The sequence below is a fragment of the Lissotriton vulgaris genome, chromosome 4_1 (genome assembly GCF_964263255.1).
Source record: "Lissotriton vulgaris chromosome 4_1, aLisVul1.2, whole genome shotgun sequence".
Lineage (NCBI taxonomy): Eukaryota > Metazoa > Chordata > Amphibia > Caudata > Salamandridae > Lissotriton > Lissotriton vulgaris.
The window spans coordinates 979,688,442-979,976,799 of record NC_141691.1 but is presented as its reverse complement, the minus strand read 5'-3'; the positions used below and the strand labels follow the sequence as shown (position 1 = coordinate 979,976,799).

The 288,358-nt window shown below is 44.4% G+C and overlaps 1 protein-coding gene across 1 annotated transcript; it reads left to right on the top strand.

The window, feature by feature from the left end:
- Positions 1-59,064: 59,064 nt before the first annotated feature.
- Positions 59,065-266,692, top strand: LOC147722776 (cytosolic non-specific dipeptidase-like). The gene is made up of 12 exons (XM_086965239.1): positions 59,065-59,121; positions 120,340-120,444; positions 129,421-129,564; positions 161,597-161,759; positions 174,060-174,142; positions 174,237-174,434; positions 185,874-185,958; positions 188,921-189,081; positions 195,901-196,065; positions 198,032-198,173; positions 245,397-245,544; positions 265,795-266,692. The coding sequence occupies exons 1-12, from the start codon at positions 59,119-59,121 to the stop codon at positions 265,856-265,858; spliced, it is 1,461 nt and encodes a 486-aa protein (XP_086821365.1). The 5' UTR covers positions 59,065-59,118; the 3' UTR covers positions 265,859-266,692.
- The last annotated feature ends 21,666 nt before the right edge of the window (positions 266,693-288,358 follow it).

Below are 288,358 nucleotides of genomic sequence, written 5' to 3'. Positions count from 1 at the left end.
AAAATAGGGCTAGTGGTGGGTTTTTACTAGGATAAGTAGCACACAAGGAGAGAGTTAGTGGTGGGGGACACATGGAGTATGTGGGGGCAGGTATTTGGGGGAGGAGCAGCAAACATGACAGTGAAAAGAAAACACTTGCACTCTCATTGAGCTCTGAAAGAAAATGAAAGAAGTTGCCCTATCATAGTGAGCTGTGGAAAGATACAAGTCATCAAATCAAGGGGATAGTAAAGAGTGCATACTCCAGGAGCCAGGAGAGGTACAACAAGCATTGGCAAAGCCAATAGGTCTCGCCTTTGGGACCTTTTAAACGTCTAGCTAGAACTATTGGCTTTGTCAATGTGCTTAAGCTATGTTGTAGAGCAGCGTGGCTGCTGTGCAGAAGGTTGAAAACTGTCCTGTTCAAAACAAAGACAAGTTTAATGCTGTCCTGATTTGTAAATGTGGGCCACTTTGTCAGCTATCTGGTTCTATAATGGGGGCCTCTTTACTTCGGTACCGAGGCCTGTGTTTTTTGTACCACTGCAACAATGAGTGCACCTTGAGTTTTTATAGCTCAGTGAGCTACGGGACGCAAAACCAGGCATACTCATGCCCCTGAGGGGCGAATCATTGAAAGGCTAAAAAAAATGGGTGGAAAAGCTTGAATTAATCTTAATCACTGATAATTCCTCACGGTACATTACATTTGAAGTTTTTTTTCTGCTGAACATACCTTCACGATTTGAACAGTGGACCAGTTGAGAAACCCTGCGACAAGACTTATTCATTCAGTCCGCATAGTGATTTGAAATATTGTGTTCCCTGGCCACCACCCCCACCTCTCCCATTTTTCCCCCAATCACTCTTGCATATATTACACAGTCACTACAGCACTGAGCACCAAATGTCACCCTTACCACATGCTATGTGTCATGATGTATATATTCTTTGACAGCCTTGCAAATGCAAATTTGGGTGTCTTTATGAATTAATAAATTTATAAAAGCCTTTAGATACCCTATATGATTTGTGTGTATCACAATTAATTTGTCATTGTATGTATAAGACTTTTGAATAGTCCAAGTATCTCAAAAAATAATTTGCACCCGACATAACCAACTGTATTCTACTGAATATACCTTCACAGGCAGGGACTTAGCATATGCAAATTAGCCTGTTTTTTCCACCTTGCACTCATCACAGAAGAAGACCCAGACGCTAGAGAGAACTGAAAGTATTATATTCCATCATTTATGCCTGGAGATAGGGGTCTGTGGGAGGAGACCATTGGCGGGGGCTTACAACCCGTTTCTGAGAACACCAAGTACTGATCGGCACAGAACCGTTCAAAATGCCATCTGCACAATAAACAGTCCAACTTCATTTTGGTGCCCTCATTTTATGGTAAGATTTTCACTGTGTAAAAATCACAGACCCTGGCATAGATAGCATTGAAAAGTAAAACACAACTTTTTTCCTTTTCCAGACACACTGCTGACATGACTTCTTGCTGCCATGTGTGTCTCTAAAACATTCTTGTCTATTCTGGGGCACTTCATTGCACTGTGTCAAGATAAGGTAAGGTAATTACAATTTCCATGTAAAAAGTGTTGTAGCAGCAAAATTAATATTCAAGAACAGATTTTTAAAAAACACATGTCATAAAACTTTCATAAATTATGTTAACGTACATAGAGCAATTGACAGTAGTTATTAGCATGGACCGTGAATTAAAAACAAAGCTCAGTTCTAAGAGAGAGTCTGTTCAGTGGTCGTTTGATTTGTAAACAATGACAGTGGTAAGTTGCTATTGGCTGTCCTGCTTGAGCGTGGATCATCCTGGTGAGGGGCGACCTGAAAAAATGGTTTTCGCTGTAATTTCACCCTTTAACAGGCAATTGGATGCAGTGATTAAGCATTCCTGTCGGTTGACGACAGAGCTTTTGCCCTGCCGCTTCCATAAATTGAACAAAGCAACACGCTAGCTGAACGTCTCCACCTCCAAGGCATTGTGTAGAGGGGACAAGCTTTAGTCCGTGAATAACATTACTGTAATGTACATCCAAGTGATGGGAAACGCTGGGGCGGCAATTCTTGTACAGAAAAGAGCGACCAGCAAGAGCACTTAAGACAAGTGGGCACATTTTGCCAACTAGTCAACTTCACAAAGCTAAAGATACACCTACAGAACACAATAATATTAAAATCCACACAGAGCTGTGAAACAGGACACAGCAATTAGCCTGGAACCTACATTGTGACTTATTGTTTTAATGTACACAGTGAGTAGGTACTGAAAAAAAATATTTAAAGCCTCACATGCCTTGGCTCTGCAGTCGAGATCTCTTTAACACCCTGTTTTGGAGTCTATAAAAATTGAGCTTTCCTCGGGCAAAGCTTTAGTATTCCGATGGCAGTGAGCCAAGAAGACTGCGGGGAATGAGCCCTGTAAAACCAGACTTGTGTGATAGTGACTCAGACCCATGGACGAAAGCTATGGTGTACACACAAAGTTAATATTGTTTGCAAATTCAACAAAGAGAAAATGTTGCTTGAAACTGGAAAGCCGGCAACATAGACAGATTGCCGCTGTAATTTATGTGTTCTAGGTAAAGCGCCACAGCGGGGGGTCTAGCTGAAACTCGAGAGTTAGAGCTGTTGGCAGGGTCGGATTGGGATCGTTAATTTGGCCCGGGCACTCCCAAAAAAGTGGCCCACATTCCTGGCTCACGCCTGTTCACGAAACAGCATTTGGCTTGCTCGTAGAGCCAGAAACGTTGGTGAAAACTAGAAGCACTACATTTTAGCGGGGGGGGACAAAGTGAAATAAAGTAGCCCAAAGTCCACAACTCCTGATATGGCTGTGTTTGCCACCTGTCCGTTTTCTTTAAACTATTGAAAAACAGTGGTCTTCAACCATTACTTTCACTCAACTGAATTAATCAGTACATGATCAATATTACCACATAGTTACAGGGTATGTCTCTCATATCAACCCTAAACATTCAATGTCCTAAGTCTTACAAAAAGGAACAAAATGCAACAGCAACAATTACAAAATCAGGGACAGTTTTAATTTGTTACGTTTTCAACTATCTCTATATTAGAAGCTTTTAGGTTGCCCAAAGAGAGCATGCAAGAGATAAAGAAATGTCAGGTGATTAGAAAAAAAAGTGCAGATAAGGGCATAGAAATATTCACAATTATTATTTACACAGAGGATCGGTTATACAGTTCACCGTCCTACAATAACCTGGCCTTCAAAATAAATTTTATACACATTTTTCAATAGAAGGAAGCATGACTTCCAAAGACTTTTTGCACCAGAAAATGTGTCTCAGAGTCCAGGTAAAAAGGGAAGGGAGCGTTGACGTTTCGACTCGTCTTAGGGCCTAAAATTAAGTTGGACCGTGGCCGTGCGAGTCTTCATCAGGACTTATACAATGGGCAACCGAAGGAGTAGTGTCGGCCCTGAAATGGAGAAAGAATGTAAATCAGGCTGTTGCATTGAAATTGCGACCAATATCAGTCATTGACGATAAGGCCTTGTCCAACGCTAAAGAGTTGTTGGAAAGACTAGAAAAAACCAGCAGGGAATTTGACATATATACCCAGGACACTAAGCTGGATAAAGTAGTAAAAGATATAAAATCATACGATGAGAAAGTTACTTACCCTTACCTTCAAGAAGGGTACTACGTGAGAGATCAACTTGGTGGTATAACTAGTAGAGGCAGTGGTGGTTAAAAGAGATGTAACACCTTCTCAGGCTCATCCTATACCAGCAGCTCTGATAGTGGCTCTGAGCGTCCAAGCACCAGCACAGGCGGAGCTACAAACAATTCGGATCAGAATTTCCAAGGTCAGCAATCTTTTTTAGCCTAGGACCAATGGTGGGGTCAACGTGGGAGAGGCCGCCCCTGGGGGAGACCCAGGGGGACACGTTCCGCCTCCTGGAATCAAGGCACAGGGAGAGGGAAGAAACAGTTACAATTTTAACAGGACTCTCATGGCGAAATCAAAACAAGACGCCAGCACTACAGGTGGTAAACATAAATCTGACATTCCAATAATCAACATATCAGATTATGAACTGACCAAGAGTGAACAAGAAATTCTATCCAAGGGTTTATCGTTTGTTCCTACCTCTATGCCTGACAAGTTTAACCTAAGAATGGAACTCCAACAGTTTTTTAAGAAAGTTCGACTAAAACATTATTTCCATAAAATCCCTTATAAACCTGTTTTCTCAGGGAGTGGCCTAAGACCGCCGTCCAAGTTCAATCCCCCAACACATTTGATTGATCACAAAATCATAACATATGAGCAGGTTTTGTTACGGGATGTTGATAAAATTCTTACAGAAAGGAGATACGTCCCCTATAACATTACCAAAATGGAGAAAGATGCCCTTGGTACTTTGAAAAATAACACCAATATTGTAATAAAGCCCGCGGATAAGGGTGGGGCCATCGTTGTTGAAAATTCTGACAAATACAAAAGTGAAATACTGTCCCAATTATCTGTAGCTGGGAATTATGTCCTTCTCAAATCAGATCCGACAAAAAGAATCAGTGCTTCCATCAATAAATTAACAAGTAAAGCATTTGAGGATGGTATAATTACTAAACACGAATATGAATATCTGAATAATAAACACCCACGTATGCCCACAATATATACACTTACTAAAGTGCACAAACGGATGGAGGACCCGCCTGGAAGACCTATCATTTCAAGTTGTGGTTCACTGTTAGAACCACTATGTAAATACATAGATGTGTTTTTAAAACCAATTGCTATATCCACACCAACATACTTAAGGGATACGATGAACATGATCCAGCTAGTGGATGGGCGCACATATGATCCCGCCACAAATATATTGGCCACGATGGATATCACTGCCCTTTATACGAATATTCCACAGCAAGCAGCGCTTGCGTGTGTTGAAAATGTTTTAAATGCGAGACCTGCCCCTCATCAAGTACCAACTGATTTTATCATCCAACTGCTCACATTAGCTATGACACAGAGTTTTTTCATCTTTCTAGGTCAATTCTATATTCAAACAAAGGGTGTAGCTATGGGGGCAAGTTTTGCCCCAAATCTAGCTATAATATACATGAGTGACTTTGAACATCGTTGTGTCCTCAATGAAGTGAACCCGTGAAGTATTTCGGGGTTCCCAAGGCCTACACGCTCCAGAGATTACCCACTTACACACAAGAACTGTTGGCACGGAAGCTGTAAAAGGCAAAGAACAAGTTTATTAAGACCCCATGGGGTGGTGGTACACTCAAACAGCACCCTTCGGTAATGCAAGAGGTATCACACCGAACATTGGTGTGACCCCGTTTATATACAATTTAGGGGCAATAAAAGATAGGCGGCACAAGTTAAGACATAGTTTCGAGACATATATGGTCATGTTTTGGAATACTGCCAGCTCATTGGAGTGGGCACAACTCCGCTGGTCAGTTTGGTGCACATTCCTGAAGGTTTATGGTCAGTGGGAGCTGCGCATGTGCGATCTGACCAGTACTAAAAATAGCCTGTTGCTGGGCAGACAAAAGCGGTCAGTAGAACGGACAACGGACTAAAGGGCACGTCGGCCACGAGGCCGCTCATGATCTAAGATGGCCGCCACAGTATTCAAAATGGCGTTTATCGTATATAGCCAAGTTAAGGAGGACAACGTGTAGGTTCAGCTAATCGCTAACACGGACGGGCCAATTACGACAGACGACCCTTTTAGCGTTTAGCTGAATCTACCTCATAATGAACATAGTCTGGATGCTCGTCCTCGATGTCAATTAACATAATTTGTGTTACCTCCTTGTGTAACATCATTTTGTCATGGGCAAGAGCTCGTCTCGATGGCAAACAGGCTGATAGACACATTGAACATAAAGCAGGGCCACATTGGATACACAAGCAGATAAAAAACATTGCTCCCACAAGTACACAGAGAATTGTCAACAGTTTCCAGCCCCACGTCGCAATCATGGACCAGAACCATCCTGAAAGTGTCCAAGTCCCATTGTCCGGGTGTATCTCAGCCGCTATCTTATGCAGTTTGGAAATAGCATCATACACAGATGGGGAATTGTCTGGGACATATACACAGCAGCTGCTTCCGATAATTCTGCATGCCCCCCCCCCGATCAGCCAAAACAACGTCCAACACCATCCTGTTTTGGAGGGTGACAATTCTGGAAATCTGTAGTTCCTCGGTAATATTCCCCAGGGCAATGGCAGTGTCATTCGCAACGGCCTCAACAACGCGTGTCAGGCGTCTGATCTTCCGACTGTTCAATGCAGCCCCCACAAAGGAGAATAGTCCCAGATTGAAATCCACATATTGTTGCAACGCAGTGTCCGTTTGATCAATGTCCTCTAGTGCAACAGTTCGTTTAACCCTATTCAAAACGAAATCGTGATACAGCGTATAATCATTATGGTACATTGGAGGGGCGATGAATACAGGGGGTAACACAAACGATACATAGCACGTGCCCAACCATCCCACTGGAAGCTGATGGTACCCCTTCGTTCCACAGATAAAATAGGTGTTTCGGGATGCAACAAACGAAATGCCATTCGGGCTATCAAACGTGAGAGTAATGTTACATTCACTTTTCCCCACTGCAATCGTGCCCTTGTTTCGAATACATAAATCGGCTTTTGTGGCAATAACATTTATGACATGAGCACTCGATACATTCACATTTCGCTGATTGCTGTATATACGTGGGGCAGATACATTGTCGGGCCTATACTCTTCCCATTCAAAACGTGTACCCTCAGCCCGTGGAAACCCATCCTTGTCATGGGGACATTCTTTATTTAGACGAAAAAGCACCCCCCCCTTTGGTTGGCCATCTCAGGGTAAAGAGGAGGGTGTACCAGGCATTGCATGACCCATTATGCGAAAACGGGAGTGGGATAAGTGGGGTGCCCCCTCTCTTCTGGTGCCCAGGCAACATTCCACACACCCAGCAGTTAGAGGTATTGGTCATGTTATGCGTGTGGTGAAGAATCTGAATGAAGCTGTTATTTAAATACGTTTGGCGATGGCGCTCTTCATGGAAAGGCAATGTAAAATGAAAATGTTCAGACGGTGCCGGGGTAGTCGGCAACAAATGTTCACGTACAGGCACCACAAGTTCAACTACCCAGGCTATAACAGCTATCACCACAATCGTTAAAACAAAAAGAAAGGCACCCAGTATTTTCTTATCTCGCGATGCCGTTGATGCCATAGTTCAAGAAAGTTTGTGCAAAGTCTCAGACGACACAAATTGTTCACAGTTTTTCACAAATAGTCTCTGATACACGTACGTGTATACCTAAAAAAAGAAAAATGCGGTGCTGAACTCCGAGGTAGCCGTTGTTTTCTTCTCCGGGCCAAGACGGGTGTCGCTACTCTGGCAGAACTGATCCCCCCCCCTTGGAATTCCCGGTTTCCGTTTCACAAACCTGGAGCGGTTACCAACCAGTCTAAAAAGGAACAAAAATCTTCTTTATCGCGGTCGTAGATTGTAGCGCTCTCTTCCAGCAGCAGATTGGTCCGGGAAGGCTCCCTCTACTTCGGCCGACGTCACAGCTGGGCTCTTTTCTTTCTCCAAGATTTCTTTATAATCAGTCAGCACAGCAGGAGTCACCAGATCCGGAGAGACTCGGCGACAATGTGTCGAATGCACCCACCGCTTCCTGTTGGTCACTCGGACGGCGGTGCGGGTCGCCAGAAGGACCTGTTCGGGGCCCTTCCACCTGGGCTCCAGACTGCTTGCTCTTTCAAACGAACGGATCATCACATGATCCCCAGGACGAAGATCGTGGCCCTCTCCAGTAGAGTTGTCAGGGAGCGCTTCTCGAACCTGTTGATGAATGGAGAGTAAATCATTTGTTAATCGTGCCAAATAATCATTCATCATAACACAAGGCACATCATGTATTAATCGCGGCTTGGGCACTCCCCAGATATTCATGGGGCGGCCAAACACCACCTCATAGGGTGTAAGGCCAGTCCGTGAATGGGGTACTGATCTAAGAGATAGTAGTGCTAGCGGCAACGCATCTGGCCACTTCAATGATGTAGACGCCACAATTTTGGCCAGCTTAAGCTTCAACGTGGCATTGTACCGCTCGACCAAACCTGCTGACTGAGGGTGGAATACAGCGTGGAACTTCTGCTGAATCCCTAACCCCTTCAGTACATATTCCACAATCTTTCCGACAAAATGGGGCCCATTATCGCTCCACAAAAATTTGCAAACTCCAAAGCGAGGAAAGAATTCCTTAAGCAACACCTTAGCTGTTGTCAAAGCCGTATTGTCTTTCGTGGGGTAGGCCTCAACCCATTTGCTAAAAGCACACACCACCACTAAGACGTACTTCAGGTTATTGCAGCGCTCGAGTTGGATGTAATCCATTTGAAGTACTTCAAACGGTGCAGAAGGTGGAACGAACCCTCCTTTCGGAGTATAGGCCCCCTTTCCAGGATTGTGTTGCAAACATACCAGGCAGGTCTGCACTACTCTCTTTGCAGTGTTCGCAATCTCGGGATGTTCCCAAACTCGTGTTAAAAGCCGAGTGATTGCAAGAGCCCCGACATGGGCCAGTCCATGTGTCATCTGGACCATCGCCTGTAAGTAAGCCGCAGGCAATTTCCACTTCTCCATGTCTTTGCTTCTCCAACAACCCTCATCATCTAGTACCCCATCTGCTGCCCAAGCCGCAAGCTCAGATTCTGTAGCTGAATTTTGAATATCCCGTATCTCTGCTCTAGCATCACTCCATCGTTCAGCTTGCGATTGTACCACATACATGGGGGAGCTAGTTCGGGACATAGCCGTTTGCCTTGCTATGCTGTCTGCAAAGGCATTTCCTTGACCCACTTTATCCGTTATTTTCTTATGGGCACTGCACTTTACTATCGCTACTTTTTTAGGGCTAAGCAACGCATTTAGGAGATCACGCACTAACTCTCCGTGCATAATGTGCTCCCCGTGTGACGTCAGAAACCCGCGTTCCCTCCAAAGAAGCCCGAAGTCATGGGCCACTCCAAAGGCATACCGGCTGTCTGTATATATGTTCACACATAGGCCAGCACTCAATTCGCAGGCTCTTGTTAAAGCTATCAGCTCTGCTGCCTGAGCCGATTTTTGTGGTATCCTAGCTGTTTCTACCACCGTCTTAAGAGTCGTGATCGCATATGCTGCGGAAGTCGTACCATCTGGCAGCCTTAAACACGATCCATCAACCCACAGTTCCCCATCCACATCAAGAAGTGGCACATACTGTAGGTCAACACGACCCTTCGTCTGTTCCTCTGTCAGGAAAACACAGTCATGATGTTTTTCTTCCTGACCCTCCTCAACCGGATAAGGCAACAAGGTGGCAGGGTTCAGAGTAGCGCATCTTTTCAACGTTATGTGTGGCGCTAGGAGTGTCAGCTCATACCCTGTAAGTCGTGCACTCGTGAGGTATTGGGTCTTAGTTTGGTTTAACAGGGCATCTACTGCGTGGGGGACTAACACCAGCAATTTGTGTGATAACACTATGCCCTCACTCTGTCGTATAGCTACTGCTGTTGCCGCTACTGCTCGAAAACACCCAGGCAGCCCTCGTGCTACAGGATCCAAAATGGCAGAGAAGTATGCGCATGGTCTCTGCTTGTCCCCGTGTAACTGCACTAACACTGACAATGCACACCCATCATTCTCGTGTACATATAATGTGAAAAGTTTTGTGTAGTCTGGTGTTCCTAATACGGGTGCAGAACAAAGGGCCTGCCTCAACTGTTCGAAAGCTTTCTGACATTCATCTGTCCACTCAAGAGGCATTGGTGTAGTTTTGGACAATAATGCTAGCAAAGGTTTTATGATATGTGAAAAACCCATGATCCATTGTCTACAAAAGGATGTCAACCCTATAAAGGCACGCACATCTCTCTGCGTGCGGGGGACTGGTGTATCTAAAATTGCTTGGATTCGATCAGATGTTAATGCCCGTCCCTCCTTAGACAACAGATGACCAAGGTAGGTCACCTGGGGTCTACAGTATTGAAGCTTTTTCTTGGAAACCTTGTGATTGTGTTGTGCCAAAAAGGAAAGTAACGCGAGTGTGCTCTGTTCACATTGTGCATAGGAGTCGGCGGCAAGCAAAAGGTCATCCACGTACTGGATGAGCGCAACGCCAGACTGCAATTCGAAGGAATCTAGTTGTCGTTTCAACGCCTGGCTATAGATGCTAGGGCTCTCAGTATATCCTTGGGGAACTCGACAAAATCTATATGATTTATTATTGAGCGTAAAACCAAACAGATATCTACTATCTGGATGAACAGGGATAGAAAAGAACGCATTCTTTAGGTCGATAACAGTAAAAGTGGTGGCCGTCGGTGGAACCAATGTAAGTAAGGTCGTAATATCGGACACCACTGGATATTGGGGAATGACAATTTTGTTGACTTCACGCAAATCAATAATAAATCGGTAGATCTTGCCATCTGAATCTCTTTTAAGAATCGGTAGAATAGGGCTATTACAAACATTATAAGGGACCTCCTCCACCACCCCTGCAGAAATCAAGTCCTGAACAATATGTGTCAATGCAATTTCACCCTCCTTTGAGATCTTATACTGTGGCACTCGTGGTAGAGGGGCCCCCTCCTTAACAGTAATGCGTATTGGTGGAATGCGCATCTCTCCCACATCCGTATCTGATGTCGCCCACAACGTGTGCGGCAGGGAGGCCAAAGCGGGGATATCTAAAATGGCATAAAATCTGTCAGGCTCAATGCAATCATCAGGGTCAGGGTAGTTGTCGTTCAAGATAACCCGCACTCCCTCTGGGGCACAGCGTATTGTTGCTCGAAAATATTTAAGCAAATCAATGCCCAGGATATTGTCTGGGGTATGAGGTGATAACAAAAATTGGCCAAAACTAAAGTATTTGTCAATGCATAGTGCAAGGGGCTTGGACAATGGGCTGGGGGAGGGTGTGCCATCAAACCCTACACACGTAATCATTTCGCCAGACAGGGGAGCCCTCGGAACCAAGTTTTTCGACAGAGCGCTACGAGTAGCTCCTGTGTCGACTAGAAATTGATCAGTAGAACCCAAAATACCCGCTGTTACATATGGACCTTGCTGATCTACCGGCACTTCAACTGATTCCTTACCCCATCCTACGCAGTCCTATGCATGCACATAATCCTGGTGTTCCACATTCTCCCCTTCCGAAATCTGATATTGATTCCGTCTATCAAACGTGTTTCGTTCGCCCTGGCCACGGCCCCTCTCCTCAACCTGTCTACGATCACCTCCGCCACCTCTCGTTCCAGTATAACCTCCTCTTGACCTTCCACTGCCTCGACCACGCTGACTACGCTGTTCACGAAGTACCGGACAATCTTCGGCCCAATGCCCAAACTCCTTACAATAAGCACACTGATCCTCCGCAATGTCCGTACGACCATACGACGCATTTCCTCCACCTCGTCTACCTCTATCATTCCCTCTGCTCTGAGTTCCCCGAACCTGTGCCAACATCACCTTCGTTTTCAATTCCTTCGTCTTTTTCTCTACACTTTCTTTAGCTTCCACCTCCTGCCGCTCATAATACTGAGCCATAGTTAACAAGGACGCAGGGGTCGCCGTGGGCCAGGAACTTTCACTCGATTTCAATCGCTTAGCAATCTCCGGTAGGAGATTAGCTACATACTTATCTACAAACAGATGCCGACCCGTATCGTCTGTTAAAGATTGACCACTGTAATCATGAAATGCCTCCTCAAAGCGTGTAAAGAAATCAGAGACCGTTTCATCGGGTTTCTGCTTGCACGACGTTAACATGGTCCAATCAATCTTTTTGGCGGGAACAAGCGTTTTTAATTTACGCAAAATAGCAGCCGGGAGTTCTAGGATTAGCTGACAGGGCTTGCATGCTGGTGCCCTATCTAAATCTGCATCACTTATCTCTTTCCATCTCCCTCCCAATATTGCATCATCATTATTTTTACGAATCTGCCGCCACATATCAGGTGGTAATATCAACCCAAAAAATAAGTCTATATCCACAAGAGTCATCACACAAGACGATATAGCCCCCTCCACCCCCTCATAAAATGCAGCTGGGTTCTTTCGGAGATCAGGTAAAGAATTTTTCAGTGCCATGACATCTGCCCTATTCCATGGCGTATATACCCAATTATACACAAAATACCCTTTCGCATCCTTCGACAATTTATCATCATCCGTACCTTCCCCTTTTGGTGGAACATACAAAGGCGCGGCTTCACGCATAGGCATAACATGCAACGCAGAGCTCTTATCTGAACCACGGAGAGAACACTCCTTAACCGCCCCGTCATTTCCCGGCTCGGACTCCTTTTGCCTCCGTTTCCGTTCCTGTCGCAAATGGGTTGTCTCGTCCCGTAGCGCGATCAAATGCTTGAACAGGTCATCAGCATCTGTAAGATCAAAATCACCTTTAGCTAAATTCTCACGATACACCGACAAAACTTTAGGCTCCAACGTATCAGAAAGTTCACGATATGCGCTTACAACTTCATCCGCCAGGCTGGACAAGAAATACATTAATTCAAGATCCGACCACCCCTTTTTCTCTGTTAACAACTGCTCCTGAGTAACACAATGCTTATTCACTTTGCGAGCCCAACTGCGTAAATGAGCGGACCTTTCCGTAGTAAACCTGAGAGCCGATACCCCTTTCTGACTCGCCCGATCCTGTCCATCATCCTCGGGATCCGCAGCCGGAGCCGTCGGTGAAACGTACGGAGGCGGTGACCGATCTAACAAAGAAAAATCATCAATTTCATTATTAAGGACAGGATAAAGTGGTCGGCGAATAGGAAACTGACCAGTCGTTTGCAATTTACGTTCCCGTTCCTCCCTTTCTTTTTTCTCCTGAGCCTCCTTCTCCTCAAGCTGTAAAGCCTTATCCCGAGCAGCCTTGCGCTGCTCTTTGTCCGCCAAGGCAACCTCACGCTTCATTCGCTCACGCGCCGCTTTCTCCCACATTCGCACGCAATCAAACATGTTTTGTCTAGACCTGCGTTGAAACATACATTGCTCCACAAATTGGATTTTACTCAAATCGTATGACCCGTGTAGGGGCCATTGCAATTCAGGATCGGCCTTGGTGTACTTATGCCATAATTTACTGTACATAATAGGTGGAAGGCCGAATTTGATGTACATTTCCCTATTTGGTGTTCCCTCTGGGGGAGCCGGCTGTGATTCCGCTAACCTAATTGAGGTACCATCTCCTAAACAACACATTCCCCGGAGTGTGCTGAAAACAGGCATGTTCAAAGAGTATCACGAAAGCGTGACACCAGACCAAATGGCACTTACAGTTCTCCACACGATTGTGCCGCTCAAAGGAAAAAAACAAAGTTAGAGAAACATCTCTACATGCCTGCCTATGTGAAGTGCACTACACATATAAGTTCAAAGATCACAAATTCAAAAATGTTAGCTAACTCAAGTCAAAGTTCATAGAACTCGGCAAGCGTCCGGAGACTACCTCACCGATCACAAAGCACAGATTTCCAGTAAGCGTCCGAAGACTACCTTACCGAACACAAATCTTAGGACTTCAGTAAGCGTCCGAAGACTACCTTACCGAACACAAATCTTAGGACTTCAGTAAGCGTCCGAAGACTACCTTACCGAACACAAAGCTTACCAATTCTCAAATGTCCAGATTCCAACTGCCAAGGTCTTGTAAGCCAAATCAGCCAAACGGCACTTTCTCAGCGATGCAGACACTCGAAAACTCAGTCGGAGACCGGCGCCACCTGGAAGGTCAGATCGGAAGGAAAGGAAAAGACACCGTGGCAGCCAAGACTCGGGTCACTCGTGGCAGCGCGCGCCCATGGCGGGTTTCCAAGCCTTCGTCACGACCTCTCCTTCGGGCATCCGAGTCGCCGATGAGTCCCTTCGTGGTCGCCAATTGAAGTATTTCGGGGTTCCCAAGGCCTACACGCTCCAGAGATTACCCACTTACACACAAGAACTGTTGGCACGGAAGCTGTAAAAGGCAAAGAACAAGTTTATTAAGACCCCATGGGGTGGTGGTACACTCAAACAGCACCCTTCGGTAATGCAAGAGGTATCACACCGAACATTGGTGTGACCCCGTTTATATACAATTTAGGGGCAATAAAAGATAGGCGGCACAAGTTAAGACATAGTTTCGAGACATATATGGTCATGTTTTGGAATACTGCCAGCTCATTGGAGGGGGCACAACTCCGCTGGTCAGTTTGGTGCACATTCCTGAAGGTTTATGGTCAGTGGGAGCTGCGCATGTGCGATCTGACCAGTACTAAAAATAGCCTGTTGCTGGGCAGACAAAAGCGGTCAGTAGAACGGACAACGGACTAAAGGGCACGTCGGCCACGAGGCCGCTCATGATCTAAGATGGCCGCCACAGTATTCAAAATGGCGTTTATCGTATATAGCCAAGTTAAGGAGGACAACGTGTAGGTTCAGCTAATCGCTAACACGGACGGGCCAATTACGACACCCGTACCAGAATCAAATTGCCCTATGGGCACGGTACATCGATGATGTCTTTTTAATATCGCAGGGCAATAGTGATGTTTTGACTAAATTCCATGAGTGGTTAAACACTTGCTCTGAGGATATCAAATTTACGTTGGAACATGACAAGGTTTCAATTAATTTTCTTGATATTCAGATCAAGACAGACTCGGGTAAACTGTATACTAGTTTATACTGGAAAAGCAGTGAACGAAATACACTACTCAGGTACACGAGTCATCATCCCCGTAACCTCAGAGATAATTTGCCTTTTGGTCAATTTCTGAGGTTACGGAGGAATTGTACAAAGAAGGAGGACGCCTTTGATGAGTCCTCTCTCCTTATTGTGAGACTCAATGAACAAGGTTTCCCACTGAGGCTTTTGAAAAAAGCTTGTAAACTAGCATGGCACAATCACCGCAAGCATCTACTAGTTCCCAAAACTAAAGGAGAGAATGACGACCGTTTGGTGTGTGTTACTACATTTAACACAAAAAGTAGTGCAATAAAGAAATCGATCAATCATCACTGGCATTTAGTTAGTGAATAATTAGGTGGCTTACCGCCTCCATTACACGCGTTCCGGAAAGTATGAATGTCAGGGACCATTTGGTTCGATCTCTTCTGCCAGTAAATCAAATTGTAATTCAGACTACACTTTGGGGCTTTCACCCTGTCACGGGACACACTAAATGTGGAACATGTCGGGCATGTCCCTTAACAATGGAATGTACCACATTTTCCCATAATAACAAAACTTAAACTTTGACTCACCACAGTAACTGTAACACCACAGGGGTCATTTATGCCATCTTATACCCCTGTGCTTTTATGTACATAGGCCAGACCACACAAAGAGTAAAATGCTGAATTCTGAAACATTGCAGTCACATTCGATGCAAAACACTTGGCGCACCCTTGGTTGAACATGTTACGACCTTTGGTAGGTCATAGAGAAGGTGGAAGCTAATCCACGGGGAGGTGACTTTGGTAATGTGTTAAGTAGAAGAGAATGTAAATGGATATATTCCCTCAACACAGTGAACAAAGGACTAAATGAACAGGAGGAGATTAACAGACAGGTGGCAACCTTAAGATATGAGATTATCCACATTGTCACTTTGATGAACTGCCCACTTCATGAATGTAAAATTTAATTGATTTTAAGGTAAATTTCTAAATGTTATACAATCAACGGTATATGGTGATCACTAATGTATTTAATTCCTCGTCTGAAATACTATAGGTATGGATGTAATCAACTTCCATTATTGTGGGTCCCCCCTGTTGACCCTTAGGTATAGTTCTTACTCATGGATTATATAATCAGTAATGTGTATAAGGTGATCACTCATGTATTTCATCTCTCTTTTGCACTGTGAAATATTAGAGGTATAGATGTAATCACCCGCCACCATCGTCAGTCTTCTTTTGAATAAGCCAAAGATGAATAACTATGTACATTGATTGATAATATTTGTATTGCACTGTTGGTTGATTGAATTAATTTCTCATGTAACACATGGAAAATACTCACTGTCTATGATCTCCCGGTATTTTCATTTACTTGTACTAAAATGTATTGAATGTATAGTAAAACCATCATATCAAACATGGCGTCTGAACACAAGTCGGCTCAATACGCCATTATCGGGTATATTGCAAAACCATCATGTAGCTCCTAAATAGTCCAGTAAAATCTATGAACACGTCGTTTTCCCAGCCAAAAATGGTGGAGGTGTAAGTCCGACCTGACGTCGGCTCAATACGCCAATATCGGGAATATAGCAATACCATTATGTAGCTCCGAAGCACTCCAGTGAAATCTATGATTGAACACGTCGCTTTCCCAACCAAAAATGGCGGAGCTGTAAGTTCGACTTTTATTTCATGGAGCGACTTTATTGACAATATATGTTTGTCAGTTTTCCATTTCGGATAAAATCCTAAATATTCGATTATGACGTTTTATCCCAATCCACTTTGTACGGGATGTGAACTTACTTCACGATCAATGGTATGATTTTCCGTGGGGGTGTAGACTTATGAGTCCTCTTCCTATACCCAGGGATGTTAGTTCAAACACGGCGCCTGAGCACGGGTTAGCTCAGAACGCCACTATCAGGAAAAAGGAATACTTTGATTCCGGTAAGCTTCCTCGACAGCGCAGTTTTGCGGGTATCTACAATATTTTTTTTTAAATACTATGGATCGAGTCAGTCAATTCAATCTGCTTATTTATATCCTACAGCGGATTCTAGTACTGAGCACTGTGATTTCCAAATATACGCCTACGAACCAACGGTCAGGGCGATACACGGATCTTCTGTGGATAAAAGAAATTGACACTGGGTAAAGTTGTTTGTTGTTTTTTCTAACTAGTTAATTTCTAAACCTACCACTGGGACTCCCCTACCCTAATGAACCCGCTGAGATTTGTCTTTCAGCCATGTGTAAATGCACTTTAATCAGCAACATAATATCGGAAAAATAATTGCCACGTTTATATCACATTGGTAGAATAGTTTATAGATGTAGTAATGATACACTGAAACAAAAAAATGTATACGTATACCGAATCCTGATCGGTTCCTTTATTTATTTATAGGACCATCCTTAAATATAATTCTTGAGACTTGAATGTGCAGAGATTGAAGCCTGCTAAACTATGAGAAACAGTTATTCTATCTACGCATCGTGGATAAGGTAATGACGTGTGCAGACAATTTTTCTTTGGAGGTTTCTTGGAATAATAACAAGAGATAGAGTCAACTGACCACATTCATTATGTTTTTAAGAGTTAAAATTAACCCTGGGACAACGAGTGAAGATATTCCACTTGGTCCATTCTTACTTCCTTCCCATACCGTAGGGTAATCATCTCTTTACCCTGTTGCTTTGCGAGACTGTTATTGGTTGCAATTTCAATGCAACAGCCTGATTTACATTCTTACTCCATTTCAGGGCCAACACTACTCCTTGGGTTGCCCATTGCATTAGTCCTGATAAAGACTCGCACAGCCATGGTCCAATTTACCTTTAGGCCCTAAGACGAGTCGAAACGTCGACGCTCCATTCCCTTTTTACCTGGACTCTGAGACATATTTTCTGGTGCAAAAAGTCTTTGGAAGTCATGTTTCCTTCTATTGAAAAATGTGTATAAAATTTATATTGAAGGCCAGGTTATTGTAGAACGGTGAACTGTGTAACCGTTCCTCTGTGTAAATAATAATTGTGAATATTTCTATGCCCTTATCTGCACTTTCTTTTCTAATCACCTGACATTTCTTTATCTCTTGCACCCTCTCTTTGGGCAACCTAAAAGCTTCTTATATAGAGATAGTTGAAAACGTAACGAATTAAAACTGTCCCTGATTTTGTAATTATTGCTGTTGCATTTTGTTCCTTTTTGTAAGACTTAGGACATTGAATGTTTAGGGTTGATCTGAGAGACACACCCCATAACTATGTAGTAATATTGATCATGTACTGATTAATTCAGTTGAATGAAAGTAATGGTTGAAGACCACTGTTTTTCAATAGTGTACAATACCCAGGTCTTTGACTCTTTGGGCCACCCCATTTTTGTTAACCGTTTTCTTTAAACAGCATTACCAGTATTTTAATGCCCTTGCCAGTACAAAATGAAGACAAACACCTGAAGCTGGTATTTTCTCCCCCGATCGATATGTACTTTAAAGTTTAAACAGTAAATGTAAGATGAAAGCAGTTTAAAATGTGCTCTAAAGCTTCTTTAATGATCCGTGACTGATAGTTAAAAACAGTGGTCGAAGTGGGGGAAAAAAAGTTGGGAAACTGTGCGCTGAGCATCAGTTGGTGGGAATAATCAGAGGATTGGGTCAGTGGCGGAGCTGGAGGTGTGGCTAGAAAGAGCATAACATGCCAATTTTTTGTATGTTCGGCATTTCAATGACCAGTTACAGCTTATAACGGTATTTAATATACATGTTTATTTGAGGTTTAATATATAAGTTATTGACATTAAAATACATTTACATTGCCTCACTATCACCCTCCAACACTGCCTCTCATCTCCCCATATCCCCTCTCTCACATGTATTTCATCTGTTTTATAGCACCTTTCATACCAGTGTAGGGTCTTGGAGCACTTTAATCATGCACACAGACAGAGACGGTGAATCATACATGTGTAAATTAGTGTTTAGAAAATATTTGGCAAGACAAAAGGGACTACAAGGTGTAGGATTCACATGCTATCAATTCTGGTAGGCATTTTTATAAACCTGTAGAATCACAGACCCAGGAATCAAAAACTAACACAGTAGTTGGATTAACTAATGAGAATATATTCTACCCAAACAATCCCCTTTTAGCAGTATTAGGATAATGAGACTGGAGAAAAACGTAACTTCCAAACGTGAACCATGCAGTTCGCATGCAGCTCTTTGATGGCAGGTCATTGCTCAAGGTGCTATATTTATTAGGATTGTAAGTCATGCACCGCAAGTAAATGTAAAAAATCCAGTATTTGTAAATCGCAAACCGCTACACGAAGGCATCCCGGCGCTGGGGGCCGTCGGAAAGATCAAGCAACCTATTGCCCAGAGTCAGATGGTGCTGGGCTGACCTGCCGCCGGGGCCGGGTAAGTAACTAATGGATCTGTGACAAAAGCAGTAACCCACTGAGATATGAGCATTAAATACTGAGCTATGAACATTAAATATAGTTCTGTGATCTGTATGATACACGTTCTTTGCAGCAGGCACATGATTGACCCTCGGCGCTACAGTGGATGAGTCAAAACTTGCAATAGGCAATACTCCGCAAATAGGGCTAGTGGTGGGCTTTTACCAGGATAAGTAGCACACAAGGAGAGAGGTAGTGGTTGGGGCAACATGGAGTATGTGGGGGCAGGAATTTGGGGGAGGAGCAGCACACATGACAGTGAAAGAAAACACTTGCACTCTCATTGCGCTCTGAAAGAAAATGAAAGAAGTTGCCCTATCATAGTGAGCTGTGGAAAGATACAAGTCATCCAATCAAGGGGATAGTAAAGAGTGCATACTCCAGGAGCCAGGAGAAGTACAAAAAGCATTGGCATAGCCAATAGGTCTCGCCTTTGGGACCTTTTAAGCGTCTAGCTAGAACTATTGGCTTTGTCAATCTGCTTAAGCTATGTTGTAGAGCAGCGTGGCTGCTGTGCAGAAGGTTGAAAACTGTCCTGTTCAAAACAAAGACAATTTTAATGCTGTCCTGATTTGTAAATGTGGGCCACTTTTTCAGCTATCTGGTTCGCTAATGGGGGCCTCTTTACTTCGGTACCGAGGCCTATGTTTTTTGTACCAGTGCAACACTGAGTACACCTTGAGCTTTTATAGCTCAGTGAGCTATGGGACGCAAAACCAGGCATACTCATGCCCCTGAGGGGCGAATCATTGACAGGCAAAAAAAAAATGGGTGGAAAAGCTTGAATTAATCTTAATCACTGATAATTCCTCAAGGTACATTACATTTGAAAGTTTTTTTCTGCTGAATATACCTTCACGATTTTAACAGTGGACCAGTTGAGAAACCCTGTGACGAGACTTATTCATTTTGTCCGCAGAGTGATTTGAAATATTGTGTTTCCTGGCCACCACCCCCACCTCTCCCATTTTTTGCCCCAATCCTTCTTGTATATATTACACAGTCACTACAGCACTGAGCACCAAATGTCACCCTTATCACATGCTATGTGTCACAATGTATATATTCTTTGACAGCATTGCAAATGCAAATTTGGGTGTCTTTATGAATGAATACATTTATAAAAGCCTTTAGATACCCTATATGGTTTGTGTGTATCACAATTACTGTGTCATTGTATGTATAAGATTTTGAATAGTCTAAGTACCTCAAAAAATAATTTGCACCCGACATAACCAACTGTATTCTACTGAATATACCTTCACAGGCAGGAACTTAGCATATGCAAATTTGCCTGTTTTTTCCACCTTGCACTCATCACAGAAGAAGACCCAGACGCCAGAGAGAACTGAAAGTATTATATTCTATCATTTATGCCTGGACAAATGGGTCTGTGGGAGGAGACCATTGGCAGGGACTTACAACCCGTTTCTGAGAACACCAAGTACTGATCGGCACAGAACCGTTCAAAATGCCATCTGCACAATAAACAGTCCAACTTCATTTTGGTGCCCTCATTTTATGGTAATATTTTCACTATGTAGAAATCACAGACCCTGGCATAGATTGCATTGAAAGGTAAAACACAACTTTTTTTCCCTTTCTAGACACACTGCTGACATGACTTCTTGCTGACATGTGTGTCTCTAAAACATTCTTGTCTCTTCTGGGGCACTTCATTGCACTGTGTCAAGATAAGGTAAGGTAATTACAATTTCATATAAAAAGTGTTGTAGCAGCAAGATTAATATTCAACAACAGATTTTTAAAAAACACATGTCATAAAACTTTCATAAATCATGTTAACGTACGTAGAGCAATTGGCAGTAGTTATTAGCACGGACCGTGAATTAAAAACAAAGCTCAGTTCTAAGAGAGAGTCTGTTCAGTGGTCGGTTGATTTGTAAACAATGACAGTGGTAAGTTGCTATTGGCTGTCCTGCTTGAGCGTGGATCATCCTGGTGAGGGGCGACCTGAAAAAATGGTTTTCGCTGTAATGTGACCCTTTAACAGGCAATTGGATGCAGTGATAAAGCATTCCTGTCGGTTGACGACAGAGCTTATGCCCCTGCCGCTTCCATAAATTGAACAAAGCGACACGCTAGCTGAACGTCTCCACCTCCAAGGCATTGCGTAGAGGGGACGAGCTTTAGTCCGTGAAAAACATTACTGTAATGTACATCCAAGTGATGGGAAACGCTGGGGCGGCACTTCTTGTACAGAAAAGAGTGACCAGCAAGAGCACTTAAGACAAGTGGGCACATTTTTCCAACTAGTCAACTACACAAAGCTAAAGACACACCTACAGAACACAAAAATATTAAAATCCACACAGAGCTGTGAAACAGGACACAGCAATTAGCCTGGAACCTACATTGTAACTTATTGTTTTACTGAAACAGGGAGTGGGTACTGAAAAAAAATATTTAAAGCCTCACATGCCTTGGCTCTGCAGTTGAGATCTCTGTAACACCCTGTTTTGGAGTCTATAAAGATTGAGCTTTCCTCGGGCAAAGCTTTAGTATTCCGATGGCAGTGAGCCAAGCAGCCTCCGGGGAATGAGCCCTGTAAAACACGACTTGTGTGATAGTGACTCAGACCCATGGACGAAAGCTATGGTGTACACACAAAGTTAATATTGTTTGCAAATTCAACGAAGAGAAAATGTTGCTTGAAACAGGAAAGCCGGCAACATAGACAGATTGCCGCTGTAATTTATGTGTTCTAGGTAAAGCGTCACGGTGGGGGGTCTAGCTGAAACTCGAGAGTTAGGGCTATTGGCAGGGTCGGATTGGAATCACAATTTGGCCCGGGCACACCCAAAAAAGTGGCCCACATTCCTGGCTCACGCCTGTTCAGGAAACAGCATTTGGCTTGCTCTTAGAGCCAGAAACCTTGGTGAAAACTAGAAGCACTACATTTTGGCGGGGGGGGGGGGCGAAGTGAAATAAAGTAGCCCAAAGTCCCCAACTCCTGATATGGCTGTGTTTGCCACCTGGCCGTTTTCTTTAAACAGCATTACCAGTATTTTAATGCCCTTGCCAGTACAAAAATGAAGAAAATCACCTAAAGCTGGTATTTTCTCCCCCGAGCGATATGTACTTTAAAGTTTAAACAGTAAATGTAAGATGAAAGCAGTTTAAAATGTGGTCTAAAGCTTCTTTAATGATCCGTGACTGATAGTTAAAAACAGTGGTCCAAGTGGGGGAAGAAAAGTTGCGAAACTGTGACCGGAGAATCAGTTGGTGGGAATAATCAGAGGATTAGGTTAGTGTGCGGAGTCGGAGGTGTGGCTAGAAAGAACATAACATGCCAATTTTTAGTATGTTTGGCATTTTAATGACCAGTTACAGCTTATAACGGCATTTAATATACATGTTTATTTGAGATTTAATATATAAGTTATTGACATTAAAATACATTTACAATGTGGGATAGGTTTTCAATCACAGAATGTTCCAAATTCGATTCTGTGTGGAACCAGAAGCCATTTGTCTCTGAGCCATGCAGTTTTTTCATTAGAACTCCTCCTCCCTTTTCCTAACCATTTCTTGAACAAAAGAATTAGTTTTGAATTCTATGAAAGGAGGCCCCATGTGTTTGGGAGCACTGTTGAGTACATCATTTTGTGCCCCTCGGACACTGCAGTACTGTAGTCCTACATTTTTTATGTGCTATACGCAACATGTCATGAAGCCAGCAGTAGATGCCTCTTAGTTTCCTCCTATTGTATCTAGAAGTAGCACTCAGAAATGAATATATACACCTAAAACAACCCAGACCTGTTGGTTTTGCATTTGTTTTTAGCAGTATCAAATAAATAGGATACAACTATTTATTAGTAGTTTATGTAATTTCTAGTCAAGTTAGTTAGCAATGAGAATTGCAAGTGTATCAATTCTAAAATTATGAGACAGAAGCATTGGTAGAGTGAGATATAGGTAGTGGTGCTCGGATTATCTCAATCAGGTATTTTCTCTCCTTCAGACTACTATCTTCAGCAAACACTATTAGGCACCGACATCCTTTGTCTCTCCACAAGCACTGTAGATGTCTAGAAATACAACCAAACAGAGACTGCATGAGAGAAGTTCAAACATGAATTGCAAAATATCCTACTTTGCAAAGGATTTCCACATAGTTATAGCTCTGCCGTATTTGCCGCATTACACATCATCTGCTGCATAATCTGATGGTTTTAACAAAAAAATTGTGTGTAGTTCAAACAGATAAAAACAACATGACTTTTGTTGCTGTGAAGGTAGGTAGAAGGTAGACTGGTCACCGTTCTCACTGCTGCACCTGTATGTTAAACTGGTATTAATGAGGAGAAAGCTTTGCAGGGACTGTTATTATGTGTGCAAATATCAAAATAGTAAAATATCAGAAAATGTACCACATTATGCTGCAGCCTTTCTTTGCTGCATAATTTATTGAGCACTGCAACATAGTTTTGTCCTCATTTGCGGCATGCTCCTTGTAAATGTGCCATTCCTTCCTTGCCGATCCCTGGTGAGTTGCTACTGGAGCAAGGCCAATGGAGGCACCAATGGGTGAGGCGGACTGGCCTCAAGGGTCCTGGGTCCTGTCACCTGAGTGACAAAGACAATCTTGATCTCGGGTGTGCTGCTTAGTAGGCCTGCCAGCAAGAGCGGAGGTGATATTAAGTATGGATTGTGGTGGACAGGGCTTCAAGGTTAACCCACACTGGCCACCGCTAGGGTCCACCTGCTAGTGCTAAGAGACCAGGGCTTCTATCGTCTAGCAAAGCCTTCTAAGGTCTAGTTGGGGAATGTGCTCCCTCATGAGAGTGCTCTGGTGAACTGGTCATGAGGCCTGATCCTGGTACCCCAGTTCCAAATTCGGCAGCTCTGGCCATAGTGCCCCACTGAGAGAAACTTGCACTGCCTACAGCTACAACTCAATTGTGTCCCGTTATAAACACCTGGATGTGACTCAATTCAAATTATGCACTGGCTGAAAAAAGTAACAACATAGTGGAAAAAACAAATACTCATAGGCAATGCAAGATTATGCCAAGCCTGCGAAATATAAGCAGGAACAACATGGTTTTACACTCTTTGACTCAAACATTGAGGACAGGAATACAGCTCTCCTCCTGTCACAGGTGTGCCTTTGTTGCAATCATGGACAGCAAGGAAGGGTTATGCAGGGCTCAGAAGATATAGGGGCTCTCCAGGAAAATCTGATTTGACTCATGGAAACCCACAAGGGCTCCTCCCCATTTATGACAGCCAACTTTCTGGTCAAACATCGGCATTATATATTCAAGTGTCCTGCAAAGGATACCTTTTGAACTGTCCGGCTTGGCTAACTCTCCTACCCACAAAAAACTTTAGAGAGCGTTTGAGAGTAAAAGACAAAATTATAGTTTAATTTGGGAAGTGAAGGATACATCAAATGTAATTGTTTGTGGTGACACAATAATATGTTAGTGATGCTGTAAAGCGTCGCAAAAAAAAATCATGAACCTAAGAGGTCCCAAAGGCAAGACCAATTGGCTTTGCCAATGCTTGGTTAGATATCTCATTTGCTAAATAGGACACTTTTACTTTGGTGCCAGACAGGTCTGAACTGGGAACCCAAAGCAGCCCTGGCAAATTTAGTCCATCCTCTGTACTATGTGCTGAGAGCAAATGCAGAAAGCGAGCCTGACCGCTACAAAGGGGAAATGGGGGAGAGAGTGTTCAATCTCCAAGAAGATTCTGGAAAAAAAAATAAGTGGTGCATTTTACATCACATTTTATTATATATTTAATTACATTAGCTTTTAGGGCACAGTAAATGATGATCTTACATTGCACCAGGATACAACAATCTTGTTGGGTCTCTTCAATCAATCTATTAATTTGTGAAGCGCACTACATACCGCAAGGGTCTCAAGGCGCTGGGGAGGGCACAACTGATCGAACAGCCAGGTCTTGAGTATCCTCCTGAAGGTCAGCAGGTCTTGGGTCTGTTTTAGGCTCAGTGGGAGGGTGTTCCATGTCTTGGAGGCGAGTGGTTGTTCTTCGGATGCGCGGGACGGTGGCGAGTGAGAGGTCGGCAGAGCGTAGCTGGCGGTTGGGGATGTAGAAGGAGAGCCGTCTGTTGAGGTAGGCTGGGACGGTCTTATGGAGTGCCTTGTGTGCATGGGTGAGGAGCTTGAAGGATATCCTCTTGTTGACGGGGAGCAAGTGCAGGTTTCTCAGGTGGGGGGTGATGTGGCCGTGGCATGGTACGTCGAGGATCAGTCGCGCCGAGGCGTTTTGGATGCGTTGTAGTCATTTGATGAGCTTGGTCGGGGCTCCCGCGTAAAGGGTGTTTCCGTAGTTGAGTCTGCTGCTGATGAGGGCCTAGGTGACTGTCTTTCTTGTATCTGTCGGGATCCATCTATAGATCTTGTGTAGCATGCATAGGGTGTTGAAGCAGGAGGAGGAGACAGCATTTACTTGCTTGGTCATTGAGAGCGTTGAGTCGAGGATGATTCCCAGGTTGCGTGCGTGGTCTGTGGGTGGCGGGGCTGCCCCCAGTGCCATCGGCCACCAGGAGTCATCCCAGGCTGAAGGGTTGGAGCCAAGGATGAGGACCTCCATCTTGTCTGAGTTCTACTTCAGACGGCTGGTCTTCATCCAGTCGGCGACGGTCTTCATTCCTTCATGGAGGTTGGTTTTCGCGGTGATGGGGTCCTTGGTGAGGGAGAGGATCAGCTGAGTGTAGTTGGAGTAGGAGATTATGTTGAGGTTGTGCTGTCAGGCTACGTGTGCGAGCGGGGCCATGTAAATGTTGAACAGCGTTGAGGGAGGATCCCTGGGGTACGCCACAGATGATCTCGGAGGCTTTGGAACGGAATGGCGGAAGGCAGACTCTCTGGATTCTGCTGGAGAGAAAGGAGGTGGTCCAATCAGGAGCCTTGTCTCGGATCCCTGCAGCGTGGAGGCGTGCACGCAGTGTGCGGTCTCTTCAATGATTGCCTCACTATCACCCTCCAACACTGCCCCTCATCTCCCCATATCCCCTCTCTCACATGTATTTCATCTGTTTATAGCACCTTTCATACCAGTGTAGGGTCTTGGAGCACTTTAATCATGCACACAAACAGAGACGGTGAATCATACATGTGTAAATCAGTGTTTAGAAAATATTTGGCAAGACAAAAGGGACTACAAGGTGTAGGATTCACATGCTATCAATTCTGGTAAGCATTTTTATAAAACTGTAGAAGACAGACCCAGGAATCAAAAACTAACACAGTAGTTGGATTAACTAATGAGAATGTATTCTACCCAAACAATCCCCTTTTAGCAGTATTAGGATAATGAGACTGGAGAAAAACTTAACTTCCAAACATGACCCATGCAGGTCGCATGCAGCTCTTTGAAGGCAGGTCATTGCTCAAGGTGCTCTATTTATTAGGATTGTAAGTTATGCACTGCAAGTAAATGTAGAAAATCCAGTATTTGTAAATCGCAAACCGCTACACGAAGGCATCCCGGCGCTGGGGGCCGTCGGGAAGATCCAGCAAGCTATTGCCCAGAGTCACATGGTGCTGGGCTGACCTGCCGCCGGGGCCGGGTAAGTAACTAATGGATCTGTGACAAAAGCAGTAACCCACTGAGATATGAACATTAAATACTGAGCTATGAACATTAAATACAGTTCTGTGATCTGTATGGTACACGTTCTTTGCAGCAGGCATATTGACCCTCGTCGCTACAGTGGATGAGTCAAAACTTGCAATAGGCAATACTCCGCAAATAGGGCTAGTGCTGGGCTTTTGCTAGGATAAGTAGCACACAAGGAGAGAGTTAGTGGTGGGGCAACATGGAGTATGTGGGGGCAGGTATTTGGGGGAGGAGCAGCACACATGACAGTGAAAAGAAAACACTTGCACTCTCATTGAGCACTGAAAGAAAATGAAAGAAGTTGCCCTATCATAGTGAGCTGTGGAAAGATACAAGTCATCCAATCAAGGGGAGAGTAAAGAGTGCACACTCCAGGAGCAAGGAGAGGTACAACAAGCATTGGCATAGCCAATAGGTCTCGCCTTTGGGACCTTTTAAGTGTCTAGCTAGACGTTTTGGCTTTGTCAATGTGCTTAAGCTATGTTGTAGAGCAGCGTGGCTGCTATGCAGAAGGTTGAAAACTGTCCTGTTCAAAACAAAGACAAGTTTAATGCTGTCCTGATTTGTAAATGTGGGCCACTTTTTCAGCTATCTGGTTCGCTAATGTGGGGCCTCTTTACTTCGGTACCGAGGCCTATGTTTTTTGTACCAGCGCAACACCGAGTGCACCTTGAGTTTTTATAGCTCAGTGAGCTATGGGACACAAAACCAGGCACACTCATGCCCCTGAGGGGCGAATCATTGACAGGCTAAAAAAAATGGGTGGAAAAGCTTGAATTAACCTTAATCACTGAAAATTCCTCACGGTGCATTACATTTGAAGGTTTTTTTCTGCTGAATATACCTTCACGATTTGAACAGTGGACCAGTTGAGAAACCCTGCGACGAGACTTATTCATTCAGTCCGCAGAGTGATTTGAAATATTGTGTTCCCTGGCCACCATCCCCACCTCTCCCATTTTTCCCCCAATCACTCTTGTATATATTACACTGTAACTACAGCACTGAGCACCAAATGTCACCCTTATCACATGCTATGTGTCAGGATGTATATATTCTTTCACATGAAATAACAACGGGGGGAGGTAGAGTAAAAAGATAGGATTCCTACTCCACAGGTACTGATAATTAAACAAAGAGAATCCTACTTCCAGTGTACACCCCAGGGTGGGGGACACTCAGTGTTGTGTAAAATACCCCTCACACACCAACAGGCCCCTTGGTGTCATGCTTCATCATCGGGGTCTTCGCACCCCGCTAAAGGGATGCGGCACGCTGCGACCTGCGACTACGCGGGAGCGTTAACAAGGTTGACTATGTGTGGTGTGTGTCAAGTGCAAGTGAGGGGATGTATGTGAGTGAAGGGTGTGGTGAAAAATTAAAAAGTACCTGGCTAGTGGGTGGTGTGAAAAAAACTTTAATCTGAACCCCTAGCTGGTGCTATTAAAAAGGTGTGCAAAAAGACGAGGTCAGTTGTCTTAATTATGGACAAGACCTCTGGTGTGCGTCGACATGTTTCGGAACTGGTGTTCCTTCTTCAGGACGGGGCACAACTTCCCAACCCTACTCACGTATTTCTATATGAAAGTGTTATCTACAAAAAAAAATGTATTTGAAAAGTGATAACGATTTCCCGGAGGCTAACAATGTGCCTACAGCGGTATTTTTCGGTTCATGCAGTTGCATGCCCTGTAAAAAGAAAAAACCCAAATGAGTTTGGTTATCACACAGGATTGGCTCAAACAGGTGCAGTCACCAGGAGCCCCAAACAGTTAAATACACCTGTAAAAAGGGGGGACAAACATAACACACAACATAGAGAACACATTTATAGTTTTTGTATTTGTTCTGTAAGACATACTCGTAATCACTGTTGTGAATAGCATCATGAGCATATCCTGAACATCAAGGTAGGTAGGTGGATCCACAATCTGTGAGGGTAAAGAGTGGTTTTCAGTGTTTTTACTCTATTTACTCACAGTTCAATTCCACGCTAAAAACGGGGTATCTGGGAGTTGTTTTCCTGTAATATACTCACGAAATCCGCCTGAATTGGCCTCCTTCTACCACCCTGTGCTGCTCCGCTGTCAATGCGTTAGTTAGCAACACAGTGGTATATATTGGTTATTCAAGTGTTGTTGGATTGGTTAATTGGCGGACATAGGCAGAAGACCATATATGGGACATCCGTGTCACAGCCTATCGTGAGCATACTCACGGTCTAAATGTTACATGCATCGGCCATGCCTCATCTCATTGGTTGATTACCGGGATATTTTGCAGACCAAATAAGGAGTATCCGCGTCTCTGCCTATCGTGCGTCTGGGCATGGGTTTCCCCATGACGCGTGTCTTTTGCTGGGCATGCCCGGTTGACGAGTGTACCGTTTCAGACGTGCGCATGCGCATATCACATTTGTCCCGTTTTTTGTTTTCCGCGCTTGCGCAGTTGTTTGTTTTACCGCGCTTGCGCAGTTAGAAGGATTGTTATTCTGCCTTCAAAAGATATTGCCAGCATACCGCATGCCTCTGTTTTGAAAAATTTGATTGTTCAATCTCCGGGGGGTTTTTTCTTTGGGCAATGGCAAAGTAAAGTCACAGATAAATTTATTACCACAATTTACGACACAGTAGATTTATACATTTCTGAGGGGCACTGTAAGGTTCATTTGGTGATTTCATTGTTTATTCTCCATGAGGAGAAAAGCACCCAGTTGATCTACCATTGTTAGTCCCTTCTATCCATGAGACAGACAAAAGGGCCCTCCTTGTGTGTCATATATTTCTATTATTACCCAGTGACTTGGCTCCATGGAATATCGTCATTAAGACCTATGACGTGGGTTCCCAAACGAAACACCCATCTCTGTTCCTTTTGAAACAAGCCTGTTTCTGATGGCAAACGTTCAATTACTGTCCAGCGAAGGTCATTTATGCAGTGTTGGTATTCCAGCTAGCGACGGCTACTAGGATTACACAGGAACTCAAAATCGAAATAAACAAAATAGAGGTCCAACTAAAAACATACATCTCACCTGAAGAGTTAAAAACCAGACTCGAGGAACTGAACCAACAAATGACGGATTTCGAGTTCACTCTAAAACAGAGTAAGACTAATAAACTAACCAAAGATGTGGCGAAGTTCACCCCCGAAAATGCATATCCATACACCAAAGTGGATTATGTTCCCAAAAGCACCTACAGCGACGCAGATAGCGACACTTCGGATAATGGCTCGTCAGGTTCAAACTCAAGTGGGAATAAGGGAAATAGACAACGCAGAGGAGGCTGGAGACAAAGGAGACAGCAGTTCCCCAGACAAAGAGGATGGCGTGGTTATCAACCACCAAATCAATTCCCGCAGTTTATGGGCCCACCACAATTCAACCCTTTCCAGTTTGGACCACTATGGAATCAAGAATACAGCGATGGCTACTACGGTCAACAACAACAATATGGGGGACCACAACAACCTTTTTTAGGGGCACGCCAGAACACACGGGGCAAAAACCGGAAAGGCAACACGGTAGCCTGGGAAGACCAGGAACAGCCGAACGCCCGGACCACCCGGAGCATGACCGGATCACTACCCAACCAGCCGTCAACCAGCAAGAGAGGGACCTAGTTGTGAATCTCACACCTATGACACTAACAACGACACAAAAGAATGTTCTCAACAAGGGCCTGGGGTTTGTACCAAAGCAAAAACCAGATATCTTTAAACTCAACATGGAGTTACAAGATTTTTTCCGAAAACTGAAATTACAAGCTTTTTTCAAAGACAAACCATTACCAGAAGAGAGAACAGACACGGGTTTAAAACTAAAGTCAACCTTCACCCCACCAGATTCTACAATCCCAGTAGAGATTCTGACCTTCGAAAAGGCAGTGACCACTGAGGTCAATCAACTGAATACGAAAGGAAAGAATGTTTTTTACAACACAAGTGGTGAAGAACAAAAAGCCCTGAGAGAACTAACAAACAATGGCGAGCTTGTCATAAAACCAGCAGACAAAGGGGGAGCGATAGTATTGCAAACCCTTGAGGCATATGATAATGAGTGTCAACGCTTATTAGCGGATGAACGGAACTACAAGGTACTGGAAAGAGACCCAATGGAAGGACTTCAGATCCGAATTGGCGGCATGGTAGAAGAAGGTCTAGCCCATGACTGGCTCAGCAAAAAGGAAGCTGACTTCCTACAACAACCCACTCCGAGGATACCATACTTCTACTGCATCCCGAAGAGCCATAAAAACATCAACAATCCACCTGGGAGACCAATCGTCTCCGGGATTGGGTCCATTCTAGAGCCCTTGTCCAAATTCTCTGATGCTTTCCTCCGACCAATGGTACAGTCAACAAACACTTATTTAAAAGACACAAAGGCGGTGTTACAACTTCTGGAAAACAAAGAATTTGATCCATCTACACAGCTCCTACTAAGCCTCGACGTGGAGAGCTTATACACTAGCCTGCCTCACGAGGAGACTTTACAAATCATAGAGGAAGTGCTCTTCAGTAACACATGGAAGTACCAGACACCAAGGGACCTAGTCCTGGAATGCATCACCATGGCCTTAAAAGACAATTTTTTCAAATATAAAGAGACTTTGTATCTACAGACCCATGGAACGAGCATGGGCAGTACTTTTGCTCCAAGTCTAGCTGGACTATACGTCCACCACCTGGAACAGCACAAGATCTTACATGAAGACAATCTGTACCGTTCCCAGATCAACACCTGGAAACGGTACATAGATGATATCTTCATTATATGGAATGGGGATGAAAACAGTGCCACGAATTCCGTAACCTGGCTCAACAACCAGAATGAATACCTGAAATTTACAAGCACGATGTCCAACACATCAATGGTCTTTCTGGATTTGGATATATACACTGAGGATGGAAGGCTGAAGAGTACCACCCATTTCAAACCCACCTCAAGGAACTGTCTGCTACGATACAACAGTTTCCACCCAAGACACTTGAGAGAGAACCTGCCATATGGACAGTTCTTACACCTCAGAAGAAACTGCACAGAACTGAATAAATTCAATGCACAGGCCAAGGATCTAAAAACCAAACTAATACAGAGACAATACCCTGTCAAAACTATTGATAAGGCAATGAAACGTGCAAGGAACAACCACAGGGATGCACTCCTAGAGGACAATCCACAAGACAAGGGAACAAGCAAAAGACCAATTTGTGTTACAACATACACATCCATATCGAACCAGGTATCAAAAGTCATAAACAAACATTGGGGAATACTAAATTGTGGAGACTTAAACTTTGAAAAACCAATGTATGCACACCGAAGGGGCAGAAACATTAAAGATATGTTGGTACATACTAGACCACGACAAAACCCCCCTGGTAGACAGAATGTGTCTGGGGTCCAAGGTCACTTTCCTTGTGGAGACTGTAGCTGTTGCCACCAAACCGAGAAAAGCAAAACCCTAACCTTTAGGAATGGCACGTCATGGGAACAACGTCAGTTCTCCAATTGCAATACCAAGAACGTGGTCTACATGATAACATGCCCATGCGGCCTAGAATACAAAGGTATGACCACCCGCCCAGTAAAGGTGAGGATAGGTGAACATAAAAGCAATATACGCTGCAAAAAAACAACTACAAAGATGGCATCACATTTTTTGGAATACCAACACTGCATAAATGATCTATGCTGGACAGTAATTGAACGTTTGCCATCAGAAACAGGCTTGTTTCAAAAGGAACAGAGATGGGTGTTTCATTTGGGAAACCACGTCATAGGTCTTAATGACGATATTCCATGGAACCAAGTCACTGGGTAATAATAGAAATATATGACACACAAGGAGGGCCCTTTTGTCTGTCTCATGGATAGAAGGGACTAACAAACGTAGATCAACTGGGTGCTTTTCTCCTCATGGAGAATAAACAATGAAATCACCAAATGAACCTTACAGTGCCCCTCAGAAATGTATAAATCTACTGTGTCGTAAATTGTGGTAATAAATGTATCTGTGACTTTACTTTGCCATTGCCCAAAGAAAAAACCCCCCAGAGATTGAACAATCAAATTTTTCAAAACAGAGGCATGCGGTATGCTGGCAATATCTTTTGAAGGCAGAATAACGATCCTTCTAACTGCGCAAGCGCGGTAAAACAAACAACTGCGCAAGAGCGGAAAACAAAAAACGGGACAAATGCGATATGCGCATGCGCACGTCTGAAACAGTACACTCGTCAACCGGGCATGCCCAGCAAAAGACACGCGTCATGGGGAAACCCATGCCCAGACGCACGATAGGCAGAGACGCGGATACTCCTTATTTGGTCTGCAAAATATCCCGGTAATCAACCAATGAGATGAGGCATGGCCGATGCATGTAACATTTAGACCGTGAACATGCTCACGATAGGCTGTGACACGGATGTCCCATATATGGTCTTCTGCCTATGTCCGCCAATTAACCAATCCAACAACACTTGAATAACCAATATATACCACTGTGTTGCTAACTAACGCATTGACAGCGGAGCAGCACAGGGTGGTAGAAGGAGGCCAATTCAGGCGGATTTTGTGAGTATATTACAGGAAAACAACTCCCAGATACCCCGTTTTTAGCGTGGAATTGAACTGTGAGTAAATAGAGTAAAAACACTGAAAACCACTCTTTACCCTCACAGATTGTGGATCCACCTACCTACCTTGATGTTCAGGATATGCTCATGATGCTATTCACAACAGTGATTACGAGTATGTCTTACAGAACAAATACAAAAACTATAAATGTGTTCTCTATGTTGTGTGTTATGTTTGTCCCCCCTTTTTACAGGTTTATTTAACTGTTTGGGGCTCCTGGTGACTGCACCTGTTTGAGCCAATCCTGTGTGATAACCAAACTCATTTGGGTTTTTTCTTTTTACAGGGCATGCAACTGCATGAACCGAAAAATACCGCTGTAGGCACATTGTTAGCCTCCGGGAAATCGTTATCACTTTTCAAATAAAATTTTTTTTGTAGATAACACTTTCATATAGAAATACGTGAGTAGGGTTGGGAAGTTGTGCCCCATCCTGAAGAAGGAACACCAGTTCCGAAACATGTCGACGCACACCAGAGGTCTTGTCCATAATTAAGACAACTGACCTCGTCTTTTTGCACACCTTTTTAATAGCACCAGCTAGGGGTTCAGATTAAAGTTTTTTTCACACCACCCACTAGCCAGGTACTTTTTAATTTTTCACCACACCCTTCACTCACATACATCCCCTCACTTGCACTTGACACACACCACACATAGTCAACCTTGTTAACGCTCCCGCGTAGTCGCAGGTCGCAGCGTGCCGCATCCCTTTAGCGGGGTGCGAAGACCCCGATGATGAAGCATGACACCAAGGGGCCTGTTGGTGTGTGAGGGGTATTTTACACAACACTGAGTGTCCCCCACCCTGGGGTGTACACTGGAAGTAGGATTCTCTTTGTTTAATTATATTCTTTTACAGCCTTGCAAATGCAAATTTGGGTGTCTTTATGAATGAATACATTTATAAAAGCCTTTAGATACCCTATATGATTTTGTGTGTATCACAATTAATTTGTCATTGTATGTATAAGACTTTTGAATAGTTCAAGAATCTCAAAAAATAATTTGCACCCGACAGAACCAACTGAATATACCTTCATAGACAGGGACTTAGCATATGCAAATTAGCCAGTTTTTTCCACCTTGCACTCATCACAGAAGACCCAGACGCTAGAGAGAAATGAAAGTATTATATTCTATCATTTATGCCTGGAGATAGGGGTCTGTGGGATGAGACCATTGGCGGGGGCTTACAACCCGTTTCTGAGAACACCAAGTACTGATCAGCACCGAACCGTTCAAAATGCCATCTGCACAATAAACAGTCCAACTTCCTTTTGGTGCCCTCATTTTATGGTAATATTTTCACTGTGTAGAAATCACAGACCCTGGCATAGATTGCATTGAAAAGTAAAACACAACTTTTTTCCCTTTCTAGACACACTGCTGACATGACTTCTTGCTGCCATGTGTGTCTCTAAAACATTCTTGTCTCTTCCTGGGCACTTCATTGCACTGTGTCAAGATAAGGTAAGGTAAGACAGGTAATTACAATTTCCATGTAAAAAGTGTCGTAGCAGCAAAATTAATATTCAAGAACAGATTTTTTAAACACACATGTCATAAAACTTTCATAAATTATGTTAACCTACATAGAGCAATTGACAGTAGTTATTAGCACGGACCGTGAATTAAAACCAAAGCTCAGTTCTAAGAGAGAGTCTGTTCAGTGGTCGGTTGATTTGTAAACAATGACAGTGGTAAGTTGCTATTGGCTGTCCTGCTTGAGCTTGGATCATCCTGGTGAGGGGCGACCTGAATAAATGGTTTTCTCTGTAATGTGACCCTTTAACAGGCAATTTGATGCAGTGATAAAACATTCCTGTCAGTTGATGACAGAGCTTTTGCCCCTGCCGCTTCCATAAATTGAACAAAGCGTCACACTAGCTGAACGTCTCTACCTCCAAGGCATTGTGTAGAGGGGACGAGCTTTAGTCTGTGAATAACATTACTGTAATGTACATCCAAGTGATGGGAAACGCTGGGGCGGCACTTCTTGTACAGAAAAGAGCGACCAGCAAGAGCACTTAAGACAAGTGGGCACATTTTTCCAACTAGTCAACTCCACAAAGCTAAAGACACACCTACAGAACACAAAAATATTAAAATCCACACAGAGCTGTGAAACAGGACACAGCAATTAGCCTGGAACCTACATTGTAACTTATTGTTTTACTGAAACAGTGAGTAGGTACTGAAAAAAAATAGTTAAAGCCTTACATGCCTTGGCTCTGCAGTCGAGATCTCTTTAACACCCTGTTTTGGAGTCTATAAAAATTGAGCTTTCCTCGGGCAAAGCTTTAGTATTCCGATGGCAGTGACTCAAGCAGCCTCCGGGGAATGAGCCCTGTAAAACACGACTTGTGTGATAGTGACTCAGACCCATGGACGAAAGCTATGGTGTACACACAAAGTTAATATTGTTTGCAAATTCAACAAAGAGAAAATGTTGCTTGAAACTGGAAAGCCGGCAGCATAGACAGATTGCCACTGTAATTTATGTGTTCTAGGTAAAGCGTCACGGCGGGGGGTCTAGCTGAAACTCGAGAGTTAGAGCTATTGGCAGGGTCGGATTGGGATCGAAATTTGGCCCGGGCACTCCCAAAAAAATGTCCCACATTCCTGGCTCTCGCCTGTTCACGAAACAGCATTTCGCTTGCTCCTAGAGCCAGAAACGTTGGTGAAAACTAGAAGCACTACATTTTGGCGGGGGGGAGACAAAGTGAAATAAAGTAGCCCAAAGTACCCAACTCCTGATATGGCTGTGTCTGCCACCTGGCCGTTTTCTTTAACCAGCATTACCAGTATTTTAATGCCCTTGCCAGTACAAAAAGGAAGAAAAACACCTAAAGCTGGTATTTTCTCCCCCGATCGATGTGTACTTTAAAGTTTAAACAGTAAATGTAAGATGTAAGCAGTTTAAAATGTGGTCTAAAGCTTTTTAATGATCCGTGACTGATAGTTAAAAACAGTGGTCGAAGTGGGAAAAAAAGTTGGGAAACTGTGAGCGGAGCATCAGTTGATGGGAATAATCAGAGGATTGGGTCAGTGGGCGGAGCCGGAGGTGTGGCTAGAAAGAGCATAACATGCCAATTTTTTAGTATGTTTGGCATTTCAATGACCAGTTACAGCTTATAACGGCATTTAATATACATGCTTATTTGAGCTTTAATATATACGTTATTGACATTAAAATACATTTACAATGTGGGATAGGTTTTCAATCAAAGAATGTTCCAAATCCGATTCTGTGTGGAACCAGAAGCCATTTGTCTCCGAGCCATGCAGTTTTTTCATTAGAACTCCTCCTCCCTTTTCCTAACCATTTCTTGAACAAAAGAATTAGGTTTTAATTCTATGAAAGGAGGCCCCATGTGTTTGGGGGCACTGTTGATTACATCATTGTGTGCCCCTCGGACACTGCAGTATTGTAGTCCTACATTTTTTATGTGCTACACACAACATGTCATGAAGCCAGCAGTAGATGCCTCCTAGTTTCCTCCTATTGTATCTAGAAGTAGCACTCAGATATGAATATATACACCTAAAACAACCCAGACCTGTTGGTTTTGTATTTGCTTTGAAATATTGTGTTCCCTGGCCACCACCCCCACCTCTTCCATTTTTCCCCCAATCACTCTTGTATATATTACACAGTCACTACAGCACTGCGCACCAAATGTCACCCTTATCACATGCTATGTGTCACGATGTATATATTCTTTCACTGCCTTGAAAATCCAAATTTGGGTGTCTTTATGAATGAATAAATTTATAAAAGCCTTTAGATACCCTATATGGTTTGTGTGTATCACAATTAATTTGTCATTGTATGTATAAGACTTTTGAATAGTCCAAGAATCTCAAAAAATAATTTGCACCCGACAGAACCAACTGTATTCTACTGAATATATCTTCACAGGCAGGGACTTAGCATATGCAAATTAGCCTGTTTTTTCCACCTTGCACTCATCACAGACGACCCAGACGCTAGAGAGAACTGAAAGTATTATATTCTATCATTTATGCCTGGAGATAAGGGTCTGTGGGAGGAGACCATTGGCGGGGGCTTACAACCCGTTTCTGCCAACACCAAGTACTGATCGGCACAGAACCGTTCAAAATGCCATCTGCACAATAAACAGTCCAACTTCCTTTTGGTGCCCTCATTTTATGGTAAGATTTTCACTGTGTAGAAATCACAGACCCTGGCATAGATTGCATTGAAAAGTAAAACACAACTTTTTTCCCTTTCTAGACACACTGCTGACATGACTTCTTGCTGCCATGTGTGTCTCTAAAACATTCTTGTCTCTTCTGGGGCACTTCATTGCACTGTGTCAAGATAAGGTATGGTAAGACAGGTAATTACAATTTCCATGTAAAAAGTGTTGTAGCAGCAAAATTAATATTCAAGAACAGATTTTTAAAAAACACATGTCATAAAACTTTCATAAATTATGTTAACGTACATAGAGCAATTGACAGTAGTTATTAGCACGGACCGTGAATTAAAAACAAAGCTCAGTTCTAAGAGAGAGTCTGTTCAGTGGTCGGTTGATTTGTAAACAATGACAGTGGTAAGTTGCTATTGGCTGTCCTGCTTGAGCTTGGATCATACTGGTGAGGGGCGACCTGAAAAAATGGTTTTCGCTGTAATGTGACCCTTTAACAGGCAATTGGATGCAGTGATAAAACATTCCTGTCAGTTGACGACAGAGCTTTTGCCCCTGCCGCTTCCATAAATTGAACAAAGCGACACGCTAGCTGAACGTCTCTACCTCCAAGGCATTGTGTAGAGGGGACGAGCTTTAGTCCGTGAATAACATTACTGTAATGTACATCCAAGTGATGGGAAACGCTGGGGCGGCACTTCTTGTACAGAAAAGAGCGACCAGCAAGAGCACTTAAGACAAGTGGGCACATTTTTCCAACTAGTCAACTCCACAAAGCTAAAGACACACCTACAGAACACAAAAATATTTAAATCCACACAGAGCTGTGAAACAGGACTCAGCAATTAGCCTGGAACCTACATTGTAACTTATTGTTTTACTGAAACAGGGAGTGGGTACTGAAAAAAAATATTTAAAGCCTCACATGCCTTGGCTCTGCAGTCGAGATCTCTTTAACACCCTGTTTTGGAGTCTATAAAAATTGAGCATTCCTCGGGCAAAGCTTTAGTATTCCGATGGCAGTGAGCCAAGCAGCCTCCGGGGAATGAGTTCTGTAAAACATGACTTGTGTGATAGTGACTCAGACCCATGGACGAAAGCAGTGGTGTACACACAAAGTTAATTTTGTTTGCAAATTCAACGAAGAGAAAATGTTGCTTGAAACTGGAAAGCCGGCAACATAGACAGATTGTCGCTGTAATTTAGTTGTTCTATGTAAAGCGTCACAGCGGGGGTTAGCTGAAACTCGAGAGTTAGAGCTATTGGCAGGGTCGGATTGGGATCGCAATTTGGCCCGGGCACTCCCAAAAAAGTGTCCCACATTCCTGGCTCACGCCTGTTCACGAAACAGCATTTGGCTTGCTCCTAGAGCCAGAAACGTTGGTGAAAACTAGAAACACTACATTTTGGCGGGGGGGGGGACAAAGTGAAATAAAGTAGCCCAAAGTCCCCAACTCCTGATATGGCTGTGTTTGCCACCTGGCCGTTTTCTTTAAACAGCATTACGAGTATTTTAATGCCCTTGCCAGTACAAAAATGAAGAAAAACACCTGAAGCTGGTATTTTCTCCCCCAATCGATGTGTACTTTAAAGTTTAAACAGTAAATGTAAGAGGAAAGCAGTTTAAAATGTGGTCTAAAGCTTCTTTAATGATCCGTGACTGATAGTTAAAACAGTGGTCGAAGTGGGAAAAAAAGTTGGGAAACTGTGAGCGGAGCATCAGTTGGTCGGAATAATCAGAGGAGTGGGTCAGTGGGCGGAGCCGGAGGTGTGGCTAGAAAGAGCATAACATGCCAATTTTTAGTATGTTTGGCATTTCAATGACCAGTTACAGCTTATAACTGCATTTAATATACATGTGTATTTGAGGTTTAATATATACGTTATTGACATTAAAATACATTTACCATGTGGGATAGCTTTTCAATCAAAGTATGTTCCAAATCTGTTGGACAGGCCACATGAAGGGCTTGCTCCCTCCCCGCATGACAGGGCCCGAGCCCCGGCTCTCCAGGTGTTACCCACAGAAGCAACCCGCTCCCCGTCTCATACGGGACTCCTGCCCCCGGACATCTCTGCATCATGGGGCCGAATCACTACCGGCTCCCTCGCCCGGCCTGACCGACATCTTGGACACTGCACCACGAGGCCGCGGGGCCTCAGATCGACCCTAACCCTGGGCCTGGCCAGGCCCCGACATCCCGGCACCACTATCCACCCCGGAGGTGAACAGCCCACTTGGCAGATCAATGGGAGAAAGAAGTGTCGATGGCTCTCCCCCGCCAGGTGCCGATCGCCCCCAGCTCACCCGGGCGCTGGCTCCACCCCCCTGCTGGGTGTCTGGACTCCCTCATCCCGGACCTCCCGACCTCCAAGTGCGAGGGTCCGGACATCAAAGGGTGCCAGACCTATAACTGGGGCAGCTCCAGAGCAGGAAGGCAGTTGTATCCTGGAGTCGAGAGACGCAGTGAAGAACTCATCCTTGACGGACTACTGGCGCTGCCGTAGCCCTGCCTTGCGAACTATTGTCTTGCCTGCTGGTGCTGCCGCAACCTTCTGAAACCTTCATCCTCGTCGGGACCGGCTGGCGCTGCCGCGGACCGTTGTAATCACCACCTTCACCGGGACCTGCTGGCGCCGCCGCGGACCGTCGCTACCTTCGATCATCTCGGGACCTGCTGGCTCCGCCGCGGCCCGACCATCTAGAACGCCGAGCTCGAGGATTGTGAGCTATCCATCTTATCATCGCATCTACCAGATTGGTAACAAGACTGTCCCGCTACCCCCTTTTCCCATCCAAGAGACTAGAACCGAGGGGACCCCTGAGTCCAGACCTCCTTGTACCATTCTACCGTACTTAAAGATTGCTTATAAAGAACGTTAAACCTTATCTTTGTGTGGTTTACATCTGTGGGGGGGAAGTTACTCGTCTGTACGATCGCTGGAGACGGCTCTCCCCTTGTCCTCGGCCGACCCTCCCGGTCCGTCTAACAAAATCCGATTCTGTGTGGAACCAGAAGCCATTTGTCTCCGAGCCATGCAGTTTTTTCATTAGAACTCCTCCTCCCTTTTCCTAACCATTTCTTGAACAAAAGAATTAGGTTTCAATTCTATGAAAGGATGCCCCATGTGTTTGGGAGCACTGTTGATTACATCATTGTGTGCCCCTCAGACACTGCAGTATTGTAGTCCTACATTTTTTATGTGCTACACGCAACATGTCATGAAGCCAGCAGTAGATGCCTCTTAGTTTCATCTTATTGTATCTAGAAGTAGCACTCAGAAATGAATATATACACTTAAAACAACCCAGACCTGTTGGTTTTGCATTTGCTTTCAGCAGTATCAAATAAATAAGATACAACTATTTATTAGTAGTTTATGTAATTTCTAGTCAAGTTAGTTAGCAATGAGAATTGCAAGTGTATCAATTCTGAAATTATGAGACAGAAGCACTGGTAGAGTCAGAAATAGGAAGTGGTGCTCGGATTATCTCAATCAGTTATTTTCTCTCCTTCAGACTACTGTCTTCAGCAATCACTGTTAGGCACCTACATCCTTTGTCTCTCCACAAGCACTGTAGATGTCTAGAAATACCACTAAACAGAGACTGCATGAGAGAAGTTCAAACATGAATTGCAAAACATCCTACTTTGCAAAGGATTTACACATAGTTATAGCTCCGCCGTATTTGCCGCATTACACGTCATCGGCTGCATAATCTGATGGTTTTCACAAAAAAATTTTTGTAGTTCAAACAGATAAAAACAACATGACTTTTGTTGCTGTGAAGGTAGGGAGAAGGTAGACTGGTCACCGTTCTCACTGCTGCACCTGTATGTTAAACTGGTATTAATGAGGAGAAAGCTTTGCAGGGACTGTTATTATGTGTGCAAATATCAAAATAGTAAAATATCAGAAAATGTACCACATTATGCTGCAGCCTTTCTTTGCTGCATAATTTAGTGAGCACTGCAACATAGTTTTGTCCTCCATTGCGACATGCTCCTCGTAAATGTGCCATTCCTTCCTTGCCGATCCCTGGTGAGTTGCTACTGAAGCAAGGCCAATGGAGGCACCAATGGGTGAGGCGGACAGGCCTCAAGGGTCCTGGGTCCTGTCACCTGAGTGACAAAGTCACTCTTGATTTAGGGTGTGCTGCTTAGTAGGCCTGCCAGCAAGAGCGGAGGTGAAATTTAGTATGGATTGTGGTGGACAGGGCTTCAAGGTAAACCCACACTGGCCACCGCTAGGATCCACCTGCTAGTGCTAAAAACCAGGGCTTCTATGGTCTAGCAAAGCCTTTTAAGGTCTAGTTGGGGAATGTGCTCCCTCAGGAGAGTGCTCTGGTGGACTGGTCAGGAGGCCTGATCCTGGTTCCCCAGTTCCAAATTCGGCAGCTCTGGCCATAGTGCCCCACTGAGAGAAACTTGCACTGCCTATAGCTACAACTCAATTGTGTCCCGTTATAAACACCTGGATGTGACTCAATTCAAATTATGCACTGCCTGAAAAAAGTAACAACATAGTGGAAAAAACAAATACTCATAGGCAATGCAAGATTATGCCAAGCTTGCGAAATATAAGCAGGAACAACATGGTTTTACACTCTTTGCCTCAAACATTGAGGACAGGAATACAGCTTTCCTCCTGTACACAGGTGTGCCTTTGTTGCAATCATGGACAGCAAGGAAGGGGTTATGCAGGGTTCAGAAGATAAAGGGACTCTCCAGGGAAATCTGATTTGACTCATGGAAACCCATAAGGGCTCCTCCCCATTTATGACAGCCAACTAGATGGTCAAACATCGGCATTATCTATTCAAGTGTCCTGCAAAGGATACCTTTTGAACTGTCTGGCTTGGCTAACTCTCCTACCCACAAAAAACTTTAGAGAGCTCTTGAGAGTAAAAGACAACATTATATTTTCATTTGTGAAGTGAAGGATACATCAAATGTAATTTTTTGTGGTGACACAATAATATGTTAGTGATGCTGTAAAGCGTCGCAAAAAATAAATCACAAACCTAAGAGGTCCCAAAGGCAAGACCAATTGGCTTTGCCAATGCTTGGTTAGATATCTCATTTGCTAAATAGGACACTTTTAATGTGGTGCCAGACAGGTCTGAACTGGGAACCCAAAGCAGCCCTGGCAAATTTAGTCCATCCTCTGTACTATGTGCTGCGAGCAAATGCAGCAAGCGAGCCTGACCTCTACAAAGGGGAAATGGGGGAGAGAGTGTTCAATCTCCAAGAAGATTCTGGAAAAAATACAAAATGGTGCATTTTACATCACATTTTATTATATATTTAATTACATTAGCTTTTAGGGCACAGTAAATTATGATCTTACAGTGCACCAGAATACAACAATATTGTTGGGTCTCTTCAATCAATCAATCATTTGTAAAGCGCACTACATACCCGCAAGGGTCTCAAGACACTGGGGGGGGGGGGGGGTACTACTGATCGAACAGCCAGGTCTTGAGTATCCTCCTGAAGGTCAGCAGGTCTTGGGTCTGTTTTAGGCTCAGTGGGAGGGTGTTCCATGTCTTGGCGGCGAGGTGGGAGAAGGATCTCCCCCCGGTGGTTGTTCTTCGGATGCGCGGGACGGTGGCGAGTGAGAGGTCGGCGGAGCGTAGCTGGCGGTTGGGGATGTAGAAGGAGAGCCGTCTGTTGAGGTAGGCTGGGGCGGTCTTGTGGAGTGCCTTGTGTGCGTGGGTGAGGAGCTTGAAGGATACCCTCTTGTTGACGGGGAGCCAGTGCAGGTTTCTCAGGTGGGTGGTGATGTGGCCGTGGCATGGTACGTCGAGGATCAGTCGTGCCGAGGCGTTTTGGATGCGTTGTAGTCATTTGATGAGCTTGGTCGGGGCTCCCGCGTAAAGGGTGTTTTCGTATTTGAGTCTGCTGCTGATGAGGGCCTGGGTGACTGTCTTTCTTGTATCTGTCGGGATCCATCTATAGATCTTGCAGAGGGTGTTGAAGCAGGAGGAGGAGACAGCATTTACTTGCTTGGTCATGGAGAGCTTTGAGTCGAGGATGATTCCCAGGTTGCGTGCCTGGTCTGTGGGTGGTGGGGCTGCCCCCAGTGCCGTCGGCCACCAGGAGTCATCCCAGGCTGAAGGGTTGGAGCCGAGGATAAGGACCTCCATCTTGTCTGAGTTCAGCTTCAGACGGCTGGTCTTCATCCAGTCGGCGACTGCCTTCATTCCTTCATGGAGATTGGCTTTGGCGGTTATGGGGTCCTTGGTGAGGGAGAGGATCAGCTGAGTGTCGTCGGTGTAGGAGATTATGTTGAGGTTGTGCTGTCGGACTACGTGTGCGAGCGGGGCCATGTAAATGTTGAACAGCATTGAGGGAAGATCCCTGGGGTACGCCACAGATGATCTCGGAGGCTTTGGAACGGAATGGGGGAAGGCGGACTCTCTGGGTTCTGCTGGAGAGAAAGGAGCTGGTCCAATCCAGAGCCTTGTCTCAGATCCCTGCAGCGTGGAGGCGTGCACCTACTGTGCGGTCTCTTCAACGATTGCCTCACTATCACCCTCCAACACTGCCCCTCATCTCCCCATATCTCCTCTCTCACATGTATTTCATCTGTTTTATAGCACCTTTCATACCAGTGTAGGGTCTTGGAGCACTTTAATCATGCACACAGACAGAGACGGTGAATCAAACATGTGTAAATCAGTGTTTAGAAAATATTTGGCAAGACAAAAGGGACTACAAGGTGTAGGATTCACATGCTATCAATTCTGGTAGGCACTTTTATAAACCTGTAGAAGCACAGACCCAGGAATCAAAAACTAACACAGTAGTTGGATTAACTAATGAGAATGTATTCTACCCAAACAATCCCCTTTCAGCAGTATTAGGATAATGAGACTGGAGAAAAACGTAACTTCCAAACATGAACCATGCAGTTCGCATGCAGCTCTTTGATGGCAGGTCATTGCTCAAGGTGCTATATTTATTAGGATGTTAAGTTATGCACTGCAAGTAAATGTAAAAAATCCAGTATTTGTAAATCGCAAACCGCTACACGAAGGCATCCCTGCTCTGGGGGCCGTCGGGAAGATCAAGCAAGCTATTGCCCAGAGTCACATGGTGCTGGGCTGACCTGCCGCCGGGGCCGGGTAAGTAACTAATGGATCTGTGACAAAAGCAGTAACCCACTAAGATATGAACATTAAATACTGAGCTATGAACATTAAATACAGTTCTGTGATCTGTATGGTACACGTTCTTTGCAGCAGGCATATTGACCCTCGGTGCTACAGTGGATGAGTCAAAACTTGCAATAGGCAATACTCTGCTCTCTCTCAAACAGGAAGATAAACCACCAGAAACATCAATCTTGACTCTTATTATTGTATGAAAACCGCTGTATTTAAAAGGAACTGAGCAGTGATTTATGCATTTTTGGGAGGGAGAAGTGAGTCATTGTGCTGGACAGTCCTGCTGGTTTTGTCACTTGGGGGTCGGTTTTGCAGCCCCATAGTAATAAAACCAGCCTCCCAGCCCTCCATCCCCCGCCTGATGCACAGTACGCCAGTCCGGCCTTAGTAACTAGGCCTATTTTTTATTCACAGTCCGACCCTGGATGGGGTCCAAAAGGGGCCCCTGTGCTCGGGTGTCTCAGAACTGGACACCTCAGACTGCTTTTATGTTATATCCTTAAAAAAGGTCACCAGTATTTTTTAAAAGACCATATCCCTGAACACAGACAGAGCAGCAGTACGCATTTTATAAAATAAAATAGGAAAACCAGATGATAAGACATTAAACATTTGAAACAATAATTTTTTTTGAACGCGTGTTTGGACACAGACTGCCCGAATTCCACACTGGAGGTTTCTTCCTTTCCTTGTGGCATTGTCATTCTGTGTGAGCCCAAAATAAAGGGCAGATGAGGTCAAGGGCGGGGCCACAATGCATCCTGATGTGACCATTGTATTGGTCACAGTGGGGGCAGGCAGGTGGCCTCGTCACTAAATTAGGTGTAAATCAGACTGTAGCAGCAGGGCCCCCAAAGGTAGCCATTTTGGCATGATAAATGATTGCTCCTACAGTGCAACATGGCTCCTATTGTGTTGCTGGGCAGGCCCCTGGCCATAGATACAGACTGGATGGGGGAGGAGGTTGTGAGCACTGCAGAGGCCTTCCTCAATGTGCGCCCCACTTGGCAGGATGATCACGTCATATAATTCACATTCGAACCATCCCTGACGTTCAGGGACGCATTTTAAAAATATTGAAGTAGGGGAACGGACTGTTTTAAATTAAAAAAGTTGGGGTACACCATGCCCTTCCAATCCCGCCCACTTCTACCACTGGTTAAAACTAAACAAAGGAAGAAAAGCCATGTTAAGAAGGAATACAGACTTGTTTATTATTGAATAAAGAATCTTCTCTCATTATTAAGTTCCAGCCTTTGCAGATTCTCAACAAATGAGCGAACAGAAGGTTATGTATTATTGTAGTTTTTATAGTGTAAACTCGGCCAAAGGGAGCAATTATATGAGCACCAGTTACATTGCAGAAGATCAAATTCATTTAGGCCTTGCACAATTAAGTCATTTGCACAGAATCACAGGATGTTGAGGAGAGGCTGGGACTCAAAGCTATTTCTATAGTTCCACATTCGGAAGCTCTGGGAAAGGTGGTTCACAGCGAGGTTCATGCAAACATACACCCACCCCCCTACCCACCCCTTCCTCCCCAGCCAGGCCTGAAAGATACAGTAGCTGAGGTGCCAAGGACAGGCCCTCAGCAAGACCATTCACTTACTCACCCCAGCCCAGCCAACTGTAGCCTCCGGATGATGGCCTGGCAGGGGAGGGGTGAAGAAAAGCACAGAGCTACTGCTGCTCCAGGGGATCCGAGGTGATAATGGCCCACAGCAGGATAGTGGGACCTTGCTTCTGGGTGTCTGTGCCGGCCCCACGGGAGGCCAAGAAAAAGTCTGCAGTGGACAGACAGAACAACATTTGCCTAGCGACGCTGCTGAAAGCAACCTCCTTGGAGCCTCCTTTCTCATGATGCTCCCCCCCCCCACCTCTACCAATACCCCTGAAGTGGCCTGGTGGGGAAGACAATAAGGCTTTGTGGGTTGGTTGACCCTTAGGCACCGGCCCATCAGCCAGTGCCTGACTGCCCTCCTTCCCAATCCAATGCTGGCTATTGGCACGGCCCTGGACGTCAAAATGCTTCCAGTGTTGGATGTGTGAGGCTGCCTGTGTCAATACTGGAGGCACCCAGCAGGGGCTGACAAGATCAGTGGTGTGAGGCAGCACACAGCACTGAAATGAAAAAATGAAATACCAGCATTTGTAAAGTGCACAGCTACCTCCAGAGAGGTGTCCTGGTGCTGGGGGCCGTCGGGAAGATTAAGCAGGATATTGCCCAGAGTCACATGATGCTGGGCTAACCTGCCGCCAGCAATCGAACTGTGAACCCTGTGGCCTGGAGTCAGGCAACGTTGGCCACTGCGCAACATCTCTTCCATTGCAGGGATAAGCATTCTATGCACACTGAGGTGGGGGTGGAACACGTGGGCTACTAGAGTCCTGTGGAAGTCAGGATTGCTGAACTTACTGGTAGCTGTGGAAGGTAGCAGCAGCCCAGCTCCAGTCCCTGTGTGCAGGGGTGCAGAGCACCAACAGAAGCAAGCATGGGCCCAACTGCAGCTCATTCCGGTGCGGAAGGATGCCTCTCAAGCAAGCCCAGTTGTGGACATGTTTCACCCTGTTCTTGCTTCTCGGCATCCTGTGCTCAGGCCAGAACAGGAAAAACTATTTGCAATGCAATAGATCTCGCATTTAATTGTGAGACCTATTGCATTTCAAAGAAGCGGCCACCATTGTCCCGGTTGTTTCGAAAGAGAGAGCGGGCATGGCACGCGAAACCTCAGTAAAGTACACTGTGCTTGTAGCAAGAGAAACTCAATAAAGAAAATAGTGCTTACACACTTAGGAACACATACCGTGAACACCCGTAGTAATGAGGCTAGTCCTCATGAGAGGTTACAGATGAAGACAAGATGGTAGTAAGGAGGGACTAACAAGCCTCTTTACGAATCAGATGCCAGCATTTAGGAAAGGCACTGATACAAGTCACTGACAAACATGTGCGGATAAAGCACGTCGTGCCTGCAGCAAGAGAAACTCAATAAAAAAAATAGTGCTTGCACACTTAAGAACACGTACCGTGTAACAACCAAAGTAAAGGGGCCAGTCGCCATGGGAGGTAACAGATGAAGACAAGGCGGTAGTGAGAAGAGACTGACAAGCCTCTTTACGAATCAGACAACAGCATTTATTAAGGACATTGACACAAGCCAATGACAAACATGGGCAGAGAGTGGGTGGGGCTTCTCCTCCAAACTCCACTACAGCACTCTCATGAGCAGGGCATTAGCTCTGACTCAGGCTCGACCTAAAAATAAGAAGAGCAAGGAAACCCACCATGGAATATGAAGCAAACCAATTGGAGTGACAAGAGACAACCAATGGAAAGCAATGGGTGGGCTCTAAGTCACTGCATTTTTTGGTATAGTCAATCAGAGGTTTTTTGCAAACCTACAGCTAAAAGCTGTCTGTAAGCAAGTGCTAAAAACCTGACCAAAAGATTAAAATGGGCTAATCTATATGCTACATTGTTTATGATTGCTAAATCCAGTCGAATTGACAACATTAACAGCAAGGCTGAACATGCATGTTTTAAATGCGTATATGTCCCCTATAAAGCGTTTTTTGTCGTCTGATTCCGAATATGTGACCTAATGTTAATGTTGATGCTCCAGGAGCATGCCCCCCTGCTGAGAGCCAGGCAGCTGAGGGAAACAGGGAAAATAAAATGATAATGAAACCATTTTATTATTATTTTATTTTTCTTCCCACTAAATGCCATCAAGTCTGGGAGGGGCGGGGCCAATGCGAAAGCAAGGGGAGGAGCATTGTATTCTGTAAGTGCTCATGAGGGTTGGCTGGCTGTCTAAGCAGGCCCGTAGCCAGGAATATTTGGTTGTGGGGGCCTGGCCCCTGTAATGACAACATCATGAGTAAGTTCCGGACAGGTTCTTTTCCCCAATTGATTTACCAACACTCAGTGGTGGGTAAAATAATGCCTGCTGCCTCAGGCTGTCACCCGAGTGATTCACACTCACTCACTGCTGACAGTTGCTCAGAAACTCAAGTGCTAGAGCACGTTGCCGATCTGGAGATCACAAATTACATAGGCCCTTCTCTTTGATCTGACCTGGTTCTAGGGCAGCTAGGCTGGCAAACTGGCACAGATGATGCTGGTCTGTCAGATTACACTTTGAAGTCGCGGTCAGAGCAGTCCATGGTGTATGCCTTTAAAGACACTGTCTCAGTGCCTGCTCTCTTGAGCAAACTCAAACAGAGCATACCCCGGGCCCCTACCCTTTCCATCCCCCCTACGCACACATGCGCAGGGCAGCACACATAAGAGGACGCGACTTCAGTTCACAGAGAGTGACCCAAGTTCAATAGTTGTACTTTTCTGGCGGGCTGCGCCATCCAGGCAGCATCCAGCAATGCTATCCTACAGGAAATTAAATGAATTTAAAATATGATGCTGCCTGCACTGACTGGACCTTTTCATTGTAGCCTTAAAACTATCAGCTGGCTACACTCTTCAGAGTGGTGCATTGGCTGCCATAAGAAAGAGACAGGATGTGCCATATGGACCTTAGAGAAGTGCCCATTCTCTGATGGTGGGTGGTGGGCGTGTTCAAACAAAGTTTTGCCCATGATCTGTGATGCCTGCCACAGTAGGTCAGTGGAGCACTGGTGTGGGTGTTGCCAGTTCCTGGAAATCCAACACGAGGCAACTAGGCAATGCCCCTGAATTCACATCAGGCTAGTCACTGCTGGGGTTATAACACTGACAGACTCTGGATAGGGTGATCATGTTGTGACAGTCAAGACACGTGATATGATGGTACGGTCTCTGAGGCCGCAGTTGGGACTTAATGATTCATTGCATTCAGTTGCTGAGCAGACTGTAGATGCTGGCTGTTAACCGTGTATTGTCAGTATGTCAAATTGAACTTACAGAGACCAGAATGCAGTGTGTGGGTCTCATCAGTGCAGCACAGTAGCACTTGCTGCACTGCTTTTTTTAGTCCATCTCCTGAGTACTGTGGTCCGTCCCAGTCACACTCTCCCGGCCAGCTTGTGTCTCGCAGCGCGTTGCAGCAGGTGGGGTCAAGGCGCTAATAATGAGTGACTATTTATTTTAATGCGGAGCACCACATTAAAATGAGTTTGTCTAACCCCTGTTGCGTGGTACTTGACAGGGCTGCTGTGGCTCTCTAAAGAGGTAGATGCTGCCTAGAAGTGTCAAGCTGTATACAATCACATTGTTTGCTTCAATGAGAAAAAAACCAAAGCACAACAGTAAAACACCTTCCTCGGTGTGCTTCAATAACAGGTGATGAAGGTTTAAACACAGTCATTAATTGCACTTTTAACTATGTAATCGGGGCCAGCTTTAGCGCTGGTGGCGCCTGGTGCGACAATGTTGGCTGGTGCCCCCAAATCACCACCTCAATCATGGGTTTTGTCCCCACCACATTTTAACAGTGCCCAAGTCTCCATAATCCCGCTTTCTCACGTGCATTTATTAAGTTATAGTGCCACTCATATCAGTGTAGGGTGTCAGTGTGCATCACACTCTCATTACACAGAGACAATCAATCATACTTTTGTAAATCAGTGTATCTGAAACGTTACTTAAGTCAGAGGTTTACACTGTGTTAGAGTGACATGTCATCCATACTAGTAGGCAATATAATTGAGGAGTGCTTGGTCTGGAGAAGCACAAACTCAGAACTGAAAACAGAGCACCATAGCTGGGGATTCTCTTTACTGATAAGAATTGATTGCTACCCAAATGAACCCTTTTTGCAACATTAATCTATGCTCTAATCTAAACTTTGCAGTGTGCGTTCAGATCTTTGATGATAGTTAATAGTTCATTGTTCTATAATAGGATTTTAACTTAAACAAAGGATGTGTCTTTTAAAAGCAGTAACCCACTGGGGGCGTGGTTTCGACACCGATCAAGATGGCGGCATAGTGGAACAGCTCCGCCGCGTCGGAGACTTCTTCCGCTTCTCCACACCACCTGAGCTGGTTTTTCGGGACCCTCCTGCTGCCGCTATGTACCGGAACAACTGAGGTGCCGTTGAGGCATTTTGCTGCGACGCACCCACTGATTCATCGAGCGCGGTCCTATCGTGGATGACGCCCGCCATTTTGTTCAGCGCGAGGAATTTATGAGGTGATTAGCACTTTGAGTAATCCGCCTTATTTGTGACATTTGATGATTTCTTTTGCTCCTATTGTGTTCCTCCTCCCACCTGCTTCACAGTGATGTTGTTGTTTTTGCTGACCTCCTGGATGTCTTCATGCACCTTCATCCGCCTGATGCTGCCTTTCTTCAGGAAAGCCGCCATTTTAAGCAGCTGTTTTTTTATAGTCTCAGTCATCAACAAAGACTATTGACTGCTGCCTGGCCTTTTTGATATTCATGTTACCTGCCATATTCTGAGAAGATTCATGTTCATAGAGAGCCTTCTTGGTTTTTTACCTCAAGATTACCACCATATTGGGCTCTTGCATCCTCGCTGCTATCTGGAGGCAAATTGTTGTGGGAGATACCTAATAGTCTTTGACTTTGTGTTTATCCTTGTATGGTGCCTTGCGCTTCTCACCCAATTCCTTCATTTTTTGCGCTGGATTACAGTAAATATCTGCTGGACAATTCTATCCATGGTTTGTGTCATAAAGTAACTCCACTTTTGTGACTGGATTAACGTCTGACTTCCTATTCTGTGTACGTGATGCACAGCTGATTTGGGGCCAAAATTTGTCTTTGCGCCTTCCACGGGGTTACAGGCGTCATCCTCCTCAGCCTCAGTTCTCCTTCGGCTGGTAGTCAGATGGCGGCAACAACATCTAATCGATTTGCATCAGCAAATTCTATGTCTAATAAATCTTCACCTTCTACTACTTCGACTAAACGCGTGAAACACAATCCTCCCTCTCCTAACAAACCATCTTCCCCTATCTCTATGGAGATGATTTTAGAGGAAATTCGAGCATTACGTCCATTCATTGAGGAGACTAGTAGTGATATGCAGCTTTTGAAAGAAAAGTGGTCAACAATGGATGATAGAATTACTTCTGTAGAACAACAAGTCATGGAGATTCAATCTAATTCTCAACGTATTTTTTCCTTGGAAAAATCGGTACTGACCCTTCAGCAACTTACAGAGGATTTGAAAAATAGGAATAGAAGGAACAATCTCCGTATTTATGGTTTTCCTGAATCCTTGGAAGGGGATGACCCGGTGACCTTCTTTACTTCTTTCCTTCCAAAATTACTGGATATGCTATCCACCACTTCTCTCAGTATACAAAGAGCCCTTAGACTTGGTCCTCGCTCATCTTCTTCAACAAAACCGTGTGGAGTCATCATTCTCTTCTTGAAATTTACAGACTTACTCTCTGTTCTTTCTGCAGCAAGAGTTAAACGTCAAGTTACCTGGCATGGTCAGAAAGTGTTTCTCTCCAAGATGTCTCCAATGCTACCGCGACTAGGAGAAAGGAATTTTTGAATCTTCGTGCGCCTTTGAGATCTCTTGGTGCTAGATACGGCTTGTTCCATCCCTGCACCTTTAGAGTTACTCATCAGAATCGAACATGGACTTTCCTAGATCCCGGTGAACTAAAGAACTTTATCAAATTTAATCTACTAGTGGCATGGATACCTCCACTCCTCCTACTGGCTGATTGTATTGTTTCATCATTTGTACTTGTTCATTTTCTTGTTCCCTTTGCAGATTCTCTGTTGGTGTCTCTCACTAACTTTATTATAACGGTTTTTTGAATACGTTATTTTATTGTTTGCTTGATGTATTCATCATGTTGACCCTTTCTAATGTTGTTTTCCTCTTCCCATTTGTCATCGGATATATTCCCATATATCTACGTCCCTTTTGATCCGTTCACCCTTGTGGCCTTTCTCCTCTGGCTTTCATGTTTTGGAGCGGTTCGTTTCCTGTTCCTCGAGCGGTCCATCTTGTCGAGTGTCACCATTACCCCACATCCCTTTTGTATCTCCCCTTCAGGCATGTTCATTTCAGTCATCCTTTTGAATATGTGCTGTCACTTCTTATCTTACATTTCCCGTTCTGCTTTATTCTTTCCCTCCTCCATTTCCTCCCCTTTCCTCTTCTATATTCTCTTTGTTCCTCTTTTCTTTTCTCTAGCTTTTTGCTATTTCCTTTTTTTCGGCTTTATGTTGTTTACATACTTTTTTGCACATTTTAATGTTTTAATGTTTTTCTTGTTTGCAAATTTAGAGTTATCTTGTGGAATGTAAAAGGTTTTGTTAACCCCATTAAACAGCAGAGAGTACTTTCTCCTTTGTCCTCATATGCCCCTGATATTGTTCTTTTACATGAGACTCACCTTAATGATCTCAAATCCCTCAAGTTAAAAGGAAAGTGGGTTGGTACAGTTTTATTTTCTCCCTCTTCTAACAAAAACAATGGAGTTGCTATATTAATTCATAAACAATTAAAATGTAAGGTTTTATTAGAAGAAAAGGATTCGGAAGGGAGATGGATTCTGGTTAAATTATTGATGAACTCCATTTCTCTAACTGTTTTTAATGTTTATGGTCCTACTCAACCTGATTGTTTGTTTTGGCCTTTAATTACAAGCAAGTGTATGCAACACAAAGATGACTTTTTTCTTTTAGGAGGAGACTGTAATCAGATTGTTGATCCATTCCTTGATCGCAAATCCACTGTTCGCTTCATCCCCCACAAACCTCACAAGCAATTCTTGAGCACTATACTTTCCGACTCATGGAGACTCACACATCCTGACACTCTGGACTACTCTTTTTTCTCACACCCTGATGCTTCTTCTTCTAGACTAGACTATATCTTTCTCTCTCAGTCTCTCACTCAAAACCTCTTATCCTCCTCTATTGAGCCTATTGTTTTTTCAGATCACGGCCCCATTATAACTGATATTGATTTACTTCCTCCTCACCCCAAACCCTCTCGCTGGCGCTTTAATTCTACACTTCTTACTGACTCTATTTTCTCCTCTTCATTTCGAACTTTTACTAATGACTTCTTTCAAACTAACTCTACTCCTGATACTCCTCCTTATATTCTCTAGGATTCCTTTAAGGCTACTGCAAGAGGATTCATTATTGATTTCGTCTCTCGGAAAAAAAAACAATTTCTTCAGAATCGTAAACCCTCTCTCGCATATATTAAAAAATTAGAACACCAATTCTACACCTCTTCTGACACATGTATGTCCCCAGAACTTTTACGTGCGAAGATCTCTTTTAACAAGTTTACCGCGGATAATGCCTCTTCAATCCTTCTTCGCAGTAGTGCACGTTATTATGGAGGTCTTAATGAATCGGGGAAGCTCTTAGCTAATTATCTTCAATCTTGTAAGGAGCGTACTTCCATTGAATCCATCTTTTCTTCAGACAATGTCCTTCTCCATATGGATAAACATATTCTTGAACAATTCCAACTTTTCTATCAGCAACTTTACACTCCAGAATCCCCTCCTACTTCTTCTATGATTCACTCTTACTTTGAAAAGTTACCTAAACCCTCCACATCTCATCTTAGCTTTTCCACCCTTGAACTTGATCTTTCTCTTCATGAACTTTCTACAGCTCTCTCTTCCCTCACTAAGGGTAAAACTCCTGGCCCTGATGGCTTTCCGGTGGAGTTTTATTTGCATTTTTCAGACCTTTTATTACCCAAACTTTTATTGCTCTTTCAATCCTTTTATTCCTCTGGTACAGCTGCAGGCACTTTTCACGATACCACCATTTGCCTCATTCCGAAAGAAGGTCGTGACCCCAAATTTAGTAAAAATTATCATCCCATTTCACTTGTCAATGTGGATTATAAGCTTTTCGCTAAATTACTTGCCTTATGTCTGGATTCTTTCATGCCCCATCTTATTGGTAAGGAACAGTGCAGTTTCATTAAAGGGAGACTCACTTCGGACAACTCTCGTCTCTTTCTGAACATTTTAAATAAAGCCCCTTCTCTTTCCATACCTTTGGCTGCTATTTCTGTCGATGTTGAGAAAGCTTTTGATAGAGTAGATTGGTCCTTTTTATGTGCTTCATTTAAATGGCATGGCTTCGGCTCCAAATTTATTTCTGTTATTTCCTTATTATACTCTTCACCCTAGGCTTCTGTTCTCGTGAATGGCAAACTCTGTTCTTCTTTCACCCTTCAACGTGGAGTCCGTCAAGGCTGCCCTCTCTCACCACTTCTTTTTGTTTTAGCCCTCCGACCTTTTTTATCCTCCATTCGACAGAATACTTCCATTTTCGGTTTTCCGTATGGTGATCATCAGTTAAAACTTTCTGCATATGCCAATGACATCCTTTTGTTTATTTCGGCCCGGAATCATCTATCTCTCCTTTGTTATCTGAATTTGAAGCATTCTCCCTTGTTTCTGGCTACAAGATCAATTCGGATAAAACAGAAATTCTCCCTCTAACCAAGTTTTGTGTCCCTCACTTCTTTTCTTCCACTGGTTTTGCCTGGAATAACACTAAGATTAAATATCTGGGTATCTGGTTCTCCAACTCTATTTCCTCCTCTGTCAAGTTAAATATGTCAGCTGTTCTTTCTCGAATTGATCAGTTATTTTCTTCTTGGAACCCTCTTTTTCTTTCTTGGTGGGGTCGATTTGATTCCATCAAGATGATGATCGCTCCTATCCAGATTTACACTCTTTCTATGTTACCTGTACATATTCCTCCCCTGTACTTCAAACGTATAGATTCTGCTATTTCAAAATTTCTCCGGAAAAATAAAAAATCTAGAATTTCTCTTCTATTCCCTGACTTTCGCCTCTATCATAAATCCTTTTCTTTTCGTCAAGCTTCATGTTGGCTTTCATCGGAGTCTTCACCCTTTCCTCCTCTTTGGCTCTGTATTGAACAATCTTTTTTATCGCCCTTCTCTTTTGATGAGATAGTGCGTTTCTCCTCTAAATCTCCTTATGATTCGCTTCCCTTCTTTAAACACACTTCCTCTCTTCTTAAACCTTTAATCTCTTCGTCGCTTACCTCGCGTGAATCCTTTCTACACTTGCCTATCTGGTACAATTCACTTATTCTTGTACACAACAGACCTATTTGTTGGACCTCTTGGAGACTTAAGGGTATTATATGGATCCATCAGCTTTTTTATGGTGTTTCGCCTTGTTCCTTCCCCCAATTTCAACTTCAATTTCATTGTCCTCGCTCCTTTCTACAGAAGTATACTCTTCTTAACGAAGTTATTCTTGATCGTTATTATTCTCTTCCTTCCTCAGCTTCCCTTACTACCGCTCCTCATCTTCTTACACTTCTCTCTACTCTTCCTAAAGCGTCTCTAATCTACAAATTCTTTTCTTCTCCTAACCTGGACCGTCCCAAGTCCAAATTGGAACTTTCGTGGGAAACAGACCTGGGATGCACTTTAATTTAATTTAATTAATTAATTTAATTGCGGGTTTATATAGCGCTAGGAATCGACTCCCGGAGGAGTATCTCCACGCTTCGACCGCTGGGGAACCCGTCCTGGCTCACCCTGAGAGATGGTCCCTGATGGGTATCTCTAAGGTGCGACCAAGCATCCCCGGCGGTCTGGGGGGGCCGTTGTGAAGATGAGGCAAGCTGATGCCCAGAGTTGCCGAGTGTGGTCTCTGACTAGAGTAGGCAGCGAGGCGAGAATTATCGAGTCCGCTGACCCTGGTCCACGACCCTGCCGCGTCGGGAATCGAACCCTGGTCCCGGGCCGTCCTCTGCTTACGGGTCTGCCGCCTCTAACCAGTGAGCCACACTTCTCCAGTTATCTCTTTGGGATAACTGGAGAAGTGTGGCTCACTGGTTAGAGGCGGCAGACCCTTTGGGATAAACTCTGGTCCAAATCCCTGGAAATGTCTCGTTCTGCATCTCTAGCTGTTGGACTTGTAAAGCACCTATTGCTGATCTTGTACACATGTTCTTTTTCTGTCCCACGGTTTCTACTTTTTGGAAACAAGTCTAGTCTTACATTTCTCGTGTTTTCTCACTCTCCATTTCATACTCTCTCCCTCTTCTTTTTCTGGGTAGTCTCTCTGATTCCCTAACTTTCCCCTCCCACTCACAGGGTCTCTTTGATCCTATGCTTGCTCTTGCATTTCAACATATCTCCTCTAACTGGAAATCCCTTACAAATGTTTCCATACAGCATTGGTGGAACTCTTTATGTCACTTTCATAGACTTGATGTCTCCTTTGCTTCCTCCTGTAAACCATTTCGTAATGTTGAATTGTATTGGTTACCTCTTACCACATACCTAGATCATCTAGCTAAAAAAAAACAGTTCTTATCAATTCCGAAAATTGTAAACCCCACTGAATGAATTTACTCTCTCCTTCTTATGTATTTCAATACTGTTTTACAGTTTTTCTTTATTGCAATTGTTCTCCATATAGTATACAATTTTTGATTGTTGATTATGCTATTCCTTATTTTGCCGTTATCTTCTAAAGCATTGTTTTGTTATAATATATTTTCTGTCACTCCTTCCCCCTCCCCATCTGAAGATGTTTCTATAATTATTCTTTCAAAACAGATCCTGACTACAAGTGAGACGAATGTATTAAGAAAGGGCTTGAGTTTTTGCCCTCTTGAAAAACCAGACTTTACACAGATCCATATTGATTTATTCAAATTTACACGTTGTTTGAAATATTCCTTATTTCTTCATCCTGTCTTACTCCAGAATCTTTATCAGGTCAGTCTTTATAATTTTTTGTGGTGTATTTTCGATAGCGGTATGAGGATTATATGTCACATTATGCATGTTTCTTGTGCTGTTTCACCTTTTGTGGTATTACACCTGTGTATACTCTTACACCATCATGGTATTCAGTTCTCCTGTCTCCCCTTGTTCTCTAAGCAATGGACTAATGTTCATTCATTTTTCTGACACTTACTACAACTCATTTATCCTTATCACTTTAGGGTTCCTTGGTCTACTGTGATCTTCTTCCCCTTTTTTTCTTTTGTCTTTTCTCTGATCTAATCACTATACTCACATAGTGATCTATCTTCTACACGATTTAGTGATCCCTCTCCTAAGCTAAAATGATCTTTTCAGAATGTGACATCTGCTTGTATTTACATTTGCTTTTTGTATATTGATTGGTGTTATTTTATGTTACAGCCTTGAGGAAGTTATGGTACTTATATAGTACTAACGAAACACGTGTCGGCTGTTTTCATTGTGATGAATTAACGAATAAATGGAATAAAGATTTTCAAACTTTAAGGATACTGATTGATTCTTCCTGTCTCGAACAATTTATTGGAATCCTAAAATTCAGACTAAGCAGTATGATGTATTTTTGTGACTATTAGATTCTTTTTTTCTATTACTGCAACTTAGGATGGTGCACGCTTGACCCAGTTCTTTGAATATGTATATGTTGAGTCTGCTTTCTCAACATTTAGTCACCCCTGGTAGTGAGTGACGTGGGTTTTTGTTGCACTCCGCTAGTATCATTACACTAGTTCTACATTGTTGTCCTATAATTAGTTCTTATTTACTTATTTTTTGTGATAGTGTGGACATTCCTCGTAGGGGAACACCACTACCTTTCTTCTCTCCTTTTTTGCCTTTTTGAATAATATTTTTACTAACAACCCCCCCTCAAACACCCCCCGCCCACCATTGTGTGTAGAACCGGGAGGTCTGAGTCTCCATAAGACTGAGTCCGATGGCAATAAATTAAACCTTTAAAAGACAAGACTTCAAGTCAGGACCATATTGATTTATTCAAAATTAAGTTCATTTCCGAAGGCAAAAAAGTTGTTTGACTGGCATGTTTCAGATTTTCAGGCAAAACTGACACAATTTTTAATTGAACAGTTCTATTGATTTTTCTTTCATTTTGTTGAGCTTTCTTATATTGTCCTTAATTGTTGGACAACTTATCAGTCAGGTAGCCTACCTGCTGCCATCAACATTTCACTTAGAAACACTAGTGAATTCCTATAGGCAGGAATGTTGTGTTTTAAAAAGTGTGAGGATGCCCCCTAGTGAGAACAAGAGGCCTCTTCCTCTGCAGGTACGAAAGCTTGGTTCATCTCACTTCTTCCATCCCTCTGGGGACGCCACTGGTATTTTCCGCTTATTCTGTTTGACAAGGCAAACTGGGAGATCAGGAATCGCGCTCATGTTTGCTTTGTTTACTGCGCATGCGTGAGTGTGTGTAGAAAGTGAAATAAAAGAAGGGGGATTGCTGGTGGCAGCTGCAGAAGGCAAACAGAGTCTGCGGCACCGAAAGGAACTCAGGTCTATCTCCCACAATGGTAAGTAATGAGATGTGTCCTCCAGTCTGTATTATATGATGATGGTTACATTATGTTCAAATTGAACAGAGTGGGCAGTAAAACAAACTTTGTATCCAGGAATTTGAAGGATGAAACTAAGTTTGAGGGACAACTGTTTGGTATTTTATCACAGCTAGGGCGTAAATAGTGAGAGCTCACTTTACCTCATTCCTTAGAAGCTGTTATTTTATTTCTTCTCCTTTTTGCTTTTTCTAGTATGCTGCATTGCAGCACGCATAGAAACAGCAGAACACCCTTAATGATTATTTATGTGCAGGAAAGCGTCCCTTCCTCCACATAAAAGAATAATAATTAAAAAATGACAATTTGCAACTTTTATGTGTGCTGCACAATGCAGCACAATAGCCTTTCAAATCGCCATTTGTGATTGTTTATGTGCAGGAAGGGTTCCATTCCTGCACAGAAACAATCATTCCCTCAATGCATGTCCACTTGTACTATGGTGCAAACGTGCCTTTGTTGGCGCTAGGCAGCTTAATTTACCAGCAGCGCTAGGGAAAACACAGGGATGTGCCGTATAATTGTAAATATGGATCACCCCTGCGTTTTCAGAATGGCGGAGCATGGCGTTAGCATTTTGTGCCTTACCATTGTAAATATACCCCTAGGTGCTCAGAGCAATGCAGGTTTCAAGTCAAGTTTGATTCTTCTTCCCCCACCCCCAAAACACTATGGCATACATTGCAGTCTGGTATCTTTCAGCAGGTGCTTGGGTGCGGTGGTTACTGGCGTGGGGCATGGTGACTTACTCCTCTTAGTCTACACCTGCAGGTCTGACAGAATCGTCAGAGTCGGACACTATCTTAACCGCATGCTTGGGGAAGGGTGCTAAGGATTGTTTTCAAAGTATTTTTTTGCTTCTCTCAGCTCCTTCAATCTGAAATCTGGGCACAGGGAGGACGGACGAGTGTCCCCGTCTCTCCTAGTCCCTATGCTCACATTATTATAGAGAGGTACATAAAATTTAGGGATGACGAACGCCTGCTGAAAACTCATATATTTTCAAATTCATACCGTCATGTTGTGTGCTTCCCGTTCATGATCTTGGTCTATGTGCTTTTTAAAAACAAATTAAGTAAGTAAATAAGCCCTCAACTTTGTAAATGTGCAACGTTTTTGACAAAAATTCTTTTTAAACCAATCCTAATCGTGGTTTAGGCCCCGTTTTCTGAGACTAGTGTTGTAAATGAATTAGCCGCACTGTTTCTTTAGAAAGTTTTTGAGAGACAATAAATCCCTCAAAGGTCCATGTAGAGAGTCATAAAAAGTTGCTGTACTCAGTTTCTCGATAACATTTAGAGCTGATTGTGAAAAATAATTCAGAACTGGTTTGGAGAATAAAACCAGCAGCGCATTGTAACGTTTTAAGGTCGCTGAATATGAGGAAGGACTCAACTGACAAGAACTACATCATTGGTTTCTTTGCCATACATATTTCCGTAAATGGAAAACCTATGCTTATAAATATAGTTATGCCCAGTGCTTGAAATGGAAAAATAGAAGTGCAGGTTTCTTTCTGAAAAGCGCCAGTACTCTCCAATTAAGAGTATTAAGTAACTCTTGAGAAGTGCAGGTAATCTCCCTCTCAAAATAAAAAAGTACTGTTACTGAGTGCCGGACAGTACCGGCCCATTTAAAGCAACGGTTATGCAGACATTACCCCTAAACAGTCTGCCTCTCCCCCTCAGCTCAAAAGCACTCTTCATCATCCTGTTGCAAAGGTGTCTGGCCCGCCCCTTTTCTTGAGCCTTCCGGTTCCATTAGGTTCTCTTTCTTCTCTCCAATCAGTCTACCCTCTCACTGAACCACAACTGCTATCCCTCTTCTTAACTTTCTGTCTACAACACCTCTGGAGACTAAATGATTAAAAAAAACTTTAAACCCACCAATGGTTTTCCTGCTAATATTGCCCTCTCAGAATCCATGTCCCTCACCTATCATTTATAACATAGGTCCTAATAAGCATTTTCTTAGGGGCCACAAAGTAAAATCTGAGGTGTGAATGAATGATTTTTTTATTGCATAAATAATTAAAATCATTGCAAAATTGTGAAACACTATCAAAGTTAAAATTTAAAAGAGGTCTCACTCCCTTTTTAAATCATGTCAACATTTAAAACAGGTCTCACACCTTTTATGAGATGGGGTTTTGCCCTACAACGTGTGGGTTAAAATTTCAGTAAAAAAATTGTCCGTGTCCCTTATATGCTCATTGACTGTAGGCAAAGAGTCTGCTTGACGCATCACAGTATTTCATGGGCCCCACGTGCTCCAACTTCTAGGGAGGAAGCCTCACTGTTCATACCTTTCTGTGCCAACAGGATTCCACGCAGTTTTGGCCGCACAGTTTGCATCTATACTGTTTTCAATTAAGTCCCTTCGAGCCATGTTCATAAAATTTGGCAAATATGGCCTGGTCCGAGGGCACTGTGCAGGACAGGAGCAAGGCAACTGCATCAGCACATTTTCTGATCCAACGCCTTTGAAATATTGGTTTGAGCAATTTCCGGCGGTATTGGAGTAGGGCCGGCAGCAACGTATTAGATGTGCCAACGATTCTCCCCTGCAATTGCACAGTCTGAGGTGTGCTTGAGGGTGGCATTGATTATGGGCCATCTCCAGGGAAACAGGGTGGGATGGGGGATTATCGGGTCAGAAAATAAACCCCACCTTTCTCAAAAGATTACTGGAGATTGCTTTCTTTCAAATCTTATTTTGTCATTTTGCATACATGCAGAATTTTTGAAGTGGGAGATTAAAACATTTCCCTAAAAAAAAATCAGGGAAATATATTTTCCTTATTGGTCTATATTGAAACAGGGAATTTTAGGAGGGAGGCCCCTAAACTAAAATCATATTTTGCTTACAAAATCGAGTCTCCTGCCTGAATGGGGTTGAGTAGAATGTATGATTTTTGCAGCACCCTATTCTATACTGTGTATGGCCTATACATTTTTAAAATTTTGTAGCTTATGTTATACTTTGTGTGGTTAATTTTTCAATGAATGATTTGAACACTGCGTACTTTTACCGGATGGAACACAATAGCACTATAACTACACATCGCCCTTTGCCAGTGCACCAACCAGGTTTGAAGTCAGTGACTCTCCTTTTACACACATAGACATCTAAGGTCTGTAGGAGTCCTGGTAAGTGTCCCAGTGTACCTGAGTCCAAGTTTTTTCTTGGAATTCTGGGACTAGTAGCACTGTGTATTCCATTAGAAAACAAGAGTACACATCCAAGAAGTAAGAAAAAGCCTGGACTGGAGCAGGACATTACATTTGGACCTGTGAAATTTGGCACCTTTGGTAGTGATCAGACTGTGCTTTCCTACCAAAACAATGCATATCCACTTATAGATTTAGCTTGCATTATTTGTTTATTTTAAGATACATGCTTCACATTTATATGCAGTTTCCTTTAAGTATCACAGAATATTTTTTTGATTACCTGCTCATGCAGTCCCGACACTTACTAACCCAGCCTATTATACTCATGTTCACAGTTCCCATAGTTATTCTATACACTTCCACAGTTAACCAGATAAGTCTTCCCCTATGAGCAGTATTTCCTACCTGGCAGTAGAAGCTTAAGTAGCTGTAGAAATAAAGCCCATAGCCAGAAAAGTGTGAATAAATGCAACCTATCTACATCATTTTCTTTATTTCTAATTCTGGAGTTTATTTCTACATTGAGTTCAGCTTGTTCTTTTAGCAGGGTTGCCCTGATCATACAATAAACTGAACTAACCATAGAAAAAAGCCAAGAATCTGCAAAACTAACTTGCTTGGTTAACAGTAAAAAGCGAACTCGAGCAGCTTTGTTTCTCTGCTGCTCGTTCCCAAGGGGAGGTCGGCTGGCCGCAAAGGAAAGGTTTTCCAGGATGCCGGCTGCCCTCGGGCCGTAATTGAGTACCACAGATTTATAATGTCCATGAACGACTCTACCATTACCTCCCTTTCTGTCCCTAAAAAAGACAAATCCACCCGATTCATAAAAACACATGGCTCTTGAAAAATATACTGTCATATGTGCACCGTTATAACCCTTTATTTCTTGCAAAGCTAACATTTTTTCTTGTTAAACTCCTTCCTCAGCCAATTCAATCAACAATCCCTCGTTAGACCCTCTGCTTTAATAGTTCTGTTCATAAACTTTACATAAAAAGGTCACCCTTCTATATTTCCATCAGGTCTTACTTAATATGATTAAGTTTTGGGCAATTTCTCTGCACCATGATATTTCTCTTGGGTCAATGAAATTCCAACTCTTCCAGTTCAAAATTAAAAGCCCATTTGCTTAAATTTAATTTTATCTGGTTTTCTGCCTGTAGCATAACTCCTTCAAAACTGAGTAGTCAAGCAAATACACTTCAAACTTTTTTTTTGTCCTCATATTCTTCCTACAAAAAGCAACTAAAACAACTGTCTGCCCCCATATTTGTCTCTTCACTACTTGAATGTAGGTGTACATAACTGCTGTATCGTTGAGGCCCACATCTGATTACCCTATCCAATCATTCTTTTTTTTGCCAAGTCAGATCCCTCATTAATTGCCCTGATCCTAAATGACTGAATTCCAAACTCCCACTGGTCAAATCTGCTGATCCTCAAACATTCTAAGCGCCCTCAGTAATTGGCCACTAAATTGATTCTCTCCATCCATATGGACAATAAACTTGTCCTAATAATTTAAAATGTGTTGCCATGCCTAGTTTTCACTGATACACCTTTCTATTGGGCAACCATTTTACCTTATATTTCTCCTAAGCAATCATGTTTTTGCTGAATAAACTCTTAATATGCACCATATGTTTCAAATCACAAATGCTGCTACTCGCTTCCATAACTGCTGACCTTTTTCCATTTGTCCCCAAAATTCCCCACCCAAGCTTATCACTTGAGTATTGATAGTGCCAGAAATATTATAACTAAAGTGCAAAGTTATCCGGTTTCCAAAATACTAATCCTTTATCAATCAACTTCCTTCTGAACCACAGCACATTATCCCATCTATGTACAGATAATTCCGCTTGACTCTCCCCTCTAGCATAAGTCACCTTCCTTAAGCTCCCTCCAGGCAAATCTGACTGGACTGCGGCAACTTCATTACGTAGGAATCACTGCAATCTCCAACAGTGACTTCAGACCATACACAACACTGTAGCCAGATTAATCCTCAACCTCCCCTGGCAAACCCTCAACACTCCCCACCTCAGGCAACTCCACTGGCTGCCTGTACAGAAGACATGTCAATTCAAGCTTCGGACCCAAGCACACAAGACTCTACACAACCCAGGACGTGCCTACATTAATCACCACTTGAACTTCCACCAACCGTTGAGGAGACTAAGCTTCACCTCCCTCTCACTTGCCCATACTCCCTGTATCTACTGAAGCAGAAGAGGAGGAAGTTCCTTCTCCTACATTGCAGCAAAGACCTGGAAAGCCTCCCCACACATCTCTGGACCATCACCTCATTCCGGAATACCAAAGGGCCCTCAAGACCTGACTATTCGAATGAGCCTCTTTGACCTGCAAGCGCCTAGATACCCTACGGGTTGATTAGCTGTGCTTTATAAATCCTGATTGACAAATCTTTAAGGTTTCACGTGGAGGGGACCCCGCAATGAAATAGTTAACATTTGCTTTCCTGCCTTCTAGCGCTCCTTCCATTCTGGGGTTGGCTTCTCCTCTGCCTGTGGTTGCTAACCATGGAATCTTAATCACTGTAGAGGAAGATTCCATCAGCTGTGCAGCTATCTAGTGTCGCAGTGCCTCACACTCTGAGTACAATGTTCCATCTCAAACATTTCAATCCCCTTGCATTCAGTAGCCTTTCTCATGTTCTCAACTTGTATGCAATAGCCAGCACTGCCTCTTTGTCTATATAATTTTTCAACACAATGATATTCTTATCAGCTAATGCTGACAAATCCCAGAGTTAGAAAAAAGAAAATGATGTCTTTAGGATGTACTTCTTTACACTCTTCTGGCTATGGGCTTTATTTGTACCGCTACTTCAGCTTCTACTGCCAGATAGGAAGTCCTACTCATAGGTGAAGACTCATCTGGTTAGTTTGTGGACATGTATAGAAAAACTATGGGAACTGTGAGCATGAGTATAATAGGCTGGGTTAGTAAGTGTGGGGACTGGGTGAGCAGGTAATTAACAAAATATTCTGTGGTACGTTATTGATGCTTACCCTAAAGGAAACTGCATACAAATGTGATGCATGTATCTTAAATAAAAAAATTATTCAAGTTAAACTAATATGTGGAAATGCATTGTTTTGGTAGGAAGGCACAGTTTGATCACTACCAAAGGTGACATGTGTCACAGGTCCAAACATTAGGTATGGCTCCAGTCCAGGCATTTTCTTAATTCTTGGATTTGTACTCTTGTTTTCAAATGAAATACACAATGCTACAAGTCCCAGAATTCGAAGAAAGAAACCTGGACTCATGCCTGCCAACTGGGTCCCTTGATAACATTATCCACCTAAAGTCACAGTTAAATTCATCTAGAAACTCCGGCCACGTCTCCTAAACATTCTTGATTCTCCTTTCAGTTCATACACTATAATGTGATTGGTTGTCACCTGATACAGCAAATGTCTTGTGCTTGCCGACCTCACCCAGGTGCCATCACTTTGCTAGCACATTTTTAGTGCCATAATCACAATTGTATCTTTTGCACTGCATAGTATCTCTCCTGTGTAAATTGTCCACTGTGGTCCTCAATCTTACAAACCTGATCACCTGGTAACCTGGACTTCATTCATTGCTGTTGAGACTAGGTTTAATCCCCTAAAATGTCAGATAATTGGGGAGGAACAATGTATTCAGGAGCAAATGACCAAAGTCAAAGTCCAACTATAACTTTTTACATTCAATCTCTGACCTGACCTGCAATGCCTACAAGAATAAATTGGTCAGATAGCGTACGATGCATTCAAATCCTGAATTCCAACTGATCACCTATGCCAAAAATTGCTTGGTATTTGAAACACTACACAAGACAATGAGACAGAAAGCAGAGTTTTTTTATAGAGCGGACATTTTTCATCTACAAGGGGACCAGGCCTAGTAAACTCCTTGCCATGTTCCAGGTTTTCAGTCAGTCTGGTAGGTGGCATCCACCTCAGCCCCAGATTGGGCCAAGCTTTCCCTAAGATCAAGTTATCTGTCACCACGCATGATCAGAACATTTCATCATATTAAAACTAGCCCAATCCTCCAAAGTCAGTGTTTTCTTGTCTGTCAGTCACTATCTTATATAAAAGCTGTGTCTCAACAGCATATATTACAAAAGTCAATGTGCAGTTTTCACACTCTTTTGCCTTATCCTCCATATATCTTGACCTGTCCAAAGGCTCACCACTATTGTCTTTGCCCATCCATATCCCTGCTGTTTCCAGATTCTTTTCTCCTCCTTTTGCCTTTCTCCCTTATAATGTGCTACAAACTCCTAACTCATATGTTCCATCATATTCATCATTAATGCTGGGCCTCTTTTCTTCTCAATCCCTTTCCCCTTGGTCACTTCTCCTATTCTTATCCTGTGTATCCCACTATTCTATTTAGCACTTGCTCAGTCCAAAATGACCTTTGTCCTCCAACAGCCCTCAGAAGAATCCTCGCCGGCACTGCTGCCAATTGACAGTGTGACAAACACCAGAGCTGCCTAGTCTTGGTTTGACCTCATGGCTCTTTCTTGCACCACCATATTCACCATGTCATTTTATCTCACTCTTGCAAGTTATTTTTTATCCCTGCTTTCTCCCTTGTTCACTGTTTTTGTCTTTCACTTCTTCCTTCTTTCCCCTTTTGCTTACCTTTTTCTCGCTTATTTTGGGTCAAAGGCTGATGATGAAAAATAGTTCTCAGACTGCAAAAAAGGATGCTTACTATCCCAACACGTTTCTGCTCACAGGAAAGTCTCTCTGTATTTCAAAATTGCCCACGTGATTTTGAACGTAGGCTGTATTTCATCTTCAGAGTGCACAAAGAAAAACAGTTAAACGGTCTTATTTGAATGGAGAATAGCGTAATTCAAAAATGCTACTTCTGTATTCTACGCTAAAAAGCTTTTTAAAATGTCATATTGTTCCTCTTGCGAAATGTCCAGTGTGCCCCATATGCACTATCCGCTTTTACATCTCCATTTACTTTTGTTAAACCACATCAGCCAGCACTGGGTAACTGCAATCGTTTGCACTTTTGCCTTTGATAAGCGGTGGTTGGAAGACTATGTGGTAGTACGATTCCCTAGTTCACAAAGTACTACATAAACTGCCCTCCACAGATACAGCATGACAAGAGACCTCCAGTTGGGGCCTGTCAGGGTACCCATGGGTCCCTTCTTTCTAACCAGCACAGTGTGGCAGGCACCAAGGGGTGCCCCCCACAGGGTGCAAGGTTTTCTGTGACCATCCCTTTTTTTAATGGAAGCCTGTGTTGTCGGTCAGAACACAGGCTCCCATTGAAGTCAATGGGAGTCCGACCGAACGGTGTTTGGAAACATTGTAATCGGTCAGTCGTACTCCCCGAATCCGATTCAGTCAGAAACCATTCCGACACTGATTCAGTTGGAATGCTTTCCGACTGACATTGTAATGAGGCCCTAAAGCGGAATCAGCTCCACTGAGTTCAGAAAGCCTTGACAGTAAATTGTCAACAATCGGGCAACGTCCTCACTCCTTCAAAAGAGTGTGCATTAAACCTTATAAAGCGCAAATGGCAAGGGAGAGAGCACAAGTCATGGCAGACGTGTAATGAAATCGAACTCATATGGCAGAGAACCTTGACTGTGTGGTGATGGTCAAATAAATTAAAGCATTGACGGAGGTCCTCCACTTACCCCAATGACTGCTGATCCAGTCATCTAGCAAGATTGCATTCTCATATCATTTTTTTGTTGTTATGTGACTGTCAAGATTGTGTAGGCTATGTTTCTGTTGGATAAATGTAGCGTGTGTGTCTTCTGTGAGGAGGTGAGCAATGAATAGAAAGGGGCGCAGTTGAGGTCATAAGCTGATTAACACAACCCTTGATGCACTTGAAAAAGACCCCGTTAACTGAGAGGGAAAGTTTGTTTGCACATGTTCAACGTTTACAAGTGTTTGTCTAAGTGAGTTTGAAAGTCTTGGCCTGAGAATGGGAGTTGTGTTTTTTTTTTTTTAAGAAGGCAGGTCAGGGGAATCATTAAATATGTATGTATTTGCTGTTATGGAGAGTTTGGAGGCTGATGGGGAGTTGAGGGTAGCCATTAGGTGTGTCATTGCAAAAGAGGGGCTCAAAAAGCTGCTAAGTGACTTTATAACTTAATGGTTGTAAATACATATCACATATTGTCTTGCGATGTGACTGTATGGCCACCCACACAAAAATATATACATATTTGAGGTACCGTCACATACAAATAGGTTTTCTTTACAAGAGACATGGTTATTAGTGGGGAAGTTCCATAAACTGCATAAGAGATGGAGAGGCTCGGTCTATGGCACTACATATTTGGGGTTTGCCAGAGAGTGCTTGTTTGGATTGCCCCAGAGGTTTCATTTGTGCTACAGCAATCCAAAATAGATCCGTAGGGCATGCCAGTGGCAATTGAAGGAGCACTGGATGGGGAGTTGTTCCCCCTAATACCGATATTTGCACCTAACACATATCAAGCCACCTTCTTTGCCATGTTGACCCCAGCCATCATACAGAACAGCAGACACCTACCATCTAGTGGGGGAACTTTAATTGTGTACCAGAAGTTGCACATGGCCCTTTCTGTAGGGTCATCCCCTAACTTCTTGCCTTCACCCTCCTTTTTTCTGAACCAATATTTGTTGGCTTTTAGGACTCTGCACACTTTAAAACCGCTAACCAGTACTAAAGTGCTTAATGATCACTCCTTAAAACATGGTAGAAATGGCTTACACCCAATTGACATATTCACTTTACGGTTCAGTGGCAAAATATTGGCTACCAAAATATCTACATACAAAAATATTAGCCAAAAGTACCAATGTCAAAAATATCGGCTTCCTATCTTTATAATTAAAATTACAAAAATTCAAAAAAACGTATTGTTGTCACTAATATAGTTATCTAAAATATAGATTTTTAAATATATATACATTTAAATAGTAAACATTAAAATAATAATAATAATAATACTAATGTGATAAAAATTAAATATATTTAATAATGTGTTTGAAAAAACAACAATTATTATTTTCAAAAAATAAAATAAGCATATATATTAATATATATTTACACATATCTAAGTAAATAATATTATTTAATTCATATTTTTAATGTATAGTATAATTGAAAACTTTTTTTAATGTAATACTATAAAATAAATATATGCATATATCCAATAACATACATTTTTTTAAAAAACAAACCATTTTAATTATTAATAAAAAAGAAACAAAATAAAAAATGTGAATTTACTAAAAATAAACAATTAAAATCATTAAAAATTAAAAATATTATCATTTTAAATAACCAAAAACAAATGAATATAAATCTAAACAATATAAAGTAAACTACAAAATGTTTAAATTAATATATATACTATTCCCACTACAATTTATAAAACTGTAGGTATAGTGCCATACGCAGCAGGTGTAAAATGTACAAGTCCCACTACACTCAATACAACAGTAGAGAAAGTGTTGGATTGCGGAAAGGTAAAATGAACTATTCCCACTCCACTCAGTTCAACAGTAGGGAAAGTGTTGGATTGCGGAGGGGTAAAATGTACTATACCCACTCCAGTCAGTGCAGCAGTAGGGAACGTGTTGGATTGCAGAGGGGTTGATAGAGCGCGCAGGTCACCCGACTAACGTCGTTACCGGATAATGCACACTTGGGCCCATAAAAATATAATAATAATTTCACTCTACTGTAATCAGGTAACCTACACGCTATTATCAGTAATTCAGTTCCCTTCTGTTTGTTTCCATGTACCTGACTTACCAATCCTTGAAACAGGTACCTATGATCACAATGGATCAGGGAGCTAGCTGTGGGAGTAAGTAGACAACACAAAAATACCATGTATCATTGAAATAACTGTTTGTACTCTTTATAATGACCACAGACGCAAGAAGTGTTGAACACCTTTATCTAATCATCATCTTCGTCATATGCCATGAGCCACAGGTTTACAAAAATCAAACTGTCTATAACTAGAATTAGAAATATCGTATAGCTATGAATGAGAGTAAGAAACATTTAGAAATTGAAAAAATAAAGGGAAGGGAAAAAATAAGGAACATGCTATTTTTAGCTTGGCAGACTTTCACAACTTCACTAAAGGCGGGTAAAGAAAGGGAACATACTAATCAAAGTAGACTTTCGAAATTCACTAACGGTTCAGAAGAAACTAAACGTATGCAATTTGATTTATCCAGATGTGCTTATTCTCTAAAGGGAGGGTAAGAATGGAACAAACTATATATGCAAACGATTCTGCATTTGACTAAGGGTAGGTAGAAAGTGGAACAAGCTAATAGACAAAATGCACGTAAATCTCATTTATAGAACATTGGGAGAAAAAGAATGAGTGCAAGTATATTTTATTCGGGATGTTAGGAAAGAGGGTTAGAAAAGACAAACACCCTCATAAATTATATTTACCTAGGACAGATCGAAGACTAACCCTGGCCACGGGTCAGTTGGAAAAGCGGGGAGGACCCTCAAGGACTTAGGTTGCCAGTAGGCGAGCAGGTACAGCTCATGGACAGTCAGGACAGGATAACCCCAGGATTCAGGTCAGGACTGGGCTCACCAAAAGGTACGACCAACACCTGCAGCTTCGGATGCAACGCCTGCGCTACCCCTTCTCTGCAAGGAATCTGCCAATAACCCCGATTGGATTCTCGAATCTCTCAGCAAAGTGCTTCGCCAGCACTTAAGGTTTCCCAAACCCCGACTGAGTCTGTGGAAATAACGGACAGAGTGCTCCGCAGCTCTCTGTATCAATCACCTATAGAGTTCGTTGGGTCAGTGACAGGTCAGCTATTCGGACAAGTCGGACAATTTCTCTAGATAAACCTAGGCTAGTTATACTGTTTTTCGGGTCAGTGTACCACCCACTAATGTTGCAAGTGAAAGGTTCCCTAAATTCTGATTGGTCAAAGGAGGAGGTTAAGTCATCACATCACCTAAATTTTAGACTTTCTCAGGCTTAATATTCATTTTCGAACCCACCCCTTAAATTCTAACTTCCCATGGCATATGTTTTACCGAGAACAATGGGGTACACATCGGTTAAATACAATTGTTGCAAATGCAGGTACAGTTCGTTCCGTCCTTCTGGGTTACAGGTCGATTCTCATGAGCATCTTGGCTTTGGCTGCCAGCTGGCTGAGTTCCACTGCTGCATGACTTTCTCTTCCCTGATCACGTGACTCGGACCAAATGAGCTTCAAATATGGAGTAGTAAGCATCTCTCAGGCCCAAAGAATGCGATATATGAAATACAAGCGAAAACAATTTAGAAACACAGAATAAAAGATTACACTGTATACCATGAAATGGCTATACAACACCCCTTACTTCACAATAACTATAGCATTAGGAGTTAAGCAGGGTAGACAGCTTTACGAAAGCGGCAATGCAAGCACGGAGCATGTGAGAAAACAAAGCGGTCATTTTAGCTGTATTGCGCATGAGCAACAATTTCCCTCCAGAACTGCGAGTGCGTCACATCACATGGGTATGACCGACGCATGCGCAGCCTAAATTCCCGCAAAGCAGCAACCATTTTAAAGGCATCTGTATTACGATTAATAAACACATAAGCAAGCTTCACTGGGACACCCTGTGTAGTGTGAAATGTGCAATATTAGTAAGACAAAACGGATTGATTACAAAGTTAAGGTTATTTTGAGGTTCTTGAATACAAGCAAGTCGCGTAACGTGCGAATACTTGCTCCATCAGGGTAACATTTAATATTCCCACTCCAGTCAGTTTAACAGTAGCGAATGTGCTGTATTGCAGAGGGGTAAAATGTCCTATTCCAACTCCAGTCAGTGCCACAGAAGGGAAAGTGTTGGATTGCGGAGGGATAATATTTATAATTCCCACTACAGTCAGTTCAACAGAGGGGAAAGTGTTGGATTGCTGAGGGGTAAAATTTGCTATTCCCACTCCAATGAGTGCAACAGTAGGGAAAGTGTTGGATTACTGAGTGGTACAATTTACTATTCTCACTGCAGTCAATGCAAAATTAGAAACAAACAAATTTTCTTCAACACAATAAAATAATTTCAAAAACATAGTAAACAAAAATATAAATATGTAAAAAAAAATACAAATATATTTTATATTAAACCCTTCACTGCTAGGCCTAGTGTGCTAAGCCTCTTTTGTCTATTTGGTGTAGTTCGCACTTAGGCCCCAGTAACTTTTTGAACGCAGAAGGTATCTATGTCAAATTTCGGTCTATATTTTACAACATCATGGGGAATCTAAAGGTACCCAGGGTTTGTGAATTCCCCTGGAGTGGACCCAGACATTATCCAAAATACAAAGAAAATTGTTTTTTTGTCAAAAAGTGCTGCACATGAAAGCATCTGTTTTTTTACCCTGCAAATGGTATTGACAAAGGGTTTGTGGTGCTGAAATCACCATTTTACCATAGTTCAGTGGCTGACAGACCTTTGTCAGAAAAATAAATTATTTACACAGTTTTGGCATTTTACTGGGACATAGCCTATTTTTGCTATTTTTTAGGCTTTCAACCTTCTTCCAGTTAATGGTAGAAATGGGTATAAAAGCAATAATGGATCCTGGAAAGCTATACATTTCAGAAAAGTAGACAAAATTCTGAATTCAGTAAGGGGTCATTTCTGTAGATCCTTTTTTAAGTTTTTTTTTATAGAAACTAAGAGTTGAAAATAGGGAAAACTGAAAATGAGTTGAAAAAACAGCCAATTTTACCAACGTTTTCACCTGTAGCTTCTTCTAAGTATATAGCAAAATACTGTTACATCCGCTGGACCTTTCTGGTTGTGGAGATATATAGGACTTGTAGGTTTACCAAGAACCCGACAAACTCAGAGCCAATAAATAAAACGGGTCTTGCAATGTTTTTTTTTTTAAGCGTACCGGGATATAGCAATTAATTAGGGAAAACATATACTGTGAACAATCAGGATGAAAGACACCTATGTATTTCTAAAATTGGAACAAAATATAGACTTTAGAAACCGTAGCTATTTGCACAACTCCCAAATTGTGAGCACCCTTACTAGCATGTGAATTATAAAACATTTTTCAAAGTGACTTCTTTTTTACACATTGTCTTTCATTTGAAAGCAGAAGTGCTTCGAAAGTCAATAGGTAATAACAGTTGCTCTACAATTCTGTTTTACCCTAAGTCTCCAGATAAAAATGGTGCCTCACTTGTGTGGGTAGGCCTTGTGTCAGCGACAGTAAACGTCCCAAAACGCAACGTGGAAACACTACATTTTTACTGTGAAAACTGACCCTTTTTTTTCAAAATGCCTAGCTGAGGATTTTGAACCCTAGCTCTGCTGGCACCTAGGGAAACCTAGCAAGCCTATACATTTTTTGAAAATAAGACACCCAGGGAAATCCAGAACGGGGTGACTTGTCTGGCTCTCACCAGGGTCTATTACCCAGAATCCTTTGCAGACCTCAAACTTTGTAATCCACAAATATCCACCCACCCCGCATTCCCCAAAGTCTTCTAATAAAAATGGTATCCCACTTGTGTGGGTAGGCCTAGTGCCTATGACAGGAAATGGCCCAAAATGCAACATGGAAACACCACATTTATGCAGTGAAAACTGACCCTTTTTTAAAAAAGTGGCTAGGTATGGATTTTGAACCCTAGCTCTGCCGACTCCTAGGGAAACCTAGCGAACCTAAACATTTTTGAAAACTAGACACCCAGGGAAATCCAGGATGGGGTGACTTGTCTGGCTCTCGCCAGGGTCTGTTACCCAGAATCCTTTGCAAACCTCAAACTTTGTAAAAAAAAACCACATTTCCTCACATTTCTGTGATGGAAAGTTCTGGAATCTGCGTGGATCCACAAAACTCATTCCCCAAAGTATTTTGATAAAACTGGTACCTCACTTGTGTGGGTAGGCTTAGTGCCCATGATTGACAAGGGCCCAAAACGTATTGAGGAGACATCAAAATGACCTATCACAAAACAACCTGGTTTTGTAAGGGGGGGTCACCTGGGTTTTAGGCGAAGATCTTGACAATCCAGAAGTAAGTCCGTTCGTTACCAGTCTTAGCCTAATCGGTCTTTTGCAAAGGGTGCAGTGTTCCACCCATTGCACAGGCCACGTTCTTGATCTAAGTTTTACTAATATGGACCATCTCAGTAGCTTCCCCCCATGCCCACTGACTTGGAGTGACCACTTTATGGTCATGTTCACTTAACAATCTCCAGCCGTTCGGTCCTTTATTCAGAACAGGGAATGGAAGCAGAAGGTATTGCGTAGGTCCTGGAACAAACTAACTTTGGGATCTTTTAACAAAGCTTTCCATCCTCCCGCACAGGAGGGTGGTTTGGACAACATCCCTGATGTATCAAAAATGCTGGAAGGCTTCAACTTAGATCTAGGGGTTGCCTTCGATCTCACAATCCCCCAAAGCCTACATAGCGCTGACCAGCCACGTCACTCAAAATGTAAGACCCTGGAGAGACGATGGAGAAGTAGTAAAGACCCATTGGAGCGACAAACCTACAAAAAATCCCTGGCGGGCTATCATCAGAGTATCAAAGTGGCCAGATGTACCTATATCAAGGGCAAAATTGACCAGTCTAGCAACTCAGCCAAAGCCCTTTTTAACATAGTTAAAGACTTTGTTTCACCTCAATCCTGTAGGCAAATCCTGTATGAATCGCAAGAACTTTGCAATGTGCTAGCGACCTATTTCCAGGAAAAAATCATGTCAATCTATGCGAACTTCCCAAATGGCTAATTCCAGAATTCGGCTCCTCCAATTGGACAAGAAGAGCCTGAAATCCCATTAATCAACATTCTAGATCAGTTCGAACGAACCACCCTGGAAGAAGTCTTTAACCTACTATCACTATCAAAATCCGGTTCGCCGGGCTATCTATGCCCCCAAAAACTATGTCCCTTCTATTACTTAGCTGCCCCCCAGAAATCCTTAAAATCTTCAACAGCTCGATTCAATCAGGCATTATTCCCTCTGCCTGGAAAGAGGCATATATTAGGCCCATATTGAAATAATCCACAGCCTATCCCTGGACGCTCAGTAACTATCGACCTATATCTCTTTTACCTCTGTTGGCCAAACAATTAGAAACCATCATAAACAGGCAGTTGAGCGCATTTCTTGAATCTAACAACATTTTAGATCCTTCTCAGTTGGGATTCCAGCCATGCTTCAGCACTGAGACTTGTGTACAACAAAGGGGAAGGGGGGAAGGCACAATGGAAGATCTCTCTATGTGCCAGGTTTGGCGAAATCACCACTCGTACAAAGGAGTGATAGGTCCAGCCCTGGTATTCGCCAGAAGTATCAAGTTCAAGAAGGGTACCAGGCCGTTCCTAAAAGAGTGCGTGTTAGGTCGGTGTAAGGTTAGGGATGCTGTAGGACAATGTGGGGTACCTACAAGCGGGCATCCATTTTGTTGGACGTAATGGCCTCACACACCCTTGCGAGTGTCATGCTTCATCATCGGCAATGCTCCTCGTTGGGTCGGCGGTGCAATGCCCAACGGGCAACACCTCATAGAGGGGCTCTTTAGCAGAGATCTTTTTCCAACTGCCGTATGGGTGAAGTACGGGTGTGGGGTCAGGGAAGAGTAGACGTGACAGTGATTAAAATGGAATCAAGGCTGCCAGGATCCAGTTTATTCTAGAGGTCCCTTGGCTCCAATTAAAAATTGGACTAGGACTAGACTAGTACAAGGCTAACCTTGTATGTGACTGGGTCAACATGTTTCTCGCCTGTGTGTCAGTTTGACTGCCGATTCATCAGGACCAGTGTCTTACTATGTTGGTTTAAAGGAAACTATCAACAGAATGACTATTCCTCTATTTTGCAATGTCAAAATCAGATGGAAAGGAGTTGTGTACTTGTGTTGCGCTCTATGTTCCTGGATTGGGGGACAAAAAAAGCAAATCACACAGTGTCAACTAACCTGTTACGAAGTAGGTGACCAAATAGAACTCGGTGTTGCATGCCTGTGATAGTGTTACTAGCATGTGATTAAAAACAGTAATATGTCAACCAGGGTGAGCACAGTGCACAGCATGCTCATGTGGAAGGAGATAATTAATAAAAAACGAAGCAGCAGTATTCAATTACAACGTAAGCCATTCTGGGCACTCACCTATCAGGTAATGGTATTCTACAACAACAGTGCCCGGCGGGTAGAACAGCGGGTGAACCTCATAGTATTCAGGCTGAGTGATACATAACTGGCATTAGTCTTGTTTCAAAAGAGGGTGTCATACACATTTGCATTGGCTGTATTAAACTCGGGGAATTGCTCTCTGCCAGACGGAGCTACAGGACCAGGAAGCTTATCCCTTCATGTGTCGCGGATAGGGCAGGGGTTACGTAGCGGTAGTGCGGCTGCTTGAGGCTAGAAACTGAATAAACAACTGTCTTCTAGGTAGCACACAGTGCCAAACTACGCTAGAAAATGAGCCCAGTCATTCACACGGTTTGTAACCGCCGCACTCATACTGGATTCAAGAGTAATCAAAGTGTCTGGTGGACTGGTAGTGTCAAGTGGTCAAAAAGCTTCTAGGTAGTACATAGCGCCATGCTACACCCAAACGTGAGCCCAGTTGTTCACACGGTTTGTAACCGCCCCATTCACACTGGGTTCAAGAGTAATCAAAACGTCTGGTAAATGGATAGCATCATGGGGTCGAATAAACAGAGCCAGCCCCCTGCCAGTATTTGTATGCGTTGCTAGGGGACGGGTGCCGCTCGATAGTGTTCTGCCTCTGTTCATGCGCCGTGGTACTGGTTCATTAACCCTGCCTTGCTAGTTATGGGGGTGTGCCTGTAACGGTAAAAGAGGCTGAACGGGGCAGTCTCGATTTTGCCGACCGGACAAAACAGGCGCTCTCAAGAGCATTACACTGATGGTACACTTACTTTCAAAATCCTACGTCTTCTCAATCAGACCTACCCCTCGCCGCCGGACCCGGGAAGATGGGCTCAAGCTCGTCTGTGCCCGTTTTGTAACGCGTAGCGTCACATGGTCCGTGCCACGTGACCGGGGTTGTGGTCTCTCGTTGCGGAGGAAGCGAGGCTCAACCAGAAGTGGTGGCAGTGCTCCACTCCGGCGGCCATCTCTCAGTGGTGTTGGAACCAATGAGTCACATAACTGGAATACTTGTGAATCATCCAGTGGGGTAAATGAGTATGTTATACTGAGTGTGCAAATATGAACCTCTTATTAAAAAACTCACCCGCCCAATAGGCATCGTGTGCAGCAATACAATCCGCATACAATGCATTCTGGGAGGCAAGTGTCTCGGGTTTGTGGGAGTCACATGTACTGATGATTTAATCCTACCCTATACTGGAGGTTGATGTTGGACCCGGTTTTATTAATTCGTTGTCCAGTGTGGTACGGGAGTGTATATACAGATTTCCGGTGACACGATTCGGAACATCATGAGGGCAGTTCCTGACTAAGGCTATTTCTATCAGGTGATGTGTGCCTAGGTTCACAGAGAGGCCCAGGGAATGTCCTCATTTAGGCCTGTGGTATCCGTAGATAATCGGTGTATCCACCTTTGTTCTTTGAAGAACAGACATTTTCTTTTGTGGAGCTGGTGTTTGCTTCCAGTACCAACCACTTGATGAAGTCAGCGCTGTGGTTGGATTCAAGGAAATGCTTGCACATCTTAGTGTTGACCTTTTTGCAGCGGAAACTGCTGCGATGCTCTGCCAAGCGTGTCTTAACTGAGCGCGTGGTCATGCCCACATAGTATAGGTTACAATGGCACACTATGAGGTAGATGCATTTAGCAGTGTTGCAGTTAGTGTGGCCTCGTAATTCCAACAAAAAGGTTGGGGTCAGTTGAATGGATTTGTATGTATCAGTGAAGGGACAAACGCTGCAGGACCCGCAGGCATAATTACCCATAACTGGTGGCAGATGCCACAGAGTACATTGGCTGACCAGTCTAGGTTTCCTGGGTCTTGTGTGTATCAAAATGTCCTTGACATTTTGTGACCGTTTAAAGGCGAACCTCGCGAGATCAAAGTTCATGTCTCCGGTATTAAGGATTTGCCAGTGGCGTTTGAGTGCCTTTTTGACTGCGTTAGACACTGGTGTGAATGCCGTCACACATGTCAAAGGTTCCTCTTCACCCAAGTTTGGCTCTCTTCTCTCTAGTAGACCATCCCTGTGGTTGTTCAGAACTCTTTTCCTCGCTCTTGTTATCTCCCTGTTGGGGTAACCTCTATCCACAAGGTTTCTTGACAGTATGGTGGATTGTTTCTTGTATTCAGATACTTGGCTGCAATTGTGCCTCACTCTCAAAAATTGCCCAAAAGGTAGGTTATCCCTCAGAGCTTTGGGATGGTAGCTCGTGTAGTGGAGGAGGCTGTTCCGATCTGTTGCTTTCCTAAACAAGGTGGTTGTGAGGTGTCCATCACCTACCATGATGGTCAGATCTAGAAACGAGATCCGTGACGGGGACGCCATCATGGTGAAGTGCAGAAATGGGTTAAGAGTGTTAATCCACCCAAAGAATGCCTCATATGCGTCTTTGTTACCGGCCCAGAAGATCAAAATATCATCTATGAAATGCTTCCATAACTTTATGTTGTTATGGTATGGGTTGACTTGGCCATGGATGTGTTGCCTTTCAAAGTCTGCCATATAGAGGCAGGCCACACTCGGAGCAAATGTACTGCCCATTGAGGTGCCCGGGGTTTGGTGGTAATGTTGCCCCTTGAACTCGAAGTAGTTCTCCGTGAGGGCCACAGTAGCACATTCCATAATGAATGTTGTTGGTGTTGGTGAGTCCCATGGTTCGGCGTTAAGAACTTCCTTAATCACCCCTAGTGTGGCCCTCTGTGGGATGTTGGTGTAGAGGGCCTCAACATCCAGGGTGATGAGGAAGTCTATCTGGGAGCTGTCCTCAAAGTACTCCAGCAATCGCAGGACATCTGTTGTGTCCTGTATATAAGACGGGATACGTCTCACTAGGGGCTGGAGAAAATGGTCACAGAATTGTGACAGTGGCTCGAGCACAGAGTCAATACCTGACACTATAGGGCGTCCTGGCACCAGTGTCGTCCCCTTGTGTATCTTGGGTAAGATATAAAAATACGGGACTCTGGGGTATTTCTTGATGAGGAATTCAGCCTCTTTTTTACTGATCCAGTCCTGGCATTCAGCAGATTCCACCATGCCCGCGATTGAACCACTTAGGCGTACAGTTGTATTGTTGGGAATTGGTGTATAATATCTCCTATCGCCCAATTGTCGTAGACATTCTGTGTCAGAGTCTGTGGTGTCCATCAGGACTGTCGCTCCCCCTTTATCCGCTTGCTTTATGGTTAACGATGGATCTTTAGCTAGGGTGGATAGGAGCTGCAACTCAGATTTGGAGATATTAGAGTAAGTGTTACCACTCGGGAGGGTTCTGATATCCTTGAGAACTGCTTGTTCATACGTTAGTATCTCATTAGGGGCCAGATGTAGGAGCCCTAATACCGGTCGGTAACGGCCGAATTTGGCCGATACCGACCGGTATTATGGTTTCCAGATGTAGGGGGCCTATATTTTACCGATTCTGTAAAGTTACCGAATCGGTAAATTTACAGAATTGGTAAAATACTGAATCGGTATATTTACAGATTTGGAAAAACCACATGTAGGTGGCACTCCTAAGAGTGCCACAGGCCCTTAAAAATCGGTATTTTACAACCCAATCCTATTGGGTGGTAAAATACCAAATTCAGGTGTGCATGCACATCTGTGCATGCACACCTGTGCAATGTGACACACAGACATGCCCTAAGGACATGTCTGTGTGCCACATGGCACACAAGTCCGGAATTGGGGTGCTAGAGGGTGTCAAAGTGACACCCCCTGCACCCTTGCAGGATTCGGTATTTACCGATTCTGTAAATACCAAATCTGTATTTCCCATTGATTGCTATGGGCAAGGCCCATAGGAATCAATGGGAAATACAGATTCAGTATTTACAGAATCGGTAAATACCGACTCTTATAGAATCGGTAATTTGTTACCTACATCTGCCTCCTTCCAATTTACCGACTCTTAAATACCGATTCGGTATGAGTCGGTATTTAAGAGTTGGTAAATCGGATTTACCTACATCTGGCCCTTGGTACCATGCCACTATGAGGTGTTAACGTCGAGGCATTGCGCAGTCCCGAGTCCTCAGGGGACTCCATTGGTTTCCCATCAAAGAAGGCTTTAAGCCGAATCTTACGGAAGAACTTCCTTAGTTCACACATTTGTTGGAAGTTGTCCACCTTAGGAAGGGGAACAAAACCCAAACCTTTTTGGAGTACTTTCTCCTTGTTGGCACTGAGTTGGCGTGAGGAGAGATTGACCACTAGGCTCACTTGTTCGTTGGCTTGCTCCTCATGTCCATCCCTTGATTGGGAATATTCTCCCACTGCACTCTCTTTTCTGGTGCGTTCCCTCGCTTTCGCCCTCGCCCTCTGCCCCAGCCTCTGTCTAAAAAAGGCTGGTTGTCCCCTTGTGGGGCAAATTGCGGGGGTTATTGGGGTTCATAGGGTGGAAATGAGTGTGGGAATTGTGGGTATTGCCAAAAGGCAGGACCCTGAAAGGGGGGTTGTGGGTGGTTGTACCTACCGCGCCGTCCCCCTCTTTTTCTGCCTCCACAGTGTTGGACCGAAGCATCATTCCCACTGGAATTGCTGTCGGTGTTAGAGTTCCTTCTAGACGATGTGGTACTAGAATCAGACAGGTACCTAGAACCTGGGGGGACATAGTCGTCTTTAAGGTAAGGATAAACCTTCTCTTTGGAGAAGCGTTGGATGTCCTTTTGGAGTTTCGTTACTTTCTGCTTCATAAGGTAATCCTTATGTTCGGCAAGTTCTTTATTGATCTCGGTGAGTTTAGACTTGAAACCTAGACTAGGCATGGTGTTCTTTAGCGCATTTTCTGCTGCTTGTATACGCACCAGGAGTTCATCTGCTAAGCGTTTGGCTGTGTTGACCAGCAGGATCAGTAGGTCATGAGTACACTAGGGGTGGTGATGGACTGAGCATCTGAATCAATCAAACACTCACACCAAGTCAAAAGATCTGGGTTTAATCCATCACCGTTCTTTAGCCCACTCTGCCACCCCAGTTCAGACATGGCTATATGCAAATCAGTCTGACCCTGTGCCTCATGGGAACAGTCCAGCCTGAACTGCCAAGCCATGTCTTCCCTGGACCGGAAACAAGCTTCCGAGGAACGGTTTCTGGCATTCCAGCCATCTTCAGCCCGGCTTGCTAGAATCCAGTGGCAAAGTGAGCAAGGGACTCACGTCTGAGCATACCCTGCCACACTTATGGCGGTCAAAAGCGGTACAAAAGGGGGTGGTGATGGACGGAGCATCTGAATCAATCAAACACTCACGCCCAGTCAAAAGATCTGGGTTTAATCCATCACCGTTCTTTAGCCCACTCTGCCACCCCAGTTCAGACATTGCTATATGCAAATCAGTCTGACCCTGTGACTCATGGGAACAGTCCAGCCCGAACTGCCAAGCCATGTCTTCCCTGGACCGGAAACAAGATTCCGAGGACCGGTTTCTGGCATTCCAGCCGTCTTCAGCCCGGCTTGCTTGAATCCAGTGGCAAAGTGAGCAAGGGGCTCACGTCTGAGCATACCCTGCCACACTTATGGCGGCCAAAAGCGGTACAAAAGGGGGTGGTGATGGACGGAGCATCTGAATCAATCAAACACTCACATCCAGTAAAAAGATCTGGGTTTAATCCAACACCGTTCTTTAGCCCACTTTGCCACCCCAGTTCAGATATGGCTATATGCAAAGCAGTCTGACCCTGTGCCTCATGGAAACAGTCCAGCCTGAACTTCCAAGCCATGTCTTCCCTGGACCGGAAACAAGCTTCCGAGGACCGGTTTCTGGCATTCCAGCCGTCTTCAGCCCGGCTTGCTTGAATTCAGTGGCAAAGTGAGCAAGGGACTCACGTCTGAGCATACCCTGCCACACTTATGGCGGCCAAAAGTGGTACAAAAGGGGGTGGTGATGGACGGAGCATCTGAATCAATCAAACACTCACACCCAGTCAAAAGATCTGGGTTTAATCCATCACCATTCTTTAGCCCACTCTGCCACCCCAGTTCAGACATGGCTATATGCAAATCAGTCTGACCCTGTGCCTCATGGGAACAGTCCAGCCCGAACTGCCAAGCCATGTCTTCCCTGGCCCGGAAACAAGCTTCCGAGGACCGGATTCTGGCATTCCAGCCGTCTTCAGCCCGGCTTGCTTGAATCCAGTGGCAAAGTGAGCAAGGGACTCACGTCTGAGCATACCTTGCCACACTTATGGTGGCCAAAAGCGGTACAAAAGGGGGTGGTGATGGACGGAGCATGTGAATCAATCAAACACTCACACCCAGTCAAAAGATCTGGGTTTAATCCATCACCGTTCTTTAGCCCACTCTGCCACCCCAGTTCAGACATGGCTATATGCAAATCAGTCTGACCCTGTGCCTCAGGGGAACAGTCCAGCCGAACTGCCAATCCATGTCTTCCCTGGACCGGAAACAAGCTTCCGAGGACCGGTTTCTGGCATTCCAGCCGTCTTCAGCCCGGCTTGCTTGAATCAAGTGGCAAAGTGAGCAAGGGACTCATGTCTGAGCATACCCTGCCACACTTATGGCGGCCAAAAGCGGTACAAAAGGGGGTGGTGATGGACGGAGCATCTGAATCAATCAAACACTCACACCCAGTCAAAAGATCTGGGTTTAATCCATCACCGTTCTTTAGCCCCCTCTGCCACCCCAGTTCAGACATGGCTATATCCAAATCAGTCTGACCCTGTGCCTCATGGGAACAGTCCAGCCCGAACTGCCAAGCCATGTCTTTCGTGGACCGGAAACAAGCTTCCGAGGACCGGTTTCTGGCATTCCAGCTGTCTTCAGCCCGGCTTGCTTGAATCCAGTGGCAAAGTGAGCAAGGGACTCACGTCTGAGCATACCCTGCCACACTTATGGCGGCCTAAAGCGGTACAAAAGGGGGTGGTGATGAACGGAGCATCTGAATCAATCAAACACTCACACCCAGTCAAAAGAACTGGGTATAATCCATCACCGTTCATTAGCCCACTCTGCCACCCCAGTTCAGACATGGCTATATGCAAATCAGTCTGACCCTGTGCCTCATGGGAACAGTCCAGCCCGAACTGCCAAGCCATGTCTTCCCTGGACCGGAAACAAGCTTCCGAGGACTGGTTTCTGGCATTCCAGTCATCCTCAGCCCGGCTTGCTTGAATCCAGTGGAAAAGTGAGCAAGGGACTCACGTCTGAGCATACCCTGCCACACTTATGGCGGCCATGAGTACACTTCCACGAGATCTGTGACCATTCAATCTTGAATTGGCCGTCCTCCCAGAAGATCCTAGGGAAATTCCTCCGCAACGAGAGACCACACCCCCGGTCACGTGGCACGGACCATGTGACGCTACGTGTTACAAAACGGGCACAGATGAGACTGAGCCCATCTTCCCGGGTCCGGCGGCGAGGGGTAGGTCTGATTGAGAAGACGCGGGATTTTGAAAGTAAGTGTACCATCAGTGTAAGGCGCTTGAGAGCGCCTGTTTTGTCCGGTCGGCAAAATCGAGACTGCCCCGTTCAGGCTCTTTTACCGTTACCGGCACACCCCCATAACTAGCAAGGCAGGGTTAATGCACCAGTACCACAGCGCATGACCAGAGGCAGAACACTAACGAGCGGCACCCGTCCCCTAGCAACGCATACCAATACTGGCAGGGGGCTGGCTCTGTTTATTTGACCCCATGATGCTATCCATTTACCAGACGTTTTGATTACTCTTGAACCCAGTGTGAATGGGGCGGTTACAAACCGTGTGAACAACTGGGCTCACGTTTGGGCGTAGCATGGCACTATGTACTACCTAGAAGCTTTTTGACCACTTGACACTACCAGTCCACCAGACACTTTGATTACTCTTGAATCCAGTATGAGTGTGGCAGTCACAAACCCACCATGTGAATGACTGGGCTCATTTTCGGGCGTAGTTTGGCACTGTGTGCTACCTAGAAGACAGTTGTTTATTCAGTTTCTAGCCTCAAGCAGCCGCACTACCGCTACGTAACCCCTGCCCTCTCTGCGATACATGAAGGGATAAGCTTCCTGGTCTTGTAGCTCCGTCTGGCAGAGAGCAATTCCCCGAGTTTAATACAGCCAATGCAAATGTGTATGACACCCTCTTTTGAAAAAGACTAATGCCAGTTATGTATCACTCAGCCTGAATACTATGAGGTTCACCCGCTGTTCTACCCGCCGGGCACTGTTGTTGTAGCATACCATTACCTGATAGGTGAGTGCCCAGAATGGCTTACGTTGTAATTGAATACTGCTGCTTCGTTTTTAATTAATTATGTCCTTCCACATGAGCATGCTGTGCACTGTGCTCACCCTGGTTGACATATTACTGTTTTTAATCACATGCTAGTAACACTATCACAGGCATGCAACACCAAATGCTATTTGGTCACCTACTTCGTAACAGGTTAGTTGACACTGTGTGATTTGCTTTTTTTTGTCCCCCAATCCAGGAACACAGAGCGCAACACAGGTACACGACTCCTTTCCATCTGATTTTGACATTGCAAAATAGAGGAATAGTCATTCTGTAGACATTTTGCTTTAAACCAACATAGTAAGACACTGGTCCTGATGAATCGGCAGTCAAACTGACACACAGGCGAGAAACATGTAGACCCAGTCACATACCAGGTTAGCCTTATACTAGGGTACATTATTTCCCTACAAGTCTAGTCCTAGTCCAATTTTTAATTGGAGCCAAGGGACCTCTAGAATAAACTTGATCCTGGCACCCTTGATTCCATTTTAATCACTGTCACGTCTAATATTCCCTGGCCCCACACCTGCATTTCACCCATACGGCAGTTGGAAAAAGATCTCTGCTAAAGAGCCCCTCTATGAGGTGTTGCCCGTTGGGTATTGCACCGCCGACCCAACGAGGAGCATTGCCGATGATGAAGCATGACACTCGCAAGGGTGTGTGAGGTCATTACTTCCAACAAAATGGATGCCCGCTTGTAAGTACCCCACATTGTCCTACAGCATTCCTAACCTGACACCGACCTAACACACAGTCTTTTAGGAGCGACCTGGTACCCTTCTTGAACTCAGCACTGAGACTGACATTCTTGCAGTAACTGACTAGTTGAGGCAGGTGCTAGATGCTGGGGGATCCTCTGTTCTGATTTTGTTAGATCTCCCCGCAGCATTTGATACTATCTCTCACTCTATGCTTGCGGAGAGACTACACTCTTATGGTATCCGAGGCTTAGCCCTGGAATGGCTCCGAAATGTTCTGTCTGACAGATGGCAAAGGATTATGCTAGGACCGTATCTTTCACAGAAATCTTGTTTGGAAAAGGGCGTCCCTCAGGGATCTTGCCTAAGTCTGACATTGTTTAATGTATATATGGCACCCCTAACAAAAATTTTCGAACCGTTTGGATTCAACATAATTTCTTACGCTGATGATACTCAGCTGATGTTTCCAATTGGTATCCATCTGGAGGACGAGAAATCTCTTTTTGCAGCAGGTATGCTTGCAGTCTCAAACTGGATGACAGATAACTGCCTTCAATTAAATGTTGTAAGACCGTAATTATGCTTATGGGCAAAGCAACGACGATCTGGACACATGAATGGTGGCCAGACCAACTGGGAACGGCCCCCACCCTGACCCAAGCTGTAAAAAATCTTGGAATAAAACTGGATCCAACTCTATCTATACAGGATCATGTGGCAGCTACTACTAGCTCATGCTACTATAGCTTACGCCTCCTACGTTTGATACTCCCCTACCTGTCGACCGATCTCTGGAGAACCTTGGTCCAAGCCATGGTGATGAGTCGCCTAGATTATGGGAACGCACTGCTTGCTGGGAGAGTCACTACTTGTTAAACTGCAGGTAATTCAAAACACCCCGGCTAGGATGATCTTAAATCGTCCTCCAGGCTCACCCTCCGCCCCTTTGTTGAAACAGCTGCACTGGCTACCTATTAAGAAGCGATCTTTCTTTAAGATCTGCTGCCTTACTTTAAATGCCGTAAATGGCAAAGGCCCTTTTTACCTCCAGAAGAAATGCCTTAAGCAGGTCTCAGGTTGCAACCTAAGGTCCAATTCCTTGGCCCTGTTAAAAGTTCCCCGGATCCGTCTTAGCCGCACCGGCGGGAGATCTTTTTCGTACCTTTCCCCACGGTACTGGAATCAGCGCCTTGCGAAAATGCTCTTTATATGCTGCTTTTAGGAAACAATTGAAAACTTTCCTATTTTAACATATTTTTATTGTGACCGGCTATTATTCTCACTTCGCTAGGGCAGCGCCCAGATGCCTCCTGGTGAGTCGCAGGCTATAGAAATCCATCTAACATAACATAACTTGGCCGGCGCTGGAAGAAGAGAAATAGGCCTAAAATTCTTAAGTTCTGTCAGGTCCACATCTTCTTTCTTAAGAATTGGCTGGACAAATGCTATTTTCCACGTGGCTGGGTACATGCCTGATTTCAAGGAAGAGTTCCAGATAAGATTTAATAGGGGGTTGACCAATGGGCTGGCAGTTTGAAAACCCTGGCTGGGCAGGGATCAGCCGGAGAGCCAGTTTTGATTTTGTTCAATTTCAATAGAGACGCTGCAGCACAAAATCGGCGAAATTCAGACCACATGCCAGAGTGGTGGAGAGTATGGGAAGGCATAACTGGCATAGCTGAAGACCCTATCACGGGGAAGGAGGAGTAAATAGTCTGAATATTTTTTCCTGAAAGAAGCTAGATATATCTTTGCATAAGGTGGCTGAAGGGCCAATAGTACTCTTCAAGGCTTGTGGTTTCATAAAGCCCTGGACAATCTTAAAAGCTTTTCTCGTAGAATTGTCAGAAGTTTTAATTTGATTTGCAACGTAATCCCTAATGGTAATACGTTTTGGCTTTGGAATATTTTTAGTGCTGTTCTATATGTCCACTTAGCCTCTGATGTATAGGTTTTCCGCCAGGCACGCTCAAGTTGTTTACATGAGCTTTTCTCCAGACGGCGTTCAGTCATGAACCAGGGGGTCAAGGGTTTCTTCCCAGCCAGTTTCATAATCTTAATTGGAGCTACTTTGTCAAGAGCCGATGTAATCCAGCCGTTGAAAGCGCAAGCATCATGGCTGGGCCCTCCTGTGAGTAGAGGGAGGGCATTCCGTAGCTAGGGACTCAGGTAAAAACTTCCTCCAGATTCTCCTGTCCTCATACTCTGACCTAGCCTGGCAATTACAAAGGGTGCTGGTAGAGGATCTTCCGCTTTTAAGGTTTGATCATTAGAAAAAATAAGGTCCAGCATATGGCCAGCCACATGAGTGGGTGAAGATACCTTTGGGATCAAGTTTAACCCCTTGAGAGTATCGGCCAATTGGGAGGCCAGGGAGCAGTTGTCTTGTCCATATGGACGTTAAAATTGCCAAGAACTGTGGAATTAGCATGTTTTAATGATAGATCTGTAATAATGTCATATAGCTCCAGCCAGTGAGCAGACAGAGAGTCCGGGGTCTGTAAACCAGCAATCCTGCAAAGGAGAAGGCAGGGGAAATTTTAATACAAAAGGACAGCACCTCAATCAACCCTGCACTCTCAATTCTCTTAAACAAGATCTCCCAGTCCTCTCTTAAGAGCACAGCGAGCCCACCCTCCGTCTTTTGCCAGCCCGGTTGACCACTATCATCCTATAGCCTTCTGGAATAGCCAGAAGTACGTTGAGGTTTGAGCTCTCTCTTAACCAGGTTTCGGATAAGAATATAAGATCCCAAGAATTCGACTCTAGGCTAAGCCAGATATCATTGGCATGTTTGGGGAGGGATCTGAAATTAATTAAACAGGCCCTAATGTTAGACCTAGATGCTGATGTGCATACTATAGGAGGCCGTGCCGTGAAGGCAGCCTTGCTTCTTCCATCCTCCATCCGCCCTTTATCCAGTGTAAAAGGGCATAGTTTGCAATGTACCTCCTGATCACATCCCCTACTCCCGACATACAGAGATCGAGGCATGACAGCCCAGAACAGCTCAGTGAGGAAAAGACAAGTAGCTGCTCCCTAGACCAGACTATTCCTGCTGAGGGATTGCACCGGGAAGCATGGCCAGCGCTGGCCACGATCCGGTCGTGGACAGGGCGCAGACGGGCTAGCCTTTGGCGCGCCTTTGGCGCGCCAGCGGTGCATCTACTGAGCGTGTCCACTTCGGCATGGCACTTAAATCAAATTTCCACCCCTGGAAATGAGGGAACTGATGGGAGAAACCAAGTCCCTCCGCAACGATCGGCACAACAGCCGCGGCGGAACAGGGACTGGCATAAGGTAAAGTGCAAATGCAAAGAGTAATATTCATTTTAAAAAGGTTTACAGTGCTCAATTAAAAATACTAAGGTTACAAATGCTGCCAAGGTTACTAACAGTCTTTTCAGGCAAACATGCTGCTGCTAACCGCTGCGCGAGCCCTGCCTGCCTCTTAAATCAAAATTCCACCCCCGGAAACGAGGGAGCTGATGGGAGGAGCCACATCCCTCCACAACAATCGGCACAACAGCCGCAGCGGAACGGGGACTGGCCTAAGGTAAAGTGCAAATGCAAAGAGTAATATTCAGTTTTAAAAGATTTACAGTGCTCAATTAAAAATACAAAGGTTAAAATGCTGCCAAGGTTACTAACAGTCTTCTTGGACAAACCCGCTGCTGCTAACCGCTGCGCGAGCCCTCCTGCTTGTGACTTAAATCAAACTTCCACCCCCTGAAATGGGGGAGCTGATGGGAGAAGCCACGTCTCTCCACAACGATCGGCAAAACAGCCGCGGCGGAACAGGGACTGTGGTAAGGTATAGGGCAAATGCAAAGAGTAATATTCAGTTTAAAAAGGTTTACAGTGCTCAATTAAAAAATCAAAGGTTAAAATGCTGCCAATGTTATGGGGGGACATGCCTGATACATTCTCTGTGGTAGGGGAAGACTGGAACGATGTGATGGACCGGGGTTGGGATAGGTGGAGGAGTGGGGAGGCCGCCGGGGTGGGCGGGTCTCCTACCAAATTACATTCCCTAGTCACAGGGCTAGATTGGACAGATATGTGGAGACACCTACATGGCCCTCGCAGGGAATACACATACTTTTCCATAACACATGACTCTTTCTCGAGGATAGATTATGTATTCGTCCCCAGGGGGGTGGTACACAGAGTATTGTCAACGAGTATTATGTCCAGAGCCTTGTCAGATCACTCGCCAGAATTGATCACGATTCGGATTGGCCCGGGGCGTCAGCCTCTTAGGTGGCGCATGTCAGGGTGGTAATTGCAGAAAGAGGAATACAGGGATCAATTGGTTAAGGAGATAGATAACTATTTGGAAGCTAACGTAGGTTCAGTTGAGTCTCCGGCGGTGCTTTGGGAGGCGTTGAAACCTACCTTGCGAGGAGTGGATATCTTCTGGTGTGAGGCTGCGCGGAGGGAACGACAGGAGGACCTAGTACGTCGGGAGGCAGATATCGAGGGGGTATGGGTAGAGAGGCCGACAGAGGCCCGGCAAGGAGACAATTGGCTTTGCCTCAGCAGCAATACGCAGCGATACTTATGGACGAGGCCCGTCAGGCCTGGCTGGCAACACGTTGCAGGGTCTATCAATGAGGGGACAAGTCTAGTAAGATGCTCCACTGCCTATGCCAGGGTGCCTTTCACGTCCAGCCCCTGTCGCGGGTCCTTGACCAATGGGGGAGCCAATTCTACGGCCCTCTGCTATTGCCAAGAGCTTTGCAGCGTACTTTGAGGAACTGTATTCACCCAAGGAATGTCTTGAGGTTGAGGTTATTGAGAAGTTCATCGATGATCTTCCGCCTAGGACCGTCTTGGACGAAGTACGAGAGCAATTAGATAAGCCTCTGTCGGATGATGAATTAGGCATGGCCCTGGGGGAGTTGAATACTAGGAAGGCTCCGGGTCCTAATGTTATGTTATGTTATATGTGCTTGTATAGCGTGCAGCTGCCCCAGCAAAGGGGCGTCCCGGCGCTTACTGTATTAAAGGGGACAGAGGATAGGATGGTAGGAGGGAAGGGATTCCCATGTGGGTTCCCCAGTGAGTTTTTTAAATGGTTCTTTGTGCAGTTGGCCCCACAATTTTGGCCGGTGGTGGAGGAGGCGCAGGAGTGCGGCTTGCTTCCCCCAGACGGGAGACATGCAGAAGTGGTGGTATTCCACAAACGGGGTAGACCTCCAGAGCAGCATGCATCATATCACCCCATCTCCCTACTTAATGTTGAATCAAAGGTGCTGGCCAAGGCGTTGGCCAACCAACTTAAGCCGCACATTACAACTTTAGCACACCCGGATCAGGCAGGGTTTATGCCACAGAGTGCGACCCGCCACAATATTAGGTGCGCACATGTTGCTGTGTCAGCCTGTGGGCGGCTCGGGGAGTCGGCCGCGCTACTACTGGCCGACATGGACAGGGCCTTTGACTCTCTGAGTTGGGTGTACCTGTTCGCACTACTGCGGAAACTTAACCTGGGCCCGCGCCTTCTGGCCTACCTGCAGCTGCTATGCACTAACTTAATGGCTTTGTGCGGGTGGGGGGCGATTTCTCGCACCTGTATCCAGCGGGGCACGCGCCAGGGCTGCTCCCTCTCACCATATCTCTTTGCGCTTGCCATGGAGCCGCGGGCGGCCTGGATGCATATAGATGCTCAGCTTCGGGGGTTTCGATGGGCGCCGGGTCTTACTGATAAAATAGCTCTATACGCGGATAACGTCCTATTCTTTTTGACTAACTTGGACAGGTCGGGCCGCAACTGATGGACATCCTGAGGATTTTTGGTGAGACATCTGGGCTGTATATGAATCCTCGTAAATCTACATTGTGGGTTCTGGGGGGTAGCCCGGGCATGGGAGGATGGGCATCAGCCCTTCAGTTGGCGACAGGGGGGATGAAGTATCTGGGGGTTTTCTTGTCCGATGCTCCGGCTATGTCCAGAGACCACAATCTGACTCCAGTGTGGGAACGTACTAGGGAAGATCTTAAGATGTGGTCCTGTATGCCCCTAACGATCTACAGTAGGTCGGCCATCTTTAAGATGGTGGCGTCCCCTCGTCTCCTTTACCAATTGCAAAACCATCCCTACCAGATTTCACCCTCATGATTCAGGCAGGTTGACTCGGCATTGGGAGGGTTCCAGTGGGCAGGGGGGGCGGTTAGGGTGGTCTTGCGCACCTGTTTCTTATCCACATACACCGGCGGCCTAGCTACCTCAGACGTCCTCTCCTATTACCAGGCTGTACACCTGCTGGTCTTCAACAATTGGTGGTACGGGGATAGGAATGGCCCAGCATATGCGGTTGAGCGGCAGCTCATGGGCAACAAAGCTCTACACACATTACTGTACTCCGTGCCGCTTCGGAGGATGCTGCCCCCAGCCACACAAGTGGTATTTAACGTTTGGAGGCAGGCCCAGAGTAGGATGGGGTGGTGAAATGTCCTGACTAGGGAAACTCCTTTCTGGGGTAATGGGCGCTTGCCTCAGTTGGCAGCTCTGCAGGGCTTTCAGGGATGGAATTCTATCGGTATCTCGGTCCTGGATGATGTGATGGCTGACCTGACACTTAAATCATTCAAGATCTACAGGATGAGTATGCGATGCCACAATCTCTGTTTTGTAGATACTTGCAGTTCCGACACGCGCGGGTGCCTAGTCTGGAGGGACTGGAATCTCTTCATGATTTCAGCCCGATTGAAGCTAAGATCTTTATGGGGGAATTACCTGACCGCAAGATTTCTCGTATATAGCAGGCATTAGCAAGTCCTCTGTGAGCTGCAAAAGCCACACGCCTGCGTTTGATTCAATTCAAGTATCTACACCGAGTGTATTTTACCAGAGTGTGCTTGTGGAGGGCGGGAGTGATTGGATCCCCGAATGTCTACGATATGGGTCAGAGGAGGGAACTTTCCTGCACACAGTCTGGAGTTGTCTCTTGTTGCACAGATTTTGGAGAGCGGTGTTCTCCTACCTATCAGAAGTGCTGGGATGGGAGCTTCCCCCGCACGCCGTACTTGGCCCTGTTACATGTCATGGAGGGGATTGGGGGCAACAGTTATAAGCGACACCTCCTGGTGCTAGGCCTCACTTTGGCAAAGAGGGACATTGCCAGGGATTGGAAAGCACCCCGGGCGCCGTCGCTGGCTGCGTGGAGGAATGGGATAGATTTTTGTATGGGTCTCGAGCAGCCGGTCTTCATCGCCAAGGGGTGCCCCCGTAAACATTATACGATTTGGAAGAGATGGGCGGACTACCGGGTACTTGATTTAGATCTGCCGCAGGAAAGGGATGTTCATTTGTTGGCTTGGAGGGTGTGCGGCAGCCGGACATTGGTGGGTGACTGATGGGCTCTATGGGTGGTTCCAGAAATGGACTAAATTTTCTATTGGGGCTTGGGTGCAACTAAAGGGAGGGGTAGGGGTTTGTTCAATTATGGTTTCTCACATATACAAAAGTCAACGTCATTTTTATTGTATGACTGATGAGTGCAGCAGCTTTCAGGTTACGGAGCTCTGCAGTGTTTATGTGCAGTGACAAATAAAGCTTGTTTAAAAAAAAATGCTGCCAAGGTTACTAACAGTCTTCTGAGGCAAACACGCTGCTGCTAGATGCTGAATGCATGCTGGCCACTCCCAGCATGCATTAATAATATTAAAAAAATCCCTGGTAGCCTGGTGGACCATCTAAAATTTATTTGGGCTGATCCGCCCACTCCCATGGGGGACAGAAATGTCCAAACAAAATGTCCCCCAAAGGGGAGCGACCCTTGCCCAAAGAGTCAATCCCTGCATGCATTAGAAATATTTTTTTTAAAAACAAACAAAAATCCCTAGTGGCCCTTTTAAAATTAATTTGGGCTGATATGCCCCCCCGGAGGACAGAAACGGGTAAGCAAAATGTCTCCCAAAGGCCAGCGACCCTTGCCCAAGTGCCGTTACCCGCATACATTGCAAATTAATAACAATATACTAAAATTAAAAAAATCCCTGGTGTCTAGTGGGCATTCCAGCTGCACGATTGCGCAATCGTGCAGCAGGATTGCTCAACGAGACATCGGAAAACCCTTTCCTTTCCCTGATGCCTCTTTGAAAAGAAAATACCCCCCCCCCGAGGAGAAACTCACCTCCTCTGTCTTGGACACAGTGGAAGTAAATGGCTTCCACCGTATCCAGTTTCATCAAATGATGTTGGTGCGCGATGCGCACTGACGTCATTAGATGATGTGGAGGAGGGTGGGTGGGGTAGCGGAAGGGCTTCCACTGTCCACTTCGTTGGGCGCAGCATGATGGATGGCCCAAGGGGGGAGCGCCAACACTTCCCCCGTGGGTGGGTGCGAGGACTGCAGGGAGTCATCCTGCGCACATGCCCACCGTGTCTCAGGACAGCACCCGGCTGTCTTAAGCAAGGAAAGGGTTAAAGATTGAATACAATAAGTATACATTTAAATGTTAAATACATATGTACATAAAAAATAACTACAAATATTATTATAATTAAAATATTAAAACATTTTTCATGCAAATGAATATTTTTATTCATACAGTATTTATTAACAAAAATATATGTCTTAAATAATTTTTATTTAGTCACTTCCCACCATATACCCCTACACCTAAAACTTAACTTTAAAAAGCTAATTATTTACACTATCACCATGAATATTTATCAACCAACTAATTATCATTAATAATAACAAATTAATTATAAATTCAATATAAATAGTTTACTTCCCTCGATATACCTCCACAAAACTAATTAATAATAATTAACAACTACTATAAACCCCACATCCCACACATAATAATAAAATAAACAAAAAATGCACAATTAACATAATGTATTATCAATTTAATAAATAATAATAATTTAAAAATATTCATTAATTTATTATGATTACATTATTTCCCAACCTGTACCCCTTTAAACCCAGAACCCGCTACTGTACTAAAAATCACACAAATTATTTAAATTAACTAATAGAAATGTAACAACTATATTAAAAAACATAAACAATAGTTATGTAAAAAAATTACATCATATACATTAAAAATATATACTAAAATACATAACAGTAATTAAAAACAAAATGATAACCAACTTTATTTTTGTAAACTATATTAATGACTTAGATATTTTATAAAACGATTTTACTTACCTTAAATTCAATATTCTTGAGAACGATATTCTTGCTGACGATATTACCATATCACAATATTTTTTACTCGATATGTTGGTAAGTCGATATTTTATCTGAACTTTGCTTATAAGTCCCTAGTAAAATTTCACTACCTATGCTCAGGGCTTGTAAACTAAATACTACTAGTGGGCCTGCAGCACTGATTGTGCCACCCACTTAAGTAGCTCCTGTAAACATATCACAGGCCTGCCACTGCAGCCTGTGTGAGCAGTTTTAAACAGCTGGTTCGACCTGGCAAAATAAATCTTTTGACAAGTACCAAACCTTCCCTTTTAGTACATATAAGTCACCACTAGGGGAGACCCTGAACAGCCCAGATGGCAGGGTGCAGTGTTTTTGAAAGGTAGGATATGTATTTTTAAGGTTTACATCCCTTAGCCCGTTCCACCGTCATCTCGTAGGTACATAGCGTTGGCGTTATTGATGGCAAAGTGACGGGTGGCATGCAGATGGGGCAGAGGGAGGGCGCCCAAGTTTAAGGAATGGTTGGACGACATGATTTTTTGTCAGGAACAGCTTTCCAATTATGCAGAACTGCTCCCCACCTCCTCTAGACCTTGTCACATCTGGTTACCCCTGATGTCCTATCTCTCAGCCAGAGCGGCTGACGCTGGGGGAACGAACTCGACAGATCGTCACTTGTGAGGGCTTTCTATGGCCCCCATTTATCTTTGTTTTCTGTCGCTCCTGATGATCATGGCCTTGATGCACTACCCAACGAGGCAACGACACTATATGCATTGCTCCTTATTCTTAGATTTAAATTAGCGCACATAGTCGTGAGAGTTGATGTTACTAGCATTGACTGATGAGCTCCTGTACTGCGTGGGTACCCTGTTGCCCTAGTATCTGGCGGATGTCCTCTTGTGAGTCCCATCTTGGAGGATCCTCTTTATATACTTGCTGGCATTGTCCCGCCTAGGTGTGTAGTACCCTTTGACTGCCTCTGATTTTTCTTCTCTCCTTTCTCCCTTTTTTTATTTCCTTTATCTTGCTCACCTGTGCCCTCGGAGTGTAAATGTAGACTCACCACCAGCTCACATTCAAGTGCTACATGCTACATTGCAGTAATTTCCAATGATTGTTCAACGCGGCCGGCCCGCAGTGGTTGTAGGCGACTTGCTGTGTATCATGATATTGTTTTTCCACTTCGTATGATTTGCTTTTATACCCAGCGGCCAACCACTCTGTGGATGTAGGCTGTAACGCCTGTGTTTGTTGTAATACCTAATAAAATTTAAAAAAAAAAAAAAAGTTTACATCCCTTGTAGGGAAAAACTCAAATTCGGTTTTCACTATTGCAAGGCCTACCTCTCCCGTAAGCTAACACTGGAGTTACTTTATTGCATTTAATAAGTTATCATTTCCAACTGGGAGCAGTAACCCGGTTATGTTGTGTGTCTTTGAAATTGTAATGAAAAGTCCATTCTCATGGTAAAGAAAGATTTTCAATTACAATTTTGAAAATTGCCACTTTTAGAAGTATACAAAAAAGAGATAGATGGAATGCTTGAATTAATCTTATCCAATGGTAATTACTCAAACTGCATTGCATCGTTATTTTACACACCATGTAACCTCAGTTTGGACCCAGTCTTGACCCTGCTCCAATTAGCACAATCCAGCTCGAATTGCCAAGCCACATTTTCCCTGATCCGGAACACCAGCAGCCCAGGACCGGTTTCACCCTAATTATAGGTTCATCAGCCAGGTACAGCTTTGTTCCAGAATGATGAATTGGGATGCAGCCTGAGTGATTGCCAGTGGCAGGGATTAATTCAAGCATTCCATCCATCCCCTTGTTGTTTTTCCATTTGACAACCTAAGTGCACCAGGTGTGCCCAGACGTGGGTCCGGGGCTCACTGTGCCACTGGAACGAAGCTATACCAAGCTGAAGAGCCATAACTAGGGTGAAACCGGTCCTAGGTTGCTTGTGTTACGATTCAGGAAGGACATTGCCTGGAAGTTCAGGTTGGACTGTTCCCATGAGGAGCCGGGTGAAGACTGATTTGCATTTGCCTGGGTCTAAACTGAGGGGTTTGGTGGGCAAAAAACTATAGATTGGCATGCTGCTCGAGCGATTGTCAATGGCTGAGATTAATTCAAGAATTCCATCCACCCCCTTGTTGTTTTTGCATTTTACACCTTAAGTGCTATAGATATGCCGAGACGTGGGTCCAAGGGTCACTGGAACCAAGCCGTACCTGGCTGAAAAGCCTTCACTAGGGCAAAATCGGTCCTAGGTTGCTTGTGTTCCGTTTCAGGTAGGACATGGCCTGGCAGGTTGGGCTGGACTGTTAAAATGATGAGCAGGGTCAAGTTTTATTTACATATGGCTGGGTCTAAACTGAGGTGGCATGGTGGGTGACAAGCAATGGATTGGGATACTGCCTGAGCGATTGCCAGTGTCTGAGAGTAATGCAAGCATTCCATCCATCCCCATGTTTTTGCACTTTTAGAAATGTGGCATTTTCCTGCCTTAGCTATTTAGTACCTGTAGTATGCCTCTGGGTCACATGACTCGGTGTAGCCACAGTTGGACTTTGTGTATTCCTCCTAGACAGTCACACCCAATAGAGACTTGTGCCTGGATGGGCTATCAGTGGCAGAATGGGAGGGTGAAGCTGGGCACAACACTGCTTACGCTTGAATAGTCTGTGTCTTGCCTCCACACAAAGGGCTGCATACCACCTTTAATTAGTCTGGAGCCAGGGAAGGAAAGGCAGGAAACCTGTGCACTTCAAAGACACTTTCTAGAAGCTTCTCCCACTTTCCAGAGGAAGGGCATCAGGTATTGATATTGAACCTCAGACACCACCTCTTTAGTACACTTCTGGACCTATGGAAATTGTTACAGGAAGAATGATTACTTTGCTGCTGAAGAGACTGCCACACTGTGGGCTGCTGACCTGCTGGACTACTAACTTGCTGGACTGCTGCCTTGCTGAGGTAACCTGTCGCCAGCTGGCCTCTTGCCTGGGTGAGACGGACTGGACCTGCATCTGTTGAATCCAAGTCTCCAAAGTGACTCCAAGGGCTAGTTGGATGGCATCCTGACTAGAGTCTCAGGAACAGAAGGCTCCAACGACCTAGAACCCAGCACCTGGATTCTCCCATCTGTAAATCCTACCATACCAAGTGGTGCCAACCCAGACCTGAAACCTTGGAAGTGGGCCTAAAGGTGCTTTGTCATCCCATATGTGGATCCAGCAGAACCAACGCATCTCCTCTGCTCCGTAGCGCAATTTCAAGCAGAACCAACTCATCGCTTCTGCTTTGAAGGTTCTCCAGATGCAATGACTCTGCATCAACCTTGCAGCCCACATCAGAACCAACGCTTTTATTAAGCTTTCCTCACGCAGACCCTCGTATCACAAATACCTCTTCAATGGCATCCTCAACAACAACGCAGGTTCTCGTATCGCTGCCTCACAGCTCCTCCAAAACGATACATCATCTTGACTGCTCAATGCATCCTCGATGCCGGACTTCACATCGCAAGCCCTTGTTGATGGGATCGTCAATGACAGCGCAGGCCCTCACATCGCCGCTCCGCAGCACCTTAGGACAGACGCATCCTTGGCACAGGACCTCTCAAAGCTCCGCAACCTGGACTTAAGGTACTCTTGTTCAGTGGGCTTCACTGGCTCCCTGTAGCTGGTCCGAGCTCCATCGCAGTCTGCCTGAATTTGGGACTTTGTCCCAGTCCAGCAAGACCAGATATCCACAGTTGGCGCTTTGTGTTTTTGGTGCTATTTTCACAAAAATCTGTAAACCTGCATATCTCCAGTTCTACTGATTGAATATTTGTCATTTTGGTCCAGTTTTATTTATCTAAATTTACTCTATTTTTCTAAACTGATGAGGGATCCTTTGGTGGTGTTTTTTTCACTGTGTTATTGTTTGAAGTGTTGCACACATACTTTACACATTGCCTCTAAGTTAAGCCTGACTGCACTGTGCGAAGGTACCAGGGGGTTAAGCACAGGTTAATTTAGAGTTTGCTTGTGACTTCACCCTCACCAGCATTGTGGTTTCTGATTGAGTAGGGTTTTATCCCCTAAACCAGCAACCTAATATCTTATACCAGATATTGACCTAGATAGGTCTGTATTGTCTATACAGGGTGACCAATCATTTATAAACACACAACAGCTACAACAGTGGGCAAATAATGCACACAGGATGGACATATGGAGGAATAGACAGTACTTTTGTTGCTCGAAACTCTATGCAGTACATACTAGGATTGATATTACTTCTGCTCGATGGATATTAGTTTGAAAGTGATGCTGCAGAATATCTGGTTCAAATGATTTCTGACCACAACCCGGTCATGACTACATTAGCCTAGGGTAGGCCACACCCTAATATCATCACGTGGCATCTGTCAATTGCAACCCTGCATTAGCTGACCTTAGGCACAAGTATAGGTGAGGAAATCAAACACTACTTTACAGAAAACACCGGTACGGTGATGGACCCCATAATAAAATACATTTAAGGTAGTGCTTAGAGGGATATGAAAGAAAAAAGTATACATGGTAAAAAAAGTCACTGCAAGAACTCATTGCGACCAAGGAAAACATGTTAGAGAGCTAGAGATTGTAAGTGCAGCGGATCGGCGAAGACACTTGGTCAACTAAGACAAGAGCACAGATAGGTTGTGTCATTTACATTACAGGAAATACAATGTATATTATCTTATGCCAGGAGACAAATCAGGGAGTTTATAGGCATGGCTATTTAAATTAGTCAATCCGAGAACTCCATGGAAGCTGTCCGAACACGGGAGAGCTTTCTGGTTAACGCGCAATGAGGTCAATGGGGTATTTGAGAAGAATTATAAAGAATTACACACTGCCCCACTAAATTTGGAACAACATTCTCTCATGACATACCTGGACCAACTCTCACTACTGTCCTTAAATATCCTGCAACACCAATAGTTTAACTCCCCTATTACTATGGAGGAGATACAATTAGCAATTACTCAAATAGCTAGAGGTAAAACTCCTGGAACAATGACTTTCCGGTGGAATTTTATCCAGCATCTACCGCTAGTCCCATTCACCTTTACTACAGGTCTATATGGTGGACAAAAATGAGGGAGGCACTTATTGTATTCCTCCCAAAGACCTGTCAGAGACCCATGGTGTGTCAGGTGATATCGACCTCTGTCTCTCCTGAACCTGGATTATAAGGGTCTCGGAAAGGTACTAGTGAATTGCCTAATACCTATATCACAAACTATAGTTTCCCCACATCCAAATTTATTTATTCCACTCAGGAATACTTTTCTCAACTTGAGACGATAACTCTGCATATGGATTGGGCATGCTGCAATTGTGTGGAATCCTTGGTGGCGTCCCTAGACACACACTGAACAGGTTTTTAATGCACTGAGCTAGCCCTACATGACAGGGAAGCAAAGTAGGTTGGAGATGGTCTCAGAATTCCTGGGGTGGATGCAATTGCTTTACATGGCCCAAAGCCTAGCGTGCATTAAGAATGGGCGATATCAGACACCATGCAGATATAGAGAGGTACAAGGCTGCCCACTATCACCTGTATTCTTTGCACTAGCGATGGAGCTGGTGGATTTTTTACTAAGGTTCAAGGGTCCAAAGTGGGGGTTAATTGTTGAACACAAGGTCCACATCATCTCTCTTTATACAGATGACGCATTAATATATCTACGAGCTGACAATAATATAATACTGCCCTTAATGCGACCCTAATGGTTTTTAATGGATATCAGAGCTCCATATCAACTCAGATAAAATATTGTTTGTTTCTGTTGATCGAATGAACACTGGAAAGTTGCGAGACCCTGCCTAACGTCTAGCGCCTTAGGAAATTGAACAATATAACGTATCTGGGAGTCAACTTTTATCATACCGAAAAGGATCTCATTGAAAGAAACCTGCGGAGGGCGTTTCCCATTTATACATCACCCTTTGCAGTTCTCGTGTCAACTCCCTCTGTCACCAATAGGTAGAGTGGTGACTTAAATTTTTTTGATTTTGCCCAGGCTTTTATACTTTTTGCAGCACTATCAGTATTCCTAAATAGGTCCCGTTTTAAAGAGCTGCGGACACTATATTGCTCTTCATTATGGGACACTGGCAAGTACAGAGTCGACCTGAAGAAACTGTATGCCCCTGGGCATTGAGGGCTCCCAACTATGTTACACTGCAGCACAACTGCAATAGCCAATGAGATGGTTAGGGGACATCCTGTAACCAGAAAGAGACCAGGCGACAGCAGGGATTGAAGGTCAAAACTTGTTGCAATGCCTAATAGGTTCCCTACCGCCCAAGGCACCAGATAACATGCTGTTAGCTGTGGCCAGACAGTGTTGGAGGTTACATGTGGGAGAGTGAGGTAATTCAGTTCCATATGATCCTGAGCTGCCAATATGGTATTTACCTATATGCTTCACTTAGAAATCCCTGCATCAGACTGATACATGGACAGAAGTAGGCTTGGAGGTTTGGGGTGACAGAGATCTGAGGTATTTTCATATTGTGATTTATATGTATGGTCTAGGACTGGGACAGTTTTTTCTGTACTTGGCATTGACTCGAGTGTTGCGCTCGATGTGGGGCACAGCACTCCACATGCACAAGGCCACACCTGTATTGATGGTCCTGGTGAAGAATGGAATGGACAAAATAGAAAAGCAATCACATGCTTATATCAGGCTTTGCTGTCCCAGAGAGTTACAGCTTTTGATGCACTTAAGGTAGGTGTGGGTCGAACTCGTGGACTTTCACTGTGTGGAATTTCGCACAGAGTTACAGAAAATCTCAGCAAGATTCCACAAACTTTTGCCAAAGGGGAGAAAATATGCAGCTCCCTCTGCAATTTAGCACCAGCACCAGTAGCACCAGTAGCAGGGGCAGCGCTAAAAATCAGCACAAACTGCACCATGCGTTGCACAAGAGCACACAGGAATTTGTGTTGATTTTGCTGCCTCCCAAGTAGAAAATCCATTCGAGAGGCAGCAAATCTACTCGAATGGCAGCCCTCTGTTTGCGACCACCTGCATTACAAAATTTCGCTAGGGAATGCCAAATCTCACTCGCACTCGCATATTTCTTGCCTGGCGGGAGAAAACTTTGCCACATGGCGATTGGTGGAATTTGGACAAACTGTAAGACAATTATTTTTAAAAGTTGGCATTCCTTTTTAAGTCTAGCTGAGGACAGCTTTACTGTTTTTCAGATTTATGCAAAAAATACACACTACACAGAGAGAAGGGCAGTGGATTAGCACCCTTCGGCCATTGATTGTTGGATGGAAGTGTCATTAAAATTTTGGATCAGCCCATATTACAGACATTGCATGTTATAACTATCAGTCATAATAGAGGGGTGTTGACTCATTACAACCCCCAGCTATTCCATTCAATGAACATAGCTGGTGCAGTGCACGGATAAAAGAGTCGGCCTGGAGACACCGCCACACCTCTATACACAGGCCCTCCACAGAACTGTGAGGAGAGTGTGTGCAGGTCTGGGCAGCCGAGACATGTATCACATATGCATAAAGGAGGTGGTGGCAGAAAAAGCACACTGTTGCACATTTAAGGGGGATAGGAGCAGAATCCGTAGAGCTCTCCGGTGTAAAGATCCACCTGGACTGTACTGCCATCACATTGAGGGGCAGCTTACGATTCAGGCGGGAAGCCTCTTCATGATAGTCGGATTCCCCTAGACTGTGTCGGAACCCTTTCGACCGACTTGGTCGGTTTACAATCCACCCAACCGATTACGATGTTCGTGGTCAATTTGTAAACCAATCAGTTGCTCCAAATCAGTTCTGACCGGCTCTCGGAGAATTTGTGTCGGTTGGAACCGCATCGTGCAGCTCTATGGACTGTGTTTCCGACCGAGCTATTACGATGTTGGTTTTCAACAGCTTTTTCGAGTCGGCCTGTCAGATACGAAAAGGCTGTTGAAAACTGACTTTTGGGGGCCCCAGATAGGGCACCCTTCGTTGTGCTGCCTCTGTTTGGGGGCCAGGGGGGCACCTATGGGACCCCCCTGTAAAACCTTGCACTGTGTGGCAGGCACCATGGGGTGCCTGCGACAGGGTGCAGAGTTTTCTGCACACCTCCCATTTCCCCATATGAGCCCATGTTGTCTGGCAGGACACAAGCTCCCTTAGGAGACAATGGGACTCAGACCGAACAGTGTTCGACCACATCGTAATCGGTCGGACGGAACCGCCTACCGCGAGTCGGTCAGTCCCGATTCAGAGATGGTGTTGTGTGAATAGTTTCCGCATGATATCATAGTTGGCCCCTTCGCATTCTGGCTACCACAGGCATGGTATCAAACCAGATCGGCAAGCAATTTTGATTTATTCCACTGTCTTTGTAGTGCTATGCCACAGCATTTCAAAAGACGCTGCTCATTATTGAACCATTTATTGGTCTTCTGAGTGTACAACTTTCGGGTTGATGGGGGGTCAAGAGTATCCACAACTTTGTCACCCACATCTTTGGGTGAGCCAAAAGGTCATTGGTGAGATCAGAAAGGGATAAGGGACATTCTGAAACAATTACAAGAACTCCTTATTAATACGTTGTTCAAGTTTCTTTAGATTACAAAACATAGGAGTTATATAAAGCTCATTCTCTAAGATGAAGTTGATTAGGCAGTGAGTGGTCAGTCCAGGAGACCAGGAGTCCGGGTGGCGGCCAGCCCAGATGATCATATAGGGTATAATGAAGAAGAGTGGATCACGACAATGGCCTTCAGAGTGTGCAGATCCCTAAGCCATTTGGGATAAGTTGAAGGTATGCATATTTGGCTCTAAACATCTAAAGAATCATCGGGCTGAATGTTCTGATCCCCTATATACAGAGATAATATGATATAAAGAAAATATACGGGGCAAGGTCCAGAACAAGGTATGGAAAGATTGAGCTGCATTTTGGAAGGATGGTGGATCATGGCACAAATGAAGCTTGTTGTGGGGGTCATGATCACCGTGGACAGAATATATTCAAAGGATTCAGAGAAATATCCATTTAACACCTTGCCTGAGATCAAACTGTGATGAATCAGAGCTACCCCTCTATCTCTACCAAAGCCCCTATGCTTGGTAAGGCTATAGTAATTGGGCGAGGGAGACAGTATTTATGTTGCACAACAATGAGGCATTGAACCAGATCGCCATAATATCCAACATGTAGTAGAAAAGCTGTAGGAGAAGGCCTGATTAGTGGACTTGCATCATAATCTAATGATTGTTACATACATTTATGGTGAGAGAGGGAAGAGAGGTTTTTAGTGGGGTGGAAACCTTCTTTCCTCTAGTAATGATGGAGATGGGGAAGGAAGGGTACATCAATTGAGAGGTAATTAACCATGCGTTAATATTATGTAAAAAGAACAGGAAGTCAGTTGTGATGTCGCAGAGGGCAGGGCAAAAATAGTTGTTCACAATAAGGGCCTTATTACAACTTTGATGGTCCTACAGCGGATGGTGCAATGCGCTGTTCACTGTAGAACCGGCAAAGCAGTGGTGCGACCGCGTGCCAGATTAGGAGTTAGATCTTGGTCAGGCAGGAGGTCCTGCTGCAGTCTTTTAGGCTCATAGAAGAGCCTAACTTGCATACTGCCACTCTCAGAACGCCAACTGCACCTTGCTGCATGGTGTGGCATGCATGCTAAACCATGCAGGAACTGGGGGTGCAAAACTGGGGGGGCCCTACATGTGCCCCCCGTAATGTCCCCCGCATGCACCATCGGGCCCAGGAGCTGCAGGGGACCCTGAAAGGGCCCCCTTTGTTGCCTCTCTGTCCCCCATTTCATGGCGGGCTCATCGACATGAAAAGGGTGGCAGACAAACAACTTCTAATATGCTTGGTGGTGTCACAGCGGCACCACCAGCATATTAGTGCTCCTAACCACTGCGCGACTGACACAGAATCCTTGATCTCCATCATTTGCAGCATTCCTGTGGTGGTCCAGTCACGACACTCATAATACTTCACGCAGGCATGCAGTGTGGCAGTGGTCAGACCGCCACCACGTGTTCTGCAGTCCTATGAATCGCCAAATTCGTAATAAGGCCCTTTGTTTCTCCGCATATGTAAGGAGAAAGTTGGAGGCTATGGGGCTAGGAGCATGTGAGAAAGAACTATGTTTGGAGCTAGGGAGCAGTCAGAAACTTGAAATACTCCACTCTTAATCCATACCTCTAATTGCACTGAGCACATAAGACGGGCACCTGACCCTTGTTAGGAGAGTTCCCTTAGCCCTTTCATCCTCCTTTAATCAGTGTATGGATCTATCCATCCTTTCTCCCTTCTATCTATTCATCCATTCATCTGTCAGTTCTTCACCTTTCCATGCATCCACCTATCCTTTCCAGCATCTAGTTATCAAGAAATTAATGTATCCATCTTGCCCTCTTTTTACTCATCCATCCTTTCACTCTTCCACATCCGTCCCTTCTTCATCCTTACATTCATTCAGGCTTTAACCTATCGATCCATTCACTCTTGCATCCATACCTTCCTTTTCACAGTTCTATTAATTAATTATTTCACTTTCTATCGATTCAGTATATCAGCCTTCCTTTCACCCCTCCATCCTGCCATTTCTTCCTTATTTCCGTCACCCTCTCCTCCTTTCTTTCCTTTCCTTTTTTCCTTTATCTACTTATCTATCATCCCTATTTTACCTTCTTACCTTTCTCCCTCATGTTAATTTTTTCTCTGGTCCATTTTTCTGTGTTTTCACTATTTTCTTCATTTCATCGTTGCTCTTGCTCTGTTTCCTTTGCTGTTGTTTACCAGCCCACCTCCCACAACCCTCTGTCATGGTATTACCTAACAGCATTATTTATCAACACGTTGTCTGTAGACCTGCCGAGAAGAGAGGCAGATAAAAAACTAAAGTTTTAGTGAGACCCAGTTCCCCAGCCCAGGGCAGCCAGTGCCAACCGCTGATCAAGCTGCTTAAGTGGGTGGGGTCCCTACCCCACTGGTTTGGAGAGACAGTTATCGAGATGGAAAAGTGGAGATATGGAGATATAGAATGGTGAAAGCTGGGGGCCATTGCACTATCAGAGCGAAGAGTATGGAGTTGGTAGGTTATAGGAAGAAATGAGAAGTAATGCAAGAGAAAAAAGTCACAAGCATAGAAAAGCAGCCGGATTACAGGAAGGTCTGTGGAGATGATTATCGTAAGATACCAAAGTCTCCTGAGGAAGACTCTAGAGATGCAAGCTGAATAGTTGTGTTGTTGTGTCAGCTCTATGATGGACATGTATATTCTGTAGGGGAGGAGCAGAGTGTATGAGGAGAGGGGGAAATCCAGCCCCTTCAGGCTTAAAACACCAGACCATCTGTATTTAACTGGTTTATAAACCTTAGCTTGGCATCACACGTTTGCAGCTCTTTATCAACCACAACTAATGAAATCACACCAGCTGTTCCAATTATCGTGGGTTCTGATTGAGAATGAGAAGGTGGAAAGGACCTGGTGGCAGAGAGTGTGCAGGAACAGATGTGGAATTGTGATAGATCTCACATGCATCATCCCATTCGGTGTGATGGAGAATCTTGTCAAATGTGCCAACGCTGTCACACTAGGTTGGAACAGTGTTGCTTATTTGAACGCATGAATACTTTATAAAAGAACCCATCTGATGGTGCAGATAAAAAATCCGAATCACTTGGACAAATGTGTGATATTGGGAGTTTTCAGCACCAGAATATTGTAGATAGAATATTAGCCTAACATACAAATTGGACAACAGTGATTGTTTCAACCAGTGCATATGTTCCTTTGAAAGCAACATGCCTTTTAAAGTAAACAAGATAAAAACTGTGCAGTTATGTATTTCTGTTTATTTCTGGTGTTTGCACCACACTAACCTCAATGTTGGGAAGCATGGCATCCTTACAGTAAACCTATGCTTGTGCCAACTCTGCATATTTTGTATGAAAAAAGTCAATCTCTATTTAATTCCAAATTGTGTGGTAATACTATGGTTACCAGTTGTGGTAGCACAATCACCAAAAGTGTGGTATAATTGTGAGTGGCCTGACAAACTCTTAACAAAGACGTTGCTCAAAGGTGGACCAAAGCCCAGCACTCTTGTCCTAGACATCGTTTAGTGAAACGTCACCCAGATAGAATCAAGACTCGACTGGGAACCTAAAGAAGACCTGGCAAAAAATGTTCACTCCAGCCCGGCTCCCTTCCTCCTCGCTCGGTCATCTCTGTTTCCATCTCTCTCTCTCCACTCTCTCTCTTTCCTGTATGTTGCCAGTGAAGAAGAATATTTTTGTATTTTGTATTTGTATTTGTTTTTGTATCGCCATAGCTCACCCATTAGGTCTCATAGCGCTGACAGATAGATAAAACAGAACCAGTATGTATAGGAGGTGGATGACTAAGGTTTGAAGAGCAGAGTTTTTAGATTCTTACGGAAGATAATCAGATCGGGTTCTGCTCTCAGATCTAGGGGAAGTGAGTTCCAGAATGAAGTACCAATGTTTGAGAAGCATCTGTCCCCGTTCCTCACTGTGCGGACTCTGGGCGTCTTTAGTAGTAATTGGTTAGAGGAGCGAAGATTTCTCGTTGGGCTATGTCGGTGCAGTTTGTCTCTGATATATGCTGGTCCTTGTCCGTTTAAAGATTTGTGGACTAGGCAGCAGACCTTGAACTTTATGCGTCTGTTAACTGGTAACCAGTGTAGTTGATTCAGGCAGGGGGCAGATGGGGTTCTTGGTGGAAGGTCCAATGCAAGTCTGGCCGCGCTGTTCTGAATGGTCTGTAGTTTAGCTATATTAGAAGCATTTATGTCTGCAAACAATGCATTGCCATAATCCAACCGGCTAGTTATTAAGCCTTGGATCAGTGGTCTTCTGCTGGTTAAAGGAAGCCATTTGAATATTTTTCTAAGGCTTCTCATAAGGCCTATACAGGTGTGTACCACTTTATTAATGTGTGGTTGCATTGTGAGTTGGTCATCCATTATGATTCCTAGGTTTCGGACTGTACCTTTAGGGGAGGGGCATTGACCAAGTTCAGAGGGCCACCAGTCTTGTTCCCATAATTGGTGTGCCTTTCCGAACAGCATTATTTCGGACTTTTCTGCATTGAGCATCAGATAATTCTCAGTCATCCATTTTTTGATGGCCACCATGCAGGATCGAAATCTGATTTTGGTGTCTCCTGAGTCGGGGCCAGGATCTGTGTATCGTCAGCGTATGAGACTGTTTGGAAGCCATGATCCCTGATTATTTTGGCTAGGGGGACATATAAATGTTGAATAACGTTGGGCTCAGAATTGAGCCCTGGGGGACGCCGATGTTGTTATCAGTAGTATCAGACAGGAAGGGACCGGTTTTAACTCTAGATTTCCTGTCTGCCAGGTAGCTTTGTAGCCAGCCCAGCGCCTTTCCCCCGACACCAACCCCCACCAGTCGCTCTATTAGTACTGTGTGGGAGATGGTGTCGAACGCTGCAGAGAGGTCCAACAGAATCAGGATTGCTGATTTCTTTGAATCAATGGCAAGGCGGATGTTATCTACTATTTCTAGTAGAGCTGTTTCCGTACTATGGTGGGCTCTGAAGCCTGATTGGGTGGCGTCCAGTATCTTGTTGTCTTCTAGGTGTTTCATTAGTTGGGAGTTTATAGTTGCCTCCATCATTTTGCCAAACAGGGGAAGGAGGGCTATTGGGCGATAATTTGAAGGAGCTGTGTGGTCAGCATTGGTTTTTTTGATAATGGGCCTGATCGTTGCTTCCTTCCTGCTGCTTGGGAATGTACTTTGTGCGAGAGAGGAGTTAAAGATAGTGGTGAGTTCCGTCACTATAGCTGGTCCTATTTTGGCTAGAATTTGTGATGATGCTGCGTCATTTGGGGATCCTGATTTGATCTTTCCTAAATTCTTTGTTACCATGTCTATAGTAAAAGGGTTGAATTCTAGTAGTTGCATGGTGGGTGTCGGGTTCTCCATGTGTGAGGGGTACAGGGGGTGTGGAGCATCTGTATTGGGGGTGGAATTAGGGAAGGTCATATATATATTATTTATTTTGTCCTTAAAATATATGGATAGCTGGTTTGCCCATTCCTGGGATTCCAGTGCGTTTGCTTGGCAAGGTAAGGGGTTCGTAAAGTCTTTCACTATTTTATATAGTGTTTTTTGGCAGCACCCTGCTTGATTTATTTTGTCAGCAAGATAGTTTTTTTTTGCTGTTGATATGTTCGCCATATATTCATGGTGTGAGGTTTTGTATTTGGCTTTGTCTTCAGAGTTTTTGGTTTTTCTCCAACGCCTTTCTAAAGCCCTAGTAGCTACTTTTAATCTCTTCAATTCCGGGGTGAACCAGGGACTGCTTTTTATGGGGCATTTGGTTGGACGCTTGGGAGCTATTATATCGAGGGCTTTTACAATGGCTTTGTCTAGTTCCACTGCCATCTGATTTACCGATTGGATGGCAGGGGGGGGAATGAAATGCCTCTGAAAAGGGTCTATCTGTATTTTTGCCCATGATCTGGTTAAGTTCAATTGTTTAGGGGGTCTGGGGTCTGTGAATTTAACTTGATAGAGAAGTTTATAAGTGAATGATCGGTCCATAGTACTGGGGTGAGGTTATTGATGGATAATTGTTGCGAGTTAGAGCAGATGATATCGAGGCAGTGTCCTGCAATGTGCGTTGGGCCTGTCTCTAGTATTTTTAGGTCTAATGCATGTATACTGTTGCTCAACTCAACGGTATGGTGATCGGTTTGACATTCTATGTGGTAATTTATGTCCCCTAATAGCAAGAAATTTTTGCATGCAAGGACGTGGGGTGTAAGAATGTCTAGCATTTGGGAGACGAAATTAGCTTTAGTGGTGGGAGGTCTATAGACCAAGGCACCCTTCCAGTATTCATTGTTATTGAGTATCAAGGAAAAAAGTAAAAATTCTCCCCAGGGCGCCAGGTGAGTCTCTATGATAGTGATTTTTATGTGCTCTTTAAATATGATGGCAGTTCCACCACCTCTTTTGGATTTTCTGTCCAGTCTGATGATCTTATAACCCTCAGGTAAGGCTGTGGCTATATCTGGGGTGGAATGGTCTTGAATCCATGTCTCTGTCATAAAGAACAGATCAGGAGCTTCTTGATCGAGCACTGCCCAGATTTGTATGGCGTGCTTTGGGAGGGAGCGTACGTTGCCATAAATGCAAGTTAGGACAGGGGGTGTGGTTGTTTGGGGAGGTTTCGGGGGGCTGGTATTTAAAGCTAATAGCTGGTCCCTCGAATAGGTTATCATTTTATGGTATTGGCTATAGCACCTGGGAGACGGACGAAAGTGGCGTCGTGCGTCGGTTCTCAGGCGGTGACAGGCGAGGACAGGCCTAGACTTTGACGCGACTTAGACGCGCCGCACGCGCGCCGCTGCGCGTGTCCGCTCTGCGCACTCACTTTTGAAGTGTGGTGGGCGGGACCTCGCGCCGATCAAGCTAGACCGCTAACCGGTGGTAGCCGGGAGTGTACAGGCGAGCAAAAACACAATTTAGCTTCTCACAATGTTATGCTACCAATGTATTGTACAAATAACCAATTTTACAAGCGGTTTCCGTTGCGACGCTGTCGTCGATCAAAAGTGCTCTCAGCGATTAAAAACAACAAATTGTGCAGGTAAAATATTTCGGTGCAGTTTTAAAATATTTCACTGAGGCTTAGCAGCGCCTCCTTCCTTTCCTGATTCAGTTTTTCGTAATGTCTCGGCGGGTCCGCTCCGCGCACTCACTTTTCAAGTGTGGTGGGCGGGACCTCGCGCCGATCAAGCTAGACCGCTAACCGGTGGTAGCCGGGAGTGTACAGGCGAGCAGAAACACAATTTAGCTTCTCACAATGTTATGCCCCCAATGTATTGTACAAATAACCAATTTTACAAGCGGTTTCCATTGCGACGCTGTCGTCGATCAAAAGTGCTCTCAGCGATTAAAAACAACAAATTGTGCAGGTAAAATATTTCGGTGCAGTTTTAAAATATTTCACTGAGGCTTAGCAGCGCCTCCTTCCTTTCCTGATTCAGTTTTTCGTAATGTCTCGGCGGGTCCGCTCTGCGCACTCACTTTTCAAGTGTGGTGGGCGGGACCTCGCGCCGATCAAGCTAGACCGCTAACCGGTGGTAGCCGGGAGTGTACAGGTGAGCAAAAACACAATTTAGCTTCTCACAATGTTATGCCCCCAATGTGTTGTACAAATAACCAATTTTACAAGCGGTTTCCGTTGCGACGCTGTCGTCGATCAAAAGTGCTCTCAGCGATTAAAAACAACAAATTGTGCAGGTAAAATATATCACTTTCATAGAGAGGTTTGCTCAACAAACAAATCACAACAGGAGAAAGTTCAGGAGAACACTACAAAGAGATCATTTATCACATTTTAAGTCAGAATTATTTATGTATTCTTTGATTAAGTTATGACGTTTTTTAGGTCTCGTGTGGCGTTGGGTGCGCACATGCGCACTCGAGCTTGCGAGATTTAATGACTTTGAGTAGGGAGGTTAACCTCGGCCATCTTCTCCATTGGCTGGCCTCCTAAATGGTGGCCAACCATTGGAGAAGAGGTCCCAGTGACGTTCATCTTTGGATCTAAGCCCCGTCCTTTTCGGATTGGGGGGTGTGTTTTAAACATTCTTTCTAGGCTGTAACCAACAGTCCAAAACCCGCCCCCCAGTCTGAAAAGGACGGGGCTTTGATACAAAGAAGAACCATTTGTCTGTAAGCCCCGCCCTTTTCAGACTGGGGGGCGTGTTTTTGACGTTGTTTACATCCTAGAAAGAAAGTCAAAAACACGCCCCCCAATCTGAAAAGGACGAGGCTTAGAGACAAATGGCGAGCGTGTGTTACTTCTGAATTCCCCGATATTACTGCAAACATTGCCTAGCGCTGCTGACTTTGGAACTGAGGACTCAATATAATCTCGGCATCAGCTCAACATCCAGAGATTCTGGACAAATCAGTTAATCTTCCAGTGCCTAAAATAATGATGAATGTGTCCGTGTGTAATGTAGCTGGCCTCGTGTAAAGCGCTATAACAACTTTGGGTCGAGTTTGCGCTATATAAAATTACAAAAAAAAACTCAAACCCAGGCATTTTTCCAAATGTTGTAAAACAGTTATACAGTGTGTCTTGCAAGCTCAAAACCTCCCCACTATGCAAACATGGGTCACTTTTTATAGCCATCATCTGATCTTTTTTTTTTTAACCCATGTTAATTTTCAGTCCCAGTCCGACCCGGTCCTTAATTCTTATCCTAAAGCCCTGCCCCCTCCTCTACCTTGAGACCTCCTCCTCCCACTCCTCCAATTCCCTGGTGCCCCCTGCCCTCCCCCACCCCTAAGCCTCCCTGCCTGTCCCCTGTGCAGCCGGCCGCTCTCCTTGCCCATGTGCATCCTTTTCACTCCTGCCCCACCCCTCCCATGCTGCCCCCCATCCATGCACCTCATCTGTGCCCACAGAGTCGCACAGGAACGGGACCCTGGACGGGACGAGCCGAAAGAACAAGATCAGGAAGAGCAGTCCGACGAGGCAGCCCAGCTTCACCTGCAGCAGGTAGTCCATGGCGGCGGGCAGCTCTTGGGGGGCTCTAGCACAATGCCCGCTGCTGCTGCCGCCAGAGGGAAGCTCTGGCCGCTTGAAGCTAGTTTGCTTCGGAATCTCCCAGCTGTGTTCTGGGCAGCCCTCGCCGCCCGCCTCCTGCGGCGACCGTCCAGTCCAGAACGCAGGCCCGCCTACGCCCGCCTCCTCACCGGCTCTGCCTGCAGCCTAAAGCTTTACAAGTCGTGCGCTTCCCCGCGTCTGAGCTGCCCTGTGTGTGCACACACACGGCGGGGTGTCCCCCAGGGGCTCCCGCAGTGAAACTCAATTTCACGCCGACTTTCTGAGACCTTTTTTCTCGTCACGTGTCCTGTAAACTTTAATCATGCTCCTCTTCACGCCCCTGCCTGTCCGTACTTCCAGCATTGTAGCGTCGAGTGTTAGTCGCGTTCTGGAACCTTTTTCTTGCTTAAGTGAGTTAGGGTCTTGGAGGTAAACATGAGGTTTATTAAGACACTTCTGGTGTGTCTTTATTTATTCGTTGCTTTATTTAGCGCAGTCTTCACCCAGCAGGCTTTCAGACACACCTATTTCAGTTTAAAATTGTATTAACTCCTCGTTTAAACTACCCGGGTGAGTTAAAAACACATATTTAAATTAAAGTCACTTGGTAGTACCATTATCACTTAATATAAGGAAGGTGTCCCCCATCGCTCAGGATTAAGACATGTGTAGACTATGTTTTTGAAAATATTTCTTTATAGATCATTGGGATCAAGTAGCTTGTCTAATAAAGAACAGGTTAGGTCCACGTTTAACCTCTTTTAAACTAACGTTTCTGTCTTGCAGAAAACCCTTGAAAGAGAAGTCAGAGACAGGTGAGCGCTTTAGGCCTCACAAATTTGGATAGTGTGGCTGCACAGAAAAGCAGGGATACATATAACAAGCACTGACAAAGGCAGTAGGTCTCCCATTTACGAGAGATTAAGCTATTGGCATTGTAAATGCCATTTATTTATCTGTTTTCAAAACCAACACATAAATAAAAATGTTGTCATTTACAATGCCAATAGCTCTAACTTTTGCAAAGGCGAGACCGTTGCATTGTAAATGCCTGTTTAAAACTCCTTCTGGGTTAGATTGTCAAATCTCTGCTGAAAATCATGATACCAAGTTACCAACGAGCAGCAGTTTGTTGAAGGAATAGTGTTTACCGTTGGTTTACAGGCTAAACGTCTCTGTTAAATACTGATTAGGGTGAAAATGCTACTATGATCTCCAACACTACAATGCAGACACACTGTGGATGGAAGTCATTTAGAAACTGAAATCTATATCGATGAATGCTTCCTTAATGCTCACGCACACAGACTCTCCCATACACAAGCACACTCACACCTAAAGACACACAAACGACACAAACAAACATGGACTGAGTCACACACAAAGGGCCCTATTTTGATGTCTGCAAAAACAACAATTGATGGACAGAATGCAGAACAATGTCATATATTCACCCCAGTACAGAGATCTGGGCATAAATCCATCTCTTTTTTGCTAATCATGCCATTCCTGTTTGAACCCAGCCATAAGCAAATCAGTCTTGACCCTGTGCCCAATGGGAACAGTCCAGACTGAACAGCCAAGCCAGGTCCTCCCTGGACCGTAAACAAACATCTTGGGACCGGTTTCATCGTCGGCATCATCCTTCATCATTTTCAACAAAGGAGGGAATGGGACACAAATTGTGAGGTCCTGCACACTAGCTCTTGAAAAGACAGTGTTTTAAAAGGGTTTGCAGTTCCTGGCTGGGGGACAGGGAGGTCTTTCTTTGTGATGCCCTCACACACCCCGGAAGAAGTCATGCTTCATCATAGGGCTTTTGCTTCTCGTCAGGCCGGCGCTGCAATGCCTGATGGGTTCCCATAAACCGGGCTCTTTATCGGAGATCTTTTTAAAGAAGCCGTTGGGTGCATGCAGGTGTGAAGGCTGGATAGTGCACAGGAAAGTGGAGTAAAATAGGTCTGGAGCAGTCCTACTGGGGTCAAGTTTAATAGTTCAGGTTGTTCAAGCCTGATTAAAAGTGGTGAGGGTGCCCTTATGTGAATGTAATGTTCCTAAAGGTGTAGTTGGTCAACAAGTTTTGTGCCTCGATTGCCCCTAATTGGTCAGTTGACACTTCTTCAGGACCGGAATAACTAAGTGTGAATGGTGCCCTACCGTCTGGTATTGTGATTATTTGAGCTAATTACCAGATGCGGTAGGGAGTACCCTAGTTGACTTGTCCTGGGAAGTACTGTAGACCCCTAGATACGAAGCCTAAGGCTGACTGGGGAGGCGAAGTACGTCGTTGCTCTGAGAGAAGTGTAGGCAGCCGACTGGCTTTTGTCCTACCCTTAGCTCCGGACATCCTTCATTAGCCAGGCTAGCTTGAATCCAGTGGTGTAGAGAGCTTGGGAATCACGTCTGGGCATACCCTTCCCACTAAGGGTGACATATGCAAAAGAAACAATTGATTATTGGTCCCAGGATGCTTGTCCAGGGAGAACCTTGCTTGGCAGCTCGGGCTGGACTGCTCAAACAAGGAACAGGGTCAAGACTGATTTGCATTTGGCTGGGTCCAAACTGGGGTGGTGTGGTGAGTAAAAAAATAAAGGATGTAACCCAGATCCTTGTGAGTGGGGGTGAATTTTTTGCTTTGTCTGGCATAAGGTCCATCAATTGTTTCTTTGCATATGTTCCCCTTATTGGAAAGGGTATGCCCAGACGTTGGTCCTGTGCTCACTACACCACCGGATTTAAGCTAGCCTGGCTGGAGAAGACTGATGCCCTGAAACCGGTTCCAGGAAGGACCTGGCTTGGCAGTTTGGGCTGGAAAGTTCTCACAAGGAACAGGGTCAAGACTGATTTGCATATGGCTGGGCCCAAACTGGGGTGGTGTGGTGATCAAAAGAATGATGGATTTAACTCAAATCCTTGTGACTTGGGGTGAATGTTTGCATTGGCCAGCATTCCGTCCATCAATTGTTTCTTTTGTATATCGCTCTCCACCATGCCGCAAATACCTCCTACCACTGAGGGAGCTCCAAATCGCTGTAATAATCTGGCAGAATACTTCCACCAAAAAATTCAATTGATATGTCTGCCTTTCCCTTCCTCTCAGACTGAGCCTACGGTCATCAGTACGAGAAGCCTGAACCCTAAACCTCAGTGCTCTCTAGGAGAATTTCCTCTGTTAGACGCTGACTCCTTAGACTCGTATATTTCCAGGGTAACTTCGGGCTCCCCCTCTGATCCTGCCCCCTCCCCCCTCAGCATCTCTCTCTAGTCATCAGTGCCATTCTTCCGGCAATTTTGGATATTCTGAAATTTTCTATCACTTCTGGCTAGGTACCTCCGGCCTGGAAGTGTGCTCAGGTCAGAGCCCTTTTGAAAAACCCCAATCTAGAACATTTCAATATAGCCAATTATCGACCAATCTATCTCCTTCCATGGCTGAGCAAGTTGATTGAGAAACACATAAACACTACGCGTGTGCAGTACTTGGAATCCAACAACCTGCTTCATGACTCTCTGATTCCGTCCTCAGCTCGTGACGGAGACAGCCCTCTTAGCAGTAACAGAGGAGGCAAGGAGATTACTGGACCAGGGCGGCTCAGCAGCAATTATTCTTTTAGATCTCAGTGCCGCTTTTGTCACTGTTGATCATAACACCCTGCTTGAGCGACTAAGAAATTTAGGAGTGACAGGTATGGCACATACCTGGTTCCAGTCCTTTCTTAGTGACCGCTTTTTTCAAGTCTTCAAGGGAATTGCCACATCAAACCGGTGGCCTCTTAGCTGTGGGGTTCCCCAAGGTTCATCTTTGAGCCCCACACTTTTTAACACCTATATGGCTCCCCTGGCAGAGATAGTCCATCCATTCGGTATAAAGATCATTACCTACGCAGCTGACACTCAACTGATTGTGGCATTAAACCACCTGAGAGGTCATCTTGCACCCTAGGTCTTTGCCTGGAGGCAGTAGCAGAATTGATGGAACTTTCACATCATAAGCTAAATGGGGACAAGACTGAATCAATGTTTTTAGGCAACTTTCCTTCACCTACTTTGGCTCCTATATGGCTGACCTGTCTCTGCCCTGCCCCAGCTCCAAATCAGCAGATCAAGAGCTTGGGCATGTGGCTTGATAACTCCCTTTGTGTTAATCATCAGCCCACTAAGCTTTCTGCTACTTGTTTTGGCCTGATCAGAATGCTACGAAAGATCCTTCCCCTGCTCCCTTTCCAGGCGAGAAGGATTATGGTGCAAGATCTCATACTCTCCCACCTGGATTTTGGGAATGCACTGTATCTGGGAGCCCCCCAATCCACAATTCAGAAATTGCAAGTGATCCAGAATTGTGCGGCTCGCCAACTTCTTCAGATCCCTCGGAAACAATCAGAGAAACCGGCATTAAGGAACCTCCACTGGCTCCCAGTTCGGGTGAGGATACAGTTCAAGGCCTTGTGCCTGGCTCCCAGAGCCATTTGGAAATCTGGCCCAGCTATTATCCATTCTCTGGTGACCCCCTATCAACCCTCTAGGAATTTCCGATCTAGTTCTGCTTTCCTAGCCACTCCAAGGAAAATTCAAAGAACTAGATGGGGAGGACGCTCCTTTTCCCTGAATGCTTCGAACCTTTGGAATTCTCTCCCCCCTACCCTCTGTAGGGAATCAAACTTGCTTGCCTTTTGCAAGCTTCTTAAAACCCATCTCTTCAAGTTTACGCTTTAACGTGGTGTGGTCCTCTGCCGCCTGGTCCAGAACCACTAGGAGGCCTCAGGGTAGCTACGCGTTAAAGAAACTTAAATTCATTCATTTAAATTCATTAATTTATTCATTCATGTCGCCCTAAGTGGGTAGGATATGCCCAGACGTGGGTCCCGTGCTCACTACAGCACTGGATTCAAGGTAGCCTGTCTGATGGAGGGTGATGCCCTGAAACCGGTACCAGGATGCTGTTCCCGGTCCAGGGAGGATCTGGCTTGGCAGTTAAGGCTGGGCGGTTCCCAAAAAGAACAGGATCAAGACTGATTTGCATATGGCCGGGTTCAAACTGGGGTGGTGTGGTGAGTAAAATAATGATGGATTTAACCCAGATCCTTGTGACTGGGGGGTGAATGTTTGCATTGTCCACCATTCCGTCCATCAATTGTTTCTTTTGCATATGTTGCCCTAAGTGGGCAGGGTATGCCCAGACGTGGGTCCCGTGCTCACTACACCACTGGATTCAAGCTAACCTGCCTGATGAAGGGTGATGCCCTGAAACCGGTACCAGGATGCTGTTTCCGGTCCAGGGAGGACCTGGCTTGGCAGTTCAGGCTGGACTGTTTGCCCAAGGAACAGGATCATGACTGATTTGCATATGGCTGGGTCCACACTGGGGTGGTGTGGTGAGCAAAAAAATGATGGATTTAACCCAGATCCTTGTGACTGGGGGTGAATGTTTGCATTGTCCAGCATTCCGTCCATCAACTGTTTTCTTTGCATATGTCGCCCTAAGTGGGAAGGGTATGCCCAGATGTGGGTCCCTTGCTCACTACTCCACTGGATTTAAGCTACCCTGGCTGATGCAGGGCGATGTCATCAAACAGGTCCCAGGATTCTTGTTTCCGGTCAAGGGAGGACCTGGCTTGGCAGTTAAGGCTGGACTGTTTCCACAAGGAACAGGGTCAAGACTGATTTTCAATTGGCTGGGTCCAAACTGGGGTGGTGGGGTGAGCAAAAGAATGATGGATTTAACCTAGATCCTTTTGACTGGGGGTGAATGTTTGTATTGTCCAGCATTCCGTCCATCAATTGTTTCCTTTGCATATGTCGCCCTAAGTCGGAAGGGTATGCCCAGACGTGGGTCCCGTGCTCACTACAGCACTGGATTCAAGCTTGCCTGGCTGATGAAGGGTGATGCCCCGAAACTGGTCAAAGGATGCTTGTTTCCGGTCCAGGGAGGACCTGGCTTGGCAGTTCATGCTGGACTGGTCCCAGAAGGAACAGGGTCAAGACTGATTTGCATCTGGCTGGGTCCAAACTGGGGTGGTGTGGTGAGCAAAAGAATGATGGATTTAGCCCAGATCCTTGTTACTGGGGGTGAATGTTTGCATTGTCCAGCATTCCGTTCATCAATTGTTTCTTTTGCCCCTATTTTGATGATGGCGGCAAGCCTCCGCCCTTTTCCAACTGACATCTAAGGTTTACAGTCCAACCACCCTACTACAATGAAGTTGGTTAGAGTGTAAACTGGTCAGCCTGACTGACTGGCTTCTAATGGGCTCAAGCAGCCCGTCAGTTAGTCAGAACCACAGCGTAAACCTTTATGGATGGCGTTCCTGCCGTTGGGATTACGATGTCAGTTTCAGACAGCCTTTCCATGTTGGCCTTTCCAACATGGATAGGCTCTCGGAAATTGCATTTTGGGGCCCCCTGCAGGAGCCCCTTGCCTCCGCAGCCTATGATTGTGGTACTTGGGGGCACTGTGTGGCAGGCAATATGAGGTGCTTGGCACAAGGTGCAGGGATGTACACAAACGTATTTCTCTAAGTGAGCTTATGCTGCGGCCGGTTTCCAACCACTGCACAAGTTCCCATAGAGAAATGTACAGTTGCATCATGATAATGCGGTCGGAACCGCCGACCGGAGTTCAGTTTGTTCCAATTCTGCGACGATGTCGGTCAGAGTCAACTAACACCGACATCGTAATGAGCCCCAAAGTTGTAAATGCCTGATAGGTAGACTTACATCTGTATTTTGCATTGCTGACCTCTACGACTTTTGCATAGTGACAAAGCCCTACAGTATTCTCCATGCAAAGACCATTTCAAATGCTTTTTTTATTTAACTGGACACTTCACAGTTTACGTTTTGAAACAGAAATTAAAGAGACTCTCCACCACAACATCTCCCTTCCCTCATCCCCCCTCCACCCTTTAAAATTGAGTTTTGGTTGCACTTTCCCAAACTTATAACACTAATTGTGAAAATGAGAAGTGTAGTAAATGGGGGATGGTCATTGCAAAACTTACAACTTTGCCATTGCTCTCAATGCATGAATGTTTCATTCACAGGGCATTTTGATTGAAAAATTCATTTCTTTAAGACTGGTAGCTCTTAAGGACACCAAGCACATCTTCACATGTGGATTATCTGCCCTTATATAGACAATATCTACTCAGGACCACGCATTTCAGAGCGAAAGTCCACTGTTTGCTGATATAAATAACACTTAGGTAGGCCAATAAGGGCCTACAGGCATTCAGACACACACTCACACATGCTTCGGTGTGGCACTCAAAGTAAATATCTTAGAATAACAGGTGCAGTACTAAAAGGTTTTGGAAGCCATGTCTGCAGTTTTGTAACTTTTTCAACCCAGCAGGTTCCAGATGGTTATTTAAATAAATATTTTTAAAATCTAACATGAAAGCTACTGCCAACGCATTAAGTTCCTGAGGGGACCATTGGTCTTCTAGAATTACACACTTATTTCAGCCATTGTTTCAACCAGAGCATATGTTTCATTGGAAGTAACATGCATTTTATACCAAACAACATAAGAACTGTGCAAGTACTTATTTCTGATTATTGGTGGTGTTATACCACACTAACCTCAATATTGTAAACCATGACATTATTTATCCATACAGTAAACCCTTGCTTGCGCCAACTCGGTATCTTTAAGTATGGAAAATATTATTCACCATTCAATTCCAGATTTTGTGGTAATACCATGGTTACCAGTTTTGGTGGCACATTTACCAAAATTGTGGTATCATTGTGAGTGGCCTGACAAAAGCTAACAATGACGTTGGTCAACTTTGGACCAGTAACCCAGCACCCTTTTCCATCTACCCATATGAGTCAAGTTCACCCTTATATATCCCCCAAGGATCATGTAGTGAAATAAATTGTAAATTACAATTTTACTATTTTAAAACACCTTTCATGCTGTTGACAATTGCATTCAGTCAGAGGATTTACATTTTTATGAGTTTTGTTTTTCTTTTTCACAGACGTCATCAATATTCTGTCTGGCTTTTTTAATGCTTCTGGCAAATGCATCGCAAGTTGACAAGGCTTTTTCGTACATCGACGCCCATCAAGAAACATTTGTGCAGGTAAGGCTTCTGTCGCTGTTCAATTATGATTCGGAAAAAAAAACTGCCTCCGAAATGTCTATCTCCCTCACCTGAGCAACCACACCAAGGCTTAAAACAGGGGTGTAGTAGTCACCATTCATGAAGGAACCTCGTAGAATATTTTTCCGGTGTCATTGACTAAGGTTGCTCATATAATCAAGAGTGAACCTATGTGCTGAAATTGGAGATCAATATCCAAGAAATATTTCAATCCACCCTCCTCTTTATCAACTTCTTTGGTATTGAAAATGTAGAGTTTCAGATACTGCTTTTCTTATTCCAGTAAGAGCTTTCTCCAAGAAATAATTTGTACATGTACATGGATTCATGGCAGGCAATTAAAGAACAGAGATAACCCTTTAAAACCATGAGATGCAGTGTGATTATTTTCTGCCCAATAAAAAATATTTAATACTAAAACCATCTACAAAGTGTTATTTTTACATTTCTGAACAATTCAATATAAACAATTTAGAATGAGCCACTGTGTTATGAAATCTCCATGTTTCAGAATTCAGCATCTATGCTTACATCCTCATGGAGATCCTTCTTAACACACCTATAAACAAATTCTTTAGTCATTGGCAAGGGCTGCAACACTTTCAAAACAATCAGATTATGGCATCGTATTAAGCCACAATGCCATTGCAGCCCTGTGTTCACTTCAAGGCAGCCTTCTTCAGGACAAATATTGTGATTGATTATAAAAATGACAATACCCAAACATACCACTGGGTGGAGACTATATATTCTAAACCCTTCAAAGGAAATCCACTGAGTATCAAATGGATTCAACTTCGGTAGGGATGGAGCTAAAAGTATCCTTTGTGCTATCTGTTGGTTGTACATCTTCGACCTCACAATTCAGTTTACAGTTGTACTTTTATTTCCTTCCAAACTTTGCAGTCATTACATTGCTCGAAAGTCTCTTGGAACCAGTGTTTTGTGATCATTGCTGCTCATTTGAAAAACGTACGTCTTTGCCTTTGTCAAGCTGTTGCCTGTTATGGTGTTTCATCAATCCCACTGCTTAATACCTCACGAAGAGAAATGCACATCCAATGCCGAAGGAAAACTGATTTGAAAATACATCATACAAGGGTATGGTAGCATTCCAATCCAATTTCTGTAAGCTCTGGTGGGGTTCCAAATGCACTTTGAAAATGTTTTGCTCTGGGCACTGGACCTGCCTCCTCATCTGAAGAAGATTGTGGTTAGGTTGTGATCCCAAAGACTACCCAGCCTCCCTGACCCTAATTTGTTTGTTTTTATTGTGCACTTGCACAATCTCACACCTGCTTCAGAGCACATCAAGAGAGAAGAAAGGGTGGAGAGAGCCACCTCGTTTACCGACTCGGGTTGCATTTCTTTGGAGCACAATGGTGTTGGTATGCTGTAGGTGGCAATGAATACTTGAGTGTTCAACCTTCCGCAAAATGTGAGCAGGCCCCTCTGAAGCTGAGATGGAGCATGGTGGACTTTCAGAGGGTGAAGGTACTGTGTGGTTGACCCCTCTTTTGAGCCACTTGCATCCACCTGTTTAAATGGCTAGCCTATTCAGAGATTACGTCCTTGTTGGACTTGGCCCTTCTGGCAGGTTCACCCCTGAACTTTTTGTATTGAACTCTGCGATAAGTATAGTGATTTCTGGTCTTTGCCCACTTTAGCACTGTGGCACAGTGTAAAGTGTGTGCGCTCTGAGAGTGCGTGTGTGAGAGTGGTCTGCCCTCCCATAGGAATGCATGGGGGATATGTGTGTCCATGGTAGTTCCTGATGCGTGGGGAGTGCAGGGTCGAGATTGGTATGTGCAGACTCGTGTGATTAAATGCTGCACAATGATGTGTGCGGCTTTAATGTGTCTAGTGTGGAAGTGACACTTCTAGAAGTTGGCCTGCCTGTGCAGTAAATGTGAATTGACTGTCTGGCTTGTGATTGGATGGAGCTGGCTGGTGTTCCTGGCTCCAGAAGTCAGGATGGGTCTGCCCCGGTGGTGAATGGGGAGATCTGCATGTTGATGGCAGGGATGGGCTTTAATTGGGACCTGAATAGGGCTGGGCTTTCCCTCCACAATGCTGGCTTCGCCCCCTGTGGTGCGACTGATGACCCTAGCTTGTCCTGTGAATAGGGAGAGGTGCTGAGCAAAACAAAGTGCTCCAGAATCAGCTGTGTCTGGTTTTCCCCCACCCTGCACCCTAGAGACAAAGGGATTTGGTGTATAAAAAGAGGCTGTGACCTTATGTTAAATATTCTGGTTTCCTGACTTGAATCTACCAGGGGCGTGCTGCTGCTGGGGCCCAGGGGAAGGCTTGCCACACTGGGCCCTGCCCAGCCCCTGGATTGCTGGAGGACTTCTCCCTGGGACCCTCCTGCCCTCTCACCTATGAGGACTTTGTGGCTGGACCCCTTTTAGGCTGTACCTTTCTTCCAAGCAGCTCTGGCAGCCTGGAAGCGCTTTATTTTTAAAATACTGTCATTGAGGGAGCCTACCCCTCCTTGCTGCAATTAATATTGGCAGCGCAATGTTGCCCTTTTCCCCGAGGGATTCCCCGGTGTGGGGATCCCCCCTTGGCTCATTTTTGGCGCAAGGGCCCACTTAGCCTTTTTGCCATTTATAGGAGCCTTAATGGGTGCCCACGCCATTTCTACTTTTATTTTATGCTTCGAGGGTGCCCACCCCTCGTTATGGCCCCCGAAACAGTGATGGCACCGCCGCTGCGGCAAACAGGAAGTCAGGCGGTCGGGCGCCTGGGGCGGGGCGGGGCGGGACTTCCACTTCCTTCCAGGAAGGCCCGCCTGCCGCCACCGGGAAGAAGGAAGCAAAACCGGCCGAGTCATGGCCTCCCGTGGCCCGGGGTTCCCAGGAGTGAGGGAGAGCCCCGAGGCCACCAGCAACACAGCTCCAGTGTTGCGGGGCTCAAATGCAGAGGAGGGAGCCCCAGAGACAGAGAGCCCCGCGGGCCGCCCTTGAAGAGGAGCAGAGAAGCCCTGCGGAGACGCCACCTCCCTGAGCTGCCGGTGAGTGCAGGAATCTCGGTGGGTCCACAGTCAGTGGTAGAGCGGCCCCGGATGGCAGCGGGCCACTCCCCTGTTGTTCTCCCGCATTGTTGTTCAGAGCCCCATGGCTCCAACGTCCTGGGGGCAGTTTGTATTTAGAGCCCACGAGGGCTCCAGGGGCCATTGTCCTTCCGAGTCCCCAGAGAGGGGACTCCAACGATTCCGGGCATTTCTTCCGAGCCCACAAGGGGCTCCAGGGGGCATTTTGGTATTTCGAGTCCCCAGAGGGGGGACTCCGAGGATTCCGGGCATTTCTGTAGGCAGAGCGGCCCGGCTGGCAGCTGGCTGCCCCCACAGTGGTGACAGTATTTTTTTGGCCAATTAGAGCCCAAGAGGCTCTAGCGTGATCTGAGGGCACAGCTAATTGTTCAGAGCCCACGAGGCTCCAGGGGGCATTTCCTCTCTCTAGCCCACGAGGCTCCCACGTTGTTTTGGGCACCATTGTAATTTAGAAGCCAAGAAGAGATTCCCAGCTGCCCAGCACTTAGTGGGCAGCTGCCACGTGTAGGCCCCTTGCGCATCTCCCTTGGCTGCCTACGCAGCCTGCCCTGACTTTGCTGGATACAGGGCGTTTCAGCCCCTGAGAGGCCAAGTTGGCCTGGGGGACAGGGTATGTGCTGGGCCCTTGCGTGGGGAACATGTTTTTGCCCCATGTAATCTTTGCGCAATTGTGATTACCTGCCTAATGTGATTGTTATATTATATGCAATGCTTTTATACCTATACCCCTAAATGTATTTTTATGCTTAGGAGGTTGTTTTCCCTAATATAGGTTCTGCTAGCGAGTTCATGGTTCCCTGTGTGATATTTGCCTAAGGTGGTTAGAGTTGCGTAGTGTGTACTTACCTTTTACCAGTGATTACTGGTTGTGTGCTACATTTGCTGTTTGGTGCCACAGTTATTATGTGTGCTATGTGCTAAGCGTTATTTCTACAAAGGGCTATTTCTACCAAGTGCTTGTTCTAAAAGTGCTTATTCCTGACAGTGGTCCATGTAGCCCTGTCCCGTGTATATAATCCCCTGTAAATTCTGCCCATGCCAGTGGCACAGTGTAAAGTGTGTGTTTATTATCTAATGTGTTTGGTATAATACATAGGCTATTTTTATATATAACCTTGTGTGGAGTTTCCTTTGTGGTGGGCCTTGGGTGTTGTTGCTGGGTGCACGCGCAAACGCTTTACACATCACCTCTGAGATAAGCCTGACTGCTCGTGCCATAGCTACCAAGAGGGTAAGCAGGGGTTATCTTGGCGGATGACTTCCTTGCCCTGACGTAGAACAGTGGTTTCTGCCTGGCTTTGGCGCAAGCCTTAGCCAACCGGAAATCCCCATTTCTAACATTGGTGATCAGCGGTGGGAAAAGGACTTGTGTTTGCGCAGTACCACAGCTACAACTGGCTGCACTTCAAAACTCTGCATTTTAGATAGTCACATGGAAAGGGATTATTGTTTTTAAGTTTGTTCTAAATGTAATTTCTTTGAAAATGTGTTTCTTGTGCACTGTGAGTTAGGTGTCCCTTGCTCGGGAGGGTAGATTATCCCCTAAGTGCAGTGTGAGTTTTCTGGGTTCACCAGTAAGGGTAGGATCCAGTGGTGGCAGCGAAAGTGTGTCCAGTGCATGTGTTCCCCGTCCCGTTCCCGGAGTAATGGTACCTGTGTCACGTGGTGGTCAGGTTGAGAAATGAGGGGCGGTAGCTACTGTCTCACCGGTCTTGGGGGGGTTGTGTGTGGATGAATGGTGTGTTACACTGGACACGTGAGTGTGAGTTCTCTTGGATAGGGAGCTTGCTGAATACGTGTGGTGTAAGTTCCCTGAGATAGGGTGCTTGCTGAATACTTTGTGAATTGTGTACTCCTGTTTTAGCTCAGACACCTAGGTTCCTTGTGTTAAACTTTTCTCAAGAACGTCTGCCAAAATGTAGCCTGCTTTTGATGCCTGTGGTCTGTTTAGATACAGTATGTTGGAGTTGGTAAGGTTCTGTGAAGAAAGAGACATAGGGGTGGAAGTGATTCCAAAAGGAGTGGCTGAGGTGTCTTCCAGCCCAGCGTGGTGGAAGAGGTTCAGAGTAGCCCAGCTAGGACCCGGTGTTAGGGCTCACATCCTGTCTCAGAGGGGAAGGAGTGGATGGGACTGTGTGTCTCCAGGTGCCCGAAACCCAGTCTCAGGCCCTGGATTGTTTCTTAAGGGAAATATCAGGTCAGGGGTCTAGGCTGTACTAATAGGTCATTTGAGGAGGATCTCCAGGTGTCTAGAGAACGTGGAACATCTGTAAGCAGGGTTCCAGTAGTTCTGGTGTCAAGCAGTACCGCTCCTGTTGGGAGGGTGCAGAAGTGCACATGGAGGGGTGCGAGGGGGATAGGCTCCCCAGTGGAAGAACCAGTGGGTCAGGGGCCAGCCAGAAGAGCTGTGTCGCCGGGGAGTGACCCTGGTGATGCCACTTCTGTCCTGAGTGACAGGCAGACATGTTACATGACACATTAGTTATGTGTCACCCTCAAGGAAGTCCTGGTCGGCCAGGCATCTGACCAAAGGGTAGGTCCCTCAGTGCAGAGCCAGTAGCCAGTGGTTCCGGATCTGGACGTAAGGGCAACTGTAAGTAGTGTTCTGAAGTTACAAGAAGAAACTTCTGCCTGAAGAGAAGGAACAGGGTAAGCTGTATGGAGGAGTACTGACCCTGACCTGGAGGATTGGCCTGCAGTGGTTGCCTTGCTGCTGAAGGAGAAGAGAAAGCCTTAGACTTTATTTTCAACTTGTGAAGTCCTGGTGCACCAGGCATCTGACCAAAGGGTCCGTCCCTAGGTTGGGGAGCCAGGTTCAGGTGTTTGCCTGTCCTGGATGGCAGGGCGACTGTAGCCAGTGTCCTGGACGGTTTGTCTTCTAGGGGTACCACTCCAGTTGGGAGGGTGCAGAACTCTGGAAGGGGGTGCAGAGGGAGTCTGACCCCTGTGCATCCGGTGAATTTGGATCCCAGGTGGTAGACCAGCTACGGGAGCTGTGACCTATCAGTCATGATCACCCTGGTGTCCTGTAGGCACCGCACTGAGCAATGTCCACCTCGAGCCGCTCAGCCTCTGTTGCTGACTCCGTCTCAACGCTGTCCACGAGCCGTAGCCTGCGCCACGACTGGTATGGCACTGGGACGTGCAACGCCTCACTTCACCATCTTGTGCTGGTCCTGGTCAGACCGCGGTCACTGCTGCTGAGGGAGTAAGGTCCCGAACTGGTAGGAGAGTTGTGTTCTGGAGGGTGCTTCTCCTGGGAGAGTGCGCAACCCCAGAAGTAGAGGTAGGGTGGGGCATTCTTGCCCGTAACCTCTGGTCAGCCTGAGGGTGCGGACCATAGGTTGGAGGATCAGTGGTAGTTTGGAACTACACTGAGAAGGAGGGTGGAGAATGGCTATTGTATGCCATGGGTTACTACCCCCCACTCTGTGGATTGGCAAGGACCAGTGGTATCTGGGTGGCCTAGGGCCTGGTCCTGGTCCTGGCAGTGGACAACTAAGGAGTACCGGTGGGGTACCCTGGTTGGGCCTGAATTTTTATTTATTTTTTTCATTTATGTATGTGCTTGTTTTGGAACAACGTGTCGTAGAACCAGAGGGTGTCCCTGCAGTGCGGGCCCGCGTCCGTGTTCTATCGCCCAAAGCAGGGAAGTCCATCACAGTGGTGATTGGTCTGCCCTGCTTTTTGGCTGGAAGGAGGTTGTGTTGGACTTGGCTCTTCTGGCAGGTGCACCCCTGAACCTTTTGCATTGAACTCTGAGATAAGTATAGTGATTTCTGGTCTTTGCCCACCTTAGCACTGTGGCGCAGTGTAAAGTGTGTGCGCTCTCAGAGTGCATGTGTGAGAGTGGCCTGCCCTTCTATAGGAATGCATGGGGGATATGTGTGTCCATGGTAGTTCCTGATGTGTGGGGAGTGCAGGATCGAGTTTGGTATGTGTGGTCTCGTGCGATTAAATGCTGCACGATGATGTGTGCTGCTTTAATGTGTCTAGTGTGGAAGTGCCACTTCTAGAAGTTGGCCTGCCTGTGCAGTAAATGTGAATTGGCTGTCTGGCTTGTGATTGGATGGAGCTGGCTGGTGTGCCTGGCCCCAGAAGTCAGGATGGGCTTGCCCCGGTGGCGAATGGGGAGATCTGCATGTTGATGGCAGCGAGGGGCTGCACCTGGGACCTGAATAGGGCTGGGCTTTCCCTCCACAATGCTGGCTCCGCCCCCTGTGGTGCGACTGATGACCCTAGCCTGTCCTGTGAATAGGGAGAGGGGGTGAGCAAAACAAAGTGCTCCAGAACCAGCTGCCTCTGGTTTTCCCCCACCCTGCACCCTAGAGACAAAAGGGATTTAGTGTATAAAAAGAGGCTGTGACCTCATGTTAAATGTTCTAGTTTCCTGACTTGAATCTACCAGGGGCGTGCTGCTGCTGGGGCCCAGGGGAAGGCGTGCCTCCCTGGGCCCTGCCCAGCCTCTGGATTGCTGGAGGACTTCTTCCTGGGACCCTCCTGCCCTCTCACCTATGAGGACTTTGTGGCTGGACCCCTTTTTGGCTGTACCTTTCTTCCCTGCATCTCTGGCAGCCTGGAAGCGCTTTATTTTTAAAATACTCTGTCATTGAGGTAGCCTACCCCTCCTTGCTGCAATCATTGCTTTTGATGCTGCCCCAGATTTACAAGGAGGTTCAAATCTGAGGCAGTGCAAAAATAATGCTCCATGATTGCTCTTCCTACCTTCCTTCTGTTCTCAGTAGTGTTTCCTGACGGCCAACCTAGAGAAGATTCAGTTCATATTCTGAGGTTTGCCACATTCAACATAGACAACATATCTTGTTGTCCTGCTCTCTGCCTTTATCTTTATTTATTACAACTTCGAGAGCAAAAACATAATTGTAGATAAAACCATTGCTGGAACGGAAGCCATTTCATGAATAAAAAACTGTCAATCAAATCAGGCAATATTACCTGGTTGGTATATTAAGAATATGCGGCCACATGTATCAAGCATTTTTCCATTCGCAAATCAGCCAATTCTCAGAATCAACCCATTTGCGAACACTAAAAATGCTTTTCACAAGTATCCAACGATATTTTGCGATTCGGTAACTTTTTACTGAATAACAAAATGGGTTTGCAATTCGGTATTTGGAGGGACGTGTTTAGAGCATTGTTTCCAAATACCAAATCGCTGCAGTATGTATGAATGTTTTGTGACCATGAATACAGTCCCAAAACATTCGCATTTACCACCAACTTGAAGTCGGTGGTAACCAATTCACAAACTAGACCCACAGACCACTGCCTGCTCTTAAAAAATGAAAAGTGAATGAATAATATTTTTTTTCTAAATGCAACCTGTTTTCCTTTAAGGAAAACGGGCTACATTTTTAAAAAAAAGATTGTTTTATTTAAAAGCAATCACGGACATGGTGGTCTGCTTACCCCAGCAGGCCATCATCCCCGTGATTTTAGCGATTCCTAGGGGGGTCACAAATTGCGAACTACCTCACTAATACTAAGGAGCGAGGTCAATTTGCGATCTTGTGCGAATCGATATATGAAACTCTTGGAGATTCATGCATTTGCGATAGTGAATATCTAATTGCGATCTGCTATTACAAATGATACATGTGGCCCATGGTTCTATTGTTAATATCAGGATTGATGCGTTCCACTCGCATCTATCCAGTATTGTGCCACACCCTCGGGCAGAGGCCGATAACCACGGGCACCCAATCAATAGTACACTCTATTGTTAACATCCTTACGCTTACATCTGTCAGTCCCAAAGGAAGCAACACAAGATTCATCAATAACAGGCGCAGCAGAACAGTGCTTGTTGTGTAGTTGTCATGAGTATGAATTAGCACGTGTTCTTGAATCTGACCAATGCTGCTTTTCTTTTTCAGAGACTGAAGGATTTTGTGCACACTGAAAGTGATTCCAGTAACCCAGACAAGAGAGAACTGGTCATAAAAATGATGGATGTGGCCAAGAAGTTGATCGAGAAAATCGGTGGAAGCGTTGAGATGGCTGACCTTGGAGATCAACTGGTACAGTGTCACCCTTAGGTTCCAAAGGTGGATGGGGAGGTCAATGTTTGCATCTCTTGTTTATATCCAATGGTCCATATAAAGAGATATACTGACACATCACCATGTATGTTGTAGCTATTGAGAGATACCTTTTATTTTGACAAAATAACAAGTGCACATATGTAAACGGAAACCTGCTTCTGAGACCACACACTGTTTGTCTATTGATACATCCAGTGCTAATTTGTGCCACTGGTTGCAGGTGGTGGGCCCCAGCTTTCTGTTTTGCAACCTGAGCTTACATTGCATCATCAGACTTTGACCCAGAGCAAGGCAGAGAAAGGCAGAAAAGGACGAAAAACGGAAGACGAAACAGAGATGTAAGAAGTGTCGAAGGGAGAAAGTAGAGATTAAAAAACTGCAAGGGTGGCATAAAGAGACAAGGGGACATATGTATGAGAGCCTTGCGTCACGTTTGCACCATGCAAAGTGGTACATGTGTGACACAAGGCTCTGAGTCAGATTTACAAAGCCACGCAAAGCCAGATTGCGTGGCTTTAAGTGGTCTCATAAATCTTGAGTAAGGCAATGAAGCGCAAATCTCTGTGTTGCAACTCCCATGGATTTTGATGAATTCCCAGAGTAACGAAGACTTGTAAACCTGGGAATGCATCAAAGTCTTATTCCTCCCCAGGGCTGAGGTAACAAGGAGAAATATCTTTATTTCTCCTTTTTAGGTCGAGCTCTCGACCTATTGTGGCCAAGTTGCTCCTCAAGGGGCGTAGAGCGGTGCACGCGCGGCGATTCAGGAACGTGAATGCGCACGTACAGGCATACACACATCTCTTGCTCCACTTTCACACTCACGAAGCACACACACACACACATGCACGCACGGACGGACACACACACACAGTGCAGACACACACACGTGCCACTTGCCAAGCCCCACTTACCTCATCAGTGGCTTCAGCCGCCACTCCTGACGCCACCGGTCCTCTGGCCATCTACTCCATGGGCGCAGGCTTCTCCCAAAGACGGAAGTCCCGCCCCACGACAGCCGTGAGCATGCACATCCCGAAACCGGAAGTTCAGGAGTGTGCACGCTCACAGCTTACTGTACGAGAAGCCACTGGGTTATTTTTGGCATATTTAATTTTAAAGGATAGCCTAGATTAGCATGGGCAATCATTCGTGTAGTAAGTGGCTAAGTGGCGCCTTGCGGTGCAAACAGCTCCAGCTACAACTTCAGCGTGCTCAAGTAATTGTTTTGTTAAAAGTGGATGCAAGGTAAGTTCCAGACACTTGCCTATCCGTGTCAAGCGGTTTAAATCGGTAAGAACAGCGCAAAGACCCCATGGATCCCACAGAAAGGCAGATCTTCTGAAGTAGTAATAGCTGTGAGCGTGCACATCCCGAAACCGGAAGTTCGGGAGTGTGCACGCTCACGGCTTGTTGTTGTTCTGTTTTAGCGCACATATTCCCTTTCATGGCAGCCTTAAAACATTTCTGATGAATTAAAACTTACTGCGTGCTCTCCCTGAGAAGGAAATTCTTTTAAAAACTTTCTTCGGCTGTGGTTGACAAGAAGGTGACGTTCGTTTTTTTTTTTTTTTTTTAAGCAAATAGCCCTGCGTTTCTTTAATCTGCCGGTATTGGTTGACATTGTGATGTTTGGTGAAGTCCTGGCAGCTAGCATTTTCATATGTCTGTAGCACAGTGTGAAAAAGAAGAATGTTGACAAATATTGTCAAAATAATGATTCAATACACATTTAATTTTACTACTGTCTGTGAACATGCATTGAAATATATTTCTGTTGTAAACTCGACTCGCAACTGGGAGTGTCTGTTAAATGAAGGAGCACACCGTACACTTTGGGACTGAACTGTTTTCTTGTCTTGATGGGGCTACAGCAGTTGCCTGCAGTGAGCAACAATTAAGTCAATGCTTTGTTAGCTGAGAATTGGAGTTAAAACTCAGCCTTACCGTTCGACACAGAGATTTTAGGATGCATTCTGGTCAAATGTGTCTGTTTCATGTTTCAACGCTGCCTCTACAGGCTAGCATCACCTATTCCTTACACTGATTATTTAACTAGAAAGACGATGAGGTCATCGTTGACAGTAACAAATCCCTTTAGTATCTTTTAATGTACCTGCTTTTGTTTAATAAAATCTCATTCCACTGGTGTGCCGTCTCATTAGTGCATAGCACACTACAGATTCCCCGTATTCCCATTTAAACAGAGACCTGCTTCCACAAAGAGGACGAGGAAGGTAATGTTAAAATGACATGGGGTGGTTGCGAATCCAAGTACTTTAACTGTTGTCATGCCAGATGATGTGGCTATAAATATAACAATATTCTCTGCGCAGCGCTATGTTTTTAGGTCTCGTCTATTATATTCCGCAAGGAATAAATAGACGAGAGTATTGTGGGCAAACCAAGCTCTGAAACCATCACAGACTTTGGACAGTTCGTGTGGAGCACTCGTGCGGAAAGCGCGTCCATATCAAAGCCATCAGCCTCCCTCCCACAGGCATCTGTTGGTTCCCCAGCGTTGGTGCAGTGCGTGCTCGGCCTCACTTCTCCTCCCCCCTAATTACATCCCTTACATCCCTAATTTCACTTTCACGGACGCGAGGCCTTGAGCTTCACTTCAAAGGCATCCTCCCTTTGTGGTCTGTCCGACCACTTTACTGTGTCCTTCGTTGTCTCTCTTTCTCTCTGACTCTACTGATATCCCTCACCCAATCTGTGCCCCCTCATCTCAGCGTCTCCTTCGCCCTCCCCCCACTCACCCTCTCTTCCCACCCTCACCCTATCTCTAATTTTACTTTTAACTTCTCTCTGACCCCTCATCTCCTCTTCCCGTGCCCCTCGTGCATGTCTGCCTCGCCGCCCCTCTCCAGGCGCTCATGTCTCCCTCGACTCCTCCTTTCTACCATCCTCCCTCTTTCCCGTCATCTTTTCTCACATGCATCTCTCCTATCAACCCCTCCCCCTCATCTTCCCAGATGTGTCCCCCCTCCCATGTCTCTTTCTGTTGTCCTCTGTCTCACTCAGCCCTTCTCTCATCCTTCCTGTTTTGCGCGCCCTCCATTTCGTTATGCCCCTCTTTCCCTTATGCCACCTCTCATCTCCGTTATGCCTGCACGTGAGGATACTGAAAGCATCAACACGCGCCCTCGGCCTCTTTCCAGCTCGGATTCATGCACAGCGGGGATGGGTGCAATGCCAGCGTCTCCGGTACTGGCAAACGCTGCAGGCAGCATTCCAGTCCATCGTTTTTCGCCCACTATGTCACTTGACAGACACCAGCACGTGCACAGCAGCTTTGGAGCTGCCCCGTCCAGCCCCAGCGGGCAGGCCAGGGCTTCTCTGGATGGGAGACAAGCCACTGCTGACCGTTCCAGCCCATGTCTGCCCAGCCAGGGGGTGGAGCCCTAGTTCTGTGGCAAGAGGGCAGGTGCCTAATTGGTTTCCGGTGCTGAGAGATAAGCAAAATGGCAGTTTATGAATACAGTATGCATTGAAAATTACTAATACCTGCCTCCCCAGACTATATTTTAGCTATGGGGATTTGGAATAAAGAGCACTTGCTACCCAACATATGCACTCATGTCAAATAGAACCTCTGGTAAAAAGTACACCATCATGAAGTTACTTATTGTATTTTTTGGTCGGGAGGGGGAACATGCCTTTATGCATTGGGGTGTAGAGGAATGACTTGGCAAACTGGATGACTAGCTTATTGCAAGAGACTGAGTGGTTCAAGGTTTACATCACTCTACCGCCCTCACTCTACCGCCCTCACGCTACCGCCCTCACTCTACCACTCTACAGCCCTCACTCTACCACCCTCACTCTACCACTCTACCGCCTTCACTCTACCGCCCTCACGCACTCATTCTACCACTCTACCGCCCTCACTCTACCACTCTACTGCCCTCACGCTACCGCCCTCACTCTACTGCCCTCACTCTACTGCCCTCACTCTACTGCCCTCACTCTACCGCCCTCACTCTACCGCCCTCACTCTACCGCCCTCACTCTACCACTCTACTGCCCTCACTCTACCACTCTACCGCCCTCTCTACCACTCTACCGCCCTCACTCTACCGCCCTCACTCTACCACTCTACCGCACTCTCTACCACACTCACTCTAACACTCTTCCGCCCTCATTCCCTCACTCTACAACTCTACCGTCCTCATGCCCTCACTCTACCGCCCTCACTCTACAACTCTACCGTCCTCACGCCCTCACTCTACCTCCCTGACTCTACCACTCTACCACCCTCACTCTACCACTGTACCGCCCTCACGCCCTCACTCTTATCCATCGCCCTCACTCTTATCCATCGCCCTCACTCTTATCCATCGCCCTCACTCTTATCCATCGCCCTCACTCTTATCCATCGCCCTCACTCTTATCCATCGCCCTCACTCTTATCCATCGCCCTCACTCTTATCCATCGCCCTCACTCTATCTATCGCCCTTACTCTAGCTCTCTTCCACCCCACCTCCTTCTTTATATCCATGTTCTCTTCACCTGTGTTGATCTGCTGCTCTCTTCCACCCCGCCTCCTTCTTTAACGCTGTTCTTTTCTCCTGTGCTGATCTCCTGTTCCCTTCCACCACCTGCTTCTCTAACTCCCTGTTCTCTTCTCCCATGCTGATCTGCTGTTCGCATCCTCCCGCCTCCTTCTCTAACTCCCTGTTCTCTTCTCCTGTGCTGATATGCTGCTCTATTCCACACCGCATCCTTCTTTAACTCTGTTCTTTTCTCCTGTGCTGATCTGCTGCTCTCTTCCACCAGCCTCCTTCTTTAACTCCCTGTTCTCTTCTCCTGTGCTGATCTGCTGCTCTCTTCCACCGCACCTCCTTCTTTACATCCCTGTTCTCTTCTCTTCTCCTGTGCTGATCTGCTACTCTCTTCCACCCGCCTCCTACTTTAACTCCCTGTTCTGTTCCCCCGTGCTGATCTGCTGCTCTCTTCCACCCGCCTCCTTCTTTAACTCTGTTCTTTTCTCCTGTGCTGATCTGCTGCTCTCTTCCACCGCACCTCCTTCTTTACATCCCTGTTCTCTTCTCTTCTCCTGTGCTGATCTGCTACTCTCTTCCACCCGCCTCCTACTTTAACTCCCTGTTCTGTTCCCCCGTGCTGATCTGCTGCTCTCTTCCACCCGCCTCCTTCTTTACCTCCCTGTTCTCTTCTCCTGTGCTGATCTGCTGCTCTCTTCCACCCCACCTCCTTCTTTAACTCCCTGTTCTCTTCTCCGGTGCTGACCTGCTGTTCTCTTTCACCCCACCTCCTTCTCTAACTCCCTGTTCTCTTCTCCTGCACTGACTTGCTGTTCTTTTCCACCGCATCCTTCTATAACTACCGGTTCTCTTCTGTGCTGATCTGCTGCTCTCATCCACCCACCTCCTTCTTTAACTCCCTGTTCTCTTCTCCTGTGCTTATCTGCTGCTCTCTTCCACCCCACCTCCTTCTTTACATCCCTGTTCTCTTCTCTTCTCCTGTGCTGATCTGCTGCTCTCTTCCACCACACCTCCTTCTTTACATCCTGTTCTCTTCTCTTCTCCTGTGCTGATCTGTTACTCTCTTCCACCCGCCTCCTACTTTAACTCCCTGTTCTGTTCCCCCGTGCAGATCTGCTGCTCTCTTCCACCCGCCTCCTTCTTTAACTCTGTTCTTTTCTCCTGTGCTGATCTGCTGCTCTCTTCCACCCGCCTCCTTCTTTACCTCCCTGTTCTCTTCTCCTGTGCTGATCTGCTGCTCTCTTCCACCCCACCTCCTTCTTTAACTCCCTGTTCTCTTCTCCGGTGCTGACCTGCTGTTCTCTTTCACCCCACCTCCTTCTCTAACTCCCTGTTCTGTTCTCCTGCACTGATTTGCTGTTCTTTTCCACCGCATCCTTCTATAACTACCGGTTCTCTTCTGTGCTGATCTGCTGCTCTCATCCACCCACCTCCTTCTTTAACTCCCTGTTCTCTTCTCCTGTGCTTATCTGCTGCTCTCTTCCACCCCACCTCCTTCTTTACATCCCTGTTCTCTTCTCTTCTCCTGTGCTGATCTGCTGCTCTCTCCCACCCCACCTCCTTCTTTACATCCCTGTTCTCTTCTCTTCTCCTGTGCTGATCTGTTACTCTCTTCCACCCGCCTCCTACTTTAACTCCCTGTTCTGTTTCCCCGTGCTGATCTGCTGCTCTCTTCCTCCCGCCTCCTTCTTTAACTCTGTTCTTTCTCCTGTGCTGATCTGCTGCTCTCTTCCACCCGCCTCCTTCTTTACCTCCCTGTTCTCTTCTCCTGTGCTGATCTGCTTCTCTCTTCCACCCCACCTCCTTCTTTAACTCCCTGTTCTCTTCTCCGGTGCTGACCTGCTGTTCTCTTTCACCCCACCTCCTTATCTAACTCCCTGTTCTCTTCTCATGCACTGATTTGCTGTTCTTTTCCACCGCCTCCTTCTATAACTACCGGTTCTCTTCTGTGCTGATCTGCTGTTCTCTTCCAACCCACCTCCTTCTCTACCTCCCTGTTCTCTTCTCCTGTGCTGTTCTGCGGTTCTCTTTCACCCCACCTCCTTATCTAACTCCCTGTTCTATTCTCTTCTCCTGTGCTGAACTGCTGCTCTCTTCCTCCCCACCTCCTTCTTTAACTCCCTGTTCTCTTCTGCTTTGCTGATCTGTTCCTCTCTTCTACCCATCTCCTTCTCTAAATCCCTGTTCTCTTCTCTCAAGCTGATATGCTGCTCTCTTCCACCGTGCCTCCTTCTCTAACCCCCTGTTCTCTTTTCCTGTTCTTATCTGCTACTCTCTTCCACCCCACCTCCTTCTTTAACTCTGTTCTTTTCTCCTGTGCTGATCTGCTGCTCTCTTCCACCCCACCTCCTTCTTTAACTCCCTGTTTTCTTCTCATGTGCTGATCTGCTGCTCCCTTCCACCCGCCTCCTTCTTTAACTCCCTGTTCTCTTTTGCTGTGCTGATCTGCTGCTCTCTTCCACCCACCTCCGTCTTTACATCCCTGTTCTCTTCTCTACTCCTGTGCTGATCTGCTACTCTCTTCCACCCGCCTCCTACTTTAACTCCCTGTTCTGTTCCCCCGTGCTGATCTGCTGCTCTCTTCCACCCGCCTCCTTCTTTAACTCTGTTCTTTTCTCCTGTGCTGATCTGCTGCTCTCTTCCACCCGCCTCCTTTACCTCCCTGTTCTCTTCTCCTGTGCTGATCTGCTGCTCTCTTCCACCCCACCTCCTTCTTTAACTCCCTGTTCTCTTCTCCGGTGCTGACCTGCTGTTCTCTTTCACCCACCTCCTTCTCTAACTCCCTGTTCTCTTCTCCTGCACTGATTTGCTGTTTTTTTCCACCGCCTCCTTCTATAACTACCGGTTCTCTTCTGTGCTGATCTGCTGCTCTCATCCACCCACCTCCTTCTTTAACTCCCTGTTCTCTTCTCCTGTGCTGATCTGCGGTTCTCTTTCACCCAACCTCCTTATCTAACTCCCTGTTCTATTCTCTTCTCCTGTGCTGAACTGCTGCTCTCTTCCTCCCCACCTCCTTCTTTAACTCCCTGTTCTCTTCTGCTTTGCTGATCTGTTCCTCTCTTCTACCCATCTCCTTCTCTAACTCCCTGTTCTCTTCTCTTCTCTCATGCTGATATGCTGCTCTCTTCCACCGTGCCTCCTTCTCTAACCCCCTGTTCTCTTTTACTGTGCTGATCTGCTACTCTCTTCCACCCCACCTCCTTCTTTAACTCTGTTTAATTCTCCTGTGCTGATCTGCTGCTCTCTTCCACCCCACCTCCTTCTTTAACTCCCTGTTTTCTTCTCCTGTGCTGATCTGCTGCTCTCTTCCACCCGCCTCCTTCTTTAACTCCCTGTTCTCTTTTGCTGTGCTGATCTGCTGCTCTCTTCCACCCACCTCCTTCTCTAATTCCCTGTTCTCTTCTATTCTACCGTACTGATATGCTGTTCTCTTCCACCGCCTCCCTCTCTAGCTCCCTGTTCTCTTCTCCTGTGCCGATCTGCTGTTCTCTTCCACCCGCCTCCTTCTTTAACTCCCTGTTCTCTTTTGCTGTGATGATCTGCTGCTCTCTTCCACCCACCTCCTTCTCTAATTCCCTGTTCTCTTCTATTCTCCCATACTGATCTGCTGCTCTCTTACATCGCCTCCCTCTCTAGCTCCCTGTTCTCTTCTCTTCTCCTGTGCCGATGTGCTGTTCTCTTCCACCCGCCTCCTTCTTTAACTCTCTGTTCTCTTCTGCTGTGCTGATCTGCTGCTCTCTTCCACATACATCCTTCTGTAACCGCACACACACATACATACAACTACGCACACACAAACACACATCACCCCACACATCACCCCACACATCACCCCACACATCACCCCACGCACAACCCCACGCACAACCCCACGCACAACCCCACGCACAACCCCACGCACAACCCCACGCACAACCCCACGCTCAACCACACTCTATCTATCGCCCTCACTCTATCTAGCTAACGCCCTCTCTCTATCTAGCTAACGCCCTCACTCTATCTAGCTAACGCCCTCACTCTATCTAGCTAAAGCCCTCACTCTATCTAGCTAACGCCCTCACTCTATCTAGCTAACGCCCTCACTCTATCTAGCTAACGCCCTCACTCTATCTAGCTAACGCCCTCACGCTATCTAGCTAACGCCCTCACGCTATCTAGCTAACGCCCTCACGCTATCTAGCTAACGCCCTCACGCTATCTAGTTAACGCCCTCACGCTATCTAGCTAACGCCCTCACGCTATCTAGCTAACGCCCTCACGCTATCTAGCTAACGCCCTCACGCTATCTAGCTAACGCCCTCACGCTATCTAGCTAACGCCCTCATGCTATCTAGCTAACGCCCTCACGCTATCTAGCTAACGCCCTCACGCTATCTAGCTATCGCCCTCACGCTATCTATCTATCTATCTTTCGCCCTCACTCTATCTATCTTTCGCCCTCACTCTATCTATCTATCTATCTTTCGCCCTCACGCTATCTATCTATCTATCTTTCGCCCTCACGCTATCTATCTTTCGCCCTCACGCTATCTATCTATCTTTCGCCCTCACTCTATCTATCTATCTTTCGCCCTCACTCTATCTATCTATCTTTCGCCCTCACTCTATCTATCTATCGCCCTCCCTCTATCTATCTATCGCCCTCCCTCTATCTATCTATCGCCCTCACTCTATCTATCTATCTATCTATCTATCTATCTATCTTTCGCCCTCACTCTATCTATCTATCTATCTATCTATCTATCTATCTATCTATCTATCTATCTATCTATCTATCTTTCGCCCTCACTCTATCTATCTATCTATCTATCGCCCTCACTCTATCTATCTATCTATCGCCCTCACTCTATCTATCTATCGCCCTCCCTCTAGCTATCTATCGCCCTCACTCTATCTATCGTCCTCCCTCTCGCTATCTTTCGCACTCACTCTATCTATCTTTCGCCCATCTATCGCCCTCACTCTATCTATCTATCGCAGCACCACAGCATCACTCAGGGGTACCACAGCATCACTCAGGGGCACCACAACATCACTATGCGCTACCACAGCATCACTGAACGCCACAGCATCACTCGTCGCCACCACAACATCACTCAGCGCCACCACAGTATCAATCTGTGCAACCATTCAACAATAACTGGTTCAAATATTTTCTCTCAATGTTTCAAGCTTTATTACAAATGTCACAAAAAAGATGTTAATATTTCACTTCTGTTCTTGGATTTTCATCACAATAAAATGCACGGAACATAATCTTCACAAAAGTTATTTACAAATTAAGCTATTGCCATTATAAATTACAATAACTTTTATTTAAGTATTAATTATTTAAAAAAATTAAAAGCCATTGTTATTTGTAACTATCAATACATCTAAGTCACGTAAATACAAAACATGTTGCATTACAAATGCTATAGGTGTCACATTTGCAAAAGATAAAAGTATTGGCATTGTAATTGACAAAGCTATTAATTTCGCTATTTTCAAAACCAACACATAAATTAAAAAAAATTAATTTACAAGACCAATAGCTCAAACTTTCCTAATGTGAGACCTATTGCATTGCAAATGCTTGTTCTATATGTGCTGCATTCTGCAGCACACATAGAAGGAGGAAATCGCCCCTAAGAAAAGGGTCTGTGCAGGAAAGTGCCCCTTCCTGCACAAAAACAATCCGGCCTACAACACATGCACCCTCACACCATGGTGAAAGGGTGCCTGCGTTGGTGCTAGGCTGCAGAAACGGCGCTAGCGCAGGGGGAAGGACAGAAAAGCACCGTGTTGGATGAGTACGGTGCATTCCTACCCTTTCACTTTGATGCAGGGCCGTGCAGCAAGGTGACTTGCGCTGCCCTACACAAAGACCCCATAAATGATTGCCAAGATGTGTAAGGTTTTAGAAGAAAGAACAAGGGGTAAAATCAAGACTTAGCAGAGTTGGTCGTTGACAACCCTGGTATTCTGCAATTGTGAATGGCAATGCACTACTGAGTCCAAATGTAGTGTCCCCTGGTGGGGTCCGTCCCCCATAGTACTGCATGGGCCCAATCGTCCTGGGTTTTTTCTATGCTCACATTTTCAACATACAGTAAAACAAAAGAATGTTTTTTTTTGTGGTTAGGCATAATTCATTATTTATCTGCCATCTTCAGATTGATTTCATCACATCACTTGGAAACGTTGTGCGTGTTCTCCCTCTTACCTATTTCATTTAATGCACTACTGAGAAAAAATGTCAGCCCCTATTATTATTATTTTACAAATGAGGTACTGCATAAATGACAACACACACAAAAAGAAATAAAGGTGTGTATTCCAATAACCATTGTTTCAAACATTTATCTAAAAGCTATAAAGGGTTTATAAATCCTAATCATACCATTCGCAATTTTTGCTAGTCAGTGATCAATTTGCCACATGTTAAGAAGAATAAAGTAGCTGTATGACACTACCACTTCAGCCTTCACCACGCACGTTTTTCCATCGCAGATTTTACAACACATGCCACTCTTACGCATTTACATTCACTCATTCAATGTTACTGAAAAATCATGTCACAGTCCAACACTGCCACCTTGTGTTGAAAAAAGATACATTAATTCTTGCGAGGTTATTAACAATATATATATATATATATATATATATATATATATATATATATATATATATATATATATATATATATATATATATATATATATATATATATATATATATATATATATATATATATATATATATATATTACCTACTGGCTATCGCCAGTAGGTATATATAGTTAGAATTTTTTCCCTATGGGACTTTTGAAAATTCTATGTCTAATAACTTTTGCGTTTGTGGACGGAATCGGCTGAAATTTTCAGGAAAATGGCACATTTTGTTTCTGAGCAGCCCCTGAAAATTTGGTGGGGTTTCGTCAAGGGGGGGCTGAGAAAAAAGGGGGGTCCCAAAACGCGTTTTTCCCATTCATTTTTCCATAGGGCGGTTGGACTCACTTTTAGTTCGAACGGCTGAATGGATTTGCACGAAACTTGGCAAAATTGTAGGGACTGTTAGCCCGATGTGCCTTTGCTAGGTCTCAATATATGTGCTCCAGTAGTTTTTGAGAAATTAACGTTCAAACCAAGATATATATCTGTAACAGCGCTCTGGGCAGCGATCCGGTCCGCTTACTTTTCGCTTATCGGAACTTTGCGCGCAGAAAGCTGATTGGCTCTCCGGTGTCTGTCAACATTCTAAACAGTCCGGAGCGGACGCCATCTTGTCTCTCGGTAGGATCGAGAGAGAAGAAGAGGTGGAAAACGAAGGGGGAATTTAATGAAAGGGGGCAAGGTATCCCCCTCTTGACCCCCTAGGAATGTTGTTGGGGTTATTAAAGGGTCCCGTGGGGAAAATAAAAAAAAAATGATTTTTCACGGTAGAAGCGCGGCCGCGAACTGGTAGCGAAACGGGAATTCGCCATTTTGTGCTTCGTAAATTAAATTACTAGTTATAAGTGGGTGCGGGAGACGTATCCTAATCCCCTATGTTTCCTGAGGGTGGGTGAGGAGGCTGATATATGTTGATACATCTCTTCCAGCGGCTGTGCGTGAGCTTTTTTTTTTTTTTTGCTGCGTGACAGTCCGGAGCGGCCGCCATCTTGTCTCTCGGTAGGATCGAGAGAGAAGAAAAGGTGAAAAACTAAGGGGGAATTTAATGAAAGGGGGCAAGGTATCCCCCTCTTGACCCCCTAGGAATGTTGTTGGGGTTATTAAAGGGTCCCGTGGGGAAAATAAAAAAAAAATGATTTTTCACGGTAGAAGCGCTTCACGGGCCGCGAACTGGGCCGCAAACTGGTAGCGAAACGGGAATTCGCCATTTTGTGCTTCGTTAATTAAAGTACTAGGTATAAGGGGGTGCGGGAGACATATCCTAATCCCCTATGTTTCCTGAGGGTGGCTGAGGAGGCTGATATATGTTGATACATCTCTTCCAGCGGCTGCGCCATCTTGCCTTTTTTCGAATGCCACAATTTTGTCGTGCACGGCAGCCATTTTAGATGCCAGGCTGGTTCCAGGCTATCACCTAACCCTGCGGATGTAGTTTATGGCCCCAGCTGTAGAGAATTCAGACATGCCAATCCTCCTGATTCAGGCGTGTGAGTACTGATTTCAGTGCTAGTCTCCCGCCTCCCGATTTCTGCAAGCAAAAACCCGGGGGCATATTACGAACAACTAGCGATAATTTTTGTCTCTAACTTGTTTAGAGACAAAAATTATCGCCGCACATCGGCGATTTTTATCGCAGATAAACCTTGCTATTATCGCAGAAAAGTCAGCGATATTCATGTATTATCGACCTAATGCTCTTAGCCATGTTATCCACCTCCCATTGGATAACATGGCTAAGAACTGCTCAGGGCAGGTGTTAGATTTTGGAGATATTCGCGCTTAGCGCGAATATCTCCAAAAGTTGGTAATAGAAGGTAGCGATGTTAGGGACTGTTTCCAGTCGCTAACATCTTGGCACGCCACTTTGCATGTCATTAGTGATAAGTATCACTGACATGCAAAGCGGGGCCCAAGATGGTCGCTATCTCCTTTTAGCTGTCACTAACTGGTGTTAGCGACAGCTTGATAATAGGGAAATAATTTTATCTCCGCTTTCATGGTTTTTAAAGCCAAAAAAGCGGAGATAAACCCCCTTGATAATATGCCCCACGATTCCTTGGGGGTTTCAGCTGACAGGGCTTGGTATTGTGTTACATGGTAATTTTTCCATAAAACGTCAGAGGGTCGATGCAGGGGTTCTAGAAGAGGTGATAAACCATTTAAGCCTCATGAACAAGCGCATGGTCTTTTAAAGATTTGAGAAGTACTCGGGGCGGCGGTGTGTGTGTGCCCTCTTTCAGGAGCGGGCGGGGGGGCACTGCCAGCAACTTGCCAGGTCAGGTAGTGTTCAACACGTGCATCACCCTTTCTCTGCCTGCTATTGCGCTCCATGCTTCGGAAAGGTAAGAAAAAGAACGTGCATTTGAGTTTGAAATGTCCGATCCTGCAGCAGCACACTTCCAAAGCCCACACATGACAATAACCCGATTCAAGGCCCCATTCACCCGTTTTTAAAAAAATAGATAACACTCCAACAAAGTAAGGTTATAAAACTTTATTAACTACTAACTTTAACAAACGGAACAAAAACTAAAAACATTTAAACATTTCTCAACACAAAAAGCAACAATGGTTAGAAGCTGTCTTTTGTGCGAATAGTCCCAAGGCAGCACAACGTGCAGAGTTCTGGACGGCACCCAGGTGATGTCGCCTGGGTGCCGCACTGGTTTAGGGATCCTACAATGCTTCTCCGAAAATTGGCGTGGGGCGTCCCGGGTGGGGCGGGGGGAGGCCTCGTCAGTAGCGGTCTGTTGTGCGAATAGTCCCAAGGCAGCACAACGTGCAGAGTTCTGGACGGCACCCAGGTGATGTCGCCTGGGTGCCGCACTGGTTTAGGGATCCTACAATGCAGCACAGAAAAACAGCGTGGGGCGTCCCGGGTGGTGCGGGGGGAGGCCTCGTCAGTAGCGGTTTGTGTCCAGTGTCACATGGCTGACACAACATGTACGACAGGCACCCAGGTGATGTCCAGTAAACTGCCGCACTGGTTTTGGTATCCTACAATGCTGCTCCGAAAATTGGCGTGCGGCGGCTCGGGGGGGGGCGTGGGGGAGCCGGCGTGAACGGGCCTCCCCAGGTGGCGGCCATCTAGCTGAGTTGCGCTCGCTCTTGCGGCCACAGCGTCTCGCTCACCATGTTGTTGAGTTGCTCCCACTCTTGCAGTGCAGCGATAGGCGGCTGCCACATGGCTCTTAAAATGGCGGACAGCTCCTCGGTTTTAGGCCTGGTCCACTGAAATGGCCCTGGGACACTTTGGAACTCGGACGCTTGCCTGCTAGGGCTTGGGCTCCATTCTCGAAAAGCGTCCGCTCAGCCGTGAAGATTGTATAAAAGTCTTGGGGGCCCCCGACTCCCGCAGGCTTCCGGTGGGGAGCGGCTGCCATGATTGCTCGCGGAATGACCACGACGGAGCCACGAGATGGTGGTGCTCTCATGCTGACGCCAGCTTCAGTCTGAATGATCCAGAAACAAGGTGGGGCTTTCATCGTTTGGGAAAAAAAAATGTTCTAAACCAATGAAAAGTGTTATTTTTAGGTCATATGACCAAGCCTTCCATCACATGACCTGTTATGCGACATAGGGCTACAAAAAGCGTAGAAAATCTGTTGGCACGTGAGGCGGCGTCAGTAGCGGACCGATGTGCGAATAGGCCGAAGGCAGCACAACGGGCCGAGATCCGGATGGTACCGAGGTGGTGTCCAGCAAATTGCCGCACTGGTGTGGCCATCCTACAATGCTGCGCCGAAAGACGGCGTGTCCAGCTGAATTGCGGTCACTGTTGCGGTACAGTGACTCGAACGCGCCGAGATCCGGATGGCACCGAGGTGGTGTCCAGCAAATTGCCGCACTGGTGTGGCCATCCTACAATGCTGCGCCGAAAGACGGCGTGTCCAGCTGAATTGCGGTCACTGTTGCGGTACAGTGACTCGAACGCGCCGAGATCCGGATGGCGCCGAGGTGGTGTCCAGCAAATTGCCGTACTGGTGTGGCCATCCTACAATGCTGCGCCGAAAGACGGCGTGTTCAGCTGAGTTCCGGTCACTCTTCCGGCACAGTGACTCGAACGCGCTGAGATCCGGATGGCACCGAGGTGGTGTCCAGCAAGTGGCTGCACTGGTGTGGCCATCCTACAATGCTGCGCCGAAAGTCGGCGTGGGGTGCCCCGTTGGCTTATGAGGTGATGTCAGTAGTGGACTGATGTGTGAATAGGTCGGAACCAGCACAAGGCGCCAAGATCCGAATGGCAAGTCCTGGATGTTGAGTGCCTCAGTTGAGATTTCTGAGCAGTGCTTGTAGGACTGTCTGAAGCTTATTTGCACCTGCTGCAGCTTCACTAGGTCCGGCGGAACTTTTTGCCTTTTCCTTTCTGCTTCTTTTCCTACAATGCGTTTCATCTGAAGACACGACCAGGTCCCTGAATGTGTGCAGGGGGACGCTATTGATTGAATGAACGCGCCGAGATCTGGATGGCACCGAGGTGGTGTCCAGCAAATTGCCGCACTGGTGTGGCCATCCTACAATGCTGCGCCGAAAGTCGGCGTGGGGTGTCCCGTTGGTTTATGAGGTGATGTCAGTAGTGGACCGATGTGTGAATAGGTCGGAACCAGCACAAGGCGCCCTGCACTGTTGAGCCTTTTTCAATGCCTGTTTTTTGTTGTTTCCCCTCCATCAAAAACAAAACAAAAATACAAGGCGCCAAGATCCGAATGGCAAGTCCTGGATGTTGAGTGCCTCAGTTGAGAGTTCTGAGCAGTGCTTGTAAGACTGTCTGAAGCTTATTTGCACCTGCTGCAGCTTCACTAGGTCCGGCGGAACTTTTTTCCTTTTCCTTTCTGCTTCTTTTCCTACAATGCGTTTCATCTGAAGACACGACCAGGTCCCTGAATGTGTGCAGGGGGACGCTATTGATTGAATGAAAATGGCGGCTTGACACAAAGCTGACTCAAGCGTTACTGTTGGTGCTATACAGACAAAAATTGGTTTTCAGTTTGTACATTCTTCAGGTTTTTTTTTTCCATCCAAGTCTGATTGAGAGTTTGTAGAAAAATGGCTTCAGATTTTCCACATACTACTCTTCAACATTCTTCCTAAATGTAACAATGTGAAACTCACTAGGAGAACGGCTGTTTCTGTTTCCTTTCAAAATGCTGCCACCAATATTTTCTGAATGGAAGACACCATCTTGTAGCATAAAGGGCCGAAAGGGGTTCTGGTCTGGCCGATGGTTGGTGGAGACATTTTGACTATATCTTGGACCTGCCCGGCCTCGCCCAAAATGGCGCCGGTATAAATGGGACTCGTAACTCTTTGCCCGCAAATGTATATCTAGAAAATGTTATTGTAAGTGGCCCTGTCGTATTTTAATTACAAAATGTACGTCCACCGATTCCGCAACTGTTAGACACCTTTGTTCTTGTCACCTAATGGCCCGCTCGTTACGTTCTTCTACAGTGTAAATGTCTCCTCATCATATACGATTTCAGTTTGCTCCGTGGCCGGCCCACGTGGTTATAGGCCCGTATTTGTATACTGACATTTTCACAATAAAGGTTTTTAAAACAAAACACGGTAGTAGTATTTTCATTTGTAAAGTTTTTACTTTTAGTGACTGTTTTCGAATCAGTAAAAGGCAAGTGAAATAAAGCAGTCCAATTACATGACGGATAAAAGGTATAATATGTAGGAACGCAGTAAAGATAAATGGTCAAGGGCAGTTGTGTTTTTCATGTCTGCAACATAAAGTGATCGATAAGAATCTGATAATCAGGCGTATCGGCGACTAAGACAGCAGGCCGAATCTCTTTTACTCAACGGCTCCGTCATGGAAGGAAGAAACGCCCTTTTTCTCGAAAAAGGAATATATTTTACTTGCAAGACAGTTGTAAATTTTCCGGGAAAGTACATTAGCCTGGAATATTATAACATATGTTTGAAAAAAAAATATTGTTCGAAAATAATAAAAAGCGTAATTTTTAGGTCATATGACCAAGCTTTTCATCATTAAATTAACAAAAGTAAAATGAACCAATGAAAAGTTTTATTAACAAGTCACATGACCTGTTATGCTTACGTTACGCGCTGCGCGCCGCGCCTCGGATCACTTCCGGGTGCGCTAACGCGGTGTGTCATAAAACGCATTACGCGACAACGTAGGTCAAGAATATAGTCTAAATGTCTCCACCAACCAGCGTTCAGAACACAACCCCTTTCAGCAGTCCAAAAAGTTCTGTTAAATGACAACAGAGGGGACAGGCAACAAGAACCATCAGTCAAAGAGGGGAGGGCAAGTTCTTCTCTTCCGGGTCATGTTGGGGCGCTACCGGAACTGATCGAATTGGTAGTCTACAGTGTTTCTGGATGTTTCAGACTAAAGCTGGCGTCAGCATGAGACCACTACCATCTCGTAGCTCCGTCGTGGCCATTCCACGAGCAATCATGGCAGCCGCTCCCCACCAGAAGCCTGCGGGAGTCGGAGGCCCCCAAGACTTTTGTAGAATCTTCACGGCTGAGGGGACGCTTTTCGAGAATGGGACCCAAGCCCTAGCAGACAAGCGTCCGAGTTCCAAGGTGTCCCAGGGCCATTTTAGTGGACCAGGCCCAAAACCGAAGAGCCGGCCGCCATTTTGAGAGTCCTGTGGCAGCCGCCTATCGCTGCACCGCAAGAGCGGGCGCATCTCAACTACATGGTGAGCGAGACGCTGTAGTCGCAAGAGCGGGCGGTAAACAGCTGAATGGCGGAAGAGGCACAGTGTAGCAAAAGCGGGCGGAATGGCAACTAAAACGATAAAGGGGCGCCCCACTACAGCTTGTCTTCAGGTCAAACGGATTGTGGGACAAGGTCCAGAATTGAAGAGTCATCAAAAGGCAAAAAGTTCCGCCGGACCCCGGGAGCCGGCCGCCTATGTCGGGGGCGATCTCAGGCTACACCAGTGCTATAAGACTTGGGGAGGGTGTCGGAGCCAAGCGTCTTCTCCGAGTCCATGGCCATCACACCGCCCCTCAGGGGCCTCCGTCAAGCTGTTTAGGAAGGTAACATATCACATTGTTTTCTAATGCAGTCAGGTCCACAAACGACACTCACTTACTTTGAGAATAGTGAAGCTGCAGTAGGTGGAAATAAGCTTCAGACAGTGTTACAAGCACTGCTCAGAACTCTTAACTATGGCACCCAACATCCAGAACTTATGCTATTTGAGAATGGTAGTGACATCGAAGCATCTCAGGGACCAAAACCATTAACGTACTTTCACGTATGAAAATCTTACTTGGGGAGGGGGCAGGAGCGAAGCGCCCCCTCCCAGTCAGCGCCACCACACCGTATGTTGAAAATCTGAAGCCATCGTTCTACAAAGTCAACCAAACTTGGATTGAAAAATCTAGAAAAATGTACAAACTGAAAACCAGTTTTGGTCTGCATAGCATCAGTAACAACGCTTGAGTCAGCTTTGTGTCAAGCCGCCATTTTGATTCAACAAAGCACAGGCATTGAAAAAGGCTGAAATTCAGAACTCTAAACTATGGCACCCAACATCCAGGAGCTTGCTATCCGGATCATGGAGCCTTGTGCTGTTTTCGATCTATTCACACATCGGTCCACTACTGACATCATCTTATAAACCAACGTTATGTAAATAGTTTTTTAATAAAATGTTTTACCCTGTTTCTTTGCTGGTGTGTTGTCTATATTTTTAATATTTGCATAGGGTTTGTCGTTATTTTGTGCGGGATGGGTGATGGAGCCGAGCTGTCTTGCAGCCCTCATGGTGTGGAGCTCAGTTCATCTCACTATTTTCGTATTTCTCAAGAAGGGTTGTTCCTAATATTTCTATTTTAGCGAGGTCAAAAAGAGATCCAATTAGTGGCCTACTGATTTTGCTCGATTACTTTTATTTTTTTACACGATTTTTCACTATCTGCAAAGACTAAACAGAGTATTGCGACTTTGTGCTTGTTTGTAAATAGAGAATGATCCAAAGAGAACCAATTCTAAAACAGTAAATGCTTGGACAACAATCAATCAAATGGAGAGACAAGGAGGCACGACGGATTACAACGGGGGTAAAGGCCTGCGTTAACTACCCTTCAGTATCTGCAAAGAGAGAGTACTACTAAGGCAAAAGAGGGGAGGGGGGGGGTGCAGCGTTCAAAGCACATCAGCGTGCATAAATACGAAAATGTTTTTATCTATCACGTACTTGACATTTTAAAGCTTTTCATATTTGCTATTAAAAAACCAATGAAATTCACAGAAAAAACCATAGGTTATAGTGGATATATAGTTAGGAATTTGCATTTACAAAACCTTGAAAATTCAATGAAAAAACCATAGGTTATAGGCCATATATAGTTAGGAATTAGCATTTACAAAACCTTATTTTACTCGCATAAAACCATTGAAATTCCATATATAGTTAGAAGCGCTAACTATATATCGCGCACCCGCAATCCACTGCTGATGATGTCACATATTACATCATTCATGACATGGTCAGTGACATCACTGATGACATCACTGATGACATCTCAAATGACATCACTGATGACAACTCAAATGATATCAATGATGACATCTCAAATGACATCACTGATGACATCACTGATGACAACTCAAATGACATCACTGATGACATCTCATTTGTCATCACTGATCACATCACTCATGTGATAATACAATGAACCTCTTCAGACTCTAATATAACCTTACATACACTCAGTATAAACAGACACTCACAGACTGTCAGTCATCCATGGAGTTACTCACACACCTAGTCAGTCATGCAAAGAATCAATCACACCTCCATTTCCTCAACTATACAGTTATACACATCTTACTTATTCAAACATATAATAACACATATTTACTCTCTTATATAATCCCTGATACAAGCTCACAGTGATCGATACAGCCACTCACACATTCACTGGCTCTTATGTTCAGTTATTTATATATCTCAACTCTCACATGTATTGTGTTTTACATACGTACTTACTTGCACATGTAGCAATGAGAAATCCATTCACTCACCAACACACCCATGCACAGTCAACCGCCCATATAGCTGTTTCCACATGCACTCTTGAACTCATACTCCTAGTGAATCAACTGCTTACACATCTATGCACAGAGTCACGCACCTCCCAGCCACCCACACACACACTCAGCCTCCCATTCAAATACTTGGGCAACCAATCAATAACCCATATGGCCACTCTTATAGCTACTGATCAACACATGCAGCAGCTTACACAACAACAAACATACTGATGCACGAATTAAGACAGTTTAGTCACTAACCCATGTACTCAGTGAGACACATTTAATCACTCACTCATACAGTCAGTCATGCACCTACTAAATTCTTCATCCAGACACTTATACATCCACTCATTCTTCAATATGTGAAACATATTTAAACTTTACAGACACATACAATCACTGGATGTTGTGATCAGTGATGTCATCAGTGATGTCATTTGAGATGTCATCAGTGATGTCATCAGTGATGTCACTGACCATGTCATGAATGATGTAATATGTGACATCATCAGCAGTGGATTGCGGGTGCGCGATATATAGTTAGCGCTTCTAACTATATATGGAATTTCAATGGTTTTATGCGAGTAAAATAAGGTTTTGTAAATGCTAATTCCTAACTATATATGGCCTATAACCTATGGTTTTTTCATTGAATATATATATATATATATATATATATATATATATATATATATATATATATATATATATATATTTTTTTTTTTTTTTTTTACAGGTCTGGTACTATTTTAAAAAATATATATATATTGGGTGGGAGACCCCCCCAAGCTCCCTTTTTTAATTTCCCTTACAAATATATAAAGCGTTTCACATAGAGAAACTCTGCTACCTACTTCCTACTTTTCAAATGAGTGGTAGAGCTTTAGGTTGTGGAGACTTGCGTGGCAACAGTCTTTACGATCTAAAACATGCATAGTAAATGTTATGCAAGTAAACACTTCAGAGTAAAGGCTGTTTCCGGAAGTAAACAGAAACAACTCAGCTTTAGTAACTAATCAATGTTTAGTACAGTCTTCCTCTCAATTGTGTGTCCTCTTGCTTTAGACGCCGTAAGTGGGCTTAACCCACGGCTGCAGGGCGGCAAAAACAGGGGCCACCACAGGCGGCATAGGGGCTAGCTACGCTACTGAATAAAGAGGATTTTTGGGGTAGCCCTCTTTATCTTTTCCTGTGTTCATCTACCATTCATATTTTGCTTCCATTCCATCCACCACAGCATAAAGCATGATGCACTGGTTCAGCCCACTTCAGTCATTAGCACTTTTGCACCGAGGGACAGTATTTTTCCTGAGCTCATGTGCACATCTGTCTAAAATAAAGGCACATCAGTACCAGGGGTGATGCAAATGCCTTTTTTTCCTCCCATTCATTTTTTTTTCTTGGTCATTTTTGTGTGCTTACAATTTGTTGTCAGGCAACAGTAATAGAAACCCCTTTCTTTGCAACAAAATTCATCATATTTTTTGTGATGTGTATTATCACTAAAACATTTTCCCGTACCTGTTCTAAGTACACCTTCCTGCTAGGAACTTCATGTACTTTTCTCCTAAAACTACACCTGATGGCAAGGTTTTTCAAATGTTTTATTGCAATCATATAGCTGCTTCCTATAGTTTTCACCATTTTCCCTTTTTCTTTACTATCGTTTTGAGGAATATACTTTGAGTAATTCTAATAATGGGTCCATGGCTGTTAGTTTTCTGGAGGTCAAATTGTTTCCTGTATTTGAAATGTACTGGGATTTTATAACTAAACCTTTAGACAGGAAACTTTTGTTCCAAATGAGAGCTGGTTCACTCCCCTTAAGATCACTAACAGCAAAATGGGGCTCTGGAGGGTCCACTATCTGCCCTGCTTGTGGCTCAGGTAGTGAATCTCTCGGACACTTTTTGTTTTCTTGCAAAGTGTATAGCATTCCTAGACGAGTCTGGTTGGCACCTATGTGCAGAAACCTTGGTACCACATGTAGTAGAGTTGCGTTGCGTATTTTATGTACAACTTCCCTTACATGGATCATAATTGCCACTGCAAAATACCTTGGGTGGGCTTGGATCATCAGGCAGAGACTGCTAGTAATGTAACTATTCTCTGCCGATGACAAGCAGAGATTGCTAGTGAATTGACTATTCCCTGCTTATGTATTGACAGTGTCTCCATGAAATGTATATTAAGGTTTTTAACTTTGGTCATTTAAAATCAAGATTTTAATAATGAACTTTTACACCTTCTTAATTGTTTATTAACATTGTGGCATGTTTTATATAACGGTTTTATGGATTTGTAAGTGCTTTGTATTTTCTGAGTATTTGTACATTTAATTGCTTCTTAATGTGTTTGTATGTCTTGCTTTTATGAGTAATTACTCGAATAAAGCACTTTTGAATTGAATTGGAATATACTTGCATTACAAACAGTACAATTATTCTACCAGCTTACCAAAGCCAGACCTAGTGGCTGTGTCAATATTTTTTGGGGGGCAATTGCATTTGGTTGTGTCATTTACATTTCATATATCTGTCATCTCCATCCACAAACATAACAGTAACTCTGTGCCTGCTCGTCATCTGTAAACAAAATAATCTTTGAGTATGGCGAGGATTTGAGAAGCGAGATTGTGAACTAAATATTCAAAAGGGTGCTTCATTAATTTTGGCTTGCAGTGCTGGGCTTCTCTATCCATCAGGTTTGGAAGGCAATCCCGGTCTTCAGGATTTCCAAAATGAATATGGGAGCGGAAAATATACAGATAATGCAGTTGCACTGCTATTTGCTAGAATACTCTTGTGCCCCTCCTGGTGCCTGAGTACATTGAACATGAATGCAAACACCGAAAGACGTCAAATGTTTGATGTCTTTTCACTATTGCCCAGTGGTTAATTTGTAAATAAATAAGTGACAGGGCTCTCGTCAGGAGGCAGCTTGCATCAGCTCATTTCTCCTGTTAGCACCGCCTAAAACAGAATCAAATACTAACCAGGCAGGTGGATGTGGTGCAATGGCTAGAGCTGCCGACTTCCGAACTGGGAAACCTGGTTCGAGTCTCGACGTCAGCTCAACATCCTGTGATATGCACATGGAAAACAGAGGGCAGAGGACAAGGAGGCAGGGCAGGAGCAGCACTTTGATTCTGGGGAAATCACTTTGGGCCTGATTTAGATGTTGGACAGAGATTCTCTGCCCGACATCCTGAGGTTTCCCTCCAACTGCTGTATTTTGATCAAGGCCGTTGGAGGGAAAACTGAAAGTGGATACAGAAGCAGAATAGTAATCCCTTCAATGATGGCGGAGCCGGGCTCGGCACTGGCGTCGGGATTACGATGACGGTTTCTGACAGCCAATCCATGTTGGCTTTTCTGACATGGATTGGCTGTCAGAAACTGACTATTGGGGCCCCTAGAAGGGCGTCGTTCCCCTCTGGCCCTCCGCATATGGGCCTGGGGGCACCTATGGCACCACCAACATCCCTGCACCAAGCGGCAGGCACTGTGAGGTGCCTGCCATACGGTACAGGGATGTTTACCAACTTCCATTTTTCAATGGGAGCTTGTGCTGCAGGTGTTTCCAGCCCACCATACAATAATAATAATAATAATAAATTCCTTTATTCGGTTTTTAGCAATGCAAAACCATAAAAGTTACCACAATGTACATACATGTTCATACAAAAAACAAATTATTAATTTTAAGACGTGAATATGACCAGAGTCCTGTACATTTCTTAAATAAGGAATGAATCGATAGGTCTCAATCTATTTTTTTTAGAGATTATTCCTATGTCTCATAATGCACTTTAAAAAGTTTAGTACATGATAGCAAGTACGTTCAGAGTCCAACATCTGCAGGGCTAGCATGGCGGGGCGACACTGTTCCACCATACAAGCTCCATTTGGAAAATTGATGTTTCCGACCGCACTATGTGAGGTCGCAACCAAATTATGATGTCGGAACCGCTGACCTATGGTCGGGCGGTTCCTTCCCTGCAACGGTGTCGGGCGAATGCAGGTCCATCCAACATCGTAATGAGGGCCTTAATCTCCCCGTGCCTACCATAAATGAATGATTCCTTAATTGGTGCTCATGAAAAGCGCTGGTATTGATGATTAAGTGCTGGTGCTGAGCACCAGAAACCACCGGCTTACATTAAGCTCTGCGCTTTGTCCAGCTTTCTGATTTTTCCAGACAGGGGAGAATGCCAATCTGAATTATTGGAATCCTGCGCCCTTGGCGCTCTGGCACGTTGGAGCTTTGGAGATTGGTCACAAGCTTTCTTATATGAGGGTCTTCTGATCTCCTGTGTTATCAAACACTTGTACATTGACAATTTAACAAGTTTAGTAGTTTGAGCACCTCACTGTCAGCTGTTTGAGTGGCCGGTAGATGCAAATCTGTAGAGTCTGGTTGTAAGCCAGAAAGTTTAAGAAATTCCACAGAGCTGACAGGCTACTTATTGCGCACTACCTATCTTCTTTGACAGTGGATACGCATTCCTGACAATCTAGGGGAGCTTGGGTCTGAGTGTAGCAGTTGGCATGGTGTGGGAGTATCCCTCCACTAATCACAACATTCCCACATCTCAGTGGTATTATAGCAGCTTCCCTCAATATCTTTACCAGCCGAATGATCCTACTTATAAATTATACAACTATAGGATTACAATCCAAATAAACATTAAAATTATTCTCTACCCAGACCCAATAAAATCCACTTCATTCACTTCAACTTCATTCCGCAAGCACTTATCTGGGATGTTATAAAGATATGAGAAGAATCCATGCTCGTCCTGTGATGTTAGGAAATTGCAAACTGAACTCATAGATTTAACATAGAAGAAATCCTCTATCCAACACGTTTCTGTGGACCGTTGCCTAAGTGTACTCTTTATCTGGTTAATCGAAACTACTTCCCCTCATTCCGTGCACGTCTCTTGGACGTTCAAGCACCTTGATATCATTGTCACCGGGTTCCAATTACCAGAGAAAGTTGACATTATCTCCAGTAAGAGTTGCTCTGACAAGTTATTGTTGGAACTCCCATCTTCAGGAGACAATAATAAGAGCAATGCTCTGGCATCAGCCAGCACACTCCAGGCAATGGTTCTCAACTCCCTCTTTACAGCTTGGATCATAGCATTTTTGGGGAGATCAAGTTTTAGGGAATTACTTTCTCGTCCTTCCCATAAGACTCGACTATCCAAAGGCAACACCTCGGCTCCATATAGGACCCGTGGGATTAGTTTATACTGTATAACTATACGCAGAGGCTCAAAGATATGATTATCATTCTTATGGTCAAACCTTTTAACCCCATTCATTACTGCAAATAGGAAAGCGTCTGAATAGCTATTGGTTTATCCCACCTCAAATTGTCTGAAAAAAGTAAGCACCAAATACTTATACTCTCTAACCTGCTCTAATCTAACTTTACCTAGGAACCATGCAAATGTCCTATTTCTCTGGTAAAAAACATTGCTCTTGTCTCATCAACATTTATCATTAATTTATTTTCTAGCCAGTAAGCATTTAGGGCATTTGATTTGCGCTGTAGCCCTATAGGGGTGAGATCCATCACCACTAGATCATCTGCATACATGAGGCAACTAAGATGCCTTCCTCCAACTTTTGGTGAAAAACTATGTGTTGCATGCAGCATCTGAGTAAGGTCTGCAATGAGCAAACATGGGGAACGAGATGCACTCCTGTATTTCACACTTTCATCATAGTAATCCAAAACCTTTTTTCATTTCCATCTTTTTGCGTGCAGACTTGTTAAGTGTGATGCCCAACCACACTTATGTGAACATGACACCATTTTTTTTAAGTTTGATTTTATTGAAATAAGAGAAAAAGGGGAAAGGGGGGGGGGAAGAAGAAACCGCAAAAGGGTATAATAATAATTACAACTTAAGGAAAATTACAAAGAATAATAAACAAGTATTACAATGAGCATGTAAAATATGAGCATATAAGGTACAAAGAAGATAAATAAATGTTCTGCATACAAATGATGAAATAACAATGAAACAAAAAGGCAAAGTAAATTCAAGGTGGTTTGCGAACCTCAACAGAATCAGGAGCTAAGGATGGGCAAGCAGGAGTAGAGGAAGAGAGATATGATACCAAAGGGATCCATAAAAGGTCCCGCTTGATAGCTAGTGAGATGGGAGAGACATACTTTGTATCCAATCGGTGATGGAAACAGACTGCATTCCACCAGGAACGATAAGACACATTGGCAGCTTGTTTCCAGTTAGAGGTAATAGTATGAAAAGCAATAGCAATTAAGAGATCCAGGAGTTGGTAGTGGCCAGGGGACTGAGGAAGTTCAGGAGATAAGGAGCCCAGAAAAATCGAGATAGGGGAGAAGGGGGTTTGAAAGTGAAAAATTTTCTGAATTTGAGCCCATACGGAAATCCAGAACTTGGAAATGTGTGGACATTCGAAAAGCATGTGTTTGAGATCAGCTGAGGGAAAAGGGCACGACCAGCAGGTGGAAGGTGTATCAGGTGAGAAACGTGAGAGGGAGAGAGGAGTAAATAAGGTTCTGTTATAAAGAAAATACAAAGTGTGGGTAGTATTAGCAGCTCTAGAGGTTTTATGAAGTTTACACCAGATCTTATCCCAAAGAAGGGTGGATCATTCCTGAGAAAAATCAGATTCCCACGTAACCTCAAGTTTAGATTTTGCCCTATCTACTGAGCACCGAAAAGAATTGTAAAGAGAAGAGGCAGAGGGGGAAGACTCCAGCAAGGAGGAGGTGGTCTGACGATCAGCAGGCATATCACATGAGGAAGGTAGGGACTGAAGAAAGGAGATGAGAACAGGTAAAAGCGAATCATATTGAGAGCGGGCGCTGGAGGGTAGATGAAAAGAGGACTGTAAGACTGAGGAAGATAAAGGAACACCATGAGAAAGTAATTGAGAGATCCAACATAAACCACGGGAATGCCAGACCTTCCAGTAAATCGTGCGATTACGAATTTGAAGACGAGAATTGAACCAAATAGGTTGGTCTTGATAAGATTGAAGGGAAGGGAAAGATGAAGACAGGAAGGGAAGGAAAAGAGTGCGGCAATGCGAGATAACCGGGGTGCGGAGGCGAGCCGGGCAAGATGTGAAGGACAGAACTTCACGGAAAGTGAAGGGAGAGATGAAAGAAGATTCCATGGACAGCCATACGGGAGAACATGACACCATTTTGAAGCGCTTTTTCACACCAATCCGTCGCACAGCATTTCCAAGCCTCTTCTGGCAGTTTATCAAACAGGTACACCATCATTTTTTTTCATCTTCTCATCCTTCTCTCATAATCCATTCTTATTAACTCCATTTATTAGCGTATTTCCTCAAACAGGATGTTTAAGCCATTTACCAGGTTTCTTATGGGGTCACCGTGTCCATCCGGACCTCTTAGTAAAAACACGAATAAAACATTCTTCTTTCAGGGCAGTGTTTATTTGTAAAAAACCCAATGCATTTCGTGCATTATATGCACTTCTTCAGGGGTCACTGCGCTGAACTATTTAAAAACGTCTCTGTTCCTCTTTCTCGCGGCCTTAAACATCCCGTTTGAGGAAATACGCTAATAAAAGGAATTAATAAGAATGGATTATGAGAGAAGGATGAGAAGATGTAAAAAATGATGGTGTACCTGTTTGATAAACTGCCAGAAGAGGCTTGGAAATGCTGTGCGACGGATTGGTGCGAAAAAGCACTTCAAAATGGTGTTAAGGTCTGCAATGAACATACTAAACATCAGGGATGCTAAGACGCACTCCTGCCTCAAGCTGTTTTCAATCAGAATTTTCCTAGTCAGATTCCCAAGTCCATCAATATCAATCCGAACAGGAAACATCCTTTACGACGCAACTTTTACCATGCAGTACCTTTACAACTCAGATTTTTCAACGCAAGTCATTACAACGACTTGCGCTTGGGGGTGCTCTAGGATAGGTAATAGTTTAATTTACTATCCAACACCTTCCCTACTATCCACGGGGACTGGAGTTGGAATAGTAAATTTAATTATTCACTATCCAGCACCCCCCAACGCAAGTCGTTGTAACGACTTGCGTTGAAAAACATGCGTTGTAAAGGCATGCGTGGTAAAAGCATACGTTGTAACAACGTACATCCATCCGAACCCAGGTCCACTATGGAGCTCCATTATCAAGACCAAAAATACCCCAGATATCCTCCATTGCTGTAATTTGCACCAAAATATATCTTTATCCACCTTGTTGAAAGCTGCTCGGAGTTAATGAAGCAGAAGCAGACGCCACCTACCGACTCCATTGACTTCTTTGCAGCTACCGACAACGTAAAACAGTGGTCCATTGTGGAATGCTTCAGCCTAAAGCCTTCTTGCTCCATTGGGATCAATAGTCCAAGCCGCTAGATTCCTTAACAATGTTTAGTCTGTATTCAAATACCTACCTAAAAATCAGCTTGGTCACAGCCATAAAGCTAGACCGTATTTTAGCTTCAATCATTTTTAATTTCCATATAGCAGGTTTGGAATGAGCATTAGGGAGTATGTGTTCCTTTCCCCCAAAACTATCTGACCAGTCAATCAATTGTCTTGCAATATGCAGATAATACAGTGATCTTAGCTAAAACAGCAATTGGTTTTCAGAAAAAATTAGAAAGATAAAATTAATATTTTAATAACAATGTCATTAATAATAGTGAGAAGACCCAAGTGGTAGTCTTCGGGTGGAGGATTGTTAAAAGGGAGCATTGGCACTTTAATAACACTAAGCTTCAGCACACTGGTGGGTATAAATATGTTGGATATGGTTGGAAGAGCATGGTAGTGCCAAGCTGCATTTAGCAGCAATTATAACAACAGCTGTTCCTCTCAACACCTATTCCTTTCTTTCTTAATAAGCAAGCTGTCTGGTCTGTTGTAGTTTCCAATCATTTGCTTAGCAATTTTATACGTTCGGCTCACTTCTCCCGTATCATTGTACTCACGTGCGATCCTCATACATTGGTCTGACATACACTGCCCTCACCAACACCCAAGTTGTTTTCAAATTGTTTTCCACCCGAGCTAACTTTCATGTGCCAATTTTTTTTTTCATCCTTTATTCCCTCCTATGGTTTTATTTATTACAGGCAAAATGTATACAGGCCTACCATTGTTAATGTCTGATGATGATCATATATCTTTTGTAAGGATCTAAACGCTGTCGACTTGTTGTACACTATTTACACCTCTTTATTTAATACTTATTATGTGTAATGGTGTCTCCACCATAATTTGTTTGTCCTACCAAAATGTGTCTAATACAAACAATTTGCTCTGCCTGAGCCTTTTTGTTTCATGTTGTACGTCCTTCCCACTAAGTTGTATACAGGCTTGTGTCCCACTTTATTTGTTTCTTGATGAATTGTGTGTATATTTAAGCAACTATATATTAAAAACACCTGTCCGGCTTGACAGCTGTAAAATATAGTACTGATTGGGTCTATATTTATTGTTTGCTCTCATTAATCCTTGTCTACGGACCACTGTCTTTAGAAATTATTGATTACCCAAGGTCCCTTACCAACCTTATTTGGGTTCCCTTGTTCTTCATAACATGCATAGTTTCCAATCATGCAGGTGATCAGGAGAAAAATAATACCTACGATACCATATGAGCAGTAATGTTTCATGGAAATCTCTCTAAGTGTCTAGACATTGCTCAAAGTGAATCCTCTAAATTATTTTAGACCTCCCACCAGCACAGCACAGGATCAGGTGAGCTTAGAATTTAATTTATATAAATTATCGCTCATCCTCAGAATGGCCAATGACAGAACTCTAAAATGCTTAGTGTAGCAATCAATAAATAATCCGCTGAAAATGAATCCTTGGGGCTTATACTTGGAGGACTCTTTAAAGCCTTGTTTGGTTTTCTATGGGGGCGCACAAGAAAGAAGTCCAGAAAGAGTTGTCACTGTGTATATAGAAAAGTTCTTTATTCGTTATTATTCAATCTTTTAAAAGTAGTCACCGTGCAATTTACAACCAAATCAGCCAACGCGTTTCACTCCCTACCACGGAGTTTCTTCAGGGCGACTAAAACTTAACACCGGTGGCGCACGCCCGGCTCCTCCAAATTCGTAAACAGAGTTTATATCTCTTATTCCTGAAGGTTGAGTTTCCTAATCGTTATATTGGTTCAGTGGTATTGAGCTTGGGACCATTCACGCCAGTACTGTGAGACGATCGAGGAAACTTTTCCAGGTTCACGATTTTGGAACCTACAAACGACTGTGGGAGGAGGAAGCGACATGACTTCCCTTACCAGAGAATTAAAGCAGCGGAGCGTGAGACGCCACCAATAGAGGATTCCACATTATCCTTATCGTGAGGTTTGTTGAAGACCTTTGATCCATCTGAAAATCAATACACCCGTACTCATGCAAATAGTATTCCCAGCATGATAGAAACGCTGGGATTGGTCTGAATGGCTTTGTTTGCCACTCAGACAGTGCATTACAACCTGGGGTGTTTTTCCAACCTGGCTGTACAACACAGCTGGGTAGGGAAAACTTACGTTTGCATGTGTGTTTTGCAAGCCTATGACGGACGGCCAAACACACATGAGCACTTAAAAGCAACCACCACTCCTCACCATGCCATGGCTTTCAAACAGGATCGCCTGGCCCTGCTGGCCACTACCTGCTGAAGATTTGCCTCATCAGCTATTAGGCAAAAATAAAATGATAATAAAATGCTTTTATAATCATTTTATTTTTTATTTTTTAGCCATTACGGAGAGATGCCCCTGCCTGGCAAGAGTTTTATCTTTCTAGGCTGAAATTGCAGTTAGAACTGCACATACAGGATCTGAACTGGCAGGCCAGAGACATGGTTAGAGGGCTACTCAAGTCCGTAGCTAGAATACATGCTGGAGACCCACTAGTAGCACTTAATTTACATGCCCTGGGCTTACATAGTGCACTTTACTATGGCCTTATAAGTAAATCAAATATGCCAGTTGGGAATGAGCCAATATGACCATGTTTAGGGGAGAGAGCACAAGCACTTTAGCACTGGTTAGCAGTGGTAAAATGCACAGAGTCCTAAAGCCAGAAAAAACGAGGTCAGAAAAGTGGCAGAGGAAGGTAAAATGTTGGGGGGAGACCACCCTAAGGCTGTCAGGCCTAACAGGTACGGTTTAGGGCTAGGCTTAGGGATACTGTTAATTTTTTGTTTAGGTTTATGGTTGCCCTTATGGTAAGCTTCAAATATATGTTTAGGTTTAGTATGATTATTAGGGAAATGGAAAGGATTTAGTTTAGGGTTAGATTTATGCTTACGATTAGTGTGAAAACGGGGTTAGAGTTAAGCTTAGGGTTAGTTTTAAGAATAGAGTTAGTGTAAGAGTAAGGGTGAGAGAGAGGTTTGGGGCAAGGCTAGGCTTAGGGTTTAGAATAGGACAAAGGGTAGGGTACGGCTTAGAGCAAGGGGTAGGACACAGCTTAGAAACAATGTAGATGTACAGGTGATGCAGCACTATCCAAAGTTTGTCTAATTATATTATCTATGTACCTGGTCAATAGCGAAGTGTGCATGTGCAGTGTTGTCCATATTGTGATAGGTCAGTACTGTGCCATTCAGTGTAATAATATACATTCCTGCATTCGTGATTTGGGGAGAGGGCACAGAAGAGGAGTCAATATAGTCAAGGATGTAACAAAAAAGATAAATCAGCCTTTTACATTTGATAATGTAAAGAAAACAATTACTACTCCATTTGGGTGCTGCTTCTGACCTTCTATTATATTAATTGCAGTTTCCTGATGGGCAGATAATCCCTCTACCACCTGCGATTCTGGCAACATTTGGAAGTGACCCAAAAAAGCCTACTGTCTGCTTTTATGGTCATTTAGATGTACAACCAGCTAGGAAGGCTGACGGATGGGCCACAGAGCCATTCACAATGGTGGAGAAATACGGTAAGAGTGTCCATGAAGTATTCACATTTTCTTTTTTTTTGTATATCTTTTTATTGTTTTAGGCAAAAAGGAAAAACAAGCTTAAACAGTTCGACCGATTTGACAGATATTTGACAAATAAGACAAATCAAATGCAATAAACACAGTGGCGACATTCACCAACATAATACACATTATATAATTAACGATTGTGGAACCCTGAGCTGGGTCAAAGGAACAACGACTCTTCCTCAGGGGTGTGTACAGGTGCCACACAGATCCCTCCTCTATAAGCATTCTACCCGGACCACACCGCTGACCACATGTTACGTATACAGTCTTCTCTCTAAACATGCTCCAGTCAAGACTCCTCTCCAAAGCGGCCAGGGTGGGTGCTGCCTTCGCTCCCCATAGACTCCCGCTTGGCCACCATTGCCCCCAGTGTAGACCATACCCTCTCCCTGCTTGTCAGATCAGTGGGACCCCACATGTTCAAGAGGCATCGCTTTGCCTCTGGACGAATGTCTTTGTGCAACACTTCCTGCATTACATCATGTATCACCCGCCAATACCGTTGTATCTGGTCGCATTCTCAAAGTATGTGAATGAGGGTACCTATGTGCCTACAACATTGCCTGCAATCGACCCATCCCCCCACCCCATATGGACTAGTTGTGGTCCCGTGATGTAGGTACGATGAAGAATTTGAACTTGGATCAGTCAAAGGCACGCCGGGATGTCAACCTCCCTGGGCGAGGCCACCTCCTCCTGCCTTTCCTCGTCGTAAAATTCGAAACCATCCCTCCTCCAGCCATCTCGCAGCCACCCCAGCAGATCTGGGGTGTTGTTGACTAATTCTTTGTAGGTTAGGGAGACTGCTTTTTGTGGGAGGAATTCGTCAAGCAGACGGTCCTCAAGTGGTGAAGACTCTGGGGGGGTTTGCGCCCGTCCGCAGGACGGTGGTTGTGGCGTGCCGAATCTGCATGTACCAGAGCTGTTCTGTGTTGGAGAGTTCATACTGCTGCTGGAACGTGGCAAAGGGAACCACAGCGCCCTTGATCCAGAGGTCACCCAGTCGAGATATTCCAATCAAGTCCCACTTATCAAACCCCTTAGTTGACCAAAGGCTCCCCAACAGTTCTGAGTCCCACAATGGCGTGGTCAAAGTAAGCCTATGGTCCCAACCGAGACTCCTATTCATGGAATGCCAAACGGTAACAGAGTGTTTGGTAGGGCCCGTGAGGGGCAGTTTCCAAGGGCTAAGTATTCACATTTTCTTTTCTGTGTTATTGTGCACCTGGCCCTGGGGGTTTGTACAAGCAGCCCTCATAAAATAGATGTTCTCCCATGCAGGCTGCATTACAGCCCACATGGAGAACAAGCCCACGCCCCTTTCCCTGGTTGAGCTTGGAAACAGGGCGCTCAAAACTAATCACAACACTGCAGCGTTGTGATTGGTCAGGGGAGCCGGAGCCTGGGTGCTTATCAATGACAACGCTGCATAGCCAGACTGTTGCTCCTGGCTTCCTGTCCCACGAGGAGAGCAGGAGGAAGGAGAAGAGACATGGGACCCGGCGTGAAGGTAAGTGTAAAACGAATGTTTGCCATTTTGCGCAACCCCGTGCCCCCCGTCCCTCCCCCCACACCCACGCCACCACCTGGGAGTCATGCAAGCCGTGCCGCCACTGTGTTCAAATTGTTCCTGTGCACTTTTACTATGATTTAGTCACAAATGGCAGCATAATTACAAATGTTGTGCTTTGATGTAATTTCGGGAATTTCACATAGCAAGCATAATGCAATAGTCCTGAGTTTATGTGAATTACACCGGCGAACTTTAAATTTCGCCCAGGCCTAGTAAAAAGTAAAAGATAAAACAGGCCATTTGTAGCCATACAGGAAATGTGGTTAAAGGGTAGGAAGGGGAAGGGAGGGAAGGAAAAGGTGAACATGACTGGAAATGTGGGGTCATAAAAACAGATAGCCTGTCTGATGTTTCCTGCCATTCTGCCTTGTGCTTTCATTCCAAAGGTGTGACCTTTATTGGGTTATTCTTTTTTTCATAGCTTCTCACTTAGCCCCTTTTCCTCTTCCTACGAATCGCAGTGTTCCCAGCGTTTTTATGGGTTTGTGATGTTTGTTGAGTGAACAGATTTGAAAGAACTGCTGTAATTAGCGATTCACAACATCTCATTTGGAAACGGTTTCAGCTCCTTTAAATAACTATTTTTTACTTGTTATTCTTCCTGCCATTTTAGAGCACCTCTCCACCCAGAACTCTTGCCCTTGGTCTCCACATCAACAGGTCGAAAAATGTGTCTGTGTCATTTGTGCAATATTGTATTTTCTTATGATCTCTCTTTTCATAAAAAATATCCCCATTTTCCACAATATATCCTACAATTGTTGGGCGTGGAGAAATAGTGTCACTGTACGAAAACAATTTTTGATATTGTAGCCATAATTTTGTGAGGAGTCTTAACCTATGTTTTGTGACAAAATTACATTAAGAGATAAAGGATGTGGGTATGATTGAGAAACCTGACAATTTTGTATCAAGCCTCTATGGGCAATCACAGAGATGGGGTTTGCAAACAGATCCCCAAGTATAATAGTTGGTTTTCCACAATTGAGAAAAGAGCAGAGTGATAAAGTTACAGCAAAGTGTACGCATGGACCTTATCACCCACCAAAACTACAGTAACCAAAATACAGCACAAGCACACACAAAAGAACACTGTACATCAGAACAGTGGAACACACCACACCTCTAGTACAAACAGAACCCATGTCACTGTCAACACCCCATGCCCCAGCGCAGACATGCATGCAAGGCCGAAAAGATAGCAAGATAAATTTCACACAAACACCTGTTTGCTCAGGGATCACAATTACAAGTGGTGCGATGTTTATCATATACGGTAATTACTTGGTACAATCTTTGAATAATAGCAGCTTATCATTCATTTATCATTCATTCCAAAGGGCCTCCAGACCCATAGGAATGAATGGTAATTACCGAATCGGTAAATACCGTTTCGGTAAAAACCGAAACTTAACGATTCGGTAATTTTTACTGAATGATTTGCTACATAGCATTTACCGATTCGAAAATACCGAATCGGTAAAATTCGGTATTTTCGAATCGGTAAATGCTATTTACCCACATCTGGGCCCATATGTCAGAAATGCCAAAATTATGTGGAAAGAAAGGGCCCTCAGAGTTTCTAGGAACCCTAAATTGTACTACCGGGATGGGGGATTTAGGATTTCGAATTGAAACAAATGCTTACATGGAACTCAAATTGGTCCAGCTTTGGATTGAAAGCACAAAACAGGGTGTCAATCTATAGCAGCCGTGGTTTGTGCAGGTAAGAGTGGTGGTGCGAGGTTGGTGGGGGGAGGAGTAATTCGACAGACGACCATGAGGAAAAATTTAATAAATAATTAATTTTCACTTGTTGTCTTTTGTCGAAATCTCCACCCAACCCGGCCCCACCGCTCTTACCTGCGCGGGCCACGGGTGATCTATGGGCACTGGTGGAACAAGACTACTCCAAGGTCCCCCTACAGTAACTACAGTCGCTTCACGTAGAACTAAACCTAGATCGCACAATCTCATATAACCATCCTCAACCCTCCTAGATTAATAGCAAAGAATAACAAAAAAGAAAGGGTCCACAGTGTTTACCTGATCAATGCCACCAATTGTCCACAACCTTGATTTCCAACATCAGATGGTAGTTTCTGTCTCAGTGATATTGTCTCAGAGCACAAAACGTTCCTCTCTCAACAAGCTGCGTGCACCTTATCCCCTCAGCAGAAAACAATCTTGACCCGGGCTCACCGCCTATCTGAAGGGCCTGTGTTTGTCCATTTGGGAGCCAAGCGGGCTCTATGCCCCAGCCTGGCCCATTGGATCATACCTCGGTGTCTTCTCTTTGACACTGTGAGCATACTGACTTGCCTTCTTTCACCTGGTGTGTTTTTAAGATTGATTTGGATTTTTCGTTTTTTCCTAGCAGTACACTATTACATTTGAGTGCATGACAATGATCTTTTGGTTCTGTGCCATGCTGATATGTTTGAATTTTGATTCTTTGATTTTGATACCCCTGTACATATTTGTTACAGAATTTTCTGTTGGATGCTCTTTCAATTGAATGTTCTATCCTGATAATGATCATACAAATTTAGTTTGGTCGAAACGCTGTTGACGCCTATCTTTGGCACATATTGAAGAGGATGCATTGATTCCTTCTCCTAGTTTTGTATTTTGTCCAATCGGTCTTGATGTTAATTCTCCCACCTCTGCCATCGTTTTTCTGTTTACACTGGCAATTGTGTTTTTTGATCATGTTTGTTGTGTAACTGTTGGAGCACCATTAGTCTTTGAGTGCATTTTCATTTTACATCATTGTAAAAGTTGCATACATTGCTTAATTTCGTATTGGTGTCATATCATTTCATTAATTTATTATTTTGCACAATTTTGTTCTTTGTGATATAGCTTTCATGATTCTTTAGTATAATACATATTTATGTTCCGTGTCATTTTGTGCTTCAACCTTTATTAGTATTATATTATGCCCCAGCCTCACACGGAGCAAGATGCTAGCAGTGTTGCCCGGCAGCACTGGGCCTGCTTCCTCCCATACCATGAGCTGTCATAAATATTGTGTCTTGGAGCCTAGAGTGGACGCACAGATAACTGAGCACTACACAAATTAGCCACAGCTGCACACAGGTCATAACAAAAATAAATATTAAGAGAGGATATGCAATGGGGCCAGGCTCGCATTGGGACAAAAAAACTGATTCAAATAAAAGTGGCCCTCGGTAGTGAAGCAGATTGCCAAAAAAGTGGTTATTTCAGGGAACTCAACAGTAAAAACCGCTCTGCCATAAAACCAGGCCATATAACCGGCGCACAACTGCTAAAAACTGGCCGGACCCCACTCCCCCAGCGCCTTGAGACCCTCTGGGTGAGTAGTGCGCTATATAAATGCGATGATTGATTGATTGATTGATTGATTGATTGATTTGTCAGGCCAGCCCATCAGGGCTGCCGGATTGAATTATAGGCCAGTCAGACCGTGAATGGCACGGACTGTAACTTCCATTGGGCCTGCCATATTTACATACAGTGAAGAAGCAGGTGGCAGTTTAATCCACTGTGTTACTGAAACAACATGACGTGGCGTTCAGCAGCGGCGTGTGCGGGCAAGAGAGATGGGGCCGGGTGGGGGGGATTTCGACAGACGACAATGAGGGATAATTAATTATTTATTTAATTTTCCCTCGTGGTCGTGTGTCAAATCCCCCCGCCCCCCCCTAAACATCACAGGTCACTCCTGGTGGCTTTGCTGTCAAAGCTGCCAGCTTTGGAACTGCAAAGCCATGTTCAAATCCCACTTTCGGCTTAACATCCTGTGATTCTGAGCAAATCACTTAAGGGCATATTTACAAGCCCGGAGCATCACTTTTTTTGGTGCTCTTTGCAAGTCTATATTTCCAAGGCCGCACTAAGCCACTTTGCGTGGCTTAACATAGCCTTGTAAATATGGCCCTATGCAATGCAGTATACTGCGGCAAAGGGGTGTGCAATGGGTGTTGCTGCGTGTGTTCCCAGCTTAACCCATGGCTTTTTGGCGCTTTCTCAGATTTACAAGGATCAGTAAATCTGACGCAGCTCCAAAAACTAACGCATTTCAAAAGGAGGCATTAACGTTGCACAACAAGGAGAAATACTTTTATTACTCCTAATTTTTGCTCCTTCTTTCTGCAGCAAATGATGGGGTATATTTAAAAAAATGGAGAAATGCACCATTTTCACAGGAATACGGCACACCCCTGTTTCATCCCTAGTGCCGGCGCTAAAAAAATCTTCCTAGTGCCAACGCAGAAACCCTTTTCGCCATAGTACAAGGGTGCCTGCATTGCAGGGATGATTGTTTATGTGCAGGAAGGTGTCCCTTCCTGCATATAAACAATCAGTAATGGCGATTTGTTACTTCTATGTGTGCTGCATTTTGCAGCACACACAGAAAGTAGCAAGCCAACATTATTTAATGATTGGTTTTGTGCAGGAAGGGACAGCCCATATAGCGAGAGCAAACAACAAGGAGAAATAAAATGTATTTCTCCTCACCGTGCCAACGTAAAGGCTGCTATTCCGTGGCGTTAGTTTTTGGCGCTGCCTCAAATGTACAGATCCTTGTAAATCTGAGCCAGCATCAGAAAGCAATGGGTGTTGCGGTGGAACCCCCACAGTGACACCCATTGATTGCCCTTTCATGCAGAAAAATGCATGAAAGAGTACCATATTTACAATGCAGTGTTAAGCCATGCAAAGTGGCTCAACGCTGCTTTGTTAATATGGTGTAGGGCATTGCACCACAGGAACGTCAGAAAAAGTGACGTTACAGTAGTGCAGTCCCCTTGTAAATATGCCCGTAAAAGAAGGAAAATCACTCTAATCATTGTTTTTATGCAGGAAGGTGTCCCTATCTGCACAAACACAATCATCCCTGCATCTCAGGCACCCTTGCATCATGGTGCCTGTGTTGGAGATAGGCAGCTTTATTTTTTTGGTGGCAGTGCAGAGGTGAACACAGTGATGCACTGATTTCTTGTTAATACGGCACATCCCTGCGTTTTGAAATTCACGCAGTTCGGCACCGTAAAATTGCTTGCGGCACCGCGCTGCTCCATTTTCATGTAAATATGCCCCTAAAACTCTCTGTGAATAAAAAAAAAGTTGGGCGTCTGGTTCTCATGTGAAGCGTTTTAATGCCCTCGAGTAAATTTCTTGCTATATCAGACTAAAAAATATCAATGGAATCTGCAACAGCCTTGAAGGAGAAAATTCACTGGTGCCACGCTCTGCGCCAGAATAGAGGGTGTCATGCAGGGACCCACGGGCGTAGGTACCAAAAAACACCATGCAATAGGAGCAATTTTCAGAAATTCCTGTATGTAATCAACAGCAATAAGTATTCTGGGACTTATAGTTTCACTTTTCCTATGTATCACATGCATGTTGATGATGGCTCAAATAGCACAGCCTGAAAGTTGTTGCTGGAAAAAACTGCTACATTAGCTTGGAGGGAGAGGGAGTTAGCAGATGGTTTAGGGTGGGCAGGGGAGTTTCACATCAGTAGGAACAGAGCTTTCGGGTTTCCCAATTACATTCTCTAATAGTGTGTCATGCCCAGGTGTTTTAATTTGCATTCTGGCACCTGTTGAATTATTATTATGTTAAACATACATGGCTAAATATAACAGGACCAAAGAAAATACATGTAGCTCTAAGTCATCATCTTAGGAATCATTTTCACAAAAGTTATATTTCCTATATATTAAAAATAAAAAGTGCTAATGTTTCATTAAACATATTACTGGTGGTAATACACATAATGTCTCTTCTGTTATCAGCATATGGTCACCACACCAGGATACCCGAGGGAGGGAATTGTTGACACTTTTGAAATGTTGGTCATAGATATTAATTGTTTCATTTAGTCGTGTTTATGTTTTTTATTTTTGTGCTTGAGGTGCCTGATAGTTGGCATGATCGTAATACTGAATGCATGACGCTACTTGCTGTACCGTCTTCCTTGTTATTTAGGTGTGTCTGCCACCTAGTGTTCATTAGATATATATATTTTCTAAATGAATCTGAAAAATGCTCTAGAATATATATACTATGTATGACTTTCCACTTGCGGGGCACAAGGCACTTTCCAGGAGGACAAATAAGGATCTGTCTATATGTATAATGTATATATACAGCTTCATACATGTTCACGAGGTCCTGAAGCACTCAGATATGATAAAAACACTGCAAGGAAGAAATGGTGTGAATAATTATACTGAGGGTTTGCGTGATTCGACACACAATTATAGAGTGTTTGGTATTTATACTGGTAGGAGTGGTAAAAGTGAAATTGCGCTTAATTTGGGGCGAGGAGGACGCACTGACATGTGGCGTCTTGTTTTGAAGAGCTTCGCTCACGACACTGTACTATCAGAGATTTATGAATGGTTGTATTTTTGTAGCAGGATGCCAGAACTCCACACCTTTTCAGTTGCTGCGTCACGAATGGAGAATGGGGGCGGGTAGTTTTTAAAACAATACTTGTGAGTGAGATGCGAGTCTAAAGAGACTGACGTGTGTGTGTGTAGGGCTTCTTTGCTCAAGCTGTAAATCTGCTGTGAGACAAGACTGCCCACAACATTGACGCAAACAGGATACCACCACCAATGCCAGACTGAAAGCCAAAACAAGCCCTGGCAAAAATGTTCAAAGCAGACCCAATTGCAGGAAGGCGCGACTGGAATTGGCAAACGGAGGCTTTCATGATCGGCGCACGGCAGCTGTATCCAGGGCTTTAAGTGGGATGAAAAGATGGGGGTCTCTCGAAGGGGCGTTGCCAATTTAATTTAGGGTGTGGCTTAAAAACACATAGGCTAAAAATCTGTGCTTAGCATAGTGTGCCGCCTGACTTGTATTTTGCTGTTTCTGTGTGCAACAAATAACATAATACCTACAAAAAGTCAGGACTATTGGCTTTGTCAATGGTTGCTAGTTGGATAAGACAAATAAGCATCATCTGCCTTGTATATAATATTGACAAAGCTTCCACTTAAAGCCCTGGTGACACCACGACAATGTTGCTGCACCAGAGTTTCAAAATAGAAGGGAAATCCAGAGAGAAAATGCGGCTTTTTAAAGGATTTCCCTTCCCCAACAACGCTCACCTGCAATAACGTCATGCCGTAACTTCTCCACTATTGAGAAGTGAGCAGTGTGAGCACGCAGTCCGTAAAAAACCAGACCACCTGTGCCAGGGCCCAAAACAGAGCCTGATAGAGACCCGTTTCGTAGCCCCTTTTGAAAAACTGCCGGAGCTCAGCACCGATGAGACCCGGCCCACTTAAAACACTGGCTGTACCCACCCTGTTTTAAACAAAACACCACCTAACCTGCAGCTCACGGAGACACTGCCAGAATGTCAGAATGGCCAGTCTGGCCTGGTGACAACATCGCCTGAGGGGCTGAGGACAGAAGGTTCCAGGGAGGGGGCTTTGTTCATGCTCGGACCTTGGACAACAGAACTGGGAAGTGTTAGAAATTTGCTCTAAGTGCAGTATTCCAGCAGGTTTTTTTTTTTTTACGTTTTTCACAGTGCCCACTATGAATGGTACTTCTTCCATTTGAATTTACCTTTGTGTGTGTAAGTAAGACGACTAGCATGTGAGAGGCCATTTGTTGTGGATGTCGAGGTTACTCGATGCTTCTGTCACTAAGCTTCAGTGTTGAGTGTGACTTCCAAAGGTTCCCCTTACTCTGAGTCAAGGCTGATATAGCGTGTGCTCAGAATATAGGGGCCAGATATAGGACACCAAATACCGGTCGGTAACGGCCGATTTCGGCCGTTACCGACCGGTATTTGGTGTTTGACATGTAGGGGGCCTAAATTTTACAGAATCGCTAAATTTACTGATTCGGTAAATTTACTGAATCGGTAAATTTACCGATTCTGTAAATCAAGATGTAGGTGGCAATTAAAACAGTGCCACAGGCCCTTAAGAATTCGTTATTTACCACCAAATACTATTTGATGGTAAATAACGAATTCCTGTGTACATGCCCCCTAAGGGCATGTATGTGTGTCACATGGCACACAAGCCAGAATCAGGGGTGCAACAGGCTGTCAAAGTGACACGCTGTCCCCCTTGTCAATTCGGTAATTTTAACGAATCGGTATTTACCGATTCGGTAATTGCCATTGGTTCCTATGGGCCTCAAGGTCCATAGGAATCAATGGCAATTACCGAATCTGTATTACCGAATTTTAAAGATTCGGTAAATAATTCGGTAAAAATACCTACATTGCATTTACCGATTTGTAAATACCGAATCAGTAAAATTCGGTTTTTACGAATCAGTAGATGCCATTTACCTACATCTGGCCCATAGAGTGATAGCTGGCCTAGGTTAGGGTTTAATGCTACCATCTATTCATCTGGAAGTCATTTTGGTAAGTGAGCAATGTGGATTTTTTGTAATGGAAGGAGGTTCCAAAATGTTTACGAAGTGGTGGAATAACTTGTGATAGCCTTTTATTAAATGTGAGGGGGCTACGGCATGTATTATACGGCAACTTTCAATTAGTTGGGCTAAGTCAGTGCTTTTCCCTTTAAGGAATACCACAGAGGAGTTCTCCTCAGATTCCCCCATTCGCTGTGCAAAGGAACCAATTTAGTATATGGGAATATGGTTAAAGCAGAGAAGTGAACGTCCTTTGGAGGGCTAACTATGGGTGCGTGATGGACTGGTTGGAGGGTCGTATGGCTAGGTGGGCTTGCCTCACTCTTTCTATGTTGGGCGGCTTGCTATAGCTAAAGTGATCACATTGCCTAAATTTCTCTACTTGTTTATCAACCTTCCTTTTCTGCTCACTGCCAGCTTTAGGCCACGGCTATGATCGAGCCTGGTGACATTGGGTTGGACGGTAGCCTAGGATTGCCTGGGAGATCCTTACCCCGCCATTTGAGCATGGGGGCGTAGGTGCACCCGATATGGATCTATACTATTACTGTGCACAGGCACAGTTTCAGTTCTATTAGTTGTACCCAACACAGTTTATGGCACACACAGTACCTGAGCATGATCTTGCGGCACCACAGTCACTTCCAATGGTGTTATACAGGACACAATCCCGGGAAGAGTGAACACGATCGGGTGTACAATATGTGCATACCATCAACTCCGCCTCCAGGCTGGTTGGATGTTCTGTTCACTCCCTCGGTTCCATTGATCAGGCTCCTGAGATTTCCCTTTACTCAGAATGCAGTTGTGTGTGATAGACATTAGACGGCTTCCGCTTACTACTATGGAGGCCACATTCCCTGAGGTGGTATTCATTTTGCCACAGCAATTATTTGAAGAGAACAGGATGAACCTGCTAGACCGATTCACCTATTGCCAGCTTAATGCAGCCATGCATGCCTCTTATGCCTCCTTTCCTGCTGTGCCCCCCACACTGCTTGCCTCGAGGGACTCCTGTCGGACCCTTCCCCGCGTACGTTGATTACCAGACTGTATTTTGAAATGGAGCACACTGCCCCTGTTCGAGCCCCCATTGTCTGTCCAGATTGGGAGACTTCACTGAGAGAGCCTGTTTCAGAAGACATATGGATCTTCTGTGGTAAGCAGTCGAGAGCATTCTCACCTCACTATAGACTGCGGCTGATACACTTTTCAGTTTTGCACAGCCTCTAGCCAACGCCAGAGTGGTTAAGCAGTGGGGGGGCTCTTAGATGAGGCGCAATGAGCTAGATGCTCATACCCCTGCGCAAATTTGTTGCACTTGGCATGAGAATGCCCTGAGATTTGGAGATATTGGGAAACTATTATGGAACTTATAGATGAGATGACGGGGCTACCATTAGATCCCACGCCACTGTCCGCCTTGTTGGGATATGTAAAGGAGGTCCCCCTAGAGCTTCGCAAGTTAGTCGCGCTGTTACTGTGCCTGGTTAAGCGAAGGGTGGTGATGTTCTAGGGTCCCAGACTGTGCCATCGGTTGGAGGATTGGCTGAGGGACTCTTTGCATTCCCAAAGCCAGTTGGCGACTTATTGGGATCTTATGCTGGCCACCTGCCACACCAGAGATATCTGGGAGCCATTTTGGGCTTATATGCACTTGCGCGGATCAGCTGAGGATGCTGCAGATTAGGCTGTGATACTGTGTTAAGCTGAATAGCTCCCACCAAATAGACAGAATTTGTACGCTGCCAACGATTGTGAGATGGCTACCCATGGGTGAAAGCTAAGTGCTGGACTCATGGGCTCGGCAATTGTGCGTTTAGTGTTTGTCTTCCTCATCTCTCTGCTCCTTTCTTGTCTGTGTTTTCCTATTTTATAATTTTCTCATTATTTACTAGGATGGCCTACAGAATCTCTCACATGATGTAATGGTGATGTAGAGTATTGACAAGTTGGATGTTTTCATCTACATTTGTAAGCTGTACAAGTAACCAAGGCGTATTCATGTCTGATATATGGACTCTATCTTATAGTTGAAAATATAATAAACAGAATACACAAAAAAAGTTTACATAATACATTGTATCTGTAAAGAAGCCAGCCAAAGTGAAGTTTTAGGGTCACCTCAGCAAAATTCACCTAAAGGGTCCCTCATTTTACACTACACTACTTGGCATGTACCGTGCACTTTTTAAACGGGTAACTGACTTATCAATGCTGTACCTTAACAAATGACATCTAATCATTTCTCTTTGTATTTTAAGGTAATTTGTATGGACGGGGTGCCGATGATGACAAAGGGAACGTTCTGGCTTTTCTGAATGCAATTGAAGCTCTTCAGGTCAATGTACGTTTCCTTTTTTTCAATAACCCAATGAAAATGACCATCTTGTCCATACTAAGGCAATTTCTTAGCAATGCTATTGATTATCTTTGGACAGGTACTCCCCATGAATGTGAAGATCATCATTGAAGGGATGGAAGAAGTTGGTTCCAATGGTTTAGACGAACTAATTAAACAAAAAAAAGACACTTTTTTCGCTGATGTCGATTACTATGTGATTGCGGACACGCCGTGGCTCAGCAACGTACCAAGCATCACATATGGATCACGAGGAGATTGTTACTTTTTTGTGGAGGTATAGTGTACAAGAACATCTGATGCATTTTATTCCAAGAACAAGGTACAATGACATCTTCTTCGTGTATTAATGTGTAATTTATCCTTTACGCCTGTAGTGTTCCCGCATCCATCAGACCAGTTTGTTGATTTTACCAAGATATGTTTGGCATCCATTACAGTCAAATAGAACATACGGGGAAACCAAATGCAACCATGTTATACAAGCAGATGTCATCAAAAGCAGTAGGATGCTGTGACTCAAATATCATTGGTCGGGAGCACACCAAGCAATAAGTTTATGTACAGTATTAGATTTTGAAAATTCAGCCAAAGATATGACATTGTTCCAAAATCTCATAAGTTTATTAATCCAAACTAATGTTAAACAATCACAGGTGCTATTAGCGGAACAATCAAAATTGTTGGGAAAGTGAAGTTCAGGTGAATACACATGCATATTTGATATAGAGTCACTTAGGAGGCAATGGTGTAACGTAGGCATCCCCTGGCAGTGGGTCAAGACAGACTTACAATTGCTACCACCCCTGACATGTGTTTAATCAAAACTAACTTTTTCAAGGCTAACGATAAGTTGGAAGTAAGTAATGAAATTCAATTTGTGCGAACGAGTAACCAAGCAAGCATGTATAGAGGTATAAGATTGTGAGATGGCATGAAGAATGGGTAATGTTCAACGGATATAGTATGGAGTTGGAAGACCTTTAAAAACAGAACACATCCAGAAGTGCAAAAGAGTGGTAACATTCTACGACCCATTGTAGTGCACAAACGCGGTCTAATGGGCAATGGCTTGTACTTGGAAACAGGCACATCATGCTCCAATCATCTTGAAACCATTAACCCTTTAAGTGCTGCCATCGGCCAGCGGTCGTCGCGAGCACTACCTTGCCCAGTGCTGCACACGACCGTTGGCCGACGGGCCAGCATCCGTTATTCGAATGTTCAGCACTGGGCGCTGAACGTTTGACGCTCTTAAGGAGTTAAAGCTGAAGAAGACCAGGAAATGGCGTGAGCAGACCAGGAAATGGTGTGAGCAGACTAGGAAATGAGGGGAGGGCATGCATACAAAAATGTTAAGGGGAGCTTATAAAAGAGATGGAACCACCACTACTGGAAACAACAAGAGTTGCAAAAGAGCAGGATATGTGAACTTTTTTTATGAATGAGGAGGATAATGGCTGTATTGTCACCAAATACCCTCTGTGGCAGAGAATGTAATGGAGTAAATTCTAATACAGAGTTGAACCTGAAGCCAAAAGCTTACAGGAACTCATTCAGGAGTGATTCACAAAGGTTTGGTATAAACCCATTTAAAAAAAAAGTTTTAGGTCACAAAACGATCCCTGGCCCACGGAAGGCCTTCTGTGCTTGAACATGAAGTCAGGGGTCTGTGAGGGAACTGGACTCAAGTTTTATATCTGATTTAAGAGGCAACAAATGGACCATTACACAAATTAAGCGGAGTATGATAGAGAAACTATATATTTGAAAAGAAATTCAAGCAATGAGATAGCTCAGTAATCTATATGCAAAATGCCCAAGACAAAGATACTGTCAAATTAATCAAACAGTCAATCGATCAGCATTTGTATAGCGCAGCACTGCCACCCCTAGGGGTATCTGGGTGCTGTGGATGAAACGTCTCTATCAAAGAGCCTGGTCAGAAACTAGCAGAAAGAGGCAAAGTAAAGGTCAGAAATTAGCAGAGAGAGGCAAAAAAAGGGGAGAAGTGTGCAAAAAAAGGAGCAAAACGAGCAGAAATACATTCGAGTCAGTTTCTACTACCACTCCTTGTGCAATGAGTTCGTCAACAATTTTCAGTAATGCTACTACGGCGTCAGGTGGTAACTTGTATTGTCGGATTCGTGGTAGTACTACTCCTGGTTTGAGAGTAACTCGGTGTGGCGTAATGTGCATGTAACCTACATCAGTCGGACCTCGTGCCCATAAATGCTGTGGTACATTCTGGAGTCTGGGATCAAAATCTCTCAACACATAATGTCCTTTAAAATCATGTAAAAACAATCGCACTCCTTCCGGAGAACAACAAATATCAGCTCCTAGTTCTTTCAATGTCTTTATACCAAGCAAATTTTCTGGACATGACTTAGTAAGTAACAAGTCTGTGGTACGGGACAATGGACTAACTCCTAGGGAAACTGGCTTTGACACTTCGTTAACAATAGGCTTTCCTGAAAATCCCAGGGAAATATTCTGTGAGCCTGAGAGGGGTGCCCCTGGAACCTCGTCATGACTGATGGTAGTTCTGCTCGCCCCTGTGTCAATCAAAAATTTTCTGTCTTTTCCCAATACACGACTATGTACATAAGGACCTTCTTGATCCACAGGAACTTCAATAAGGGGCAAGCCAACCTCCCTCTCTAGGCTATTTCATGAGTACTGTTGATATTCTGGATAGTCTGACTGTGCGTACTGGTACATTTGTTGCGTGACTTGTTGTGTGGCAGCTATTGGTTGTGGTAGAGCTACTGTCTGTTGCGTGTTCTGTGGGGTGCTATTCTGTCTAGGAGGATGCGGTCTTTCTTTTGTCTTGCCTGTAGCTATATTGTGTTTCAGGACAGCACATTCGTTTACATAGTGACCTGGTTGCTTGCAATAATTACAGTTCCCTTTAACAGGTGGCGTGCCCTTTTTATTCCCATCAGCTGGTACTGATTGTGCAACTAGCACTTTCATTTTCGTATCTTTCATGCGTCTCTTTTCATGTTCCTGTTCCTCTCGAATTCTGTTCTGGTGATATTGTAACATTTGCAACATTTGGGAAGGGCTATTTGCTTGCCAGGTACTCTCAACCTTCAGTACTCTATTCTTGATCGGGGGTAAGGAATTTTCTACTAACTTGCTCACAAAAAGATGTGGATATGATTCACTACTTGGCTTAAGGCCACTATTAATAGAAAAACATTTCTCGAATCTGGAATAAAAATCACTAGTGTCTTCGTCTGGTTTCTGTTTACAGGCTGAAATAGCATCCCAATCTTCCTTTTTAGTAATCAATAATCTCCGCAGGACCTGTATCAAGAGTTCAGGTAGTGCTTTAGCTTTTTCCCCAAGACCAACACCAGGGAGCCGTCCTTTATCCTCTACTTCCAATTCTGTCCAATTTATCTTTTTCTCTCCCACCTCCCAGTCTTTCTCTTTAAGCTTTTCGTAAATACCAGCTGGTAACAGTACCTTCAATAATTTAATGATATCAGCGTATGTGTAATCCCCTATACGGAGAATATCCTTTAATTCGCGGTGGAACCCCCCTGGGTCCTTATCATGGCAGGGCAGCATCTTTTTCATTTCCAGTATTTCTATTTTCGTCAAGGGTGTGTAAACATATACTCGTTGAAGCTCATTGTTTTCATTTTTAACGGGATGTACCTCTCGTAGGGGGTTCTGTCTGTCTAAATGGAAACCCTTTCTGTCGTAGTGTGGGGCAGGAATCATGCACGTGGTCAGAAAAGTAAAGTACCTATGTCGTTGGTCTAGAATGACATTAATTAAATCAGTACCTAGGCCTATCCATCTATCTAGTAATATATCATCCAGTAATTTATACAAGGGACCAGGATCAGCACATTGACTCTCGTACAATGTGATCAGATGTTGAACCATGTAAATACCAGCCAACCGCTGTTCGTTCTGTGGAAGGCTCAAAAAATTCTGAGCCACTACGTCACTGTTATATATGTTAGCATTAGACACCCATTGAACGGCTGATCGTGCTAATTCCTGTTCATGTACGGTGTGGGGTCTATCGCACTCTACTCGTCTTTTCAGTGCGTTTTCGGTAGCTTGGAATAGATTTTCGAGAGAATACCTTTCTTTTATAGGAGGTCCCTTTTTTTGCTGTAGCGAGACATATGGGCCTGTCAAACGGTCGTGCTCTGCCTACATAATTTATTTTACCCACTTCCTCTGTTACGTGCTCATCATTATCTGATGCTGAATCCTCTTTCTCGTCAGACTCTTTCCTGTGTAAGTTTAGAATCTCTTTCCGTATTTTCCTGTACATGCATTCTGTCTTTCCCACTGTATCATGTTTACCGGCAGCTATGTTGTCACTCCAATCAGTCATACCTCTAGTTACTCCTTTGTCTGGCTGGTCTTGTTCCCTGATCAGACAGTTAATCAAAAAACGTAAAATTATATTCTTAACCTCTACCTTTCTTTGTTCCATGGCCTCTTCTATACTCTCGGGTCCCTCCCCCGTTCTAATGAAATCGTATATTTTGTCTAATTTTTCCTTCATGCCTGGTAATGTGATCAGATACTCTACAGCGCGTCTTAGTCGTAGTGAGTACATGAGCATTGGACCCACACCTGGTACTGGATCATATATACAATGGGAAATCGTTACATTAGGCTTATAGGGTGATGCTGTCGTTTGTGGCGTTTGTTGTAGTCCTAACTCTTGCAGTGTTCTGTTTGTTGGCGGTGTTCGTGGCGAGTTTGTGGGCCCCCCTCCCACTGCCCCTTGGCCTAAGTCGTCTTTCACGTTCACCGTGGACTGCAGTTGTGTAAGCTGATCCTGTGTTGGGGGCGGAGGGAGAAAAGGATTGTTGACGGGGGGACGGGAGCAGGGAGAACTACGTTAACATAATCCGGAGCAGGCTCCGCTAGATAGGAAGAAAGAAAAGCCTCAGCTTCTGTCTGTCTATGCCTATGTACTTTAGTCGGGATCAGTGGTGGCGGCAAATTACTAGGTACTTCTGAGGGGGTCACTTTAGCTAGTCCTTCAGCGAGGACGGGATACATGCCTTTGATGACGGCATTTCTTTCTCGATCTGCTTGTTCTGCCTTGACCCGTTCCCCCTCTTCCTTTAGTTCTTTTTCTGCTGTCTCTTTACTTCTCTCTGCTTTGTGGAATTCTTTTTCTGTTCTCCTATGCGCTTCTTTACGCCATAACTCAATGGCATCTTTCTGGGACTGTCTAGCTTTCTTTTTCCATAGTGCTTCCTCTATTTTCATGATGCATTCAGCATCCCATGTTCCTGAGGCAGGCCATCTATACTTCTCTTCTAGATCCTTCGTGTAATCTACCCATAAGTCTAAAAACAGTATGGCATCTAGCCCATGTTTCTGGTACATAAAATGACCAGGTGTGTCTCTAGGCGGGACGGGAACTGACTCTTCGAGTATCCCTTTCCTGGTCCCTATCTGACGTAATTTCGAAAACAGTGGCATGTTGGAACTTAACTTTAACGAAAACACAATATACACAAGAATAGACTGAAAACAACCATTCATGCAACAACATTAATACATTAAAACAGATACATCCTAACTAGTACATAGGAGAAGACATGGTCCTGAAAAACTGTTTACTTTATGTACTGCAAAACAGCACAACCATACCGGTCTCATAAAGAGACACGTCTTTACCGTGCCCACTGAAGGGGACACGTCTTTACCGTGTCTGTGTACCCAGACACGTCTTTACCGGGCTCAAATAAATGAACCCGTCTCTATGCGTTCCCAATAACGGTACTCACCGGGAAGCAGAACTTGAAGGCCTCGGAAACTCGATACTGCTGCTGCTACTGCTGCGGCTATTGCTGCGCATGCGCCTCGGAACAGGTGGGCCTCGGGATACCTCGGACCTTGCTCTCTCGGCTTGGGCTCTGGTTGGGATGGTCCGCAATCCTCACCGCCTCGTGTGGATGCCTGGTCGCAGTCTCCGTCTCCTCCGTGGGCCTGAGGGAGTAGGCAGGAAGTCCCGCTGTCGTGTACACTTGAAGTTCGTCACTGCTGTAGAAGGGGGCAGGGGGCTGGACCTACATCGCCGGCGCGTGGGGAAGGGGACTAGTCCCTGTTCAGGCGCCAGATTATGTGGTAAATAAAATAATTACCCTGTCGGAGTTTCTATACATTAACAAGGATCATGCATATAATGAGAGACAGAGTCCGTGGTGTCCGATTCAGAAGGGCTTTATTCAGTAACTTGAGTTAAAGGAGAATCGGGTTCCATCTCCACTAGGGATCAGGAAGGATCGTCATCTGAATCTTTATTCACAGAACACATAATATATAGTTAAAAGGTACATTAACTTGCATAGAGAAGGCGGAGCGCCCCAGGCGGAGCAAGTGAAAGAGAGAGATAAGAGCACATGGGCGTGAAAAAGGGCGTGTAAGAAGGCGTACACGTGGGTGATGAGTCATAGGTGTGTCATAGGTGGGTGGATACATGGAGGAGGTCTGCATGGTCAGCAGGAACCTTTACCCTACTTGTGCGCGCAAACTTGGTCATGACGTAGAATTGACGTGTAACTGGGGGAAGCTAGGGGGAGCTGACTTTCGTGCTAGTAGAGGAGTCTTGAATGTCAGGACGACCTGAACCTCTGGTATTATCTGATATCTTGAGCTCGGAGGATGTATTGTCTGAAGTAAAAGGTCGCTCATCACTAAATGCTAGTGTGTGCATATATTTCTTCGTGCATTGCGTGTGGGCCATGGGTCGTCTATGGAAACGAGTTCTCTAAATCACTTGAATGGAGACAGAAAGGCTAGGCCCTATCTTCTGCAGGCGGAATATGTTTACCCTTTTCATTAAGCAGGAATGTGTTTCTGTAGAGCAGAGCAGATAACTGTAGGCAAAATACTGTCTTGGCAGGCCAGGCTGGGCACCTCTCGGCTGAGCAGGAAATATGTGAGAGGTCAGGGATACATAGCTAAACTGCAGCTTTCAGAGTATCAGGAGGCATGGAGTCTGAATTCGGGTCCTGGCTCGGCTGATCCACAAAAACAAGTTCATCTCGACTTTTAAACGTGCACCATGTAAATGCATTGGTAATATAGGCCTCAGTGCAGAATTAACGTTTCTTTCATGGAGGGCCTAGTAACTGACATGCTAACATTGGACGGAAATGCAGGGGCATTATTATTACAGGCATGAGAAAGGAATTACATGGTGACATGGACATACATGTGGTGCATGTAGGGGACACACTGGCCACATAAAATTTCTATTTCCTCAATGTTGTGACAGAATATACCGTCTACCAAACTCTTTCATATTAGTATTCCTGTCAGGAGGAAAGATCCTGTATTTTGGTATGAAAGGAAAAGTACTAGAGTTAACAATCTTCCTTGGTGCTTTAAGGCTTTGATTCAATCAATGAAGATTCTGTAATGTTGTGTTGTCTTAAATTAGTCATAGTTGTTGTATGTGAAGGGGGTAATCTAGTGTTTGGAGTGCGGCAAACAGGGCTTGGTCTTGGGTTACCTGGATGCATGAATAGCATGCATCCGGAAAGGCCGAAGGCTTATAACAGAGTTGGCGCTAGAAGTTTTTCGGAGTAAGAGTTTTATTTTTTTTTTACTATGCTTTAATCAAATTAGCTCTTACCAAGAATCACTTTGTGTTGTCAACCAACCTACCTTGATCCTGAACTGTGCTCTGTGGTGGGGGGAGGGGACATGGCCTTTTTTATCTTTGTTATGTTATCGATTACACCTCTTTAAATGGAAATCTACTGCATACCTGCAGATCTTTAATCTGAAAGAAAGATATAGAGAACCAGCACTTCTCATCAGATATACAATACTTTAGGGTTTCCGGTATTTCGCAGAATTCATTGGTATGGGGATAGTACTAGCTTTTGGCGGGTGCTAAGAGACATGCCTTCCAGTGCAGCAAAGTAGCGTGACTGCAACTCAAACGTGATGTTACAATACTCGCAGCACAGTAATCTCAGTTTAAGTATAACAAGTTTAAACGATCCTTTAACCAGCTTAACACACATGTACCTAGCTCTAAAACTAGTAGATGACACGAGGGTCTGTAACAGTTTTAAACCTTTCTCTGGTATGAGAGATACATGGTGGTCAAGAAAAGAAACAATATTTTTGTGTTTATCATTCAAAAATTAAAATACTTAATTATAAGAAAGATATTAACTGCTGCCATTCAGAAGAGTGTGATAATCCAGGGAGGTTATCACTTAATTACTCAAACTAACCAAATAGTGGATACATTTGGAAATGTGAGCCTACATGCCCTGGCCTATAATGGAAGTGGTTAAACTTCCTTCAAAATCCTTCTGAACGGGTGTTAATTTCCGCTGTTCAACCCTACACTTGATCTCAAGGGCGTAGTTAACCACTCACATCAGCATACGCAGGGGTGCTACAGAAGCAGATTCTATTGTTTAATGACCCTTCTTAAATGTTATCTTGGGCTCGTAGGTCAACGTAAGTCAGAAGGAGAAAGGGTGAAAGAGAGAAAGAAAAATATTAAAATGAAAAAATAAATCTTAGAGACAAATTAAGTGAGACAGCATAAAGAAGAAAAAGTAACATGAAAATAATGAACGAAAGAAGGTAAAAGAAGCATACAGAAAGGCGAGTACAAAGTACATTGGAAATAAGAATAAAGATGAATAAAGATGAAAGAGAGGAAAAAGGCAAAAAAGAAATAGATGAAGGGTGGAAAGAGGAAATGGAAGGTACATTGAAATAAATAAGAAAAACGAAAGACGAGAAAGTAGGAAAGCAATAAATATATATTTAAATAAAGAAGAAATGTGAGACTAAAGGCTGGGTGGCTGAAAGAATAAAGAGATAAAAAAAATTAATTAATGGCAGGAATACAAAAAGGAAAGTTGCAAAGAAGGTGTGAAGGAACAACATGTGCATGATAAGAATAAAGTGGCACTGAGAAGGATGGAAAGCAGGAAAAAGGTCAGATGGAATGCGAGGAGAATAGACCGTAGAAAAGAAAGATGGCAGGAGAATGAAATATGCATAAAAACAAAGGAAAGATGATGGAAAGGAGTGAGGAAAGAAGCATAAAAGGAAAGAAAGAAAATCGAATGGATAAATGAGAGAAAAAAGTCAGTACTGGTAAATGTGTGTTTTTTGGCCAAATTCCTTTAAAATTGTCCTGTAAGATTTGTAATTTTGCACCAATTTGTACAGATTTTCCCCAAGGGTACAATTCCCATGGCACTTCATAGGAAGAGTTGGTGTCACTCATTTGACTTGCGCATGTATTACTAAATATGGGTCAAAGTGGTGAGAATTCTATTTTTCTGGCTATTCCCTTGCTTGCTTGATCTAATCATTAAGCAACAAAATTGCTGAATTTCTACCATACCTCTTTAAAACATTTCTCTTATAAATTGAATTTCTAAAGGCTGGACCATATTTTTTGTTACAAAAGATCCTCATGACACCTTTCAAGAGTTGACAATTACATTTGCAACACATCTCTGATTTTTCTTCATGTAGAGAACATTGTTAGGTATATGGTACCACAGAGTGGTTTACAGAAGTCTGGCCTACTCCGTCAATGCCCCTTGCACATTGTCTCAGTTAGTGGAAATAGTACCTTTGTGATGTGCACTGCGTTGGCACACGAACACCCAATGATGATGTTCTTCAGCGTATATAGACCATCATAGAATGGGATAGCAGTACAATGTAGGTCTCTGATATCATCCAGATAGTACGCAAGCTTCGCCACCCTTACTCTTCCCTATTGTAATGGTAACCTGCAAGACAACCCTGCGCTGCATTCCTCCCCATGGCGCGCAACCCATAAGAAGCTTTGGAAATCTCTTGATGCTTCATCATTTTAATTTGATCCTCCGTGATGTGCTATGGTTATGTGTAATATTCTGTAGCAAAGTGGAGTTTACTTATTATATACTTTGTAATGTAAATTGATGTGGCACAAGGGTGAAATCACCATCCCTAACGGAACTCATTTCGAATGAGTACACGTAATGTTGGACACAAATGGAAATTGGAAATCCAGGGACCTGGACAAGGCATTGTATATGCAGCATTGTATATGTCGCACTCATTTTAGATTCGGACTTCACATTCGGACCTCATGGTATGAGTTTTTATGTAAACCACGAAACTGTGTATTACCCTGCATTTATTTGCTATGATTTTGTTATGATCTCGTATGTAATTTATTTCATGTATCGGAGACCTTGTGTCTTTTACTTTACATTTTCTTTCTTTCTTCCTTTTCCTTTATTTCTTTTTCAATAAAAATTATTTGAATAAAAAAAGTTTAAAAAAAGACAACACTTCAGAATTCCCTCTATAGGGTTCCAAAAGACCATGGCATGACAGATGGGGGTATTCTCCATAGAAGTAGGAATTTGGAGGTAGCTGGTAATTATAAAGTAGTCTTCCTGACATCATGGGTGGAGAAAGTAATGTAGTCATTACTAAGAAAAAAACTAGTGCTGGGATTTGAAACCACCATACTAAGGAATCTGAGGCAACAACGATTCATGAATGAAGGGTATAACATAATTTGAGAAAAAATCACAAATTGATAAGAGCATAAGATACTTTAGTACTAAAAATTATCCCTGGTCCACTTAAAGAGACTCAACTTCCATAAAGTAAGGTGAGGGAATCGCAACCTTAAAGCGACACCTAGTGTTAGTGCCAAGTTACTGCATGAGAGCAGAAAAACGACCTTGCTTGATGTTTTATAATGCTCTGAGGGTAAAACGTATTAAGACTTGATGAAGATGATTTTCTCACTTTGGATAACTATATATTGTATCCATTTTCTAATTATGAAGTACATATCCTTCTTGGGAATCTGACCTCAGTTTTGCATGCTCTTAGTGACAAACAAAGGCATACAGATATATAGGCATAGAATAGGTGGGATCTGCGTGGATGCAAGTTACTTTTGGAAAGTGGCAAGACTTAAGATGAGTGGCATGAATGTTCTACCAAACTACACACACCTTAAATTCAGGTGCTGCGGTCTAAAAAAAGTCCTGAGACCAGAAATAAAAAAAAAATCACACAATATAACAGAGGTGAAGAGGAGCCTATCACATTTAAAGTCAATTTACAATAGAGTAAAAACATGTAAATACATCAATTTCTAGTGAAACTAATATTCTCGGTTATGAAATAGGAGGGAACATGCTAATTTCGTTAAACAGCAAAGAAGTATTTATTCATAGAACTGTGATTAATTAAAAGAATTGCTTACAGATAGAGAAAGGGGGGACTATATCAAACTTCTGTTCACTCTGTGTTAAACACATGAATGATCTCAAAATGGGAGATATTCACTGAATGTGGGACTAGGTGCAATACATAGCACTTCTATGCCATTGTTTTACCAGCTCTTTTCAAAATGTCTCAGGCAACATAGTGGTGCTCATATACAACTTTCTGAAAACCTGACAATCCATTGTCTAAAAATGTCTCTTCCAAATGTTCCCAATGTAAGACAAATTGAAATGGCTGGATCCTAGACCACGTTCCTTAGTGCAGTGGTTTCTACCTACATTTGAGACCAATTTGCCTCTCCGACTTGTTTAATGAGACTTTTGGGCATGTCACCAGACCAGATAGCAAATATCTTCATTTCCTTTAAAAATTGTGCGGTAGATCAATTAATAATTTCCATTTACTTTTGTCTGCTATTCTGTAGGTAAAAGGACCGCAACGAGATCTGCACTCAGGAGTCTATGGAGGATCTGTTTATGAACCAATGAGTGACTTAGTATACTTGCTAGGTAAACGCCTTTTTATTTTTTCATTTTTATTTTTAAGTACAAATGAGGTGTTTTAAGATCTTAGAACACTTTCAAACTAAGTGGTATTGTGCCTCAGTTTTACACTTTGAAACAGTGTAGTTTATACACGGCATCTTGGGTAGGATTTAAAATTAAGGGCCATTTTGCACCGCTTTTCCCCACGAGTACCTCAGACGTGTCCGTGAAAATAATGAGAAACACTAGGTCCAACACTGACCAGGTAATTAACAGTAACAGTTTTCTTTGTAAATTCGTCATTCAGGAATGGAATATTGTTTTATTTTCTTGTCATTTCTAAGAAGTACTTAAAAAGTAGTGTTTGGCTTTTCCAGTGAAATAATCAAGTAATTGTAATTTAAGTGAGGTGAGCATCCACACAGCTTATCTACCCATATTCGCAATCACTTTCTCATACATCTGCACCTCTAAACTTTAACCTAAAGGACTCAGGTGTAAGTGCACAGTTATGTGTGTGGAAAGTGCATGAAATTCTAAAATCGGGGCTAGAGCACTGAATCTTTGCAATGTGCAGGCACCCTCTCAGGCGCAAGGAAATGCATATATTGGTCCGGTGGTGTACACAGAGATACATGTGGGTCCAAGTACCATGGCAGTACTGCGCAGTATGGTTACCCCTCTTCACTGGGTTTGGAAGACATCAACTGGAAGGGAGTTCAGTGTTCATGGTCTGATCCGGAGAAAGATTCATCTAGAGTAAGCTGCTTTCCAAAGTAGTAGGTTTCCAGGCATAAATTGTAACTCTGACTTCATGTAATGGGGTAACAAGGTACAATGAATGTTCAGAGCACCCCAGGATCCAAACCACTCAAGAGTAAAGGCTTTCCTTATTCAGAGATGTTTGAGATGTTGTGAGCACTTGCATTTTTACCAATTCTTTGCTTATAATGGGCTACACAGTATTACACAAAATGATGCATACAGAAAGGCCTCTCCTTTGGTTGCAGGAAGCCACTGTCAATTCTTATTCCATTGGTCCTCTTTCTGACCCACCCATCTCTTGAAGATATGACATACACAACTGTTGTTCATTCGTTAATGATAGGTGGTTGAAATTTGGTGCCATGCAGTATTCTGTAGATTGGATGAAATTAACCCTTTATATAGTGGTCGAGTCAGAAAGGGTTATGGTCTCTAGCCACTTTGTGGCATAATTTTTAATACATTCGGCTCTTCTCAGATTAGCCCAAAACTGTGCTGTTTACAATGCAGAGGAGAGCTCTCCTACAATACCTTAGTATAAGAGCAACCGCAGGTAGTTTATTTCTTTCTTTATTTATTTATTTATTCATTTCTGTATTTCTTTCTTTCTTTCTTTCTTTCTTTCTTTCTTTTTTTATTTACTTATTGACTTATTTATTCATTGTTTTGGAGAGCACCATTCAGGCCAATTCAGTCAAATGAGCAGAGTAGAAAAAGAAAAATCTAACAGTGTTCTTAACAATACGCAATGCGACAAGCCCACTCTATAGGCAACAGTACAATAGTCAAGCCTAGACAAACCTAGACAAGCTATAAATTATTGTAACTCGAAAACAAACAGTAAAAAAAAAAAAATCTCACAAATACAGCCGTAGATTGAATCTGGGGCAAAAAAGCATGCCTAAACAGAATTAAGAAACTGTAATCACGTTACTTATAATTACATATGTCAAATATACTTCACACAACGTATAATAAATGACCACTAATGTTAGAAGACTCAGACGTATCAATGCAAATGAAGGAGTGCTGGTGTGACACTACCATCTGCTGTGAAATACCCTGTAGGGAGCTCTATGTTTCGTGTGATGAGATTATATATTGTATGGTAGTTTATATACGAACATCTTTTTAAATATTTTTGGCAGGCAGATTTTGTCTTGGTTAAAATGCTTGAACGACTTATCAGCATATGAAGAAAAATTCCTATATATTACTAAATTGGCAGTTATCTATTGCAAGTCCTGGGATACAATGCTTTACATGTAGCAGTTTTTTGCTCAACAACTTGCCAGTGTGGTCAGCGCATTAGTTCACTCATAGAAGGAAAAGTGCTCAAATTCAAAACTTTAGAGTCCATATACAATCTTTATCATTTTGCAGTAAATGAGTCACTTTGCAAAATAACTGAAAGCCAGTTGTTAGATGAAGTGACATCCGGAATCCACCGACCTTTGCATTTTAGGAATAAATATGTCTGCTAACATGCTTTATTTCAGTGTATGTAAGGCTTCATAAAACTAATGTGCCATCAATGTATGTGCCAACCAACCAGCAGTTAACTATATAGAGCCTGATTTAGAGTTCGGTGGATGGTTACTCCATCACAAACATGGCGGATCTGTACGTCTACCGTATAACAAGTCCCATCGGATTTAATTGAATTGTAATTTGGTTGTCTGGATATCCATCACGTTTGTGATGGAGTAACCCCGTCCACCAAGTCCATAATATAGAGTGATTCTTAACCTGTGGTGTGGGAACCCCTGTGGTTCTGTGAAGCCTACTCAGGTGGTCCACAACTGCTTAGAAAATGAAATATTACAAAAAATTATAGAGTGCATATAAATAAGCAAAATTTAAACTTGGATATTTTAAAAACTTCTGTAAATGTGAAGAAATTGGAAGCTAAAAATTAAGTTAGTATCAGATTGATTCACGGAAGCAGATCAAGTGCATTAAACAGTTACTGTAAAATCACATTTTCTTTTGAGGTGCCCATAGTGCCGTGCAACTTGGAACGAGGACCTTAATGTTGTGTTGAACAAATCATGTGTTGTTTAACGCTAAGCTGTCGAGAAATAGCTCTTGTAAGATATTGTGGCCTCTAAAATGTTTTGTAACCCTCCCTTGGCATGTGTTTATTTAAATTTGTGTTTTCATACCATGACTTACTGATTCTTAACAAAACCGTGAGATATTTATTTCAATTCCTTCACAGACACACTTGAAGATTCTTCGGGTCATATCCTGATTACTGGGATTTATGATGCGGTCGTTCCCCTTACAGAAGAAGAGAAGAAATTATATGCAAAGATTACGTTCAACTTAGAGGATTACAAAGCTGATGTTGGGACATCAAAACTGCTGCATGACACTAAGGTATCAATAAAAATAATGTTTCAATTGCTCTTCAATCAACGAAAAACAGTTATAATAACTTGTAAATCGGATATTTGTACGCACACAAAATGCTGCTTTGTCAGGTTCCTCCTATCCTGCCCTTGGGCAGTTCTACTTGAAGGACTTCTGCTACCCTGCCTCCATTACGGACACTGTGCCACACTACAATGTTCCTTTGCAAACTGCCCAAATTCTCTTGGAAAACAGATCCAGTCCATGTTCCATTCCAGACTTTGGTTACAAAGTATCGATGCGTTGTGCTACTTGTATGCATTGACCATGGTTGGGAGCTTGAGAGGAGTTTTCCAGTTAATCTACTTATGCTTTAAACCCATGGGTACCACCTCCAGCATGAACGTGTGTCTCTTGCATGAATTCCAGAAATGTTTTGAAACAACATCTAATCCATATCCCATCTGAAGTTTTGTTCTGTCCATGTCTTGCTTCCTGGAAACTCCATCGGGCAAAGAGCTGCAGGAAAGACAACCGCTCTCACCTGCACCATGATGGAGTTAGTTCATGCTTGTCCTGCCTTCCAATCACACTATGTGGGTGTGAGTTGGAAGGTGGGATTTAGGCTGGGTTCCACATTCAGAATTTCTGCTTCAACTGCTGTTACTGGGAGCTCCTACTTTTTTTCCAACTGCCTGAAATAGCTTTTGAATATTTGTGGGGTTGTTAGATCAATTACGTATCAAGAGAGAGAGAGGACTAGATAGCTAGTCCGTATCCCCAGGGATATTTATATGTATCAAAAAGAACTAGCTACTAATGACTTGTATATAGGGCTCTGAAATATCTTGTCAGGTGGCACCTGTTTGGTGTCTTCATGAAGTCCTCACCCACCAACCTAGTTGGTGGCATGCTTCATCATCGGGCCCACCCAGTGACACCTAATGTGTCCCGGGTGTGCTTCAACGCCTGATCACAGCGGATCAGGTATTTTACTGAGAGTGCAGTGTAGTGAAAGGTGAAGTGAGATTAAAACGGCTTGACAGGTGTCCCAATACCCGAGGGCTAATAACATTTTAATAAATGGGCCCCTATCAGCGGTTAAAAACAAGGCAAGATGGACGTTGTGGTGGCAGAATTACAACCTCCTACATCCGGTGTTGTTCGACATGTTTCAGCTAGTGCCTTCTCTTAATTCTGGCTTTCCTCAGGACCGTAAGGAGTGTTGGTGCATATTAAAAAGTTAAGTGAGTGTTGTAGGCTATGTGTCGCACTCACTAAGGTGCTCTAGGTGTTAAAGGGTGGGATTCCCTCCTCAAGCATACGCTGACGATTAGTCCGTGATGCTTCCCGGAGTGGGTCGCACTCCGGAGAGCGAGGACGGCACACAGGTATCCCGCAGGTCCTGACCGAGACTATTGGTCAACCCCTGTGCCGAACCACTCCTGGAAGCATCGCGGACTAATGGTCAGCGTATGCTTGAGGAGGGAATTCCCCCCTTTAACACCTAGAGAACCTTAGTGAGTGCAACACATAGCCTACAACACTCACTTAACTTTTTAATATGCACCAACATTCCTTACGGTCCTGAGGAAATCCAGAATTAAGAGAAGGCCCTGGCTGAAACATGTCGACCAACACCAGATGTAGGAGGTCGTAATTCTGAAACCACGACATCCATCTTGCCTTGTTTTTAACCGCTGATAGGGGCCCATTTATTAAAATTTTGTTAGCCCTCGGGTATTGGGACCCCTGTCAAGCCGTTTTAATCTCACTTCCCCTTTTACTACACTGCACTCTCAGTAAAATACCTGCTCCGCTGTAATAAGGCGTTGAAGCACACCTGGGACACATTAGGTGTCACTGGGTGGGCCCGATGATGAAGCATGCCACCAACTAGGTTGGTGGGTGAGGGCTTCATGAAGACACCAAACAGGTGCCACCTGACAAGATATTTCAGAGCCCTATATACAAGTCATTAGTAGCTAGTTGTTAGATCAATAGCATTGGGCAGCTCAACACATGGAGAATCTCATTACTCACTTTGTGGTAGATTGTGTTGTCTATCCTGTGAAGGCCAATGTCCTTTAGGCTTCATTTTTTTAATTCTGTGGCACAGAAAAGAGGCAGATAGTGGCGGCATGGAGTGGAGAGAGGGAGGAAAAGAGGCAGAGTGTAATTGCCATTGGTACTATAACAGAGATGCCTGGCATTACCAATTTGGAGTTTCAATTTGGACCTTGATGGAAATATCCTTGAAAGCTGTTGGCTGTGTGTAATACCATTTGGTGTCAGGGGACAAACTGACATGGACACTCGCAGAGTTCAGTACAAGCACAGGCATAGGAGGGTTCATTTATGCAGGGGCAAAGGCTTTCTAGAAAAGTGCTGAATAAAAACAAAAAGTACCCGAAGGCTGGGAGGAAAGAAGGACTGAAGCTGAGGATTGAAGCAGGTTCAAATAGGCAGTGAACAGGAAACTTGGAAGTCTGAGGTGGAAACTATGAATATAACATGAGTACAAATAACTGGAAAGTGAAAGCAGTGAAACAATAGGCAAACTATCATAAGTGATAGTTTGTCTGAGAGTTTGTCTGCTCCTCGGAAGTGAATGTTTTGTGAGGTGGTAAGATCTTATGAGAAGGCAAGAAGCAAATTAATGTTGCAGGGTTCGGGAGACATTCAAAAGCTTCTGCTGAGAAGGAGAGCTTGGTGATTCTCTGTGCAAAATGAACAAGCTGTGGAGTCCAACTGATTACAATGAAATTCAAGCTAATAATAATATAATATACAAGACAAAGGGGAACAGAGGAAGGTACACAGAAACAGTACCTGGGCTTAGGGATAAGAGTCAAGGTCAGGACTGGAATACACAGAATTGTGAATACCCGGAATCTGCATACTTAGTAGGACAGGACAAAAATATTCAGTCAAAACAGGAATATGGAATAGAAGCCTAGGAGTCTGCAAAGGCAAGACAGGTCTGAATGTGAGCAGTCAGAACTAGGAACAAGGCAAACACTGAAACCAAGAGGCAGGATAAACAAGAGCCAAGCAACAGACACAAATAACTAATCAGAACAGGAACATTGAATCAAACAATGATAACAATAGAAATGAAAAGGAAAGCCTGGTATATAGTCGTAGCATCAAACAGAGCACAAGGAGACTCAGCAGCGAGGTCAGTTATGAGCAGCTGAACACTGGTCTCACTAGGCAGAAGTAGCAGGAGGCTCAGAGAGGAGCACCGGTGCAGGGAGAGAGCAAGATGCTGGAATCCACCAGGTGTAAGACTTCAGGGAACCACCAATGAAGGGAAGGCAGAACTGGGACTTGGAAAAGGGAAAACCAGCAAAACCAGCAGACACAAGACATGACCCAGCAAAGGCATTGACATATTATGGGTTGACGCCAACAAAGGGAAAAGTCATGAAAGCAGGTATAACGTCGTCAAAAAAGGGTGGTGGGATCTAGGAATCAAGAAAGAGAATAGAGCATCACCACCATGGCGTGACTGAGGTATGGTTTTGGAAACAGAAAGGACTACAGGGGCCCTGATTCATCAGGAAGGTGGTAAGAAAGCCTGGTCTGGGACATAATGTAGAGCTGGAAATGCCGGATGTTGGAAACATGTCTGTTATATTTTGGTGTTACATCTGAACCCTGCAGGGCACTTGTGAGGCCACCTGATTTATTTATTTATTTATTTATTTATGTAGTTTATAGAGCGCGCAGCTACCCCCGAGGGGGTGTCCCGGCGCTAGAACCTGAACCTCAAGGGGAAAAAAGCAGGGAGGAGTCAGCAAAGTGAATATCAGAGTCCAGAAAATAGCCAGGTTTTGAGTCTAGCCCGAAAGATGGATTCAGAAGGGCAGAATCTAAGATCGGTTGGCAGAGCGTTCCATAGTTTGGCCGCGATAACACTGAACCCTCTGCAACCCATTCTGGTGAGTCTAAAACGGGGGGAGATCAGAAGGCGGAGGTCGTTGGATCTCAGGGATCTGATGGAGTGAGATATTGACACTCGTTTTTTCAAGTAGTTGGGTCCGAGGTCATTGACAGCTCGGTAAGCGAGGGTAAGGATCTTGAACTGGATACGGCTGGCCACGGGAAGCCAGTGAAGCTCCTTACGATAGGCGGAGACTGACTGACGGTAGGGGATGTTTCCAATCAGTCTGGCAGCCGCGTTCTGGACAATCTGAAGCCGGTCTATCAGATATTGAGGGGCACCAGCATAAAGGCTGTTAGCATAGTCCAGGTGAGACGTAATGAGAGCATGGGTAACAGTTCGGCGGGAGTCCAGAGGGAGATAGGGAAGTATCTTTTTGATCATGCGCAGTTTCAGGAAACAGGCAGATGTAACTTTATTAACCTGAGTTTTGCATGAGAGGGAATTGTCAAACTGAAATCCCAGGTTACGGGCAGAGTGAACGGGAGAGGGAGCAGGATCAAGTGCTGTGGGCCACCACCGAGAGGAAGGGATGGGATTTTTCTGATTGAAAAACAGCACCTCTGTCTTATCTGCATTGAGTCTAAGATGGTTGTTAGTCATCCAGACACTGATGTTGTCAAGACACTGGCGGAAGTTGGTGAACGCGGAGTCCGAGTGGTCTCTAAAGGAAAACATCAGCTGGGTATCATCAGCATAAGAGACCACCCTGACTCCGTAGGACTCCACCACGTCGGCCAGTGGGGCAAGATAGATGTTGAAAAATAGAGGGCTGAGGGCAGAGCCCTGTGGCACACCACATGACAAAGGTTTATCCTCAGATTTGAACGGCCGCAGCAGGACCCTCTGACTTCTTCCTGACAGGAAGGACTCGATCCAGCTAATGGCGGTGCCGCCAATGCCCATCTGTTTGAGTCGGTCAAGGAGGATGGGATGGGAGACCGTATCAAATGCAGCGGACAGGTCGAGGAGGACCAACATGGCCTCCTCGCCCCTGTCCACGCATTCCCGGATCGTCTCCGATACCTCCAGCAGGGCCGTCTCTGTGCTGAATCCCGCTCGGAATCCGGATTGTGAGTCGTGGATGGCAGGATGGCAGAATCCTGTCATTTGGTGATTTGTTGTAGGAAGATTCAGTCTTTGCCACAGACAGCCAAGCTGCAGGGTCTATTTGTTGAAGGTTAGTTGAGGAGAAATTGATAACTGGTGTAAATATCAGACGTTTCCACAGAAACCTTTCATTTACTTTACTGAAATTATTCTAAATCTGATGCACATAAAGGGAGAGGATCTTTTGGAGGGAAAGGACATTGAGAAGTCGAAAGAGGATTAAGGGGAATAGGAAACACATTTCAGGGTTGTTTGATGCACCTGTTCAAACCCCGTCCCATTTTCACTTTTGCAGCCTGGGTGTTTGACTACTTAGACAGTGAGTGTGTGCAACACATAACTGAGCAGTAGCATGAATAGACTACTACACACACTGCACACATACTGTTTTTAACATACCAAGCAATGTATATGTGGGAGGAAATGAACTAAGAATAATCAGGAGTTAAATGGTTGTATGCTAAAATACAGTTTAAAATATAAAGGGTATTAAACATCATAGCCAAAATATTGGGGTAAAAATATTAAGAGTGTTTGTAAATGTAGACACATTTAAATAATTTGATGATGTATACCTGCTGTCAAAATACATATTAATGGGGTTGAGTAAATTAACTATATATTCTTACCATTTCAGTACTTTTCCTGCAACACTATGGTAGCCTGATTTTTTTCTGAAAATATTTAGGTGGAATACCAGAGAAATACAAACTAAGGGGAAAGATAAGGTCAGGGCCATAGAGGGGTGTGGAGTGTGACAGAGGGTGGGATGTCCTACTAACCCGGCCCTGTAGCTTCCTCTTCTTACCTTCCTACTAGATCACTCTGGAGCAAGCAGAATTCAAGTATTTTATACATAAACGTCCAAGTATATTGCTTTTTTTCCATTATCTGTATTAAGAAATTCAGTTTCGTACAAATATAAAAGGACATTATTTCTTTCATTTCATGGTTGAATGTTTGTATATTTTTGCCAAACAAAAAGAATGACCCACCACACAGTCAGCTTTGGTAGACTAATAATCATTACAATAAAGTATTTGGGACATTTATTAAGGTTTTACGTCTGGATTGCATCACTTTTTATGGTGCACCCCAATGCAAAATCCTTTTTGGCGTTTACGAAGTCACGCAAAGCCACCTTACATGGCTTTGCGCGGTTTAGTAAATACAAAGTATCACAAGGCAGTGCAAAGAGCTGCCTTATGTTACTTTGTGTCAGGGAGGCGTTATGTGAATGGAGCATTGGGCATTCCCGTGCATCCAATTATATATTTTGGGGCATTCCCAGAGGTACCAAGATGTTCAAACATGGGAATGTGCCAAAAAGCTACTTTTCCCTGAAATAGATGAACGAGGAGAAATATCTTTATATCTCCTTGATACTTTCTCTTTCTATTCGCCCTGCATTCTGCAGCATGCAAATAAAGCGGAAAATGCCTTTAAGGATTGTTGTTTTGTTGGAAGGTGTCCCTTCGTGCACAAAAGCAATCCTGCCAATAATGCAGACTATGGTGCAAGGGTACCAGCATTGGCACTCAGCAGCCACAAGCACACCAGCACAGAAAGGGAGCTGAAGAGCATCATATCTTAGTAGATATGTTGTGCTTCATCTATCACCAATTCACGTAGAGCAGCACAGTGCAGCAACTTGTCTTACGCACTGTGTTGTGTGACTTGCAAGCAAATATGTCCTCAAGTTTATTGAACCAACATGATTTGACTATGATGTCTTAACATTGCCTGTGTGTCCGAAATCTCTAATAATTGCATTTTATTTAATGTAGGAAGAAGTGCTGATGTACAGATGGCGTTATCCATCATTGAGCATTCATGGGATTGAAGGCGCTTTCTCTGGCTCAGGATCAAAGACCGTCATTCCGTCAAAAGTCATTGGAAAATTTTCAATTCGTCTGGCACCCAACATGGAACCTTCAGTTCTTGACCAACAGGTAAGGCTGATCCTTCCCATGTATCATTCAACAACTTCCCATGCTGCTTTCACCATGCAAAATTTGCCAATGTTTGATTATTGTCTAGAGAGTACAAGTTTAGAACTGCCCTTGTCATACATACCAAACATCAACAATCTTTTGGGATGCTTTATTTGTTGATTGTCTAAGCAAACAAAAGAAAGAGATTATGAACTTGTATAGCACAACATATTAACATAATACAAATGTTTTCCAGAAACAGAGCTTGCACAGCCATCACTGGAAAGATATGTAACCAGAGTGCTGAAGTATAATCAATGAAGAGGCATAGAGAGTAACAAAAACAGGCAATATGTTCAAATCTGTCATAAGCAGACTCTGCTAATAAAATATCAAGCCCTCATGGCAGCAATCATTCCCTGTAGTAAGGCTTATTCAAAACAAGATCCATAGTCTTGCACAGAATTCAGAAAGCAACTGATAGCAATCAAAGTATTGTTAACTTGAAGAATTTGGTCCCCTAAGTATCATTATGGAGAGAAAACCTTAAGAGCTACACTCGCTCCTTCTCCAAGCCTGCACCCACACAAGATCTGCGGCATTATGTTCAAAGTTATTACATTCAGAACATAACCCTATCTAGAGACAAGATGAAAATCTCTGGAAATAAACTCCCCACATGCAAGCAGGCCTGAAAAATAGAATTGCAAGAAAGAAAAGCAGAAAACAGTATTTAACATGCTATGTACCAAATATCTGGAACTCCACCCAAACAAAGACCTGTGATACCCTACTGTTCAAGAAACTCCTTATCTGTAAGTAGCCACTTCCATTGTTTTCCACATGTGGACTCAAACAAAAGAAACCCTCCCTTTGTTAAGCAAATCAAACTTGCCTTTCAGTTTCATCCCCCTTTTAATGAACCACGCAGCATCACTTTATCCCTAGGTATGCTCCACAATGATACCCATACATATTTTTACAGATGTAACACTGCATTTGATGATCATCATCCTACATTCAATGGGATTTATAATGCAGACATCTGAGCAATCTTAAACCCTTAGCTATATTGAACAATGAATACTGTATGTGGTGTTTGGAACAACAAGAGTACACAAAGGATTCAAAGATGAAAGCTTTATCAATTTATTTCATCCATCAAATTTGTTACAGGAGTATTCTGTGCCATTTTTGCAAACTGATAAGTGCACAATGAAGAAAATTCCTTTCTTGACGAAGTTTACCACAGCCTTAAGCATCATGTTATTGTTCTAACTTATTTATCCTTTAAACCTACACTGGTATGAGCAGATGCCTATCTCATATCTTTGCACCCATAGATTATGAGGACAGGTTCAATGCATTGTGCTCCACAGGCATGTGACCAGTGAGCAGTGAACAGAATAATGAAAGAAAATTCTCATAATTTTCAGTAGGCATAGATTTTTCTCACACACAGTAGCTTTGTGCAAAAGATCTTTCGATGATGCTGCTCAGAAAGGTACAGTCAGAATGTTGAGCCTAAATCAGAGTAGCCATGCATACTAACACAAACATCTGGGTAGACCAGCATTTGTCAAAAGTCTGTATGCTTCCAGGGATGGACAGACCATTTATTTTATGCACCATTTGCCCAAAGGGGGCTTGAGCTAGTGGAGGATGGTTTGTGTGTTCCCAGAACCATTGCTGGCATTTCTCTCCACTTTTCCAGCTCCCCCAGATTAGTTGAAGGAGGGAGAGAGAGAAAGAGAGAGAGGAGGGATCACAACGGGAAAAGAAAGCCAGAGAGAGAGACAGAATGGGTGGATTGAAAGAGAGAGCGAGGGGAGGAAGGCTGCTTTGAACATTTTTACAAGTTCTTCTTTTGGTACCCGCTCCCGCTCTGTACATTTCCCATTATAAGCGTTGACTACCTTCCTAGCTGTTACAGATGAGAGGCAGAAAAAGTATCACCCATCTCAATGTGATTTATTTTCTTTAGGTGACTGATTACCTCATGAAGAAATTTGCAGAACGCAATAGCCCTAACAAGTTGAATGTGACCATGGTGATGGAAGCAAAGCCCTGGATCTCTAGCCTTAATGAACCTCAGTATTTGGCTGCCCAGAAGGCTGTAAGAAAAGGTTTGTTTCCAGGTCACATGCATTTCTCCTGATGATATTGCTCCCAACATTTGTTTGATAGATTGTGGGTTTACCTCTCACCCTTCAAAACATTATTTTCAAAAACAAATTACAACTAAGCAAAGGTTTGGCCAAGAGAGAAGAATACAAGAAATCAAATATTTATTTTACATTTTTCTCCTATTTTCCTCAATGAGCATTGTCTTGTGATTACAAAGGTAAATGTAGCAATAGAAGCAAGCTTTTTTTGGTAAATAATGTAGGTTTATTCGGAAATAACCCCCAAACAGCTTCATCCAAACTGATCGCCAGCTACCTGTAGACATTAGAATATAACATCACTCATAGTCTTCTATTTTAGAATTCTTGTGCTGCTTCGGGAGCTGATTAAACAACAGGGGGTGGTGATGGACAGAGTTTCTGAATTAAGCAGAATACTCTCAACCAGTCAAGAGATCAGGGCTTGATCCAACACCATTTTTTAGCTCACTGCACCATCCCAGCTCAGAACCTGGCTATATGCAAATTAGTCTGTCCCTGGCCCAGTGCATCATGGGAACAGGGCAGACCAAACTACCAAGCCAATTCTTTCACTGGGAAGGAAACAAGCTTCCGGGGACCGGTTTCTGGCATTACAGCCGTCTTCGGCCCGGCTTGCTTGAATCCTGATGGTGCAATGAGCAAGGGACTCACATCTGAGTATACCCTTCCACGCTTATGGTGGACAAAATAATTAAACAACAGGGGGTGGTGATGGACAGAGTTTCTGAATTAAGCAGAATACTCTCACCCAGTCAAGAGATCAGGGCTTGATCCAACACCATTTTTAAGCTCACTGCACCATCCCAGCTCAGAACCTGGCTATATGCAAATTAGTCTGTCCCTGGCCCAGTGCATCATAGGAACAGGGCAGACCAAACTACCAAGCCACTTCTTTCACTGGGAAGGAAACAAGCTTCCGGGGACCGGTTTCTGGCATTACAGCCGTCTTCGGCCCGGCTTGCTTGAATCCTGATGGTGCAATGAGCAAGGGACTCACGTCTGAGTATACCCTTCCACGCTTATGGTGGACAAAATAATTAAACAACAGGGGGTGGTGATGGACAGAGTTTCTGAATTAAGCAGAATACTCTCACCCAGTCAAGAGATCAGGGATTGATCCAACACCATTGCATATTCTGCCCTAAGTGCGCTGGGGATGCCCAGACGTGGGTCCCGGGCACTCCACACCACTGGAGTCAAGCTAGCCGGGCTGATGAGAGGTGTTACCTCGAAACCGGTCCGGTCCTCGGATGCTTGATTCCGTTCTGGGAAGGACATGGCTTTTGTAGTTCGGACTGGACTGTTCCCATGGGGCACAGGGTCAGAGCTGATTTGCATATCGCCATTGTCTAACCCAGGGTGGTGTGGAGTGCAAAAAAACGATGGATTTGGGCCCTGATCTTTGGACTGGGGTGAGTGTGTGACATTGATCCACATTCGGTCCATCACCTGTTGTGTTTGCTTCGGGAGCTGAGCAATATTACACATCCAACTTCTTAGTAAGCAAAACAAAGAAAATTAACAATGGAACACACAGCAATGCAAGTTACAAAATTTCATATCTATACCAAGCTAAAGGAAACCTACTAAACAACTTAAAAACGTATTCTAAAACATAGCCGTTAAACCTCACAAGTCTCTTTACAGAACGTGCTGACTTGGGAACACGCTCTGACCTAGATTCCTTTATAACATGTTTTATCTTCAGTCTATCCTTTATGGATCCACCACAGTCACTGCTGTTCCTATTACTATCCACATATTGTTCAGCTGAATGACCAATGTTAGCACTAGAATATTGTTCATTGATTGTAATCATGTCATGAAGGAGCGGCCCATGCAGGTAAGAGTGGTGAGGTGATGGGACGGGAGGGAGGGACTCGACAGACCACGAGGAAGCAAAATTAAATAAATAATTAATTTTCCCTTGGCGGGTCGAGTCCCCCCCAACTCGGCCCCACTGCTCTTACCTGCACGCGCCACTCCTGATTTCACAGACATCCATACTATCTGTAAATTCACCAAATGTTTCACTGTAGGATGACACTACACACATGGCTTTCAACACATTGACACCATCATCTATTCCAGGGTTTCTACTTAAACAGCAAGATAACCGACTGAAACGTCAAACCTTGTCAACACTCAACGTGGCAGAGTTGATGTAGATTTCCTTGACTTGTACTGGATCAAAAAACTTGCGTTGACCAATGCATACCTTGTTGGGATTTTTAAACATGGCCCACTCTCCAAAATCCAACCTCACATCATTGGCCCCATGCTTACGATAAAAATACTACTTGAAAACCAATTGTGGACATTCAGTTTTATTCTTTACTGTAGTGGCAGATCACTGCCTCTGTCTCTTTGCAGTTATCCAACACAAATTGTCTTTAGAGTATGGCTCATTACCACAAACATTTTTAAAAAGGCTGAACCCAATTGCGTTTGGAGTCAAGTGATCTGCAAAAAATGTATTTAGATAACTCGCTTTCCCACGAGAAATTTTAATTAACTGCTATCTGCACATTACCCTTGAAGACCCTATTAAAATGTTCTACACTACCATTTCCAGAAGGATGATATACAGTGGTCCTCATTTATCACCTTTTCCGTTCCATGGAAATTATCTGACATCATCTTTACTAGTCAATGGAGGTTCGTTCATAATGGCGTCTACTAAATCAGGTTTAGGCAATATACCCTTGTCACACAATAGAGGTCTCAAATATGTTAACGGAATTTACAGCAAACTTGCACTTTGCAAATTCCGCCGTAAGCCTTTTCCCCCCAATATTTCCGAAACAGATATGATATCATGTTCACTTCTACTCTTCCCCATGACAAGTATGTAATCTTGGAAGAATTAAATTCTTTCCAAACCCTTAAAGATCGTGTACAATTAATAAATCAATCAGGGGTTGTTCAAGCGCGCTACTCACCCCTGAGGGTCTCAAGGAGCGGGGGCGTTTGCAGGTCTGTTAGCCAAAGAGCCAGGTCTTGAGGGCCTTCCAGAAGGTGTAATGGGAGGGTGCGACTCTGATGTCTACCATAGATGATGGAAATTTGCTGATGCTAACCCAAACCTTACTCCTGGAACTACCTAATGGCAGACCGAATTTAAATCTGAAGTGGAAAACCACGTAACCTCTTTGTTCATGGTCAATAATGCTCTAATTATGGGTAGCTAAACTTTGTAATTAAGATGTTGTTCAAATTGCAAGATCACCTTATATTTCCAATCAAATGCCTAGCCACAACCGGTAGGATTCACTTAATCACCTCAACAGATCCAATAATACCTGCACTTTCCATTTTTTTCAATTCAGATTCAACTTCTATCTTTAGGTGCAATGGAATGTTCTAACTTTGTGTGCAACAGGCCTCAGATTACTTTATAGAATGATTGTATTTTGTTTGTCCACATTGCCAGAAAATACTTTAGGGAAGTCAGCCTTTAATTTGCTAATAAATGTATCCTATGCTTGAATAAATAAAACTTGTTCTAAGCAATTCAGGTCCACTGTTATGCTAACATTCTCAGGTCCATCCACCCTAGCACCGATGGCCCTTCTCTGATACATAAAGCGTACCTAAGATTTTTCTCCTCTCCCTTCAAAATCAAATATCAGCCCTCTTAATCCTATCATGGGATATATATTGAACTGTAAACATTTCAGGGTCAGTAGGGAGCAAAGTGCTCTCAAAAGAACTCACATAATCATCTTCCCATATTTTCCTGTTGACAATGGTACGTGGCTATCCAGACTCTCTGTACTTACCTTCCGGAGTTGCAGCTCAAGTGCATCTCTTGGACAGTTCTGATTTACTGACTAATTCTACTGTGTCGTTCAAAGAATAGTGAATAAGAGGCCATAAGATCTCCATAATGTGATTACTATTTGAGTGTATAATTATCTAGTCTTCTATTATTCATGTAGATTGCCAAATATACACGACATTGCCAATTTATTTTACTGTGCAACAAAGTATTCTTCAGAGTCAGTTTCAGTTTGTTTCCTTTGATAAAATGTGTACCTGTCTATATCCACACACACTGTAGGTGAAAACGATGTATCTAAGTCATCAAGTGCATTTTTAAAAACAATCGATTTTTCAGCTTATCTTTTTATCTGATTACTAACTTACCCGTCACGCGTTGCTGTAATCTCAGAAGAAAGGAAATTCAAGTAAACTTGTTATGATAACATTCAATTTACATTGTGTTATTTTTATTGAAAATTATTCATTTTAATATGGAAAACATTTCAAAGTGTCGTTTAATTCTATTTATTTATTCGAGTGCTTGTGGGCACACAATATTTTATGTTTTTCCGTCTGGTGCGTACACAAATAAATCAGAAGGCTTTCCGATGCGTGAGCTGGCCACATACAATTGTCCATGTGAGAAGCACGGATTCTCCAAATCTAGTCCACACACTTGCAGCAATTGTCCTTGTACTTTGTTGATGGTCATTGCAAAAGCGAGTCGCACCGGAAACTTTAAACGTTTCAATTCAAATGGCATATCTGTTGGGATCATTGGAATACGTGGCAACAGTACACCTTCCCCCTTGAATTTCCCATTAAAAATTGTAGCTTCGATGACATTGTTCATCATCTTTTTCACCGAAAGTCTTGTACCGTTGCAAAGTCGTGGTTGCAAATTCAGTATTCGAAAGATTATGAGGGCCCTGGGGGGGCGATCTTTAAAAAATATGTTATGCCAGAAACCTTCGCGGGAGTGTACTCAACAACTTCCCAAAGTTTCATGGCAATCGGATAAATGGTGTAGTAATGCATAAAGGACAAACAGACAGACAGACATACATTCGTTTTTATATATATAGATAAATATGTAAGCCTTCAGGTACAAAAATATGAAGAGGTATTCCCTTTTCCTTAGCGGTAAACATTCCTTCTGATTTTTATCTTCGAAAATAGAGATATTGTTAGACGTGGTATTTTTGGTGAGCTTTCCCCTGAGTTTTTGCCTCTACCTCCTGTATTTTAGATGCTGTGCTGTATTTCGTTTTTTCATGGCTTAGACGCTTTGGGCACTTTGCCACTGCTGATCAGTGTCAAAGTGCAAGTGCTCCCTGTGTAATTTGTTATTACTATTGGTTCTCCCTGATTGGCATATTTGATTTACTGGCAAGTCCATAGTAAAATGCACTGTGTGCCAGGGCCTGTAAATCAAAGGTTCTAGTGGGCCTGCGTGTTACATAACAATAGGGTATACCCAGTAACCAGCTGTACCTATCTAACAAAGTGTCAAAAGCTGACTAGACAACCCAAGTAGCGCGATGCCATGAATGCATAATAGATTCTCCGTTTCTGGATTGCATAATTAAGTACAGGTCTAATTATAAGTAAAGTCGACGTTTCGACCCCAGACATTTGAAGAAGGTGATTCTTTCCTTACAACTGGGTCTTCTATAGGACCATAGAAAGAGCAACCTACAAGGATCGATAGAATTACTGTTAATTATAATACAAGATGAGTAAGGTGGGTGTAACTGCAAGGATATGGCAATGAAGCTCATATCAGTAGAGCACTGTCCGATCTAGCAGTGCTAATGTGTTTAAGGCCTTCCCACCTTGCAGAACCCTGGAGTAAACATTAATTAGTAGGAAATCAGGAAGATTACCCTGGTGTAACCTGATAATGTCCCTGTAGTCAATGTGAATCTCCTCAAACTTATAGTGAAGGCACTGCCTGACCCAGGTTATCAGGCCCCCTTTGGGCCTACCCTGCTCGCCCTGTTCCCCACTTTTATAAAAGTTGATATAACCTGGGCGGAATACCTGGTCCACCGCCCAAGTCTCTTGGAAAGACAAAATATCTTGTTCCTAAATAAATGAAGACCAGTCAGTTGACGCTGTTTTGCTTACAAGCATCGCAATCCTCCAAGAAGCAAATTTTAAACCACCGTGATTGTCTAAAGGGACTCCAGTTCTTAAATAGGGACATGGGCTACGCCTAGTCACGAGGGAGTTGGCAACTTTTGAGATTCACAGTGGGAAACGTCCAACAATCTACTTCCCTGCTTAGGCCAAGTGGACCAGAATTATTACACTGAAGTAGCCCAGAGGTAACATGGGAAAAAGAAGGGTTGCTTCGCGTAGGGGACAAATCTGAGTCGCCCACACTCAAGACGGCCACTGGAGATGGAATCTTTTTGGACGCAAACAAACAACCCAGTCAATCTATATCTTCCAAATTAGAGAGCAGATTGTAACTATTGTGGGTGTGTACATTGTATTCATAGGGTCCCTGAGCATGGGAGGTAGCTTGATAGTCACTGATCCCAGTTGGCAGTGTTTCGATTAAAAAAAAAACGATGGTAGGATGCCAATATCTTCCTCACTCAAATGCCTAGACCGTGCCCTATCTAGAATGGTTTTAACTAGAAGGGGGGACTCAAAATTCAACACCACACAATCACCTCTACTAATTTTAGGCGATCTCCCAATCCATGGGATTCTGCAAATCATTTTGAACTCCTGGAATAGATGATTACCCAACCCAACTTTGTTATTTAAAAAATGAAGGGCCTTATTCCTGAGCGATGCCCAGTGTTCCTCATTATCGGATTGTAATCAGGGTACATTAAATATTATAATAGTGTCATCAGGAGGTAAGTTAAGGTGGTCATTTTGATTAGCCAAGCCACCCCATGTCCTTCCTTTGTTTTTACCCCCTTGTTAGTTCCCTCATGGGGACAACCTTTGGAATACTAGGGACTGTGCTACTGGGGTTCACGAGCGAGGTTGGCACAGGTAAATTAGGGCCAGGGCCAACAGCAGTGGCAGATGGATTTACTGCTGGGACTACAGTTATACTATGATCAATAGTACCACTAGTAGCTCCTTTGGAAGAAGTAGGTTTTGGAAGGGAAAGCTGTTGCTCAATTTTGTCCAGTCTTAGGTCAATGTCAGACAGCTTGGTAAATAAGGGTTTAAGCAATGTTGTTAGTGTATCTTCAATTTTAGCTAAGATACGAGCTTCAGAGTCGCTTAGCACCTCACTACGTCGAGCCTGGACACTGGTCTCTAATATACTAGATATACTAGTATCTACAATTCCCTGGGAATTAGCTCGCGCCACCCCTCTAGTCTTTGCCACTTTGTTAGCCTGATGAGTAGTAAGTGGCATCCCACCCACTTTCCTTGTCTTCTCTACCGCTGTGGGGACACCCGCCCTACCCTGTGCCTGTGATAATCATTGATTGCGAGTAAGAATCTTGGCTGGGGTGGGGGAGTGGGGATGGGCATACTAACTGGAGTAGGGAGGTCACTTAGTGATAATATTGGAGACAGGATACCCTGATGGTGCGTGCATTCTGGAGATGGGTCCGTGATTAACAGAGGACCAACTAGGTGAGCTTCAGAGGAGGCTCGACAGGGCAGAAGTGGTGCGGGCAGCGTCACGGACCTCTGTGGCAGGTAGGTCAAATCCCAGCAAGGAATATCCAAGTGTGAGCAAAAAAAGACCCGCCCTGCGGTAGGCTCAAAGCAAATTCAAGCGCCTCCTGGCGCTTTCGAATGGCGGTGATGGTGTTCGCCAGTGAGGGTTGCTGGGAAATGAAGTCCTTGGCCGCCTGCATCCAGACCAGCGGGACCAGCGGGACGGCAGTCAGGGCAGAAGTGGTGCGGGCAGCGTCACAGACCTCAATGGCAGGTAGGTCAAATCCCAGCAAGGAATATCCAAGACTGAGCAAAAAAAGATCAGAGGATGATATTCTGTCAGTGAACTGTAAATCCATCCTGCGTGGCTTTTCGTGTCCGTGTAAATACGACCCCTTTTCACGCAGCACTTTGAGTGAAAGGGGCATGCTATTGGTGTTGCTTTGGGTGTTCCCATGCAACACCCATGGCTACTGCCGCATTCCCAGATTTACAACCTTTCACAAACCGGGAATGTGTCAGAATGCTTCGCCTCCCTAAGAGAAGCGTAGGGAGGCGCAACAAGGAGAGAACTTTTCATTTCTCCTTGTTTTTTCCTCTTTCAATGCATGCTGCATTCTGAGGAAATCACCTCTTGTGATTGTTTTTGCACAGGAAGGTGTCCCTTCCTGCACAAAAACAATCTCCCCTGAAATGCAGACACCCCTGCACCATGGTGCAAGGGTGCCTGCGTTGGCGCATGGCAGCCAATTGTGCGCCTGCGAAGGGAAAGCATAGAGATGCAATATATTGTTGTAAATATGTTGCATCCTTGAGCTTTAAAAGTGACTTAGTGCAGCACAGCCAAATGGCTTGCAGGGTTGCACTGAGTCACTTTTTAGTAGATAAGGCCCATGGAGTAGAAGCAACACTATTACAAAATAAGTACAATTTGCCTAGTCGCTGTTTTACCAACAGTTCTTAAAGGTGAATGAATGAATGAATACGTATTTCTATAGTGCATGGCTACCCTAGGGCATCCCAGCGCATTAGGAACTAGAGAGACAATACCACTACTTATGGAGAGAGAAAGAAGAAGGTCTTCAGTATCTTCCTAAAGAGGAGATGGTTAGGTTCCAGGCGGATGGAATTGGGGAGCCCATTCCACAGATTTGAGGCGTGAAGTGCAAAGCGTCGCCCACCCATGTGTGATCGCCGGGTCCTAGGAACCGTCAGAAGGTTTTTGTTGTTTGATCTCAATGTAAGACTTATTTGTGCCTTCCTGCACATATAAACACAGAGTTCAGCTGTAGGAGATCCTGCATTGCCCCGACAAAGGCCTGACAACTATGAGCTGAAAGAAAGAAAGAAAATAATTACTGACCACAGTATACATCTTCTCACCCGTGCATTAGTAGTAATGAAACTCAAGTGCTCAGAAACTTTACCGGTTCCCCTTATTTATCCAATAGGCTGTGTGGACAAACCTGACACTTGGGTCACCCACACCACTGAACAATGAGGCTTGGTGCAAGCCATGGGGACTTTCAAAACTCCTTTGGGCACATGCATACTGCATGATACAACATATCCTTTGTACCAAGATACATATCCATAATGCAGCAGGTGCAGTGGCTTCGTTACCAGTGCCGTGAGGAGCTCACTTGACCACAGTTAGTAGCTGTGTTTTTACTAACAAACCAGGGAATGGAAGCCACTTTCCTCCCTTTCAGTAGGGATTTTTGCAGCCTTGCCACACCACTGACAACTGCAGGGCAGTTAGACAAACTGATTTGTAAGGGCTGTCTGAATCCGATATTGTAATACGTCATTTGGAAACGCAGTAAGTAAACCTGTACGAATCGGCTCCGACCGACTCGGTTTCTCCAAATGCCAATAGGAACCGAGTCGAAATGACCGAACGGTTTCCGACTATCATAATTGATTGGTCAGATGTGTTTCGAGTCAGTCAGAAACGCGGGTTTCGATTCGGATTTGGACAAACCAAATGCCGGTTGGAGCCTTTCTGACCGACATCGTAATCGGCCCCTAGGAGTTTACCTGTGAGAGGCTTTGAACTCCAGGATTGCTCAGTGGAGGGATCCGGTTACCAGCTCTGAGTCTGGGATCGTACCAGCAGCCTCACTTTTTGGAGAAAAGAGGCCCAGCAATGTGTGCTGTGTCAGGAGGAGGTGGTGGTGGGGTGTCAAGGGGAGAAATGGGGGCTTACATTTTGCAACAAAGCATTCATTTAGAAAGGTTAGACTTTTCCCAGAGATTATCTAGTGCCTGCAGGTATCACAATATACTGGGTCAGCTGTGGAGTGGCCCAGTCTCAATGCATATTTGACATGTGGGAGTTGGACAGTTTCCTCTATTCGCAAACAGTTCTAGGACTCCATGTGGCTACCTCCTGGGCATTGTGGTTGTATCCAGGCTACAGAACGCAAAAGCCCTTGCTAAGGTGTGGAATGAATCATTCATTCAAATCCTTTCATTTTTGAGGTGTGATCCATGGGAGCAAGCATAAGATGTGTGCTGAAGCATGGTGGGTTGGTCCTCCCCACCTCTCTCTGCCATTTATTCTCTTGTGTTGGACATTGCTATTTTTTAATATTTCCCCTATTATACCCACAAATTGTATTCCAATTGGTAGGAAGTCAAACATTACCATCAACAGTTTGAATTATAAAACACAAAACCATTTATTTACTCTAACCATAATTCTAACTGTTGATGTTAATATTGGACTTTAGGGTATTCAATTGGCGGTATTGGATTTGAAAGGCTGCTCTCCCTGGAGATACAATGTGGAGGGTTTGAGTCATTGCAGGGCCATTGGTATACATTGAATATATGCCTTTTAAATTGTTCACAGAATTCCCCTATTTTTGAGCATTGCTTTTTATTTATTTCACTGCAAGTGCAGCTGAGGCTTGACTGGCCTCATAGATCGCAGGATGAAATCTGTAGTCGGTAGTGATGCTGAAATGAAGTAGCCTACCACCTAAATCAGTAGGGTTCAAAGGTGTGCCTTTGTGTAAAGTTCAAAATGTAGAGTGGATGCTAGCGTAGAAAATTGTGTTTTATATACTAAGTGGAAAAGACAAAAAGAAGTTCAGAATAGGAATGGGCATGGTCAAGCTCGTGATACGGTGGACTACAAGCTTGGTGAGGTGTACACCTGGGCAGAGGTGTACGCCCACCGCAGGCAAAATAGACCTTACACTCAAAGCACCGACACATCGTCCACTGGCAGTGACCAATCTTCCAGACCCAAAACCGGTGGAAGATTTCGACAACAACAACAGCAACAACAACGACAAACTGTTGAAGAACAGACCCAAGAGAGTGCGACAACTAGTCAAAACTTACCTAGTGCAAATACTGAGGAGCCTTTTTTAGAGGAAGGCCGGAAAGAAAAAGAAGACCCAGGAGGGGCAAAGGGAAGAGAAAAAGAACCGCCAACCACCAGGAGTGTAACGGCAGAAAAAAAGAAGGAGAAACCGAAGAAAATCGGGACCTGAATAATCTTGTCATCAATATTTCTAACATTAAGCTTGACCATATCACTATTGAAACCCTACAGAGAGGTATGTCATTTGTTCCCACCACTGAAACAAACAAATTGGAGCTGGAGGTCTCATTATATAAACTAATGAGGAAACTGCGATTGAGGCATTTCTTTGAGAACGTGGTTACGGATAAAAAAGACATGGAAGAGGACCAACTATTAGGATTGACGCCGCATAGTAACTATGAAGCACCCATGACTCATAAAACATTGGATTCCTTTGAAAACCTAGTGAGAGCTGAACTATCCAAACTAAATTTCAAGGGGAAGACTAGACAACACAATCTGACGCGGAAACAGATTCAAATACTTCAAAGAATTGCGAACAATCCACTCATCACTTGTCAGAAAGCTGACAAAGGGGGAGCTATCGTGGTGATGAACACTACTCATTATGAACAAGAAGTGGAGAAACATTTGGGGGACATACATACCTATGTACCTTTGGGATATAATCCAACCGACCAATTTGCTAAGATTATAAATAACATTGTCAATAAAGCTTTTGATGACGGAATTATCAATGAGAGAACCAAAAAGTTCCTGATCACTGAACACCCAAGGAGTCCGACAATACATATGTTGCCTAAAATACATAAAGATTTGACTCAGCCTCCCTTTCGACCCATCGTATCCACTGTTGGGAGTATCCATCAACCCATCGGTCAACTATTGGATAGACACTTGCAGGCAAATGTAATGAGGATGAGAACATTTGTAAAGGACACGACCCAATTTTTGGAAAGATTAGGCACAGTACCACTAGTAGAGAACGAAGAAGTTACGCTATGTAGCATGGACGTCAGGTCCTTGTATACTTCTATTCCTCATCAGGATGGAATTGAGGCGATAGAACAGACACTGCTCAACACAGAAATGGATTCAGATTTCAAAGTGTTCCTTATGGAGCTCCTTCATTTTACTCTTTTTCACAGTTATTTTGAATGGCAAGGTAAATATTTTTTGCAGTTAACCGGGACCGCCATGGGAAACTCGGCGGCTCCGGTCTACGCGAATCTGTTTATGGAGCACTTCGAGAACAAATACATTCTCAACAGAGAACCATGGAAATCTCGTGCCAAAATGATACTGAGGTATATAGATGACATGTTTGTGATCTGGTCCGGTTCTGCGCCAGATCTAATGAATGCCATTGCCGAACTTAACTCACGGGATGAACGCATACAATTCACTTTTGAAATGAGTGCACACAAAATCACTTTTTTAGATGTGGAAATACGCAGAAATGGGCCATTATTTGAAACAGACATCTACAGAAAACAAACTGATCGCAACAATTTGTTGCACTACAACAGTTTTCACAATGATCCTCTGAAAAGGCACTTGCCCTACTCGCAAATGTTGCGGGTGAAACGGATTGTCTCTTCCCCCGTAACATCAGACATCAGAATCCACGAAATGGAAGAGAGATTTAAAAAAAGAGGATACCCCCAAAAAATATTGGATCAAGCAAAAGAGAGATGTGCACATAAGGATAGGAATAGTTTGTTGATTCATGCTCCAAAGAAAGAAAATACAAGAACCGTGGTGGTCTCGAAATACTCGACCAAAAGTAAAGTTTTCAAAAAAATCATCATAAAACATTGGGCGATATTGGCCCAAGAAGTTGATTTCAACAATATATTCAAGGAACTACCTCTTTTTGCATATCAGAGGGGAACGAACTTGGGGAACATGATAAAATCTGGCACCAAGAACACAGAGGAAGTCTTCAATGGCACCCTGCCTTGCCACAACTGCAGTCACTGCAACAGCATCATCAGAGGAAATATAATCACACATCCCAGCAAAGGCTACAACATCAAGCTGCGTGTTTCAGCAACATGTGATTCGGCGAATGTTATATACCTATTGAAGTGTCCTTGCGGACAAGGTTACGTGGGTAAAACTGAGAGGAAAATGAAAGTAAGGCTAAATGAGCACAAATCAAACATTCGGAACAAACAGACAAAATCTACAGTTGCAACACATTTTTGTGAAGCTTCACATAATGTAAGCCAACTCAGATTCACCATCCTTGAGACTGTCCGAAAATGTGAAGGTGTTGACAACCGCAATAACATGCTTCGTAGGGAAAACTTCTGGATTTTCAAGCTTGAGACACTGAAGCCGACCGGAATGAATGAAAGAACTGAATTTAGATGTTACTTGTAATGAGAATGGAATATTTTGTCACTAACATAGTCTCTGCATGTTGTCTTACAATTGCCTGTTTTGCTTTGTTTAAAAATAGTTTTTGCTTTTTCTAAAGTTTAACCATACAGTATGGACATTTTGTTTATGTATTATCATTATTATTTCTTTCAGTACCATTGTAGCCATTCGTGTTTTGCATTACCTTCAATTCTATTTTTGTGCGGTTTTTGCAATTTCTGGTTTCTTCTCAGTTTTAATTTATTGTGTATACTTTTCCAACATGGCACCGCTTTTCTGTCCACATTTCCGTTTTCCGTTTTTCTTTTCCATGACTCTCACTGGAACCCGGTCCTTGGTCCTTTTTCTATGTCGTAATTGTAACACTCGATAAAACAAAAGTTTGGCGGTCGAGCTTAACTTCTTCATGAAGCGGCTCCCGGGCACGCGATTCAACTTTTCTGGTAAGCGGCGCAAACTATTCTTCTTCACGCTCCACTTTTCTTTACTTCGCAATTAATGAGCACCTTCTATACTTTAACGGGACGTTTTTTGCACAACGGTCTTTATTATAATGTCGAGCATGTTTGGTGGAGGCATATCGATTACTCTTTACGATGCTCTATAACCTTCCTGGATGGACACTTTTGGAACGTTCATTTTATAAATGCATGACGCACTCGGTTTTTCGTTTTCACATGATCATTTTTTGGTGGAAGCTTTACTCATTTCTCTTTCAACATAACGTCACCTGTTTGACTTTGGCTACACCTGGCTTACACGATGTGAAGTTAGGAAGTACTGTTCAGTATGATCTAGGTCCCTGATATGTCCCCATATCTGCTTGTTTATAGATCCCAGTCCCTGATGAAGGCTAGTCCCTAGCCGAAATGCATTGGATATGGACACTATAATTTAGGAATTCACAAGGCTGGATTGATGAATATGATGATATAATTTTTACGAAAGAGAAAATAAATGCTTAAGATTTCTTCAAAGAATACGAACGTTTATTTCCATTAATGACCTAACCTGCACAGCCCTGAATGGGTTTCATGCTGTGACCAGGGGACGTTGCTCATGCTAAGGGCCACGCTATCAGTTTGTTTCATGGTCAAGCTAACCCATGTTTGGTGTGAATAACCCACACATTCCATTTCTGTGCCTCTTTGTTTGCCTTTTTGTTTGTCTCCATAAAGTCATGCCTTTTAGCGAACAGTACCCTGAATGCAATATAACATTTAGGTCCTTGCTGTAAAATAGAAGTACAAAACAAGAAGTTCCAGAGTACAAAGTGTGGCTGATGGAAGGAGAAACTCATAGGGGCAGATTATGATGTTGGATGGAAACCCTCCGCTCAACAACATTTTGGAATCATGACCGACCGACTCGCAGTCGGCGGTTCCAACCACAGCATTACGATGCATCAGAACTGAACACTATTTGGTCGGATTCCCATTGTTTCCTATGGGAGCTCGTGTTCAACCGGCCATAACACAGGCTCCTATGGGGAAATGTTATGTGTGTTGAAAACCCTGCACCCTGTCACAGGCATACCACTGTGCCTGCCACACAGTGCAGGGTTTTACAGGGGGATTCCATAGGTACCCCATGGGCCATCAACAGTAGGCCGCAGTGGCTAGGGGGCTTTACTGAGGCCCCCAAAGTAATTTTCCGACAGGCTCTCTGTGTCAGACCGGAAACCGACATCGTAATCCCCAGGATGAAAACGCTGCCCATAGGGGTGTACGATGCGGTTCTTACCGACACAAATACTCCATGAGTCAGTCGGAACAGATTCGGAATGACTTCATAGTTTACCTTCTGACTGCGAACATTGCAATCGGGCAGTCGGAATGTAAACTGACCGAGTCGGTCAGAAGGACTCTGGGGCGGTCGAGGAGATTCCGACTATTGTGAGGAGGCTTTGTGCCAGGCTTCATAAGGAGCCCCTAAGTTTGGTACAATATGACAGCTAGGACTCTGTATTTCCTAATATTGTATATCTCCACTATTTATCCAGGCATATAAGTACAAAAATGAAACAAAAAAAAGAGTAGATGAAACAACTTACTTAATAAACGAGACAGCTTCTCAGCCTTCCCTTCTTTGTTCCTAATCAATTAGATCAACTACATATATATATATCACTAGCAACAATCCTCCAAAACACCCGCTCCTGGTGAAATGAAGAAGGCGGACCACGAGGAACAAGGCAGAAAGTTATTTTTATTTCACTTCCCCGCTCTCCTGCGACTTGTTTGAGGCACAGCCGTGCTCTTGCTCACACAAAGATTTTGGCAGCATAATGTTACTTATAAATCTACAATCCCTAGTGCACATAATCACGTGATTCACTATTGCATAGACATGAAAGACATACTCATGTAACACGCGCTTTGCCTCTTGTTGATCAGTGCATTGAATCTTCCCATTTCAAGATTTCTTAATAAACATACATACATGTACAGATGTGAAACATCAACTCTCCTAATCAGCTTGAATGCCTAAGTGTAGCCACACCCATCCAATATTTGTAGTGTAAAATTATGCAATAAATACATAGATACATAACATCAATATCCATAACTAATAAATATACACCAATTACTAAAATTTATAAATATAATTTCTCTGGTTAAAACTATAAATATATAAATCTCATATATATATATATATATATATATATATATATATATATATATATACACATAGTGCTGAACAGCTTTACCCTTGTAATCATTCGGTTCTCAATGGGAGTATATACATATACTTTGTACAATTTATTTGGATATTTTGATGTTCTATTGTTATCAAAATTTGGAGTTTTAATTTTCTATATTAAGAGAGTTAGTATTTCTGCATGAATGCAAATTTTTATATATATTTACACTGATTCAGCTTAATGGAGGCCTACACAAAATGCTCAAGAATTTAAAGTGCTCAAAGTGCCACACAATACAAAATCTGTAACCCGTAAAAGTAAACAAAACATATATTTTAAGTTAAAATAACTTGCGGTTTCTAGAGGAATATAATACAATAGGATTTCACATACCACATATTAATAAATAAACCCTTGAAAATGACACCTGGAGATTTGTTCAATAAATTTTACACAGTACTGACTATTTTGTATTCATGCATGCATACCACCATCCAGGAATATTTAAATCTATAGGTAGCGGTGCAGATCTTCGGTGTTATTCAACCTATTGGGATTTTTGCTGTCTAACTCGACTATCATGCGAGTTTCTAATCTTCTTAACAGTTTTTCCCTATCTCCACCTCTCCGTAATGGTGCTACTGCATTGACTACATAGTAGGAGAGGCAATTCAGATTGTTGTTGTGTGCTACTCTGAAATGTTTCGCCACCGGATATGCCGCATCATTATTAACTATTGCCCTGAGATGCTGCAATATTCTGACGTGCACCTTTAGCTTAGTGCTACAGACATAGCGTAGTCCACAGGTGTACGTCAGAACATATACAGCATACTCAGTGCGGCATCCATAACTGCCTTTAATGGCTACACTCATATTAGAGAATGGGGTAGTATAATGAGTTGTGTTCACTCCAAATCTGCACGATGAGCATTTGAAGAACCCGGTTCTCGGCTTGAGCCAGGTACCATCTGTTTTAATTTCCGGACTCATCCTAACCAATTGATTTCTCATAGATCTTGCTCGTCGGAAAGTAATCGGGGGTGACTCGGGAAATCTACTTCCCAGTACACCTTCAGTGAGCATAATGGGCCAGTTCTTTTTGATGATAGATTTGATTTTTCTTTCTTGTTTATCGAAAGTTGTTATTAATCAGGGACTTTCATCTTCATATGTTACCACTATTGCTTTGGGGGGTCAATAATGATTCTCGTGTTCGCTCCCCAGTCTTCCCCCAAGCTTTAGAGAGAGTGGCTTTGGAATACCCTCTATCACGTAATCTATCCATCATCTCTTTTGCACATATATCATAATCTTGTGGAGAGCTGCAAATGCGTTTTATTCTTAGCAGCTCACCCAACGGGATACTCTCAATTAGGTGACGGGGATGGCTTCTGCTGGCATTCAAAATGCTTTTGCCTGCAGTTTTCTTCCTGAACAGAGTAGTTTCCAAAATATTGTCAGTTACTGTAATACGTACATCCAAAAATTCAACTATTGATTTATTGATATTGGACGTGAAATGTAAATTGAAAGAATCGACATTTAGATTCTTTACAAACTCTTCCGCACTTTCCAAATCACCATCCCATATTGCAAAGACATCATCTATGAAACGAAGCCAATACTTCCCTTTGTGTCTGTTAGGTGTGTGATCAAGGACCTGTTTCTCCCACCAGCCAACGTGCAAGCACGCATAGCTGGCGGAGAAACAGGATTCCATTGCTACACCACGTTCCTGTTTCCAGTATTCCTTGTCAAACAAGAAGAAATTATTTTTCAGACACCAGGCGGTCAGCTCGCACAGCATCTTATTGTGACTATAATATTCACATGATTTCGTGCCAAGAAAATAGTTATATGTATATATAATCTTTATTGCTTGATTACTTAAAATCATTGCAATCACAGCATCATAATTCACCAAGAAAAACACAGTTACATTTTAAAACAAGTGATCTTCTCTTCACATTATACAAAAAACAATCCATAAATACAGTTTAAAACCTTGTTAACAAGCCCAAATCTAGCCACCTTACATCTCGAATTACATAATACAGTTTAAAATGACAGTGTGCTTTACATACTTTTCCATAGATATCACAAGGAAATATTATCGCCCAATAAACATTCATTACCCATCCTTTAGAATGTTCTAAAGTGCAAAAAGTGCATCAGTTTGCTGCGATGGTAACCCTGCTGATACAATAATAATAATAAAGAAATTTTTAAAGCGCATGGTTACGCCATCTTGGCGTGTCCACGCGCTGAGTGAGAAGGAGGAGCATTACACCGCAGCTGGAGGCCACTACATGCTGCCGGAGAACAGATAAGTTTTAAGCATCTTTCTGAACTTGATCTCAGAGCTTTCCAGCCTGAATTTTTGTGGGAGCTTATTCCAATTCTGAGCGGCCCGGAACCCAAAAGAACGACCCCTCATCCTGGCCTTCTTTACCTTAGGGATCACCAATAGCCCAGTGCCCGTAGACCTCAGAGATCTCCTTGGCGCATATCTGGTGATCAAGTCGCTCAGATAAGACGGGCCAGCATTGTTAAGAATTCGATGACAAGTGCATAGTGTCTTAAACAACTCTTTCCTTCACTGGCAACCAGTGTAATGAGTTATGGGCTTTTTTTGAACCCGCCCTCCTAGGCTGCCTAAGGACCAGCCGCGCGGCGGCATTCTGTAGAACCTGTAGTCGTCCAAGACCCTTGTCCGTGGTCCCAAGATAAAGTATGTTGGCATAATAGAGGGGGGATGTTATGAGCGTGTGTACCATGGTCTTTCTTGCCCCTACCAGAAGAAGATCCAGCGTTTTACGCAGATTTTTCAAAACACCAAAACACTTTCCAACTACCCTTTTTATGTGTCCTTCATAGGAAAGAGCAGGATCTACCCAAACCCCCAGATTTGTCGCCTCAATGCACGGTACAGGGGTAGGACCCAAGCTCGAAGGCCACCATTCCGTCGCCCAGCTCGAGGTACTGCCTCCCACCACCAGCACCTCGGTCTTGCTGCCATTCAGTTTCAGGCAGTTCTTATCCATCCAGGAGGCAAGCTCCTGCATGCACGCCCTGAAGTTGGATGCAGCAATCTCCGGAGCCTGGGATAGAGAGATCAGCAGCTGGGTGTCATCCGCATAGGAGACCACCCCAACTCCAAAACCCTGCACTATCTCTGCCAGTGGCGACATATATAAATTAAACAAAGTGGGACTCATGGCAGAGCCCTGAGGCACTCCCTGCCTCAATTCAATGTATTTGGAGTAGTGTGCACCCAGTCTGACCTGAAAGCTACGTCCAGTTAGGAAAGATTTCAGCCATTTCAGGGCGGATCCCGAGACGCCGCCTTTTTTCAAACACCGCAGCAAGGTGTAGTGTGCTACAGTGTCGAAGGCGGCACTAAGATCCAACATTATTAGAGCCATAGTGTGTCCTGCATCTGCCCCCTGCCTGATGGTTTCCGTGGCCCTTAACAGAGCAGTTTCCGTGGAATAACCTGCCTGAAATCCAGATTGCGACGGGTGGAGGAGGCTTGCGTCTTTCTGATGTGTCATAAGTTGGCGGTTCGCCACCTTCTCCATCACCTTTGCCAGGAAAGGCAGAAGCGAAATCGGCCGAAGGTTGTCTAGTTTATCTAGACTAACATTCGACTTCTTCCTAACTGGAAGAACGATAGCACGTTTCCAGTTTTCTGGCAGCGTATGCAAACTAAACGAGACACCCAACACATGTCTAATAAATGGTTCAAGAATATCCAGGCTCTCAGATATCACCTTAGCAGGGGCAGGATCTCTGGGCGAGCCAGATTTAACACTGAGGCAAATACTCTTAAGAGTCTCAGGAGTGGAAACGAGGAAGTTGTTTAGTCTAATCGCTGTCTTAGACTCCTCCATCAGTTCTTCAAAATCAGCCCCTCTCCTTACAATCCCAGAGAAGGATGAGTATATCACCTCTACCTTCTCAGAGATGTAATTTGCGATACCATTACACTCCTCTACATCGCCCCTACTAGGCATTGCCGTCTCGGCCAAAGAGGAGATTTCCCTTGTATATTTTAAAAAGTTCCTTAGTAGAATTCTCTGCCATTCAGATTTTGGCCGTGTAGTACGTGGCCTTAGCCTGTCTCAACTGTCCTTGGTATTTCCTCTGTTGCACCCTATACAACAATCTATCCTGGTTACGAAAACCCTTTCTCCACTGCCTGTCTAAACGTTTACATTCCACTTTTACGCTATGTAACGCTTGGCTGAACCAAGGAGCAGTTTTACGCTCTGTGCCTCCAGCTTTATTCGAGAGCAACGGTGTCAGATTCAAACAGGCGGTGTCACTGTCGGACCCACCCGGAGGGCCGCCCTCTATCAGCTCTCTATTAAAGTCACCCTGAACAAAGGTTTTCCACCTTCTAGATGGGTGGATACCACTTACTACCTTCTGACTTTCACTCTCTGGCACACTGATCCCAAATGGCACCAAGAAATGATCTGACCAAGGGACTGGGAAAGGAGTAGACACTTCAACAGCCTCCAAGCTAGCGAACACCGTATCAAGTAGGTGTCCTTGCTGATGGGTAGGGGCGAGGGATTTCAAGCCTAGATGAAATGACTGTAGGTCATGGTGTAAGTTAGATGCTTCCTTATTCAAGGGGTCTTCTAAGTAAAGATTCAGGTCCCCAAAAACCAGGAGCTTGTCATGTCTGAAGGCTAAGTGAGCAATGCCCTCCGACAGACTCGGCAAAAAGCGTGTGGAGGGGCCCGGTGGTCTGTAGATCAGAAACCCTTTCACCGTCAGGTTATGGCTTAACTTTAATGAAAAAGAACCGGTCTCACTATCACATAATATGACCGGTTCAATGAAGCATTCAAGATGAGATCTAAAAATCACCGCTATTCCATCTCCTCTACCTACAGCTCTGTCAATTCTCGCTATAGGGGGAGTGCCTCTATAATATCAGGGTCGGAGTTTGCGTCCAACCATGTCTCAGTAAGAAACAGAAAGTCCAACTTCCTGTCCACCTGCAAATCGTAAATTTCTATTTTATGCTTAGAGAGAGATCTACAATACATTTCAAATTAATACCATCGTAACAAAAAATATTCAATTAATCAAAAATATAAATCACTGAAATCAATAGCACCAAAGACATAAAATTAGAGAGGATCTGCCCTATATTAAACATGTATCTACTGCCATTAACATTTTTACCAATTAACATAGTAGTGGAACTGATTCACCAGACAAAGACATTATTAATGCCTGTTGTGCAGATCTCACACCACTCATCAGAAAATAAGGTCTCAGAAAAAAGCGTCTAAGATTTGTCAACTTCGGGCATACACATACTATATGTACAAGAGTTTCCTGTGGCCAACCACAGAATCTACAATTAGAGTTCGCCCACTGGTTAATCCAAGAATGGCCCTCCTTTGTTGGGTTTATACCCATACGTAATCTTAGAAACATTTTTTTTTAACTTTACAGAAAAAAAGACATTTAAATATGGCTGAGCACGCGGGGATTGATATGAATTGATCAGGTACCATGCATAGTTTTTTTCAGCCAAAGCAATTTTATCCAATTTAAACGGTTCCGCCTTGATATGCTTTTTTAAAATTGATTTATAGTTAGGCATTTTCAAAGCTGATAGTTCAATTTCCAGGCCGATATCTTGTAAGGATGCTAAAATATAAGCTCTCCATTTTACAGTGTAAGCAGATTTATCAATTTCTTGCCAGCAAATATTCCCTAGATATGCCAGGGCTGATGTTGATAAAATAGCCATACATTTTAGGAAAGATCCTTTTGATACCAGGCACTGTCTTTGGAGACCGAAGTCCAATCTAGTTGCTGCTTGACACACTGACCTGTCAATTCCAAAGGTTGCTTTAAAAACTTAAAAATCAGTAAGTCAAGCAACTTCACATCTTTTCCTCTAGTAATTGGAGAACCGTAGATAAGGCTAGGTTGTAACTTGGCTTTAATTACTTTTAGAATAGACTCATACAATTGACAATTCAGTGATTTCTTTAAACATTTAAAAGCATGGATCAACGTCACAGTCTTGGCCCTTAAATCTCTAAGATGATATTTAAAAGACATGTGATCATCAAATATTACCCCAAGGTATATATATGTCTTAACCATATCAATTGTGCCTGCTCTGGCTTTCCAGGGATTAAACTTCTGTTTTTCATTACTTTTTTTTTTACATTCAGTTCAAGGCCATTCTGCTGTTTATAATCATCAAAGGCAGTAATAAGTCTTTGTAGGCCAATGGGGGTATGGCTCGCCAACATGGTATCATCAGCATACTGGAGGTAGCCAATTTGCACTCCCCCAATCCTAGGAGCATGCCCATTGACAACATCCAAGTGCTGAGGAAGGTCTGATAAAAATAAATCAAATAAGCAGGGAGCAAGAACACAACCCTGCTTTAGGCCATCATATGTTCTGATCCTCCTTGATAAGCAATTACCCTCCCCAATCTTAACTTGAACCCAAGTGTTAGCATACAGAAGCATAATAGCTTTCAACAATTTCATTGGAATTCCCATATCTGACAGTTTTTTCCATAACAAGTTTCAAGGCACAGAATCGAAGACTGCCTTAAGATCAATAAAAGCAATATATAGATTTTGCTTATTCAAGACAGGTTTCTCCGCAAGCAATGTTAGAGCCAACAAGTCGGTGATAGTGGATTGATCTTTCTGAAAACCAGTCTGATTAAATGGAATAATACTCCCCTTCGTAGCCCAGTCTTCCAGGTCTATTAGAAGACAGGAAGCAAACACCTTTGCATCGACATCAGTCAATGAAATTAAACGATAATTAGCAGGGTTAGAACCCGTACCACTTTTATAAATTTATTGCACTATGCTACCTTGCCATGACTCTGGAACAACCCCCAATTTCAGAACATCCCTAAATAGATTATGCAAAAAGCCAGCCCACAGATCACTATTAACACGAAACAGAGCATTCGGTAACCCATTAGGTCCTGGAGCCCCATTTGCTCGCAGCCCTCATAACAGGGTAAGTACTTGAGTACAGCTTGGAATTTCTAAATCAAGTTTAGGATCAGAACTAGAATCAGTAGCATGCTCATTAGGGTTCAAATCGGGCCACTCTTCATTGCCCGCGTAAATTGATGATATATTGTTTACCTCACCTGAAGCCAACCTATCTGAGTTTTTTCCCACCCTAGCCAATACCCCATACAAATTGGATATAAACATTACCCAACTTGGTTCGGGTATATTTATAGAAAAAGCTCTACTGCCACCCCTTTCGAGGTTATTAATAACCCCCCCAAAAAATGTTGTGTTGTTTTGCTTAGTGGCAGATAATAAACTATTCCAGATCCCTGTTTGATATTTAAGTTTTGCTTTCCATATTTCTTGTTTATAGGTCTTCTTAAGTCCCTTCAGGTTTTCTTTATACACTGTGTAGGTCTGACAAAATCTACGGGCGTATGCCTCATGAGCAGCTCTATTGAGTACTTTCTTTAACCTTAATAATTTGGGGAGAAACCATATTTTATATATACTCAAATTGGTATTAATTTTCCTGAACTTACCAGTAGAACATTTCTCCACAATAGACTCTGTGATAAAATTCTATTTGATAATCATATTCATATCACCCTGGGTTCGCTGATCCCTTTCCTTAATCAATGCCTCAGACGTTTGCACAATATCCTCCTTTTTGGGTAGACTCCAAACCAGCCTCCTCAGGTTGTATGCAGAACATGCCAAATTGGGAAGATCCTTAGATTTTAAAAGACTTTCTACCAAAAAATCACATTTTACAACCTGGGGGTTGTGGTCACTTTCTGGCCGGCCGATTACCTTATATTCAGACACATGAGGGCTCATTGTCCGAAGTAAATGTATAATTGATAATTGAACCTTGCTTAGAGTTCTTAAATGTGGAAATTGGACCAGATTTTGCTTTTAACTGGCTTGTATCAGCCTCTGACATAATATCACACAGGGGTGTGGAATTTATTAAAACATCTACTTGTCCATGGGACAGGTTGCTTCATAAATCTACTTGTCCTGTAACAAAATCCACTTGTCCCTTGGGTGCCATGTAGTGCGGTGACAAATTATGGCAGCAATATCATTATATAAGAGCTGTTATACAGCTTCTCTGATTATGCCAGGGCTCATACAATAGTAGTGTTTGAATACTAGCAATCCCTTTATGTTGCCACGTTTCGGCAGATCTACATACTGGGACTGATGGTAGTGGTAAGTAATAGTTCCAGGGTTGGAATGCCCTTTTGAGTCTGTGCAAATCTACTAACTTGCATGTTTAAGGGTTTTCAACAACTCTTCTCTAATCTTTTCCCATACTGAGAAATGTTGGAAATGTACTCTTGATAATGGCAGACGTACACCTTCTTCCGAGGTTGGGAAAAAAGTGGTTGGAGGTAAAATGTACTTGCAAACACTCAGGTTTTTGCATGAGCAAATCTACACATGCATATTTGCTCATGCTAAAATGCAGTTCACAATAATTTTCTAGGAGTACAATTTCTTGCCCTACTTCTGTAAATTCACGAAAGCTGTGAGTGATCGCATTCTGCTCTTTCACAAGGAGCATATCGACACACAAAGTAGTTGTGTTCAATGCCAATAACTAATGTGGTAGTGTGTGCTTTATTGAGACAAAAAAATGTTTTTGCTTTTTCCAATGTTTGTTATAATGGTGAGGGTCCGGCAGCTCTCGCATCAATAAGGTTTTCCAAAAACCATGCCAAAACAAGTCTCACATTGCCAAAACTAAAAAGCTGACCACCAATTTCAGACCAACTGGATTTGCCAAACGCTTGTTTATTTTTATGTTTCCATTAATCTTATTGAAACTGAGAAATACTAGCATGCATCTACACATTTTACTAAATGATGCTGCAATGAAATGGAATCTGAAATTTTACGGTAGTTTAGCAAAATGTTTTTATTCCCCTACTTTCATTTTTTTAGGACCATTTTATATTAAAAGCAAATCATCATTAATCTTGCTTTCAAGCTTCTGCAAATATTTGCATCTAATCAGACAGCATTCTGGGACCATTATGCTTAGCCTCATATTGCTAAACTTTGAAACCGTGTGTACACATTTTTATACTGGAACACCGGTCAGTAGTGCAGTCAGAATTTACATTACTTAGAGCGCTCACCCTAATAATAAAGGCTTTAAAATAATGAACCATAAATATAAATTTGAACAGCATTAACAAATGCACACAAATATTAACTGCAGACAGTGCCCTTCACTGACCCTTAATGTGGCACTGCAAACTGGCAGCCAAAGGGTTTGTGCTGCAGGGGGTTGGGCCTACTTGTCCCAAGGACAAAATACACATTAAAACTTGTTGCACTTGTCCCCAAACAATATGTTGTGGGTGTCGGGCTAAAGGAATTCCCCATCTCTGAGCACAACAATCCTTAGCTAAACCTCCAGAATTAAAGTTATATTCTGAATACCAAAATAATTGCAAATTAAAATCACCCGAAACTATTAGACCAGCATCCGGGTATTGAAGTATTAAAACACTCAGGGCCAGATGTAGGTAAAAAACATTTACCGATTTTAAAATACCGAATTGTACCGATTCGGTATTTCAAAATCGGTAAATGGTATGTAGGTCCCAACATCTGGATTAGTTACCGAATCCTTAACAATTCTTCAATTACCGATTCGGTAAATACCGAATCGGTAATGCCCATTCATTCCTATGGGCTTTGAAGCCCATAGGAATGATTAGGCATTACCGATTCGGTATTTACCGAATCGGTAATTAAAGAATTCACAAGGGTGCAGGGGGTGTCACTTTGACACCCTCTGGCACCCCCAAAACAGGCACAGGTGCCATGTGGCAGGCATTCCTGCCCTAAGGGCAGGTCTGCCTGTCACATGACATAGGTTTGCATGCACACATGTGCATGCACACCGGAATCGGTATTTTACCATCAAATTGGTTTTGATGGTAAAATACTGATTCGTTAAGGCTCCTGGGACTCTGAAGAGTCCACCTACGTATTGGTGGCTTCAAATCAGTAAATTTACCGATGTTTTATTTTACCGAATCTGTAAAATTACCGAATCGGTAATTTTACCGATTCGGTAAAATATTGCCCCCTACATGCCAAATCTTGAAAACCGGTCGGTAACGGCCGAAAATACCGATTATCGGCCGTTACCGACCGACCTACATCTGGCCCTCAGTATATTCCAAAAGGGTATACAACTGAGGAGAATTATCTGTACTTGCACTCAGATATATGTTAAGAAGAACTAATCTTAGACCAGTGGTATTTACCACAAGGCATTGCAACCAACCCATTTGAAAGTCTACCACTTCCACAGTTAGATTTAAATTAGCCGCGATATAACATGACAATCCACATTTTGCTCGGCCAAATTTATTGGATTTTACTGCCGGAATACTATATTCATTAAATCCGGACAAAGGGGTCATTTGTTCACACCATGTTTCTTGGAATAATAAAAATATAAATGAGTTAAAAAAATATATTGAATCTGGATCAGACTATACATGATGCTTTCCAGGAGCATAGACCAATTTAATTTATTTTATCTTCAATAACACCATTTGCTCAATTTCTGTCTATTCGGGGCACCTTTGCCAGTGATGCTGGCAACCAAGACCAATCCTCCAGTCTCATATTGTTTTTGGGTAACCACTCGCAAAGACGACCCCCTGACTGAGGATTGGTAATCAACAAACCAGAACTGCAAGATTGATTATTTGTTCAGCCGACTGCGCCTATAAGCACCGGATTTAACTTAGTACCTTCATTAATTTTACAGCCCATATCCATCTTAAGGGCCAATACCTTCAAGATTGGGGGATATTGTACACAGTTCCAAATCTCGACCTTGATTCCACAGTCCATAAAATTCAACCTGGATCCCAAAATCTTAGTAATAATATCACTTGATAACCAAGTGCTAATAGTAGACTCACGATGAGTATTGGGCTGAACCTGTCTAAATTGGACTGACACCAAGAAGATTTAATAAATGCTAAATCAGGCATAGTTGAAATAATTTTCAATAGTAAACCTCGGTTAAGGCTATCATGGGTTCCCTGAGATTCATACAACGGGTGCATTACTAGTTTAGTATCCCAATTATTACTGCTATGCTCCTGTCTACCACATAGGGGCTTAGTAAACCTGAGTTAATTTCTTTAAATACGATAGATTCAGGAAACAATTGCGCTGGTGGTTGACACTGGCCAATGATAGGTTCTTGCGTTTCTACATTACTTAACCGATTCCGAATATCCACAACTTCGTCTTTGAGCAAAGGACCTAACCCCTGGGGTTCATTGGCCAATTTTGTCACACATTCTGTATTTTCCAAATCTGCTTTTATTATATCATTTAGTTTAAGAACATCAATATTATAGTTCAACTACTCTTCGAGGTAAATTTATGTTTTACAGAAACTTGGGCCTCAGAGTCTTCTCAGCCGGATTTGATAAATGCTATTCCTGAAGGGTACTCGCTGGCCAGGATGGACAGAGTGGGCCGCGTGGGAGGAGGTCTGGGGTTACTCTATCTCAGCTCCATCAAATGCCGGACTGTCCATCTGTCTTCCCCCTCTGAGAAATTGCAAGTAATGCATTTCACCCTCACCCCCTCCCCTACTATTTCCTTTACCGGGATACTGGTCTATAGACCCCCTGGTCCTAGGTCGGCTTTCTGCTCTGAATTTCTTAAAATTTTAGAGCCCTACATCGCTGGGCCCTGTTTGACCATTTTAGGAGATTTCAATTTCCATTTGGAGAAGCATACTTCCCCTGACACCTCCCATTTATTAGACGCCCTATCCTCCTATAACTTACCTCTGCTAAAGACTGGGCCTACCCATCTAGCCAGCCATACCTTGGATGGAATTTTCAGTAATGATTCTCGTCTCTCTACTGGTATCCCTTTCCCTCTGTCGTGGTCAGATCACTTTGTTGTCCCTTTTCGTTTTTCCCCTCCTCCCCCCAGCCGCTTCCAGTCCGTTCATACCAAGTGGGTCTTAAGAAGGAATTTTGGGGAGATTACTAATGACTCCCTTGCCCCCTATCTGGCTTCACTTAAGCCCTCTTCCACTGGTGATGTTCACACGGCTGCTCTTGACTTCTCCAATTCCTTGACGGAGGCTGTCAACTCACTCGCCCCTTCCAGGCCCCACTACTCGGCTAGGAAACGGCCCTCAGCCCCCTGGTACTCTGAATCCCTCAGGATTCTTAGACAAGGATGTAGAAGGCAGGAAAGGCTTTGGAGGACACATCTTGATCCTATAGAGAGGGAAAAACATAGAAGCCTTCTCAAAGAGTACAAATCGGCCGTACTCAGAGATAAACAGGCTCACTTCTCCAAACTCACATCCTCTCTCAAATCATCCAGTGATCTATTTAAGATAGTGGATAATCTCTCCCTCATTCAGATGCCTGATCCAATAACAGCTTCACAGGTCCTGTGTGTTCAGATCTCCACTTTCTTCCATGAGAAGATCATGGATATCTACACAGACTTGGAAACTCAGAATTCCAGTCCTCTCCTTGCCTCTTCCTTAATCCTCCCTGATATCCCTGTCCCTACCCCCGTCCACGCTCTCTCCCAGTTCCCCGCCATCACCTCCGCTCATCTCAACTCTCTGCTTGACAAGCTTAAGTCTGGATCACCTCTGGATCCATGCCCCCTTAAGGTCCTCAAAGACTGCAGACAGACTATCCTTCCTCCTTTGATGGAAGTGATGAACTTGGCCATCTCAGAGGGGATTTATCCCCTCTCTTGGAAATTGGCCACTGTCAAGCCCCTACTTAAAAAACCTACCCTGGACCCTGGGACATTAAAGAACTTTCGTCCCATCTCCCTTCTTCCTGCCCCTGCCAAACTTTTGGAGACTCATCTCAACCTCCATTTGAGTTCTTTCCTTGACAGTACCAACTCTCTTGATCCCTCACAGCATGGTTTCCAGAGGACCCATAGCACTGAGTCGGCACTTACAGTGGTAGTCGACAGCATTCGCTCTAGGGTCGACACCGGTCACACCACCTTACTGGTGTTACTGGACCTTACGGCAGCTTTCGACACCCTGTCTCCTAATATTCTTGTTAACCGACTCAGTGAGCTGGGAGTCAAGGGTTCTGCACTCAATCTTCTTGCCTCCTTTCTTGACCAACGGAAGCAAAGGGTCAAGCTTGGCGAGTATATGTCACCTGTTAAGGCCGTGAAGTGTGGGGTCCCCCAGGGCTCTTCACTGAGCCCGACGCTTTTTAACATTTACGTCGCCCCTCTCGCCAGGCTTATAAGATCCTTTGGGTTGGAAGTTCTCTCCTATGCCGACGACACGCAGATTATGGCTTCCATCTCCCAATCTGTGAGCCAAACCGCATGCAATTTTAAAAACTGTATGGAGGCGGTCGCCGGATGGATGCTTAAGAACTTCCTTAAGTTAAATGGCGAGAAAACGGAGGTTCTTGTTTTCGGAGGCAAAAGTGAGATCTGGTCTATGGATTGGTGGCCGTCTGTCCTCGGGGCCTGTCCTACGCCCACATTTTCTGCCCGTAACCTTGGGATCATACTGGACACCTCTCTTTCCTTGGACAAACAGGTCAGTAGGACGGTGTCCACTTGCTGTAATGCCCTGAGGATTTTAAGGAAGATTTCTCACTACCTTTCCCCTGAGGCACGCAAACAGGTAGCAATAGCGGTCATTGCCTCCAGACTGGACTATTGCAATGCCCTATACCTTGGCATTAGCAGTGGTCTCATTCAGCGCCTCTAGACCGTGCAGAATGGGGCCGCCCGGTTTGTTGTAGGTTCTCCTAAATGTTCCTCGGGCACTACCATCAGGAAAGACCTGCATTGGCTCCCCATGCAGGCAAGGATCAACTTTAAGGCTCTATGCCTTACTCATCGTGCCCTTAATGAATCTGGACCGGAGGCTATTCGTGCCCTGGTAGCCCACTATGTCCCTGGGAGAGCACTCCGCTCTTCCAACAAAAACCTGCTTGTGGTTCCCCGTATATCCAAGGTCCGGTGGGGAGGAAGGTCTTTTCACTTTCTTGCGCCTAGACTTTGGAATACGCTCCCTAGTGATCTCAAGTTGATCTCCTCTCACCTTCAGTTCCGCAAGGCACTTAAGACTTGGCTATTCCAAGCAGCTTATCTCTAAGTTCCCCCTCCGGGTTGATATCTGAGCTCTCTGGTTACCATCTTCAGCGCCTTGATGCCTATGGGTTTAGTTGCGCTTTTGTATACAAATTGCCATTAATAATAATAATAATAATAATTTTCCTCTAGTGCAGTTTCACATTTTTTCCCCACACACACATACAAACACACACCATAACACTTAACCTTTCTTCCAAACCATCATTCTGCAGTGCAGTTGACTGAGAGGAGCTTGGTCCTACGTGAAGTTAGAGAACGGATTTGAACAAAAGTTGTGCTAAAAAGAGTTGTATAAACAAAAAATGTGAGTTACTATTACTTTATTTTAATTAGAATGTGAGACTCCAGCCAGTGTTTTATAATTGTCAAGAGGAGAAGAATTTCTGATCACATTATAATAGTCCTTTGAAGGTAAACAATAAATGGGGCCAGTGCTTAACATACAATAGAATAAGTGCGGGCCCAAAGTTTTGCTCAGAAGTCCGTGATTGGCACTATTGAATGTTTGCATACTGCATACCAAAGCTGCACAGTCTTGAGTCCACCTCATGCCTTTTTCCTACCCCACACACTCCATGCCCCTTTGTCTCACTCCTACAGATTCCTGCTTTCTCCCTTTGTCACTGTTTTTCTCTATTTCTCTTCCAGCAACTTTCAGCTTGTGTGTTTTTCCTTCTGTTGTTCGGGGTCAAACTCTGCTGAAAAGTTCAAATAACTCCTGGTGGGCCTCACCTGCAACCCAGGCCGGTCTTTAGCATGGCCTAGGCCGCCAATATTCTGAGGGGTGCATTGAGCTGTGTGCATTAAGGTAATGCCAAAAGCAGGACCCCCTTATCTTCCTCCTGCCTTGATCGTGTACCTGTATGCTTGTTTCAATCTAATTTGCCAGTCTGAAGAGGTTTTAATCCTTCCTTATCATACCATGGACAATGTTTTTAACACCCCATTGTCCCCTTCATTGTCCTCCTTTCACCGTCTTTAACCCTGCTGTCATACACCAATAGCACCATCATAAGCATTTAGGTCAGCCGGGGGAGGGACGGAGATGTTTGTGTTCAGGGGCCCACCACTGCTTAGCCAGGGACTGGCCAGTGAACTCAAAAGGGACCCCCTGCTGCCTCATTTAATTCGCTATCATCAGCATGGGCGCCACATTTATCTCCGCCCAGAGTGCTATCTTAGCAAAAGCCGTCTCTGCCTGAAACCACTGTCTCAAATTAAGCACTGAATGAGCCGAAGTTAAGGTCTCAAAACGTATTCTTGGCAGAGCTTAGAGTACTACAGAAATATGTAGATTTTCATTTGACTAGTGAGCCCTAAGAGTCTTTTGTAGGTGGTCTACTGCAGAAATGTGATGTGATGCCCTGTGGAGATGCTTTTCAATTGTAGAAGGATACCATTTGATGATGGATATCAGCTGTTTTGCTTAAATCTAAAATTCAATCTTACTTTTCCAGGGGACCCACACTGAATTACAAACGTTAAACAAAACAACTGTAAAGTAGAATCTAGGTTGTTCAAACACAAGAACCAGTAGATAAAACAACCTATACCCAATTCCAAAAATGGTACAAATAAGGCTATTTGAGCCAGAAAGATCGGAAACATTAACAAGATTTCTAAAACTCTGGCCAGTAGATGATGCACCAAACCTTCTAAAGCCTCGATTACAAATGCCTCAATTGATTTGTTTTTTTTTCACACCTTATGGGATCCAATACCTCAGTGTTAGGAATTCATCGATTGGGACAAATGGCCACAATTATTATTAAAAAATGGGGCAAAGCATGCAGACTCTGAGGGTTTTTGCACCACAATCAACATGCCCCAGTACATACCTTGCCTTTTTCCCCCCGTTACATTTTAGGCAAGGTTGACATGCTGAAATTCAAAGGAGGAAATCTATTGGTGGCAAACTTTATCGCACAACTTTTAATTGCCACACCGGTGTAAATAGATATTTTTATATGGACCACAACTTAGGAAGCACTCTAATGAGGGTCTCAGTAGAGAATCTTTCAACTGCCCACATGAGATAGCCAGTTATGGATCCATGATAGACCATAAGGCAGGAGTTCCCTATGAGTGCTGGACAGATTGCCTCGTGAAAACACATTAGATGGTATAAACCATCATATTAAAGATGTAGCATATAAAGAGAGATGCAGGCTTTTGATGTTTCTTCAACCAGTATTGAACTAGGTTGCAATGTACTGACCATTCTTAAACTGAATTACTAAGCCTTGAATGTAGTGCTTAAGGGGACATGTCAATGTGTTTGCTTGTGTTGCGAAGGAGAAAATCATTACATTTATCTGGGAGAGTGGATCTCTGCTGTCTTGAACTGAGGTTGGAAACTCTCTTCCAGAAAAACAAGCTTTCAATTGGCTGCAGTAGCTATTTTTCAGCTTAAAACAAACTAAATTCCAGCAAAGACTTATGAAAAAATTGGTGTAAGTGATCTTTTGTTTGGAGACACATAACCAGTAGGCCCTGTGAGAAACAGGTGTCTATCCAAGGCATGGGGGAAAAGACAGCAGTGAGATATATTCATTGTAGGAAGCTGGCTCTTTATATAGTGCACCAAAACGAGGTACACTGTGTAGGGAGTACAGGCGACCCTTGTTGGATTACAAAGGCACAAGTAACAAACCCATATGCTCTCTTTTGTGGTACTGTGAGCGAGCAGTTTAGGCTTATCAGAGAGAAGTGCTAAGCATTTGTTGTACTCGCAGAGTCAATAAATGAGACACACACTCAAGAATAAACCCGAGAACAATTTAGAAAAAGAACACGTAACTTCTTTATCAAGTAAATACTTTTCGAGATATTGATTTTCACAGAAAAGTAAAATGTTCACTAAAATGCGTCTGAAAATGTAATTTCCAAAACACTCAGGTATATATATATATATATATATATATATATATATATATATATATATATATATATATATATATATATATATATATGCTCGAATTTCCTCTTGTGTCCACAAAAGAAAGAAAAGCGGCACTCGTGGGGCTTTACTGCAACAGGTTTTTAATTTTCAAGTAAACAAACGCGTTTCGGAAAGATTCCTTCTTCAGTGTTGTGCGTATAATAAATATATATATATATATATATACACTCATACATATATATCAAAAGCAATTTTTCCTCCGTTCCAAGCAAAAAACAGAGGACAACAGCGGGGCTCCAAACTGACTTTAATAAGAACAAAAGGGCATATTGCGTTTCAGCGACAGCCTTCGTCAGATGCCTTCTTTCTTGTTACTTAGTCTCTTCAACTCGGGTCTTAAAAGTTTCAGGGTGATTCATCAAGCAGGGACTGAGAAAAAAGGGGGGTCCCAAAACAAGTTTTCCCCATGTTATTTTTCATAGGAAACTTTAGACAAAGCTACAGCCCGAACTGCGGAACGGAATTACACCAAAATCCGTTTGGTAGTTCCTGAGAAATTATAAAAAGAAAAAGTTTTGATATCTATGGCCGCAGTGGGTTCGCGAACCCTCCTGGGCATGAGCTTCATTCTCATTGGCTTCCAACACTCCAATATAAATCAACAAAAGGCCTGACCAATCGGTATAACACCTAAATCTGTGTATCCAGCCATGGAGCGGTCACCTATACTTTATAACTCACTCCCGTAGTTAACTAAATCCCTCAGCTGTGGTGTTTTCCAATTTTAAAAAAGTTCTTATACCATCATAATCCACCCAATGTGCATTGAAAAAAGTGTGCTGTGGAAAGGAGGCACCTCACGGTAGTAACACCAAGGGGACTGCTAGCTGGTACTCGTCAGCAAGTCCATTTATCATCATTGGTTACCACCTTTCCAAAGGAAATAAGGAAACGTGTGTGTGTATTAATAACCAAAACTCAAAACCATGAAACCCAAACTGTTAAAACGTAGAATTGATAACATGCTAATAACATATCTAACAAATGGACCCCATGAGGATCTAAACAGGCAATCCTCACTGCGAAAACTTGGTGAAGCTACCTAGCTATAACTAACTTTATTTGATGCTGATAGCTTCCTGGATTAAAAATGGTTCCCTTCAAACCAAAAACAATTAATCTACGGCGACATGTTTTGTTGCCAAGGGAAAGTTTCGGGCATCTTCTTCAGGGCTGTTGGGGTTCCAAATCAATGTCTCATGGTAGGTTCACATCAACCCATAAGGTTGCATCCATAACATATACCTGCAACCATGTGTAAAGGGAGAATCTGGTATGGGTCAAAGGATCGCGATTCCCCGCAGTGAATGCCCATAAGTCTTTTCACCGCTACCGGATACGTCCGGTCCTTACTTCCAACACTCAAAACCAGGAAGTGTTGGCAGTAGAACCGAGTGACAAGAAAACAGTGAAAAAAATATGAAAAACAAGAAAAGTGGGCAGGGTAGAAGCACCCTGACCCCCTGGACCTGCTCAGGGGGTCCCACAAGTACCCACAGTGCCCAAAAAATATTTTTTTTAAATAATTTTGATGGAATTCGCAATGGGGTCACGAATCCCGCCAAAATTATTTAAAAAAATTAAGCGCAAGCTCCAGCGCTTCATTTTAATAAGGCTTGTCCAAAAATTAATAGCAGGGGCCACCACCCAGGGCTATGCTCATTATGTGTGGGGTTAAATTCTGAACAATGGTCCTTAAAAAATTATTTAGAGCAAAAAGGATAGATTTAGACCATAGTGGGTACTATACTTCACGGTGTCCAGCCGGACACATAGTTTAATCAATTGAATGTTTTAACAGTTTGAGAGGCAAACAACGATAAAGTGGGATACAATCCTGTATCCAGTACATCAATACAAAACAAACATACCAATAGACATTTAAGATTTTCAGGCAAAGAACAAAGAAAAAGGAAGCTTTGAGTAGATCGACAAACCATCGACACACCAATACCAGTTACCACATACGCACTCACTGATTTCTAGGTCTACACACACATCCACTCATTCACCCATACAATCATTCATATATGCAGTCAGTCTTCAATGAAACACTAACATATGCACTCATACACCTACACAGACACTCACACACCACCACTCATCCATGGAGTTACTCACACCTCTAGTGAGTCATGCAAAGATTCAATCACACTCCCATTTACCCACCTAGACAGTTATACACGCACCACCTCACTCATTCATACATATACTAATGCATACTTACTCTCTTATATAATCACTGATACAAGTACACACTCATCTATACAGCCACTCTCACAATCACTGACGCTCATGCATAGTCATTTATATACTCCAACTCTCACATACACTACCTTTTACATATGTAGTTACTTGGACATGTACCACTGAGACATCCATTCACTTACCAACACACCCATACACACACTCATCCACCCAAACAGCTGTTTCCACATGCACTCTTGAACCCATACACCCAGTGATTCAACCACTTACACAGTGCACAGTCACACACCTCCCACCCACCCCCACACACACTCAGTCTCCCATACAAATACTCAGGCAACCAATCAATAACCCATATAGAATCTCATGTAGCAACTGCCCAATCCATGCAGCAGCGTATACAACAACAGACAGACTGATACATATATTCACAGAGTTTAGTCACTAACCTATGCATTCAGTAAGACACTTTAATCACTCACTTTTACAGTCAGTCGTGCCCCTATTAAATCCTCCATCCAGACACTTATATACCAACTCATTCTTAAATACACCTTGGCATATATATAAAATATATTTAACCTTTAAACACACACACAGTCACTGGATGATGTCAACAGTGATGTCATCAGTGATGTCATTTGAGATGTCATCAGTGATGTCACTGACCATGACCATACCATGAGCAAGACCTGTTGTTGGTTGGAACGCATTGGTGGTGGTCAGTGGTGGTTACATGCACGGAATAAATCCTTGAAAAAATATACCCTGTTGGAGTGCGGTGTTTTCCTTGTTCCAAGGAACCTTTGGTGTGAGATATATATATATATATATATATAATGTTAATTTCTCATGTGTGCCCAAACCAGGTTATATAAAAGAAATTACAACGTTAGAATGTTGGGAGCTCCATTGAAGATAATGGAGTGCTTCAGGCTTCTAACGGCTGGTAAGTCTGGTGTTTCAACATTCCAATGTTTGTCGTTCACAGTTGTTGCTGTGAACAAAAGCCTCATAGAGTCCGAGGGAATTTAAATACCCTTGGGATCAATGAGGCCTTTGTTTTATTTGTTAGAAAATTTTGCCCTCTAAAGGCGGAATGTTCTAATAGCCTTATAGCTTGCCATAGCTGGGCTATACCGGCCATTAAAGGCCCGCTCCTTTGTCAAAGGCACTCACCTTAGGCTTGGGCTTTAACGCTGGAGCAGGCCTTTAATGGCCGGTATAGCATGCTACGGTGGACTATAAGGCTATATTAGAACATTAGAATGTTGAGCGCTCCATTAAATACACTGGAAGGGTGTCAGGGCCAATATTGGTTGGTATAGCTCTGCAGTTCCAACAGTCCAATGTTTGTCTTTCTATTGTTTACTGTTAAATTTAGAACAGTCTACCCTCAGCGGGTAGAATGTTTGAATTGCCTGATAGCCTTTCGAACTCGGTCCACACCAGTCGTTAAAGATCCTCATCCTCACTTTAAGGGCCTTTAAGTTCAGGCCTATAACTCCTGTCCAGGGACTTTAACAACTGCTATAGCTCTCAGCAGCGGACCCTAAGACTATATTAGAACATTGGAATGTTGGGAGCGCCATTGAAAACAATGGAGTGCTCCTGGCTTCAAATAGCAGGTAGAAGCCAAGAACTCGAACATACCAATGATTGTCGTTCACAGCTGTTGATGTAAACAAACTCCTCACGGAGCCCAAGGGGGTTTGCCCCTCTAATGCTAGTAATCTCCAGGCTGGACTATGGAATTATAACCCTTTCGGGCCTTCCAAATCAAAAGCTGTCCCCCCCTTAGGGCCTCCCTTAACTCAGCTGCTAGGTTCATTACCGGATTCAAACGCTGCAACCACGTCACACCAGATGTGAAATCTCTAAACTGGCTCCCTCTCGAGGCAAGAATTAAAATAAAAATTGCCTGCATGACACAAAAAGCCTTACACTCCAACACCCTGAGGTACATTCCACAAAAACTGGAACTATCTGGCTGAGCTAGATCCTCAAACAGTACTTCATCCTTGCTACTGAAGCCACAGAAATTTAAGAAGAAGAAAACTTACAATCAGGCCTTCTCTTGCGCTGCCCAAAGAATATGGGATTCCATACTTTCTGAAATCTGAGTTAATCCTTCCCTGGTGTCTTTCAAAAAACAAGTGAAATTGTTATTAATGAACAAATACCTGCTCTAGGGCACAGGACCTATACTCATCGACCTTGACAATTCACACTGACTACTTACGATTTGTTGCTCGGCACCATAGCTTGTTATGTCTCTTTATGACTAGAGGGAATTTTTCACCCCACCCTCCTACCACTACTTCATGTACAGTTATTTTGACTGTTATTATTGCTTATCATTGTCTGCTTTGCTTGTTTTCTCTCACCCTGTTTATGAGTAAAGCGCTCTGATACCTTTGTAGGTCATGCTTGCTCTATATAAAACTCTAAATGCCTGATTACGATGCCGTTCATAAGGCATATGAATCGGATTTGGCTTTCCCAGATCCAATTTGTAGCCCTTGTTTCCGACGGAATCGTACACAGTTCCAAACGATCAAGTATGAAGCGAAGATCTCGTACGCGTCGACTGAATCGTTTCCGGAACCTGATCCTGTCTGTACGACTTATTCGTAGCCGAATCATGCCACGCAATGGAGCCGGATACCGAGCGAGGATGATGCACAATTCAGTTAGCTGCATTGACTGTCGGAATCATCCTTTGGGGCACGTAGCAGTACCTCCTTCACCAGGTGCCCTCCAATCTGTCACGGGGGTGCCCATGAGTCCCCCCGATCCAAGCATGCACCATGTGTGCCACAGGGTGTATGCTTTTGGCCACCCACCCCTTTTTGATGTGGGAGTCTGTGTACACATCGGTACACAGGCTCTCATAGAATTCAATGGGAGTCCTAGCGAACCAAGTCCGTAAGCATACGGATGCATCGTAGTCGCACATTTGGACTCCCAGAGAACATTTTGCTCTGAAAGCCATCCGTATCTGAGCCGTAGGGAGGTCTTTTCCTAGAGAGATCGTAATCAGGCCATAAATAAATATAAATATTTTAATAGCCTATTAGCCTCCATTGTGGTGCCATACCGGCGTTAAAGTCCCGCTCCCATGTTAAAGGCCATTGTCTTCGGATTGGGCTTTTAACGCTGGTGAGGGCCTTTAAGGGCAGGTATAGCCCATTACAGGCCGGCTAGAAGGCTATATTTTATTATCTTGTAACACTGCTCCAATATTACCTGTAGGAAAGTGGAACATTATGGGGAATTAAGTGGAATATTATGTTGTATGGTTGGATAACCTTACCATGCAATATTATCACAATGTCCCAAAGATGATCCTTGGATTCACAACTATAAATCTTTAGGTAAGTCCTGGTAGTGTGGCAAAGAGCAGTCAGACTTTACTGGGGAAACATATGTTAATCATTTTACAGTGCCATTATGATTCATAATCAATTGAGACAACTCAATAGAAATCCAACACCAATTTATACAAATAGCGCCTTTTTTATGGAAATTTAGACACCAAAACAAACTTTTTAGCATACATATAAACAGAGGTATACATTTTCAAAGTAATGGAAAATAATGCACTAAGCTGTCATTTAACATCACAGTCAATGATAAAAACTACTTATAAAAGTCAGTCACTTAGGGAGTCGATTTGCAGTCTACACTCACAGAATAGAAGTGGCGGGATCCTAGGGCCAGGACCCAACAGTCTGTTACATTTTACCTGACCCATGGAGCCCGGGTGCAGTGGTTGTCCAGACTGTCAGTGGTCCAAAAAACAGGACCTGTGGTAAAGTTACTTTTCCCATTGAGATGGTGCTTCCAGAAAGGGGATGCAAAATCACAAGAGCAGGGTCATTGCAGACATTGGTTGTAGGTGTTGTGCAATGCCCTCTTAATGCAGAATTGAGTTAATGGGTCGGTTGCCGGACTGGTGACCAGCATACCTTGGTAGCTATAAAAGTAAGGAAATTGAATTTTGACATCTGAATTTTCAGGGGAGTGCGGTGGCGGCTTGAAATCTTGAAATATTGATGAAAGTCAGACTACAATTCCCAGAATGCACTACACTATTTAACTTTGGGCATTCCCGAGATGGGTCAGATGGCAAGTGATTTAATTCATTCTGAGAATCATTTTACCTGCACTTTGCAGGGGACTGGTCCCACCTGTCCTGGGGAGTCTATGGTGCTTCTGGCTTCTATCGATGTCCATCTGCCGAAAAGTGATGAGTTTTGGCCAAAGACAACAGTCAATCACACAGTTTCAAGCAAAGCATTCCCTTTGTTTGTGCAAAGTCTCGTTGTCAGTGAAAATGTTTTTTCCGAGACCCTTCTTTGAAGTGAGTCGATCAGAACTAAGGTTCTGGTATTAGGGGGTTCCTTAAATTCTGGATTTAGGGGAGTTAGGGGCGTCGGAGCTAGTAGCCAATAGGCAGCCAGTCCCTTACAGCTAATCCTCACCTGAGGAGACCACATCCGGTGGTGCAGGTCACCTTTTATATCCAGAGTCCACTATTTCTGCCCTCCTAACTTTAGGTTTATAGATCAGGCTGCTCACCGTGGAGGTGTGGTCAGCCTTCCTGGAGATGTACACCTTCTGCCTACCTGATTTACTGCCTTGCTGTGGTCCAAGCACACCTGGGACAAGGAGAGGGCTGTGTCCTACACAGGAGGACAGCCCAGATGCATATTAGAGACGGTGCAGCCTTTGAAGCTCACCGCTCTTATGTGTGACTTCACAAGCCCACTTGAGGAGGGAGATGTGACCTCCTTCCTACCCAAGCCTTTCATCAGACTCCTAGGAGTGCTCATACTGCCTGGCAGGAGGTCAGAGGACTGTTTGGTGGGAGCTGGGGCAGAAAAACCCAGGCCTGCCAGCCAAAGCAGATGGCAGCTAGGTTAACCAGATGGAAAAATGCTAAGTAGCCACCATGGTGTATGCCAGCCTTCCCTTGACTCCAAATTCGAGTCAGGGTAGATAAGGCATGTTGTTTGACACCAAACTCAACATATGTAGGTGGTACCATAAGGGAGCTTGCAACCTGCCTGGCTGCAAGTCCCATGTTATCTTATGGACCACCTATCACTTATAGTATACTTGAAAGGTAAAGTCACTACAGTGACAAATATCTACACTCCTAATCTACTGCACCCTGCCTCCTGGTAATGAGACCTTCTCTAGGGGTGACTGACATACACTTAAAAGCAGTGCTGTAACCCTGTCACGCATGGTGAGGACAAAGTCAAAATGGGGCAGTGAACACTGTTACTGCAGTCTGCAATGGCAGACCTGTTGTCATTTAGTTTCCTGGGTCACTCAAGGTGGCACAACCAGTGCAGCAGGCCCTGAGTAACCCCTTATAACCCATGCCCTGAGTACCACAGTACCATTTCAGTGGTAGCTGGCATCAACCAGGAGGGTGGGCGGACGGATGTGCGGGCTTAAATAAACATCAAATATATTTTAAATAAACTTAGCTTATGACAGGACCTACTGCTCCAGACCTCATGCAATGAGAGCAGCGCCCTGATTGAAGGGAGCGACCTCACTCGGTACTCCACAGCGCCCTTGTGGCGTGCACTGACTCTAACCCATCAGTCTTAAGACAGTGGGGTTAGAGGTTTCAAAGTGTACATGTCAGGCTGGCCGTCAGCGAAAGGGACAGGCACACTTTGAAAAGTGCATATACTTCCCACCCTCCTGCCCCGCCCCCATCCTGACACTCGGTTCAGGTCAGTGGGATGAAAAATAAAATGGTAACGAATTCCCATTTTATTTTTCATCTCTGGGTTTCGGGGGCATTTTTAAGTGAGGCAACGCTCCCCCGCTCAAACGGAGCAGCCATCCCTGTACCACCTACCAGGGACTTATAAGAGGTTGATCTCAGTCAACTGGGATGCCAATTACCCATGTCACTGTTAGGGAGAGAGCACTGACACTAGAGCCTGGTAGGCAGGATTCAGTGCTCTGTCAGAGTCGAGAACCAGCATTTAGCAGTCCAAAGAGGGGAAAAAAGTGGGGGGACGTCTGCAAAAAATCCTATTCTCTTACACTGCCTTTGCCTGCTGTAGAGAGCCACTCGGGCTCTCCACTACAATGTTTCACTTTCCCCCACGCACGCACGCACAACCCCGGGGCGGGCTCGCGCTGGGGTATAAATAAACGGGCGGAAGTCCGCTCGTGGTCTTTCCAGCCAACTGTATTATAGTGTCCGTGTGTCCTTATTTGCTGCAGTGTATGAGCACGTGGTAGGCCCCACTTACCACTCCACATTGGCGACGAGGCGGTCGTATGCCACGCGTGCCCACCGCCTCCTGCACATCCTGCTGTGTGTGCTCCGGCCGTGGTGCCCAGCCGCTCCTGCACGCGGCGCCCTGTGGTCGAGACCCGCCCACGCGTCACCCGTGAGGGTGCGCCTTCAGCCGGCGGGACTCGTGGTGCCAGGGCGCTGCCTTCGCTTCCTGCGGGTGAGTGACTCTTCTGCCCCGCCTGCGCGTTCACCGCGCCCCCGCATCTCGCCGGCCGGCGAGAAGAAAAGTGTCACCGGCTGCACCACGTGTTCGAGGCCCGGAGCAGGCCCGCCTCCTCCTCTCGTCAGGAGACTCCAGGGAGACGCCTCCGCTGCGTGTGCGCGCTGGGCCCCGGGCTGCTCTCCCTCTCCCTCGCCACGCTCCGGCCCTGTCCAAAGAATCAAGCATTGGCAGCTACAATTCTGGCCTACCTCTGTCTGGGGCACTGGCGTCTCAACAGGACATCAAGCATTGGCCAATTCATTTCAGCCCGCTCCTGCCTCTGAAGAAGAACATTTGTGAGGCCTGCTGCCCTGTGGGAAGGGCACCTAACTGAGTGAGGGGAGGGCGATACAGACTGTCACTGCACCCTGGGGCACCAGCAAGCATCGGAAAGCACCATACACCCTCACCAACAGCGTCACCATGAGTCTGGACGCCGGCGCAGTACAAGATGGCGTTGCCCAGCCACCGCCACCTGTGATTCCCCCACAGGCAAACGCCCAGGCGGGGAACCAAGCCCCTGCTGGGCCCACTACTCCTGCACAGCCTGCCCACCTGCACGCCGGTGCAGCGCCCATCCCGCCGTTCAGCGAAACGTCGGATCCGGCCACTGCCGCCCTCCGATGGAGAGCGTGGGTCGGGCGTCTCAATCTGTACTTCAAGGGAACTAGAGAAACTGATGGAACGGTGAAAAGGTCCCTACTCATCCTCTATGGGGGACAGGAAATCTACGACCTATTCGAGTCACTCCCGAACACCGGTGCCGAGGACGACTACGACGCCGCGGTCGCGGCCCTAAACGCCCACTTTGACCCACAGCTAAACAACGACTTCGAGAAGTTCAAGTTTAAGCGCGCATGGCAGACTGAGTCTGAGTCCGTCGACATGTATTATGCGCGGCTCCGTCGACTTGCAAGCACGTGCCCGTTCACTGACCCCAGGGAAGAAATAAGGGATCAAATAATTGTCGGATGCAAGTCGAAGTTGCTAAGAAAATTGATCCTCAGGCAACCAGGGATTTCGCTCGACGAGATCCTCGTCCTGGCCAGATCGCATGAACTATCGGATGCGAGGGCCGAAGAGATGGAGGTGGCGCTGCGCACTCCAGTCATTGCTCCCACGGTGGCGCGGACCCCGACCATCAAGGAAGAGCGCGTGGACGCCATTCACAGGCGGTTCCCGCCAGCAAGGCAGCGACAAGGCCCTCCACGAACCAACCGCTGTGGGTATTGCGGAGAGGATCACCCGACCACCGCCACGTGCAGCGCAAGAGGCAAGACGTGCCTCAAGTGTGGGCGCCTCAACCATTTTGCCGCCGTCTGCCGAGGGGGCAAATTCAAATCAGCAGGACCACGTGCTCGTGCGGTGACGCAGCGGATCCATCAGCTATCGCTCGACCCGGAGCGACCCCCGCCGGACACCGAAGCACAAGACCGTCGGCCCAGGTACGAGGACGATGAAGATGACGAGGTATACATCGTCTCCTACGTCAGCCGGGCGTCTACAAAGCGAAGGCCGCCGCCCATGTGCTCCATCACCGTGGACGGGATGAACGTCAACGCGCTGATTGATACCGGAGCGTCTGTCAACGTCATGGACTCAGAGCAACACGACAGCATGTCCCCGAAGCCGACGCTGGCACCATCCACGGCAAGAATATACACTTATGGAAGCACGGACCCGCTCCCTCTCCGAGGGGTAATACAAGCCACAGTCGTCAATGGGGAATACTCCACCGAGACCAAGTTCCATATCACCGAAGGCAAGAAAGGCACCCTCCTGAGTTGTCACACCGCGGAAGATCTCGGCCTGGTATTCTTCGCCAACCAGGTGCATCAAGCACACGCGGACTTCATGCTCAAAGACTTCCCTGAACTCTTTAAAGGACTCGGCAAGCTCAAAGGGCGAAAGTTCAAACTTCACATAGACCCCACTGTGAGGCCCGTCGCACTCAGGCATAGGCGGGTGCCCTTCAACCTCCGGCCACAGGTAGAGGAGGAGCTGCGGAAGCTTGAAGAGCTGGGGCTGATTGAGAAAGTGTCGGGACCAACACCCTGGGTCTCCCCGTTGGTCGTCGCCCCCAAACCAAAGCAACCGGGAGCCATTCGCCTGTGTGTGGATATGAGACTCCCGAACACGGCTGTGAAGCGCGAGAGGCACATCACCCCCACCATGGAGGACATCATAGCAGACCTCAACGGGGCAAAGTGGTTTTCGAAGCTGGACCTCAATTCCGGATATCACCAGCTAGAGTTGGAGCCAGCCAGTCGATACATTACCACCTTTTCGACGCATGTGGGGCTGCGTCGCTACACAAGACTCAGCTTCGGCGTATCCTCGGCAGCCGAGGTTTTTCAAAACGCTATCCGCGAGGTGCTGTCAGGACTGACGGGCGTCATCAACCTGAGCGATGACATCCTTGTTTATTCTTCCACCCTAGAAGAGCATCATACCAACCTGAGAGCGACCCTGCAGAGGCTTGCCGACAGCGGGTTGACCTTGCATCGAGCCAAATGTGCCTTCTACCAGGAAGCAGTGGACTTCTTCGGTTACACATTTACCAGGGAAGGCCTCAAAGTAGACCCAAAGAAAGCGGAGGCGATCAAAGCGGCCAGCACACCTCGAAACCCAACGGAAGTGCGCAGCTTTCTGGGCATGGCCACGTACTGCGGCCGGTTCATCCCGAACCTGGCTGCCATCGCGGAACCCCTCCGGGCTCTCACCCGCACCGATCAGAAGTGGGACTGGACCTCAGCCGCAAACAAAGCGTTCCACAACGTCAAAGCTGGTCTTCTAGACAATACCACCATGGCCTATTTTCAACTAAGGCGGAAAACCGAACTGATTGTGGACGCCAGTCCCGTGGGACTAGGAGCCGTCCTCTTGCAAGAGTACGGTCCGGAAGAATGGAGACCCGTCGCCTATGCCAGCAAGGCGCTAACCGACACGGAAACCAGATACGCACAGATAGAAAGGGAGGCCCTGGCAATCAAATGGGCCTGCCAACACTTTCATCTCTACCTCTGCGGACAGGAATTCACCGTGGTCACAGACCACAAGCCTCTCCTACCCCTTTTTGCAGGAACCTCAAGACTAGCTCCTCCACGGATCGAGCGTTGGGCCGTCCAGCTACAGGGCTATCGATTCAAAGTGGTATTCCGGCCTGGGGCTCACAATCCCGCCGACTACTTGTCAAGACACCCGGACGTCGCCTCGCAACTGCCACCCACCGAGGACGGAGAGGAAGTAGAAGAGATCGTGCACATGATCACGCAGGCGGCGTGTCCCGACAACATGACCCTCAAGGAGATCGGAGAAGCCACTGCGGGAGATGAAACCCACACGAAAGTCCGCCGAGCCCTGGAAGAGAACCAATGGGCCCGCTTCCTTGATGGTGCCGCAAGCCTCCGTCCAGAGGTCAGCCATGCAAGACAGCAGCTATGGCACATTCGCAGTGAGCTCAGTGTGGGAGAAGAAGGAGTGATCCTGCGAGGACACCTCCTCGTCATGCCGGAAAGCCTCCAACAGCGCGCGTTGAGCCTAGCCCACGTGGGACACCAAGGCATGGCGAAGACGAAAGCGCGCCTACGAAGCAAGGTGTGGTTCCCCGCGATGGACACCCAAGTAGAAGCAATGATAAGGTCCTGCCATGCGTGCACGATCACTGGGGGCGAACCCACTCCAGCCCCTGTAATCACGGAAGACGCACCCTGGGCTCCATGGACCCAACTAAGCATTGACTTTGGCAGCTTCCCGGACGGGAGACAGATGTTGGTGCTGGTAGATTCCTTCTCGAAGTTCCCCGTCGTAGAGGTCATAGCATCCACCGCTTTCCCACACGTCAGGAAGGTGTTAAACCGAGTGTTCGCAACCATGGGACTCCCCGAGGAGATTAAGTCAGACAATGGACCTCCCTTCCAGGGTCGAGAGTTCCAATCATACCTGGAATCTCTCCGAATCACTCACCGGAAGATCACTCCGTTATGGCCTCAAGCCAACGGAGAAGTGGAGAGGCTGATGCGGACAATAAACCGAGCCCTTCGGATAGCGGTGGACAATGGTGAAGTTCTGGAGGTAGCATTGGATCTGTTTCTAGGAGCCTACCGGCAAACGCCGCACTCGACGACAAAGTGCGCCCCAGCTCACGTGCTGTTTAAACGGGCCCCCAGAGATGGCATACCCACGGTGAGTGCATGGATGCCGGCCGAGAGGGATGCAGATGCCACACAAGCAAGGAGACAAGCCACCAACGCCAAAGCAAGTCTGCGTCGCCACGCTCAGGAGCCGGGAATCCGGGAAGGTGATGCAGTGGTCGTCAAGGATCACTACCCAGGATGGAAGTTTCGAACACCGTTTGAACCAGAGGTGTGGAGAGTTGAAAGAGTTCAAGGGACAATGGTCACAGCCAGGAGAGACGGGCAAACCGTCACACGAAACGTATCATGTTTCAGGAAGGCAACCGAAGCAGCCGTTGGGCACCAGCAAGCGGAGGAAGAAGAGCTGGTACTGGAAGATGCAAGCTGCCCCAGGTCCCCTAGTCCTCTGCCAGGACTGACACGCGGAGAGAGTCAACCGAGACCAATGCCACCCAGCCTCGGCGCCGAGCAAAGTCAGCCAAGGGCCTCGGACGTGAGTGAAGATCCTAGAGCAACCCCGGCCGGGGCTGCCGAACCATCAGGGATCCGGAGTCGTCGCTACGGTCTGAGGCCCAATCCGGTGCCGAGTCAACGGCTGAGGGACTTTGCATGGACATCTCCGTGAATTACTATTTGAATGTTCGGGGGGCGAAAAGGACTAAAATAAAGGAGGGATGTAGAGAGCCACTCGGGCTCTCCACTACAATGTTTCACTTTCCCCCACGCACGCACGCACGCACAACCCCGGGGCGGGCTCGCGCCGGGGTATAAATAAACGGGCGGAAGTCCGCTCGTGGTCTTTCCAGCCAACTGTATTATAGTGTCCGTGTGTCCTTATTTGCTGCAGTGTATGAGCACGTGGTAGGCCCCACTTACCACTCCACACCTGCCAGGCTTTCTCTCTCTGCTTCTCTGATTCTATCTATTCTCCCTCTTTTTCTCTGTTTCTCTCTATTCTCTCTCTGTCTCTCCAACCTCTCTTTCTCCACCGTGCTCTCTCTATCTGTATTGCTCTCTTTCTATTTATCTCTCTGTACACACATTACAGTGTTAGCCTTCCCTGTGTTGTAACAGTCAGTGCTCAAACAAGAAATTTACATAATGTCACCAGAAAACAAAAGCCCCCGATTAACTACTGTATTACTCCATAATGTAGTTTTTGAATTTCAGGATTCTCTTGTTTCGAGGAGTATCCTGAATAGAACTTTACTGATGTTTTTCTAGAAATAAATACACATTAATTGCTGTTCATAACCTGCAATACGATACATTTTCATGAGTAGACAGCTTTGTTTAATGGGAAACATGTCTTGCAAAGTGTAATCTCTGTCTTTTAACTATCTGCAGCTTATGGAGTGGATGCGGACATGGTCCGATCTGGAGGAACCGTTCCAATCGCTAGAACCTTTCAAGATCTGACTGGGAAGCATGTGATGCTATTAGGCATTGGAGGGGCTGATGATGCTCTCCATGGCCAAAATGAGAAAATCAGCAGGTATGGGCCACATTAGCATGCCTCCGTTTCTCATCAGAAGGTTTATCTAGATCAGTTGTGAACAAACTGATTGTTATTTTGTGTGTTGCAGCCTTTGTGTGGTGCCTTAATCTATTATTTGAACAGCAGAATGGTGGGAGCTCTACTGAAAACAAGGCAGTAGTTATTTTTAATTTTGAAAATGTTACATTCTTTGAGTGGAATGTTCTAATATCTTCATAGCCCTTTTGCCTCAGGCTATACCGATAGCTAAAATCCCAGGGCCTCATTTATGGAAAGTGACGCATCGCTGCGTGAAAACAGCGATGCGTCACTTTTCACTGCACACTCCTTGCGACACCAATGATGCGTCATATTTAATGTATGACGCATCATGTCGCAAGGAGTTACAGATACGTCAGTATTTCTGACGTATCTGTAAGCGCAAAAGTGACGCATTGCTGGAGTGTGTCACAAAAGTGACGCAACTCCAGCAATGCGTCCTTTCACATGGGGAAAGCCCCATGTGAAAGGGCTTGCGTCAGTCTTACGCCTGCTGTGAGGCAGGCGCAAGATTTTGATGCAACAGCATCCTAAAAGTGACGCAGTGAAATCTCATAGATTTCACTGCGTCACTATTACGAGGCTTTTTGCGGGGGAACGTCCCCTCTGCATACATTATACCTGACGCAGGTATAATGTGGCGCAGGGGTTTAAAAAGTGACGCATCTACCTAGATGCGTCACTTTTTAAATATGGCGCAACAAGGCGCATATTTTACGCCGCTGGTGCGTCACAAAAAGTGACGCACCGGCGGCGCAAAACTGACGCAAGGCCTCATAAATAAGGGCCCCAGTATTTGCCAAGCCAAAATGGGTTCAAGGCCTTTAACAACCGGTTTAGCACTTGGCAGTGGGGTGTCAGGCTATACTATGACTTTAAAGTGCGCTCTTGATCTATGGGTCCTTTTATAGGGTTCCGGGATAACCATTGATTGGTTGTGTTTGGTTGTTGGTTAGTATCAATAATTCTACTAAAACTAAAGCAGGCACTTAAAGTTCTCCTGAGGCTTGAGCCAGGAGTGACCACCGAAACGGTATTGTTTCCCGCTGTAATTTTTCAACTGCACCTTTTTAAAATTGCTCTGTACTTTATTTTTTAAGAAGAAATACAACTTGCTTACTTTGCAAACTTACCAGATTGCTCACTACTCGCGGGGTCCACATAAGTATTGTGGGACCGCTATCTTGGGAGAACTCAGAGTAGATGGCTAGTCTTTGCCCCCTTGATTATATTTAAAAAGAGGCTGGCGTGAGCGCGCTCATTGAAGTCCTCCAGAGGCTTGAGCCGAGAGTGACCACTGAAATGGTATTGTTACCAACTGTAAGTTTTTAAACTGCACCTTTTTCTGTACTTTATTTTTTAAAAAGAAATACAACTTGAAGACTTTGCACACCTACCAGATTGCTCACTACTCCCGGGGTCCGCATTAGTAGCGCGGGACCACCATCTTGGGAGAACTCAGGGTAGCGGGCCAGTCTTTGCCCCCGTGTTCCATGCACAGCGCCAGCCAATCCGCCCATTCTGCTGCAGGTAACCCCATTTTGATGCACTACTCTAACAGCATGCTACACAGTCTAAACACCACTGGTTTAAATGCCAAATGCATATATATTCAACCCAGCACCTGGTCTCCACATGCCCGATTCACCTGCCCCGGTTGCAACATGGAATTACAGGAACTTATGTTTCAGCAGGTTAAAGAGCCACAAAACACAGGCAGGGCGTAAAAGGCCACTGGGATGGAAAAACATTGAAGTATGTTCTTTTTAATGCAAGCTCCTTAGTTAAACACAGTATTGACTGCGCCTCACTTATTGAGAAAATGAATATCCCATTCATTACAGAATCCTGGAAGGACAACGCTTCCGGTCCGGATTTGGTTAAAGCAACACCACCTGATTATCTCTGCTACACATTAGATAGGCCTTACAAGAAAGGGGTTGGCTTGGCAGTTTTCTATCACAAGTCAGTAACTGTATCTTTTTTCCCTTTGTTGAATGCCAAATGTGAAGCTCTGAATTTTTGTTTCTATCTCTCAGACCATCATACCTTTTGAGGCACCCTCATTTATAGGCCACCAGGCCCCAGAAGCCCATTCATAACTCAAGTTGGCAGTATGCTCGAAAGTGGTCTTAGTGCCAGCTCATATACTATATTAGGAGACTTTAACTTCCATCTGGAGGCGCTTGCTGATCCAGATACCACAAACCTGCTGGACATGATGAGCAATCTTAACTTAAAGCAATTGATCTTTGGCACCACTCACAAGGCAGGACACACATTGGCCGGCATTTTTTCTAACAATGCAGAGTTGCGGTTCACAGGTCTTCTCCCACTGGTCTGGTCAGACCACAAGGCGGTGCTATTTGAGTCAACCATGCCTGACCGGCACATTAGGAAAACCTGCAACTAAACAGCTGTTGAGCAGAGCATGAAATAGGGTAAAAGGTGAGGAATTACAGGAAGTGTTAAACTCCACATTATTCACTCTACCTACAGATCTGGATGAGGCCACACTCCTTTATCCTAATTGGCTGGAAGCAGCTGGTAATAAGCTTGCTCCCAAGAAACTCTGCCGACCAAATAGGGCACGACCCTCCTCTCCCTGGTATACTCAAGAACTTAGAGATCAAAAACTGGCCTGCAAGCACCTTGACAGAATCTGGAGGAAGGAGGACAATGATAAAGGAAAACATTATTACAAAATAGGTCTAGCTCAGTACAAACAGATGTTTCAAGAAACAAAGCAATAATTTTTTGCTAGGAGAATTAATTTGGCAAAGTACTAAATTAAAGAACTGTTTAAAACAGTAACCACCTTAGCACATCCTGCCCCTCCTCCCATTCCGGCTAGCCAGGACCTTTATGATAAAATAGCTACATTTTTCTTTGACAAAGTAGAGGCCATTTTCACCACATTCACTAGCTCAAAATCAAAACGTCCTCCGACCACACAGCCAATCCTACGTTAAGAACAAGCTCTGGCCCACAATTTGATACATTTGTCACGGTTAAAACATCAGACATTTTCAATCCTCTTATGACGGTGAAATCAGGCTCACCATATGATTCATGCTCAGTTTCTATACTAAAGCTAGCACCTGAACCAGTCATTTTAACCTTGACTTCCATCATAAATGCCATGTTCATGGAAGGATATTTTCCCAAAATTTGGAAAAGGGCATCTCTACTGCCCCTGCTTAAAAAAACGAGTCTAGACCCTAAAGACTCCAATAATTTTAGACCTATATCTAGACTCTCGCTCCCTGCAAAAATCGCAGAAAAAATCATGAATACTCAACTTAGCTCTTTCCTGGAAGTAGCTCAGGTGTTGGATCCCACACAGTATGGGTTTCGAGGGGGGCTTAGCATGGAGACCGCCCTGCTTAAATCTACTGAAGGTATCAGGGCGACACTTAACCAGGGAGGAAAAGCAGCTATGATTATGTTGGACCTCTCAGCGGCCTTTGATACGGTCCATCATGCTTTGTTGATGGACCACTGCAAGAGGATGAGTCCAGGGCTCCGCCTAGAAACTACTCAAATCCTTCCTGTCAAACAGACTACAAATTGTCTCCCTCTGTGAATTCTCTACCAAACGGTTTTCTTTGCTCTGTGGTGTCCCCCAGGGGTCATCCTTGAGCCCAATACTTTTTAACGTTTATGTGTCACTGTTGGCTCTCCTGATTGAATCCTTCGGCTTCAGCCTGACCTCATATGGAGACGGCACCCAAATTGTGGTGTCGCTGTGGCCAGGTATGCTGCAGGGCACAGCATCCCGATTCCAGGACTGCATGATTGCTGTGGGTAACTGGATGGCCCCAAATTGCCCCAAATTAAACTCCAGCAAAACGAAGGTTGTGTTGTTCGGAAATTACGCCAATTTCTGGACCCCGGCTTGGTGGCCTGATTCATTGAGTCCCCTTTCCTCCCCTATCAAAAAGGTAAAAAAACTAGGAGTCTGGATGGATAGACAACAAACTCAGTTTTAGGGACCAAGTGAATGCGGTGGTCTCATCTACTTTGTATACTCAAAGATCTTGCAAGAAAATCATGCCATTCTTATCCAAAGACAGTCAACAAACAGTTATTTCTGCTTTAGGATTGTCCAGATTGGATTATTAAAATAGCCTCTATATCAATATCCAGGAAGGACTTATGCAACTTCTGCAGAATGTAGCAGCCAGACTGCTCACCAGCATACCAAAATACGCCTCAATCTCGGCTGAGATCAGAAGGCTTCATTGGCTGCCTGTTAGAAAACGGGTTCAATTTAAGGCTATGTGAATGGTTCATGAGGCCCTTCATGGATCTGGGCCCAACTACCTTAAATTGCAATTCCATTGGTATGCACTAAAAGGACTACTGCGCTCCTCTGATGCTAAGTTGGTATTGGTGCCCTTTGTAAAAAAAGCCAACTGAGGTGGCAGAAGTTTTGTGGTGGGAGCAGCCAAGGTTTGGAATGGCCTTCCATCGCATATTAGGTGCATGCCAAACCTACTTGCCTTCAGGAAGGCTTTGAAAACTTGCCTCTTTTCTGTCTAATTTCTAACATTTACTTCTCCTGTCTTTAGGCCTCAGTCAGACTTTATTTAGTTCCAGGATATCTCAGGGTAACAGTTGCGCTTTAGAAATGTCAATAACAACAATATTAACTTGCTGCAGAATAACCCTGCATTTTCAAACTGCACATTGAAAATCTATCTAAAATGTGTTTTCCTTCACAAAACTATTAAACTACTATAAGACCAAAAGTCCACCAGTCACCTATGCAGCTCTGTCATCCCTGTCATTTTGTCTTTTATCCCTGCTGATTTCACAGTCTTCTTAGTTGTATAACTTTTTGTGGTGCCCTAATATTGCCTGACCATTCAAACTGTACATGTGGTGCTCTCTTGAACACATTTTGATGTACCCTGATAGGGAGATCCTCCATTGATCCGCCTACTCCATGTAAGTAAGCCAACTGGCCTTTTTAATTCCAGTAGCCTGAAGCTGAAGGAGTTCTCTTCATGACAGTTTTTAAGTGCTTAAAATGTTTGTAAATATTGTGTGCATCTGTTTTTCACTAGTGATTGTGAATATCAGAACATATGCACACAGGAGGGACTTACTTTTGTTTGATCTTTTTGGGTGTTTCTCTTAGCTGATTGAGAATGTCTATGTTTGTGAGAATTGCAGGTGCAAGATGAAGTATAGGTGTTGCCCAAAGAGAACAACAAGGGCAGTCAATCTCTATTTCTTCCTCCTGGTCACCTTTGTTTCCAGGAACTGTTTGGGGATAATATACAGGCTTTCCAGCTAGAGCAGACCCCTAGACAGTCTACAAGGCCAGCTGCTTTTAGGCAGTGGCTACTAAACAACAGTACATTCTGGTAAGTGTACATAGGGTGTCCTGCCCTTTTATGTTGGATAAGCTTAATGACTAGGAGGGTGCAATTCACAAAGGCCCTCTTGTTCACCCACCCCCAACCTATGGGTTTAGTTTGAGACTGACTGTCCTCCCAGACACCACTTCGAGGCAGAAACCCCCTCTATAGCCTTCCTGGCTGGAGTTTCAAACTGTAAGAGATTTAAAGACCAAATAACAGATAGCAATTGCCCACTGAATATAAAAACTGGAGCGCCACTCCATCTTTTTGAATACCACATGTGGAAATATAGAGCTCAGCGCTGTCCATAGCCTTCTGGGTAGGAACAAGAGAGAAGGCCCTACTGATCTGTCTAGTATTGACACCCTCCTTGCTGCATGGTACCTGCAGCCAGCTCAACAAACCCAGAGATACAGAGACAGCTCCTTAAAGCCCTCTCTGTCCCTCACCAGAGTCTGGATGAGGACTGCACCAAGAAATTACATCCACAAGTGCAGGTTAGCTGAGTGGTAGCTCTGCCTGGAGAGTTAAATTCCTCTATGCACTGGCATTATTTGTTGTTCTTCTGAGAAGCTACTGCTTTGCTGGCCGTCTAAAAAGCAGTTTTCCTCTAAGCTAGCCAAAATAAGTCATCTTTGTGTTTGAAGGATTTCCCCCATTTGTATGGGTCAGATTGGAGTCTGCCTCTCTGCTCATTATCAAGTTCTTCTCATCTCAGTGAGTAGCCACTGACCCATGGTGTTAAAGGACCCCACGTCATGAGACAGCCCCACTTTAAGGGACTTATACAACTAACTCCAAACCTAAAAGACAGAATAATCTCCCTGGACCCAGCAACTCACTTTTCTAAACTCTGAGACAATGATCCTTTGCTTTGCAGCTTATTGCCACTGATTGGTCTTTGTTTCAGATTGTAGGCCCTGCTTCTACTGAGTTGGAATGCAAATTATTTAAAGTGTTGTATTTACGAATGGTTAATAATCTCAAAGATTAAGGTTTGTGAATATTGCTTGAACCAGTCCATCTTTTCAGTAGATATATTAATATAGAGTTGTGCTTCCTCGGGGGTGCTAGGTGGCGCACATCGAAGATGGCCGCACACCTGTGAGGCTCTGGAAGCTTGGCACTAATATCCGGCATTTATCCTACCTTCTACTCCTGCTAGACGTGACATTTCACATCCCAGTGCATTGCTGCAGCCACCACTTTTAGCTGTGAAAGAATTGACTCCTCAGCCCTACCACGGACCCGGCTTAGGGGAGCTCTCTGCCTCGGGGGTTGACTTGGTTGTTCCTGCTGGAGGCCCGTCTGGCTGCTGGGGCTACCTGAGCCAGCGGTGTCTCACGTGGTGCCAGGCCCCGTTGGGCTTTGGACGGCGATTTCTTCTGGTTTTACTGCCCATTTGCCTCCTGTCATCCTTTACTCCTGCCCGGTGAACTGCGACGTCTGCTAACTTGGGTCCGACTGCCGACGAGGCTGGGAATCTGCGGTGGTGACCCGAGCCTGTAACTACGCAACATCCTGGGGGCAGACTGTGATGTGATCTTTTTTTATAGCTCTGTGACCTCGCTGCTTAGTGGCCCCAATGTGCACCTCCTGGCGCTATCTCATCACTCCCCACTTGGTACCTCAATTACATGCCTGGACGTCTGGGGGCTGCTCGGTGGTGCCCGGCCTGGCCGCAGTTTTCTCCAAGCTCTGTGCTCCTGCCGCTGGCCTGTGACTCGCAGCGGGAGGAGTCCGGCCCTTTTTTTCTAACATAGATGTATTTTGGTCTTTTTCTTGGATAGGTTGCACACATTTTTATGTAGTCTTGATGAACACCCCAGACTAACTAATCAAGTTTTTGCTACACAAAGACGGGGTCGAAATGTCGACATGTATACTAAGACGTCCGAATCAATGTCTAAGGAGTGACTATATAATTCAATTCTGGTGTCTTGACAAATAATTCACATTAATGAACAGGCATTTTCTGATAAATAATATGTTGTATATTATAATTTATATATGTATGTATTGTAATGTTTTGTGATGTGCATATTTATGTAATGTTCACACTTGCCTATGTGTGTTATGTAATGTGATTTATTTCTGTTATCAACTGTATGGTGTTTATATTATATGTGTGGATACACTAGTATAAATAATAATTTTTCAGAATGATTTGGGAGAACTCTCTTACTTTGGGATTAATTCATTGTGGTTGACTAATATTTTTCATTCAATGAACTTGCCACTATAAGGGCCTTGATTAGAAAGTCATTTGTCTTTTGGTATTTGTGAGAGTAGCAGAACCATTGCTCGCTTACTGTATTAATCCCCAGGTTCTGTACTTTGCTGGGAATCCCCATTGGTATTAATGGTGATATTACACCAAGCGGCATACACACCTTGCTGTTGCTGAGAGGGTTGTTGCGTGGCGCGATGGGAAAGCCGGACGGTCGCCAACCACGCCTAACGTTTGACATGCAAAAGAAAGCGACAAGATCTAACTCTGCTGACCCTACATCTGTCAACATGGACCAAACGCAATCCTTGTCGTAGGTCACTGAGGACGATGTCAAGGCTATCCTCCTTGCAGTACAGCACATCTTATCAGACTTATCCGCCAAAATGGATACTATGAACAATCGCTTAGATTTCCTAGTGCAAAAAGTTTATAAGCATGACGGCCAGCTGAAGGAGGCGGAACGGCGTATCTCTGAAAACGAGGACATTAGTACCCAAATACAAACACAAGTGGCGCAAATGGATAAACTGGTGAAGGTGATCGCGGCAAAGAGCGAGGACATCGAAGCCAGAAGCCGCCGTAATAATGTCCTCATTTTAGGCATACTGAAGGGCACAAACACCGGGCGGATGGAGGACTATGTCGAACGCCTCATAAAAAGCTCCTTCTGTGCAGACTCATTCTCCCCGCTTTTGGTGGTGGAGCGCACGCACTGCTCCGTGGGCCCGCGTCCACCTCCTGGAGAAACACCTCAGCCTATCATTGCGCACCTTCTCAATTACAGAGATCGCGACGTTGCCCTCCAGAAAGCCCGCAAGCTGAAACCTCTACAACTCGAGGGGAACTCTTTCACAATCTACCCCGACTTTACACGCGTGGTTCAAGAGGCATGACGGAAATTCCTCCCAGTTAAGCCGAAACTCCGTAAAGCCCAATTTGAGTATGCCCTGCTGTACCCTGCGAAACTTTGCATCACGCACAACGGCAGATACGTCTTCTGCACTAATCCACAACAAGTGGAGGACTTCCTGAAAACCATTTCACGGCGCTCACCCCTGTCTGATCACAACTCCAGCCCATCTTCATCGGCCAATGACTAATCCAGTCTCCAGTGCAGCCGCATGATACTCGCTGTTCAAGGATGGCTACATTCGAGTCCCACGTTCAAGCAGGTTGCAGGACATTGCCCTCTACAGTCTTAATACTGCTGGGGACCAATTGACACCTTACCTTGCAGCCTTGTTCTCGCCACCACGTCTTGACCAGGCTCAGAGGCAGATGAGTGCAAGATAGGCTATGCCCCTTACACTTTGTCATGCTTTTCATTTTTACTGTTTCTGATATAAGATATTCGCCAAGGAGTAGAACCTTAATACTGTGCCAAGCACCCTTCTCCCTTAGGCCGCTTCCTCCCTTTCATGGGTTATGACCCGATGTCTGCAACGCAGGTCTTTTGGAAAACGGCTTTGGGAAGGGATGACTGCCATCAGGTGCCCCCTACATTGGAGCTCCCCCTTTGCAAATTCTTCCTCTTTCATTGTATTTGCTTGAATATTCCATGCTACCTGAGCCTTGTCCTGTTAGAATGGACTGGCCTGTTTTTCTAGTTGGGGAATTGGGTGGGGAAAAGTATCCCGGCACGATTGGGGTGCCATTGTGGGTGGGGGAGGGTTGGGGATTGTTACTTGCTATTGGAGACACTGCACCTAAGTCATTCTTATTCATACAGACCAACTGGGACAGTTGCCGGCTTTATCACTCTCATATGCACTGGACATACACCACTCACCCCCAACGCTATTACATGTCAGGGTATTCTGTTGTACTGTATTAGCAATTCTACCGCGAAATATTGCTTTCCCTGCACCTACAATGCAGATAGACCTCCCTGGCATTATCTTACTTACTTAGAATGCTAGGGGCCTTCTGGAACTTCGCAAATGCCGGAAAATATTGTCATATCTAGACAAACACCATATACAAATTGCTATGCTCCAGGAGACACGCTTCGACCCTGCGCGGCCTTCCTATTTCGGCTCCCGTTGGGCCTCTGTGAGAGTTTTTTCTTCTTACTCCTCATATTCATGAGGCACGCTTATTTTAATAAAGAAAAAACACACCATTCAGGTTGGGAGGCACATACAATAATTCCCTGGGCTGCAGCAATCTTATCTGGGGCACCTTAGCTACACAATCTGTCATACTTGTCTGTAGCTACGGCCCTAATTTGGATGACCCTGACTACTTCACGACACTCTGGGGGCATGTACTCAAGATAGATTCTGCACATGCTCTATGGGGTGAGGATCTCAACACAGTTTTCTGTCCTTCTATAGACCCCTCTAACCCTCTTCCACATCACTACACAAAAACGTGTGATGTCCTCTCTGGGTTGCTTACGGAGCATGGTCTCGTCGATGTTTGGCAACACGTGCACCCTAGCACCAGAGATGGTACTTTTTATACTGCTGGGCATGCTACATGGTCTATATTAGATTATAGGTTATGTTCCCGAGGTATCTTCCCATGAATCAAAACTGCCACCCATACTCGGACCACGCACCGGTGCGCTTTGAATTATTACCTCCCAACTCCGTGGCCGTTCCCAGCTGTTGGCGGCTCGTACCAGAGACTCTTTTGGATACTGTGTTCCAAGCTGAACTGGGGGATGAGATAGAGGACTTTTTTCTCAGGAACAAAGGCCCTGTAGACAGTGTTGGTTTGCTCTGGGAGGCCTTTAAGGTTACTGTTAGGGGTGTCTGCATGTCTAAAAGCTTTGGGGTGCTCCGCGACCTAAGGAGAGATTTGAAACGTCTTGAACACGAAATTAAACGGCTAGAAACAGACATGTGGGCATCCAACTCTGGCGACAGGCGCGCACCTCTCCGTGAGCTGCTAACAGAGTATACAGACACTGCAGCTTGTGAAGTGGACTTCAGGGGTAAATACTATACTGCCCGGTGCTATGGCGAAGGTGAGAGACCTGGCCGAGCACTCGCGAGCACTATCAAGCAGCCCCACTTTTCAAACCACATACTGGACGTGGTGGATGATAGTGGTACGCGTTATAGAGACAACTTAGATATCCTCAAGATGTTTACTACATACTACTCTGAACTATATAGCTCGCATCGTACGAACCCCCTGACTTCCCTTCCTATTTTTGCGACATAACTCTTGGGTGGCTAGGAGATACCCAACGTGAGTTCCTTGCGGCCCCATTTGAGGATGATGAGTTTTTGGAGGCCATAATGCACATGACATCAGGGAAGGCGCCCGGCTCGGATGGGCTTCCTATCGACTTTTACAAACTGTCTATGGATCGGTTGCTCCCGGTGCTTAAAGAGGTATTCCTCGAGGCCCATGCAAAACTAACCCTGCCTGGCACCATGAGAGAGGTACTCATCACGTCCTTATTGAAGCCTGGTAAACCCGCAGATCGCAGACTGATGCAAAAATTTTGGCTAACCGGCTTAATTTACTTACGGACAAGATAGTTTTGCCTGATCAGGCTGGGTTTATACCGGGGAGGGCCACGTCCCACAACCTGAGGACTCTGTTCACCATTTTGCAAGCCGTGGACCCCAAATTACGATTGGTAGCAGTCTATCTTGACGCCTCAAAGGCTTTTGATTCAGTGGAATGGGACTACCTATTCACTGTCCTACAATGCATGAGTCTTCCCGTCAGCTTCCTCACATGGATCAGGCTTTTGTATACCTCACCCACTGCGCGGGTTTTGATCAACGATCATGCCTCACCCTCCATCCCCGTTTCTCACTGCACATGTCAGGGGTGTCCACTCTCTGCCCTACTGTTCGCCCTGATTATGGAGCCCCATGCAGCGAGGGTCAGGCAATATCACAATCACTTGGTTCTGCGCTGTCTATACCGCCCTCTACTCATCTCCTTATACGCCGACGACGTGACCCTCTATATTAAGGATCCTCAGCACAATCTCAATACACTGCTGCGTGAGTTTGTCAGGTTCAGTGGCCTCTCCGGGATACACATAAATTGGTCCAAATCACACATTTTTCCTTTGACCAGTTCAGTCATTCCCTTTACATCTGATTACCTGCTGGTGTGGTGCACAGATGATGCTAAATACCTGGGCATTTGTGTAACCTCAGACCGGGACGAATTGATGCGCATCAACTATGGATGTGCAATGGAACATGTCACAAACTGCATCACTCGATGGATTGCCCTTCCTCTGACTATGGCTGGTCGTATCTCACTTATAAAGATGGTGATCCTCCCCAAATTTTTATACCTTTTCTTAAATATTCCATATGACCCTGGCTGGCATTTTTTTGCCACGCTCCGTTAGGAATTGATTCACCTTGTATGGGAAGGAAAACAACCACGTATACAATGGAACGTGCTGATGCGGCCTTACTCTCACGGGGGGCTTGACATTCCAAATTTTGTTTTGTATTACCTCTGTGCGCAAGCTCATTATGCTCACTTCTGGTTCCATCCTCCCTGATACACAGCCCACATTGCCACAGAGCATTGACTTGCAGACCCCATCCCTTTGGACGGAGTCATCTTAGCCCCCATGATACCCTGTGGCAATAACCCATCCTCTGTGGAATGCAGAATGCACAGTCTCGGCCTGGTCTCCCATCTTGGAACAAATGCATGCACCTAGTCTGTATTCCTCTCCCCTCCGGCTTACATACCATCCTGACCTAACGCTGCTACAGGGGGGACTCTTCAAAAACACAGCTCGTAAACGCAAACCTCCGTTGCTGGGGGTACCTCTTTAGTAAAGGCGCATTCCGTTCTCTCCAACAACTGTGCCCTCACCCCGGTCTTCCACTATGGAAACGTTCCTATATGCTTGCCTCCGCCATGGTATACAGGCTAGCTTCGGCACGTATCCATCCGAGCTGCCACATTTGTTCCGCTACACAAAGTCCTGCGCGCACCCACTGCCTCCTATTTTGTATCCACACTCTACCATGGCCTTTATGGTGACATTTAATATCCTGCGTGTCCGGCGCGCGCCAAGTGGTTAATGTAATTGGGCCAGGAGACCACGGATGCACAATGATCATACTGTTGTGCACAAATTGAGCAGATATCAGCCAATAGCAGACTTCGCACCATACATTAAAGGTTGGTACACCGGAGTTATTACACCCCAGTTACACTCCACAGATTTGGCTTGAGAGACACACACAGATGCCACAGATGTAAAATGGAGCATGCTGACTTCCTGCACCTCGCCTAGGATTGCCCTGGTGTCCACACTTATTGGGACAAAGTCCTCACGGCTCTTGACTCCATGGTCTCTACACCTCTCCCGAGATCTCCAGTTCTAGCCCTATTAGGTTATACTGAGCGCCCAAGTTTAAGGCCTGGCTATCAGATTTGATATTTTGGCAAGACCAACTCAACATTTATGCTGAACTTCTCCCCACCTCCTCTCGCCCTCGGGACATCTGGGGCCCGTTGCAGACATATTTATTAGAACACTCCCATGTGGACGACGCTACGTCATAAAGTAAGATACTATCTGCTCCCATGTGTCCACCTTCCCCAATTACTCCGGCTCCCCTTGCCTGTCCATCATGGCACCCTACTGTATTGTCATGCACCCTAACGTTCTTGTCTCAATGCAAACTGTAGCAGCAAATATATAATATCTTGTTTTGCTTTCTGATTGCCCACTCTCCATTGGTGGTGTGTCTTGCTCTATAATATCCCATTATGTTCATGGTCAACCATTTCTGTATGTCCGGCTATGTCCCTGATCTGTGTTCCTGATTATGTATGCTCTGTCTCCAATATGGCTATTGCATTTGAATGTCTGTACATTGTCTGAAAAGTTCAATAAATAAATACAATTAAAAAAAGTTTTTTAAAAAGTTGTGCTTTCTCCTTTCCAAGATCACACCAGAGCTCTTGCTTCGTTAGTCAGCACAAGTAGTATGTAGTTTTGAATGGATGGGGTCCTGGTTTTAATGTTGTATTGTATGACAGCCCTATTGTGAGCTGTAACTTTTATTCTAGTGGTGATCGTGGCATGTTACTGGACCCCACACCTCATCATTCCACTACCTCCTTTAACCTTTGGCTTGACTGCTGGTCCATGTCTCCTTTGAGAGTCTACAAGGCTTAAGAGGTCAACTTCTCATCACAGACAGTACCCAGTGTCCTGATTAGAAGGGAACAGCTGTATGAGCTTGTTTGACCATGTGTCTACATCAAAGAGAAATAAGCCTGACAAGTGTTATTCTCTAATTAGAAACATAGATCATAATTCAGAAAGCCCTGCTTGCAAAAGTAAGAACTATAATTACCTAATTTTCCTTTTATATTTGGTATACAGGTTTTGCTCCACACAATGTTCTTGGAAATCTATGACAGTTGTAGGGTACCTGGGGTTGTATCATACATAGTAACCAAGGGGTTCAACAGGGTTATGCAACAGTTTTCTGCACCCCCCTCCAGGACACTACTGTATTACAAAAGGGGCTGCACACATTTGTGGGGCCCTTCCGAAATACTAATAGTGGTGGCTCACTTGCAGTGGCAGCGCTATCTTGAGAGGGCGTTCCCACATTTGCTTGGGGGGCATGGCCCCATGCAAATAAACAAATCACTTTGTCTGTGCACCCAACCGTATTATGGATGTGCGAGCAGAGACAAACAGGCCGTTCAGAGGTGCATTTACAGTGCACCACAAGAAGGTGCCAGCCTTCTGGATGGCAAAATGGGGTCCCATGGGCTCTCCAGATATCCCCCTGAAGACAGGTCTAGTCACTCACTGCATCCAACTGCAGTGGTATCTCTGAACCCTCTTTAAAATACAGGCAGAGTGCCGCCTGCACAGAGGTACACAGAGCGGCTTTGAAGCAGTAGCTCAGTATTTCACTGAATGCGCTAATTACAGGGCTGCGCAAGTTCCTGGTTGCCCTAACGGTAGTGCATTCATTATAATTGGACACTGTTAGAGCTGACAGCCTTAGGGTGACCTTCCACTGATTTTGCCTTCTTCCCACCAATTTACTGGCCTCTTTTTTACTAGCTTTACATCTCTGGGCACTTTATCACTGCTAGACAGTGAAAAAGTGCTTGTGCACTCTCCCCTAAACATGGTAATATTGCTTCATACCAATTTGACTTATTTCTTTTATCTATGAGTCCCTTGTACAGTTCACTACGTGTGCCCAGGGCCAGTAAATTCAATTCTACTAGTGGGCATGTAGCACTGTTTATGCAACCCACACAAGTAGCCCTCAAACATGTCTCAGGCCTGCCAATTCAGGGCTTGTGAGTGCAGTATACTACCCCTTCGACTTGGGATTTATAACTACTTGCCAAGCCTTAAACCCTCCTTTTATTACACATAAGACAGCCCTAACATATGCCCTAGGGCACCCTAAAGGCATAGTGATTTGTAAGTAAAAGGTAGGACCTGTACTTTTATGTTTTGTATGTCCGGGTAGTGACAAACAGATATATTGACAAACAGCTACATTTGTTTTTCACTGCTGTGAGGCCTCTTCCTCTCATAGGTCACCATTGGGTATCCATTAATACATCTTTAAGCTATAATTCCCGATCAGAAAGGGGATAAGTGCATTTTGTTTCATATCTTTGGAATGGTAATGATAAATCCTCTTTACTGGTAAAGTTGGATTTAACATTACTATTTTAGAAATGCCACTTTTAAAAAGTGGGTTGTTTCTGCTCTTAATGGTCTGTGTTCCAACCTTTCTCCAATACACATCTGTGGTGGGTGACAGCTACACTTAGAGCATTCTCTCTAGAGAGCCACAAACACAGGAAGGGTAAGTGTCTCTGAGTACCCATGTACATACATCCGCATTCTGATGGCTCTTCCTGGGCAGGAAGGGAGGGAAGGGTTGACACTTACACTTCAACGTCCTGTTCTCCCACAAATAGCTGATTACCCCATTATGATAGTCCGGAGCTAGTGCTGGGTTAAAAGAACCGGTGTGCACTTCAGAAACCCTTCTTTGAGGTCTCCCCCACTTCAAATGCACATTTGGGTATAATTACTGGGTCTCTGACCCCACCAAGTCAGACACTTCTGGAGCAACGACTGAACCTCTGTCAGAAGAACTGCTGCAGTGCTCTAAGGGCTCCTTGCTGGACTGCTGGCTGAGAAGGCCTGCTTTTCTCTTGTGCTTCCCTGCCGCCTGCTGCTCTCTGACTCTGCTTTTACATCCAAATGTGCTCCAAGGGCCTGTTGAATTGCCTCCTGTAGCTTGAGACTCAGGGATATCAAAATCTCTACTCCTGCTACTGTGCCTGGTTCACTGGAAGTGGGCCCAAATATATGCAACATAGAAATCAACACCCTTTATCCTGAACACCAGACTGGAAAACTTTCAGCCTTTGTAAGTGCACTTTACTCTTTGAAAATTCCAGTAATCCTTTTCTTGTGAACTAGACATGGAATTACATTTAGGCACACCAAACCCTTCCTGAATTAGGTCTGAGGGCTGTTCTATAAAGGGGCACATGTGGAGCAAAAGCATGGCCAACTGTATCTCCCCATTCACCTGAACAATTCAGTCAACATCCTGAGAATGACCAGGTGCTCTTACTCAAGAGTGGTTGTGGAAAGTCCACAGTCCACTGAGAAATGTATTACAGGATAATGCCACATATGTCACGGATGACTCCAAGTCAAAGAACAGTAACCGTGAAAGATGTGAGAGCTCCTGCAATAGGACAGGCAAAAGAGCAGGAAGCTGGGGATTAAGGTGGCCTGCAAGTCGAAGATCACAAGTTCACTGACCTGGTAGATGGGGTGTAGTGGACTTCTGTGTCCAAGCTGGAAATGGAGCATCCTATGGATGGTGCATAGGGCCTATCAAAGCTGTCCTCTTTGTGACGGGCTCTGCCATGGAGTTCCAAAAGACTGATCAAAGGTAGCAGATCCGCAAGGAGATTTGATTGCACCTGCCATTGAGGAAGGAGCTCCATAATTGGTAGGAATTCAATCCTGAATCTTGTGTGTAAATTGCTACAGTGAGGGAGGAAACTGCGATGCTACACAGTTCCAACTTAAGGACTGAGCCAGCTGGTGGGCTCTGTATGGACATTCCAGGAGACGTGTATCTGAAACCGAAATGAGTGCTGTTGTGCAAAATGCACTCTGCTCTGCGGCAAGGACAAAGCAGGTCAAGTGTGGAGAGAGCCTTGGAAATGCCATCAGGACTGCACCTTGAAAAGCATGGACTTGGTGCCTCTGAGGATGTTCACCTGCACACAACAGCAGCGGGAGACAAAGATGGTGGGGCAGGACTGGTGCCTCTTCAGAGTCTTGGTAACACGAATCTCAGTGGAGGTCTTCAGTGAGATTGTCCTGTGGTGACAGTGCAATTGGAACAGCAAGATACTGCCTGGAGCTTCGAAGGCTTAGCAGTGCAATACTGCTTGGAATGAGAGCATGCAACATTGCCTTTGAAACACAATCCTGCAGTAATTCCTCAGTCCCTGCACAGTGTAATGGGATCTGGCTATTTGTACAGGTGATCACCAGGTGCAGCCCGTGCAGGTAAGAGCGGTCGGATCCGATTGGGAGGGGGTTTCAACAGACGACCATGAGGAAAAATTAAAAGAATATTTACTTTTCCGTCATTGTTGTCTGTCGTTATCCCCCCCCCCACACACACACTCACCTGGCCCCGCCCCTCTTACCTGCACGGGCCGCTGCTGGTGAACTCGAAAACAATATGACAGAACATTTATTTTTGTCAAGCTACTTTTGATGGTTGGCGAGCTCTGAACAGTCAGAGAGCATGGTCAGAGAGGACAGCTGCACCAGGTTGGTTGCCAGGGGCCTGGATGCCTTGACATGGACCTCAGCGTGCGTTCCACCAAGAACTGCTGCTTTGGCACCAGCAGGGATGTTGATTACTTACACTTCTTACCTTACCACATACATTATTTATCAAGATTTCTTTATGCAGGTTTTCTAGTCTCAATGTTCTCCTTTCTGTATCTTTCATTTATAACATTTTTTAATTCTTCATTTCTTTTACTTTCTCAAACTTCGTTTACATGATCCAACCTAGGATCGTGAGACATATTGTTACCTTACAGTGGGCTTATAGCCGACCATTGTTACCATTGGTTGGCTTCATTGTCACTCTCATTTGCTTACTTCTTATGGGTTAGTTGTGTGTACTTCCCTTCCTCTCCTTGTGTTTGTCTCACCCCTAGAGCATGGACACATTACTATGCCCTTCTACTGCTGTTTTGTCAGGTGTTGCTTTATTCTTTTTGTTTATGCACTCTACAAGAGGGAATATGTTTTCCATCTGCCTCATGTGCTTTTGTCCCCTCTCCACTGTGCTCCATGTTTCTCTCTCTCACCCGGGTGCCTCTGCCCCACTCCTCCTGCGCTGCTTTCTCACCCATGTGCTTTCCAATCCCCAGCACCATGTTGCTCTATTCCGCCCATTTGATCCACCCTCCAGCGACCCTGTGTTGCTGCCGCTCCTCATCTTCAATGTTGCTTCCACCCGGACATGTGTCTTCCCCATTGCTTCCGATCCTGTGTTGCTTCCACCCCTCTCATGTCTTCCCCTGCACACTTTAAGAAACCACCAGAGCAGCTCTGTAGCTTTTGCCACCCCCCCCCCCCTCACAAACAACCAACCCCGGTTGTGTTACCCCTGTGTGGTATCTTTCCCTCACCTACTCACTCACTCTACAAAACATTATTGCTTTTAGGACAGGTTTTTTTTCATTTTAGTAATTGATTCAACTTGGTGTACATACCGACATAATAACATGGATGGCAACATCAGAAGCTTTTTTTTTTTACTCTTTGGCCATGCGACACAACATCAGGAATGCTGTGCCTCATGGCTAAAACCATTGGCAAAGTCAATTGATCCTAAAGGTGAGACCTATTGGCATTGCCATGCTTGTTTATGCATACTACTATTGTGTTACCCCTGTGTGGTCTCTTTCCCTCACCTGCTCACTCACTCTACAAAACATTATTGCTTTTAGGACAGGTTTTTTTTCATTTTAGTAATTGATTCAACTTGGTGTACATACCGACATAATAACATGGATGGCAACATCAGAAGCTTTTTTTTTTAACTCCTTAGCCATGCGACACAACATCAGGAATGCTGTGCCTCATGGCTAAAACCATTGGCAAAGTCAATTGGTCATAAAGGTGAGACCTATTGGCATTGCCATGCTTGTTTATGCATACTACTATTGGATTATGTCAAGCACTGATCAAGTAAAATGAAAGCCAAGACTATGGGATTGCCAGAATAATTTTCTTCTCAACTAATGGGGGACATGCGTGCTAATGGCAAACTCATATTGTTCAATTTTCTTTCGAAACTACACAAACACAATTTCTCAAGTATGGAAGGCTACATTACATTGCTTTTTTTCTTATGCTATTTCTTTTAGCGTAGAAGCAGAGAACGTGTTTATTTTTTGCACTCATTAGATAGTTAGAGAAAAGCCAGAATCGTTCTGCATGTTTCTAGCTACTTCAGCTTACATATATTTTTTTTAAACTCACTTGCATTGAACTGTTTCTAATATCTATGTGCAACATATATCTAACATGTTTTTGATGTGTCTAATTTTGCACTAGATGTTTTATTTGTATTCTTGATGTTTAAAAACATGCTTGTTCTTTTATATGAAAGAGCTATGCACCAAGGTTTTAAGTGGTTTGTGGGAAAGTTGATGGTGTGACCATGCATTATAAGTTGTGCTCCCGGTTGTATGGTATTAATTTTTTACCATTTCCATCAGTATTTATCCATATTTATTTTCTGCTAATTTCATCTGTATTTATCCATATTTATTTTGGGTTCTGTGGAAAAATGAAGCTGAAATTAGTATATTTTCACATTTATTCAACTGATAAATATGACCTCATTCTTGAATACCTGCCAGGTTTCAATGCTGTGAACACCCGCTGAAGATAAAGCAGGGTACTTATATGAACATATGCAAATTTCAGTCTCAACCTTGTGCATATCTACTGCTGTTAAAGTCTCTTTACTAAAATCCCTCTATTTTTCAACCCCCTTATCTACCAATCCACACATCTATTGGCCTGGCAGTCATGGCAGACAGTATTTAGAATTATTCAAAAAGCAAACCAATTTCCGTTTTTATACACATTCAAAAACAAATACAGGCAGGAAAACGAATGTTTTCTGTCTGTATTGATCTGTAAAAATCAGTAAAAACGGAAAACAAGGAGCCTTAATTATAAGGGATAAAGTACCCCCTGGCATACATGATAAGGATATTGCAAGCCACCTCGGAGTTCCATTACCTCATAACGGAACTCGGGCTTCCACCTCGTTCCTCCTTATGGTTATGGAACTTGTTGGTGACTTGCAATATCCTTATAATGTACGGCATGGGGTACTTTATCCCATATAATACCCTCCTCCTGGTCATGCACAGGTTGAATGGTTCTGTAAGTAAAAGTCCAGACATCCGAAGCAGACTTTGACTGGACATATATATTAACGGTAAAGACTCCGTTTTTAAATTAAAAGAAATTGGAAACACTGAATTAGTGTAGACTAATCATTCTCTTTGGTTTTTCGACAGGTCCAATTACATTGACGGTACAAAACTATATGCTGCTTTTATTGATGAACTCAGCAAAGTCTAAAGAAGATTCTTCACTTTTTCTCCCCAAATACAAATATGACACATTGATAATGTAATTTGATTGACATTGGTTAATTTCAAGTAAAAAAGTTGCAGTTTGAAAATGACTAGTCGTGTATAATGTATGTAGCATACTTGAATGTGAATCTAGCACATCCACGTTTACAGGAACAGAGTATCTTTCTGCCACCCACCGTCGAAATGGAAGAACTTATCGAATAATAGGGAAAATCAACAAAAAGAGACCAAGATATCACGATGTAATGTACAACTGTATGACGCTCTATAAGGGAGCTTGGCGAGAGTGATGCCCTTTGGCGTGAAGCGTATGGAGCCTCTGCAAGAAGCCCATTTCACTGGTTTGAGATGTTCTTCAAGCACAGTACATTGCATCCGATTTACCGACCTTTTGCACATATTGTGCGACAGTCCTGGTGCAAGGGCCACTTTATATACCTCATGAACCTGTGAGCACTTATGTGTATGCCATGCATGAGAGTAATTTAGTTGGGCCCCCTCTGCCACATGTTTGATCAGGCAAGATGGCACATTCAGCCTCCCCTCATGAATGTACATCATTTCCATATTCCCTCTAAAGTGCAGATACACACTCAGATTCCATTGCTTAGGTGATGTGAAGAATAGATTTGGGGGTAGGGCGGAAAATACTTCACTGTTTACATGTTAGCAATATCATGATATATACTGTGCTATGATGACTGAACCAGCTTTATGTAATGACATATGTTTCACGGCTGGTAATCTTGTCCCACTGTATGCTGTCAAAGAAACTGTCTTAACAAAATAAAGTAAACTCTGTGTTAAAAAAATGAAAGCTCTATATTGGAGCTTTTTGGCTTTTTTTTGTTTTTCAATATGGCGTAAGTACCGCTTTTTTGCTGTCTGTGAGATTGCATTTCTACAGTATTGGCTTTTTAGTTGTGTCAATCCCGTTTTGAATTAGTCAATGGAGCATTTCCTCTTTACCTGCACCAAGCCATTTCATTAGTCGATCGGGTACTTCTGTTGCAATGCATATATACTGTAGGGGGTCCTTGCACTGCAATGGAAGGACATAGTTATTATCATTTATCTACACACCAGTTTGTGGGATTAGCACCATCAGCCCACATCAAGCCCAAGCTCTGCCCACCTCAGAGCTTAGCTTGTCAGAAAGAATGATTGGCTGTGTTTTCGGAATGGCTGCCATGTCTGTTAAGGGCATGCTATTTATGCGGAATGGCACCAGAGGATAAGGATTCCACCTGAATTTCCATCTTTACTAAAATGGGCATGATCTGATGTGCAGTGGCAGGTTCAATCACGGGCTGCCAAAAGCGTTGGTAGATGCTGAGTGCCACCTGGGCTATTCTTGGTGTGTTCCTAATGGCCTGTACTTCCAGCAGCACTCACCATGTCCTAAGACTAGGACAGGATCAGGTCACTTGAAAGCAGGTAGCAGCAGACTCCAACAGCCCCATATAAATTGGCCTCTATGTGGTCCATTGGGTAGACTGGGAGGCTGGAAACGGTAGTCTTTATGTTTCCGCTGTGGCTGGTGCAGGCCGACTCTATTATAAAACTAGTTCACAGTGGATGTCTCTGAAAGTCAGATTGGAGCCCACACAGGCATGGGCTTGACTTGCAGCTGAGCTGTTAGCAGTAGGAACACCGGATAGGTGAGGAAATTGACGGTCCTCCTGTCAATGGCAATTGCCACAATTTTTTAAGAACGGAACCAACCCTTTCAGGAAATCAGTAAACATAAGCCGAACCCCCGATAAGTCTTAGCATCATATTTTATCACGTAAATAGCCTGTGACTGCTTGTGGCTATCCATGAACCTCAGGCGATATTTCTTAATGGTCAGACTAAACTTACAGATAAGGGCTTCTCTCAGGGGGCTCACTTCACCAAGTCAGCTTCATCCAGGGTCAATAAGGTACCCCTCCCAGTAATGGGCATGTTCTTCCACATCCACAGACTAACTCTCCAGTCCCCCTCTGATACACTATGCATACATAGGACCAGCTCATGCTGCAAACCACTTATCTACACCATCCCTTACCACAAAACTAAGCACCAGATTTGTGAGAATGTTGCCTCTCTTACCTCTCCTGGGCACTTCATTGTAACTGCCACATTCCTCACTAGACTCTGAGCCCCTCCTGGACCTCAAGTCTATTGTGCACTAGCTCCTCTCATAGGCCAGTAAGACCTTCTTTTCTTTCAATGCGATGCGAGGGTCATCTTTTCTACTCAGTGGCCTGATTTTTCTCTTCCAAGGCTAGGGTAGTCAGCTGCAATTTCAAAACCCTCTCTTCCTGTCTGTCCTCTAGCACTTATGAGGTCATCTGTGGGCTGATACACTTTCCCCTTCTCTGTACAATGCAGCTGAGGCTGTTCCTGGGGTTACACACTCCTCAATGAGATTGTGAGAAATACATTTTATAACCAAATTTCAATTTGCACACCATTAAATAATTGTATTTTAGAGTTGCATTTAAACTGCTGCAGAAATAATTTTGGATAGAAAAATGACATGTAGGTAAATGTGCCTGCTTTAAATGTGTTGGAATCACTTTCGACTGCATTCAGACTGGTGTAGGAAATAATTCATAAGTAAATTCCACCTAGGGAAAATGTGCTTGCTCTACAACGTGCAGGATAAATAACATGGGGGATAGAGAAGAGAAAAAGTAGTAGGCTGTTACATTTAATGTTCATATGTAACTAGGCCCAAGCCTTTTTCTTTCATCTCTTGCTCACAAATGAATAGACGTTTATTAGAGTGTTTTGCCTGACACTAGCACCTTGGTAAAATATGTGCTGACTTTGAGATAATGTTCCCTTTGCCTCATCACAACACATAAGATCATCCTGTTTAAAAATGAGCTTAGCTGTGGATTCGTAACGAATGGAGTGTAAGAATAAAGAATAATTTAGGTATATTTTATGTTCCCCTAACCAGGACATTTGATAAGGTTATACACTTTTGAGGACATTTACGATAGATTTATTTAATTGCAATTGACTAGCTATTTGTGTTCACAACGGGACATTGAAAGTAGTTAATAGCTTAGGTCAGAAGGTTCTCATGAGAACCTTCCTCCATGTAACCACTGTTGCAACATTGAATTTACTATGCACCAGCATGAATGTTGTTTTTTTGTTGGAAAATATTTACAGCATCATCAATGTCATCACTAAATACATTTTTTTAAATTATTCCTGAAACAACTTAATAGGTCTCCGTAGAACATCAAGCCGCTGATAATTCATTATAATGTTTCTTCATTCATAAGATGTCCCAGTCTACCTCTATTGCCATGCTATAAAAACCAAGCTACTGGATTGTTAAAATAATACTTTTTTTTTTTTTTAAGTTTCAAAAACCGTTATTGTATTTTGAAAGCACGGTACATCAATGCAATGATGTCAGGCAGTTGTGCATAGTATAGTTGAGCGAGATAGTGGCATCTTCCCATGCACAGTAGTTGCTAGCAATAATCGGTTACATGACAGGCTTTTCAATAAGTGTCCCCAACTCCCACTCACCCAAAATACCCCATTTCAAAACAATAGAGGGGTGTCTGAAGTAAGTAGCATAGACTAGTCCAGAAACCTCAGCTTGGAGGGGAGGACCCTCACGACCTATATAGATCAATTCAGCAAGACGGTCAAGTGGGCACAGCAATCAAGTAATGATATAAGTAGGGGTTCAACAGAGGTTCATGATTATTCAGGCAGGTGTTTTCCAGGACCATACACGTATTCAGTGGCTAGACAATGAGCAGCTAACAAATACATATGGAGTCAAGCATTACATAACAGGTGATTGTGATACACTTTCAGTAGCCATGTCCGCCCCCTCCCGTTCGTCTTCCTCTTCTGCCCGCTGCCTAAGGAGGTACGCCATGAATGGTGCCCATATGTCTTTAGGCTGGGACCTCGGGGGCTGGAGTTCTGCGTAATCATGTAGTCTCTCCTGCCAAGTGGTCATGGATTGAATCCAACATTTAAACTTAGGGGCTCGTCCCCTTCCCCATCGACAAGCAACTAAGCGCTTGGCCAGTAAGAGACTGAGAGCCAGGATTTTTTTGTGAATAGTGACAACAGACTGTGTTAGACCCAATAGCGCCTGAAGTGGACATGGAGTCATATCTACACCAAGCATGTTCGCAAGACCAGTGAAAACTTGTTCCCAATAAATGGCAACTTGGGGGCAGGACCAGGCAAGGTGTATAAAGTCAGCACGAGCAGCGCCGCAGCGGAGGTAGCACTCTGAATCGAGCAAATGAAACTTTTTCAGCCTGGCAGGTGTATGATAGAGCCGATAAAGGAATTTATAATGTAGTAGTCTCAGTCTATTATTGCCAGTAATCGCAGGTGTTCGAGTGCAACTCATTTCCCATTGTTCATCTGTCAGCGGTTTGGCAAGGTCCCTATCCCATTCCGCTCTGGCCCTCATGAAAGTGGAGCCAGGTGTGGCCTGTGCATGTTTGTAGAGCATGGACACTACATGTCGTGGAGTTTCGGGTTGCACTGTGGCGTGAAGTGGCGCAAACGTGTCAGGCTCAGTGGGGAATGACGGGTTAAGGGCTCGGACGTTTTGCCTTAGCCTAGTAAATAAAAAGGTATCCATGACCGAGGGGGACTGCTCCCCAAAAAATTGCTCCGTTGTTCGGAAAGTACTCTGCACATATAAATCTCCCCAGCAGCAAATTCCCAGTTTCCTAAGCAGTTTGTGACAAATTACTTCACAAGTGACCTGTAATCTCGGATCATTTATCAAGGGCAGGTTAGGTGAATAGACAAATGGGCTGTCTAGGGCCTGCACCAGCCGGTTCCAGGCCTGCACCGTACAATCCTCTGTGGAGGGATCACAGCTTCTTTGACCCACCGGGGTGTGAATGTATTCAGTTGGGACCGTGGGAGCCATATAACTGTCTTCAACGGCCAAGTGCGCCATATATGATGGCGGATGGAACCAGTATACGGCAAAATGCGCCTGGGCACAATCATAGTACCTTTCAAAGTTGGGTACTTCAAACCCACCCTGGTGAAAAGGAAGCATAAGGGTATCGAGACCAATAAGGGCTTGTTTCCCACCCCAAATTAATCTCGTGATCTGGGACCTGAGGGAGCGGAAAAAGAAGCTACCGGGATTATAAGGAATGTTTACGAAAAGGTATAATAATTTCGGCAGTAATGTCATCTTGATTAGGGCAATGCGGCCTGCCATAGAGAGAGGGAGGTGCAACCATTTAGTAACATTGTCTGTGATTTTATCCAGTACAGGGCCATAGTTGGCTCGCATCAGTGCCTCCCTGTCCCTGGTGATGCGGATGCCCAAGTATTTCAAGTCACCCTGCTCCCACACAAGTGGGTAGTTGAGTTGGAATGGATGCGTATTATCTGTTAGCGGGAAAATTGCAGATTTGGCCCAGTTAATTTTCACCCCTGCAATACCTCCAAATTTTGTAATTTCGTGCAGCACAGGATTTAAGTTATCACAGGGCTTTTCTATATAGAGCGTCATATCATCCGCGTAAAGCGAGATGAGGAGTGGCCGGGTACGATAAATGAGGGAACGATGGTTATGTTTTTGACGGAGCGTTGTGGATAGGGGCTCAATCACAATCGCAAAGAGGATGGGGGATAAAGGGCAACCTTGGCGGGTGCCCCTTTGAACAGTAAACGGGGTGGACCTGGAACCATTGAGCAACACAGTTGCTGTGGGTTGGTGATATAGCAGCTTCAGCCAGTCCAGGAAGCTAAAGGGCATCCCCATATGTTGTAGTGTGCCAAGCAGGTAATCCCATTCTAGCGAGTCGTAGGCTTTGGTGGCATCTAGGAAAACCGCCACGGCATCGCATTTAGGGTCAAGGTCCTGGAGCACCGCATGGAGGGTGCAAAGATTATGGGAGGTAGCACAGTTGGGAACAAACCCGGCCTGGTCCAGCAGTACCAAGCGCTCCATGAGGACGTTGAGTCATGTAGCCAACACATTGGCGAGAATCTTAGTATCGCAGTTTAAAAGGGATAGCGGGCGATAAGAGTCGCAGTAGGCAGGGGCTTATCAGGTTTGAGCAGGGAGGTGATGAGAGCTTCGCGCATAGTACGGGGTAGACTACCCTCCTCGAGTGCGGTATAATATACTTGTTTCAAAATAGGGGCCAAAATGGGAGCAAAAAGTTTATAAAAATCAATAGGAAGGCCATCCGATCCCGGGGCCTTGACTGAACGCATGCCCATAATAGCCTCGGTTATTTCATCCAGTTCCAATTCTGCATGAAGGAACTTCTGCTGGCAACCCCCAACCATGCCAGTGCAACATCCTCAAAGTATGTAGGGAGATCAAGAGGATCTGTTCTCTGTGAGGAGTATAGCACCTGGTAGTGGTCCCAAAATATGCAAATCTGGTCAGGGAGGTTCCTATGTATATTACCAGCATCATAATGTATTTCAGTGACATAATTAGCAAATCTAGGGGGCTTAACCGCGTTCAGATCTGTGCGTAGGGATTTTAAGATGCCTCCCTCTTTGGCAATGCACCAGCCCCTAATGGTCACCTTAAAGACTTCCCAGATGCTGATAATGCTATCCACAGAGGAAGTGTTGCGTTAAAAAAATCCTGTATGTCTTGTTCCAATTCGGCCTTAAAGACCTCGTCTCGGAGGTGTGCCGGGTTGAGTCGCCAAGACAGGTATGGGGAGCATTCAAGGGGAATCTGTAAATCCAGGAGGACTGGGGAATGATCGGAGAATGTGCGGGCCAAGTGAGATGCGTGCAGTAGCCAGGGAGATACTCCTGCAGAAATGAAGACATAATCCAGACGTGCCCAGGTAGAGTGCAAGGTAGAGTAGTGCGTGCCTTCCCGGAGTGCGGGATGCACGTATCTCCAAGCATCAGTCAAGTTATTACCATCAATTTTGTCGCAGAGCGTGCGTTGTGTGTTAGTGTAATGTGAAGGGAGTGGTCGTGATCTGTCCAAACTTGGCCGCAGCACAGTGTTAAAGTCCCCTCCCCATATTACGTGTGTGATACCCAGAGTTTGGATCTTACTCCATAGTGTAAGCAGAGCATAAGGATTGTCCACATTGGGGCCATAGAAATTAGCGAACAAAACATTGTGTGTATGCAAGCGTCACCACACCAGACCAAATCTGCCCTCTCTATCATTGTCCACCCCTTTGGGCATAAAAGCCACCCCACGCTTTATCAGAATTGTAACACCTCTAGCGTAATCAGAATAGGACGAGAAGGTGTGACTTGTGGCTCATCTGGCAGCGAATTGCGTAGTGTTTCCAGGGGCGAGGTGCATCTCCTGAAGGAGAGCTACATTTATACCATGTCTGTCTAAATACCCCAAAATCTGTCTATGCTTTCTGGGGTCGTTGAGGCCTCGAACATTCCAGGAGGTTAGTCTGATATTCTGACGTGCCTTAGTGTCGCCCATAGAGCCCATCAGTATACATGACATAAATCGATGGGCAAGCACGTGTTGGAGACTCGATTAGGGAAAACACCGGGGAAACAGCTCCAGCTTTAGAGTACAATGCAAATATCAACACTACTTCGGAGTGTACGTTACAGTTATCCCCCCTCACCCACACCGGCTGCCCCAACTTGCCAGGAAAGAATTTCCCTCCCCCCAAACAGTTCTCTGAGTCATTGTGCCCAGTCTAGAAAGTCCCCAACTTTTAAACAGATTAGGTAACAATGGGTAATGGCCTCAGTGGTGGCCGCTAGGGGCTCCCGCTTGTTCCACTACACCTCCCTATTTCACCCATCCACAACCACCTGGGTCTCAGGGGTCGATCTGACGGGACGGAGGTGAGCGGCCAGGAGTCAATTTGTGCCTTCAAGTCAATAGGAGTGTTATACATCACCAGTCCGCCGATCGTCAACGTGTCGCCATGGCGACTCCCAGCTCTCGTTCAATGCAATGTAGTTCCTGCGCCTCAAGAAGGCTCCGACAAGGGAGAATGAGAGCGTGAACAGCGCTGTGCAGCTGCTTCCCGGGAGGACGATCTTTTGTCACGCTTCAAATAGTCTTCAGCCTGCTGGGGTGTCAGGAAGAAGTGTTGTCGGCCTCGATGATTAATCTGCAGCCTCACTGGGTATAGCATTGCATACTGCGGGATTTAAGTTTTTTCTTCACCGCAAGGAACTTTCGTCGGGCCTCCTGTACCTCCTGGATGAAGTAAGGATAGAAAGACAAGGTGGTATTTTCAAACTTTACATCTCCCTTCTCCCTCGCCAGTCGCAGTAGTGCGTCCCTGTCACGGTAATTGAGGAACTTCATGATGATCGGGCATGTCGTTGCTCCCGGAGGGGGCTTTGGGGCTAAGGAGCGGTGCGCCCGTTCGATAACCAACTGCGCGGAGAAAGAGTCACGTCCAAAAAGATCAATCAGCAATCGCTCCATGTAATCTTCTAGTCGGCCCGTGTTGGTTGTTTCGGCAAGGACAAAGCATGCGGACATTGTTCCTCCGAGAGCGTGATTCAAACTCCTCATTTTTATCTGCTATGAGTTTTAGGAGTTTGTCCATTTGCGCCACGTGCTGCCTACTGGTAGTTGCCCCATCCTCCAGGTCCGATACTCTCTGTTCAGCCTCCTGAAGGTGCTCTTCGTGCCCATCCAGTTTCGCCACTATATTGTCCAGTCGGTTATTCATGGAGTCAATTTTGGAATCAATAGAAGTGAGGCTTTGCTGCATGCTCACCAGGAGGGTCTTCCAGCTCTCATCTCGCGTCTCTGGCGGGTCGTCATCTCCCTGGTTCTAAGAGTTTGCACCCGATGTCTTGCGCGCATCAAACCGCAGTTTTGACTGTCGTGGTTCTGTTTTGCCCATTGTGGCGGGCCGCGTGGTATTTGAATGTGGCGAATGAGGGAGGCGGAAAGGTCCGTCACGACGGCACTACCGTTTTTGCAGGTCCAGTCTAGGCAGGCACGAGGGAGGTGCCCCCGGTCCAGACCGCACGGGCGCACGGGGCCCCACCACTGTCCAGCCACGGGGGGTGGGGGAGACAGGTCCTACAAGCCAGTCCACTTACACCCAGCCAGCGAGGACGCCCCAGGCGTAACGAGTAAATTACGGGCCCCGCAGCCTCCTCCAGACGTCAGTATCCATGCGGGGGCCCTCACTCAGTAGGAAGAGGGTGAGGGCGCGAGGTCCACCAGCACGCAGCCAATCCGGTATATGCGCCACAGCTGGGATCGATGCAGGCCCCTCCGCCACCAGGAGTCAGTGCTTGACAAGGATCACGGGTTGCCACACGGCATTTGAGACTGCAAGAAGTGCGAGTATGTCTATGAAGCGGGTAGTGGGGCCAATGCCTCAGTGGCAGCAGCGCGGCCTGTTATAAGATGGCAGCCAGTGCCAGTCCACTCCTCAGCAGCATGCCCCTTCTTCAGTCTGTGTGCCTGACCTGCCACAGCCAGTAGTCTCTTATTCCGGTGCTCCGCTTAGGATGAAGGGGCCCAAAGGCGGTCCAGAGCAGGCGCCGCGAAAATGTCCCGGCGGCCCGAGCGATCGGGTACGGGCAAAATGGCGGTCCCGCCGATCTCCGCTGTATCGCTGCTCACTATTGCGTGGTACTAGGGCCCCCAGTGGTATCTCCACCTCAAAACTGCCTGCGGTGATGGGTCCAGTGGCACGAACCAGCCGCCACGTCCAGGATCCCTGCAAGTCCGCGTACCAGCACCTCAGCTGCCTCAGGTATGCCTGACGTAGGCACAGGCCATCGAGGGGGGGGAACAATCACACCTCACTCACCGGGCGCCCTCCGCAGAAGCCAGTCAGGGGCAAACGTGTTGAGCACGGGAATGGTGGGCTCACAGCCGCTCTCTGTGGGCTGCGCCGGGCTTACGCTGTGTTGGTCGGCCGGCCTACTCCTCCCCGGTCTTGCGTGGATTACCAGGCCGCTGCAGGGGACCAGCTTACGTCCCACCTCTGGTCCGCGGCAGATCCTTCAGCCGATACCAGGCTCGTCCGGGCAGCTACCGGGCTGAGAGTCGCACTGAGTCAGCAGCGCGACTCCACCGTTGCATCGGCGATATTTTCAGCACTTTTTGAAAGGCAGGATGAGGATTATGTGGACATGTACTCCCGGCTCAGCGAGAGCTCTACGCAAGAGCAGCCATTAAGGACCAGCGCCACCTAGCGCCCCCTTTAAAATAATACATACAGCAAGACTTAATTCATAACTTCTTTACTCTCAACCAGATACCGTCTGCCAACGTGACCAAATTGTGTTAAAATGCTTTATGGCACCTACTCCCTTTTGCGTATAGAAACCCATGGCGATACACTTTATCGATCTTATTATGCCAGTGATTCATGGTTGGTATTTTAATAGACTTCCAATTTGCCAAAACTAATGATTTAGCTACCAAAGATGCAATAAAACTGATTCAATTTAGTGGTCAAATTATAGGCAGTTGATGGGTAACCAAAAAGGGCTCTCATCGGATCCTGTATAATCACTCGTCAATTACTTATTATAGAAAAGATCCCTGTCCAAAACTCATAATTTAGAGCTGGTAAATATCGTATGAACCCAATCACCGGGCTGAGATCTGCATCTGAAACAAGAGTGACCGGCATCTATTTAAAATAGAAGCTCATACACTTAAAATTGGCCGCTCAAGTAGCTTTTTTACTAAAACAATTTGTAATAATCCCAATATGGCTTTCAATATTGCAACCTGTAATATTGCTTACGCTGTGCTTCAATATTACATTGAATGCTGAATGTTGTCTGTACCAACTATTGACTCTCTTAAGCCGAGCAATGAAAAAACTTGCCCTATTTTGTATGCCGTGACGTTCGGTTCAACCAAATTACCTGAACAAATATGTTTATTTTGGGTATAACTTAAAGAAAGTGATGGACTCAATGATCTATGTTTGCAAGTACATTTTTGCCAAGAAATAAAACCCTTATTATGAAAAAAATCACCTAGGGGTCAAATCCAATTCGGGAGAAAAAACGTCCGTATGATTAGCATCCGGAGCCCTCTACGTACAAATCGTACCCGTCCGTCCGAGTACGATCCGTATTTCGTGAATCCGTCCGAATCTTCGCGATCCGTACGTATAGCAAGGCTGAAACAGTGAACCGTACGACTCGTACACATGCCGTACGACCCGACGAGTACAATCCGGAACATGTTATGAGGACGCGATTCGTACGGTCTACGTCAGGTAAGGACGATTCGTATGGAAAAGCACACAATCACATACACACCGTACGGTCCGTACGCCCCATGATCACGGGGTACGGTGCATACCTGTGCGATCATGGGGTGTACGCATCGTAACCCTGCGATTGCAGGGTGTACGCACCGTACACCCTGTGAACATGGGGTATGGTCCGTATGCCCCATGATCGCGGGGTACGCTGCGTACCCCCGCATGATCGCAGGGGTATGCACCATACCCAGGCGATCATGGGGGTATGCACCATACCTGGGGGGGCCATTCCATACCTGTTTCAAGGTGTACTCTGCTTTTACGGCTGTTTTCGGCTGCCGTAGGAAAAGGGTTGTACGATGCGTACCCGACATGAATCGTACTTGCTTTGTCAGAAAAGCCAACCGCTCACCGCAGGGATATCGGGTACAGCGGGTTCCGAGGGAGAATCGTGCGTAGATTTGAATCGTATGGTCTTTGTACGATTCGTACGAAGTCCTGCTCCCGGTACGAATCGTACTTCATCGTACATGTGGGGGACGTGGCAGGGTACGAATCGAATGGGAAAAGCGCTCCGAACGTCTATTCGGAGCGGTTTTTCCCGAATCGGAATCGACCCCCTAATGTACAAAATCCAATATTTGCCCAGAGTGTTAGTATGGAGCGCCCTAAGCTCAGACCTAAAGCAGCACATGCTTTGAGCTTCATCTAAGGGTGGTAATATAGGATCTGATATTCTGGCAAAATACAATTGGTACGATCTACTATTATTTGAGGCGTCCTATATCTTGTACGTTTCGGTAGTCTTGGAACTGTAAAAAAAGAAGCCAGATATATTTTTGCTGTTTTTAACATAATATGTCGATAATATTTATTTCAACAGCTATGTTTTTTTAAGGTGATGTCAGCAAGTTTATAAGCGTGGCCTGATAGTAAGTTATTTGGGAGGGCAGGGCTATCCATCCATCCTCCCGAGGTAAGAAAGTATTTACAACTTGGCCTTGGGTTGCTTTGAGTTCCATAAAAAAAGACTGGAATTCGCCTTCTAGTGCCTCAAAAAAAGCCTTTGTTAGCTTACTTGGGACATTTGAAATGTCAAACAGGAATAACTGTAATAAATTTATAAGCGATATACGGCCAATGATTGTAAAAGGAAATTTGTTCCAACAATCAAGCAATGCTCGAACTTTAATTAATAAGGGAAGAGAATATAGTGCATATAAATCATAATTTGCTGTAACCTTAATCCGAAGATAACTAATCGGTCATGTGGCTATAAAAGACGATTGCACATCGAGTGGTAGTATCTTTGGGGAGCTATTAAAATTTAGAGCTTCAGATTTTGCTCGATTCATTTTATAGCCCCCTATGGCCGTGAACTCAAAATCTTATTAAAAGCACTTTGAACGTTATATTTATCTGCCATTGAATATAAAACCATATTGTCCACATATGGCTTAAGTTTAGGTACTGCCCTCATAAGTGGCTTAATGGATTGATCAGAACGAAAAGCAGATGCCAAAGATTAGATAAATAGTGCGAACAATATGGGTGACATCAGGCACCCCTGTCGAGTACCACGACTAATGCTAAAATATTATTAATAATTAAAGTAGCCTTAGACCCAGAATATAGTGTTCATAACATCGACAAAACACTAGCTGGAAGAGCAAATTAATGAAGTATTGCAAAAAGTACACCCCACTCCACCAAATCAAATGCTTTCTCAGCATCTAACATAATGACAGTGTCTTTAATTTTGTCTATTGAAAAATAATCTATAGCTTGTATATAAAAATTTGTGTTGAAGCTTATCCATCTCACTGGAAAAAAGCCATTCTGATCTTGATGAACAATAGTTTGCGCTACAGCTGCAACCCTTTTGGCCATAATTGTGGCAAATAGTTTATAATCGGTGTTAAGGAAACTAATGGGGCAATACGAATTCAGATCGAGTTCCGGCTTTCACTTTTTCGAAAAGCTGATTACAATAGATTCTGAAAAAGAACTGAGAACACTACATTCTTGCAAAATCTGATTAAATAAATAAACCACACAAGCTGCTGATTATTGAGAAAACGTTTTATAAAATTCAGCCGGCAAACCGTCTTTACCGCAAGCATTGCCATTGGAAAGAGATGTAATAGTTTGTTGTACTTCCAATGAAGTAATGGTCAATTTGATTGAGTCCACCTGGGCTTCTGTTTGAGTTGGGACCTTTATGTCCACCGGCCATTGTTCAATTGTCTCCTCTGAGCTTCCTATTCTACCAGAATACATTTTAATGTAATGTTGATAAAAAAAATTCTGAGCTACTTCTGAGGGGAGGGTTTTAATATTCTGCAGGGAATCTTTTATTCTTTTAATAAAATGGGAGTTATTTCTAGATTTTGTGGACCAAGCAAAAAACAGACCCACAAATTCACTTTCTTCATATCTTTGCTGAAGGTATGAAGCATGATTCAAAGTTTCCCTCGCAAAAAAGAATTCCTGCATGTTCTGCTTTGCATCTTTCATTAATTGAATCATTCTTTCGGACCTAAAGGTAGAGTATGCCACTATGGCTTTATGTTATGTTATGTTAATAACAACTTCTAAAGCGCACGGACAACCGTAGGCTTCATGGCGCCAATCGTAGAGAATTTCGCAGCAGAGTGACTATGCATATGCTTGCCCAAACAGCCAGGTCATTAAAGCTTTCCTGAAGCCCAGGAGATTGTCACAGCTCCTGATTGTAAAGGGAAGGGAGTCCCAGAGTTTAGGGGCAAGTTAGGAGAAGTGGCAGCCTCCTTGGCGCTTCTGTTTAAAGGAGGGGATGGTAAGCAAGTGGAGGTGGGCCGATCGAAGACTTCGAGCTGGGGCATGCTTTAAGATCATGCTGTTGAGGAATCTGGGGCTTTTGCCGTGTAGGGCCTTGAAGGCCTGGCAGCCGATCTTGAAGGCAACACGCTGGGCTATAGGTCGCCAATGGACATTTGACAGCAGGGGTCTGGCTATAACCATTTATCTTGTTTATGGATAAGTCTGGCCGCTTGATTTTGAAAGATTTGTGGGCGTCTTGTTAAAAAAAACTGGTAGACCAAGATGAATGGAGTTTGAAAAATCAAGCTGTGAGAGTAGAAGAGCTATCACCACCTGTATGAGAGCGGAGTCGGTCAGCAAATGGGCAATTGTCTTGATTTTACTCAATTGATGGAAGCTAGAGGAGATCACTGCTCCCACCTGTCCTCTAAGTGAAATATCTGCTTGATGATGATCCTGAGACTTTTCACCGAGGGAGAGGGAGTGGGAGGAGGCTCGAGTTCTGTCGGCCAGTAGTGTGGGCCCCAACTGGTCTCGCTTTTCCCATGAAGCACCAATTCCATCTTCCCTGGGTTAAGTTTCAGGTGGTTCAGGTCCATCCAACGCTGGATGTGAAGCATGGTGGCCTGAAACTCAGTAACAGAGTCCGGGGAGTCCAGTGGAAATATTAGTTGCAGATAGTCAGCATAGTTAAAAATGGTGACCTTTCTTTTTTTTAAGGAGTGTAACAGGGGCCTAAGGTATAGGTTGAACAAGAGCGGGGACAGGGAGGAGCCTTGATGGACCCCACAAGTGGAGGTGAGCTTGGGGGCAGTGAAATACCCGAGCCTTACTGCCTGAGTACGGACGGCAAGAAAGGATATAACCCAACTTAGTGCAGGACCTCGCAGGCCGGTCTGTTTGACACGGTTCAGTAAGATGGCATGGTCAACCATGTTGAACGTAGCCGACAGATCCAGAAGCACCTGGGCCTGATGGATACCCCTATCTGTGTTTGATCTAATGGTGTCCAGGACTGCCAGAATCACAGCCTCTGTAGAATGTGCGGGACGAAACCGGCTTGGTTAGGCTCCAAGTAATCTGATGATTCAATGAAGTTGGAGCGACACCTAGCCACATATGCTTCCAATATTTTAGCCCCAAAAGGGAGGAGAGATATAGGGTGGTAGTTAGAGGGATTAGCAGGATCTGCCCCTGTTTTTTTGATGAGGAGAACCACCGTTGCATTTTTGAAGGCACAAGGGACCATGCCCTGCGCGAGTGGCTCATTAAGGAGAGGGAGTACACTATGAGGTATGACCGAAAAGATGTCTTTTAAGATATGAGGTGGACAGCAGTCATTGGATGATCCATATTTGACCCGGGTCATTAGTTCAGCTAGTATACGTGGGTCGATAGGTGGAAAGAGATCTAATGTGGAGAGGTTGCTAGACATGTCTTCCAGAGAATCCAAGCTGGCACTATTGGGTATGCTGGCTTTAATAGTAGCTATTATGTCCAGAAAGAAATCATTTAAGGAGTTACAGGGCTCTTGGGTGGGTGCTTGAGCAGATGCTGTCCTATCGTCATTACACAGGTCGTTCACTACCCTAAATATATTCGATTTATTGTGAGCATTTAGTATTCTCGCAGAGAAGTAAGCCGCTTTAGTATCCAATATGGCTTTTTTATAATCTGTGCGAGCAATCGTGTATTGCTCCTTGTCTTCTATGGAGTATCAGAGTCTCCATTTCCTCTCAAATTGGCGTAACTCAAGTTTTCGTTTTTTGAGGTCAGTGGAGAACCATTTGTGAGCGTCTGAGTGGCGGGCACGGGAGAATTTAGTGAGCGGGACATGTTCACTGCATGCCGACAATAGCCATTTAGAGAGCTTCTCTTCCATGGAGTTTACGTCATGGCTGAAGGTGGGTAATGAGCTGGCCAAGGGGTTAATAAAGTCCTGATTATTTAAGGATTTCCACTTCCTTGTCATACCACCCGCCGAGGTGGTGGCTTTTGACTGGCCGCAAATGATGATCGAGAACTGTATTAAGTGGTGATCTGAACAGATACAAGGGGTGGTAATGGGTGTCAAAAGGGAGATATTGTGGGACCATATTTGATCCAAAATGTGTCCCTTTTCATGAGTGGGAGTACGTAAGTGCTGGGATAGATTCAGGTTGGTGAGGAGCTCGGAGAGTTCTATGGCGTTGGGCCGGCCCGCGGCATCGTTTAACCAATAGTTCAGATCTCCGACGAGTAGGACCTTGGCATGATTTACGACTAGGGCGGCCATTTGCTTGCTTAGGGAGATAAGGAAGGTGGGCATTGCCTGAGGGGGTCGGTAGATAAGTACTAGCACTAAGGACCCAGTGCCTGTGTCAAGTTTGACAACTAAATTCTCGACTTCCGGAAGGACCAAGGAGATCATGATGATAAATTTATGGTCCTTATGGATTATGGCAGCGACACCGCCCCCCAGCTTCCCGGGAGGCCGGTTGACTGGCAATATGTAATAATCAGAAGGGAGATCTGCAAGAATATCAGGCAGAGAGTCGTGAGTTAGCCAGGTTTCGGTAATAAGGAGTACGTCGGGTTTATCGGTGGTAAGGAGCAAGAAGATGTCCAGTTGGTGATTTACCAGAGGGCGAGTATTAAGGTAAAGAAAGCGGAGGGTGGTGTCACTTGCCAATGTGGCTTTTGCGCTAGAGGGGGAAAGGGAGTTAGGTGCGGGAGGGGGGATAGGCAACGCCTGGGACTGTAGGATGCCGTTAGCCACTAAGCGACTATGCGTTGGGGAGTCCAAAGAGAGGCAAGTTTGCGCCAATGATCTAAGCTCCGCGGAAGAGTAGGTGGTAAATTGGCCATAGTACGTGGCCCCTGGGCCCGGGCGGACATGGATGGGCGCAGACGGGCTTGCCTTTGGCGCGCCCGCTGCGTGCGTCCACTGCGCTCCCGCGATAAGACCGGCATTATGAACCTAGCCCCACCTCAAACTCCTCCTCCTTGCGGTCGATTGGCTGAGGCCTAGGGAAAGGAGACCAGGCAAGGGGAGTGCCGACTAAGTGGTGAGTATTTTACGAAATTTTGCTAAAATTCAAGATTCTATACACATGAGTTTTTAAAACAGCTCAGATTGAGTGACAGATCAATATTTTAAGATCAGCGCTAGCAGTCAAACGCGAGGCAACATTAACAAATTTTACTGCTTTGCTCAAAATTTCCTTTTGCATTTTCTCCTCTCTACTGGCGGCAGTATATGCGATCGCTAGCCCCCTAAAAAATGCTTTCATTGCTTCCCAAACCACAAAGTATGATACCGAATCAATATTATGCCTTAATAATTCCTCCAGGTTACACTTCACCCATTCAATCCAGAAATCTTCTAATAATAATGCCTTATTAAAGCTCCAACTGGCGCTAAGGGGACCCAGATGGATCCAATGGAACAAACTGATTGACCAACGCATGATCTAAAAATACGTTAACAATGCTTGAACCCTCACAGACTAAACTATATGGTGTCAGAAAATAATCCATGCCAAATGCTGTATCCGGAGAAGAAGCAGCAGATGCAGCGGATGTTGACAACACCACTGGATGAGCGGTTTCCACTGCCTGAAAGCATCACACACTTGCTAATATTTGTTACATTACTGTGCATTTTTATAAGAATAATTCAGTGTTCCTAGTTATTATTAGGGGAGATGTTACAGATCGGGAAAGGGAATGACGGAGACCCATTTTGACTCTACTTCAAGTGAGTCTTTTCTTTAACCATCTTAAACCCTATTCCTTGCTCCTGGTTACTGAAAGCTACTGCTGACTGTGACTTACCCTCTTTTGTCCGGACTCTTTTGATCAATGCTACTGCAGCGATCATTCCTCTATCACTGATTCCTTTTAAAGGTTGCTACTGCAACAATGGAAAACTCGGTTGAGTTTCCATCTATGGTCCGAAAATCTTGCTTTTTCCAGAAGGAATTTTTCATGAGTTCTTTATTTGGATAGGTTAGGCTCCTTTAGCTAGTTTATGATAATTTTCCTTCATGGAACACTCTGTTTGATTTATTCTTTCACTAATCAACCTTTTACTCGATATTTCTGTAAAATTTGACTAACTGGAATAAAGATGGCAAAACCATACTCATTTTCTATATAATAAATAAAGATTTTGGAACCTTCAACATCTCATCATTTTCTGATAATATGAAACCTGGCTGTCAAAGAGATATATGATCTAAATTGTTTTACAAGTCTAGAGTCTGATCCAGCGCCGCTAAAGAAATTCTGTCTCAAACTACACCACTCAGTACCACAATACTCACCATTATATAGAAACTCTTACAAGGCCCATAAGAAACCGAGACAGATATTAGGCAACTGAATCATGTGGCCTAATTAATCAAACTAATCTAGTTTTATATACACTAAATATACAACTGCAGTATAACATTTTCATCCATGGTAAAATAACAGAAACATTTAATTAAGCCACCCAGGTCGATAGATTAACTGATGGTAACGTTCAAAATAAATCAAGACCAGCTTGACATTTTTAAACTTTTATTTTGAAAGAATAAGCTTTTTAATAAGAAATCTTTTTATTAGCATTAACTTTCATCAGTTTATTAATAAAGGCACATTGATCATGGCAATTCAAAATAATCAGATGCATGAATATTAAGTAAACATTTTTCAATCCCTAAATCTATTTCCCTAACTGACAGCCTAAAGGGGAAAACGCAAGTTAAAGCCCTAATAATGCTTACATGAAGAATTGTCCATCAGCATGTCATCGTCTCACGGGAATCAGGAAGTGCGGGCGGGCTCCTAAGAAGGGGTCAGTTTTTATAGTTTTTCTAACTAACTAAGTATCTAAATTACTAAAGAACACCAGAAATTCAGCTTCAGGATTGGCTAAGCCATGTCAGTCCACCTATGTGTCACTTATTCGTGACCAAAGTCCGGGGCACATCATAAGCCCCTATTGTTTATGAAATTGAACATCCCAGCTTCCTCGCAACATAAGCCTGGAAAGAAACTACTGACATCCTGAACTTGGCAAGCAAAGCAGGCTTAGTGTCCTTGGTGCACTCGAAGAAACGTGAAGACTCTACGCCAAATGTCCTGCACATCATTCTTTTATTCATTTAGCAGGAAACATTATTTTAGCCCAAGAGCATGAATTTCACTTATGTCAAGTCAGAACACGTCCTCAGCAGCTCTGCCACCCAGGCTTCTTTTCAATAAAGGCCCACTCGATTAACTAATTTTTAAAGAAACACAAAACAGCAATTAATTAGAGAATTGAGACCCATTCTGTTTCCCACCCACCATAGCTAAAATTAACCCATTAGTATAAGTTATCTAGCCAGAAGCAAACATATGCAGTGAGAATATATCTACCGTTCTTCATTAAGGCCAGCAGGATTTTCCACGAACCTGTGCAAAAATAAAAAGAAACACAACATAGACAGAAGCACATGTAAAATAAGCACATGCCATTAATTAATCAGCCGCATTAATGTTGACAAGGACATAACATCGGACAAAGTTAGTAAATTATTTTAAAACAAACTTGCAGATGCAACATAAAGCAAATAATATTAGTCCCATGTGTCTTTACTCACTTTTAATCTAGGTTGAATTAGTAAAAACCATGCACAAACATATTAATAAAATTATTATTATGGAAATATGACTTCACAAGTCAGAATAAAATTATTCCTGAAACTCGCTCCATCAACTCCCTCATCTGGTGATTTCAAAATCACCAAACAACACCCAAAATTTAGCAAATTTTGAACCAAATTTAGAGACATCACATTTGAATTCTCTCAGTGTTAGTTTCCCTAAACCCCTGTCTCAGCAGTTTGTCTGGTACTTTCATATTGTGCTCTCCGAAACTCTTCTAACTAAATTTCCTTCTCTTGTTCCTTTCTGAGTTTATAAATCCTCCTCTTCTCCCTTACATGCTTCTTCCTCTTGTGGATCATGCAACTAATTTTTAACATAAGTATCACCATGACTATGATGATCACAGGAAAGAGTACTTTGCCAATGATTGAACTGCCAATTTCTAAAAACCAATCTTTAATTGCCTCAATCCTTTTGCCTAAACGTTCAGTGAAATTTTCATCTTCCAGGGGTTCAATCTCCGAATGAAATTCTGTAATGTTCTTAATAAGTGTTTCAATATTCTGACTCTTGTCTGGGATATGAGTACAACAATGCTGGACATGTAAAACCCCACAGACTCCTCCCTCTTTTGCAAGCGGAATGTCTAAAGCAAGACGATTCTGCATAACCATGCTCCTAGTGGCAACAAGTTCCGTGTTGACTAATTGAAAACCACTTGCAGTGTCTGTTGATAATCTGTCTACAATTGTGGAAACTTTTCTAATTTTGATTGCATTCAAGGTTATTCCTACCTTAGGAATGATTGCGCCGAAAATGTCTTCCATAATTTCTGAGAAACTTTCCCTTTTGTACCTGTTCAGGTATTCACCAAATTCAAAGGTACTCTTTGCATTTCTGTCAACATGAAAATTTTTTGGAAAAACTAATCCAAGATAGCACGTCCCATACCAATGGTCTGGGAGGCTAAAATACGCCTTGTTACCACAAACAAAATAAATTCCAGGAAAATGTGGGTCTTTCCCACCTTTAAATCCCCATCCCCCTGTGATAAGGTATGTATCCTCACATTGACTAGCACCCACAAAAAGATTATCATACAGTGTATTATCTCTTCTGATGCAAAATTTTCCACTAACTGGTTCATCTATGTGAATAGCAGCATTTGTGTTAACACCATTAAGCTTCTCATCCTCAAGCTGCCAAAACTTTGATTTAGCATGTTTCAGCATCTCATTCCTCTTGTAAATAGCTCTTCTCTCCTCAACCATTTTTAGGAAAGTTTTCTCTTCAGCTCTCATCTTGCATGTTAAATTGTTTCTGTAGGCATATTCGTAGGTAAGCTCGTTAGTCACCAAAAAGAATTCCCTCATCTGCTTAGCAGGTCTGACTTTGTTTAAGGTATTTACAACTTTTAGATTTGCAAAGATTTCATCATAATCTGAGTAAAAGTACTCCAGTCGACCTGTTTGATAGAACAAGCTCGCTATCACACTGCACGTGATGCCATAAGTGAGGGGAAGCATGTTATAAGTAACCCCCTCTGAAACAGAAGCAGGAAGCTTCACACAGACGTAACAATCCTTTACATTCATGACTCTTACATACTCTGACAAAAGTCTGGAGAAGGAATTGCTAGAAAAATCTCCAACAGATCTATCTTGATGGATCTCTGGATTGTGCTCAATAACTCTGTTAGTTTTGCCAACATGTTTTTCCTGTTTAGTCTCTACTCTACTTGTCATGTTTGCCTTAAATTTCTCCCTATGGATACCGTAATGGAAAATGACAGCTAAGATTAACCAAACCAAGATTAGTAGAATCACACAAATAGAAGACATTTTGCAACATCTTCTCAAAATGGAACACCTTGAGGTATTTGAACTAGGCATTTTAGAAAAATCAAAAATCAAAAACAAAAATTTTAAATGTTGTAAATAATGTAAATAATGTAAGTAACTAAACTAATATCTCCCCCTTTTTAATTATTTTTTAAGTAACCCTCTAACAGCTTTTCTTTGACCTTGCGTCACATGAATGTGTTTTTTTCCAGCTAACACAATTTCTTCGACCTTGTGTCAACTAACACAATTTCTTCAGCCTTATGCCACAAAAACCCCCAATTTAAAAGAAAACAACCATAATCATTGTCACTGGCTTCTTCCAAATCCTCTTGACTGCTATTCCCAACATCCACTACTGGCGGGATGATGATGTATGTCCACTCTGGGGACATGTATTTTTGATTCGGCCTAATCACTCTTTTTGCTTTACCCCTAATTACTTCAATTTTCTTTCCTGTCTGGCTTTTATTTTCAGAATCACCTTTCTGACTTGATATTTGGTTAATCTGCTCCTTTGATCTTTTCACTAATTTAAATTTCAGGTTTTCTTTTGGCCAAATATCTCCTTTCCTTAAGATTTTCTTCTTTGGCACAGATTCGTTACATTCAGCTTTCCAAGCTCTTTTTCTGAATGTTCTTATTTCAGACTCTTCATCACTCTCATCTGAGTCGGTTTCTGAGACTTCAAATCTATTTTTAGGAACAACTTCTTTACTCGGCAGCTTCACTCCATTAGGAACATCATCCTTGTAGCTGGTACTTGGTAATTCTTCCTTTTCTTCAGGAATTACTTTCAACTTCCCAGTTTCAGATTTCTTGTTCCTGCTTTCAGAGCTTCCAGTCAGCTTTGCAATACTCTCCTGGATTTGATTATCTTCTTGCTTGGATTCTTTTTCTGCTTCAGAATCTTCTTTTTCTGCTTGAGCAGATTTTCATCATTTCCTGGATCTAGAGTCACAATTTCCAGATCTTTTTCATTCAATCCCTGATTCGCATCTGAATCTTCCAGATGTCGACCTTCTTGTTGATCTT

Excerpts from the sequence above, each read along its gene's own strand:
- LOC147722776 (XM_086965239.1), top strand. Across the intron at positions 174,143-174,236 it reads TTGAAGCTCTTCAGGTCAAT|GTACTCCCCATGAATGTGAA; the intron begins GTACGTTTCCTT and ends ATCTTTGGACAG. Across the intron at positions 196,066-198,031 it reads CTTCAGTTCTTGACCAACAG|GTGACTGATTACCTCATGAA; the intron begins GTAAGGCTGATC and ends TATTTTCTTTAG.